This window comes from Labrus bergylta, chromosome 15, assembly GCF_963930695.1.
Source record: "Labrus bergylta chromosome 15, fLabBer1.1, whole genome shotgun sequence".
Classification (NCBI taxonomy): Eukaryota; Metazoa; Chordata; class Actinopteri; order Labriformes; family Labridae; genus Labrus; species Labrus bergylta.
Window position 1 is genome coordinate 7,775,911 of NC_089209.1, and position 288,358 is coordinate 8,064,268.

At 40.6% G+C, this 288,358-nt stretch overlaps 10 protein-coding genes across 30 annotated transcripts in view; 6 read left to right on the forward strand and 4 right to left on the reverse strand.

Moving 5' to 3' along the window:
- Nucleotides 1–884: 884 nt before the first annotated feature.
- gpr176 (G protein-coupled receptor 176) lies at nt 885–16,508 on the reverse strand. The gene is made up of 3 exons (XM_020628100.3): nt 15,596–16,508; nt 7,056–7,308; nt 885–2,857 (listed from the first exon to the last, which is right to left on the reverse strand). Exons 1-3 carry the CDS (start codon nt 15,828–15,830, stop codon nt 1,624–1,626), a joined length of 1,722 nt encoding a protein of 573 aa, XP_020483756.2. The 5' UTR covers nt 15,831–16,508; the 3' UTR covers nt 885–1,623.
- Nucleotides 16,509–19,288: 2,780 nt separating this feature from the next.
- acot20 (acyl-CoA thioesterase 20) lies at nt 19,289–24,876 on the reverse strand. The gene is made up of 4 exons (XM_020628349.3): nt 24,727–24,876; nt 22,740–23,272; nt 22,440–22,642; nt 19,289–22,131 (listed from the first exon to the last, which is right to left on the reverse strand). The coding sequence occupies exons 2-4, from the start codon at nt 23,194–23,196 to the stop codon at nt 21,541–21,543; spliced, it is 1,251 nt and encodes a 416-aa protein (XP_020484005.2). The 5' UTR covers nt 23,197–23,272; nt 24,727–24,876; the 3' UTR covers nt 19,289–21,540.
- A 2,772-nt stretch (nt 24,877–27,648) lies between these two features.
- Nucleotides 27,649–60,513, forward strand: susd6 (sushi domain containing 6). Its single transcript, XM_020628272.3, has 7 exons — nt 27,649–27,922; nt 34,483–34,653; nt 53,968–54,162; nt 54,576–54,770; nt 54,902–55,040; nt 56,523–56,998; nt 58,072–60,513. Exons 2-7 carry the CDS (start codon nt 34,524–34,526, stop codon nt 58,095–58,097), a joined length of 1,161 nt encoding a protein of 386 aa, XP_020483928.1. The 5' UTR covers nt 27,649–27,922; nt 34,483–34,523; the 3' UTR covers nt 58,098–60,513.
- A 2,040-nt stretch (nt 60,514–62,553) lies between these two features.
- On the forward strand, nt 62,554–68,869 carry srsf5b (serine and arginine rich splicing factor 5b). Of its 2 annotated transcripts, XM_029276109.2 has the most exons (9): nt 62,554–62,711; nt 62,978–63,121; nt 64,629–64,699; nt 64,781–64,900; nt 65,211–65,283; nt 66,615–66,688; nt 66,847–66,954; nt 67,628–67,957; nt 68,258–68,869. In XM_029276109.2, exons 2-8 carry the CDS (start codon nt 62,996–62,998, stop codon nt 67,941–67,943), a joined length of 888 nt encoding a protein of 295 aa, XP_029131942.1. In that variant the 5' UTR covers nt 62,554–62,711; nt 62,978–62,995; the 3' UTR covers nt 67,944–67,957; nt 68,258–68,869. The 2 variants fall into 2 exon arrangements, with proteins under 2 accessions (XP_029131942.1, XP_020483722.1); XM_020628066.3 differs by lacking the exon at nt 68,258–68,869 and having other exon boundaries at nt 67,628–68,219.
- Nucleotides 68,870–69,166: 297 nt separating this feature from the next.
- On the reverse strand, nt 69,167–77,046 carry slc10a1 (solute carrier family 10 member 1). Its single transcript, XM_020628058.3, has 9 exons — nt 77,028–77,046; nt 76,471–76,507; nt 74,139–74,373; nt 73,948–74,034; nt 73,113–73,225; nt 71,073–71,277; nt 70,282–70,460; nt 69,970–70,169; nt 69,167–69,493 (listed from the first exon to the last, which is right to left on the reverse strand). Exons 3-9 carry the CDS (start codon nt 74,349–74,351, stop codon nt 69,432–69,434), a joined length of 1,059 nt encoding a protein of 352 aa, XP_020483714.1. The 5' UTR covers nt 74,352–74,373; nt 76,471–76,507; nt 77,028–77,046; the 3' UTR covers nt 69,167–69,431.
- A 3,994-nt stretch (nt 77,047–81,040) lies between these two features.
- max (myc associated factor X) lies at nt 81,041–94,052 on the forward strand. Of its 13 annotated transcripts, none has more exons than XM_065963491.1 (5): nt 81,041–81,208; nt 81,524–81,550; nt 89,545–89,652; nt 90,967–91,104; nt 92,410–94,052. In XM_065963491.1, exons 1-5 carry the CDS (start codon nt 81,173–81,175, stop codon nt 92,605–92,607), a joined length of 507 nt encoding a protein of 168 aa, XP_065819563.1. In that variant the 5' UTR covers nt 81,041–81,172; the 3' UTR covers nt 92,608–94,052. The 13 variants fall into 13 exon arrangements, with proteins under 13 accessions (XP_065819563.1, XP_065819565.1, XP_065819566.1 ...); XM_065963492.1 differs by having other exon boundaries at nt 81,042–81,208; nt 90,982–91,104; XM_065963487.1 differs by having other exon boundaries at nt 81,043–81,208; nt 89,545–89,700.
- A 1,014-nt stretch (nt 94,053–95,066) lies between these two features.
- Nucleotides 95,067–118,639, reverse strand: fntb (farnesyltransferase, CAAX box, subunit beta). Of its 2 annotated transcripts, none has more exons than XM_020628510.3 (12): nt 118,404–118,639; nt 115,749–115,813; nt 111,543–111,615; nt 110,775–110,866; nt 107,688–107,834; nt 106,328–106,411; nt 104,272–104,358; nt 104,002–104,131; nt 98,627–98,759; nt 97,806–97,917; nt 97,526–97,640; nt 95,067–95,533 (listed from the first exon to the last, which is right to left on the reverse strand). In XM_020628510.3, exons 1-12 carry the CDS (start codon nt 118,500–118,502, stop codon nt 95,366–95,368), a joined length of 1,305 nt encoding a protein of 434 aa, XP_020484166.1. In that variant the 5' UTR covers nt 118,503–118,639; the 3' UTR covers nt 95,067–95,365. The 2 variants fall into 2 exon arrangements, 1 of the variants encoding a protein (XP_020484166.1); XR_010668740.1 differs by having other exon boundaries at nt 95,393–95,533; nt 97,810–97,917.
- Nucleotides 118,640–122,091: 3,452 nt separating this feature from the next.
- On the forward strand, nt 122,092–142,437 carry rab15 (RAB15, member RAS oncogene family). The gene is made up of 7 exons (XM_020627986.3): nt 122,092–122,477; nt 133,670–133,730; nt 134,943–135,003; nt 135,511–135,588; nt 136,643–136,732; nt 138,409–138,474; nt 138,622–142,437. Exons 1-7 carry the CDS (start codon nt 122,354–122,356, stop codon nt 138,781–138,783), a joined length of 642 nt encoding a protein of 213 aa, XP_020483642.1. The 5' UTR covers nt 122,092–122,353; the 3' UTR covers nt 138,784–142,437.
- A 13,964-nt stretch (nt 142,438–156,401) lies between these two features.
- On the forward strand, nt 156,402–240,086 carry sipa1l1 (signal-induced proliferation-associated 1 like 1). 5 transcript variants are annotated; one of them, XM_020628022.2, is made up of 27 exons: nt 156,402–156,654; nt 165,751–165,913; nt 184,542–184,610; nt 195,656–195,705; nt 201,504–201,614; nt 201,917–203,496; nt 203,715–203,937; nt 204,582–204,712; nt 206,542–206,730; nt 207,329–207,503; nt 210,041–210,144; nt 210,607–210,764; nt 217,460–218,039; nt 220,965–221,063; nt 221,854–222,029; nt 222,349–222,636; nt 222,977–223,126; nt 224,517–224,650; nt 227,723–227,820; nt 228,094–228,590; nt 230,609–230,794; nt 231,646–231,826; nt 232,678–232,912; nt 233,114–233,284; nt 233,620–233,731; nt 234,931–235,009; nt 235,642–240,086. In XM_020628022.2, the coding sequence occupies exons 6-27, from the start codon at nt 202,048–202,050 to the stop codon at nt 235,783–235,785; spliced, it is 5,559 nt and encodes a 1,852-aa protein (XP_020483678.1). In that variant the 5' UTR covers nt 156,402–156,654; nt 165,751–165,913; nt 184,542–184,610; nt 195,656–195,705; nt 201,504–201,614; nt 201,917–202,047; the 3' UTR covers nt 235,786–240,086. The 5 variants fall into 5 exon arrangements, with proteins under 5 accessions (XP_020483678.1, XP_065819581.1, XP_065819578.1 ...); XM_065963509.1 differs by having other exon boundaries at nt 203,718–203,937; XM_065963506.1 differs by lacking the exon at nt 195,656–195,705.
- Nucleotides 240,087–249,708: 9,622 nt separating this feature from the next.
- rgs6 (regulator of G protein signaling 6) overlaps nt 249,709–288,358 on the forward strand; it is an 89,836-nt gene continuing 51,186 nt past the window's right edge. For 2 of the 3 annotated variants that reach the window (XM_065964200.1, XM_020628427.2), the window contains exons 1-2: nt 249,709–249,859; nt 257,482–257,804. In XM_065964200.1, coding sequence (XP_065820272.1) covers nt 257,577–257,804 — 228 coding nt within the window. In that variant the 5' untranslated portion in view covers nt 249,709–249,859; nt 257,482–257,576. The remainder of the gene's footprint in view (nt 249,860–257,481; nt 257,805–288,358) is intronic. The other variant, XM_065964201.1, reaches the window with a different exon arrangement.

Here is a 288,358-nt window from a genome sequence, read left to right on the forward strand (position 1 = left end):
GTCACTAAGAACTGAGGGATGTTTCCAATTTGAAACAATAAAATATCTAGGACCCCTCCCAGTTCCCACCACTTTCGTGCAAATCAATACTCAAGGATTTTTAAAGCATGCTCTGCAGTGTTACTCTGTTGTCAGGCTCTTAATGGCTGAAGGACAAACATTGTTTGTCTCAGGCTTGAATCAAATCAGGCAGAAAATATGAGCCAGGGCTCAGTATTCTTAATAACCCAACGCAGAAGAAAAGTGTTATAATTTGAAACGCCATTGTATTCAGTCTCATTTAGTCATTTTCAGAGTAAAAGTGTAAAAAAAAACACATCAACAATCTCTGTCAGGCTTGTGAGTAGAAATGGATACTGTTTCCACTCAGGCATGACTGCACAATTCTGCCTGATAACATCATGGGACGAGACGTAACATAGATTCAGGCTTTGTGGACATGGCAAGGCATTGTGGGTAACCCCTATGGGAGTTACGACTTGACAAATATTTGAAGTGCAGCCCGGCTCTGTTTACCTCAGCCAGAGACTCAGGATGATGCTGCTACATTTGAAGTATGCATCGCAAAGGAGATAGAGAGCTGACAGCCAGAGTCCCAGGTATTACAAATTGAAAGCCATTTCACATTGTTATGAAACAGGAGTATGCTTTTTCTTTTATTTGCTTTAATTTACAATTATTTGAACGAGCAAATGATTTTCAGGAAACCTGAGAAAAATCATTAACATTGATCAAAAGGAACTAAAAATATCCCTGGCCTGGATGACTTTTTCTTTGCCGTTGTCATCAAAACATACGGGTAATGTTGTTCTTTTTTTCAGTGTTTGGATGAATTTTGTTGTCCAGAAAACAAGGCTAAACACATAGTCAAACTCTGAAAAGGACACATTTATAAAACATGTATTGGCATTCTGTACATCTGCATTTTTTATCACATATAATCCAGTTTACATTCAACGTACAAATGATGACATTGATCACATTAGAAGAAAAGTGAATATTCCAAAAATGACACTTGAGAAAAAGGCCAACAAAGGGCGATTCAATCCCAAACATTTGAGGAAAAACGTGGTTACAAAAACAGTCCCACACAGGCAAAACTGAATGGACCAACACTGAGATGTGTTCATTTACAGAGTGCAATCACAGCATAACCTTTATACAAAAGGGTTTTGTTAGGAGGTTCATTATTTGCTATGGAAACATGTCAGTGCATCTTTCAGGATAATTAGATTTGCACAGTGTGTTCGTTTAATTTCTGATGCCAGCTTCGATCACATGGGGGGAATTAACAAACTTGTCTTCCTCCTTAATTATGCAGTCCTAAATCATGGAGGTGGAAAAGTCCAAATTGAACTGGGCAGACATACAGCTTACATAATTGTAAATATTTAACATTAAATTGATTTGATTCCAAGAGGAATGCTGCACAATTCCAGATTTTGTTCAGTTAATTGGAAAACCTGAACTTCTAACACTGCAAATTAGAAGGTTTCAAAAAAGGTAGAAAGGTTTAAATAAACTAAACGTGATCTCCTGAGCAGCTCAACACATCAATTTCCTGCCCCCTCTCTGTAAATAGGCTGTGTCCAGTGTTGCAGATCAGTAACCAGCAGGAATAGCTTATGGATCCACAGCGGGGATCGTGCTGACCTTGTTGTTCCTGCTTATCCTCCGTTCCGGTCTCGGTTTGGGCAGTTTAGTCTGGATCAGCTCCTCAGGTGTGTTCCCCAGCGGCGGAAGCAGCCTCTTCTTGCTGTTCCTCGTCTCCGGTAACCACTGGGGAGGCAGCTCGAAGGGCCCAAAACCAAACTGTGTGGAGTCCTCGGCATCTGTGGGCGTTGCTGGGGCCACCTGAGAGGATGAGGCGTAAGCACACGTGTGGACTGGAGATCCTCGAGGTGCTGTGACTGAAGGAGGGCAGTCCTTCGTGATGACCAGCCCTCCTCCTGTCCCCTGCAGGGGGTCCTTTTTGGTGATCACCTCACCTCTGAGGCTGCCCAGTCTGGAGCCAGCCTTCTGGTCCTCTTTGGGGACAGAGCATCCTCCTGGTCCTTGAGAAGGGATGTTATTCTCTACTTCTTCTTCTTCCTCCTCTTCAGAGGGTCTGAAGATCTGTTGCTGGCCGATGTTAAACATCTCCAGGAGCTGGCTCCCTGATCTCCCGGCTGTTTCTAGTCCCACCGGCTCCCCAATTACACCCTCCGCTCCTAAAGAAGCCAAACCCCCGCTGCTTACCACATTCCGGCGGCTGTATCGTCTGTGAATCCTGGCCAGCAGGTCCAGACAGCTGTGACGCGCTGAGCGGTTCACAGTCAGGAACAACAGTGGGTTTGTGAGGAGGGAGACTTTGGGCAGCCAGAGTGCTGTAAGAAACAGAGAAATGGGGAGCTCCTTGGGGTCTGCCAAAATGGTGCGATAAACCACCAAGGCTCCATAGGGGGCGCTGCAGGCAGAGAACGCTAACACTACAGCCAGAAGAGTGGCGTGCAGCTCTGCCTCTCTCTGCGACACATACGGGATGGAGATACTGTTCTGAGGAGTCCGCAGCGCTGCAATGATCACCTTCTTCTTCTGACTGGCACTGAGCGCTCTGCGGATCAGCAGCATGAAGAGGAAGACCAAGGCGAGAGGAAGGATCACCGTGGTGACGTTGTAGATCAGCACGTACACCATGTGGCCCAGAGAGCGGGCGTGGTCATCCGAGCAGGACGAAGTGACGTAAACGTCTGTCACGTTGGTCACAGCAAACACCGGAAGGCTCACCACTGCCGCATGGACCCAGATATAGATGACGAGATCTCGGGATCTTGCGTCTGAGATTTTCCTCTCTAATGGATACAGCACAGAGTAGTACCTACACATGGGGGGAAAAACAACATCAGAACTTTAATTAAGGGTGAAGAAATTCAACTTGTCAAATTGGGAAAAGGTAATTTATAAGAAAAAAGTAATACAGTCTGAATTCCTGTTAGATGATTTAAAAAATAAATACAATAAAAGATATTTAATAGACATTTGTTTCATGTCAGAGGGTTTCTTCTCTCAATTTCTCCTGGAGGTAGATCATTTAGATTTTGCGTGGTATGGTAGGAGTATGGTAAGAGGTGTGTTAGCCTATTTACCCTAGATAAATCCAAATGTTGTCTGCATAGAAGGCAAGTTTATATTCTGTATCCTATATTCCCTTTATGGAAATTTTTGTTTTTTGGAAATCTTGTTTTTTTCTAATACACTAAACTAACGGTTCCAGATATATTGTGAAAAGTATGCAAAGCCCTGTCTTGAGCCCCTTAAGCTATTTGATAAATATCCGTTAATCCTAGCAGGAGGATTTGTCACAAAGTGCCTCTACAGTTTTAATAAATCTATCATGTAAACCACATCTATGTAGGACTAAAGGATATCCATGTAAACTGAATCAAATGCCTTTATATCGTCCAAACTTCAACACTGTTATTCAAATACAGAGGCTTCTTTAAAGGGAATTGGTCACTTCCAGTTTGAGGATTTTTTTAACAGAGAATGAAATGTTTAACTCTGACTTTTTTCAGTTGAAACAGGAGGCATTGGAAGATAAACCTACAAGTTTGAGGGGTTTTTTTTTGTAAGATTTATTTTATTGTCTTTTTTAATGCCTTTATTGGAGAGATAGGACAGTGGATAGAGATGGAAATCAGGGGGAGAGAGAGAGTGGGGATTGACATGTGGGAAAGGAGCCGCAGGTTGGATTCGAACCTGGGCCGCCCGCTTGGAGGACTAAAGCCTCCATACATGAGACGTGCGCACTTACCACTGCGCCACCAGCATGAATTATGAGTTTTTTATCAATAAAAATCTCTGATGATGCTGCCTTCGAAGACGTTTTTGTTTTCTGAAATGCTGCAAAAACCCTTTAAAGAATGCAACAGAATATTCTCAAAGTGGTTATAAAAAGTGGGACTAACAGTCCCCATATAAACAATTAAAAATTATTTAATTGGAATAGGATGAAAGAATTTTCTCTTTTCTTTCTTCTCAGTGTGCTACCATATGAGGCCGAGTGGGTGTTCCAATGCACTTCTACAAACGCACATCTCCTCATATCACAGATAATAGTATGTAGATCATCTCTCATCCTTTTGTTGTCTCTTAATAATAAGTCAAACAAATCGCATGGAGGACTCGCTTGTTTCCCTGGATTGTCTCTTCATCAGCCCATGCGACTGTATGAGAGTATGTCTGCTGCAGTGTCAGCAGGCTTGTATATCAACAGCCTCGATTAGCCTCCTAGAGAATAAATAATTCATCGGTTTTATAGCATTGACTGTTTTAGTTGCTATGGAGGCAATATCATCTTTGTAGCTGTGAAAGCATGGCTCTGACTGCAATTCCCTTAATAAAAATATGTAACCCACATTTACTTCTGTTTTACTCTGCTCAATGACTTTATGCAGACATAATAAAGTCCTTTGTGAATTTCATATTTCCGATAATATAGGTTCTACAGCAATGTTATCATTCTTTGTGAAACTGTGCCTGTAAACCTCCATCTTGTAGTATTTTTTACACAGACGTATATCCACTATCTGATCAATTTCAAGGAAACAGCAAGATATTAAACACAACAAATTGATGGATTAAAAAACAGAATGATATCAGGTCCATTGCTCAGAATAATCTTCAGGAACAAGTTGCTTGGATTCATAATTGAATATTAATATTTAGCCTATGCTATATACTCCCACTGTGTCAAACTTTCATTTAACATCCTCTGTCTGAGTACAGTCTGCTATAAAAGAAGTTAAATGGTTTAGAAACAGTGACTGTACAGGAGTTGATGGTACAAACGATGTTTACGAACAAACTTTGAGGACTTTTTGTCTCTTTAGTTAGCTAGCTAGCGAGCTTGAAAACAGGATGCTAGCTTGCAGGCTAGACTGGAGAGGTTTTCTTTTCCCTTTTCTGCCCCTATTTCATTGATTAAGGCAAACTTCCAGAGCAAATTACAGAAACTTCAGACAACTTTTGTTTTACAACGAAAGTGTTCTTATTTTCTTAATTTTGTTAGCCTGTTAGCAGTAAGCTCCTAGATATGGGGACACGTATATGTTCCTCAACTGAATATCCTCTTAATATGGCACATAAGGAGAACTTTCAAAGGCTTTTATGTTTTTACATTTTTTCACAAGATCCTGGGTTTGTATGAAAATCACCTATCTACAGCTTGTGTGCAATATTTCTTGAAACCTTCAACCTAAAATTAACTGGCAAGACAGTTTTCTACAAATACTGATACCTCAACAATGGCTGAATACATTTTTATCAATAACAAATGCTAATAAAACATCCATCTACCACAGCCTCTGTTCTTGAATTTGAACTGCAAAAAGGCCCAACCAAAAACACTTGTTTCCTCATGGTGTTAGCATTCAGCTAGTTTGGTTGGTGGCTCAGAATGTTTTTTATCACCATCCATAAATCTTTACAGCTTAACCTATTTGGGTTCCCCGGTGCTGGAGTCGATCCCAGCTGTCATTGGGCGGGAGAAGGGAAACATCCTGGACTGGTCGCCAGTCAGTCACAGGGTTGACATACAGAGCCAAACAACACAGTAACACTCACACTCCTGGTTATTGCTCTAGTGGCAGGGACACATTAAAGCTCTCCAATAAAGATAAGAGCACTATCATCACTATTTAACTTGGTAGAAATGCAAAAGTCTAGTTTATGAACTTCTTTAATTGAAAGAGAAAGCTATAAAAAAAAATATAGGATGTTTGGCGGAGGGAAAGCTAGCTTCAAAATGACTTCAGCACTCGGGAGTTGTATTTCATGTATCATTTTTGCTTTATAAATAACGTTTTTTTTTATGAAGGGCTGGAGCAGCATTACATTTTAAAAGCAGTGTATATCATATGTGGGCAGCAACAGTAGTCATCTAAGCTACTCTGAGTTTTAGCTTTTAGCGCTGCAGGGAGGCCACTCAGCCTGGAGTACACATGCTCCATCGATCACACCACCACCCCCCACCCCCCACCCCCAACTGCTCTCATCCACACCACAGGTGTGCATGAGACGGCAAAAGAGCTTCTTCCGCTACAAAAAAAATTATTCTCAATAGGGCACCATTTTGATGCTCCTTTTCCTAGTCTCAATATTCAGAAACAGATTATCTCTGGAGTGCACCAAACAATGTATTTATTAACAGAGGAAAGGAATTATTTTTAAAACATCCACTCTGTTGTATTTACTTTAAAATCCCGTTAGGTGAGTGGGAGGTAGCCACAAGCCTTCGTCATACTCATATTTCAAAGTCAGATGAGCAAAAAAAACAAAAACCCCACTCTCATCCTTTTGAGGGAACAAGTGCTCTTTTGGTTTTATAAGAGGTGGATAAAAGGTGGATTCATAGTCAGTAAATTCATTTGCATGCAGAACATTTATCTACAACAACAAAAAATTGTATCGTCTGCTTTTTGTTTAAATTGGTGACTACTATATCAGTCAATCAATTCATATAGCACCAAATCCCAACCGAAGTTTTCTCAAGACTCAGGATTTAGTTTCTTATAAAGCCGGTTTACACACACAAGAAATTTTGTCCTGGTGATGTGATTAGAAAACGAACACAGAAGTAGAATTAAAAAAGAAAAATAGAAAAAAGCAGACCTCCTTCTGTCAAGGACCTTGAATGATATACGATAATACTGAAGAATAAAATGTAAAAATCATTGTGCTACTGCTTTTAGGTGTTAAAAATCTAGGGTTGTTTTTTTCAGATTTTTTTCTGTCCGATCTTTTCTGTTATGCTGCTGTGGGCTCGGAGAACAACATATTGTGCTTACATGTATGCAGACACACAAAATGACAAATACACCAAATCTCAAGTCTTGAATGTTATTTACAGAAACCCAAATGAATCCCCCAATGAACATGCAGTTAAAAACAGTGGCAGAACGAGACTAAATCCTTCTGCAGCATCTGGCTGGTTCATTAAAGTTGGATAGAGTAAGAGACATAAAAAAAAAAACAGACACAGACAGCATCAAAATTTGTAATCAATGTTTCCTGACCTGTCGAGTGCGATGGCACTGAAGCTGAGCACAGTGACGGAGCAGAAGAGTTTATGGAGGAACTTGATGGTCTTGCAGAACATCAGAGTGTGAAGCCACCAGCAGCAGCGGGGGCTGGCTCCCAGTGCAACGTCAAAGGGGACACACACCAGGCCAGCGCAAATTCCCGAGCACGCCAGGTTCTTGATGAATCGGTTGGTGACGGATTTAAAGACGTTTGTGCAGCAGGTGCACCACAACACCGTGGCGTTTCCTGTGGGGAGGAAGGAAGACACGGTTTGTTTTTTGGATTTCCAAACTTTCCATTTTTCTTGGTTTTTGTCTTGTTTTTTCTCACGTTTACTTGGTAGGATGGTGCATTGCTAAGTAGAGTTTCTTAGCAGAACAGTGCTATTTTCTCTTGGATTATTTTGAGACTTTCCGGGGGGCAAGGGAATTCTGGCTAGGTTTTTATGATGTTTCATCAAGATTTATTGTTTAGCAATAAACACTAATTTTCGCCCTTGTCAACAACTGCACTAAAAGATAAAAAAGGGAATTTTCTGATATGAATGGCTTTTTTTTCCTACTGAATAGTACTTTCATTGGGGAAACTAAAGTATTAAACTAGAGGCCTGCTAAGATACCGTATAGTGATATATGTGCTGGCATGTGGATATATCAGCAATTTTTCAATTTCCGGTAACTGTGAAAATGAAAACCTCTCTCAGTGAAAAAGAATTGCAGAAAACAATGATTGATCTTATTTCACATTGTATATCATATGTTCTTTAGAGCACACCCTCTGACTCCTTAAAGGCTTTATATGCCAGCAGATGTCGCCCTTGAGCACCAGCATGAATCCAAAACAACTTGCGGTGCATTGTTGTGTTAGCATGCTAATGCTATCCGAAACGAGCGTGATCTAAAAACGCTGTTAAACAGTGAGTACAGGATGTTATTCTTCTTTTCTCTAGTCCCTCAATTAAACAACTTCTATTCGCGAGAGGAGGAGTCAGCCGGCCGTCCCAACGATGTAAACAAACTGAAGATAGGACTCGGAAAGCATCACAGACAGTGGGACTCGGGTGTCACACTCATTGTAGACAGTCATGACTCACAGAGTTATTTTCAGAGGATATACTTGATTTCTATTATATTTAAGTGTGAAAAATCGCATATAAAGCCTTTAATGTACAACACACTCAGCACTGTGGGCAGCACATTTTGCAGAGCATCACATGCAGCCATGTGAGTAAAGCCATAAAAAATCTGTGCAAAATCCACATAAGAAGATTCCATTTTAATTATAGTTTAAGGAATTAGGCCAAATATGTTAGTTGGAATGTTAATAATTATTAAATCACCTTCATAAAAATCAGCAAGGTGGTGGTTAAAAATCCCGTATTCGTCCGATTCTAGTGCAAACAATTGAAGTTGGAGAAAAAAAGCTCCAAACATTGGTTGTAGTAACTAAAATATTCATGAACATTAGGTCGACCGATCATTTAATTACCTCTTTTAGTACTTTCTTTAAGCTTCAGGTTCCCCACACAGCCCCAAATGAAATGTTTAGTAGTCATCTTGAGACTCTAAATTGCACATTATTCTGAAAGATGGGTGACTGCTTGTATGTGTGAGGTGTCACATGTTATGAATAATTTATCCTCCATGTTTTCTCCCCTGACCTCCTTTCACCTAATACTCTGAACTGAACTGAACTGAACTGAACTTCCATCCAGCACAGAGACAGTGATTGAATGTATTAAGGTGTTGCATGGACAGATGTTAACAGTGATAGTGTTTCAGTCAACTTAAATATGCTGGATCACAGATGCTATTTGGAAGAATAATTTCTGATCACTTGCACAAATATTTAAACAAACGTATTTGTATCCTTGCGAGAAAAAAGTCCTTCTTTGCAGGATGAAGGAATGACTCAAACCTAAACAGAGTTGAAAAGCACTCCAGGTGCGAGCGGGGACACACTGTGGCATTTTCAATGTTAACATCCCTCCGTAATTTGGAGACGGCGTCGACTGTTAATTAGGTTTAAAAAGGTGAACTTTTGGACTCCCTGCTGCGCGCAGACTGCCGTCAGGTCACACAGGGACACATGTGATAGCAGCCTTTCATGAAGTAATTGCTCACAGAGTGATAGCTGTGCTCTCTTTGTCACAAACAGAGCAAGATGTTCTCTGCTTGCTGTGATTTATTGTGATTAAAGTGATTTTTTTTTTTTATATGGTTATTTGTATCTGATATCTGCAAATGTTCCAAAACAGGTCACAGTCAGCCATCAACAGCTGACGTGCAAGAGACAGGAATGTAGAAGGAATTCTCCGTCTGGGGCTAAAAGAGTCTCGATCTCACAGTAAGAGGAAGGTTACATAAGAAAAAATGAATAATTGGGCATGAGCTTCTTTTTATTTGTCCTGAGAGGTTTTCAGAAAGAGCTGAAAGAAGCTGTTTTGACAACATGTTGTTGTTTACTGCTTCTAACTGCAGGATTTTAGAAACACACACACACAAACACACTTCAGGGAAACACACTTCAGGGAAACCCTAATATAGCACTAATTAATGCTCTGCCTCAGCTTCCTGTGAATTAGACTCACATGGATTAATGAAATTAGCACAAATAGTCATTGTTTAAAACGCTGACGTACACAACACACACAGTCCAGAAGCATTTAGATTTTTACTTTTCAGTGTTAGAGTTAGGCTTACCATTAAAAAATGTAATGTGTGTTTATGGTGATGAAGGTAAAGCTTAGCAGGAGGAGAGGAGAGGAGAGGAGAGGAGAGGAGAGGAGAGAAGAGAAGAGAAGAGAAGAGAAGAGAAGAGAAGAGAAGAGAAGAGAAGAGAAGAGAAGAGAAGAGAGGAGAGGAGAGGAGAGGAGGAGAGGAGGTGAGGAGAGGAAAAAGGGACACAAACTTATTGAAAAATAGCTCCTTTGTTGTTGCCCTACAAAAACAACCCATTCATCTTGTCAAATCTGGCAACATTTTGTTATCATTACATTGTGTCAGTGGCCTTTCAAACCATGATGGAGTCTCTGCGACGTCACCCATTGGTCCCTGAAGAAACCAAAGGATGTTGTTCAGCTCAACAATGGCGATCGCCATATTGGAAATGCTGTTGCTGCGCAGGTGAAGAGGTGGGATGAATGAATAATTAGTTGCTGAAACAAGCACATCCAGCTCGTCTAACTCGTCATCTAGGTGGCATATTCCAAAACAACACATACAACAGCCAACAGTTAAACAGTTTCTCTTAAAAATGAGCATTTTAATATGAGCTCTAATGGGGGTTTTTTGTGGAGACTCAAGGCACTGCAGTTTTTTTTTTTTTTTTTTTTTTTCGCAATTGGTGGTTGGCCTAATTTTTAAACACTGGAGTTTGATGTTTGTTTTAAACCTGCTACAAATTACTTTTTAAAAAAAAATTGGCGTCCAAGATATGGTCATGGTAACAAGATGGTCACAAGATGGTCATGTTAAAAAATGGGACAACAGCCGTCTCACAGCTGCTCCATCCTAAGCTCCTTCCACCGATTTTCAGTCCACCATTATATCAGAAAAGAACATCAATAGTACAACCTTGTTAGACCTCTTCTCAGATTGATCTAAATACTTGTGTTCAAGCAGTCTTTCTGCTTATGTCAATGATGGCATAGTTAGAGTTAGTCTACCAGTAAGCTTCTACAATATGGGTCTACCTTTCTGCCTGCTCTAACAATCCTAACCATGCGTATGTGTCCCTTTTTCAGGTCCTTTTTTTTCAGCTTATAAAAATCCCTGAAGGTATAATTTTAGCACAAAGAGAGCTCTCGACGGGAGCTGTGTGAGAGTTTCTCTCTCGTACAGCTGCAGTGGTGTGATGTCACACCCTCATAGTGTTTTGCGATACAGGTGACGTGGGATCACAGCTCGTTATCAGTGTTTAATATTAAAATACATCTTCTGTTACACACCTGTAAAGCATTTTCCACCTCAAACACACAAACAGGACTTAAGATGGGGATGTTGTAATTTCAACTTTTTCTATTACACATTTATATGCATAATGATATCTATTTCTATGCCTTTATTTGTGCCTTATGCAAAATCTACGAAAACAGCCTTCATGATTTCTACATAAATAACACAGTAAAAGTTCATTTGTGTCATAGTTTAAAATCATGTAAAAAGAAGGGCTTCACATAGGCCTAGCTGTCGCTAATTGATCAAATAACTGAAGTCCTTGTTAATGCCTACAGTTCCTGCCGACAACATTTGGACCTCTACAATCGGCCTTGTTTTGTTTGTAAAATGTGTTTGTCCCTTTGTGCCTCAAATACTCAACCAGCACTCGAAGAACACCTTCGCAACCGTCCTCGCAGCATCCAGTGGAGAGAAAGGGCAAACATTAAACATGATTAAGTTCAGACACTCAACGGTGTTTAAACATAGCAGCATGTGCGGCTAAAAGTCAAAGTGTGTAACGTAATTAGCACGCTTAACACCTTCTTTGAGTGCTCTCCTGTGTTGTTATAGTTACTTTAGTTTGAATGAAACACATTTTTAATGAATGGAGAACATTAGAAGAATATAGGGAGCTAGTTATACTAATAGACCACATGCTAAGATTCCTCAAAGATGTAATAACAGTCAGTAATAATAACTGCTGCCAAGGAACACTGGGGCGCTTTAATCAGATTTACATTCAAACTCTGATCTGCGCTTTGTCTGGAGAAATAATGATACAGTGGTAATGAACAGATGAATGCATTATTGGAAATGTTAGCTCCTCCTGGGAATTGCACCAATTTGCATTCTTTCAGAGAGTTAGATGAAAAGATCGATGCCAAAGTTGGTGTATTTGAGGAGACTGTTAGCCTAGCTTAGCATAAACAAAGGGGGCAAAGCGGGAAACAGAGCTTGTCAGCACCCTGAAAGCTCACTTCAAGCTGTTTCATCCTGGTGATTTATTCTCACACAAACACAATATGTTGGGTGGATAAAATTTTGCAATTGAAAAAAACTGATAAAATATAATAATATAATATAACCATACTCCTATTATATATAATTTAATATAGATCCTTACTCCATGCCAGACTTCCTTACTTCTCTAATAAGATCTATTGTTACGATTAACATTAATGTATCATACAGATGTCATACTCCTGTGTACAGAGGCGCTGCTTGTCAACAGGCAGGGCAGGAAACTGCTTGGGGCCCCAGGCCAGGAGGGGGCCCCCTAGAGCTGGCAAAGTTTAGACCACAGCAGAGGCTCACATTTTGCAAGTAAAACCTCCGTAAAGACGCCGTAGTCCTCCATCGTTGTGGTGCTTGGAGACGGCGAGCAATCTCTCATGGAGTTCAGCCATCTCTGCTTGCTTTATTTCCCTGTTACATATAATTATGTATTTTCTCTTTGTCGTTCTCTTTGTACCATCTGCGTCATTGTAAACGACAACTTGCCCTCAATGATTACTCAAATATACTTTATAAAGGTTGAAAAAAAGATGAATCCTTTTCTTCAAAAACCTTTTTGATCTTTCATAAAGTGTCTCCAGAATCATGATCACACATTTATGAAAATCTAAGCCTCAAAGGCAGCCCTGTGGAGTCTCATCAGATTTATTATTCATTGTTTTATTCTCTCCGTGTTTTATGTATTCCTAGTCAGGTCAAGAGTTTGCAAGCTGGGGAAATTGCTTTGACTCTTTTTTTTGTTGTTGAGGTGAAATGAAACGACTGCAGTCTCCACTCAGCCATGAACTGAGTCTCATTTATTCAGGCGTTTGATGCCTCTCGTCTTCGGTGTCTTTCGTGACAACGCTCCTGCTTTCAATAATCAATGATCCAATAGTCCGTGTGGTTGGGTCATCTTTGTTTACATTAACTCCACTAGGTCAGCTGTTCAAGGATAAGAATGGTTCGGAAAATAAATAGACTTTTTTTAGTAAACAGAAACAGATAATCCAATTTATCTTAGTCCCTGTTTATAAAAAAAAAAGGGATCAGCCATATTCAGATAGACGTACCTAATCCAGATCACCATTGCGCCAATCTTGGTGATCATCTGACTGATGGTATATACACATTTTTTTCCAGTAATTCCAATGGAACCAGCGGTTAGCATTAGCTTCCAGCCAAGTCTTACTTTTCCCCGAGGTGTTTACATCTGCAATGTAAACTCAGTCATTACTTGGCACCTTCACATCACAGTTACACATGCAACCTCAGTCTCGCTCACTTCAGCAGTATGAGCCCGAAGAAGAAACAGATTTTCTTGTATTTTGCTCGCAATTAACGGGTTTTTCTAAATATTTATTTTTGGCCTTTTTGTGCCTTTAATGGAGAGATAGGACAGTGGATAGAGTTGGAAATCAGGGAGAGAGGGGAATGATATGCAGGAAAAGGAGCCACAGGCTGGATTCAAACCTGCGCTGCCCGCTTGGAAGACTGTAGCCTCCGTACATGGGGACATGGAGAAAAGTAGAAAGTTTGAGCCGCGCTGCCAAAAGCCATTTCATTTGCACTTATTCATGTCCTCACACTCTGACCTCGCCACATGGCAGTGCACAGCAGGAGGTGCTATGAGTCAGACAAATACTCAGTTGGTGCGTTTCGCCCTGTTTCATCACAGTGAAGTGTTTGTGTGAGCTGCTCCAAGTCCAGCCTGTCATTGAGTCTATACTTTCACAAACAGCACAAAGCAATCACGGCTGAGTGTGCTTCGTACTGCGAGGATTTTAGGCAGCAAGATTATGTTTCTGGCTGTTCTTCGTCCAGGTGTGCGGGAGACTGATGTGGTGGTACAACAATTCACACAGCTCCTTCATCACATCCATCAACGGCCTGAGCTCTTACTGACACAAGTGGGAATAGCCGTCCCAGAGCCAGAACAGATTCAGCCTGAAAGGAGCTTAAAATGTTTTTTTTAATGCCAGTGGTGTCTGCCAATTTCAGAATAAACTACAACACCTACACCTCGCTGTGGTTACCACAACAGCCTCATCAAGGTATCAGTTTTCTCTCTGGATCCTCAACCTTAAATTCATTATAATGAAAATATGAAGCAAATACAAAAATGTAGTATTATTCTCATTGAAAAGTCAATGCTTACTTTTTAGTTATTAATTGTTATATTGATGATGTTTAACATCCAATTTCTACTCACAGGAGCAGAAAAAACACAGTCAGAAAAGGTATTCGACACAGGCACCAAAATGACAAATCCTGGGATTATTTTATGTCTGTTATATGTAAAAACAAGGTTGCTGACAAAAGTTTTAGAATTAACAATTCTCTGTGTTTTTTATTGAGTTCCACAACTTCAAAATAATGGAGTGCCAGGAAATAATTGTTCTGCCTTGCAAAATTCTTTGAAAACACACTTGCACCCCCAAACTACCATCTGCAGTAAAGCCTGAATTTGTTTGGAGATGACAAGAAGTTTGGGTTAAGTGTTTTTATGGTTTCTTCAAGTTTAAGTTTCTAAAAAGAAACAATTTCTTGTTTTTTTTACCAAAGAATGTCCTGCACACTGTCTGTATTTCACAAATTCATTAAACGTATTTGTGCAATAGAGACAGTGCTCTTGCTCTCTCTTCACCTCATGCTTGCTTTTCATACAATAGGGCGGGCTTCATTAAACATGGAGATTGCACTGTTTAAACACACAAGGCATTCAATGTGTAGAAAGTACAGACATTTTTGACATCTTGGCTACTGAGCTGTGTCACATTTTACTAGTGGAAGTGTAACATTTTCTGTATGAAGGATATGTCTAAAGAGTTCATTTGCACTTTGCAATAGCCTTGTCGTTTTATATTACTGGCTATAATTTCACACATTTGAAGTAGATTCAGAGGCAATAGGCAAGACAGGCAACTGCTTGCAGCGCCAGGCCGGTATAGAGGAGCCTCCATTCAGTAGGAAACCTCCCTAAGGGGGCTCCATCTGACAGCACGTACTCTCCTCGCCATGCCAAGTGTTGCATTCATTATTTGCTTTAAAAATCTAAGTTTGTCAAAGGAAGATGAAGAGGAATTATCTGTATGGGAGTGAAAAAAGACAGGAAAGAGGAGTAAGTGTTGGGACACGGGCAGACATAATGGTGATCACTTGAGGGGCCCCCTATATGAATTTTTGATACAGGGCCCCAACAGAGTCCGGCAAAATTATAGAGATGTAAATGGTCCTTTATGTAGAGTACATGTTTTAGATATAAGACTTCAATTCATACAGCCCCATCTAGTGTAATATTAACCTATATGTACAGACACCAACATGGCGTAGATAAAGTATTGCAGGCTTCTTGTTGAAGGCTAGTTTGTTTCACAAGATCTCCTCAGATAGTTGCATTATTCACTCATAAAGGGTTTGCCCATGGGGGGGTTCCCTTAACCAACATTCAGATATCAAACTGTTGAGTCTCAGTGAAGTAAAGAAAGTAGTTGTTTTTTTTATTATCAAGGAATCAGAGTGAAACATGTCTGCTTTTTTTTTTAATGTCAGGCCCTTTTTGTCTTGTATGCGCACCGTGATAGTACAACTCTACTTACCCAGTAGCGAACTAATGAGGATGAGGACCTGGATTGTGGTGGTGAAGTCCCGGTATGCTTGCTCTCGGATGAGCCTCTCCTGCTCGTGCAGCCCGGTCCCCTCAGCTGGCGGGCTCGTGCTGCTGTCCCACCGGATCGGAGCGCTCGAGGCGTTCAGGAGCTCGAGCCTCAGGTGGGCTGCTGTGAAATTGGCCGCGGCGTCTCCAACCTCTACAGTCCGGCTCCTGGTACCCATGTCGGTTTTATGGACGGATTCTTTTTAAGAGGGCTGGCGGGTTGTCAGAAGCCAGCGTTCAAGAGGCATGTCTGAACTGCTGCTTGTTTGTGAAGATGATGCAAAAAAAAAAAATAAAAATAAAAATAAAAAAGGAGACGAATCTGCAAAAACACGAATTATGTCAACGAGGATGCACAGGTAGGAGAGGTAAGGCGTGCAGCTGCCTGCAACGAGAAGATCTTCTGACAGGAATGTTGTCTGCAAAATGAGGAAAAAACATGGTGTGTCCTACAAGCCTAATCATACAATCAAAGCAGACGGATCCTGTGCTCCGCGCTCCATCATTCCCCAATGCGGATGGATGGAAGAAAACGGTCAAAGCATCTGGAGCCCGTGGGCAGTGGACGCTTGCTCTCTGACAGCGAGAGCACCTGAGACGACACCGGTCTGCGTAGCGTCCATTCCGACCACAATAAAATAACGTGCAGCTCCTGCGGGGAAAGCAGCACGATAAGCCTCCCCCCCAACCCCCCCTCTGTCTGCCAGGCAGTCACCCGCGCTGCCGCTTCCAGTCGCTCTGTCACAGGCTGTTTACTGGTAGACTGAAGTGGTGAGAGAGCCTTGCCCGGCGCTATCTCGCAGCGTGAGGTGCAAGACTGGAGAGGAGAGAGGAGAGAGGAGAGGAAAGCCCCACCTCTTCCTACAGAGTCGAGAATCTTATGAATGGAAAAAAAAAAAGGGGAGGAAGAGGAGGGAGACCAAATCACAGTCTGATCACTGTTGGAACCCTTTTCTAATCCACAATTTAAAGCTCCTGTCAGGATTTTTTTTTTTTATAGCTGGATATAAAATTGACTGAAATGAATGCTGATGTAATTTTATGAGCTTCAAAAGGAAACAAAATTGATCTTTTTTTTTTATGGTTTATTTTAATGTCTGAAACTGTAGCAGCGGGGTGAAGTGTCAGAGGAAGTGCAATATTCTCCATGTCACAGATTCAGGAGGAGTGATACGTTTGAGATGTTTGTGAAAAGAAAGCAGAATAAAGATTTTTGTTTAAAATGCTACTTGTACAGGACAAAATCAGTCCACAGGGGGCGCCAAAGACAACACAAACCAAAAGGTATAACCACAGGAGCTTTAAATGGGTCTAATGTATTTCATTCTGAGGCAAACTATCAGTCTGTGTTATTTGGGCCTTTGATGGTTGGTGATGAGATAAGAGGATAGAACTTCATTAATCAAGGTGGATAAGGGTGGAATTCAAAGAAACCATAGCTAAAAATGGAATCAATAAAAGTATAATAAGTTACAGTGGTTTTAAAACAGTTCGGACACAAACCCATGGCTCTGTTCATGCGAGCTCCAGATAGGACTGGTGGATACGGACTAAAAATGCTGTCTCGATATTTGTTAGCTGAATGGCGATACACAATATTATCTAGATTTTCACAGGCACTCTCATTAACATCCAGCACGATGTCCACATGTACATGAAAAATGACAAAAAAAAAATGATCTACCTGTTTGTGAAATAAAACACATTAAACAAAAATGTGCCTGAAATCAAGTTCAATAAGTCAAAATGTTGCTTTCCTGCATAACAAAATACAAACAGCTGTGTATGTTGTAATTCACAGGGTGTTGGAGTTTTTTGCTCAGAGAGGGAGAGAGGCGGAGCAGGGTGGTTGAAAATGCATATAATGTTATTTTAATGCAACATAAACTACATCCATTTAAAGAATATTGTCTTACCCTATACCATATTTGAAATTATATCATTATATCATAAAAACTCGATACCCAGCTCTAGCTCCAGGTCATGACCCCTGCACCAATAATACTCCATGATAATGAAGAAAAGTTCATTTGCACATGACGGATCATAGCACATAGTAATGAGTACAATAAAGCCCAAACAGGAGGTTAGGTTGACATGACTGTTCATGGAGTTTAGCCTTAAAGACAGCCTTTCTGTTGTCTGTTCAGTCTGTTCTCTCACAGCAGCTCGTGACATTCCTCTTTGGTTTGCAGAAAATACCAAAATAGGAGAAGACATACCTCAGTACACCAAAACAATGTTTAACAATAACTTGATTTACAGCTACAAAACTAAGTCACGTCGATGGATTGATCATTTTTTGTTCATTTCTGAGAGAGAGAGAAATAAAGATTTGCCGTTACAAGCTTTTTGAAGTATTTGCTGCTTCTTTTGTCATCTTTAATTGTAAAGGAAGAGTCCTGAATCCCCGGGCAGAAATGTATCCATGCATCCCGTGATAATGAGTAAATTACTTGTTTTTCTCAGGAACTTATTTATCAAGTTATCTGGAGATAACACGGCTTATTTCCTCATGTTAGGTCATTTTCTGCCAATCGGAGGATCAAAACAACAAGCTGGTCTCTGTGATACAGACCACAACATGCCATGCTGCCATGATTGCCCACACTAATGAGGTAAATGAAATCTATTTCTGTTTGTTTTGTGATTTTGTAACTCTGGATGGTACATGGAGGTGGCAGTAGCTCGCTCTGTAGGGACTTGGGATGGGAAACAGAGGGTCACCAGCTCAAGTCCCGGTGCGGAACAAAATATGGAAGTTGGTCTCGTCGAGAGGTGTCAGGGCTCGCCCCAAAAGCTCTGGCTGTGTAGCCCACTCTGACATCTCTCCACTAATGAATGTCCACAGGTCCTGTTTGTGCATGTGTGTAAGAAGCATGTCTCTCAATAACATAGTTTAAACCCTGAAATTCCCTCAGGGATTATTAAAGTGTGTAAGATAAAATAAAAAGAGTTCAAGAAAACAACTTAAATGTAATCATTTAATCACAGGAAAATGGAGTAAATTAAATGTAGGGATGCATGTTTTCGCTTAGGGCTTCTGTAGTTTTGCACCATTGAGTGAATGAAAAAAGCTATTTGCCTCAACTTTGAACACTTTTTTAAAAAAATGTTTAGCAATTTTAATGAGCATGTTTGGCAATTCTTTGAAATGTTTTTGACTGAGCGAAATAATCATGAAAACAAATATCAGATGAATGGATTTTAAATGACTTTTAGTTGAAGCCACATTTATATCTAATAAACCCATAATTGTATTGTTTCTGTAAGCCAGTGAGCAGTGGTGATTCTAGGGTCTGTTGGGGCCCTAGGCAAAATTCATTGTGGGCCCCTCCGACCAGCGTTCATTATTCTTTTCTTTTTTCACTCACAGACAGATAATTCCTCTAAAACCTTCATTGACAAATTTTGGTTTTCAACAATAAAGCATGTGACGCTCAGCGTACGCTTAGTGCTATCAAATGGGGCCCCCTTAGGGAGGTTTCCTACTGCCATTGCCAAATTTGCACATTTTGAGGCAATGCTGTGGTTTAAAGATGGTCAGCTGTTGGGGGCCCCCTACTGGCCTGGGGCCCCAAGCAGTTGCCTGTAGAGAAACAGACAAAGATCAAAGCATAAACACAAGAGGCTAAAAGAGTGAATCATTCTGAAGCTTTATTTGTAATATTATTAACATGTCAATACAGAAACAGTTCAATAAACCACTCTGTTATAGAATTATTCAACTTTATGTGAAAATAGACAGTCAAAGTTTGGTCTCATGTTGGACAATTATGCTCACTTTAGTGCTCACTAGAATCCTTGTTCTGTCAACTCAAGTAGTCATATTTTGTTCAATAACCAGCACGGTATCCAGAGAGGCAACGAGGACTGACTCTCAAACGAGAAGTCCTGCCTCCATCATGTGTTCATAAAGATAGATGTGCTGAAGAGACTCAAGAGAAACAGACTCCCTTCTTTGAAACAGACTTAGTCCCGAAGAGAAAAGCTTACGTCATCAAATCAACTCCACTTCCCTTTAAAAGGAGCGGCGTGTAAAAGCCGAGTGAAGGTTTTGAACTTTGACCGGGGAATTAAACTGCAACAAAGAAACCAATATTCTTCTGTTTCACATGATTTCATCATTTCAGTTCTCCTCCCTTTTCTCTTTCATATTATAATGTTTTTTGTGTGACACCACTTTTCACTGCAAGAAACATCAATGGATGTAGAAAGCCTGAGCTGCCACTAGAGGCCGACATTTACACTTAAAACAAATCTCAGTGAGGAGTTAATCCTATAGGAGAGATGTCTGTGTGTTTGCCTTTATCTAAAGACAGTTTGCTCCAAGATGAGGTTATTGTATCAGTACAGGTCGTTGACTGACTCTGGATACGTCATACATTTCTTAATCTTGAGTAGCAGTGATATCAAAGTATCATAAAGATAAGAAAGGTACTTTTTCTTCCGTGTTTAACTTTCATACTAAGTGCCTGGTGATCGTGTGGAATCAGTCTGAGAGGATTAGTTCGTCTTGTATCCAAAAGTTCCTCTATTATCCGTATAATCTGATGTGGAGGTTACATTAAAACATGTGTATTCAATTTGCTGCACGTGCACATTCTCACACCAAAATCTGTCTGAGGTCATCCATAGTGTCTTTTTTATCATCTGAACTAACAGTGATATTGCATAATCGCTAAAGAAAAAAAAAAAGTTACAGCGTTTTCCTTCTACACTTAGAGCTGGGAAATGTAGTTGAGTTCAGTGTAAGTATTTTCTTTCTTAAGAGAGATATCATCATAGGGTAGAAATAACTGCCCTCTCTTAAAGGATAATTGCTGATCTTTCAAATTCACTATGATTTCATTTTTCATGGAATTACCTTTTTACTATTACCTCAAAAAGAATTATACAATATGGTAATATTACAATGTAGAAAATCCCCTCTTCCACTACTCGCATGGGCGGAGCTTCAAAGCTAATAGAGGCACCCAGCTCCCCTTTGGAAAACTCTCTTGAACAGTGCTCCTCTCATGTTAAAATCTTAGCAAGACCTTTTTAAAATGAAGCTGTGGGTGACTTCACGCAGGACACAGAAGTCACACGCCCCAGCTCTCTAATCAGCTGACAGCCAGCTGATTGAATCATTGCTTCTGATCACACACAAACTAATCACAGCTCATTCTCACGTCAAGGTAGCCCATTTAAAATGCAACTTCCGTCTCACTGATCTCTGCTACACCAACGCTGCACCAGCGCTGCACACACTCTGCTGCTGCTGACAAAGCTTTACCTCCACCACCTCAGCCGCCTCCTTTCTGCCTCCAGCCTTTGGTTCACCCTTGTAGAGGTTTAGCTCTGCGCTCACTGGAAAGCTGCTTTTATTTTCCGTCAGCATGTTTGTCAGAGTCCATGCTGATAGTTGATTGGTTAGTTGAATTTAAAATCACTAGAAGTCAAAAAAAGGAAGTCGATTCTTACTCGGCTCATGAACAAAATAATCAAAAGGGGAAGGAGTGTATTTTTTTTTAAGAGATGGTTTTAGCTGATTAATGACCGTTTTCTACAACAAAACGCTGAGTTGTCACTGTGGGACATTTCATTTTGGCAGGCTGTGAAAGATGTCTTGTTTTAATCACAGTAGTGATGGCTGCGTTACAGTAAAATGTGTCACTTCTAAGCTCCTGATATGCTCGTTGGCTCTCTGCCTTGTCTTAGTGTTACACTGAATTTGAACACAAGCTTCACTGACAAGCTAAGCTTTTGATTTCTCCACTCAAGAACTTCTATCTGAATAAAAGCTTCAATGTTACACTGAATTCATTCAAAACTAAAGGCAGGGTCAAGCAGAGCTGAAGAAGGCATTCTCTAAGATGCTTGATACACTTGACGTAGCAGTGCTTGCTAACAAGTGCTCTTGTTGACCAAGTGGCTCTTGAAGAACTCCTGGACTCGTTCCCACAGATCCAGCTGAGCCTCCGAGTGGGCTTTTGGCTCGCCACCAAACACCACAGGGGCCCCTACCGCTCCGTGAAACGTCGACCCACAATACGGCATGTGTGGCACTTCCAAAAAGTGACCCGCTTTCGGGTACGTCACCAGCTCGTAAGACTTTTTCCCGTGTTTCCTTAGCGTTTCGACAGCTTGCTTGGCAAAAAAGCCGCTGTTCCAGTTGTGGTCGTCTTCAGAAACTGCGAACAGGAACTGGCAGCTGGCACGTTCCACCATAAACAAAGACTCTCTGTTCTCCTCCAGAGACGGGTCTGGGAGGGCGTCCCGTACATCAAGAATGCCAGAGTCCAGGAATTTGATATTGTCTAAGACAGGACAAAGAGGAGGTATAACCAGCTCTTTGTAGTGCAAAGGAATCACAGTGTTTGCATTGCAGGCGTTAATACAGACGGTCGCAGAGATCCCAGAGAAGAAGGACGCCATCGCCAAAGCAATACCACCACTGTGAGAGATGGATATGATGCCGATCCCAGGACCTTTAACCTACAAGAAAAAAAGCACTGTGTTAATAATCACTATCAGATGTACTGCTAGGACATGTGATGAAACAGACTATTTATAAATACATTACAGCCATGTCGCAGTTTGACAAACTGATTACTCTCACAGTCAATTAGTATATAGGGGCCATAAAAAAATGTAGAACGTAAACTGTATATATTAATTAAGTTTTGTTCATATTTGCAAAATTTTCAATAGTTGAGGATAGTTATCACAAAATTAAAAAGTCAGGTGGGGGGGGGGGTTATTCAAATGCTGTTCGCTTCCCTGTTTTGATATTCAATGCTTACCTCTGGTTGTCTTCTTAGATATGTTACAGCCTCTTCAAAGTACTCCAGATTCAACTTCTCAACTTTCCTTGGTAGATCCTTGTAGCCTAAATAGGCCAGTGCTAGCACAACAAAGCCTTTATTTGCCAGGAGGCTCGCTCTGGGCTCAGAGAGACCTCCACCAAATGTGTACAGATCCACTATTCCAGGAAATGGACCTTTTCCTGGGAGACAAAAAGAGAGAGCGGAAGTTAAGAAGACTACATCGCTCCGTGCATCTTTATGCAACTTCAAAACGCTGACTCATAAGTGGCGGCTTACCAGGCGGTATGAAGAGGACTCCTCGTATTCTTCCCTCTTGCACAGGAATCCTTTTCATCCCTTCTGTCATGTATTCTCTCTCGTTGGTTTCAGACGCTAACAGCTCACCAGTGTCTCCGCTGAGTGCTTCAATCTTCACCTGTGTCGGGCTGAGCACACTCTTCTTCAGGATTTTACTGTGCGGAGTCTCTGGTGCCAGGGACCAGAACAAACCCATGGGCTCCACTCCGGTGTAACTTCCTCCCAGAGAAGGAGCACGAGAGACATCCACCTGTCCACTTTCATCTGCTTTGTAGAGGGCCGAAGCCTTGAATATCACGCCTCTGTCATCGACCAGTTTGGATCTCAGTTCCACTGGTTTGTGAGGAGCAAGTCCCTCCACTTTCACATGCACCAGTTTATCAAAGAAACAGCGAACGCTGGGGAGAATTCTCACACGGATCTGTGAGTACGCCATTTCAGCTCTTCAGGATGAGAACACTGATCCACTGTACTCAGGCCTTTGCTTTAGTGCAGCTACTTCACCATTGCATCTGTTGAGGAAATCATGAATTCAATGAATGTCTTCCACAAAAAGTTGGGAGTGGTGAAGTTGTTAGTTTCTACAATGCAAGGTGATGCATTCTTGGTGATGGACGATTCTTCATCGACACAGTGACAGAACATCATCGATAAGTGCATTGTGATGTCGCTACTTTGATTTCTGAAGTAATTTCTAAATAATAATAAGAATTCATATTTATCTGTCTGCTTTTCTGCATCGAGGAAAAAAATAGCCGGGAGCAGTAACATCGAAAATTGAGGATGCAATCCACCGCGATGCATCAATTCATGATCTCGAATCATGATACTCTATACCTCTAAGTTGAATATTGAATAAAGCTTTAAAGTTGCACTATAAGATTCTCGGTATCTAAATAAGTAATTTTTAGCAGCACGATTTTGGCAAAAATCACGTTTATTTTGATTGAGATCCCGATTAATAAACACAACCATGCATTGATTTTACAACATCTAGAATCTAGATCACATGCATTTGTCAGATTTAAACAATCTTAACACTTTAACAGTATGAACAATTTAAAAAAAACAAGCAATAATTAATGATAGAATAATAATATGTAATAGATATTTTTTTTAAATACTGTGTTTGAGAGGTAGATCTTGATGTACTCTTGGGCCAAAATATGACAACAAACGTTCCCAACTCATGACAAAACCGATGGACCAAACCATCACAACATGGCACAATAAAAGTTTAATCTCGATTATCTACTTTTCATGACCGTGAGAAGATCAAACTGTTATTGAAATCCAATTAATTCCCCAGCACTACCTAACTGATGCATTAACCCCAACTGTTGTTTTCTTTCTCTTGGGACTCAAAAGGTATATATAGACTTTCTCAGGCACCTAAGCTCTATGCAAAGTAAACCCCTATTAAATCTACATGTGGCTCAACAAGTATTCATGGAAATGCTGAAATTAACTAAACTTCACAGGGTCATTTCATGTGCAAACAAATAATATGGTTGTACACTATGCTGAGGGATTTACTCGTAAATACAAACATGCAGAACAATAGAGACAGAGCCAGTTCACAAAGTTGAACATTGTATGGTCTGCCTTTGGCGTGAGAGAAATGCTTAAGAGGTTCTGAACAGATGAACATGAGGACACAGCAATGTCTAACTGGGTGAAAGGTCGGCTTTACCAGTAAATGAAGGAAGACCAACGAGCAACATCAGCATAGCAACCACTTGAAAGATATCTCTAAAATGCTGATTGACGACTTTTTTTGGAAAGGTTATCAAAGGAGCTTGCTTGCAAGAAAGAAAAGTTTGCAGGTTGCAGCTTGTTCATGCATTGTTTACCCCATCTGCCCTGAACAAATCACGACTGTCTGCAAAATAATAGAGGTCATGACGTAAACACAAATAAATAAATATGAATTCCCCTTTTGATGGAATGTGCCAGTAACGCATACCTGTTAAATAAGACGAACAGCTTCGTATTTATTTAATGGTGCGACAGCCCTGGATCAAATAGGAACTTCCTGGTTGGGCGCAACCACCACTTGGCTAAAACAGGGGGGGGACTCTGTACAGTTTGAATTTATTGGCTTTTCTACAGTCCAAAGTTGAGAATGGTGTCAAAATAACCGATCCGTATTTTTGGCAACCCTTCTTCAAGGTGCAAAGGGTGGAGCTAGAAACACTGCAGCCCGTTGATTGGTTGAAAGAACAGGGCTCAGGACTTGTATGTCTTACAGCTTGTGCTACATTAAGTATTTTTACACGTGTATATTCAGAATGATTTCTTGACTTCTCTTTGGACCATATTTTTTCACGAAGATCGAAAATTGTATCATAAATATTATGTGGTTGAGCCAATTTAAACGAGGGTGCACCAGAGAGGACACCCAATGCACACATATCTGGTGGAAGTTCGGCGTGACAAGTGTTTTCAGTGTACGTTGACATACAGTATGGTGCAAAAAAAACACTGCCTTAATGTAGGCTATGAGATCAACACTATATTTAAAAAAAAAAAATAGTTGAATCAATTAAACTGAATGGGCAACAAATGATATCCATTCAGGAGCAGTTTCATGTTCACTGCAAGACCAGAAGCAGCCACTAGATGTCAGCAGTGGAACAACTTACTCTTCAGAAACCAAGAAAGGGCTAGATGTCCCTCCTGTGCAAGACATTTCATTTTGATGTCCTTATGCATTGATATGGATTTGGTCTGGACTACGTCCTTGTGTTAGTGACTTGAACACAGTGAGACAAGAACAGGACATGATGAGAATCTCATTTACACCACATGTTCCCCCAATGCAATAGATCATTTGATTAGATGCTGGACCACCTTGCTGCATATATTTTCATATTAATGAGTAGGACACTTGGCTCAGCTCCTTCTTGTTTATCTCCAGGGTATCCCTCTTTTGTCCTTCAAGGGTTCTGTTCAGGACTCAATAACATGTCAAGGGCTCCAGCGGGACTTTTATCCTATTAATCATGGGGTTGGAGAGTGCCAGGATTTCAAGAACTCTTTGGCCAGGAAGGCGTCTTCACAAGGAGAGTGAATGTAAGAGGACTTGTTTATACAATACAGGAGGAATTAAAAACAGGATGAGGGTGAAGGGGAGGTCAGGAGAGCGCCAGAACCTTACTGGAATTTGAGACAGTGAAGGTAAAAATGGACTCACTGGCATTTATTTGGAATCAATAACCTTGGAAATATCTTAGTGATGGTTTACCAGTGAAATTAAATGTCCAGTCATTGTTGCTGGGGCCTGAATGTTCCTCCTACTAACAGCTGTTGCATGAAATGATTCACTGGAGTTGAGCTTAGTTCAAAGCAGTACAATCATAACAACAGAGACTGATTTTTTGCATCACGATTCGGAGAACAATAGAAGACATATTTCAGGAGAAGGAAAACATTGATACAACCATTTTCTAGATAACATTCACATTGCAACAAAAATTTTACCAAACATGCTTAACAACCAACGTTTCTCAATGAAAAGCCTTATTTGGATGCCATGGCTGCGCTGTATTTTTCATGAGAGCAGAAAATCAATAATTCATTTGCTATAGAAAAACTTCTCCATATATGTGGATGACATGATTGATTTCATGTTTTCCAGTCTCTTAAGAAAGAGGTGTTTGCAGGTACTTTACAAGCTGCTTCCTTTGACGTTCCTTTGCATTGTGCTTGGCGAGGTTGTAGTGCAGCTTGCACTGTGGTTTGGTGGTTTGTTATGAAGACATCGCTCACTTTCTCTCCGCTTTGAGCGAATGAAAGTGATATTTCCTCCCACACTCTGTCTGTCTGAAGAAACATTGTATACATACAGTACGACTCTACGTTATATATCAGTGCAGTCCCGTCCCTACATTCGTATAATGTGTCAATTTATTCATTCCCTTTGGGTAAAACAACTTCTCAGCCATGTGTAGATCTAATGCATATGCATGGTGTGATAATGTAGTCTCTCCAGCTGCAGCAGCAACAAAGACAATCCTTTACAGAGGATAATGAAACACCATAGCAGAGGAACCAAAGTAGACTTTGTGTCAACTATCAGAGATGAGAGTGATACATTCATTCCCAAACCTTTGAAATAGTCAAACTACTGGGGCTGAAAGGTCATATTTTTAGTAGGTATTGGTTTGGTTTATTGAAAGCATTTAAATATGAATAATTTTAGATCCCAGTGACACAATAAGGAGTTTAGCACTCAGAGTCTGGAAAAAAAGGGACAGCAACAAAGACATATAGCAGGGTATCATAATGCAAGCATGTTTATATCTGAAAGTAAAAGATAATACGACATCAACACCCCATTATGAACCATCTTTTCTATTGTTTTTTGTTTTACCACTCATAGCATAGGCCTACATGTCAGATCCTGGTTCCTTTATTATTGTCTCTTTAATTCATCAGTATATCCTTCTCAACTTACCCCTTATTTGAAATTACATTTTGGTAATGGAATAGGTTATATGTGAGTATAAAATAATGAATTATCAAGTATTGATACAGTCTCATTACTGTTGCCACATAAAATGAGAAAGATAATAACAACCGTAACAACGGTATTTTATATTAGTGGTTCAGTGCGAATAGGTCTGATATCACAACAATTCTTTGTCAAATAAATTATAATTTATTATAACACCGTGGCATCTCGTTCAACAGCCAATAGATTCAGATTTTCCCATAAATAAAAAATAAAATAAATAAATCTTTGGTTCGTTATTTTTTTTTCCTTCTTTGTCCATTCTTTTGTTTCCTCACCAAAATCCTCCGCTTTTATTTTGAAGGCGGCCCCCTTGTGGTTTCGCCTTGACAGATTAGGATCCGCCCTTTCCAACGGGGTAGCCATGGAGACCGCGCGAGAGCGAGGCAGCTGCTGGTAGAGTTCTCACAGCGAGTGTTTCCGCACACCTAGAAGAAGAAAAGAAGAGCCCGAGAGAGCAGACCGACGACGAGGAAACAGCAGGGCAGCGCTGACGGAACTAACACGACGAAAACATTACATTTTTCGTGTGTGTGTGTGTGTTATTTCCCCCCACACACACTCTCGTCTGGGTGTCTACGCTGTACGGCCTTTAATGCCTCTAATGTGAAAGGAGAGGAGGGCTCGCTGGTAACCTTTAGCGTCGGTGAGTCTTTGCTGTTTTTTTTGTTTTATTTCGCAAGCTAAGCACAGATAGGCCACTACGAGACGAGACCTCCTTTTTCCGCCTCTCAACCTTTATATGTGTATTATTACAAAATTTAAAAAGCTTAGTTATCTACGTTTTCTGACATCTGTGAGAATAGTGAGTTGTCACTTTTATTGTGTTTCGTACTGTGTTCGTGACCGCTGACGATCCTTTAGTATCTGTTTACGTTACCATAATAAACATGTCTGACAGGTCTACAACATTCATTTAGCTTCTTCAAGTTCTTACAAAGCCTCGCTTGCCAACACGTTTGAATAATTAATTAAGCAGACAACCAGTTTTTCCTGTCTCTAACAGTTAACAGCTGTAGCTTTGCTGTATTGTCACACTTCATATTGTGAGCGATGATTGAAACAACACAGCTATTAAACACATTAAACAACCATATACATTATCAACCAACTTAAAGAAATATATGCAAGCTGTTTGTGTGTATCTGTTACTTTGTGAGAATGAGTCTTTGTTTTTGTCCCACTGTGTGTGTGTGTGTGTGTGTTCCTGGCTGCCCACCACAGTCTTTGTTTAAATAGCTCGCAGTACAGTTGCACGTGTCGAAGCGTGTGACTCCGCTCCAGAGCTGCTCTGAAGGCAGATGAACACGTTTGATAAGAGTTGCTGTATTAACAGATGTGTTATTTGGGTTTTTCTAGGCTCTCCCCTGCGCAGATACTCCTCACACACTGTCATTTCCCCCCACTCCCTCGCTAATGTTGCAATAAAAAAAAAGTTGGCGTCGTTTCCTGTCTGCTCGGAAGGGTTGGAAAGGTTGCTTACTTACCATTTGCAAGGGGTTAGGGGGGACATTTATTGTAAGCTGTTGTCTATTATCATGAAAGAGAACAGAGGTCTATGAAAGCCAGGAAGCTTGTGTGTTCAGGGGGCTAATGTACAGTCTAATGATGTGCTGTGTTTAGGGCCAATGTTTACATCAAGTCGTGAGTCACATGTTTTGGAAGATAGGATCCTGTACCGTGTGAGAAATTATACATTGATATGTCAGATTTTGCCACTGTCTACTCCAAACCATGCTTGCTATCACTGTTTTGGGGTATTTAGCTGGTTTTGTATGTAAATTAACCTTAATGGTAACAGACAATCCTTTCAGGGTTTCTATCCATTACCTTTTTACGGTATAAATGGTTAAATAAGATCCTCTCTAAACCTACTGTTGTTTAATACAAAATAAATCCACAACATTGTGGGATTTATCCATATTGGGCATCTCTAGAGGTGTTTTCTCTTACTAACAAAATAAAAAGCACACACTGAAAGAGAGCATTGTCTCTGTCACTGTTGGCTTCTTTGTCAAACAATATCTAAAAGCAGACCAATTATGTTCCTTTTACTCAGTTGTTTACCCTTGTTTTCCCTAGAAATCCAGTCGTGAATATTGATGGCTATCTACTAGACATTGTAATTGTTTCAGTGCGGTGATTTGCTTGCTGGTTATGTCTCCTTACATTTTAGTGAGCTTTTGAATATCGTCACAGTTGCGAGATGTTGATACAGAATTTCTAAACATTGGACACTACCAACCGTTATGTAAATGGTTTCTGTTCCATGTTTGTATGGCTTTATTGACACATTTTTCCGTTCCACATCTAATTTGAGTTAATTTCTTAGATTGTGACAATCACCAGTTCAACATCCATTGTTCGCCTCGCCTTGTTTTGTTTTTACACATTGTGCACACTACAGCTAGTTCACAAAGGAACTAGCAGATATACGATGCGCAGCTTTAATCGTTCTCAATTTAAAAGCCATTGTGTAGCCAAAATGTGTTTTTTATAACTTCAAGTCCTGCATATAAAAGCTTTTTCTGTTTGGCAACACAACTCAGAGAAAACATCTTGTGAGGACAGATAAGAACACTGCGTTTGACTTGAATCCTACATTAAGCTTTCACTACCTTTCAACATGACAGCATTTCTCTCTTTTTTTAGTGGTTCCCCCACACTTTTTGTGTTCTTACTTCTTTCTCTCTTTCATCTTTCTTTTTTCTTATTCTCTCCTCACTCTTTCTGCCTCAATCCTTGCGGTGGTACAGAGGGATGCCCGGGCGCTGTGGGGCTAAACACTACATAATACTATATAACAAAGGCTCCTTTCTGTGCTGCCATGCAGAGCCTCATCTCTGGGTTCCCTCCGCAGGCCCAGACGGGCTCCAACAACCGCAGTAGCATTGGGGCCTATCGGGTGGAAATCTCCTCCCGGCTGTTTCTTTGGCACACTGAGTGCTCTCTGTTCCCGGACACATGCCTGCACTGCTGCTCTTCTTGGCTCTCTTTGCATTCCAGGAGCCCCGGGCAGCTGAAAAACTGCAGTCGCAGCCTGCTGGCTGCCTGGTTGTCTCAATGGCGTCTGAAGTGAAAAGTTGCATGGTTTATCCCAGGTGGAAGACTAAACAGGCAGATACCGTTTTGCACTTTTATTGTACAGTGGGCTGAAATATGGCCAACACAATTGACAGAGCACATTGGTAATTTTAGCAAAACTGCAAAAAATCATCTTTATTATCAGTTCTAATTTAGAGGTAGTTTTCAGCTTGCTTGTCCAGCCAACAGGTTTAATTGAAAATTGACTTAGTTTACAATGATATTTAACAGCGTAGCATCATTCCTATGAACATATTCCAAAACGTTTAGCAGCTGTGCTTCATCACACTAGCTATTATAAATTGATACTCAAAACTGCATAACATTTAGATTAACATTAGTTTATCAAATAGTGATTGACTGCAAAAGCTGTTGGTGCTCTTTCCAGAGAAAAATATAACTTTTTCATTAAGTATTTAATGTACAAGGATAGGTGTAAACTCTGTCCTAGCAAATAATTGTTGCCATTTATATGATTGTAAGTTACTGCGTTTCATCTTCATTATTATCTTGCACACAGCCTTAAATGCCTTAAGAAACTCGAGAGCAGCAGTGTTCTAGTTGCAGCAGATTTACCTTCTTATAATAGTACCATTCTCTATTGTGGTGTTAATCTGACCATGAGCTGCAGATTTGGGACTTTGTTCAGAATTTTCTATTTTAACATTTTCGGCAGATGGCTAGTCTTCCCCCTTTCTGCTCTTGTAGTGTAAAATGCTGTTTCTTTATTGAGCTGGAACTAAGTAATCATCCTTGCTTGTGTTGTACTTCCTCTCTGATGTACCTCGCTTTGGATAAAAGCGTCTGCTAAGTGAATTGTAGAATTGTAATTGTAGAATTGTAGAATAATCAAATTGCTTAGTGTGTCCCAACTAAATAATTTGCCACACATCGTTGACATTAATTCTTCATACACTCTCTTAGGGCGGTGTGTCTTTTCTGAGACTGACACTCTTCAATTATTAAAAGCAGTCCCAACAACACACAGCTTTTGAAACAAGGAATTGGTCATTACATACTTTTTAAAATCAGATCTGTTAAACAAGTCATTCTAGATGTTGTATGCTGTCTGAGTGTTTTATGTATAAATCTCAGTTGTCTTTCAAGTTCAATCAAATTAGTCTTATTCTGTAAGCTATCTTGTTCCCATCTACAACATAAAAGAGTGGTTATACTGCAGTAGCGGCTTAATTTAGTGTGATTTTGCAATCAAAATTAAATCAGATGTCGGAACATGCAATATTTGACTCTGCACATTGCACACACTAATGTCATGCATTTAGTCAGTATACAGTTACACTGTCACCTGGCTACATGCAGGAACTGTTTGTTAACATGGTTTGATGTAAAATTAGTTCCAGGGATCAGAAATCTCTTATCTCTTGAAGTTTGAAATAGGAGCACAGTCTTTTATGTAATGTGTGGAAGGCTCAATGTCTTTGGCGATGTTTGACAGAAAAACATGATTGGAAGAAATAAAGTTGACATTTTAATTTGAAGCATTTCTGTTAAATTTTCTGGCAAACTGCCCGCTTTGTTATTAATCAATCTAATACCATGTACATTAGGAGCATTATAAAGAACTGCAAGAAATTCTGCTCTTGTGCCGTCTAATTGGAAAGCTGTATATTTTTGGGATACCTTAGCACAAAGTTAATGACTTTCTCCTTTGTCAGACATTCTTGTGTGAAAGCAATTAAGCTAATTCTGCCTAAGTTTTCACTTTGCAGACCAACTGGCCGGTCAATACTCTGCCCTCAGCTCTCTCAGGAGGTTAGCTGCATTATAAATGCCATCCCAAGTGCTTATTTACATCCCAACAAGTGCCTTTGACTCGTGTTCGTTTTTGTCCTACCGTTGACTTTTGTTTCACTTTGTTATTTCTAAGAGGTTCATCTGGGAATAACATCTTTACCAAGTGTCTATCTATAAACCAAGCTTTAACAGCGGTGCTCTGATCCCAACATAGACAAATGAAAAAGCGTCTATGGATCAAATGACTGGCGCAGGTTCTCTGCATGTGTTTTTGACTGTATGCCCTTTGGCTCGATGCAGTACCCAAACTGTTCTGCCAAAACTAGCTTACGTCACTCTTTCCCACTGGCCTGTGCTGCATGCAGGTATGATTTTCCACCGTATTCCCGTGGGCATCAGAAAGGTGGCAAGTTGTGTGGGGCCCTGCTGTGTGCGTGCCGAAAAATCTGTGGCAATAAAATGTCCGTATTGTTGGATTACAAATGTACACTTGGGTTATGCTGTAAATTTAAGAGATTTTACATAACATTTGCATTAAATCATGTAGCCTCATTATCTTTCAACATTAACTATTTAGGTTTTAACCAAAGATTATTTTCAATCAGACTGTCAATTATTGTCTCCTTTAATTAATCATTTGGTTCCCATTGAAAAATCAATGGTCTGTAATAATAATTGCAGAGTATACACCATGTTTGTGTGTGCATTTTTACAATAACTCTCCTCATCACAATAGTTCCGGGTCGTCTGTGGCAGTGCTAGTGTCCACGCAGCAGATCTGCAATAAAATTGGCGGCTCTCTAAGTGCAGCCATGCCATTACTGTAGCCATTAGCTCAGCAGCCTTCTGTAACTGTAATGGGCCCCTTGCCCTCTCTTGAGGATATGCTGCCTGCCAGCAAGCTAGTTCCTCACAAAAATGCAACTACTGCTACTTCATCCCAACCTCTCTGCAGAAACATACTAAAGACTATATGCACCTGCATCTCATTTATGATAGTGTACTCTCATTATAGCCCCCAGTAAGCCACCTAATGCTTTTAGGAAGTTAGTAAAGTTGGTATATAGAGACAGATTTGTGCGGTGACACTGGCTGTGTTTGTGCATATGGCTGCATTTCTACTCTCAATGATGTTTAAGGTGCCTCACAGTAACTCTTTATATCCTCCCTTTTTTATCTTTTGTCGTGCAACTGATCTCGGAATGCAGAGTTTGATTCAGCTTCTTCCTTTTGTTGGCTTTTTGCAGAAACTCATAACAGATACCATTTATAGATACAAATTGAGCAACAACAATTTTGCAGTTCTAAATTGTGAAGGTACATCATTAACTACAGTCGTATGTTGTGCATATACGTGACTAAAGAATGGGAGTTATTCCTGAGAGTTACACTTAATTGTGATCTTCATAATAAATCCATCAAACTCTAGTCATTTTAACAATTTGCAGCATATGGCAGAGAACCGTTAGAGCTGAGCTGCTGGTGAGGCATCTGTTTATCACTCAACTGTAAAGTACTGTGCCCTTACTATTATTAGACTTTAATAAGTACTTTTGACAAGTCTCTGCTACAGAGTTTTTAATTAATATTTATGTACTAACATACTGGTAGTGAACATAAACTGATATGCCATAGTGTCCAAAAACCACAGAACTGAGACTGTTTCATTATCTTTTGATGAAGTCACAGTAAAATGCAACTTCTCTCCTACAGAAGCATTTGAATTGGAACAAAAGTTGCACGTGTTACCACTGCTTTAGATTTTCCACTGACTCGCTCTCTCTCTCTCTCTTTCACTCGCTCTCACATGTATAGCCTCGCTCACCCTAATGCCGCTTCCTCACCATCAGCCGGGATCTGTGTCTGTGTTACATCATCTACAGCTGAGCTGAGTATGAAGGCTGGTTAGTTCAGTCTTAAAGGTAAAGCCAAACGTAAGGTTGGAGGGACGATCAGAGGAACTTTTCGGGTTATGCTGCCGCCAGTGGTTTTTAAGAAGTAGAACTGGAAACGACTCCATCTGTGTGGAGGCTGGTTTTGAATAGCAGGATGCAGATTAAGGAACTAAAGGCTAGAAGAGGAAACACGCACAGAGCTATTTTTGCCATGGCGTTACTGCTAAACCAACTTGTACTGACATACCGTAAATTCAGATTCAGATTCTTAAATTGTCCGGGGGAAATTGGTACCCCTTGTGGCCTTTCCCCTCTCTCTTTCTCTTATAGCCCTCATAGCTCTCTCCCTCGATTCCCTCCTGTCTCTCTGTGTTGCTTTTGGTTACGTAATCCTCGCACAATGTTGATAGTAATCCTCACTCTCCCTCCCTCCCCCTCTTTCTATCCCTTCCTCTCTATGTGGCCTGGACAGGTTAAGCCGTAGAGGACTCTCGCTGGTCGCTGGAGGAAAAGATGTGCGATGGAATGGTAGCGTTTCAGACGAGAGCCCTGTCCTCTTCCTCCTCTTCTCCTCTAGCCCACAGGCTGGCTGCCTCCGCGCTTCTCCTCCTCTTCACCCTGCTCCCTTATGGTCACGCATCAGGTAAGACAAATAAACCCACACACATATATTTTTTTCCCTCTGTGTCTCTACTCCCACATGATGCACATCGACTAATCCGCCATCTTCACCTGTCTCTCGTGAATTGAGTGAGGTTATTTTCCCCTCATCTTGCAGGTCACTTAGATTAAATTGGCTTCCTTTACCGTTGCCTCGGTCAGGTTGCTCTCTCTCTGAGCAGCAGCTGAGAGCTCGATCCCGCCCACTCTGTGAATCCATTCACTGCCCTAATGAGTCACAACAATTTTTCTCCACTATTGAGTGAAACAGAGACATGGTGTTGTCTGCGGTCACATCGCTGTCATAAGGTTTTAATCAGCCATGACATTTCGAGTCCTCCGAGAGCTTTTAGCACGGTTAGTCGGCTTGGTTATTATCTGACGACAACCGTCAGATCAGGTTTGGCATTTCAGCCTGAGGGCTTTGTTTGTTATCTTTACATGGGAGGTGTCCACATTTCTAATTTAATTTAGCAAAATTGTTGACTGTTTCCTTGTTAGAGTCAACATAGGCCATACAGAAATGTATCAAGTTGACAAAGATAGAAATACATTGTAGATGTCATGTACTCTACGAACCCCTTTTCTTGTGCCAGGCTGCCAGCCTTCCTCTCACATTAGCCCTCAATGTTCCTGTCCCTTCCCCCGAAAACAAACACACACTACCTACACACACATGCACTACCACACACACACACACACACACACACACACACACACACACACACACACACACACACACACACACACACCACTCACATAGCCAGCTTGTGAAATGTGCCAGATGTCCTTGCCACAGAGAGGAGGCGGCCTGTGTATGTGTGAATAAGTAAATGTGTGTGTGTGAGGGGTGGTTTCAACCCTTGGTTGCTTTTAGAGCGTTAATTGATTTTCTCTCTAAAAATTCTCAAATAAGTGTGTGTGTGTGTTTGTGTGTGTGTATCTATTGAGAAAGAGAGAGAAATGGGCGGTTGGATACGTCTGGTCCAAGTGTATCGCCTCTCTCTTTGCTCTGTATACGTCTTATGTAATACACATGATTCATGTAGAGCCCAGAGGAGCTTGTATCACGCTCACGTTCTTCATCCAACATACACACACATACACTGCCTACCAAATACCACGTTCGGTAGTTGTGGCCTCAAATCCTCAGCCCACGTGCTGTGTGTACTTCATTTTTGTGTATAGTGTGTTTGCACTCCATTTACTCATGTCATTCATGCATGTGAACATAAGGTTAAGGTTATGACAAAAATTCTGCAGGTCAGTGCATCAAAGATGGACCTTGCTAAGTACTCTGTGTAACCATAGTTATTTCCTAGGACCAAATGTCTACCTAAGACTTTCTTTGCATTACCCATGATGCATCTGCGGATTGAAGCCTGACTGATGGAAAAGGACAAGTAGTTCTATAGGCTCTAACACTGACTTTTTTGAACTGGCTTGTTTAAACGTAGAGCAAGTTATGAACTGTGTGTGGCCTGAATATTTTTAAGCCTATACCTCACTCAGTGCTTGACAGATTGATGAAGACAATGCATACAATTAAACAATTTATTTTAATATACCTTGCATCTTTTGTCTTAACCTGAAACCTGTTTATAGTTTGTGTATCCAAACATGCAATGGAACATTCAAGATGGTATATTGATTAAACTGACGTCAATACAAAAGTTATTTTTAGGCGTTGTCATCGCTGCATATTTCTAGCATAATAACTTCCTCTTTGCACACAATGCAGTGTTCGTGCTGACTCACAGTTCAAGAGTTCTGGCTCTTTAAAATGATGTACAACACTCAATAGTTGCTCTTTTGCATCAGATAAATGTGCTAAAAACTCCAAGGTATTGCGTATGCACAGCTTTCGAGGCAAACTCTGCCCCTACATATTAAGGATCAGTTTTTGGACCTGATTCAAGTCCAGCACGGAGCATGAAGTTTAATATTTAATTCAACAAAAGCAACTTGCATTGAATAATGAAAGATATCGGCTCCTTACTAACAGCATTAACAGAAAAAGCCTTAAAGTATTTAGATTTTTCAAGATGATGAAACTTTAATGCTTATTGCTTTTGCTTCATTGCATCAGATACAACCGTTATGATTATGCTAACAAAACCAACATATGAGCATTTACAGAATTTATAGTAACTTAAGGGTGAGACGCTCATTTTACAGCTTTAAAGTCATCATATTATTAGTGTGTCTGTTCTGTTCACCGCCCTCCCCTTCTCGCCTGCTCACCATACATAATTCACATAGGTAATCCCGCGGCGTGTTCCATGGCTGGAGATTGCTCTGGAAATTTTCATGAATATGAAATGTCATCAGTGCTGACAGGCTTATTCCAGACTCATACAAATAGCAGTGTGTGGTATGAATAGAAATGAATACTAGAAAATATAGTGTAAAGCATTTGCATACTAGCGAAGAAGCTCAAAACAAGAGAGAGCAGAATACAAGACAGATCAGCAACGACCCTATTTTTGTTCTTTGGAGGTTATGCCATCAGTCTTTTGTAGATATTACTTTATTAGGACATTTGGCCTTTGGGGAAAAAAGATTGAGAGACAGGACGGGAAAGGTTGTGGTCTTTGCTACAACTTTCGGTTTCATTAACAAAAAAGAAAAAGCTGTTCTCTGTGAAAGGTCAAGACAACAATTTCTTGTATCCGTAATACGCTTCTTTAGGAAGTAGTCACAAAGCCTTTTGGGCCGGTCTATTTTTAGAAGCAATCATGGTCCAAGTCATGTCTTTTTTATCTGCCGTTCAGCTGTTCCGTGTAAACAAGATTACCAGCAGGGTATCTGCTTTGCTAATGTAAAAGGTTCCCTCAAATTTGTGTTTGTGATTACTGTGTATGATTACATTTCTGTTTGTCATTCAGGACATTCTGCCAAAAGTAGCAACATGCTTGACAAAACATCCTCTGCATTCAAGCAGAGTGCCAATAAACAAACACAACAACAAAGCAGCACCTTGGGTTTTGTGTATACACAGGCTAAATAGAATAAGTCTGAGGGATTTTTCAGGGCACAGTGTAAAATATCGCTATAGTTTTTCATGTCTTTTCTGAGTCAATCTTACATCCCACTAATGTGGGCTGTATGTAGCTCAGTTCCTAATATGGTGTCAATTCCTTACAGTGAGCCTTTGTGGTTTGTACACAGGAAGTCGACCTAGACAGTGACTCATAACCAAAGAATAAAGATCGCAACTCTGAGCGTCAAAGGGTCCATTCACATGATAACATGCTGTGTTTTCTGCTCTAACGGTGTCAGGAGGCAAAAAGGGTCAGTCCATCCTTGTGGGCCACTTAAACAGATAAACGGTGCCCTCTAAAAAACCCCTTTGTGTTTTGAAGTTGAGTTAAAGCTGAACAGGAAAGTGCCACCGAGGACCAGAAGTCTCCCACAAACAAGCCTGCTGTGTGCTCTGTGTGGTGTTGACATTTATGTATGTTCATGTGTGAGAACGGGAAATGGCTCTCGCCCAGGCCTGGATGAAAAGCAGAGTCACAGGGCAAAGAAAAGAGCTAGGAGGAAAAGGCAGGGAGAGCAAGTAAAGGAACAGAGAGCTGCCTTCTTATTTCCTCTGAGATCTGTGTTTGTTTTGATGATCGATTGTTGGACATTCTTGGCTCGACTTGAATACATATTTCCTCACCTGATGAAGGCATTGCACTGACAAGATCCCTTTGTTTTTGGCATGTCTCACAATCAGTGTGCAGGACCAACCCCAAGGATGTTTTCTCGAAAGTCAAGTTGCTCCAGGAAAAAGATTTGACAACTCCCTGTTCCTCTGTAATAACAGAGTAGGCTCTAGTGGCTAGCATAGCGTCATTGCTCTGACCACAGAGGAAAATATCTGAATGAGCCATGCCCTTCTTTTTCTTTAAACAGCTGTAGGCTTTGAAACGTGTTGCTTGCTGTTGTCATTAAAAATCTGTGTGTCCACAAAACTCCAGTGTGCAACTTTCCTTTCCCAGTATGTTAGATGGGATTCAAACATTGAGGGGGGGGGGGCTATTGGCAATTAACTGTTCAGAATTGTCCCCCGAAGACCTTTTAGCAAGACGGTTTGCAGACGTGCAGGAGTAAAGCAATACGTTGGCAACTGGCTCGTTTCTGAAATGTGAGAACAAAGAGGGCTTTCAGGGGGGTGTTGGAAGCCACAGGCTAAACCACAGCAAGCTGAAGCTCAGCTAGATCACCAGTCTGCAATTAGGATTTCTAACTCAGTTTGTGTGTATTTAGTGTGTGTGTATTTAGTGTGTGTGTGTGTGTTTGTGTGTGTGACTGGGTATATTGAGCACTGCCCCTGTTCTATTATGTCTGTGTTCTTGATTCTCACTCCCTTTCTCTCTCTTTAAGGGTCCAGCCATTAGCCAGGTGAGACCAGAGCCCATTAGCAGCAGTCTGGTCCAATCCATCAGCCCTTTCTCTTTCATTACCTGTGTGTTTATCACTTGAGCCATCGCTCTCTGCTCTCACCCTTTGTCATTTAACAGCTCTTTCACCCATTTAAACCCCAAAGGGAAACTTTAAACGCTTCACCAGACAAAAAAAAAAAAAAAAAAAAAAAACACTCCATGGAAACAGATACTGCAGTGGGGACAGGCGATGCAAGAACACTTCATTCACTTTAAACAGTTGACCGGACAGTTCCATTACTTTGTGAAAATCACTTGGATTGTTGGTAGCAACACAGAACAGACACTTATCATGCAAACACTTAGCTTAAAGTGTATGGTTTTTTATGTGTTTGACTCTTTTTTGATGTTATATTCTTTGACTTGTTCATGTTTTCAGTGTATTCAGTGTGCTGACTAGAAATTTTCCAGTTAAACATTGGGAATGTCTCCCATATAGCCTTAAATCCTAATCAGGTGTATATGCAAGTCTACCAGGAAATGCATCGATTCAGTACCTCTAGTTGGTTAGCCCTGAAAAAATCAACTTGTTTCTTCTTGCCATGATATATTATGGCTGCTGCTAGAAATAACAGTTTAAGAGAGGCAAGCAACTGATTACAGGTAAATTATCACGTTACCAACAACAATAGCATAATTCTGGCACATATTCTAGTGTAAGTTGAAGCTGCAGTCACGTGTTTTCCCATCACATGCTTTAAGTTGTTGTTGTTTTTAATCCATTTGAAGTTAAAATATTTGAAAATCAGTAAAAACACCAATTAAAGCGGTTTCATATCAAATGCTCTATATTCTGTGTCTTCAGGAGGCTGGGAGTTGAGCTGCTGCTTATATTAGCTCAGCATGTTTCTTGGAACTCAGGTTTTTAAATTCAGGAGTAATTTAGTGCATGAGCCAAGTCACACAGCAGTGTGAGCAATCATATTATATCCATACAGGATAGGTAGCATTTAATAGCTGTTAAATTTATATATTTTTGTACTGCTTTGATGAGGTACTCCATGTCTGCTGATACTTAAGTAAAGATGTCTGAAGTGGTATCAGGAAGTAAAAAATATATTTGTACATTGATTCTTCTGGCCACCATAAAGTTATTGGTCTATTGCTTGCATGTGCTGTGTAGTAAAGGTTAATGTATAATGAAAGCAGGGTGTGTTGGCGCTGGCAGCACCACACATGAACGGTCACATCTGATCATATGCAAAGTATAAGAAATATGGTGCTGCTTTCTTAAACTAACCTCTACTGGTTACGCTTTAATGAACACGCTGTAGATGTAATGTTAACAACTATGCAGCCATTATTAAAAACTGTGTAACTTTGCATTGTTCAAAGCTTTGTTTTTTTGGGCGTCTCTCCAGAACTTGAGGATTACTTTGAAGCTACATTAAGGCTGGGGAGAGAAGAGGCAGTTTGCAAATTGTTTTTCAGTGTGTGTGGTTGTCTGAAGCAGCAGGCAGTCATAATGATTTCCAAAGGGCCTCATCTGAGGGACCAGCCTGCTGAGTAGAGGACATCTCTGACTAATGAGCTGCTAAATATATCCCCCAGTCTCTCCTGTCTTCTGTTGCCTTTGCTTCTGTTTTTTCTTTCCGTCTATAATTCATATCTTTTCTTAAGTAGTTCTCTTTGCTTTCACTCTTTGTCTTTTGTTTTTGTTTTGCCATGTTACTTCTCATGTTTGTTTGTTTTTTAATTTCCATTCTCAAGCTGTAGCAAGTAAAAATTCATGTTAATCTCTTTTTTTCAATCTGTTCTGCCTCACTCTTTCTTTATCTACCTTGTCTTCTCCCTCGCTGTGTCTGCACCTCCTCTTTTATGTGTTTTTTAGACCCACTGAAACAGTGTGGGCTGTTCTTTTTTTCATTACACCGTTAGTCAACAGTACCATCCTGTTCAAACAAGTTCATCATCATACACATAAGCTAGCATCCTACTCAGTGATGCTGAATTTGCCAATAGTTGAGACATCCATGCTGTGACAGACTGGGAGCAACCGTGTCAGATCTTATGACGCAGATACAGCATGGGTGGTTCTGTAGGGGTAAATGATGAAATCTTAATGGCAAGTTGAAGGTTTGAGGTTTATACATGAAGCCATTTCTGTGGCTTTTACCATTTCCTATTAGATCATTGGGAAAATATTTACTGTAAACTAATCTGCTGACAAAAAGACATCTTGCTTGTCAAACAAGTAGACAGCAAATGTTTGCTAATGGTGACTAAAAAGGCTGCACCTCCTGTTGCTGCTTCAAAATAAAGCTTTGTAGTTGAGTGTTGGCTCTTAATTTGAACCAGCAGCAGTAAATATTTGGCTTGCAATAGCACTATCTTTAAACAGCAATTACAACACTAAGCCACAGAAATTCTCAGGCCAGTCAGCAGATACTTAAGTACTCACAGCTGAATGTTTAGCCGCCTGTATGGCCATCAGTTAAGCACAAAAGTGTGTTTGATCTGTCATGTTTGGACTAATATATCAGCAGTCAATATCACCTGCTGGGCATCCACAGTGGAGAACGCAGTTGAAAAGCAGTCATTCATGCCTCAACTAGTACGAGCTGTAGCAAGACACTTGAAATGTGGCCATGATTTACAGCAATAGCCGAATTTGTTAAACAGTTGATTCAGCATCTTTAGTTCAGCTTTGTCTCATCCAAAACTTGACTATTTAGTTAATATTGTTACATAAAGCATGCAGGCAACTCATATAGAGTCAGTCTAAGGCAGCAAAATAGCAAACATAATAACCACTTCCTCTGAGGGACTTGCATATATTGAGCTTTGTAGAAGGGCAGGGCTGTACATGTGCTATCCTGCAGTATGAATGTTGCTTGTTGTCATGGAAGAAAGAGGTGTACAGCTGTTTCTCCTTAACTTGGTGCATTTCAGAAGAAACGGCTCCATCAATGCTGTGTTATTTATTTTAGGCTTTTTCTGCCTCCAGATGTTTTGTAGGGAGAACAAGAAGGAGGGGGAGGGGGGGACAACAATTAATAAATATGTGCTGATCTCCTTCTAAAGAGAGGTCTAAGAATGTTTGATTCACAACACCTTTTGAGCTGATTGAAAGTAAATGTGTAGCTTTAAGAGATTTGAGGGTAGTGCGTAGTTTCTGGCTTCTTCTTTAGTCGGCAGGATGTTCTCATTAGCATTGAATATTTCCTGTCTACTTCCCATTATTTCCTGTTTTTGTTTTGTTCTGTCTGGTCCCATCTCTCAAAACGTAACCAGTCCATTAGATGGAGTGTTGAGATGTTTAGTGCCCAGTTGGCCTAGCTCCACTCTAATGCCCTCTGTCCTTATTACATCATCGGTAAACAGCTCCCTCCCAGCAGCCAAACAGCAAAGGTCTTCTCTACAGGCTACACAGGAGTCCATTTGGATAATTGTGTCAGGGATTTATGAGAGGCGCTCATGTCTCTGAGTATCTTAACCATATTATTTTACATATTTATTTGTATAAATCTGTACTTTTATAAATTAATCTCTGAATAATGACAAATGGCAAGCACAAGGAATCAGACGCCAAAAGACATCTTTACATTGCCGACCTAGACTGTCTTACAGACAGATTGCGATAAGAAATTGTAAATTATAATCAACTTGTAAAATGTGAGGAACGCTTACAATTTGCATGGATGCAAACAAAAGTTGTTTGTTGTTCTTTAATTGATAAATGATTGAAACTATGACCAAAAAGTTTCTTTGTTTATTAAATTATTACAAATTGTCTTTAACAGCTTGTGTTTGTATGTGTGGGCTGAATTCAACGTCATTACCTAAAGTTGTCAGCTAGGTTTGAGTCACAAATTTGAATATTTATAACTTTAAAGGCACCTATAAAATTAAAATGTGACTGTCTTGTGCTGTATTTGATTAATCGAGGCATGAAGAGCTCTCTGTTGTAGCATTCATTTCAAAATAACTATTATTCCATTTTGATTTTTAATTGTATTCTGCTTCTTTTCTCACCCTCACACTGCAAGAACGTACTGAGAGGTGTAGGTAATGTTTCTGTTCTCTTTATGTTGGCTGCAGGCCCATCAAGGCGAGTTTCATATCTGTGTTTGCGTCTACAAACTGTCTGCTGTGTTGGAGGTCTAGCCGGCAATATAAACAGTACTTTGTATCTTCCTCATGATGATAACAGCAGTTTGTTGGTAACTCTCTCCCTGGACTTTCCATGATTCTCTCTCATATTTTTTGCTTGTGTTGAATCTGCCTACGGATATTTTGCACTTTCTCAACTTTTAACCTATTTTATTGACAAATTTTTAGATGTACGTTTCAATGTGTCAGTTAGAAGCGTTTCTAGTTGTGATTATTAGTCATCATAAGGAATTAAAGTTTAGTCAGTCTTGAAGATTAACCTAACTTGTCTTGACAAACTTTGCTTGGCTATTATTTTGTACTTAATGGATTCATGCCCAGGATTAAAATATTATTCTTGGTCATGTTTTGTTGTTTCTCTGAAAAAATCATGTTGGCTGTTGCTTAACACAGACTCTTTTTAGTTGAAAAGAAATGTCCTTAACCTGGGTAATAAATTGGTCGAAAGAAGTGTCACTTCCTGTGAGGTAATAAAGGACAAACACAAAACATGCCATTTTTAATTCTCTTGTGGATTTCAAGAGAACCATTACGAAGCTGTTTTTGTGTATTGCGACTAATGTCAGCGCTTAGCTCCGCCCCATGGACGACCTATGAGGTGCAGACCTCTGCTGGACCTCCTCCATTGTTGACCTTCGTTTACTGTGTCACGCTTTTCTTCTTTGTTGAATTTATTGGCGGGCTACACTTTGTCGCTGTGCTTTGATGTCACACTGTAATGTAGCTGTTGAAGCTACTGCCATCTGGCTTACACCCCGCTTACCAAGTAATGCAATGATTGGCTGTGGAAACGCAAGCACGATCAGGGTTTACCTTACCAGATTGTACTGAACCAAACTGGACCACTTGGTGGAAATGGGGCTCTAGGCTCCTGTCACGCCTTGCTTGCAATGTGTAACGCACAGATGCATTACACAAATGTTTTTTCAGACGTACATCAAAACAATAATGTATCTCATGTAACAGAAATTGACACTTATTTTTGAACAAGGCATCCTGTTTTCATCATCATGACTGCTCCATTTAAAGTTGATTCCCTCTAAGCAGTTGTGTTGTACAGGACATTCTGTGCCTTTGCAGTGAACCGGGCTACCAGACAACTTAAATTGCCAGTTAAATAAAGAGGAACAGCAAGCTTTAGGTTAGACTTTGTATCTCTGCAGTTTTATTGCTCCCAACAGATTTTAACTGCCTTCACTTCACAAGTACTTCCAACATATCAGTGTGTGAGCTCCTGGTAAGACGTGTTGGGATAATCTCCCTGACTTTCACCTTCAACAAATGTCCCAGGCTCAGCTCTCTCATACCTCTGCTGGCTTACAAATCTGGGCTGCTGAAACATGATCAGCCCACAGTTGCATTGACAGTTTTTTTTTTTTTTTTTTGGGGGGGGGGGGGGGGGGGGGGGGGGGTGTTGTGCGTGTGTGTGTATGTCTGAACATGTGCACGTGTGTGTAGGAGGGGTCCCACACACTCTTTTGTTGTCCTCTGAAAGCTGAGGAGCAGGAATGTCTGCCTCCCAGCTGTCCTCAGCAGTGATAGCAGAGTAGGGGGGAGCTCTCAGTTCGCCTTCATGAACATCCACCCATCTGTTACACTGGGGCAGAGTGTGTGTATGTGTATGCTTGTATCTGGGGTTAGAAAGAGGGTCACACAATGGGGCTCCCCCTTACCATCACCCACATTGGCCTCACATGCATATTTAACCCTTCAAATGCAAAGTTTTCTGTTGTCCTATTCAGAGGCACGCTGCTTAAATCAGCTATTGTGCCCCCTCCCTAAGTGAGAGGGGACAATGGGATGTAATGGCAGCACACGTGGCTTGCTAAATGCATTGCAACAGCAGGAGAGGAATGGGACAGAGGATGTATCAGCCTGTTTGGAGACTTCCCTCACCCTGGGTGTGTGTGCAGCAGCATGATGTGTGTGTGTGTTTCCATGTTGCAGCTGCAGGAAGAGATGTGACGAGTGAACGACTGAGTTCTCTAGAAATTCTCTATTTCGAAACCCAGAGCTGTTTGTCTTATGTCTTCTGGCGAATTTCCTGTTTATTGAAGAAATAACATTGTTGGTCTTGGCAGCTTTGTACAATATGAATACTAGTTAGCCTTTCAAGGAGTGTATGTAGTCTAGATGCACCGATCCACTTTTTTTCATTTCAGATCTGATATGGTAAATTTGTACCAATACTGATTCTGATATTTTTACATCACATTTAATAGTGTTTCTGTTGTTGTTGGTATTAAGTGTAGGCAACGCAAAGCTGTAGTAAACACAGTATTTCTTATTGAAAGCGCAAATAAAAATGCATAACAATTAAACTGCTCCTAAAAAAATGTATTTGAATTTACAAACAGTTAGCAGCAACAACTGGCTTTTAAGTTAAAACATGTAAACTGAAGTGCTTGTACTTTTTATCATATAGAAGGAGTTGTTCCATCTTGTCTGAACGTCTTGATGCAGACCATTTGTGGACACTAATTGTTAAGTCTGAATGTCTTCAAAAGCAAGACATTTAAGTGCCCAGATCTTTCTTTGACATGGATCGGCGCCGTCAGTTCGATATCTGGTAAATTACGCCAATATAGGACCTGATACCGATATTAGATCGGACCTGTCTCATCTCTAGTATGTAGTAGGGGTTCCCGGCCTAAGCCGACAGTTTGAAGCATCAATTGAAAAGATGCTGATTCTGACTTCTTACTTTTGTTTTTTTTAGCTGTATCATTATGCATAAAGTCAAGAGCATGCAACATGTCAGGCTGTAAACGCAAAAGATACTCAAAATGAGCCTTCTGTATTTTTCACAGGGAGCTGAGTAAGCCACAGTCTAATATTCTCTAAAACAACCAGATAATGCATAATAGTTTTACATGAAATAACTGTTTCTCTAGAGTCCTTCGATTAGCTATCAGGCTGCAAGCTGAGCTGCTGCACTTTGGCTCTCTAGTCAAATAGTTAGAAAAAAAAACATGACATGCTTGAAATGCTGACTCACTCAACTTTCAGTCAACATAACAACAGGCTAAGATCAGGAGCTAAGGTGGGCATTATTAAGCCTCCTGAAAAACAGATACACCACGACCGCAAGTCAATCAGGTCAGCTACGTGCCTTATTGTGGATAATGCATGTCCTTCATAAAATCAAAACATATGACTTATCAGAAAATGAAACCCCCCTGCAGTGTGTGACAATAGAGACCTGAGCTAATCATTTCATTTTTTTAACCATGTTGTAAACATGTTGATTTCGGCTGTAAACATGGCTTTTGAATGGTGTGTGTGGCTACCGGTGCTTCTTCAGCCAGCCTCAAGCAGACACTTGGCGAACTGCAGGATTTTTACTTCAACATTGGCTTCATTTTTCAACACTGGAGGTGGCCGCTTGTTGGAAATACTAAGAAAGTAGTGGCCTAGAAATGTTTAATGCCCTGCTGATAGCACACGCTTTCAGAAAAAATATTTTTTTTGGCTGATATTGGACTTTGATGTGGGGTTGTCCTTCAAAATAAGGAACAAATAGCTGAGCTTTGTATTGAACAGCCATTCAACTGACCAATTCTAAGCTAATTAAAGCCCTAATGTGTGGTAACAAAATAAGTAACTCCAGTCTGATGTCTAACCATTCGGCATTCAGCTAAACACGGCACATTAGGACACTTGCAACATATTGTGCTTCACTATATGCCTGTATCGGTGTCTACTCAAGCCTACTATCCCTGCTCCTCATATTCATCTACCTCTGTCCTCTAATTTACAACAGTCACGACTTAACACCTTCCCCCAGAGCACCTGTAGATCCAACAACAGCGTATTATTTTTTTAAATATGAAATGTGTTTCATGCTTAAATCTTACTTTGATCTGCAACTTTCTACTCCAAAGTAATACAAGTTTATTATAAGCAGTTTTCCACATTTTGTTCCAGTAACCTTTTCCCTAAAAGAAAAAAAAAAGCTAGTATGTGTCTGTGTGACAGCGTTATAGCATGACAACTTTTCACCTGCTCACAGTAAAACATGACCCTGGTAGTATCACTCACTCAGACATCAAGCATCCCCTGTTTCACCCAACCAAGTCAGCGTGCAGAGTTGTGTCACATCATACTGTGTGAAGTGTCTCACACTAACATTACTGATTCGCTTTCAGTGAAGGTTTCAAAGAATGAAAGTGAGTGCAGGAAGCTTAATCTTTACACACATGCACACAAAATCACATTTTGCAGTTTCCCTATGAGTGGCCTATGGCTTCTAATTCATAGATAAGGTTACCAAAAGATGTTTGAAGAAGATTTACTTTCACTGGATGGCATTGAGACTGGCAGGAGATTGTATGTTTATAATCAATAAATGGTTTTCAATACCTTTTTGACATTCAATCAAACAATAAATCCAAAAATAATTTGTATCACAGCATAATTCATCCTCTTCCATAAAAAATGATAAAGAAGAAAGCACAGGGACTCTGGGTATCACTGGGCTTGCAATACACTGGGGCAAACCCTGTCAGAGGTGTCCGGTGTCCCAGGGTTTAGGATTTCAGACATATGTCCTGGCCTGGGACCTTTGTTATTTGGCATACCCCCTCATCCTTATCTCCCCATGTTTCCTGCCTTCAACTACATTTCGGCTGTTCAGACCCCAAAACATCAACCGTTAAACTACTATAGTAACAGAAAAGAAGTTGCAAGCCCTCCTGTTCTTCCCAACCCTTATAGGTTTTTCTGCTCAGTACAGGATATTAATAACCCAGCTTGCATGAGAGATGTGGGTATGAGCTAACAAAAAAAAAAAAAAAACACACACATACTGCCCAAAAATGACGGCAACATCATCAAACACAACAAAAAAAGACAGGATCTGAGACAACAGATGAACAAAAACATATTTACCAGGCCAAAGAGAGCATCATCATCCCCTTGGTCTTTAGCTTAATCCAACCCCCCTCTCCCCACAGCATTTATAGACACAAACAAATCCCCCCCCGCTCCCTGACACAGTTGAGCAGACAAACACTCACACTGGAAAACACACCCTCTTTTATAGCCTATTGTTCTGTACTGTAGAGCGACCAAACATCTGGCTACAGAAGTCATCAGTATCTGATCTGCTTTAGAGCGCTCCCAGCTTGTAATAGAGGATAATTAGAATTTTAATTTGCCTGGGCAAAGGCGGCTAAAACCCCTTGTTTTTCCCTCCCCACCACCAGTGTTATCCTTAACCCACCCCCATCCAGCTCTTAGCTGGTGAGCCCCATTGGTAACAGATGGGAAAGGGGAGATATTCACAGCCAGGCAGGCACTTCAGAGCAAGGCAGGGGGATTTTAACACCCCCTACAGCCTGAGTCTCCTCAGGCACAGCCTTGAGGCGATGGATGTTGGGATTAGCAATCAGCCTCATGAGCTCTCTGTCCTGGCCCAGTCCTCCCACTACATCAAGTGTTCCTCCGACCTTTTAGCAATTAAGCTCTTTGATCAGCTTACAGTCGTGTGCCCAGAAGATTTCTCATAGTTTAACCTTTTCATATGAACATTTTAACTCCTTATGTTAAACGAGGAATTAGCTTAAGCGCTGTTCATGTCCTCAGCAAATACGGCGATATCTGGTACGTTTTTAAAGACACCTTTACTGTACAATTTTGTAAGTCACGCGAATATGTTTTTTTTACCCCCCTATTTCTGCTGAATTTCACAAGGCACTTGTGACGCTGCTTTAGTCATTATAGTTTTCGCCATTCCTCAAAAACACTGTCCTCTTGAGCAAACTTTTAACATCAGACCGGTGGGAGAACAGCTTGTGTTTAACTGTGACTCATTCCCTTCCTCATAAGCACAAAACATGGCGTGCTGACATCCACTCGAGCATTGCTCAGTGCTTTAATCAGTTTTTTTTCCCCTCAGCCAATATTCAATCTTGGCTATGAGGATGATTGTGGAAAAGGAAAGACAGCAAGGTTATATATCTGACGCACTCTTCCATCTCTGGATACTGAACCAGTGTTTGTTCTCTTCTTTGACAGTGTCTCTTGAGTTGTTCTAGCCCAGCCCACACTGTGGTATGCATGTGCTGTGGCTGTCAGCTGCCTCTTCGTTCCATTGTTGCCGTACAGCGCCTCTCCCTCACACACAAAACTATTGGACAACCTGCCACGACATGTCTCTTTTTGCCTTGTAATCGCTCAGGGCCACAGTGCTCCATGATGCTGATATATTTCTTCACTCCCCCCCCGTCTTTTTTTCTCTGTGCTCTGTCAAATGATGAATACCTTTTCCTGTCAGTATTATTGTCTCTTATTTTCTCACCACGCTGCTTGCTACTTTTTAACCTCATTCTTATCTTTTCTAGTAATTTAAAGGTTTTCCAAATTCCTTTGATGTGAAATATATTTATATATTTTAATGTTGGGCTCTGGCTTCTTTTGACAAGTAAAATCCCTCGGGAGAGGAAGTCTGAGGCAAATTTTTCCCTCCTCCAAGTTTGACAAGCAGTCTTATTTTTTGTCTTTTTGTGTTTAATCTTTATTTCCTTTCTTTAGCTAACATGAGAATGAAATGTTTTATTCTCAGGGGAGTTATTGTTCTGTGGACAAAAATCCTACTTCTGAATTCCATGTTAGCAGTTGCCTCTTAAAGGAAACATTCATAAGAGTCTGCAAATCATAATTATTTTCATCTTCAACTACGTGCTGATTAGTGGTAATAGAGGACGGCTGAAACCGTGAAATGTGGATATGTTGGATAAAAAAAGAATCAATAAATGTACATGCAAAGAAAATAACAACCAACAACCAAATTGTCAAATTGAAACTGACAAAATACTAAAACATATAAAACATAACATATATGGCAATAATTATATTAGAATAAATAAAAGGTGTCAAACTTGTCAGCTAATGCTAGCTATTAAAAAGACACGAGTTGCAATTTAGTTATTACTGGGTTAGAGAGGTTAACAGCATTTTGTGATCTTTGTTTTCAGAAAATGAATTAGAATGAGCAACATTGTTACGTTGGTACATGTGCTATTCCACATACTGTTATACTGACTTGGTGTATTAGCTGCAAAAGACATTTGGTTGATTGAAGGTGATGGCTTGTTGTAACAGTCATCACAGGGTTTTCACAGCATGAGATCCTGGTTTGTAGTGCTTCTGAAAGTACCATGGGTATGAAAATCAACATTTTACTGGCGTCATGGCTCCTTTTTCCCCCTGATCTTACTTCAGTGACCTCTGTGACCAGATCTTTCTGTGGGAATTAACCTTAGCCGGGGTTAAGCCTCCCACTGTAACCATTTTTAGCGCTTTATCAACTTACCGCATGCTAATGCAAAGCAGTTCCTTGTAGATTTACTAACATAAACAACACTGGCTTTGTTTAAAGCTATAACCAGCTCGTCCCTTTGTGTATTTACAACATCTCACTACTGGTTATGCCCTTGTCTTTCTTTGAGTTAAAACAGATAGTTTTGTTTATCTCCCTGAGCTCAGGCTCTTCAGCGTGTCCCTCTTTCTTGTTTATATCCAGCAGTTTACATACAATTTGTACTCTGATCCGATCCCTGTGGACTACTGATACCAACAAGCTTTTATAACTGAAATTTTCAAGTATTTGGAAAGCCAAATTTCAAATACAGGGCATAGAAATACTACCGTCTAGCCTTTTTATATGAAAATGAATACATTTCTCAAAGGAGCATCTGTCTTCTGCAGTTGTATTGATAGCGTTCTGCAACACAAAAGATCACCACAGTGGCTCTTAAGGCTATTTACCCAAACTGTCCCCTAAGGCCATTTTGTCCCCCTGCTGCCTCCCAGCCTGGGGTCATCAATTCATCACCTTTACCACCTCCATTAGCACCATCTCCTCCTCAGAGAGCCTTTAGTTGCCCTGAAGCAATTCGCCAAACAACTGCTGAGGTCGCGGTGTCAAATGTCATCAAGAAATGTGTGCGTGCAGATAGTGTTGCTGCTTGTGAGAGATGGAGCAGGGGTGTGTGTTTGTAGGAATACAAACTCTGCTTTGTAAAGTCATCATATTGGAAAAAAAAACCTGATCATGGATGAATCCTAGATGATCAGTGTCAATTTACCTTTGTAGTCTAGTGTGGCTCTCAACTTATCATATCTATAACACTGAATTATACAAAATATTATGTTTTGTTTTCATGAACTGCTGCATCATGACATTTCTGTAGTTGCTGTAATTGTGTTTTAAAAACATACAAGTTTACAAAGCAAGTTTATTAAATATTAAAGGAAACAAATTCCTCTAAAAAGATCATGCATGGGTGAACTAAAGCTAAAATCAATCAACTGATCAATCTTTATTTATATAGCACCTTTCATACAAATCAAATGGAAATCAAAGTGCTTTACAGCGACTGAAAAAAAAATGTGATGAGACATGGTATAAACAAAAGTGGATGTAGAAGTAGAAATGATTAATCTGACAATTTACAATGGCCGCCATTACAATACTTGTTTTTGTCAGTAATTATATGATATTAAAAATCACAATTACTCTCCAATCCCTGCTTCTTCTTCTTTGCATACTCCCAGTTTACTTTCTGTCACACAACACCTGAATTCATATATTCTTGGTATGGACTGTAAGGATGGCATCACCTTAGGCTGTGGGCTTTTTCACTACTTTGTGACTGAAGGACAAGGTGATTGATAAGAGTATCATTAGACTAGAACCAGCATTCACTATCATCAGCATTTGTTGTTTCATATTTATCATATCTATCTATCTGCATACCTCTGGCCACATGTTGTGAAACCAATTAGGCGCTGAAGCATCAGCAGCAATAAGCAGCGTTCACAATTCTTCACATCAAATCTTTACCCAGCTGGATCCAATAACACACCCTTTGGTATCACACGACTTAGTCCTAGGAGTGTCTTTGTTTTTGGGTGTTGACTTTGTTTCTGTCTGTGTGTGTGCGTCTATGTGTTTGTGTGTTTGGATGAGCAGGCTCGCACGTTTGAGTGTTTGCATTTAATCTTGTGCTGCCAGCTTAGAGCGACGTTTCACCCCAGAGATTAGAGGATGTTGGAAGCGCTGCTGTGGAAATAGTCTCTCTTTCAATCTCTAAACACACACATAGGCAAGACAAAGTGGCTGTTTGCAGTGTTGGTGTGTTTATTTATGTCAAGCGAGTGATAAGACCCTGCAATAGACCATGGCTAATATGCTTCATAAACACTCAGACCAAGGATTAAATAATGAGCCATGTGGTCATTAGTTTTGATGATGGCTCTATTAATGTTCTATTTTGCGGGGGTGTTTAAATGTACTTCCGTCTGAGTCTTGTTACAGAGAAAATCACTGTGCTTTGTGTAATTCTGTATAATGAATCTAACAGATAAGATGTATAGATAAACACTGAACATCGTTCTCTCATTATAACAGATTAAATTATATTTAATGGCCCAGATGGGTTTTAGCTAAGTGTTGATTGTGTTGGAAACATTTCCTGTGAAGCCAAGCCTGAAATTCTTGCGTAACCGCTTCACAGATAAGCCCGATCATTCTTTATAAAGTTGGTATGTCTCTATCTAAGGTTTTCACAGGCTAATGCAGAAGCTCAGTCAAAATAAAGTCCTCCTGCTATCATGTCTGCGTTTACACAGGTGCTGTCAGACGTGCTGGATTAAGATTCTCCATTCTTGCCAGATTGCTGCTCAAAATGTGTGTTTTTTTACATGAGTGTCTGTGACTTTGAGTGGATGTTTCCAGAGCTGTGGGAGTGCCACACAACTTTAGAGAATTTATCCTGCCATGAAACACACACACACACAGTCAGACTCAAAGGAGCTGACGTGACACTGCAACATTATTGGCAGAGCAAGGGAAGGTGGATCAAAGCACAATTAACATTAGGACGTTTGCTTCACCCTGTCCTTATTGGAAGGCTGAGGGTTTCAAGTCTGTCATTACAGCCAAGTAAATGAGTCTCCCTTAACATCCTTCCTCTCTCACAGATAGACTCAGTACTACCGTTGAATTACATAATAATGATCAGGAGATAATCAAGAGAAATTAGATCTATATGAAGCAGGTATTCATGTATTCCCTGTACTGCACAGCATTGTTTTATACACCTAACTTGTCATGTTTATACACTGCTTCACCAGTGCTTGTGTAAAATGCAGCCTAGTTTCAAGTAACAATACCTCTGAGCTTTAATCATTAGCTTAACCTGTCAACTTGATAGAGTCTCCCTGTGAAACGTAGTTTGACCCAGTGGCAGCTGCCTGCAGGGGAAACCAGCCGGCAGTTTGTGTCGGCGTAATGATAGACCGGCACAATATGTGCAGCAACAACACATTAATGTAATTCTAAAATCTTAACAGTCACGGGAGAAGTTTTACAATAGTACAGTACATTCTTCTGATGGAGCCATAATAAGTGCCATTATTTGTTGTAAATAATCTGTTTATTCGGCATAAAGTTGGTACAAAGGTTCAGGCGACATGTGATTCAGATTGTTTTTGTTCCCCCAGCAGGTTTGTAATGCGTGCAAATGCTTTCATAAATTAAAAATTAAGAGGCCATTATGTGTACAAGCAGTTTTTAACACTGCTATGTTTACTTACATTTCTAATATTCATTCACTATAACCTTTTTACATATTTAAGTAGGATAGGACCCTTGTAAATAAGCAATAACTGATCATAAGTTCAGCCAGGAGCCAGAGGAGCAGCCAACTAATACTGATGCTCTTCAATTTTCTCTTGGTCTGTAGGTTGTGCGAGGCCGCCCGGCGTGAAGCACGGAGACCTGCTGAACCAGACCGAAGCCAACCGGGGCTCCTTTCCCCCTGGCACCCTGCTGACTTATGGCTGTGAACCGGGCTACAGTGCAGATGGACCCACAAGCATCATTTGCACCAGTGCTGGAGCCTGGTCCCCTCAACCTCCAGGCTGTGTCAGAAGCAGTGGTGAGCAAATATTCAAAAACACACAACAACGTACACTAAGACATAATGCTTATTAATTTACTAAAAATGTTATTCCTGTTTGTACTCATCACAGTTTGAAGATACCGGTGTTTAGAAAAACATCACTGGAAGGATTCATTTTGTCACATTTTGTTGCATTAAAAATTTCTAATGGAATGACAAGCTTTTAAAAAAATATTCTCACTACCTAAAAAGTCAGCTTTATAAACTTGAGCATGCATGCTTACCACATCAAACCTGCAATATTGCATCAGTTCATGAGCGTACAGCATCAGAAAACAGTATTAACACATTCAATTTAAACCCTAGGACTCAAACCTGACCACAGGTAATGACATGTTTTCTTTATATGAGAACCAAATTAAATTAAAATCCCTATTGCCCCTCCACAGTGTGTTCACCCCCAACTGAACCAGAGAACGGGGGCTACCGCTGTCACCCGTCTCCCTGCCACCGACTCACCCAGAAGACCGTCATCGAGTACTTCTGTGATGAGGGCTTCGCTCTTAAAGGAGACTACAAGTTCCTCACCTGCCAGAACGGGGAGTGGGACGGGCCAATGCAGATTAGCTGCAGGCTCACACAAGGTCTGTCACTGCAGCTCACTTTTACTTTTACTCATCTCTGAAGGCACAAAATCTCAAACAGGAATTGGAAATCAAAGTCTGTGAAACACACTTACACTTCCTCTTTATCTTCTTTTTTTTGCGTCCCTCAGACAAGGAGCCGAGCTCTCCCCTGGGTATACCAGCTCTTTCTATCGTGACATCCACCGCCAGTTCTGTGGCGCTCATCCTGCTTTTAGTTGTGCTGTTTGTTCTTGTGCAGCCCAAACTCAAGTCCTTCCATCACAGCAGGTAAGATACACACACATGGTGAAGTGAATTGATGAGTTCCTGTTACCATTGAGAACAATGCTGACACAACTGTTCTCTCTCGTATGCCAGCCGTGACTAGTTCTGCAGTTTATAAAATTAAAGACAAAGTCGAGTTCATTACATCACAGATATGATGTGGGTTTATTTTCCCCGTTCTGCTCTGATAACATTTCACTTCATGTTTATTGCATGCAAATCAAAGTTCTCTTTATAATGCAAGTACACAACAGGAAGGGGGTGAACAGTTTAACCCTTGTTCTCTTCACAACCCTTCAGCAGTTAGCAGCTAATTCAAAAGGAGGAAGTTGGCAGCTAACCCTAACCTTCTTGTGTTACACCTAATACCTCTTTACTAACCGAATACACTTATTGTGTTTAGAAGTTTAGAAAATGAAAGCTACTGGGTTATAATGATCTCTGTAGAAAAAGGATTAAAGTGTCTCTAAGATCGCACAGCATATTTAGACAAAAACATGTACTTTATGTTTACGTCTGCAATATATTTTAAATGTGAAAATCTCTGAGATGCAGTTTGGAGCAGAATATCCAACTTTTAAAGGACTGGTCTGGCCTACACAGTCATATTGTTAAAAATAGAAGTATCTTTTCAGTGAAGGGAAAAAACTGTGGAGGAATCCTGCCTGTAATATATCTCTGATCCTCCAAATTCTTGTGTTTCTTGCCTGAATAGACTCCATTGTAAAGTTGTTTCTAGGGATGTTGTCACTTCCCTGGATGCCATTAAAATAAAAAAGTCCAATAGAATAATATCACAATCTCAGCAACCACATTTCCACTTGGTTGTTGTCATAAAGATGTGAATACGCTTTAATGTCTGTGTTGCTCTGAGTGCATTTCCTTTTCTTCTTTGCCTTCCTAAAGACGTGGAACATGTTAAAAAGGAATTGTATACAAGCCTTTTGTTTCTTACACAAACTATGGTTGGCAGAGACTCTTGAAAGCTTTTGTTCTGCATCCTTTGAAAGAACACCGCCCTTTTATATTCTGTGCTGTAAAACCATCTACTTGTTTGTCACAAAGTGACACAGCAGAGTCTAAATTCTTCCTGTGTACAAACCTTGTATTGGTTTGAGTGAAACACGTTACATAAACAAGTTTTCCACATACGCATCTCAACTAGTTTTATAAGTATGCTGCACCCAAGAAATGAAAGTAAAAGTAAGAAAACAGAGTGACTAGCTGCCTGTGCTGTGGCTTTGTGATAAAAAGGCACAATGATCGTATCTAATGCTTACTGGCACTCTTGTTGATTAAGTGGTTCGTCTGAGGGCTTAGTGCAGCCGGCTATAAAGGGTACAGTCAACCCTCATCACCCCCTCTCAGAGGTTATGCTGCAGAAAACCACACACATGGCTGCATCATGACTATAAACCTGAGCCAGTCCTGATCCACCTTGTCAAAATAAGTCTCACTCAGTCTTTGTGTCTCTCTCTCCATCAGAAGGGAGCAGGGAGTCTCGGGCCAGTCCGGCTCCATCATGGTGGAGGGCGTCCAGGTGACACTTCCCTCCTATGAAGAGGCAGTATATGGAAGTGGCGGGCCCTGTGGCTCCTCCGGTCCTCCTCCTTCTCCGTCACCGCCTCCTGCTCCTCCAGAGTCTCGTGTTCCCATCGTGCTGTCTGAGGGTCTTCCTCAGGGAGCCACAGGAGGCCAAGGCCCCAGCAGAACCCGCCACCACAGAGACTTTGACTTCTGTCTCCCATCCACGTCCTCTTCATCGTCTTTCTCATCCCGCCGTCAAGCAGAGACGGTGCTGGTTCATGAGGCCCCATCCTCCTCTTCTTCTTCTTTATCATCATGGGCTAGAGAGCACCCTGGGGGTGCGTGCGCAGGCCCCCTACCTCTCCGTAGAGACTCTGAGAGCAGCGACCAGCACAGTCTGCTTTCTGTCACCTCTACAGATGATTTTTCTGATGGTAAGAGAAAACACACTCAACATGTAATGACACGTTTTGCTGTTAAACAAGGGGAGCACAACTCCTCCTGGGCTCGTTGCCCCCAGAAGTACACCCCCACTGCAGGACTTTGACCCATACGTGAACTGCTTGTACCTCTACTGTAAGCTACCAGATGCTAGCACAAGCTAAGCACCGGTGTTTGGCACTTGCCTGTCCAACAGAAAGCAGGCCAACTCCGTGTCGGTGGGTGAAAGCAATCCAGAGGTTCACCCTCTCTTTTGAACAAGTTTTATCTGATTGGCATTTGCCTAATATTTTCTCTATTTTCCTGCCACGTCCACGTCTGTCATATTCACAGGATTGAATCAAGTCCAATCACTTAAAATAAAACGTATATGTAGGCTGTCACACGTTGAACTGGCTTATTGGCTGGCACAAATAACCTCACTCAGCAGAGGCATGTGGACTTTAAACTTCAGGGAGGACTGCAAACTGTCTGTGCTAGCACTGCTAACATTAACAACACTCAGAAGACCAATTTGACATGGTTAACCTGCGGATGCTGACATCCTGTTTCATATGAAACATGACACAGCATATCATGACTGTTACTGCACAAGATATGTTTCCCCTCAACTTGAATTTAAATTTCTATTTCAATAACCACAAAATAAGTCACAAGGAATATCCCTGATATTTGACACAAGAAAGGTTACATTAAGAGTATGACCTCTTAATGCTGAATTTCAAGTTCATACCAAACCAAACCAAATACATTTGAGTATTTACCTAAACATTTAAAGTGTCCATGCATGGAAGGTGAAATAGTGGACAATGCCTCTACACTCCTGGATTTTATGGGATATAGCATAACCAAAAGTCAATTAGGAGCCTGTTTATACAGACAATAGGCAGCAGGGACAGAATTTTTAGAATGGGTAAGAGCAGTAACTTCTCATGACTTAAACAAAAAAGAAAGCCACTCACATTAAACAGTTTTTGGTGATGTAATGAATTGCATGACTGTTCTAAAGGTAGCTGACCCCTGAACTGTAGCTGTATTCTAATCCGTCTGATCTGTCTCCCTGCAGATATTCCTCTGCTGAAGGAAGCATGAAGCCTGCCAGCCTGCTATCAGCATCAGCAGCAGAGGCCCCCGTTCCCCAATCTCTCTCTGCTGACCAGGACTGACTGTGGCTGTCAACCCACTTGCCCCTGACTTCCCTTCAGCAGAGAAAAAGACTAGAACTTTGTTCATCACCCCATGCAACCTCTTCTGCCATCGCTGCCCATGCAGAGCAAAACCAACTACCGAAACTCACAAGCAATGATGGAGCACCACTGGACCCAGCTGCTGGTTCAAACTGCAGACAAACAAAGTGGTGCCAGCTTAACGTAAATCCTGTAGATCCGATGTATATGAGTAAAACACACACTGAGTTAAGGTTGTGTACCATAGGCTTTGTATTACTGTACACTTGCCTACTCCCAGGTGTAGTTCTCTATATTACCATCGCTCACAGAGGCTTCATGGGAGAAGGCAATAGCAACTGAGACACCTCGACTCTGTCTGGGATTACTGCAGATAAAAAAGATAAATATGAAATAACTTGTGATGTTAGCTCCTGAAGCCGCGGCGCTCAGAATCTGAATCGTCTTCCCGCTGTACTTGAAAAGTTGTGAGTGGCGGCTGGGTTATTTTTTTAATATTCTTTTTTTTTTTTTTTTTTTTTGGTGAATGCTGCATGTTGTTTTGAGTTATTGCTGTCACAGCACGGTGGACCCACTCTGAATGAAGCATGAAGCCTCCTCTGCCTCTCACTCTCGCTTTCTCTCTTGCTGTCTGTGTTTCCGGGGTGGCGTCTAGCATATGGATTAGTGGGATCGAGAACCACTTCACAGGAGCTAAAAGCAGGATGCAGTGTTTGACGGAGCACCGTGTCACCACTATATAAAGACCTGCTCCTTTCTCTTTTCCGTTGCCAGCTGCACCGTGACTGTGGAAGGTGCTTCTTCTGTCGCATGACTGGGATTGATTGGCGTTTTGGTTCCAGGGATGTGCGATGAGTCTTACCTGAATAAATCGAGGGAGACATATTGTCATATTCTGAGTGCAAGCTGAGAAGAGGGTTGTCTTTTAACATGGTGATTGGGCACGTGACTAAAAACTTAAGGCGTTTTTTTTTTTTTTTTCTTCACACTCTATTTATTGTTTGGTGTTTGGCTCAGTTTGCTGAATCTGAATGCATGTGTGTGCGTGCGTGTGCATCTTTGTGTGTCAGCCATTTTCTGATTTGCCTGTCGTCAGATCAGAGACTGGCCTCACAATGTCCCCGTCTTACACCACAGGAAAATTCTCCCTCCAGCACTGAATAAGTCACATGAACAAACCAGCGTCACTTCAGGCAACTGGTCCACCACACAATGTGTGTATTATTCATCTGCTCTCCAGCTAGAATATTTATCATTTTCTGCTGAATGGCTGGAAAATTGCTCTCGCCCAACTTCACACTGTACCGAAGACTCTCCACTTTTGTGCATTACTGACACGGCTGCAACTGGTTGCAGTGACACGATGAAAAAAGTTTTTGTTATATAGCACCCCCCAACCCCCGCCACATACACTCACTCACCCTCCTCACGTCAAGTGCAGATTTAAGAGAGAATGATGTTATTTTGTTAGAAATCATCCTCTGTTTCCATCGCCACTTGAAAAGCTTCGGTGGTTGAGTTGGTCACTTTGGAAACAGCATGACTCTGGAGGATCCCGGGAATTACTTTTCAAGCTTTGCTGCTCAGAGAAAAAGAAAAGCTCAAACAGAACAACCCATCTGAAATTCTGTTCTCAGTTTTAGTTGGTATTTGTGGCTGTCTGTCAATGTCAACGGCTACATTATTAATGCAAACAATGTTGCCTTAGACCTGTACATTTTCTTTTCTTTCATTTTTTGTTTTTGTTTTGGGGACTGGGGGTGTATAATCTAAATACTCTGCGTTGGTTGCTTTACAGTATTGCAACGTGTTCTGTTTTCCCAATGGCCTTACTCTGTTCTTTTCTATTCTATGCATAAGACTGTCTTTGTGTATTTATCAATGAGTTTACTTTTGTTGTGGACACAGCTAAACGAATGTCCAATCCTTCTCTGTGCTCCCCTTTCCAGCTACTGTGATGATGATGATGAGGATGATGATGAGGATGAGGATGATGATGAACCTATAAGCACCTATATTTCACTTTTCTTTTACTTTTTTTGCGACAAGGCATTAACATATGATGGGTTTGAAAGGAATAAAAAAAGAACATAAATGAACTTTGCGTTTAGAAGCACTGTTGTACGGTGTTGCCTCCCAGAAAATAACTGGTTAAAAAAAGTACACATCTTGATTCTTACTTTCAATGCTTCTCAGCTTTGGTTTTTCCTCTGTACATGGCAGTGGGTGTGAAGATAGTAATTTAATATTTGTACAAAGTTTAATTTAATTTTACAGTGTGTATATAACTTTCTAATTAAAGCTTTCTTTTGAATGTGGAAGATGATGTGTCATTATTTAAACCTGTTTCCTAGTGTTGTCCGTCTCGTAACTCATGAAATAAAAATGTTCTCTAGCTGACATAAAATACACTTTTCAAGATATAAAACAAGCTTTTACTTCTCTGTTAAGACATTTCTAGTACCTATAAACTGTTGCAATGTGTCAGTACTTGTATTAGTCAAAAGATTATGATTCAGTTTTCCTTTGGATCTGTTCCTGGAAGATCTGAGCAGTGTTTGGACATGGAAACCATGCTCCTGTTTAACATTAGCTTGAATGACTACAATTGCCTTCTTCCTGTGAATGTGTTACCAGCATTCATCATCATTTCCCATGTTGTTGGTGGTACATTTGTCACATTGTAGTGCTGTAAACTCACCTTAAATGTAATATAGGCTGCTTCTTAATCAGCTTCATCAAATCAAGGCAATCATTTCCAATCTATAGTGAAAGTACATGTAATCAAGGCTGTAGGTCATATTTTTTTTTAAACTGATTCATAATAGTTTCCTATACCATGATGCTGTGTTGATCAAACTAGTATGACTTTACAGAGCTTAACTGTCTATAAAGCTATATTATTATTATAACATCTCTATCATGTCCTACTGTAAGTACAAAGCACCCATGTGACCTGTTCTTCCACACTGTGCAGTCTATCTGTGTCTTATTGACACCTAGTGGCCAGAAGTACAAACTGCACTTATCTTGTAAGCTCTCTCTTATAAATAGGCTACCTTGGTGTCCACCTAAACCATAAACTGGACTGAAGATAACAGGAACATAGGCTACTGAACAAACTGGTGAAGAAGGCCAGCTCTGAGGTCGTGGGAGACATTTCCCATCCCCTGCATTGCACAGGACCAGCACTAGAATAGAAAGCTCCTCCAGAGCAGATTGCTTCAGCTGCGGTATGTGAAGGAGAGATATCGCAGGTCCTTCCTTCCTGCTGCAGTCAATACTTTTTAACCAAAACTGCTGCCAGTATGTCTCAAAGCACACACACACACACACACACACACACACACAAGCTGGAAACAATTCAGCCCAAACATTCGTACAATCGTACTAACAAGTCCTCTGATACCGATGTACAATAACAAAAGGAACTTAGGCCTACAAGGTGCAATAGGCCTACGTGTTCAGATAGTTTTTCATTATTATTGTGATTTTATGGATTGTGCAACCACTGTTACTGCTCTTCAACTGTTTATTTGGGCACTGCTTTCTCTTATTGTCTATCTTGACTCTTTATGGAGTAAACACTGAAAATGTTCCTGCTGTGGGATAAATAAAGGTTTATCTTATTTTAGGATGAAACAAGATATGGCGCAAGATGTAAAAATAGGGGGGGGGGGGGGGGGGGGGGGGGGGTGCCCAACCATGACATGACATTTTTCTGAATGATAAGTGTTATCTCATTATGCAAGAAAATATTTTTTGGTTAATATAAATTAAAATTGGCCTTAATGTGATTGCACTTGTATGGCACGTGAAACAGCTACATTTTTCATGATTTTGAAGCTTAATTTTATAAACTTATAAGTTTTTTTCATTGCTGAAACTTGGCCTGGTGGTTAATAATACATTCTTCTTTTGTATAAAAAACTAAAAAACATGTTTGTTTTTTTTTGTTTGTTTTTTGGTTTACAGGGACTTTAACAAGTTAAAAAAAAGTGTGTTTAATTCTACGCTTTTAAACATTAAAGCAATACAAACTAATTGTTTGTAAAAATGGATGGGACTATTTATCACACGATAAACAAAAGCATTTTTTAGAATATTTTCTAATCGGACGTTTCATTTTTTGTTTATAATAGCCTATAAACTTCTCCAAAAACGTGCACACATATTCAAAAAATAGAGGAAGACAGATTTTATTTACTGACCTAAAAGTTAAACGGCAGTAAGTTAAAAAAAACATTATCTTCCCCCCTGTACTGCAGGATAAGCCAAACATCAGAGCAACGTTACAGTTATATCTCTATGGCAACAAACCATGGTTACGACCGTGACGACACACGATTGCTGCCGTTAAACCTCAAGTACTAGTGATGTCATGCGCATGCGTCACGTGGTGCGTCTCCTTGTCCCGCCCCTCCGTGAAAACAGCAGATGCTCCATTTTGTTTGATTTTCTAGTTTGCGGTCACTGTTGATAGAAAGAAAGAAAACACCTCACAGACAACGGGTCAAAGGTATGTTTACTGCGATTCAAATCGAACATTGCGTTTCCACTTTTGTGTGTATGGATGTTATCTGTCGTGTGTAAGCGTCAAATGAAAAGATTATGTTTAGTAGATTCGCATACTAGGCCTCGGGTGTATTTTTTTTTGTGTGCTAACATGCTAACGCAAACTTAGCATTTGTGATGCCGTTATTGTCTATGCACAGTTACTTGATGAAGTAGGATTCGTTTTAAGAGAATCCACGTTTATGCTTTGAATTCTGTTTTTTTTTTTAGATACACACAGCATCAAAAATGAGCGGATGTCGTATTTTCATCGGGCGGCTGAGTCCGTCTGCGAGAGAGAAGGATGTGGAGAGGTTCTTTAAGGGATACGGCCGCATCCGGGACATCGACCTGAAGAGGGGCTTCGGCTTTGTGGTGAGTCAGCAGGCCTTGTTCATTTTAAACCAAACACATTGTGATTTATTCTTTTTATTCACAGGAATGTAAGTCACCCTGTTGTAGCTTAGTCCCTCAGAAGATTATATCAATGTGTTGTACAATATTAGGGCTTTAATTTTGTTCCCCCTGGTCGACACAATCACACGGGGTGGTACTGAGGAGTACTGCAGCCGCTACTCTATTTATTATTCTTTTTATTGAATGGTTTTTAAAATTAAAACAGAAACAGGCAATGGGGAAAAAAATACAAAGAAAAACTCTAAACATAAATTATTAAATTATTCAGAGGCTATATGTTCCCAGGCCTGTCTGCAAGTTCCCACCCACCCCACGCATGTTCCCAGTTTCGTTCGTACATACATATATCCACACAAACCTATACATATATATCAATCAATAATAATTGATTAATAAAATAACAAGTAAAATAAATACTCTATTTATAAATAAGGATCAGTATAACGTTGTAATCTGTAAATATCTTGGTAAATTATACATTCAAAACGTGAGGTTGATGCTTGTCTTTTATACGCTTCCGCACATTGTTGTGGGTTTAACATTACATGAGCTTTTGGGTTACAGTTCCTCTGTTTATGCTCCAGGTCGTGACCACACCCCCAGTCCTAACATTGTGAGGAAGTGATATTGCAAATTATAGTTATAATTATATTATTGATCCCGCAAGGGGAAATTTGTTTTTGCATTCTGTCTTGTAAACATATAATAGAATTACTTTATTGATCCCAAACTGGGACATTGTGGCGTTACAGCAGCAGGTTGTCCAAACACACAATGAGTAAAAAAACACAATGTTAGCAAATCTAAACATAATATAATATTAAATACAAAGTAAATAAGTACTCAAAAATATCAAAACTAAGAATGTGAATATATAAAACATGCTACACAAACATAGGCACAAACAGGATTCTATGAACATGCACTAATGGAGAGGTCTCAGAGTGAGGGGGCTGCCCACAGTGGGTGCTCCTGAGCTGGGGGGGGGGGGTTAGGTGCCTTGCTCAAGGGCACCTCGGCAGTGCTCAGGAAGTGGATTGGCACCTCTCCAGCTACCAGGCCAATTTCCGTGCCGGGACTTGAATCGGTGACCCTCTGATTCCCAACCCAAGTCCCTACAGACTGAGCTACTGCTGCTGTTAAGTATTCAAAATTAAAAAAAGTTTATCCCAATTGTAAAAAGTAATCTTTGCACTTGAATAATGATCATAATATAGCCCAGTACTGCAATGCTGCACTCTACATTATAGGAAAATGATTGAGCATGATGGAAAGCAGTACTGCACATGAAATGAAAGTTATGCTTTCCATGTTGCCGAAAGTTGTGGAGTCACACAGTTTGATGGCCACAGGTCAAAAAGACTCCCGTGGGCATTTAGTCGTGCTCCTCGGTGGAAACGATGTGGAAAATGACCCAAACGTTAATTGAGATTGTTTTAAATGTTGTCTGTTTTGTTTGTTGTAGGAGTTCGACGACCCCAGAGATGCTGAAGATGCCGTTTATGAGCTTGATGGCAAAGAGTTGTGCAATGAAAGGTATGAGTATTTATTACTTTAGATTTAAGGAAACAGATTTATTTGAGTTTTTCCTCCACTTCAATTTTTTTTCCCCCTCAGGGTGACCATTGAACACGCCCGTGTGCGCCTGCGTGGCGGTCGTGGCAGAGGAGGCAGCGGCGGCAATGGAGGAGGTCGATTCTCTGATCGCTATGGTCGAGGCTCCCAGAACAGTCGGAGGTAAGGGTTAACATCACATCAACAGATCTGTGATGCATCAGTGTCGCTTAAATTCGTCAAAATAAGGAAGGAACACATGCTGATGAAAGATCTAAAAGCACATTATGCAAACATCTTAAAACCGTTTTGTAGTGAAAGGTCAACAAACGGTCTGGACGAGTTTGATGTCTTCCTCAAATGCAACACAAGCCCTGACCACATTACATATTAAAGATCCTGATATGAACTAGTATTTGCTTTTGATAATTAGCTAATAAGAGCCCCTTGTTTAAGTCTGTATCTTAACTTTTTTTCTCCTTTTATTTTTTAGCCGGAACCCTCCTCCGATGCGCACTGAGAACCGCCTGATAGTGGAGAACTTGTCCTCTCGCGTCAGCTGGCAGGTTAGCGTTGCTACATGTTATTTTCTCACAGAATGCTTCTCAAAGCAAAAACATTTTCACATCCAACAGTCTGCCTGCAAAAATACACACATACAATTATATCATTTCCATGCTGCTAAAAACATAACATCTTAGGAATCTGATTTGCTAAAATGTGTTACCAGTCAAAATCATTTTAATGTGATGAGGCCCAAATTGGTCTTTTTAAAAGCACAGCTCTAATTAAATCTGCATCTTATGCAGTTATGTAATCACTGAAAGAGCAGTAACAGCAAACACTTCATTTGTTCATTTTTTTCAAATTTTAACCAATTCTTCACCCCTTTATTTGCCAGCCTGACTGTTGTGTCATGTGGAAGAGCTCGCTTATGGTGGAGTTAACCCCTTCTGGGTCCTTCTGTCTGGGTTGAGCCTGTGCTGTCAGCCAGTCTGTCCTACACCTAGTTGATGCCTGCTGGTCATGTGAGCGCTCGCTCCACACTAGAGGTGCTGGAGGCCCCTACGCTCGCTCGCAACGCCCCTTGCCGAAAGCAGGGGGGTGCCTGGTGTGTGGCAGAGAGCGAGAGAGAGGAAACAGAGAGTTGGCAGAGAGAAAGGAGAGGAGAGAGCGAGAGTCGATGGTGATGGCGTATTGATCGATGGTTCGTTAATTTGAGGGGCTTCGATCGATCGATATCCCCCCTCCCCTCCCCCTTCTGGTGTTCCCGCACATCGCGAGCAAGAGAGAGAGAGTGTGAATGCCTCCCAGGTGCCCGTGGATATAATCTGCTGTTATGGTGGGCCCGTCCCAAAGGGTTTCGCTCTCAGGTAGTAGTTTCCTCTCTTCCACCCTGTTCACTCTCTTTACTGAGGCGGGGTGCCGAGACAGGGGCGGTCCCGGTGCCGAGCCCTGTGCTCTCCTTGCCAGGGAGGTTGCCATGGGGCTCTTAGTGCCAAACGCTGCCCAGGGGGCGCCACTGCAGCTCAGTTCATGCAGATGGTGTTCATGTCTCTGTAGTTGTAAGAGCAGTGGGTCCAAGAATCTCAGAGCTGTTCAAAACACTCAGCCTGTCCAGTCAGAGTGCAGATAATCAAAGTTGGTCGACCTCTAAATTGGCACACATTTTGAAGATTTTTTTTATTTTGTATGTTAAACACTATGTTGCTGAAAGACTGGCTGATGAGACAGTATCAGAGGTTCTTGGACTCACCCTCCTTATCTGCAGTAGCCCTTGTAGTCGTCTCAGACAATCTAACCATCTCTCTTTTTGGGTAAATCAGTCCTGTTAATGTTTCAGCCTGTCTTTGTGTCCTGAGTCCCTCCGTAAATTAACTGATGTGTACGTGTGTAGGATCTGAAAGATTTCATGAGACAAGCTGGAGAGGTGACATTTGCAGACGCACATCGCCCCAAGCTCAACGAAGGGTAAGACCATTCTCTCTGTTAACATTACGTTACGAACGTTGTTGAATGAATGCCACATTGTGAGACGTGTGGATGTTATAATTTAAGGTAAATCACCGTCCAAGTTAAGATGTAACTTACAAATGTCTCGTGTTGTTGTTGTTTTTATTTTTGTGCAGGGTTGTTGAGTTTGCTGCTTATGGTGATCTGAAAAATGCTCTTGAGAAACTGTCTGGAAAGGAAATCAATGGCAGGAAAATTAAGCTCATTGAGGCAGCAAAGAAGAGGTGAGTAACCTGCTGGAGCCTCCGTTCAGTCCAAACATCAATACGTATTAAAGAAGTCCACTGATGTGGCCGATGCATTCGCCCTCAGATGGCCGCACACAGATCTGCAGACTGGCTTCTACTTCTGTGTTCATTTTTACTACCTCACAACAAGTCAAATTCCTTCTGCGTGTAAACATAGTTAGCAATAAACTTCAAATCAGTGATCCACCTGCTTTCATAGATCTGTGAAACATTTACAGATTTAGATGATATTTGTTAAATGTTAATCAGCACCTTCCTGTAGGTCATGACTCTGCAACTGGGAAACATTCTGAGTATAAATCCTGTGAAACGGTATTGATTGAAGAACATTTCACTGCTTTCTAACTAATTAAAAGTCACATTAGAGAAAGCGCTTGTAAAAGAGGCGTCCACCTCTTCCAAATAACACTGTTCAACCGGATGGCTCTATTGAGTGTATAGATTTCTTTGAGCACTAAAAATGATAAATTGCGATGTATTTAAGATATATTAAGTAAGGTATGTTGTTATTCACAACGACACCTTGGAGTGTATAAATTCTTTGAACCAATACATGAGTGAAAGCGTTCAAGTCCTCAACCATAATTCATGAACCAAATGTTCTGAAGGTTGGCTGCATTCTGATGATCTCTCGTTTTCCTTTTCGCAGGTCGAGGAGTCGCTCCCGGTCTGAGAGCTCCTCTCGCTCCCGCTCCCGATCTCGTGGACGCTCACCATCTCGCTCCCCCCGGCGTTCCCGCAGCCCCGCCAAGGCCAGCAATCGTTCCCGCTCTCGCAGCCGCTCGCCAGCCGGCGGAGCCTCCTCCCCAACCCCCAAATCGAAGGAGCCCCCAAAGAGATCCTCCAAGACGAGCAAGTCAGCCACCCCGCCCTCCCCTATGCCTGCTCAGAGAGCGTCCGTCTCTCGCTCGCGCTCCCGCTCACGTTCCCGCTCTCGTTCTCCCTCCACTGACAGCCAACGCTAAAACCTACGTTTAAGGTAAACAGGAGTCAACAGCAGAAACAGCTTTCACGATTAGAATCAGAATGGAGGAGAAGAGCACATTGGAGCTCTCATTACCTCTTCTGACCGCAGTTTTCCTCGAGTACTCGAGTAATGTTTTTTTTTTTTTTATGTTTTGTCAATACTATGTTTGTGTAGCTTTTTAGATTTCAAACTACACATGCTGAAAAAATGATATTCTAATATTTTTCTCCCCATAGGGCATTTTATAATTAAAATAAACGTACAAAACAGACCAAACATTTTATTATTCTCCTCATTTCCCGTCATTTTTAGACCCATTTATGTTTTGACTACCTGTGACTCCGCCCCTCTGAGTGAACCCATCCAAATAGACTGCTGGTCCAGTTCTGCTGCACCGCCGTGTCCTCTCTTAAAGTCGCTTAAATTATCCGGCTGAACCAGGCTCGCTGCCATTGGCTCCGTAGAGTAAGTCATCTCTATACTTTAAAATCTTAGCAGAGGGAATCTGTTGTTTTTTTTGTTTTTTTTAGCATCAGCAGGATCCTTCTGATAAGCTACATGACCACTTTCTTTACTTTGTGTGCTCATTCTGCTGTTAGTGGGAAACTTTTCGTATCATTTTCGATTTTTGTCCGTATCACCCACATTTTCAAAGTCCTTGAACCTCTTTTTTTCTGTATTTTCTGACCCACTGTACCTACCACAGCTGGTGTAAGTCATACCGATACCTTTTTGATGCTTGCATGTGCTTTTCTTTGAACAGAGTTTAGACTCATTACTATTGAAAATATCTTCTCTGTGCATAAAGCTCAAATACAAGCCACCATTCTAACTGGCATTGGCAGCTTCAGTGTAAAGGGCACTGTACAGTAACACACTATTACTGCGTTTGATGAGCTATTCAGTAATAAACTGTAAATTCCATTTTCTTGCAGTTGACAGTTGAATTTTTACTTTGTTAGAAGATGTTAAAAAAGCAAAAAAAAAAAGTCCATTTGGGATAAGGTCAACACTTTAATGTGAGCACTTTAAGTGGTGTAACTTTAAAGAATGCAGTTTCTTTGAGCATTGTGTGTTTTTTTAAATTTAGTTGAAAGGTTTTGTGTACAGCATCGCAAACTTGTGTGGCATAAGTGTATAATGTAATTCCAAGAATGCTTGTTGGTCTGTGTCTGATGTTTCTGTGCTTCGAATGAACACGTAGACGAAGAGTTCAGAAAACATTTTTGTACATAAGGATTTTATTTTCAGTGAAAAACATTGGACGTTTGTATGGTGTAAGGAAGACAATGGACGTAAACAATAAAAAAAACAAAAAAAAAAACAATTTTACCTAAATGATGAATTTCTTGGTCATCAGTGCTTTCTGATTTAACCATTTAGTTTCAAGTCGTGCGGCAGCCTTTTAAAAGAAGCTTCTGTCTTTGGGTCAGCAACAGTTCAAACTGGTAGGAATAAAAAGTGAACTCTGTCTGAGGTTTGTCCATCACACGGCTACATCTGAGGATTTCTCAGGCTTCTCTTCTGTCTCAGTCGGCTTGTACGTCTCTGGAAGTCGGACAAGTGGATTTGTAGAGGACGATATAAAACAGAATAAGGATATATATTTAATTTAACAGTACAGGCGTAAAAACACATTTATCACACATGCATTTAAATACCTGTGGAAAAATACTTGACTGAACTACAGGTTAAAAGATCGATTGATAAAGGATCATTGCATTTAAAGAGACACACACCAAAACGGAGCGTTCTGAGAGAGCTGGTTTATACAGGGTCACAAACCTCCTCTGGTGCTTGATACATGTTATATTTTGACCAAAGCACAGCACAGATGTTTCATTTAGACCACAGGGGGACTGTTTGAAAAGGTGGAATAATGGCTTTCCTTATCTGTGACTTTAAGACATGTTGACCTGTGTTTGTAATTGCTCTCTCCTTTATGACTGTAACTTTTTTAACGGCTGCTGCCCCTCTTGGCCAGGAAACATACATCTTTTTTAAAAACCTGGTACGAGTCTTACCTTTCTTGTTTCGTGTGAAGTACTGGTGAGACCTGAACAGCACGATGAGCACGACTGCCTCGATGATCTGCATGACCCCGAAGACGAAGGGGAACAGAAACAGGGGGCCTATCAGCTCCTGGGGAAAGGCCAGCTTCAGTATGGTGACGCACAGCTGGACGTTCTGACAGCCTGTTTCCATAGCGACGGTCCTACGCTCCCTGAGGGATGGTGAATAATGTTGACACGTGAAGGGGGTGCTTATCCTCATCCCTCAGGTTCTCAGTATCTCATCAGAGCTCAAATGAAAAGTAAACACGGTGTCTGACTCACTTCTGTGCGAGTCTGAAGAGCGAGGAGATGATGTAACCGAAGGAGTATCCTATGAGGGGCATGAGCGAGCTGACGGCCATGAGGCGAGGAGCCAGCACATTCAGGATGGAGCCCCCGACTCCGACAGTGACGAGGGCGCAGACCACCACCACAGCCAGCAACAACATGATGATGCCTGACTGATTAAAAAAAACAAAAACATAACGGGAACCATAAAAAACACACTTTTTTTTTAGGATTTATTTTTTGGGCTTTTTCTGCCTTTACTGGAGAGACAGGGCAGTGGATAGAATCAGAAACCAGGGAGAGAGAGGAATGGGGAACGACATGCGGGAAAGGAGCCACAGGTTGGATTCTTACCTAAGCCAACAGATCTTAAGGCATCTGATTGGGGGGGGGGGGCGCAAGCTAGCCACTGGGCCACCTGCACCCCCATTTTTATCCCTTTTTTTAAATGTCTGTGTACAGTGAGAAAGCAAAGAATTATCTTATTAAGTCTTATTTAAACAACTCACATGCGCTGTATTAAATGTCGTTAAAAATTCATAAAAGTCCAAAAGAGATGTCACTAAACACTATATTTGTCTGACCGATACTCAAAAATCAAAAGATATTCACTTTACAATGAAATATAACTGAGAAAATCAGCAAATCCTCACATTAAAGAAGCCGGCAACTTCAAGTGCTTCTACCTATTGCGGCCTGTACGTTCTCTTTTATTTTACAAACACTGAATCGCCACAGATTTCATCCCACACTCTGATCCGTGTACGCCTGCACGCAGCACTAACCCTTGTGATGATCTTGGAGTACTGAGGTCTGTAGTAGTTGAGGAGGATGCCGATGCCGCAGGGGACGAGGATCATGACCAGAGACTTCATGATGTCCATGTAGGGCACCAAGTCCTGCAGGTTAGCGTAGCCCTGAGAGTAGATGTAGAGCAGCAGAGGCATCATCCCCAGAGCCAGCAGAGTGGAGCAGGAAGTCATCACTATGCTGAGAGGGGAGGAGGGGGGGGGAGACACAAGAGACATCTTCTTAGTCTGGATGTATCTTGAGTGTGAGAGTAAGCTGACAAGGCAGGCAAATTTATACTTCTTGTGTTTACTGTATGTTATTTCATTCACTCCTTCCCCAGCAGAGGCAGTAAAGAAAGATAGTAGAAGTTAGAGACCGGTCCAGACTGCAGAGAAAAGTGCTCTAAACTAGAGGAGGATGTCTTATCTTTGAGACACGTAATGTTTAATCTTAACTTTCAAATTTAGTCATAAATGAGGAATCTTACATTAAAGATAACCACTTATGTCTCGAGTGGATGATATGCAGGAAAGGAGCTACAGGTTGGACTTGAACCGCTAGGCTACCAGCGCCCCCAGGAAAAGGCTTTTAACTTTTATTCCTGGATTCTACTCATGAATGTACATTCGTTGTCCACTCCATACTGTTTCTCTATATGCACCAGTATGCACAGACAAAAAGCCCAAATGAGACAAGCAGAAATCTACTGAGTTTGTTTCTGCTGTTCTTAAAGTGTTCCTTGTTTTGATAGAAAGCACTGATGAGATGTCACACTGTAACATCATGATGTTTGTATGAAAACCTGACAGCATGTCTGGAAGGTGTAATGAACATAGTGGTCTCCAGGGGGTGCAGTGGAGGCATCCAACTTGCTGATTCAGTATTTTCTATGAACGCTTGCAGACTTGTCCTCAGATTTATTGCTCTCTTAAGGACAGCAGTTGTTTAACAACACGCTCCAGTCACCCTTACACTGTAAAATGTGTGTACCATGTGTGCTGTGGAACAATAGGAACACAGCGTTTAAATGTTTTTGTGAATCGACTGAGGACAATAAATATTAAAGTTTTAAAAAATGCAAAGAAGTATGAAACAAGCGCTGCAAGGAAATAATCCTAGAACAGAGTAAGGCAGGAGGATACGGAAAATGAATAAGCATGCAATATGACTGTTGACTAACAATGTACACAAATCAAATCCTGCAGCAGATATTAATCAACCGTAAAATGTTTGGCTGATTTTTTTTATAAATGACCTGGTGCAGAAAGTTTCCAGTCTAAAAAATGATGAGATATGTTTCATTATGTGAAGATTTATCAGTTTTGTTTGACACATTATTGCCCCCAGTAAAGCTATATATATGCTAAAAAGTCATGAGCCAGATAAGATCTTAGGGCATCTGATAGTGTGTGAATGTTGCTGTAAATGTGACAGTAAACTCTACGGCGGATTACAGGAGAACAACTTTTACAATGAGATGAAAGGCTAAGAATTCAAAACCTTTAAATGTAGTTTTATGAGCCCAGCGGTGGAATTCCTGCACATAGTTTAACTCTCCAACTTATTATGGCATGACAAACGTGCTGCTTCTTATCAAGTCACATGACTCAGGCCACTCTGATCGACACACAGCATCATCCACTGCAGCTCAATGGAAAAGTATCAGCAGATACTATCAGCACATGAGGGCTGAGGCTGTTCGACCTGCTCAATCAGGACTGTTCATAACGGCCCTATAATGCATTTTCTCGTCATACAGATGAATTATGTTTCAACATTTATTATCTGGACTATTTCTTTGGTGAATCTGACTTTAAGTAGTCATCTACCTCTGCCCACAGATGGGGAGATAATTCTATAAGTGGAATAGAAACACTATAAAGCAGGAAGTCAGTACAAAGATTAACAAAGATCCATAATAAGACCGTGTTTAAGAAGTGGGTGTGTGACACCAGCCGTTGTTTTGTGGATTACTGTATGGCATTGTGTGTGTGCGTGAGTGCATGCATACCTATGTGTGTGTGTGTGTGTACCTGAGGTTCATATCTCCCTGCATAGCGAGGGCCAGGATGTTGGAGAGGGTTCCTCCAGGACAGCAGCCGCAAATCAGAACAATGACAGCCGGTATTTCAGTCAGCTGGAACACCTGCGGCATGAAACGTTCATCACACAGAGCGCTGTCAGTGTCTGTTACTTATTAGAACAATGTCTAAGAGATCTCATTTTGATTTTGGAAAGTATGATAAATAGAAAAATTCAGTGCTACAGCTCTTGTTTTGGGGGATATTAGAGAACCACAGTTCTTGTCTTACATTCGTCAATACTCTTTTTGACTTTTAAAGAATCTCTGTTTCTTTTGCATGAAGAGCAAAGTTTTATCGTGTTAGTTTTATGTGGTGCACCAACCATCAGGCCACCGGCGCCCCATATTTTTCCAAAAATCTCATCTTTATTTCAGGCCAACCATGTTGCTTTGCATTTTCATTTGGGTTAAGAAATCAAATTCATGAACAGAAAAACAACAGAATCTGAGTGATACATCAAAAAGCATAATCAGGCTGGTTCTTTAAATGAGTGGACGCGTACTCTCATGCTCCTGTTGCACCTTTAACAGCACTATGGGTTCAAATCCAACCTCGGCCCTTTGCTGCATGTCATCCCCCATTCTCTCCTCCCAACATTTCCTGTCTCTTTTCAGCTTTCCTATCTAGTAAAGGCAAAAAGGCCCCCAAAAATATCTTTAAAAAAAGATGTTAATTATGAGCAGCATCCATGGGTGGGAAATGACCAGACAGAGTGCTACAACCAAACCGGATGGATCTTTAACTCAGCTGTTTACGTAATAAGTTAAGTTTAAGTAATACTGACCTTAGCCAGGCAAAAGGCTGTCAGAGGCATCACACCATACTGGGAAATTACAGCTATTAAAACCCCCTTAGGTTTCAATATGTGATCCTGAAAAGAAGGAAACGACATTTGAGCACAAGAGTCTGAGTGTGATCGACTCTTTATTACTTTTTACAATGTAATTCAAACTCATAGATATCACCTGGAGTCACCTTGATCTTGGCCACCTCCATGGTGCATCCCATTGAAACCATGGTGATGGTTAACACGATGATCAAAATCAGGTTGACGGATTTGTTGATGACCGGTGGCATGACAGGAACGAAGCTGGTGTTAGCGGCTGACGCGTTGAACGAGAAGCTTTCGTTCCCCCACAGATCTGGATCGGAGAACAGATCCAAGGTGTAGTCAATGGTGTCTTCCATGTTGGAGGAAGCGCGTACTGAACTGTAGGGTGAAGGGGAAGAAAACAGAAAATGATTGACACAAAGACAGACAGAAAGAGACTTAAGTATACAGATGAAATAAACTGAGTGACATGTAACAGGCGTTCAAAAAGTTTACATTTCCTTATTCTGGTCTCCATCGTTTTCTTGCTTCCTCATGCATCAGTCACCTACAATACCTCAGGTGCTGTCCATCATTTTTCAATCAAATAGTTGAAGCCTGACGACATCGAAGCCGCCAAAACAACAACAAAAACCTGTGAATGCTTTCTCCCCAAAGCCTGTCTTATTAAGAAAACATGGTTGGATCCCCCCTCTCTGCCCCCCCCCCCAAAAAAAAGGACAGAAGAAAATGTGTCTTTTTGATTATGGCCTTTATTACAGAAAACATGTTTCAGGGCCCTCAAGGATAGTATCGTAGCAGAGAAGAGATCTTAGCGCCCCTTGACAGTGCCCTTCAGGTGGAAAAAACATGGTGCAATGCCCTGTTGGATGCCACTACAGTGAAGAAAATATAATGCAATGCATATACGATGCCCACCGTGATAGAAAAGTTGCAGTCTTCTACTCTCTGCCGGTTAATAATTACAATATTCTCAGTTTTCTTTTATTACAGATGTGTCACAGTTCAACTTTAAATCCGAGACACATAGTAAAACAATAAAAAAATCTTAACCAGAGGGCGCTGATGGCCCAGCTGTCATGTTGCCCTCAGCTGTGAAACAGTTTCAACTTTCTGTGTGTGTGCTGGCGTCCTGCCACATGTAGTGTGGTGCCCCGTTTTATTTGCCCCCCCCCCCCAAAAAAAAAAAATGCGACTACCACTGGAGACGCTAAGATGTAAAAAAACTTTCCTTGTGAAATGAAATCACTTCTTTAGTTGGTTCTTCCAAATATACATTAAGGGCTATTCTTTAAGTTGTCTATGAATAAAGCCAACACACGCACACACACACACACACACACACACACACACACCACTGTCCTCTTAACTTCAAAATAAATACGTCTGTTTCATTCTTTGATGAGTTAATGTTTTTAAAGGAAGGTTTTTAATCATTGAACAATGTGACTTCTGAGTTCACATCACATGACCTCCAGCACCTTTAATCTATATCTGTGTGGCTGCAACATTTGAGCAACCTTTGCACACCAGCTTCCAAATATGCAGAGAAAAGAGAAATAACAACATTTTACATGTTTAGCATATCCACACAGATTTTATAAAACACACTCTAATATTGTACCGTCTTCTTGTGGCTGCTAAAAGGACTATTTATCACGTGTTTACATACCGCTTATTCATGCTGACAGTGAGGGGGATTGCTTTGTTACAGACAAATTGTGACAATAAGGAAATGCAAGACAACAAATATTAAGAATAGAGAAACATCAGGAATGAAAGAAAATGGTCAGGCTGATGTGCAGCGTGTTAAGATAAAAGTGATGTAATCAGTAACAATCATATTTAAGATAGAAACAAAGTGCATCTGATCTCAAACTATAGTGATAACAATGAAACAATAAAAAATACAATCTGTTGTTTCCACTGAAATTAAAGCCAGGAATATGTCTGGTTTTTTGGGTTGTTGTTTTTTTTTACAGTTGTATTGATTCAAACTTTTGAAGAACCTTTTGACTGATATTATAGTTGCACTTGTCTGCAGGAAGTCACTGATGCTTGCTTTATCTGTAAACTCAATAGGAAAAACACAATGCATATGCTTTTTTTTTTCCCTTTGTGCCTCCATGCTAAGCTAACCTCCATCTCCAGAGTCTCAACCACATCCTCCCTACAGGTACGCTCACATGCTGTGTGCAGACATCATTGGACTTCTCACATCTATTTACACTTCTAAAAAAAACAAAAAATCCCACAAGTAAAATACAAAAATATCACCGAGCTTTAAAAATGTTATCGCTCAACGAGTTTCTGATTTCTTGGCTGTTTGTGAAGGTGAGAATTGCACACCTCTTCTTGCAGGTCAGTTTGCAGAAAATAAAGGAAAAGGCATCTAGGAGTGGATTCCCAAGAAACACACATTTATAGCAGCCTGAAGCATGAAAAGGACAGAGTGTGTTTCATGTATTGTGTTACCTGTTGGGCCAAAGGTTCTCCTCCTCTCCTCGTCTCTCTGCAACACAAACATCTCCTCATGTGTCTGCATTCTCTTTTAAAGTCAGTCACAAAGTTCACATGCAGGCTGATGATACAGCCAGTACAGAGGTGCCATCTAGTGCACAGAGAAGGGCTGCAGCTTCAGAAAATACACGAGGGAACTTCTTGAGAAAAGCAAAAATAATACATATTTCTTGAAAGGTATATCTGTTCAGGGGATCAAACTGTGTCATTATGTTGTTGAGTATTTTCTCTGATTAGTTCTGGTTACATACAATTGCAATAAATCTCGCAGAGTATGATTCAAAGTAAGGAAACATTTGCCTGTTTAAACCTAAAACACAACTTATGTAGTCTGCACGGTAGAAGTTTTGAGGAAATTTATATTATTGTTGAAGAGTAGGATTACTCCATTATTATGTTTTTTCCTGAGTGTTTGCCTCGTCTTTTTTGTCCTTATTGGCTGCAACTTTGGTTGCAATTACATTGTATATTAATAAGTTCTATATATACGGTAGCACACAGAGGAAACCCACCTGCAACAGCCCAAATGCTGCAAATTCAAAAACACATCCAAAAGTCCAATGCAAAATGCAAACGCTGTAGAGAGCCGAAACCACTGCACTCACATCCAGAAATATTCCCCCTCCTGTACATTGTTTGCATATAGAGACGTGAGCTAATCAGACAAGTTTAGTTGTTTGAACTAGGTTGTAAACATGTTAATTTCTACTGTAAAACAGGCTTTTTAGAATGTCTTCCGGTGCTTCTGCAGCCAGCCTCTAGTGGACACTCAAGGAACTGCAAGATTGTGCAACTCTGCAAATGCACCTTGCTACCAACCTTAAGTGGCTGACTTTATTAGTACATTTCACAACAGAAAAACTGTATTCAGGAACAAACACAGCAAATTTACTTTCGCTGATCCCAAACAAGTGGAGGCGTAATTGCTAGTTTGGGGGTTTCTATTTACAGAAAGATCATCCATATTTAGATACACTCAATTTAGCTGTTAGCTGCCAAATACAGATTCAGAAGTTGTCATCAGGAGAAAATTAAATACACAGATGAATGGTTTGCTCTTTTTTTTTTTTTTTTTTTTGAACTGAAAGTGAATTTCTGATGCTCTCATTGGGCTTGTTGGCAGCAGCAGTCTGGCCATGCGTCAGATTAGCTTTCTGCCAAGAACAAAACTGCACATGATCACAAACGATGAACAGCTCACAGATTGCTCCGCTAAAGCTCATGCCAGGGTTTTTCGGATAGCTTTCATTCGCTGGGAAATTCTGCTGTTTCTGACAAGGCTGCAAAAAGTTTCTGCAGTAAAAACACAATGAGAGTTGAAAATCTGCATAGTGCATGTAAGCTCCTACATAATGTAACCAACATAGCTGTAGAAGACAGCAAGATTGTGGAGTAACTCGCCTTGCAGAATGAATCTCACATTTTCACAACTGGTTTTTGGAGTTTGTTAAAAATGTAATGAAACATAGTTCAAATAACCTCACAGGATTCTTGCATGGACTGAACTGACCCTTAACGATACAGTCTCTCATTTGAAAGTACCTCCAAAGATTAACCTGGACCTCCAGATTATAGTTTGCCACAAATTCAGAAAAAGACGTAAAAAATATACATATATACTGTAAAATAAAAATATATATTTGCCTTCAGTGCTTAATAAATGTAGACATATCAATAGATTTTACAAACTTTCATTGAGGAGAGTTGTACCTCCTAAGCCAATTAAGTTTGTGCAGACTAGCAAACCAGCAGAAAGCTCAAAACAGACTGTGATAAGTGGTATAGAATCAGCAGCTTCTGCCCCTTCAGATGGTAGTAGAGTAAATGAAAACAGTTAAAAAAAAAAAAAATTCTTTAAGTAAAACAAAAAAAAAACACATTAAAGAGTTGAATGCTACTTTCACTGTAGGACTCCTGGGTTTACAATAACCCTGAATTGATGCAGAAATGTCTTTAAAGATCATACACAAACTATTAGAACAACTGTTGCAACTATTATTCCGCTTGTACAAGAGGCTATTGGAACAAATGTGGCTCGAGTAGTTACTTGAAATAAAGTACAGTATGCGACTTTAAAAACGTTTTATTACATGCAAAGAATGCACAAGTGAAGAAAAAGATCATATATTTTATTTTGAAGGGTAAAAATTATGAGTGTGACTGCAACTATTGCATCAGTTTCCCCTCTCTATTTCTGCCACTATTCAAAATGTTCTCGTGTTCTTCACTGAACAATATTTATTTGTTGGTTAAATAATTGTAAGTTGTTTTTCTTTGTGAAGAGTGTGCGTGTGTCTTTGAATATTCCTGCTGCACATTTGGTTGAAAAACATGCATTTGAAACATTATATATGCTCATGAGGAGTGTTTTAGATGGAACCACTCTACCCTTAATCTGATGACACATCTGACAGTTCACTCCCCCCCCCCACCCTCCCTTTTATAAGTCATGCACCGACAACAATAGTAAGGACAAAAAAACATCTCTACTGGTGAGTGCTTACTGGGGCCCTTGCAGTGTAGTCTGCAGCATGGAGGGGGACAAAAGGAGGGCATTTTAATGGTTTAACAGGCCGACCCTGCGCGGACACAGGGGGGAGGGGAGGGGAGGGACAGAGTCTCCCTGAGCAGATCAGCCTCTCTACTGTAGCTACAATTACAAACCCAGTGCTTCATATACCTGGATTATTTAAAAACATTATTACTCCCCCAGCCTCAGCTACAACTAATCAATGCCTGTGCTCCCTGCAGCCTCAACATTATGGACTGAAATGGTGCTTAATCACCTCATAACGCAACTCAGGCCTGGGGGGAATGGCATGATGGGTGTGGCGAAAAAGACATATGAAGAATAAAATCTCGGTTTCATTTAAGGTCCCTCATTATCATATTTATTTTTCTGTAACATCACCCATCCCTTGAGGTAATTTAACATGATAGTGTGCAAATATAGCTCAATGCTTTCTTGCTTTCATGCATGAAGACCGAGAGGCTTCACTGCAGCAGATGCATTATTAAAGCCTTATTGTGATGTCACCCTTTACATGGGCTATACTGTTTCGGATCCTTTCTGCATGACCCTGTTTGGCTCCACTGCTGCAAGATATATCATTGTATATAACGGAGGTTTGCAGGGAAATTGGCAGGAGGACTTGGTATAGGATAGAAACAGGGATGGAGAAGGAGGCTAGAAGGTGGAGAAAGAAATGATGGTATAGGATCAAGGTCAGTGCAGGTCTGTTGAGCCGAATGTCTGCAGGGTGTCGCCCACAGCTGCTGTGGCCTCTTGACCTGCCAGGGGAATGGATGAGGCTGCACCCAGCTTGTTTAAAAAAACAAACACTTTTACTGACCCGCTGGTGCAGTGCATAATAATCCACAGTGTAAGCTCCTTATCTACAGCACAAATTTGTGAAAAAGGAAGTACTAGAGCAGATTATTTGCTATTTGTCTCCCCCCAACACCACCATTAGTCTATATAGTAATCTAGGTACATGCATCACACCGGCTACATGTCACATTATTAGGGCTAAAAACGACAACAAGTCTGCAATCATTTTATTCATTAATTGTTTTCTTTCAATAAAACAACAGTAAATAGTCCAATAATGCCCATCCAAACATAGAAGAGTGCTCGTTTTTGCTCAACAAACAGTCAAACAATCTTGTAAAAAAATAAATAAATATACATAATGCTTATGTTACAGTACATGGAACAAATTATTTTAGGCCTTTCCCCTTGAAAATGTACTTAAGCATGCAATTATTTATACAATAATCATCATTTATGCAACTATTTATCAAGACATTTGCAAATAAATGATCTGTTGTGTTTTATATAAATTAGCCGACCTATTGTGTTGGCTCAGCAAATTATTACAGTTTTCATATTTTCTATTGTTGTTTTCTTGTGTGATTCAGAACACAGAACAATAGGAGAACACTAAATAAAAGTAAAATGAAAAATATGTCGGTACAATATCCGTATTTATTCTTAAACCAGCTGATTGGTTCACATGTGTAGGCTGTTGTAACTAGAGCTGGGTGTGTGCGTGTGCGTGTGTGTGCGTGTGTGTGCGTGTGTGAGAGTTTCTGTTTCTTCAGTGTGTTCTCATAATCCACGTGTCTCAGCCATGGCCTTGTTTAGCTCCTTTGACACACAAATATGACCTCAACTACAACTCCCACAATGCCTATGAAACGAAAATACCCTGTTACGTCGCAAACTAGCGAAAAGACTCCCGGATATTGTAGTTTACGCTTTGACATCTCTTGCTTTTTTTTGTACACGTTTCCGGTATTTTAATCGCGTTTCTACCACCCTCCACTTGTTGACGACACATTTTGTTAACGGTAACACGCAGAGAAACAATTCAACGCACGGAGAAAACACTCAACATACACGATTTCCTCCGCTGCTACGCGACGAGACGATTGCGCCGGACAACTACATTTCCCACAGCCCCCTCGGATATCGCGCATGCGTGGCTGCGCCGCGGCAGCCCTGTGTGTGTGCGCTGTAGTCACGTGGAGACGGTCGGTTCTGTCCAAACAGAACGTGAAGCTGTCTGTCTGTCGGAGCGCCGCTCGGTGCTAAACTGATTCATGTGGTTTTTTTAGCCTACCGTCCCTTTAAACTAGACTATTTTATCGAAGAATGAGTGATAACGATGATATCGAAGTCGATAGTGACGTGAGTATGACCACTTTTAGCTTTTTATGGATGTTTATTTGGCTGGCTGGCTGAAGTAGCAGCTGAGCTAGCGTTAGCTGGAAATAAGCTGGGCTAGTTTTGCTTTTTCTGTCTGATAAGTATTCCCCCCCTCCTCCTCCCTTAGTCGGGATTATTTTAAATTAACAAGAAACACCAGCCTTGTTTGCTTCAGAGCTAAAACTGCTAAATTACACACAACTTTTTTTTTTTTTTTTTTTTGTGACTTAAGCGAAATAGTAAGAGTGGCTGAACAATTATGGCTACAATTGTACTTTTTGTTCTGTTTCTTTGCAGGAAGACTCACCGAGATATCACAATGTGGTGCGTAATGCTGGGGAATTTGTCCAATTTATTTTATTTATTTATTTTAAAATAAATGTTTCACTGCTGCTGTACAGTTAATTCACTCACCACATACTGCTTAATTTGGTATTTTTTACGGTGTTAAATTGGTTGGTAAGGTTATACTGTGGAAGTATTGCGCTGCAACATTGTTAGATTTAAATACATGCACGGTAATATTTAGGTTTTGTTTTTTTCCCCCTGCTGCGATTGTCTTCAGCATCCGTGTTAGTAGTGCATTGCAGGGTATCCCCCATCCTGTGCGTACCGCGGCCATAGGGAGACGGTGACACGACATCTATATTTAGACCAAAGCTTTATCCCCTCCGCAGAAACCTTTTTTCTTGCATGGGAATTATTTTTTTCTGGTTAATACAAAGCTGTCTGTTTCGTCCCCCCCCCCCCCTCTCTCTCCCGGTTCACCCCCCCCACACACACACAAACACACACCACGGGGATCCCGCTCGTGATCAGGCTTTTTTTTTTTTTGGTGTGTGCAAATTACACATCTAGGTCACCTCAGGGAAAAAAGGGAGACCGTTTACATTTGTACTGCATTCATGGTGATGCAAGGGGGTAATGAGGTGGCTTATAGAGGCTGTTGCATGTTGTGAGGAGGAGGAGGAGGAGTGGTAGCCGCGCCTGCATCTCGGACAAGCCTTCGTGTCAGGAAGGGGTGCTGCGGGATGTTTTCCTGTGTTGCAGCCGGTGATTAGAGCCATCTTCTCCCTCTCTCTCTCTCTACAGGCCACTAAAGGGCTGGCAGCCTAAATGAATGACGTATAGCAAAGCTGCATCGCATACCAGCGAGAAAAAAAAACACCCAGCACACGACGTGCTTGATGCACAGGCTGCACAGGCTGCACGACAGGTCGTCTTACCTCCAGTCAGATAAACAGGATCGAAATGCAGCGTTATATTTTACATTATGCATTAGTTATCATTTCATTCAAAAGAGGTGTTCGGCTCGTACATTACACGTTTTCTGTCTTTTGCTCTAGCACAGACGTGAGCTCAGTTACAGTCACATGAGCAGCTCAAACCTGATTTCAGCTCATATAATTGTATTATAGAAGCTATGAGACCTAATATGTTTGTCTTTATAGCTGTTTCTCCCCTTCAGAGTCGGACGGTCTTTTACAATGTAGACTTTGCATCAGCACATGCACAAATAGGGCTTCAGGGTTTGTAAATATTATTTGCATCTGCAGCAGGCTTTTTTTCTTTGCTGCTGGCTGTAAAGAGTGTCATTTCTGTCAGTCAAAAATGATTGCTAGAAATTGTTTAAAATGGCATGTTTTCAAGCTAGATTTCATATAAAATGTTGCGTCATTCAGCCCTGCATAGAAGCACAGAAATGAAATCTTTAATCTTTAATGTTGGGAACATTGTGGCAGATATTGAATAGTTTTCCTGACCTAGATAGTGGGTCTGCCGTCTGAAGATATCTTTTAATTAACCGATTACCAAAGACTTGATGATGCATTGTGAAGCAGATTGGACCGACCGTAAAGCTAAATCAGTTGGTGCGATAAGAGACACTTCTTTAAACAACAATGGTCATATTTACTTAAGCAATTTCACAAATAACATTTTCAAGGCTTAAGCCGTCTTTATCCTCTGCGTCTGATCCACGCTGTAGCCACACCGTAGTGGTCTACGCTGTCTTAAGCACTGCATACTTACTAATGCATTGGTGTGTCTGCGTGGCTCCGCAATAACCCGCCTACAAACACTATTTGGCATGCCGATTTATATCTGTAGTTTTCCTTCATCCACATTCTCTGCTTGTTTGTTGCATTTAATGTTGGAGTTGGAGGTGTTACATATTGAGCAGGAGTTGATTATGTTGGCTGATAGCGTTCGTCTTTCTGCAGAATTTTAAAGACAGCGCCGATATTGAAAATATTGTAAACGCAGGAAATACGACGCTACACAGCAGTTCAATCATAGGACGTGCGGCTGCGTCAATTCGATGTGAAGTTACATTTCTGAGGAGGTGCACTGCAGGGAACATACGTGGGCTTCCCCCTTAGCTGCAGGGCTACAGAAACCTATGACCAATGCTACAGTGTAGGTTCGAAACCAGAAGTATATCAGGCTTGAAAAATGCAAAAATGTTAGGTGAAGCAATGGTTGGAAAATTCCATATTTTGGGAGTTTTTGATAGGTGGACAAAGAAACGTCTTTCACTGACTCTGCTGGTGTTTATAGACAAATGTAAATGAAACGGATGTTCTTGCTGTTGTACTTAAATTCTGCCTGAAAGGAATGACATGCTGTCTATCCTATACTCTCTTTTGGTCTAAATTCCCCCGCTGCAGCCTCTGGTTTACACTTGTTTCCACTGTTATTAGTGCGAAAAGGTTTTCCAGCAGCCTGTCAGGAGTGTAGGCTTTCATGCACAGAACGTGAGAAGGACATCAGTAGCTGGGAAGCAGCAGCAGCAGCTACTAGCTCTACCAGTTGGCACCTGTAGCAGTTATGTGTCATGATCAGGTATGAATAGAATTGAGTGAGCCTCTCAGCTGGTGCGTCCTTTTGAGCAGTAGGCGAAAGGTATCTGTTTAATGATGGACTGATAAAGTAACTGGACACTTGTTTATCATGGTGCCTGATGTGCAACTCAGTTAGCATGTAGCTTTAAAGGCTATTCGACAGTAAACATTCATTTTTTATTTTTTTGTGTCGTATCGGATTCATCATGTGTTATCACGCTGAATCCGAGCAGTCACTCCAGAAACAAAGCAGACCACAGGTGCTCTGATAACCAAAGACTTCACTGAGTTGTTTTGTCTAATTCGCACAGAACTGTAGACGTTTAGAAAGTTTTCCTTCCTTCATATCGAGTCTACATGACTTGATTTCAGAGGTCGAGACTTTTTAGGCGATTTTTAGGCATTGTTTTCTCGATCTAACTAGCGAGCCACCTACTTGCAGCGTTAATCTTGTTAAAAAGGTAAAAGTCAACGTAAGAGTCTCTTTAGATTGAAGACGCTGAGCAAAGTATGCAGGCACAAGCGGCAAAGCCTCGGTTAACTGGTTTTTAAAGCGTTAAAATCGAGCCAATCGAACAGTTTCTGTTGCATTCTTACCCACTCAGGGCTCTGCGGATCGATGTTCTCCTATCTCTTCTGTTAAAATCACTTCCAGATTGGTTAATATTTACACCCCTGATGATGCCTCTATGACCTTTTTAAAAACAAACGAGTACATTAAAGAGAGGATTCAAACGTCGTGATCCGTTTAGTCATTGGTGAGTGTCCTAACAAGAGCGACGCCTATTGAATACTATAAGTGATGTTAAATGAATCAACACCTCGCCCCGAATTTGGTTTATTTTATTAGAGTATAAAGATGTGGCCTCTGTAATGATATCTTTGATAAACTGTGAAAGAGAGCAAGAACAGGTGAATTCAATAGAAGCAAAAATGGCACCTTTCCAACACCTTTTAACCCAGGTGGTTTAATTTAATTCCAGATAGTTGGGTTATTTAATAAAGCTTAATAAAGGAGTGATACGTAGACTTAGCCTGTTACTGAGTGTCAGGGCTCTTAATGTCCCTCCCAGTCTTGTAATAGTACACTGAGCAGCTCCAGAGAGCAGAGCTTGAACACATTCTTGGATTTTAATTAACTCACAGAGATTGAGTGATATTAGGTGCCTATTATAAGACGTGTGTGACTTTTAAGAGCAACAGAAAAAGAGAGTCCTGTTTTTTTCAGCTACTTCTCATGAGCCTCTGAGATGTTTCATAGTATTTGAAGGTCGTCAAATGAGCTCAACACAACCTGAAAATGTAGACGTAATGCAAAAAAAAAAAAAATGTCTGGAAAAACCTTCATAGGATACTGTTGTCCAAAACAAACTTTAAAAACCAGGAAATCAGCCACGTGCGCTGTACAAACCTCTGGAATAGGCTGCCAGACTTGTAATTGCACATGCCATAGATAGCAGTCATGTGTTTTTTTTTTTTATTATGCCAAGGTTAGTGTAGGGAGTGGAGTCAGGCCCTTTGATGCCTTTCATATGATACGAGGAGGCTCATGGCCCTGGTGGTATTGTCTCTCCCCGATGGTTTGTTGTGCAACAGGCCACTGAAGCAGCAGCTGTTGCCATGTCAGCCAGACTAATCACAAGGCCGGCTTTGTGAGTAACATGATGTGAATTTTGTTAAAGTGGTTTTTATCACGCGTTAGTTTCACAGTGAGGCGCTTCACATGGCTGGACTCTTAGTTTTCTGGCCTTAAATAATCACTTTGAGCTTAGATTTGATGATGTAATGATGATTGTAACCCACACTTCACTTCAAACGTATGACACACTGCACGCTTGTCCGGACCTGCACGACGTCTCACTTATGGCCACTTTGGGTTTGTGTTGTGATCCTCGGACAAAATGAGTCAGATGACACCCGGTCACACGAGTCCCACCTTGTTCCCATCCCCCCCTGAGGGAGGCAACGCAACGGCCATATCATTGTGCAGTTTGATTACTAATATTTAAATCAGGCCTGGCTTGATTTAGGGGAGTGATGATGATGATCAGTCGAGCTGTGCGGGCCTTTGGATTGGGTCTCCGACTTAATGTCTCAGTCTGGTGTCAGGCGTGGATTAAACCACAATCAGATGCGATTGGAGACGGTGATTGTGTGGCCTAAAAAAACAGGTTGAACTGCAGGCGGCAAACTGATCTCATGTCTGCCTCTGGTCATGTGATCACAGCAGCCATCTTGTGCCTTTGCAATGTAATTAGAATGCAAATGTGGGGTTGAAATTCGAAGCCTTTCAGATGCCGTGTTACGAGCTGTCATATTAATTTGGAAGGCATGAAATAAGGTTGTGGTTGTTAAATGAACAGACTAATTGATTGACTTGGCAAAAGGCATGAACAGTGTGAAAAAAAACAACCTGAAATTCACCTTTAGTTTGAGTTCAGTGTTTGATTTAAGCTGTGTCACATAGAGAGGCAAGAGAATACTGGAGGAAGCAAATGTTTGAGGGATGCACTGAATGAGAAAACCAGGCCTGATACAGATATCAATTATAAAAATAACAATTTAGCCTACGGCCGATTATGATACTGATGTTTTTTTTTTTTTTTTTTTAGTTGTTTTGCCTCAATGAAGACAACTTATTCAACATTAATGAGCATTGTTAGCTTCACTACACTAACCTTACGTCAGTAGAAATTCCTCATACAAGTTTGCTAAACCATCTTTAATTTCATCTTTAATCTACTAAAGTTGCAAGATACAAAAAAAAAACAAAGCAAGTATGTTTCGCTTCTTAAATCGATGAATTCCAATTTATTTTTTAATAGGCCGACGAGTTGTTGTGATTCAAGACTCTGAAGCCTCGATGTAATACTAGTTAAATTCAAACTGCAGCGATTCTTGTTTCAATACCACAACAGCAACAAAAGTCTGAGGCACCCAGTAGTGAATCATTTCACCATTTCAATTCCCAAAAACTGCACGTAAACTCCTGCACACTGACTGAATCGCACTAATACTACTGAAACGTTGCCAATTTGTTTGTGCAACAGTGAACAGTGTGCACGAGTTTGCATGGAATTTTTGACGGACTCATTCCTCTCCCACACATCTGTCTTATGAATTAGATGTTTTTATACAATCAATCATTAAAAAATCAATCATAATGTATCTCTTTAAAACACTTGGTATCTAAAAGTGTCCAGATATGAACATTTGATTCAGGATTATATATATTTAACAAGGTTAAACCACAGAAATGCCCGGCCTCCTGCATATAAAATGTTTAACCTTTTAAAGAAGAAACCTCATAAATTTACATTTCATGAGCTCTCTGTTGGCCGCAGAGATATTTAACTCTGCTGGTTTAATCCTCGACCAGGATCTGCTGTTCCCCATCCGCCCACCTCCTCACTTCATCTGAATGATCTGACTTTCTTGACTTTGACCCAGTCATGAATTTGAACAGCCACTCCTGTGAGCCCCCACAGAGAAGGAGGAACAAAAATGCAGGGAGGATGTGGTGAGGGAGAGGAGGGAGAGGAGAGGGGGGGGAGGGCCGGTGTTGAGGATGACGACGATGTGGGGTCAAAATCGTAGGAGGGGGAGGGAAGCTCAGGAGGGGGCTGAAAGGCAAAAGGCCAAAGAAGGCAGAAACTTTTAAGACATGAAAATACAAGTTCATACAGAGAGTGTCGTCCTTATTACCACGAGGCTTTGTGAGGTCATTAAAAGTCGGCTTTAGGTCTGACAGTTAATCGGTCTGGCGGCAGAAAATTAATCAGCTGCATTTAAAATATTGATTATCTGTTGTTTTGTCTGCCAGGGAGCTTATTTTCTTGTTCTGTTATTCCAGGAGTCTGGCAGGTTTTTTGACAAATCTGGTGCACACAGGCAACAGTTGGGACTGTGATTAGTGTTTTTGGCATTGCTGTGATTCTGGTGAATGAACTAGGTACTTATTGAAGGATAGCACATACGGGGAATTTGTTTGTTGTTGTATTTATTAATTAACGTTACTACATTTTTTAACCTAAAATATTGAGCTTATCTCGAGGGGGAAGATGATGGCACGGTTAAACAATCCACGGTTGTCTATAATTAAATGTTTTTGTGCCAGTTCTAAATCTGAAGGTAGAAATGTTCCCTTGATATTTCAGCTGTGCAGTCATCGTGTTGTGGACGCATACTGAGTGCTTATTCTAATACTCTATATATAGAATTCTTTTTAATAATTGTCACTTCGTCTTTGTGATTTTACAATCTGACTGCTGATTAAATGCAGTTTTTGTCGCCGCCTTTGTATTTCTAAAGTTGAATCCACAAACACAACACAATATAATCTATATTAAAGTAGTGCCTGATGGTTAGTTTCCATGGTTGAGTTTAGTGACAGACCTCACAGTTCTACAACATATAGCCGTTATCTGCTTCGAACACAAAACCCTTTTCTTCTATGATGATGGCTTCAAAATGCCATTTTTTCCCCTCTTTTTAGTGTTTTTAATGTGATGGCGATTAAGTTATTCTACTCTGCCGAAAAATATGAGCTAGAAATAACGATAAATGTAAACCGTCAGGATTTACATTTCTCTCTCTCAAGTGGACGTTTGTGTTTGTTTCCCTTGTTGACGACTGAACAAAATAATTACAAGACGGTATTAAGTAAAAACATTTTTTTTCATTAAGGAGGAAAGAGCCGTGATGTCTGTGTGAAACAACAAGCAGCAGTTTCATGTCAGTAACGTGTCAGCCCGCGGCAGTCTGCTGCTGTGAACTTACACAAACTCTGAAAGTGTTTCCGTCTGAGTAGGCGACACGTGTGAAGTGATGTTCGCACAGTCGTGTTTTTTTTTTTGTTTATAGGTTTTTTCTGCCTTGTCATTGTAGTCATCGCCGAAACCCCGAAATTTCCCCACATCACTGATCTGAAAGACGACAGTGTTTCCTCGTACTTTAGTCTCTCCTCCTCACTGCTCGCCATGTTAAAGTAATGTGTGGAATCTTGACGCTAGTGTTGTCAGCTTCTCCCGACTTTAGCGCGTAGGGATTGGATATTAACGCAGGGGGGAGGGGTTTCCCTCATAACAGCACACGGACTCACAGGCGCACACACACGATCGGGGCTGATTCAAAGAGAAATAATGCACGGAAGCTAGTTATACACAAAACTATATATATATTAAAAAAAAAATGCACTTAACAAGCGCGTATTGAAGCGCGGATGCCGTAGCCAGCGATTTATTATTATATTGAGAATTGTTGCGTCTTCAGTAGAAACACGTATACTTCTGTTAATATAAGATAATGTGAGTTGTTACTGCAGTGACAGTGGTGGTTTGTTGTTGTGAAGGCAGATTGGCTGCAGCAGCAGAGCGGTGTGTGTAGGTTGATCGGGGATGTTTGGACACCCGCTGTCCTCTCTACCCACGCTGCTCTGCTGCCCGGCTCAAGGCCCTGTGACTCTTCTCATTGCAGGCAGACAAACGGGCACACCACAATGCGCTGGAGCGCAAACGTAGGGACCACATCAAAGACAGCTTTCACAGCCTCCGGGACTCGGTACCGGCCCTGCAGGGAGAAAAGGTTGGTAATGCTCAGCCTGCAGGTCCCCCAGGCACACAAAAGACTCATGTAAGAAAATTTTGTATTTTGCATTGTGTTTGATAAAGGTGAAGTATGACATTTCTATTGTAATTTGTGACTTTTCCTGCAGATTTTAGATAGTTGGAAGGATTTCTTGAGGAGGGAAACCGTTGTAGAGTTTGGGGAGGGGAGAGCAGATGTGAGAAGATTGGTAGCAGCAAACTGTGATGCAGTCTGAATACTTGGCCCAGCGACAGGAAGTTATTATGAGGAAATTTAGTTGCTCTCTTCCTGTTTTGACATCCATGACACTGAGAGCGTTTGGAGCTGGTTCAGTAACCGGGCAAACAGCGTTTGATTTCCCGCTCACAGACCATTTCTGACTCTGATGGGCGGGGGGGCCGGTGACATGATGTAAGGGACGTTTAGCTGATCATTTGTGAGAAGTGTTTGGTTACAGCGGCCTAAGAGCTCGACCCCCCCTCGCCTCTCTCTCAGGACCATAGTTCTGTTAGAGCTCTGTTTTACAGCCTCAGTGCAGCGTTTTCTTTCCTGTGATGGACAGTGGGTAGAAAATGAGGGAAATGTTAGGGCTGGGTACAGAAACTCGAAATAGAGACGGAGATTGTAGGAGGTCTGTAGCATCTTATTTACAGGTACCCTTAGCTGGCAACTTGTATGAAGTTTAGCTTCTAATCCTTTTTCCTTTTCTTAAACCTCACAGTTCTTCATTTAAATCAACATTATGTAAAGTTAAAGCATTCCTTCTTCAGGCAACGTCCCTGTGCACGGCTTGGATTTAGGTTAACTGATATTTTAGACATTTCTTTTTAAGGGTGAAGCAACGTGACAAATTAGTGAACCAGTGACATTAAGGACAAACAGTTCAGAGAAAATACAAACCTTCAAAAAGGTTTGCAACAAATTTAGCTGTTTAGCAGTCACCGTGCTAGAGCTCTGCAGCAGTTCTGTTGTTTGCAGTAATCTAGACGAGCGCTGTGACAGTCGTGTGCTGGGGTTGTGACCCGGCCTGTGTATGTCAGACTGAAGTGCGAGAGGATTGTGAGAGGTTAAGAGGGAAAGGCGAGCTGTGCACAAACACACAGCGCTCACCTACATTTCTCTCTAGTTTCAGTGCAGTTGTTTCAGTCGGCAGTGTGTCGGCATCTGGGCCACTCTCTGTTGCATCACACCAGAGCGCTTTTTTTCTTTGTCTCTCTCTCTCTCTCTCTCTCTCTCTTTCTCTCTGTATAAAATTATGTGATGACTGTTTATTGGCTTCATTGCGGCGATTTCTGCATGTGTCACTAACAGCAGTCTACCAAACAGGCGTCGCGGGCTCAAATCTTAGACAAAGCCACAGAGTACATCCAGTACATGAGGCGAAAAAACCACACACACCAGCAGGACATCGACGACCTGAAGAGGCAGAACGCTCTGCTGGAGCAGCAAGGTAAATATAATGCTCGACTGTCACCATGCAGTGTGGGCTTTCTCTACATGAAGTGAAGATTTCATTGTCTTTCAGAGTACTGAAAACTTCATGATCAAACCCAACTGATGCCAAACATTGTTTCATTTTTAATTCATTTTGAAACTGTTTTAAACGTTGAGCCCAGAAACAAGTCGTAGTGTTTCTTGGAAATTGTTTGAGTTTGATGGGAAAATATTTGTGCTCAATAAAGAGATGTTAATTTAATAAAAGCAAACCAATAAATACCTTTAAAATTAACTGATTTCTCTTCTGGAGGATCATCTGGCTTTTAGGGCAGAGATACACTTTCTTATAACTACTCAACCGCGCTCACCTGCGTCTGTTTGAACCATCGGCTTTGCATGTCCTAAAAAAAATGAACACAACGCAGTCGCAGGATGCAGTATGCACATAAACAGTAGAGGCATTGTCAGTGCCGACGACGTGTTCTGTCCACCTAAATTGGAGCCGCTGTTGCTTTTCCTGCCGGGATCTCAGCATGAACATAGTTGTAATAACCTCCTCGACTGTGGCCACGTCTGTTGTTTGCATTATCCACATCCGCTTGTTGTTACGGCCGCCGCTCTCTGGTGTGCCCTCTACAAGTTTCTTCCAGTAACACACGTAGTTCATCGCTGTGTACACTCGTGGTCATGTACACAAATGCAAGATGTAAAAGCAGGTATATCTCAATCCTAAAAACCCCCAGCGTCAATAGAAAAGAAAACCTTTTTGTCCCCAGTGGCAGCCGTAGCCATATAGGATATGTTGTTCTGTGCAAAGAGACGAGCTTCATTTTAATCAGGTTTAAATACATGAAAAGACATTGAGTGGCTACTGGAACAGATCAGCTGGGAATTAAGGTTTGAACAGTTGAGATACTTTGGAGTGGGGTTGCTTTAGGTACTCGTGAATAGTCGATGAATTATCATCCAGATGACTGCTGGATGAGGAAAAGCCATCTAAAAACAATTTCAGTTTTGGTATTACCTCAATTTTCAGACATTTCCCTCTGGCAATATTTTTTCTTAACTAAAACACTATTTATTAATTTAAGCTTATACTTTTAACATGTATGTTCGGTTGCCCCACTGGGGAGCAATGCACACTTAAGCTGCTCGTCATTGTTTTTAATGTGAGGATTTGTAAAGTGGATTTGAGGAAGACAATTCCCCTTGAGGTGTCTTCCCACTCGTCTGAACAGGATTAAAGAAAAGATTGTGCCGAAACTCAAAACAAAGCTTTGAGTGTTAACGTTTCCTCTCGTGTCTTTTGTTGTTGTTGTGGGTGCAGTCCGTGCTCTGGAGAAGGTGAAGGGCTCCACTCAGCTCCAGGCCAACTACTCGTCGTCCGACAGCAGCCTTTACACCAATCCCAAAGGCAGCGCGGTGTCAGCGTTCGACGGAGGCTCAGACTCCAGCTCTGAGTCGGAGGTCGAGGAGCCGCCCAACAGGAAGAAGCTCCGCGTGGAGGCCAGCTAGACAACCGAGTGGTTCTGACCCCTGGCCAAGATCAAGGAGGCGAGGCACGAGGGAGTGCGAGAGGAAATAAAGGCCTTCAAAGCTCTCGAGGCTAATCAAACCCCCTCCCCTTCTTCACGCCAAAAACCACCACCCTCCTCCTGGTTTTCTCTCCTCCATCTCTGGGTGGGCTCGCACTGGAGACTCTTGACCCCCCCCCCCCCCCCCTCCCCCCAAAAAAAACCCTCCTTTCACCGCCGCCACAATCTTGCAGGAGGACGTCAGCAGGGTGGAAGATGACTGCTTCAAATCATATAGAGAGCTTCAGGTTTTTTCCCCCCTCCCATCCCATCCCCTTTTCTCTCTTTTCTTTGGTTCTCCGCCACCCTGCAACATCTACAATCCAAAACCAGAAAAAGAGGCAGCTTGGCTACTTAAGGACTTGATGCTTTTTTTTGTACCCTCATTAAGCCCCTCCTCCTCCTCCTGCCTGGGTTGTTTTTTTGTTTTTTTTTTCGGGGGAGGAAGGGCGTGGCAGGCGTACTCCTCCAAGCACTGCTTATATTATATATTTTCTGTTTATTTTTGTTATTCTTGATTTAAAAAAGAAAAAAAAAAAAAAACCTGTTTAGAATTTACACACACACACACACACCTAGATAAATGGTCCTGGAGAAGTTTACCTTTTTAAAACTGAAAAGAATAAAAATTTGTAGCTTACTTTTTTTCCACTAAAGAATGTGAAGACGCTTTGAAACAAATGTTAAAGTGATACCCACCTCAGGCCCACTGGATCGCAGACGTTTTCTCTGCCTGACACGTTTGTTAAACACAAGATGAATTAAAAAAAACAAAAACATGACTCCTTTGTTGAAATTGATGTTTTGAAGGAGAATATTCCTTAAACTTGTATCGTATTTCGTCCTTTAGCTTGAAGTAGTGAATGACTTTAGGTGGCTGAATACGTTAGGCATCTCATTTTATATATTATATTGAAAAGAAAAAAAAAGAAGCTTTGATTGGATGTTTTCAAGTTCTAAAAGTATGTTATGCATTTTGTAGTAATCTCACAAGTCATGGGAAAATGCCAATTTGTCACATGTAGATTTCCTTAAGGGTTTGAAATAGATATTGAATGTCAAAGGTAGCTCCCGTCTTCTGCAGTACAAGGAAGCGAAAACGAGTCCCTGTCGATGTGTTGTGCTTTACACGGTAAAAAAATCAATGTTGCTGAATCCCCCCCAAGGAAAAAAAGGAAGCATTTTGCGTCTAGGAAACGTGTGTGTATGTATATTGTTTCCATTTTATTTCCATTTAGGAGGATATGATTAGTGTAATAGGTCTTTGTTTGTCCGACTCCATTCCATGGAAATTACAAGTATGTTGTACATACTGCCAACAATTGTCTTGCAAGTTGAGGCCTACCTTTACTATGAGACTATAAAATAAACTATTTTATCCTTTAACCTGCTTCATGTTGTGATTAAAGAGTTAACATGTTTACCATTTCCTGCAGTGGCTTTAACGACGGGTTTCAGGTGTTTTTTTTTTAACATGTTCAGCTTCTCTCTCTTTTCTAACACGACTGCTGTGGAGGAGTTTTCAGGACTTGATGTTCACTGCTGCAGCTCGCAAACACCACTTCAGGTTTTTCTGGTTTCCAGTTGATGCAGGCAGGTGTCTGTACAAAAGACTCGAGGGGCATCATGTACTTTTATGTCTGATGATGATGCAACAATTGTCACCTCAAACTGGTGGTGTTTTTAACAGAGTGAGGAACAAACTGGGCCAGCTGTTTGTCATCTGTGTTTAACAAGTCAGGACTCTGTCTGTTCTTATTTCAGAGATGGATTCTTTACTTTCTCCTTAATTTGCTGCTTTCACACAGAGACAGTCTGGATTTTTTTTTTAAATCTTCCCCCAGCAGCAGCAGCCCATGCTGACCCCAAAAAATGTTTTAATTATTTGGATGTTTCATGTTTTATTTAGTGTGTTGGCGGATTAGTTTCTGCACATTTGATTTAAATAGAGCAGTTCCTCTGGAGACAAAGCGAGAGCTGCTTTCATCCCAAATCAAGAGCTCAATTATTTAATTAAACAATGTCAGACGATTGATTGTCATAAATTATATATTCTTGTTTTAAAGGATTCATTTTTTGGCATTTTGTGCCTTTATTTTGTGACAGGACAGTGGGTAGTCAGGAGAGAGGGGAATGGGGAATGACATGCAGGAAAGGAGCCACAGGTCGGATTCAAACCCTTGCCGCCTGCTTAGAGGACTATATATTCTTTGTACATGGGGCGTGTGCACCAACCACTTAGCCATCAGTGCCAGCGAACCTGAGTTTGAGTCTCTTAGTTAATCAAAATCTTGTATTTCTACCTGATGAAATGTTTTATTTGACTGCAAGTATTTGGTAAACTGAATTATTTCTCCATCTTAAACATTTTTAAAGCATTTTAAACACCATCATAAGAAGTGCTGTATAAAGTTTATTAACTTCGGTCAACACCTTCCAAAGTTTCACTTTTATTTCAGAGAAAGAAAACAAAAGCATTGCAAGCAAAAAAACTCAGCTCAATGTGAAAGCTGCCATCGCACGACTGTCGACGTTTACTCGGGAAAGCTCCTAAACTCCAGCCCTCATTTCTACCAACAGTCCACCCTGCGTCCAGCTCCTGGACTCGAACAGGTAAGACCTGACCGCTGTTAGCTGGCTCGAGTCCTGCCCCGGAGTCAGCTGGTTCACACATGATGACATCATTCCCTGAGGACTAACTAGGACTGATTGTCGACTGATCCGGAGGCAGAGGCGGGGTCTGACAGTCTGTCGCCAGCGGAGGCTCCAGTCCACCTGTCGTCTTCAGGGGCAGGCAGCCGGAGGAAGTGCTGCAGGGCCTGAGCCACCTTCTCTGGACAAATATTGTACACAGGATGAGTTGGAGCCTAAAGAGGGAGAAAATTAACAATAATTCAGTTTCAGAAGATTTTTTTAGCAATACATTTGGTCCGCTTATGAAGAATCTTATTCTATAAAGGTCACATATTCTCCTCCTTTTCAAGTTTAAATAAATCTCAGAGCTCCTCAAACATGTCTGTGAAGTTTCTTGTTCTAAATCCACTCGGATCCTGTATTTGATCATGCCTATAAACCCCTCTATTTCAGCCCTGCTCAGAACAGGCTGTTTCTGTGTCTGTAGCTTTAAATATGTAAATGAGCTGTGTCTGACCACGCCCCCTCTCTGGAAGGTCTTGGGTGGCTTTGTCTTTCTCACTCCATGCCTGCTTGTCTACGCTGAGAAGGCAGACTCAAAAAGGCAGAACAAACTCCTAGCTGTGGGAGAGTCACCCAGCTGGGGGAGGGGTTACTGCCCTTTGTGATGTCATGAAGGGAAAATCGCCAAACGGCCTGTTTGAGCACACATTTTCTGAAAAGTGGAGCAGGTAAAAGACAGAGGATGGACTTTTCTCATAATGGGGGGGGGGGGTTTTGTAGACGGACTACGGACACGTGTTAGAAAAACATGGTAAAGTGTATTTTGCAATATGACTTTCACAATATATATAATTAGATGCTGCAAAAATGTGTCGATTACCCGTAAAGAATATAATTAATTGCCAGCTTAGGCTTTTTTTTTTTAAGGAAAAAAGATAAAACTCTGATTACAACTTATTAAATTGTCTTTCTGCTTTCTAAATATTTAAAGACTAAATGAGACAGGCTGAGGGAATCAATGATCAACTTAAAAATATATATATACACAATTGTCTTACAGTTTACAGAACTGACATTTATAGACGTGATAGGTTGGGACAATATAAAAAAAAAACACGACTTCCTTAGAGCTATTCTCCTTTATCCTGTCTGCCCTAATTCGCTGTCAGGTATAAAACAGTGAAATACCATCTGAAGCGACACAGCTTACAAAGACAGTTCATGTTCCAACATTTGTTGTTGTCATTTGTCCTCACGCAGCAGGTGTGTTCATAAAGAGATAAAACACATCCTGCACTGGGACTTGAACTCACTGCTGGGACACTTTGTGAGTCGTGTGATTCTGAATGTTATGTGAACGTGTGCATGTACAGGGAGGAAACTTACTGGAACCGCCGCTTAATGCCCGTAAATACAACAGTAAATACAACAGGAAATAAACCAAACCAACACCAAAGCAAGAGCCCGTGACGTCTCTCAAGTAAAACCACATACCATCTTAGTTTGCATGTTTCACTTCGACACTCCACCCCAACAGCCACAGCCACCAGCCAGAGCTTCTTCTTAAATATTTAAAGAGTAAGAAGATCAGGAAATGAACCCTGATACCATCAAAATAGAATAAAAGTCCTAAAAATCACTCAAAGATGCTAAACTGTAGAGCAGCGTCACGCTCTGCTGACTGTAAACACTGGTGCACTCAACTTCATTATATGCTAAAATGTCTGATAAAAATAAGGCAATGGTTCAATCATTTACCACATGGTGTAAAAAATTAGAGGGTGCTTTGGAAGTGAAATGAGCAGCTGATGAGGCTTCTTAAAAGGCGTTCAGTGAATTAGAAGTTTTCCTCTCATCTTCAAGGACCCGCAGATACAGATTGTAGCCGTAGACTGAAACTCCACCATTAACTCATCAGAGCTGAACAAGTGCAATCACCCGGCGAGGAGCCTGACTAATGACGATCATCTTTGAGAATCTTCATCACAGAAACGTAAGGGTCACACTTCTGGAGCCTGATCACTCTTTTTTTTTTTTTTTTTTTAAAAGAAAGAAAACATCAATGTTGCTGGGTTTTGTTTATTTTGCAAACTGAACAGAGTGTGCACCCTTAACTTCTTAACATGGACTCCTAAAAAAAAAATCAATTTCTGTATTAATCCTCCTTCATTCCCTCAGCCCCTCCCCCCCCCCCCCCCCCCTCAGCCCTGCTGCAGCCTCACCAGTCTGTTCTCCTCCCTGCCGAGGATCATCTCGTGATGGAGCTCCTGGTTTCCAAAGTGCTGCGCGACAGAGAGGCCGCTCAGACAGTAACACGTGTGGTAGAAGTCTCTGGATCTGGACACATGATGAAAGAAAACAGGACAGCAACATATAAACAACATGCAAGAGTAAAAAGCATGGAGACCACATTGATATGAGAGTGTGTGAGGCCAGCTTTAATGGTGTGTGTGTGTGTTTGTGTGTGTGTTTGTGTGTGTGTCCATATGGTGTGGGACTGACTTGCCAGGCTTATCCACCAGGCCCCCCGTTGGGTTCTGACAGCAGAGGAGGATGTACTCCTGCAAAGCCTGCTGCTCGAACATCCACCGCTGCCGACTCAGCTCCGACTCGCCTGGAAAAAAAAGTTTAATCACAAAACTGTCGTTAGGTGTGCAATTAAAAAAAAAAAAGAAGAAGAAGAGGTGCAATTAAAGCAGAGAATTATTGAGTGAAAGAGGAACAACAGAAATGTCAAAATGCAACATTAAATGCCATTTCCAGTGAAAGCCTCGTGTATTGAACCCTTTTGGGGAACCCGTATGTGCTTGAACAGGGTGCAATGTCGGCAGATTTTCTGTTCCCCTCGTCCCTAATTATTGCACGATTCACTTTCTGTGCAGAGTTTGCTTTAAGAAGACGTCGTAAACAGTAAATCATGATCACTTATCAAGCAGCAGAAATCATCAACTTTAACAAAAAAAAAAAAAAAATCTCCATTAAAACTGAAGACTAGAAATGATGAGTCCACATTTACTACGTTTTCATTCATTCAGTGTCGCTGACTTGTATGACATGAACACCTTTTTCTTTCTTCTTTGAAAAGTCATTATCACATAATATACAAGAACCTGGTATCTTTACAACAAGTCATTCCCCAAGTTACAGTGGCGAGAAAAAAAACGTCCTTTTAAGAGGCAGAAATCTGAAGGGTGTTAGAATAGCTTTCCTACAGATCATAACATCGGTCTTTTTTATTGTTATTATTATTGTTGTTTTGGTCCCCGCCCAGCAGGTTTGTTAACACCCGACCTCAGCGTTAGTCCAGAACAAAGCGACCTTACCTTCTTTGAATAAGGCTCTGTGGAGTAGAGGCAGGAGTCCAGCCTGCCAGAAAGAGTAGCAGCCGTCCACCAGTTTGTTACAGCGGCCCTGGAAGCCGCCTTCAAAGCGCATCTGTCTGCTGACCACCCAGCGCTGAGGAGGAAACACCACAAGCACACATTCATCCAATCAGAAACAGCAACAGAACGAGGATGTTTAACTCGGATACTGTCGTCATGTTAAGTTCAATCACATCACAGAGACATTTATCTTCTTACACCAGAGCTCATCACCGAGGACGAGGCGTCAGAGATGGATCTAAGGAAAGCAGGATCTTCATATTTTTCAATTAAAAGGAGAAGGACTTTGCAATATTGTTGCCATGGAAACCTCTAATTAGTGCACATCCAGTCTACTCGGCTTAGATTGAGTAATTGTGGAGTATCGGGTTAAACAGCAGCTGGGGTTCTGCTCTCCTGAAGAATGGAGATTATTTCAGTCAGTTTAACTCGATGAAACCCATCCTGAAAACGAGATTTAAAAATAAAGAGCTTTGAGGTGATAATTATTATAAAACATACCAATATAATGATTTATTCTCTGCATATGAAGTCAGCATTTTGAGTTGCTTACACATTACATCAAACGATACGGCCTCGTTAAAGAAAGCTCGTCTTTATTTTGGGATAGCAACAGATGGAGGAGTTAGTATTTTGTCTTGATCAAAAATGAATTCAAATAACTGTTTATATTGACATACAACCTTTTTGTTTTGAGTTACCGGTAAGTCGTTGTTTTGTTTTATGGGAGAAAGTTTCTCGTTCTTTGAGAGAGATATTACATCAATATTCTGACAGAAGTATCGTACTTCTCCATTTCAGACATTTCCTCATTAAACTTGTTTTTAAGTTATATTTACGGAAGCTGGTTTGAACAGGTCAACTTCTTTTTTTTTTTTGTGCTTTTATTTTGAAATAGTGTTGTTGTGTGTTTTTTTAAAGATTTATTTCTGGGCATTTTGTGCCTTTATTGGAGAGATAGGACAGTGGATAGTGTCAGAGATCAGGGAGAGAGAGTGGGTAATGACATGCAGGAAAGGAGCCAGAGGCTGGATTTGAACCTGGGCCGCCCGCTTGGAGGACTACAGCCTCCACACATGGGGTGCGCGCTCTAACCACTGCGCCACCAGCACCCCAAATAGTCGTTATTTTGACATATTTCGTCATGTTTGGGGATTATTAAATCAAAAATTGGACATAAGTAAATAGTTCACCACTGTGAGAAACGTCCTCATTATACTTGTTTTAAGTTATATCAAGAAAATGTGCCTTTATTTTCAGTAGCTCAGTCTGTAGGGATCTGGGTTGCCGGTGCCGGTTCAAGTCCTACAGCGGACCAAGTCAGCGGACCCCCCCACCAGCTCAGGAGCCCCTCACTCTGACATATAGGATCCTGTTTGTGCTCGTGTGTGTGTGTAGCACATTCAACACCTCCCCTCACAGGATAAATAAAGTCTCTTATTGTGACATAATCACTCAACATGTTGTAACATTACATCGTTGTTTCTGAGAAGTTTCTCATGATTACTAACAGGTTCTTAGTGTGTGGTTTCAGATGTGCCTCCCCAGCAGCCGGAGCAGCATGCGCTCCTTACAAACACCACTTCCTCCAGAGTCCATGTCAAACAAAGAAACACTTTTAATATATGCATATTTCATGGTTTGGGGTTCACTCAGACCTGTGGGTGTAAAATATGCAGGAATGAACTTCTGTCTTAGAGAGACTTCGGATTCAAGTACGGTAATTATTTAACTGGAAAATCAGACAGACTGAGCTCAGGGTGCTGCTCAGGTTAGAACAACTGATCAGTCACTGTCTGGACTTTACGGTGAGGGTTAATCAATTATAAATAAATGATTAATGGCAGTAAGGGACCGGACAAGACAAACTGGTATTTTGAGGTTTTATAAAAATGAATTTCAAAGTTGGATTTTCTTCACTTGAAGAAAAAATATCTCTCCTCTTCACTTTCTGTTTTACCGCCCATCCATCCAGCCATTATCAAAACCACTTTTCACTATTCTGTGCTGCAGGGGGCCGGGGGCCGGTCCCAGCTGTCGTTGGGTGAGAGGCGGGGTAACACCCTGGACTGGTCGACATATAGAGACAGACAACCAGCCACTCTTACATTCACACAAACGGACTATTTTAAGAGTCACCAGTTGACCTAACGAGCATGTCTTTGGACTGTGGGAGTAACCAGAGAGAACCCCACACATGCTAACTCCACACAGAGAGGCTCAAACCAGGGAACCCTCCTCGCTGTGAGGCAACAGAGCTAACCACTGCACCACCCTGCAGCCCTTCGTTGTTTTAGCGTCTTCCCTGAAAATGGAACTTTAGGAACGCTGCATAAAACAAATCCAACAAGGCCACATTAGTCTGAGAGTTGCCATCAATATGAATCTGTTCGCACTGCTAATGATTAATTCATCTACGCAGAGATGAAACTGCGGCTGGTTTGTTACCAGCGTGACTCATCAGCGGATAAAAGCAAACTTCATGAAAGCAGCTTTAGTTCACACCCACTCACACACGACTAACATTAAAGGAACATATTTGTAGAAGAGGAAGAATCAAATCAAATCTGTGATTTCGATTCTGCACAGACTCGACTGCACATCATGAATATTTATATCCACTTCTACTTATTTTTGAGATTCGCAGCTGGAGACTGGGTCGACATTATGTCTGAAAGAAGAGAAAGAGAATGCATACTCTACATTTCCAAAGCGTTAAATGTCTCGCTTTGTACAACTAATATTCTAAAGCGCAAAGATATTTAATTCACTCTGATAAAAGACAGATTTACAAACATTAGGGATGATGGGTCTTCGAAAATATTTCACTCTTTTCTGGTTCTCAGAATAAATGTAGATTCATTTTCTCACATATAATCACACTTATTATAATATTTAAAGCAGCCAACGTCGTGCAGATATTGAACAGCAGGTTAGTCGTGCTGCCGTATAATTCCTGACCTGGTGTCGACTTACATCCTCTGCTGAACCACAAAAGAGCGAGCCTTTGCCCCTCCTGTCGCCTAAAGCTGATCTGCTGCTCAGGTTAAACCACTGAGACGGACAGAAGGTCGACAGAGATCGACACGGGACAATTCAGAGAGCGTGCAGACATGTTTGACTGCAGAGCTGTCAGGCTTTGTACACAAAGAGAGGGACGTTTTTTACAGCATGTGGAGAACAGGTTTTCTGACCACTCGCATGCAAATTTCACTTTTATTACTGATCGGAATTTGAATACTTACTGAAGGCAAATTGACTGTTTGATGGCAGTTGGTTGGAGAACATTTCCAGTCTTTGATCATTTGTCCTGAACGATGAGGGCTTGTAGAAAATAACACATCAAACTCTTCCAACACTGGATGGGTAAGAGACTCTCCAGACGATTCTCTCTCTTTTTCCACATGACCTTAAGCTTCGTGTCAGCTGAGCATGTTGCCTTGCTGTGAAGTCTGTGAACACAGCTCCAGAGATCTCTCTACATTCTGCTGCTGTTGTGAGCCCCGCACTTCTCTGGAAGCAGGACAATGACGAGAGAACTTCCTTACAGGGACGCAACACTGGATCTGAAGAACATGCTAGAAAACTGATGTCCTCAAATATGCAACAAAAATAATGACAACTAAAAACATGTTCAGACATTGTTTACAGCTACATCTCTTTAAAGTGTTACAGGACACCACAGCAGTGATAAAGTTTGCAATGACAGTAAGGGCGCGGTCACACTGGTCATCTTTACCGTGCTGTACCCAGCCGCGCCATTCCCACGCTGGCCGGCGCGGCCCGCGGTCACACTACACAGGACTAACCGTGCCTAAAAGCACGATTACTTGTACATAACATCGTAATACAACACGTGCACGCTTTATGTTATTATGAAGCGTGCTCAGTTTACAAACAGGCGGACGAGAGAGAGAAAAAAAGAGATGCACAGTCGAGTCCACGTCTGCACATCAGAGAAAAACACAGAACGTGACAGATACTTTTCTGACTTTACAGCTTATTTTAAGCCATTCTAATCAGACACAGCCATAAATAAATAAAATAATAAAATAGACGCGTGAGTCAGACTCGCGAGAACAACACAAAGAACATGACAGCTACTTTGTGTCTTATATTGTGTCATGTGAGTCAGATACAGACATAAAACTCTGGATTTCTCCTTAATGAAGGCTGTCAGCGTTGTTTACCCGCGTGCTTGTGCTCGTGCATGAAGTGTACCGTACTGTACACCTCTCTGAAGTGTGCCAAAGCCAAGGAAGTGTACCGTGCCTGAGCCTGATACGGAGCGGTCACACTGGTCAAACGAACTGGACTTTAGCGTTGAAGCGTGCTTGGGCACGGTACGGATGGCCAGTGTGACCGTGCCCTAAGAAAACTTGCTTAGGGGGCTCTGACAGGACTTAATTATAAGAGTAAATGACTGAATGTTGCTGGTTTAGCTCTTAATATAGGGAGAATAAAACAACCTCTGCTACCTTCACATTACACAGTTTGTTCTTTGACATTTTTATTGTTCTTCATATTTATATTTTTAATTGACAAGCTGTTTCATGTTCTTTAGATTGGAAAATGTAAATTTTATGTAAAGGTTGGAAATTTAAAAAGTGTTTACATTTCGTTGGCGTCATTTTATTTATGACGTAATGGTGATGAACGTTGGTAGGACGGGGCCCTTGAACATTTTTGCCCAGGGCCCCAACAGACTCCAGAATTGCCACTGTTTGTATTGACTTGAGAACTGAGGCCAAGAGGTTATTTTCAGCAGGGACCTGAAGAGAATTCATTCATCGATTTGATTCATTTTAAATTAGAATCATGAGAATACAAGAAGGTCTGAAATATAAAGAGACAAAGGCTCAAGGAGAAGTTATTGGGGAAACAGCCTATGGGGTTTGAGGCAAATGCATGCGTGCAACTGATGAGTTGACTTAAATTAGTGTTTTTAATATTCAGTGTTGAACCCGGACGTGTACTTACAGCACTTGAGCGTTGGATACTGTGTCACATCGTGCAGCATCAGACGCTCGCTCTTGTCGCTGTTTACGTTCAATATTTACCTCCTGTTCTGTGAGTTTTGGTTTCCCCTTGCAAACACTAAGACAGGTGGTGCTTTTTTTTTTGAAGGTGGACAAAGGGAAGCGCGGTGCTTTGTACTGACGAGCTATTGATTCCAATCACAACGCTCAAAGGCCGGTCAATGAATGGCTTGTGATGAGCAGAGCAAAGTTCTTTTGTGGACTTACATAAAACCATGTAAGTAACCCTTATTGAGGGGTTTGGGGAATGTCAATAAAAACACAAAGTTTTCTCACCAGTAGAGCTTTCAGATCCAGCATATGCTCTTTCCCCAGGATGACGAGGGCAGCTGTGCCGCAGAACGTGTAGCCCCCGTGGGCCTCCAAACCTGGCACTCCGCTTAGACCACCCTCCCAGTTCTGACATCTGGAGACGGAGTAAAAATAAAACACACAATAAAAAAAATATAAATAACCAACAACCCTCCCTGCTTTACGGGGAGAAACGGAGGCATAAAACGGTCTTTAATAATTCAGTATCTGGCCGCTGTGTTGGTGGGTTTGTACCTGAGGATCCAGCTGGTCGTGTCCTCAAACAGTTTAGGTGTGAGGATGTTTGTGAGCGACGCTACAGAAGCTGCACAGTACGCACTCCTGGAAAAAGAAACAGCACAGACGTGGGTGAGCAAGAAGTCAGTTCCTCCTACACTTACACATTATCTTCCAAAGAATTGTTATTTTTAGACCGCCAGAAGACCAAATATAAACATCCATTTGGATTTGACGTCATGCTTAAAGTCATCTGAGGTTTCTTCTTTGCCTTTTTAAACCTTTAGCACAATGAAGGCTGATACTTCCATTTCTTCCATCTCAAAAATCAATGAAGAACACAGGAAACTACCATGCTTCATCTAGGGCCCGACTGACATGGGATTTTTGGGGACACCAATATAGATTTTGGGGAAAGAAAAAAATCTGATACCGGTATATCAACATCTTTCTTAGATTTATGTTCGATCTGTAGATATAGATAAATAAAGAGAAACACATTTATTCCGATGATCCGTCAAATGCAGTCATCAAAAACTTGTGGAAAATTATATAATGATCACAAGATGGTCACTCAACTGGAAAGTAACGTGCGTCACCGCTCAACACAGAGAGTGATAATGCTTGTTGTAATCCATACAGCGCCCTCTGCTGCTGAAAGAGAACTACTAGTGTAATACAATGAAAGTCAAATGAAATGCTATTTGACTGGTGAATAAATCTAGTCATATCGGGGCATAGCTGTGATACAATTAGCCGATATGATAGTCACCGGATATGCTAATATCGGCCGGCCGATTTATCCGTCTGGCTTTAGTTTCCTCTCACTATCAAGCATCGTCCGTCTTGCCGTGTGTCCCCGTGAAACAAAGCAACCCGTGTGGTTGAACAAAACTCCATGCACGTCCAAGGATGACAAATTTGTGTTTGGTAGATTGTTTTCTTTGTTGTAACAATGCTTCTTGGTGATAAATCTTACACCATTGGAAAGCCTGTTTATTTCTCTTTTAAATGGGGCCACATTTGTAAGGAACGTGCATTTGTGGGATAAGCAGCAGAGCCGAGTCTGTGGGTTGCGCCAATGAAAAACTTGCCAAATCTTCTCTGCCAATGTCAAACATCTTATTCTGCTGTTGCTATTGATGCTTGTTTTGAGCTTCTGATACCCCAGGTGCTGACAATCAGGCGCCTGATTGGTGCCTGATAGGCAGCACCTGTGAGCCTGGGCCCTGCTACAGTGGTTTATGAGACTGATATAGTCTTCCTGTGGGAAACACTGTTTTCAGGTGGGAAATCCAGAAGAATCCCATCCCTGAATAATGAAAGAAATAAACCTCAGACGGTCTTTATTGATCTTCCGGGAGAAATGTAGTTGGATCAGTTCAATGTTGGGTCTTGGTCTCGCTGTGCGATTGGTTTATAATAACTCAAATTTAATATCCTTCAATTTTTTATACGTTTGGTCAACCTCTTTGCTCATAAGGCTAATACAACTCTTTAAAATGAGCGGGAGGATTCTTTCTTCCTTCATTCAAACATTGATATTTAAGAGATGTGTGGTTTCCACCGGAGAGAGAGACAGATGAGAAACCCCAGCAGAGAGAAAAAAAAAAAGACTTGGAAATAATACAGAATGACAGCGGAACATTAATTGCTTTGCAACAGATAAGAGCCTCCTCTGAGAGCCAAGACGTGACTTTGACTTCTGTGGTAGAAAGTGAAGACGATACCTCAAAGAAGAAAAACCCCACCCGCTCCACAAAGAAGATTCAAAGAGAGGAAACGCAACACAAATCAAACAGAAATTCATTCTACTTGTGTAAGAAAAACGTGAGGATTTCTACTCAACACCAGGAGGAAAGAAAATAAAAATAAAGGGAGAAATGTTTTGTAAAATGTCCTACTTGTTTGGTAAAATATGATCAAAAACGTCATAATGATCTACACAAACATGCCTGGAGAGGTGATGGTGCTCTTAAAGGAGATGCTGCAACAGAAGAAAATCTAATATGGATATATAATGTGGGATACAGTAGGGTTGAGATGGGTTTAATGTTGTCTCCTGGGCTCTCACCTGACATCCACCTCCCCTCCAACGTGCATCACAAACGAGCCATCTGGCTGCTTCACTGACCATAGGAAATCTAACAGCTTCTCCCTGGAGAGGAGTCAGCACAGGAGGAGGGGGGGAGGAAAAGGGGGGATTAGAATGGTGAAGAAGAAGAAGAGGAGGAGATTTATGATGACAGGAAGAGCAGGAGCACAGAGTGAAGGAGATAAGGAGGGAGAATGAAGAGAGGGAGGGAGGGGAGAGGCAGTTTAATAAAACACTAAGACAGAGTGAACACAGAAATCAGGACTGTTAACATGAGAGGTATGCAGTTACAGAGACATGAATGCAGAAAATAGGGAGTAATAATAATCATAAAAAACAACTAACAAGCTCTTATAGTTAGCTTCTTATTAAATAACATCAACAACATCTGCTTGTGATGTCTCTTGCAGCGCCTACAAAGTCAATATTATTAAAATCAACTACTGTCAGAACACTTTCTCTGCACTAAAACGGCTTTTAAGACATATATTATGAATTAAATCAGAGCCGCATGCTTATTTATCACAGATATTCAAAGATTTCAGGAAAAATATATTGACATTGAATTTTTAAATCCGAACACTAATTGCTCTAAATCCAAAATAAGCCACCGAAGATGAGCTCGTTAAAAGTTAGAGTTTTGCAGAGTTGCTCGTCTCTCTCCGTTGATTTCGACTCTCCTGCAGCTTCTGGACGGCAGCTCTGCTTTTTAAAGCATTTATTTCACATGCAGCAGAGCGTGCTGTGAGCCGAGCTAGCTTTAAACTTTAGGTGTCTGAGTATATCAGGTTCATATAGCTGTGTGAAGCTCACATCTTCATCAAGATCAATATTGGATTAAATGTGCAGAAATAAAGTTCAACCATCATGATACAGATACGGTTTAACATTTGAAATGTGGATACAGTTTTTATAAGAAGTTATGCCATCAGACTGACATGAAACCAACGGAATAAAATATATTTTTATGTTATTTTATAGTTGAAAACCATGCTAAATATCTTCATTGTCATTATCCAACAAAACCACTGTCCTCATCATCATTACTTTCAAACAGAGTCACCATGACAACATGCTGATTTTAGCATCTTAGGATATCACTAAACTATTGATTATTAAGTTCTGAATATGCAAAGAATGGCTGATAACTAAATGTATGTGACAAATCAAAGGCCGCTGTAATTGTAAATTTCCCCATTGTGGGATAAATACAGGATTATCTTATTTTATCAGCAGGATATCAATAAACATGTAACAGTGTTTTTGTTCTGCAGTGATGACACTCAGTGCAGTGTAAGCCCCCGGTGTAAGAGGTGTGGTCGTGTGAGCTTGTGTGTACCTGTGTATAACATTATAGGCCTCTTCTGTGCCGATGATACACAGGGCGTTGACAGCAGCGTATGTCGGCGCGAGGTGAGCATGTTGTCCTGGACCTCCAGCGAAACCTCCAGTCGGGCTCTGACAGCGAGACAGAAACTGACACACGCTGTGGAGCAGAGATGAAAAAGATTTTTTAAATAGCTGATCATAATGAATGTTTATTTATTATTTGAAATGTTACAGAGGAGAATATTTTACAACTGGATCTGCATTGATAATGCAGCCACAATAAATGAAGGTTAATGGATTCGAGGGGTTGAACTGGTTATCAAAAAATATGATGATGCAACATATCAATATTATTTAGGAATTATATTCGACACATGTTTTTTTTATAAATCAATCTGTCACATCTGTCCACAAGGGGGCGCCAAAATGAACACAAACTGAGAGCACCTCATATCCTAACGACCCTACATGGACAAACTCTTTTTGTTTTAACTGTATAAAAAGATGGACGACATGACAGCTCCCCAAAAGAGAAGCCAAAACATTTGGAGCTCCCTCTGTTCACTGGCTGTAATATAAGTCATAAAGCCCGCCCCCTCCATGATTAAGGCCCTGCACACACACACACACAGGTGTTTTTACTTTCCCTGGCTCATTGGACCCGGACAGGTTGGAACCAGGCTTTTAACAGATCGGAAATGAGACAAACTATAAAATCAAAACACAAGTCAAATAAACATGGTTTGTGTTATAGTTAATTCTTATCATCTTGATTTAAGTCCAGGTGTTCATTCCTCTGAGAATGTTCGTTTTATTTAGTTATTTCATGATATAAAAAGTGATGACAGCAGAGCAGAGGAGGAACAGAGAGAGGAAACGAAGTAACGTAGCATCCTAACAAAAGGGTCATTAAACTTTCCAGAACTTTAAGTGTCTCTTCGCTGAAGACTGAACTGACCTGATGGATCTTTGACGTTTTATTAGCAAGTTAAATTGTGTGTTTTTTGTAAGCAGAAGGAACAGGATGTCAATTCCGCAGCTCCTCCAGCTGATCCCCTACTGAGCAGACTCCAGCTCCAAAAGCACAATATGTCAGAGGTGGGGTTACTTTGGCTTCACTTTTGCACAGCCGGAGAAGGCAGAGGCGTGTGGTTGATCTTTATATGATGTCAATGTGGTTTAAATCCACCAGATCAGAGTGATTTCTTTTCTTTTTTTTTTTTGCATCTCAGGCCTGCAGAACCTCTGCAGATTGTAAAGTGAGCACCCCTGGCTCAGCTCCCAAAAGCTGATGTGGCAGCAGAATACAGACCATCTCTCGCTCTCCCTCAGCCTTCTCTCTCCATCTCTCAAAACGTCCACTTCATCCTCGGCCATGAAGGGAATTCGCAAAACTGTGAGCCCACTGAGTTGGAAGGAAAACCTACACTGGCCAACCAGACCTCAGCCAAAAAAGGCGACCTGAGAACAGTGTGCACTTCATGAGACGGAGAGAGCAATCTGTCGTAGGTTGCATTGTTATAGATCCCTGAACAGGGCCTGTGTGTTTGTGTGTGTGTGTGTGTGTGTGTGTGCACGGGGGCGTCACACTGGCCCTGGGCAGTGCCAGCCGGTGTGTTGGCACGCCTCGCTGTCATAATGAGAGAGTGGGTTAGCAGCCTGGCATCGCTACTCGCTACAGGGTTTGCAGAGTTTCTTTCCACTGGCAGTGATTTAATCAAATGACATTTTGGAGGCAATAACACGGACACTGCTGGAGGGAACAGCTGCGGGAACATGTCTGTAATGTTACACCTGCCTGCTCTGCTCAACTCAATCATTCACCTTGTTAAGCTCAATTAGGTGTAATAACGACTTCAGGAAAAACATGAATTAACCAATCAAAATGTGCCGTTTGAATTGAAACTACAAGGTCGAAAACGATTTAATAACACAGAGCCTGAGCGTGGATGTTGAAGCAGAAAACTGTGTCAAATAAAAAACAAAAAATACAAAAGTATTCTACAACCTGGATTCTGAAAAATTGGGACTTTGTGCAAAGTTTAATCCAATTAGATGGCTTCAAATTTAGAATAAGGTCATATTTAAGTTTCAGTTTGAACATTTTATTTTACTGTTTCCATCTGAACTCGTGTCAAAAAGTTTAATGCAAATCATTTGAGTTGATGTTCACCATGTTCTTCCAAGTCTTTCCGATCTTTGAATGTTTTCTTTCACGTTAGATGATCATTTAGCTTCTGGAAATCTCCCTCTCCATCTCTGATGATTTACACAAGATATTTACAAGATATCTTGGCTGCAGGTTTTATCTGAGAGCCTGTGAAAGAAGACAGAGATCTTTGATTGCAAAGTATGTTTTCAGAGAGGCGCTGTTGATGTCACCGGCGTGTTTTTTTGTCCAAATGTTTGATATTCACAGTATTTTAGCCTCCTACGGATCGTGTCTTGTACCCACATCCTCCTCGCTCCGTGTCTGATCAGTAAAAAAAAAGAAAGGAACTCAGATATAAAACATAAAGTAAAAAGTCGATCATACAGCGGTCGTTGTCAACAGACTGTTGTCATAGAGACAAGGCGGACGTGCAGTGCTTTGCTTCTCAGCGCGCAAACGCTTCATGCAGACACTCCCGAGCGCACAGCCAACGCTTTTCTACCCGGAAAAAACACGAGGGGGACACAGGGCCTGTGAGTGTCTTGACTTCATGACATGGCCAGAAGACATTTTATGGTCATTTCATTAAGAATCAGATTTTCAAATGTTGCAGCTTAGTCGATACAATGCACTTTGAAAACTGCTGCATATTTTGCTTGGAGTGGAGTGGGGTGGGGGGGGGGCTTAATAAGGTGGTTAAAGTGTAGCTGCTGCAGTTCATCATCTATAAACATGTTTACACTGCAGCAGCATTTTGCTCTGATGGTGATTATGAGTACTCGTAATAATTAAAAGTCTTTGGCTGAGCACACAGGCAATATTTGGCTCCATCACTGCCCCTTGGTAGCACTTTAGTTGACGTGTGTGTGTGTGTGTGTGTGTGTGTGTGTGTGTGTGTGTGTGTGTGTGTGTGTGTGTGTGTGTGTGTGTGAGAGTGTGACTCACTCTGAAGCGACAGCAGTAGGAATGGGCTCTTCTAGTAACTCCAGACTGTGAAGAATCCAGAAGCAAAGCCACGGTCTGCTAGCATCCAGACACTACTCACAGAGACAGACAGCAGCAACACACACACACACACACGCACACACACGCACACACACACACAGATCACATGATCAGATGGGCATCAGATGACCAATTATAGCAGTAAAGGAGATGAGCCGTCAGAGACAGAGATGAGAGTCTGAAGGAGGAAAATGATCCTGCTGATGCTCACAGGAAAACCCAGCTCTGTTTTTTCAACCGCTGGTTTCTTTGATTGTGTTCAGGATTAAAAAACAACAGCACTATGTGATGGTTTTAATCTGTTTTCATTCCACTAAATCAAGTTCTACTTGTTTTGCATTCATTTCTTGCACAAAAACAACCTGATTGTCAATCTAGCTTCAATGGAGACGGTGTAATGAAAGCTGGAGGCCGGTTGGACAACCACATGTTCCGTCCTCTCTCTCTCTCTTTTCTGACTAAGAGAACATAAATTCATTCTCAGAAGAGATGCGACCTTCCCCTGAGCAGACCAGCATGTCACTGCAGGATGAATACAATGGAGGGAGAGTGTGTTACTGTTCTTCTTCACGTTCAAACTCACTATCACTGACACACTCATACAACCTCAGAGAGAACATCAATACGTTGTTGTACTTTATGAGATTTAACATGCACTTCAAACAATCGAAACAGTTTCCCTTTACGTGTAGAAGAGCTCCACTGTACCTCATAAGCGTCTGATAAGTGACGTAAGCCTTTCTTGAGATATAGGTAATGTTGTTCCCGCAGCAAGGTCGGCCTGAGGAGACAAAAAAACACAACAGAAGAGATGTCAAAATGTTATTACAGACATCTGAGGGCGCACTCAAACTAGACCCAGTTGCCCCAATAACCCGTGAGTAACTTTTGCTTTGTGTCAGTTACGGCGCCCCCCTGTGGACAAAGCGATACGTCTTTTTGCAGATCTTGACCTTTACATGTGTAGAAAGTGTTTTCTGAAGAAAAAAGTCCAGTTTTTTTTTTTTTTTTTTTTTTTAACAGAGCGATGTATCACTCTTGTTTGTGAATAATTGCCATTGAAAATGCGGGAAAAGTTTCTTTCTTCATGGTGCTGTAAATCATCTCACACCTTCCTGCAGAACACCCACTTCAGCACTTGTCAAAAAGGTGTTTCATTAATATTTTATTTGAACAGAAGACACACCTGAAACTGGTTCACTGTTATACCACTAAATCCTTGAGAAAACAAATACATGTCTTTTTAAATCACTTCTTTCGATATTGACTTTTGGTATTTTAGCTCTGCGTAGCTTAGGTAGTGACTCCTCTGTTATCGGCAGGAGACGATCTGGATTCATTAAGAACAAAAAAAAAGAAAGAAAGTGGAAAATAAAATCTAGGCGACTTATCAACGGTGTAGAAAAGCCAATGTAGGGACGTGCACTGAACACGATCTCACGGCTATTCCTGCTATGTTGTTTAGCATTAACGGGTGATATATGATTGGCCATATAAAAATAAAAATAAACATTCAATTAAGATAACACTTTATTGAACCCTAGGGAGCGGTTTGGTGGAACAGTGTTGCACAGCGCCGTTTCTTCATTTTAATGTCAGCGTGCTCCACGGGAACACCAGAGCAACTTTCATCTGCATCTGTAAGCACCTACAACATAAACACACACACAATGACACACGAGTCAAAGACAGCTGAGATCCCCCTCCTTACCGCCCACACAGTGGTATCCACTGCCTGCCCTTTTCGCGCAGCGTGCTCCACAACGATTGTAATTACACTCTACCTCCTCGCCGTTAGACACAGATCACTGCTCGACGAAAACAATCAGAAGGGGCCGATGCTAAAGCAGCTCAAATCCAGACCGCCCACCTCCACTGTGCTCGTCAGACCACGATTCAACCTCAGCTGTTCAAATGTTGAAGGCAGATCTGGCTGCAGACGAGCGGGCCAGAAAAAGAGTCCGAAGACTCGAACGTTCAAGGCTTAATTATCGTCAGTTCTGACAACACACCACCTCAACATCTCCACACGCTTATGTTCATCCAATAAACGTGTTTGCACGACTTACAGCAGCTGTTTTTGTGATAATGTAGATTCCACTGACAACGGCAATATCCAGACTTTTCTTGTGTTTCTGTGAATCTGGGAGTTTAAAACATCTAATGTGTTTAAACTCAACAAAATACAAAACACACAAACTAATACAAAAGGCTGTCATTAAAGCTACTCTTGCATTGTTCAGGTGAAGTGTTGTTAAAGGGCAGACAGACAGAATCTGTATCGTTGCCATGGAAACACAGGATGTTACGTGAAAGACCTCTGCATGAGGACGCGGGAACTGCCGCTGAAAGCTGCCGTACTGTTTCTGTATGTGATGCTGTGATATAAATTATACTTTGAATGGATACATCGTCAGTAAACATCTTCTCCTCCTCAGGTCGGTTTATACGATCAACCTCGGAGTTCGTTTTCATCGGGGGTGGGGGCTGCAGAGATAATCCCTCCCATGATTCCCCACCAGCCTTGATGTCATTTTTTGTTATTTTTTTGATTGAGAGCCCCCTGGTGGCGGATTTTACATACTGTGCCTTTAATTTTTTTTTTACTGAAATAGTTGAATAAAGAAAAAAAGAAGCTTTGGGCTCTTCTATAAAACTTTCTTTCAGGGTCGTTGCGAGTTCTTATTCTTGTTGAGAGAAGTTGGATTCATTACATCACTTCAGTTAAATGCTTTTTAAAAAGAAAATCTTCTAGCTCTGACTTTCAAAGCATAATGGGATGCAGAATCTGAAATGCCTCTGACCTCAGATGAACTGTAGCTCTTAATCTGAATGTAAAAAAAAAAGAAAATGAAAGTGCTTGTCCTTTTCGAGAATAATAGTGAATTCTGAATGGATCTTTGTTCCCCGCGAAGAGAATCCTTCACGACGAGATTCAATACAAAAGGCGACAGAAAGAGGCTCTCTCTTTGTTTCGGGAAAATATCCCACAAGGGGAAATTGTTTTAGAGCCTCCCTGTTTGCTTTGGCAGATGTGGGTGGAAAAAAATGACACATCAGCAGCAAACTTCAAAAAGAGTACATCTCTTATTAAGAGTGAAACGCTTTCATGTGAGATGGCAGCGTCTCCTCCTGTGTTTTTTTTTTTTTTTTTTTTTTTTTAACCCTGAGACAAGGCCAAACAAACAACACACGATCAGTTGCTAAACGCACAAACATTACGGATAAATACCATTCATTTCTCACACAGGCCTCGACATCTCTCTTCCCCGTTCGCTCCGCAGTCTGTGACATTCAAGTCCATGCAGTTGTCATAGAAATGAAATGAGTCACCCCATTAAGAGCCGACTGATGACAGCTGATGGCAGGAGCAAAGTATGTGGGCTGATCAACGCGGCATTTAGATAACAGCCTTCACACATCACCGCGCGCTGCCAACTCTGTGAGCAATCTGCAGGTGTTTGTGATCCCACAGGCCGCAGCCAATGAGCAGCTATCTTGGAAACGTCTCAGAAATGGATGGAAATGTATTCAACATTCGTCAGACGACTGTGAATAGATTATTATCATTACGGGTGCAGTCCATTTAATATGACTGAATTGTTGCCATGGGTTTGAAAGGCATGTTTTTATTTTAATACACTGCTGTATGAAGTAAATATACTGAGCTGATGTCACGTCAATGAGGTGTCCTGATTACATACAAACACTCACATGTCACATGCAAACGCTAAGCTTCTGTAATAAAAACCAAGGTTTGTATCAGCTATCACGTGTAGCATGGAAGCTAAAGGAAAAGTTGTCCATTGGTGGCAACAGAAAACTTTTCACGGCTTCTGGTGCAGCCAGCGGTTAGTTATAAAAAGGACCAGGCCCAGCGCTAAGGGGCGGGTCAGACCGGGCCAGGCGCTCCCAATTTGTTATATTCTATGGATCCTGCATTCTGTTGTAAATGAAAACGGTTTAAAACAAAGTATTTATGGATCCATTTTGGTAAAAGAGCTGCAGCGTCCTCAGACGACCCCCGCTCTGGCACCAGCTTGGAAGGACGCTACAGATGCTAGATAGCTCTCGACCAGCTTGAGCTTTATTAGCATCAACCAAGAAAGCAGCAACAGGGACTTAAGGATAAGTAGCAGGAATTTTTTTTGGTTGTGTTGAGCCTACAAAGCTGTTATTAAGATGTTTATGGATGCACATTTATACGACTTTATACACTAAAGCTTTGGTCATGTTGCTCTTTAATTGTGTGTTTCTAAGAGGTGCTACTGGTGACGCTGTTCAGACTGTCTTCATCTGTGAATATTTCATTTCCCAATGTTCCAGGTTATGCCGTAACGTTGACATGTGCGTCGGCGTGCGTCTTTAAAAAAAAAAAACACGCAGGTGGTCATGCTCAGCTGTTGTTTTCCGGAATCTGTGCCGTGTGTAGTAAATTGTGCAACGGCTTCCGGCAATAACAACACTGTTAGTTGCTGTTGAAATTCAAATGTGGTGATGTTTTAGTGCACTCTTTGTTTACAATGAAAAGCAAAAGCAACTTGACATTTCAGTTCATAGCATGTCTTTAGGATCGTTCTAATATCACAGCGAATTACATTTATTGTGGTCAAGAGTAGCTGTGTCGCGATACTTTCATCCTGCCAGAAGTTAACTTTTATAACCACTGATGTGAAAGCAGCAGAGGTCTTACAGAGAAGGACTGTTTAACAGTTTAACTGTGACAGAGCAGCATTAGCACTCATCACGTCTTCAGGTTTGTTTAAAGTAAGCAGCAAGAATTCCAAAATGTGCTGTGTTTGTTAAGGCCACGGGGGCAGTAAGCGGGGGAAAAGCCCGGTCTTAAATGCCACATGAAGAAACTCCAAACTCAGAGTTGTAGCAGCGCAGGTTCTCGACAGCGTGGATACTCACTGTGGTAAGCTGTGTATTTGCTTGTAGGCGGTGAAGACTTCCTCAATGCTGCGCTCCACTTTATTCTGATGTAAAGGAAAGAAGCAGAGGAGAGAGTAAAGAATCACGATCAAGGTCGCACTGCGCAAAACAAAAGACAAATAAATAAAGCAGCTTTTTAAAATCAGTTTATCTAACATTCACTAAACGCATGACACAACATCAACTGACTGAATATACAAACACTGCTTAAGACTCGTTGTTCTTATTCTGGATGATCCTTTGTGCTTTTATAGTCAATAATATGCAAACAAACTTGTTACTATTCAAAAACAATACTTTAACGACACATGACAAGTTATGAAGAACCTGGAAAGACTTTACTGATTTCACTTTCATTTAAAATCAAGCACAAAGTCAATGATATGATTTAAAGTACATCATTATTTATATATCGAGTAAAAGTATTCAAAATTACAAATGGAGTTAATCCGTCCATTTTATATTGAAATAAATCAAATTAGATCTTTTTGCAGTTCTGTGCTGCACTTTCTCATCAGCTGCAAAGATGTTGAGCTTCAACATCTTCACAGTGATGTTGTTTTGTTGTGCCTTTATTAGAGAGAGAGAGAGAGAGAGAGAGAGAGAGAGAGAGAGAGAGAGAGAGAGAGAGAGAGAGAAACGACATGCAGGAAAGGAACCACAGGTAGTATTCCAATCCGTTCCGCCTGCTTGAAGGAGGGGGGGCGTGTGAACTAACCAATGCGTCATTGAAGGCCACAAGCCGAAACGCGTCGCATTAATTTGTTAATAAAATTGATCTTCCAACTACACGTGTTGCTGGAGCTTATTGACCTTTACTAACCGATACAATACAATTCAATTCAAAAAACTTTATTTGTCCACCGGGGGGCAATTCAAATACTCACAGAGCAGTAAATTAACAACAGTGCAGGTAGATGAAACATTTTAACCTTAATATAAAGTGTCAATTTAAATACAACTTAAAGCTTAGACTTAACTTAAAAATACAAAATATAAAAGAGTAGATATAAGTGGACAGTGATCATTACTAACAGATGTAAACAGATGTAAACAGATGTAACCATAACTATGTGCAGTGAACGAGAAATATATATATATATACAGAGCTATGTGCAAGTAGGCAAATACTAAATGATAAGTTAATAAGGTGCATGGTGAATGATGGAAAACACAGAACTAATATATACAATATAACTATAAAGGTAAATATGAGATAAATAAAGTGACCGTAGTGCAATGATGGATAAGAAACAACAGGAATAAAGTAACCAGAACTGGATGAATACTGAAATAGAAAGGATAGAATAAAGTGACTCCTCCAGCACCCCACACTGATGTTTTTAAAAATGTCTTTATTTGAGAGCATGTTGTCGAGCATGCTTTAATACTGATTTAAAATATGTAAAGAAAAGTGAACATCGCACCTGTTTACAGCTGCCTTACATTAAAAGGACTTCAACACATTTATTTACCTATTTAACTTTTTATCTAAAAAAACTCTGCAGTGTAACTTTTACTCTCATTTTTATGTATATCTTGTTATATTTCAGATTTGGTTTTAGCTGTTTTGTTTCAATTATATATATTTTTTAATGTCTTTGAATGTGTTTTTCTGCTTTAGATGTCTTGTCTCATATGAGATGTGCTCTAAACTTCCTGCTGACCTCAGCTCCATCACTACTGTCTCTACTTTTAAAGCAAAACTCAAATCTTATCTAATCTCCCAAACACATGTAAACGTACTCTTTGTACATGTACGATCACGTGTTTGGTTATTGTTGTATCATGACTTCATTGATTTGATTTCTGTATCTTATTCGTGTCTGTGGAGATGTTTTTGTTGTCGTATAAAATCAATAATAAAGTCAGTTCAGCTAACAATTGTATCGAGCACATGGCAAGGGCCACATTCAATGAACTCTCCCTGCCAAAGGGCCAAATTGTAGTATGAATCAATTATGTCTCAAATTTAACTCAACATATGCCAGTGATCAAATATTATTATGGATGTATTTCTGATTTTCATGATTTCATGGCAGCTTTTTGTCACATTTTCTTCATGTTTCCAATTCATCGATGTGTAAAAATTGACCTGAGGGCCACATTGAGGTTTGATGGGGGCCGTATGTGCCCCCCCCCCCCCCCCCCCGGTATAGGGGACAGGGATCAGGATAGGGGGGGTCACTGCCAGATGTTTCTTAAATCATAGATCATAACAAACACTTTGGTTGACTACATGCTGTAAAGAAACACGATAGAATATCTAATTCATTCACTTCAGTTGGTTAAAAGTCTTACAATCCTAATTCACATGGGCTGCGTGGTACCTGGGCTTACCTGTGTTAATTAACTTAACTCACAGCCAACTTAATAAATCTCTTTAAGTTGAAATGTCAGATAACCTTATAAGCTCAGGTTTGCTAACTGGGGCTGGCTAAAGCTCCCTGAAGCTAAATGCAAGGCTGCAAATAACTCACACTTTGTGTTCTGCTAATCTTTGGAGCTGATGGAAAGAACAAGAAGAAGTGAGCGACAGGTAAATAAGCTGTCACGCTTCTTTCTTTCTTCTTCATCCAGAGGCAGCCTCGGCATTAGCATCAAATTATACCAACTGAGCTAATCTTTGCTCACCTGCTCCACTGAAGTCACCGTCTCCACTCCGTCATCCGACAACATTTCGGCGGCGTGGCGCTCGTTAAAGCACCGTAATGTCCTCGGCGCGCCGTCCATGCTGGAGACGTTGTTGCGAACAAACCCGTTTCTGCAAGAAAAAAAAAACAGATGCCGAGTTCTGTGAGCGCCGCTGGTTTGTTTTGATAGTTCGCTTTTACTTTCCACACCGGACTCCAGCCCACTTCCTGCAAAAGGGGGGGGGGGGGGGTTGGAGGAGGAGTGTGGGCGGAAACTGCGCGAGAAAACCCTCGCTACGGCGTCTCCGAGGGGTCAAAAATCTTCCTCCGTTTCTTTCTTAGTAATGCGAATGACGGTGTTATGAAGAGAAATGCGTCCCTGTCAAGGAGTGCATACACCTCGCGGAAGAAAAATGTTCTCTTTTCTCGGGGGGCAGATCTGTGATTTAAGCCCATTTCTGCCAGTAAAAAAATAAATACAAATGAAAATAATAAAGTCTCATAATTTCAATAATTTTTTATCTCATTATTTTGACTTTTTATCTCATTATTTTGACTTTTTATCTCATTATTTTGACTTATCTCAATATTATGACTTTATATCTCAATTTCGACTTTATATCTCATAATTTTGACTTTTTATCTCATTATTTTGACTTTTTATCTCATAATTTTGACTTTTTATTTCATTATTTTGACTTTTTATCTCATTATTTTGACTTTTTATCTCATTATTTTGACTTATCTCATTATTATGACTTTTTATCTCATAATTTGACTTTATTATTTTCATTTTTATTTTTTTAACTGGTGGAAATGGGCTTTCATAGATCTGTGATGGAAAAGTATGTTTAATTCATCTTTAATAAAGTTAAGAGTCATTATTCAGAAGACTCTTTTATTATTAGCCTGCATAAAAAAATACAGATTTAAAAATACTTTTTTTTACCTACTGCAATTGCACTTTATAACGACTCCCCTTTAAGTAAGGACAGAAGAAATTTAAACTTTTAAACTTTAGCCTGAGCTGCATATATCAAACTGTATTTTGCACCTGTATATTCTGCTTTTTTTATAATAATTCTTTATTTCTCTATCATACTATGCACTGGCAGAGCTAGTATTTTGTACTGTTATCTATGAGTAACATCTACTTATGCACATGGACCATCCAGACCACTTTTTTGTATTGTGGGCTCATGTTTTTTTGTATGGGTTGGATATGTGTGTATACATGTGTTGTGTGTTTGTATGTATGCTGGCTGCTGGAACACCTAAATGTCCCCGCTGGGATGAATAAAGTATATCTTATCTTATCTTCTCTTATTTATCTTAAATATAACCTGCAAACAGTGTTTGACTCTGAAGTGTCTGTAGAGGAAATTTAAGGGTGGATTCAAAATACGGCAGCCAAGTTTTCTAATGGTAGGTGCAAAAGGGGGCAGTGTAAAAATTGTGCCATATTTTGCATTTGTCCAGCGAGGTGCATTATTGGCAGGCATGCATTTCTCAGCATAACAGCGGCACACAAACACACGACCTCTTATAAAAGTGCTCTGCGTTAATTTTGACATAAATATGACTCGCCAACTGAGTAAATTAACAGAAACATTCATATTTCATATATTTTCTGTCAGTGTAGAGTGGCACTGACGTCGAAAGGTGCAATGCCACCGCGTGCCTCGTTACTGCCTCTGATATGCGTCAAGTCAGGTACAAACACAAGGAAATAGCAGCAGAAGTGCTGTCATTCAGCCTTCAAAATAAACCCTCAAGTGTCGTTTAGAGGAAACATTTCTCACTTAAATACATATCCAATGTTGACAGCCTGTATGAACGTCTGCTACACAACTAACACAGCATTCAATATATTCTTCTTATCTTAAAAATGCAAAACTATGGAGTTGTGGTGGTGAAATTTCAAAGTAGGAGAAGTGAAACTTTTATATTCTGTATTTTCTGATCTAAATACACAAACTTTACTTAAAGAGAAATGGGTCCCTGGAACACTGTTTGGAGCTAGAAAGCCAGGAGAGTTATAGTTTCACTGTTGCAGGTATACCCACCATAACTTCTCACGTATCGTTTTATCTTCAAACTGTGTTACAGGGACCACATTTTCCTCTGAGGACAGTTTGTGTATAGAGTTATAAACATATACCACATAATCTGTACACTTCTTCAACTTTCATATCTCTAGTGCACCTTAAAAGTGCATACTTTGTACATGTTTTTTAAACTTGTGCACTCTGATTTCTTAAAGACTAGATAACTAACCAAACCAAGAGTTCCTGAAGGCTCTAGCTTCACTCTGTAAAAAATACTTAGAGTTAATCTGATTACTTGAAATTTTTCTGCAAAGAGAACTGGTTATAAAAGTTGTCCAGTTAGAAAAAGGCATAATGCCACAGAAGTTTTGAAGTGGGAATAAAAGTTTCAGATGGGGAATCCTACTGGCTGAAGAAGTGATACTAGACTTAAAATTACGTAGACTTTCTTTATTGTCATTCAAATTGTACCTTACAGTGCAAACCAGAACAAACTACTGGCATTTGAGAGGGCATGATGATAGACTTGGTTGTGATTTAACAAAACTGGGAGTGTGGCCCTTCCAACAACCCTTTTTAATTTATTGTTGTCCAACATGGTTATCAATAGCCAAACTTATCTTGAGTTACTAAATCTAATTCAAATTATTGTTGATGTTTTATTTGCCAAAGTACAATTTCCCCCAAGTTATTTGATCTGGCCATATTGGGAGCAGACCTACTTTAGTGTTCAGAAGTGTGAAGCATGAATGCTGTTCAAGGTTGAGGATATGCACAAAAAGTAAACAGAGAAAACATGCCTTACATGGGACAGATAAGTATGATAACTTAAGTAGGCTGAAAGAAAATCATGACATTATAATATATTTTTTTAATTATTTGTTTTGGATTACAAAACATGAGACAGGCTATTTAATTTGCTACCAAACATATATCTTATCATCAGTGGTGTAGTGGTATACCCACTTCTTTTTCAGTCTCCATAGAGTATACCCTCTTCTAAATCTCCTCTGATTCACAACGATTGATTGACAATATTCAGAAGGCTATAATGCTGCAATTTGTTTCTAGGATGGTGAAGGGATGACACTCCCTAATCTGTCTGTAATTGACAAGAACACGCTAAATATGCAAGTAGTCTTAAATGTCATTTTTTTTTACAACAGAGGCCATTTATAGAATAGAATAGAATAGAATAGAATTACTTCATTGATCCCAAACTGGGAAATTGTGGCATTACCTCAGCAGGTTTTCCAAACACACAATATGAGTAAAGAAAAACACAATATAATATTAAATACAAAGTAAATAAGCACTAAAAAATATCAAAACTAAGAATGGGAATAAATCCAACGTGGATTTAATTTAGCATTACTAGTCTTAAATGTGAAAGATTAAATGTAAATGGACAGTATTGACATAGGGAGCTGTGCAATCAGGGTTACTACAAGTTAAAGTGCACGAGTGTAGACATATAAATATATCCTCTGCTGGACGGGACAATTAATAGTATACCCACTTATTAAGGCACCACTGTTTATCATCTTTGTACCACTTAAATCACATCATGTTCTTCTTCACAACATTAGGCTTTTATGCTGGAAGGCTCCACCGGAAGTCTCCTTTTCTCTCATTAACTATGGCTTGATGATGGCTCACCGCACCCACTAGAAGCTGGAGGCTACCTGAGCAGCTGGAGCATCCCTGTATTGTTACCCCACCGAGCCAGCCTCAGTGGACAATAAGTCGCAGAGCCACAGCCTCATGTTTACAGTCTGAGCAGACATGGGATTCGGGTGGGGAGAGACTTCTCGTCCATCGCTGAGTTAGCTGACTGGAAGCTTTTTTTTAATTTATTTTTTTTCATGTTATTTGTTTTTAATTCAACACTACATCCAGCACCATGGCTAAGCAGTACGATGTGCTCTTCCGACTCCTGCTTCTCGGAGATTCTGGGGTTGGGAAAACATGTTTGCTCTGCAGATTCACGGACAACGAATTTCACCCGTCTCACATCTCCACTATCGGTAAGACTCAGCAACAGTGCAAGCCTTTTTTTTTTTTCCTATTCTCATTTATTCTTCACTTGTGTGGGGGAAAAAAAACAGCATCCCCTTTCGTTTGCGTGATCTTACGGCGTTTCCCTTTGATGTCATATGCGTGTCACTCTCTCCTTCGAGGCCACCGTACTTTCAATTTCAAACACCACGAATTAGACTTTAAAAAAAAAAAAAAAACAGAGACTGTTATATTATTAACTAGAATTAGCGTGCTAGAAACTATAATATCAGCATGATAACATTGGCTGGGGAAGCCCTGAGGGGGAAGATCCATCACTTGGCAGCCATGCTCATGAGTTTACTAACTATCAGCAGTAAAAACCTGTGTGTTTATTTTGTGCAATACAAAATAAACACATGGCACACATTGTTATTATTAAGAAATGGGGTTTGTTTGGCGGCAAGCATCCTTGTTTGTCTGCAAACATGGGCTCCTGGGACACCCCAGGGTTTGTCAGGTGGATCTAGGTTCCCATTTATTCAGAGGAAAAGATTCAGGTTAATAGTTTAGTTTCAGTGGATGCTTTTCATGTTCTGAACTTTGATTTGAATCGTGATAAAATAATACAATTATCCTGTTGGATATCATCATGATGGTTGTTTTTGTTTGTTTTTTGACAAACCCTGACACAGTCTCGCATCCTTTCTCGTCAAATAAATAATGTCTAGAGTTGATGACAGAGAATTTGAAAATTTGTTGAAGTTTTTTTTTTTCTTTAAGAAATAAGAAAAAGAAAATTCAGAAATTCAGTTGTTTCATTTTCTTCCTTCATCACAGATCACAGTCTTTGGTTGGAAACACAAATCTTTTGGTTTTCAAACTTCAAAAACAGCTATTAAAAGGTATTAGTTCGGCATCAGTTTCACACATTGTTATTGCTAAATTGACTACGTAACTAACAAATTCTCAAAGGAAAACCATCCAGCTCTTTCGCCCTTAAAGCTCCTGTGAGGAACTTTGTTTTTTTCAGGATTTTGGCGACCCCTGTGAACAAACATCTTTTTTTTTTACTTATCTAGGTAGCGTTTCACTGGATCCTTAAAGGAGCAATATTTAACTCTGACACCTAGCGTTTAAAATGGGTTACTGCAGTCCAAAGTCAAAACATTGAAGAGAACCGCCCTGTCCCTGGAGAACATTTCTGCATTGTAACCTCTTCCATTTTTCTTTATCCTAGCTCTACCACGTTTCTGGTCGTGGAGCTTGTTAGAAAAACGCTTGCCCGTTTTCATTCGCTGCATTTCACTGCTGTTTGCCTGGAAAACCGAGGGGTGACGTACACAACCGCTTACCTTCTCTGTTCAAAACAAAAACAAACCATTCCAGACCGGAATGTAAACTTTGGAAGAGACATACTGGCCGCTGCGTTTTTTGACAGCGAAGCCAGCACTTCAACACAACATACTTCCTTAATGTCTGATGATATAGAAAGATCATTTTATGATTGAATTCAGTAGAAATTTTACATATTGGACCTTTAAACGAAGGACATATAAAGCAAACTAACAGCATGTGTTCCTTCTTTTGGTCATGGATTTGCAACACCCTTAAAAATAACTTCTGACTTGACATCTTCCCTTATAGGACTGTGCAGTATATCTTCCTCCAAAGTAAGGATTCATATTTCAGCGCCCTGTCTTACTGTGCTTCACTTTCAAATCGGGTGAATAAGGACCTGCAGAAAACTGCTCTTTTTTTCATGTTCGGCGGCGGTGGCGGTGGCGGCGGTGGCGGTGGTGGTGTCTCTTTTTTTCATCTTCTTTGGCTTCCCTTCCTGTGTGTTTGTGTGTTCACTTAAAAGCGATCCCGTCTCTCTGTGAGCTCAGATTCTTTTATGTTGCTACTCCTTTCCGCAGTAATTAGCCACAATGTTGAGGTGGCTCAGTCAAAACGTTTGCTTTGTGGCACAAGGGGGAAGCTCGGGTCAGGTAACGATCCCACTCTACCTGGTGGAATAGCCGGCTGTTAATGAAGAAAAGACAGAGGTTGCGTTGTCTTAATAAGGTCAAGTAGATAAATCATCAAACCGGTGGTCAGGCGGGGATTTGTAGACAGATGGTGCATGAAAACATGAAAGAGGAAAGATAGAGGACACAGTTGCACCATTTCCTCATAACTTGGAAGCGATTTTAGTGGCCGCTGCTGTGTTTGCGGTGGATGCTTTAATTGGCAAATCAAAGCATTTGTTATTTATAAATGCTCTGTGAACCTGCAAACGCTTTACACCCACGACATGTGGCTCATGTTTAGTTTCTAAACTCTTACTGCAACACTGGAACTCACCTAGTACAACTACGTATGATATGCCATATTAAAACGCTCTCTCAGCTTCCTCATCATTGCAGGGGTGAGGAATAAATACAGATACGTAATATATCGCCTTCCTGAAACCCTTAACCCCATACAATTATCGTATTGCTGGTGCCAAATATTGAGATTTTATTCAAACCAATATGGCACTCTAAACATTTCCCTGCCAGTTTGACCCAGGCTAACAAAAACAGAAGTTAATTGGCTGAAGAAGAAGTTTACATCGGGATAAAAGAAGAAGAAGAAGATGGTGAGATAATGTCGGGCAGCGAAGAAAAATGGGTGAAAGGATGAAGCGGGATGAGAGGTGAAACTGAGTCCGAGTATCGTGCATCGTGTTGAAAGCCCCCCCTCGATCGCCACCACTATCCTCAAGGGGTGTTTGTACGGACACATCTTTTTGTGTAATCAAAGCAAACGCTCCAAAGCACTGCAGCATGAGGCTCGAATTCAAATTGTAAACTCGCAGTCTGCTGCAACTAGTAATAATTTATGCTCAAACTCAAATCCATGCTATTTTTAGTTGTGCACATAAAGCTCCACACAGGGAACATCCACCCCTGCAGGTTTATGTTTACAATATGCATTGCAAACATTTGTGCAAAAAAAAAAAAAAAAATGTGTATGCTTTTGTTCCCGTGTTCCAAGTGTTATATCCACAGTTGGATGTGTAGAAATCTGGCTCTCGTCTCGGTGCAAGGTGATGGTGGAGTTGAGATATCTTTATTGGACTTTATCTTAAAGCCACGGTGAGAGGTCTTTCATGATCCTGCAATAATTCAAACTCCTCTTCTCACACATAAAACTCCCCCCCAACAAAGTCCAAATAGAGAGAAAGAGATAAAGAGTGACCACTGTCACAGCTCTCCTATGGACGATCAATAAATAATTTCCCAACCTTCACGCTGACAGGGATATAAATCCTCTCCCGGGTACCCCCCCCCCCCCCATGTGTGGCTCTATAATTCATTGGTTCATGTCACAGTTGGCTTGCTCTGTTTTTGCTGTTAAGTATCTCAAAAACTGCTGGGATCTCTCTAACCCATTTGGGGCTTTATTCAGCCGAGCTCAATAAACATTAGAGGATAAAAAGCTGATGAGGGTCTTTATTCAGCATCTCCTGCTGTATTAGTTAAAAATAAATCTTAAAAAAACAACTCTTAGCAAACAATGTGAAGATAAAAAGATGAACATGGAAACTGTGAACTCCCAAAATTTACTTAATTATGTAACTGATGAACATCCTATACCAAAACCATGGACATTCATATGCCACTTAAACCACCTCCACTCTAATAGTGATACATAACATGAGTTTTTTGGACAGTGAGCCTAAGGGATTTGCTCACTTTCAGCCACAAAAAAAGCATTTCAGGTCATGGCAAAGGTGGCTCAATCATGTTAACGTCTCTTATCTGTGCAGGTGGGTCAAGCTGTTCCATCCCAACATTGGGGAACCTTTTGTTAGGCACCTCACGTTTATGCACATATTACGTTTGTTGCAGATACAGGGAAAGAGGACCCAAAAGCAGACTGGCCAAAGTATTTCTTACAAAATAGGCATCAAAGAAAGCCTTTATGGTAGAAGAATGAGTTCAGTCGGGTGAAGACAAACATGAAATAAATTCAGAAAGATGACGAGATCCAGAAAAACAAGGCGAGAACACCAGGAGGACTTTAACACCTCCTTATAGCCATTCTATGGACAAGTGTTACAAATTAGCACGGTCTGCTGTAAACACTGTGATACATGCATTCATTGAATTGATTTTTTCAGTTTGCTCATGTATATTGTATCTGTCCATATCAAATAAACCATAGATAAAATAAATAAATAGTGGGAAGGTAAAAAAACTATTTGGGCATTGATTGGTTGATGGATGGATGATGGATGGATGATTGGATGACTGGTTGGTTGGATGGATGGTTGGGTGCATGGATGGATGGATGGATGGATGATGGATGGGTGAAAGAATGGATGGATGGATGGTTGGGTGGATGGATGGATGGATGGGTGAAAGAATGGATGGATGGATGGTTGGGTGGATGGATGGATGGATGGATGGATGGATGATGGATGGGTGAAAGAATGGATGGATGGATGGATGGTTGGGTGGATGGATGGATGGATGGGTGAAAGATTGGATGGATGGTTGGGTGGATGGATGGATGGATGGGTGGTTGGATTGATGGATGATTGGATTGATGGATGATGGTTGGGTGGATGGATGGTTGGATTGATTGATGATGGTTGGATGGTTGGGTGGATGGATGGATGGATGGTTGGGTGGATGGATGGATGGATGGGTGGGTGGTTGGATTGATGGATGATGGTTGGATGGATTGATGGATGATGGTTGGATGGATGGATGGATGGATAGGTGGGGCATAATTATCAGACAAAGTATAAATTTTGATCGCATCACAGCAGCTCCATTAACAACATTAAATATAAGATACAAAGAAATACATTTGGCACAAATTTCAAACACCAAACAAATATTCAAGTCCCTTCAACAAACTTTTATTCTGGGATTAAGCTCCATATTGACCCATGTACAAAAGTTCTGTTTGACATTTTGAAAACTCTGAACGCTGTATCTCAGGTTCTATGGCAATAGTTCATATTCACAGTTCAGACTCAGAGTGTGTTTAAGGTCAGAGAAAATGATGTTAGCTTTAAATGTACAAGAAAGAGATGTCCATGCAGAGTATTGTTTCATATTTAACAGCTAAGGTGCCATGCTGGGTCAATCCATGAAAGCAGCCCCAGAACAAACATTAACAGGGCTTATTGCTGGCCTTACAGAACAACGACGGGACGGTGGGTCACCTCTTCATTGAAACAGTTTTTTGTCTTTACAGTGCAAATAAGACACAGCAGATATATATTTTAACCTTGTGGTTTTCTCCCAACCTCTCTGTTTCTGCAGCTCGACAGAAGTTGAAGGATAGTCTTAGTTTGCATTCACACCATCAAAGAATTTCCCACATAAAAGAAACCACAGAACAAGACGTGCATTCAAATGTGAGCTGAGATCTGTGGCTTTGATATGATCCACTCTGGATTTTTGAAAAAGAAATGTTATGCTCTGACATAGAGGACACAATAGATATGTTGCCTTGTTGTTGGATAAAGAGATGTGACTTTATTCGTTTGCTACAGCACACTGTATAATACAAGCTCAAACATTATGTCCATAATCCTCCTTTTAAATCAAATACAAAATCAATCAAACCATTCCAAAAAGCAGTGGAGCAGGTCTTACTTGAAGCTCGAACACGCGCCTACTCATGCAGGTAGCTCGTTTTATTTTAACAGGTCACTTTGATCCTCATGAGGCTTCTATCTGGGCCAACAGGGCACATTTCTCAGGCAGAGAGCAGCTGTGGAGATGATTTAGTAATGCTATTCAGTCTCACCGCTGAGTTTAATCTTCCTCACCGTTACCTCAGCAGCCTTGTCACCGTGCTCCACGGCGCTCACAGCTGTCACAACGCCTGTGAGGTACGAGCCCTACGCCGCCCTATATCATAGCTCAATAAGCAACCCACCTCTTTGTGACGTTACGGTCACGGCCTGGTCAAACACGCCGCTGCTCGACGGGCTCATTAGTCTAAAGGCCCGTGCTCAGTTCACAGACGCCACAGCTGGTATCATCTCTTGAAGGGTTTTTATCAGAAATCTGTGGTGGCGTAAAAACCTTGACTCCGTGCTTTCGAGCAGCAAACAAGGTGTTTTCAGATATTGCAAAGATATCGCTGTGGTCCTGTTTGTTGGTTTTGTTACAGTAACAGGAATTCAAAAACTACAAGTAACAATTACCCCCCCAGTTTGAATGTCTCTTTTCCCCACTTTCAGTTCAGTTCAGATCTTTACTGTCCCTAAAAGGGAATTTTGACTTTTCCAGAAACTGCTCAACTGTGTCTTTCTAAAACTAGGGCTTAACTTGCATACTTTATGTAACTGTGTTTGCTTTGATTTGGCAGAAATGTAGGCCATTTACTAAGTAACAGGGTTGTTTTTGTAGAATATAACCATCTTGGTTTTAGTTTTCAGAAGGAAATGCATTTGGATTCCTAGCAGATAGGACGGAGCAACTACTGTATAGGTGTAAGCTGTGAACTTGTTTATTTTTTTGTTTTGATATGGGCTTCTACTCACTCTTGGAATCAGCCTCAAGTGGCTATTGAAGGAATTGCAGGCACTCTATCCATAACAATTTTCAGCCTGTGAGGTTATTGCTCGGAAGTGGTTGATGACAAATTAAAAAACAAAAACAATGTTTGTGTCCCTTGTCCTGCTGTGCCCCCAAGACAGCAGATGGTGACAACCGCTTTCTGTCTTTGGCTTTTAATGCTAACCATGGGTGACAGAGCCTTTCCCCAGTGAATTAGTGTCAGAGCCAGAGCATCCATCCGTCCATCCATTAGTGAGCCTGTCAGCCTTACCTACAGCACACTGACACGTGTCCCCACCGTCCTAATCCGTCTTGCATAGTCGAACAGTCATCCCAGTAATTAGTTTAGTCAATTTTAGGTGTGTACCCATTAGTTTTTTTACATGGCTTTCACACTGCTGATTGTTAAACACCGTCGTGTTAAATGAACTGCTGTCTGTCCTCACACATTGTGCTTGTCTCCATTGTCACCGTGTTCTCAGAGGGGAAGAGGGAAGTCTGCACTGTAGAAGGAATTCTCTGTCCAAGCAATTCATCGTGATTTAGGATTGGAAAGGTGTTACAGCAGAATGGTTCGTCAATATTGAGACATTTTAGGGAATCGATCAGTGTCGATAGTAAAGGTTGGTTGCAGTAAAGGTGCAGTTAGGCCGAAGTGTAGAAGTCCCAAAGATGCAATTTCCATTTATTGTATTTTATTTCACCAGGATAATCCAGTTTGTATTTGAAATCTTGCAGACCTCGTTTGCAGGCCTGTCCAACAGATTCCAGAGACTAGCTCTATGATGCTGAGGGCTGCTTTTGAGTGCAACATTTTTGCAGCATAAGATTTACTTGTATCTATCCTGTAACCATTCAGGACTTCTCGGTCATTGTGAGCAATTGCTCAAAAAGTGGGACTTCTGCTGTAGCGATAGAAACACTTGACACCCACCAGTTTGATTTTCAAACCTCAAATAAAGAGAGACATTATATTTACCTTGACAACAACCTTGGTCAGCTGTTTCAATTATTGTTTGCAGTGTGGTTTTGCAGCTCAGGAGTACACCTGGTTCAGTTGGCTTTTATCAAAAAATGGAAGCGCAATCAGATGTTCTAGTTAAGGGTGTTGTTTCAAGCAAGAAGCAGATGGTATGGTTATGAAGTTTCCTTTGTTTGTTTTTGTACAGCGGTGTCGCATTCACATGAGTAATTAAAAATCTGCTCTTTTTAGAGACCACTAACAACAATTTGAATACATCCAATCACATAGCTCATTTGACAAACAGGTACAATGAAATACGAATGTGGTGGCTATTTTAAACAACCCTAATATTTATCTAAATGAGTCACTGAGGGGCGAATTTGGGAACAAGTTCCTGACATATCCACTGTGACTTTCCACTTTTCCTTTAATTGTCCAAACGGTTCCTAACCGAACTTTCAGTCAACCTAACAGGCTGAGAGCTGAGGCGGGTTTTAAGCCTCATGACAAACCGTTAGAGTGCGCCCACCTGTCAATCAGGTCAGCTACTCACCTTATTCTGAATAACACTTATCCTTCATAAATGGATGAGTTCCCCCAATACAGTGTGTGCTGATAAAGACATGAGCTAACCCCACCTATTTGTTTTTTTGAACCAGGCTGTATACATGATAGTTTATTTAATAGGGTGTGTATGTGGCTTCCTGTGCTTCTGCAGCCAGCCTCAAGTGGACACTAGACGTACTGCAGGAATTTCCACTTTTGAATCGGCTTCATTTTTTCAAAACGGGAGGCTGCTGCTTGGATGTTACCTTGTGTCTACTGAAAAGAAGTCAAGCAAAAATAGAAAAAAACATTTTGGCTCCATTGAAAAATCCACATTGACAAATGGCTAAGCTGTTATTTAAATAGCAGTATCTCCCTGATTTATGTGCATCTTATAAGAGTGAATGAAGACTTTGTAAGGAAAACACATTCTACTGAAGCACATTAATCACAAACTTGTACTTCAATACTTTCAAACCATGCCTAAAAGTTGTCTGTACAGTTGATTGGTTGAAAAGTTTCCAGACAAGGTCCACTTTCAGTTTGGACACTTACTGTACAGCTGGAGGATCCATTAGTCCACAACAGCCTTTTTATATTTCACTCATTACTGTTACATGGCTAGCTTCTGACTAGAGTTTGATGCACTTCCAATACAGCCCGACAATGAAAAAAGGAACACGGCTTTTATTTCATTATCTCCTCTCTCTTCTCTTGTGCAGCCTCAGGCAGGACATGCTGCTTGTTATGCTGACCTTTCACTTAGTGTCGGTCTGAAGGCTCTCTAGTCAAAGGCAAAAGCCAGCGCACGACTCAAATGAGGCGTCATGCTGTCGAGTCAGTGAGATGCAGCCACTGAGGGGTCTTCACTTGACTCCGGCTTGTTCTTAGCAAACACACACCAAAAAATATAAAACCACTAGTGCAGCTTTCCTTACGTTCGTCAGCATGTTTTCACTCTCATGGAATACAAAGCTGGCAGAAATGCGAGCTATGAAAACCACAGACGGCACTTCTTCCCTGTTATGGGAATTGATCGGGCTCAGGCGCTCTTTCTCAGAGCGTGATGCGTGATGCCGGCTGTGACACATGGGTGCTGAGTGTCAGGTTAATTGGGATGAACTGTTAATTGATTTCTAAGGGATTAGTGTGGTCTATAGAAGCCGGTGGGTTTGCTCTTTATCGACTTGAATGCATTAGACTGAGGAGACGATGATGGAGAAAAGAGAGGAGATAAAAGGAATTCAATGGAGACAGAGTTAATGGCTAAACTTATTTAAATATTAAAACCAGACCATTCTATTCAGGCATTTTATATTGTGATTCATCTAGACTAACATGAATATTTTCAGTGCTATTATTAGAAGTAGTAGTTGTACAGCCTAGAGGGATGTAGCTAGCTACCATTGAGGTCCAAGAGGTTGTGTACTTGGCATCATGGGCAGATTATGATACAATGGGTATCAGCAACTAATTCTACTTTTATTTAGGAAAATGTTGCTTTAAAAACAGAATTTGGGAGAAGAAATTTGGTCTGTGGGCTTAAAACTTCATCTGGACGTCTCGATTTTCGTTATGATGTAGATGTAGAGAGGCCGTTTAAAACTTTCCCAGAGCTCTCTGACTCAGCTTATCCGCCATTATATCCAAACTGAGAAAAACTGTTATTGTATGGATGGATAGATGGATGGATGGACGGATAGGTGATTGGATGAATGGATAGATGATTGGATGGATGGATGGGTGGATGGATGGATAGGTGATTGGATGGGTGGATGGATGGATGAATGAATGGATGGATGGATAGATGGATGAATGGATGGATGGACGGATAGGTGATTGGGTGGATGGATGGATGGATGAATGGACAGATGGATGGACGGACCCACTTTATTGATCCCAAACTGGGAAATTGTGGCGTTACATCAGCAGGTTATCAGAGCAAATGAAGCACTGCAGAAATAAACTCTAACAGACTAAAAGAAGAAATAGTCGACCCAGAAATTCTGCTCATTCTGCTCTGATCCCACAAAGTTTCATAACATCAAATAATACAAGAAGAATGTAGGACAAATCAACCAAACCCATTCCACTTCGCAGTATAAATGAGAACGTTTTTGGACTGTGGGAGGAACCAGAGAGAATCCTTGCCTGCACAGGGAGAACTTGCAAACTCCGTATAGTTAAGCCGTGTGTGTCCGACGGGGATTCAAACCAGGAACCTCCTTGCTGAGGCAACAGCGCTAACCACTGCACCACTAATCTCATATCCCTACATCTTAACTATTTCTCTATTGTCTTATGTAGCATCACAGTCCTAGAGGGACACCATTTCATCTCACTGTGTACTTTTTGATCTGGTTGAAAGGACAATAAAGAGAACTTGACTATGCAGAGTTTAGTTGGTGTTTCGTCAATAATTGACCCATGAGCTCAGTACTTTTTAAAATCCTGGATATAGTCTTGTAAGCACTGTTTTGCTCAAAGGTCTTCTACTCTGACAAAGCACATCGTTTTGGGAGGACAGAATATGCTACATGGGTGTTGTTTTTGTTTTAACCATGAGAATATTCATCTGCACTCGTATTAACTTCCAGCAGCTTCTCTTCAAGTGTATCGATATCTACTCCTGCCCTCAGAAACGAACACAGGCAGAGTCTTGATGGAAAAAAAGAAATTGGCCCTGCCTGTTATTTCCTCCCTCACACTCAGTTGTCTTAAATGGATCAGAAATCAACGAAGCATAAGCGACCATTCCCCCCCCCCCCCCGCCATCTCAACTCAGGCTTTTTCCTCTCATCTGCTTCCTTATCTATCGTCTTTTTCCTTCCATGTGCTCGATGCAGAGAAAGTGAACTTAAGGCCTGCGTGGCTTTCTTCTAACAGTCTGATTATTCAGGGGGTGATGTGGCCCTTGTGTGTTAATAATGCCCTGTGTGATGTTGCAAAGCCAGCGGCAGATACTTGAGAACCTCCGTCTGTTCAAAAAAGACACGCAGGGTTAATTGATTTCAGTTACTGTCTGGGTTGAAAGTGCAAAAGCTGTTAGCCGGAGCAGACACCGATTTGGAAGGATTTCAAACACGCATCGAACTCCCCTTTGGTTTTAACGCTGTGTCTCCTAACCTCCTTCTTTTTCTTTTTTTTTCTTTTACAGGAGTCGACTTCAAAATGAAAACATTACTAATAGATGGTATCAAAGTTCGGATACAGATATGGTAAGAGATCACCACATGGTTCAATATTAAAAAGCTTTGTGTACAATATTACCAAAATGTTATCAGATATTACACAACATCAGTTCTGTCTGACTTACAGAGCGGGTATTATGCATTCATCTATATATTAATACAGAAACACATTGCAGACGTGTATCATGGGAGGCAGACTTCTGCATGGAAGTCCAATACACATAAACGAATAAATATCAGATACAGAAGAAAGAGAAAAAAATACATCCAGTACATCAGGCGTGTAAACAAATACATGAAGAATGAAGAATGTCACAGAAGGGGCAAATCCTGTTCATTCATCTATGAGTGATGCTACAGGATCCCATCAGGGAGGAGACTGACTTATTGTCCATCTTTATAAAATCCCACAACCAGTCCCAAGAAGACCCCACCCCACACACACCTCCACCTCCATTTAATCTACTCAGAATCCATTCATAATCCCACCCAGGAAAACCACATTTATCCAGGCTGTCTTTTCCTTCAGATCATCTCATCAGTGGAATTTAATACCTCAACATCCTGTCATTCATTTAAATATCATATCTAAAAAAAAACTTTTATTGAGAACCAACAATGTCAACACTGAGGCTGTACCTCCCCATGGTATCTTTCACTGTATCATGTCTTATGTTAGATATTATTTCTTCTAGTTACCCACATTGTATGTATATATCTGTGGGGGGTTTTCTACACCAATAAAGGTCTGTTAATGAGTTATTTTTAATTCTATGACGCCAAAGAACATCTGGCAAAGCGGACTGGGGACTAACTCGGGTACATTAACATCTGTCTGAATGTTATTTAATGTACACTAACACTCTTCAAAATAAACAAGATGCTGTTTCTGTCATTGTATGAGGTCAGACCCCCAATAAACAGAATCTTGTATTCTGCAAAATCATTTTTAAAACACTGCTGCTACTCAACTTAGTCCAACCTTTCAGTTCAAAATCATACTGTTGGTTTTATTTCATGTACATTTTTTTTAGTTTGGAGCTACATACAGTAGTTTAAATGTTTATTAAAATGACATTTAATATGTGTGAGGGTTATATTCTGAGTAGAGGGATTGGTACTCATTACCTTAGTTATGTATAAAATGTCTGATCTGCTGCCATGTTCATATTGTCTTAATAAAAGCTCACATATTTGACTGTTCATGTTTGTTAATACTTGTTGTTGTTGTTGTTTCAGGGACACTGCGGGCCAAGAAAGATACCAAACCATCACTAAGCAGTACTACAGACGAGCACAGGTATTGGCCCTAAAGTCTCCTCTGTTGACATATATATATTGCATATTTCAAACCTATTGTTTCTCACGTCGACAAACCCTCTTTTCCCCCTTCTGTTGTGAGTAATTCTCCACAGTTAAATCCCCAGCACCACTCTGATATTGTTGTTTATGAAGTTAGCTTTTGTTTTGGGGTGGTAAAGAGGTTAAACTGGCTGAAATTTAATTTTCCATTTACCAGAAACAATAGGCAATACAATTGTAGGAAAAAGTGCCGTGTTCCTGTTTCGTTCTATTAAACAATTCAGCAAATCTCTCATCCAGGCGACGGCCTTCAATGTAACAGAAACGGCTGGTTGTCTGTGGTGGTCTGCTTTGTTTACTGGAATCACATCCAAATGTCCAAAATGTATTGATTTTAAAAGGCTGCTGTTAAGGATTAAAAAACGTCCAGAACATGATGAGGCAAAGCTTTTAAAAGGCTCTGCTTCTCCTCTGCTTTTGAACGTCTTTGAACCTCTCTCTTCAGGGAATCTTCCTGGTGTACGATATCACGAGTGAGCGATCCTTCCAGCACATCATGAAGTGGGCCAGTGATGTGGATGAGGTGAGTCACGGAGACAGGGGATTTAACGTCAACTCACATCATTTTCCCCCCTGTATTGTACAAAGGGAAAAGGGACAAAGCCACCTCACCAGCGTGACATGTTAAACAAATGTTTTTGCCCTTGCTGTGTTATCATGTTCCATCTTTATTTTAAACGCAGCAGAATGTAAAATCCACCACCAGGGGGCTCTCAATCAAAACAATAACAAAAGATGACGTCGAGGCTGGCAGAGAATCATGGGAGTGATTCTCTCTGCCACTCCCGCCCCCTGATGAAAAACAAACTCCGACTACACCGTGTGGTCAAGACAAACGGGCGAAACTGATCTGAGGACGAGAATATGTTTACAGACGATGTGTCCCAAGTATCGTTCACATGACGTTTTTATCACAGCAGCAAATACAGCGACAGTACGCCAGCTTTCAGTAGCAATCCCCTCTTCTCTGTGTAGCGGTCTTTTGACGTAACATCTGGTGTTTCCACGGCAACGGTAACATATCGTGTCTGTCACGGCGGCCAACAACTATCAAATCTCAGCTTTCTCTGGCTTTGATACTGGGAATATTTGAGCTAATGTAAGTACTTAACAACAACAAACATATATACCATAGGTTTAGTCCATTTTTTATTAATTTAGATATTTTCTTGTAAAATTCGACACATTGTACCTTTAAGTTGCCGTCATATTTTATATCTTTTGTCATCAATATTGGCAGGAGAACATTTCTTCCTCTTGCGGTCTCGTCTGCTCTGCTTCCTTCTGTCATTTCCCTCATGATATTATTCCATTAATTTATTCATTATGGGCCTAATTTCCTCCATGGGTCTGTCTGAATACGTACTCTATTGATCTTGGCACGCTTCCACCCCTTCATTTTTAATCTACTTCTCATTTCCTGAGCGCCGGCGTCCCTGTGTTTTCTCCTCTCTGCTTTCTCTTGACATTTGCAATCTCTCCCTCCCTCTCTCTCTCTCTCTCTCTCTCTCTCTCTCTCTCTCTCTCTCTCTTGATATCTCTTGTTTTCTTTATGTGATCACGACAAACCCCCGCAGTACGCCCCTGACAAGGTGCAGAAGATCCTCGTAGGGAACAAGTCAGATGAGGTGGACAAGAGGCAGGTGGCCACCGAGCAAGGACTCAAGGTGGGTCGAGCAACGGCGCTGTGTAGTGTTCAGTAATGTATCATAAGACCAGACAGACGTTTTGATCTGCATTGGGTTTAAAAGAAAAGCTTAAAGCTCCTGTGAGAGGTTTCAAACTGGTCGTGATACAGACTGAAGTAAAAACTGATGTCACTTTCTGACTTATAACAGCGAACACAATCATCAGGGACAAGAAAAGAAATCTGCATTGTCATTTTTAATGCCTGAAACCGCTGCAGCAGACAAGGTGATGAAGTGCTTATAGCAGAGGGATCAAATAATCAAAGAAATAAAAGATAGCGCTCCGTCCACAGAGGGCGCCAAAATCGACAAAAAAAAAAAAAAAAAAGTTGCTCTCACACCTTTGAATGGCGTTATTGTCATGCAGGTTTTTGACATCTTTCTCGCAAAATCTTGGTGCAATTTTCCTTTTTATTCTTTCTTTTCTATTTGTGAAATGAGGAGATTAATGCCACTTCCATCTCCACATTTACTATAGAGCTGAAGTGTATTAGTGCTTTTAACAGAGGGTATGCTAAACACAACTGCTGGAACTAAGTTAACTATAAAATAACTTTACACCTATGAACCCATGGGCAGGAAGAATTAAAAAAAAAGAAAAGTAAAAAATGACATGACAGTTCAAACGATTAAAAACAAAAGTTAGCAACTTCACTAACCTTGAGTTGCAAGAATGGAAATACAGATTTTCTTTGCACTGAAGGCTCTGCTCGAAGGATGTTCACTGGGTTAGCTGAGCAGCATGCCACAGCTTTCCAGCAAGCGCAGTGCTAATCCCCCTACAAGGCTGAACCAAAGGCTAGCGGCAGAAAGGAGGCGGCTGGGGGCTTTGCCAGCAGCAGCAGCAGCAGCAGCAGCACAGAGTATTGGTGTAGCTGAGATCAGTGAGATGGAAGTTGTGTTTGAATGGATGGCCTTGATGTGAGATGTGAGTTTGTGATTAGAAGCAATGATTCAATCAGCCGGCTGCCGGGTCGTATGACTGCTGTGTCCAGCAAGAACTAACGCAAAGCTTCATTCAACTTCATTTAATGTAAAGATTCTAAACAGGAAGAAAAGGCTTGGACCATGGCCATGTCCAAAATCCAAATTGAGAATTTTAAATTTTCTAATTTTGAGTTGTAGAGTTATATTTAACTTTTCTACATATTTTAGGCTGTTCATTTTTTTTTTTTTAAGTGTGACGTGAACCATGCCAGCTGTGTCCTCTTGCTTTAAAAACCTTATGCTAAGCTTAGTGAATTTCCTCCTGACTCACCCTGAGCATTTCCCATGGGGCTGGGAGTGGAACTGATCTTTTTGGAAATGAGTTTTCCTTCTTGATTCGGCTTCCGTTTGAGACCTTGGTTACAGGATTTCTTTGAAGCAGGGCCCTTTTGGCCTGGTGTGTGGACACTGGTGTAAAAACATTTTACTGTTTCACTCCGACAGTCCTTTTGACACACCAGGTCCGATTTTTAGACTAATTCTTTATCTCCTGTTGCCTCACATTTTACAACAAAGCTTCACTTAAGTGTGTGCGGCCATCAGACCACACTGCTCCTGTGTGACAGGAAATGATTAGTCCGTTGTCTGTGTTCCAAAAAAAAAAAAAAAAGAGCAAAACAGAAATGATTTTTTTTTTTTTTTTTGTGTTTCTGTTATCTGTCCTGCAGCTGGCCAAGGCTTATGGAATGGACTTCTTTGAGACAAGTGCCTTCACGAACCATAATATAACAGAGGTGAGGGGATGTGGGTGACCACTTCTTTTAAATTCTTAATTTTAATAACCGTGCACAGAATAGAAACACTATAGTGGAAATAAATGACTTGGAAAAATAACAATGCATCCTCTGTCTCTTGCTTTTTGTTTTTCTTTATCCTCTTAGACTTTCACCCGATTGGCTGAACAGGTGCTGGCCGCCAATAAAAAGGACCTGGATCTCCTCCGGATGACTATGAACGACGAGATTAATCTTGCTGCTCTGGAGGAAGAGGAAGGACTCTGTGACGGCGCGGCGGGCGACCAGGGCAAAGCCTGCTGGTGTTAAAGAAAAGAGTTTAGGTTAATTACTTGTTATCACCAGACTCTGTGCGCACACACACACACACTGGGCAAACTTTGTCTCCTTTTTGTCATTCTCAGAAATAAAAAAGGGAAACATTTTTTCTGCAATATTGAAGCCAGCTCTGTCCTTCTGTCTTTCATGTATCAAGGTGAAACTGCCTTTATGTATACGCTGTTTGAAAGCAGTTTGAAGGACAAAGATGGAGACATCTTGCCACAAAGTTTATAAAGTGTACAGTGAAGTTACAATCTGATTGTGAAGGTTTATCTCAGAGGGACAGAGCTTTCATTGTCTGAGTGTGTTTTTTTTTTTTTTGTGAAACAAGATGCAAACTATCCATTTGAAAATCAGAAACCGACATACAGTTTGAAAAGGAGAGCTGGAATATAAGACTTTCCCATCTTTTCTTACAGACTTTGTACTGTTTCCTGACATCGAACATAAGGAATGAAATAGAGATGTGCAACACTGACCTGAGACTTTTCAAAATGTTGTGTTTCACAATTGTGTTCAGAGTGATCATCGGGCTGAGTGCCTTGAAAATCAAAAATATATCTGATAACATTTGGCCTTCAATCGCCCCTTTTGTGAATTCCTTTCTGTGGGCGGGGAGCACTGCTGCACATACAGCAATTGTCATTAAATGCAGTAGATGTGTAGTAAGATGTTGACCACAAGAGGGTGCTATATGCATTGCAAAAGCGGCACAAACAATGCTACTTCACTGTACATGTTTTGTTTATTTTTTATTTTTTTTGCACCTGCAGTTGCGACTTTAAATATGAAAAAAATGATTCTCAATATGCAGACTTTTTTTTTTCTTTCATGTTAAATGCAAATGTTCTGCAGATTGTAGTACTTCGCATGTTAGACCACACAGACACTCTTGAGAGTTTGCAAGTAAAAGTTGACAATTGAGGGAAACATTGAGTGAAAATAATTTTGTTTCCCAGTAGCAAAAGTGAAGATATTTATCATTTTGTAGTCTTTGTTAAAACAGAAGATTTCCTCCAGTACAGATCATTTGCTAACCACATGTTTCATTGTACATATCAGGTTTATGAGGGCATTTAGGATTAACAAGAAACATGAAGATGAGTTTAATGTAGTTCCATTAGAGCAGTGGTTCTCAACTGGTCTAGTCTAAGGACCCACCACTAACTCCTTCATGAAAATCAGGACCCAAATTTCTGATATTTTTTCAACCAATCAGATTTATTGAATGACAAATAGTGCAGTTTGGACCTCAACTGGTACGAAACAGATGACGGAACAAAGAGAAGGAACAAAACCAACATGTTTGAAGAGCGCTTCATAGACTTTTTACACTTTTTTTTTTTTTTCCAGTCACATGTTCGCAACATGGCGACGCGACCCACTTTTGGGTCCCGACCCTCCAGTTGAGAACCACTGATTGCATTAGAGGGCTGTATAAAAAAAGTTCACAAAGTGATAGACAAGATGGTCGGAAATATAAATACGTCATTCTTTTTCTTTTCAAACTGTTTTGTACAGTCCGGTGAAGACTGCCCCCCTCCCCCCCCCCCCCTCCGTAGACTTAACGAGGAACAAGCAAGAGTTCTGCATGCGATCCACTCTTCTTTACTTTCTTTTATTGTAACTTCAGTGAAGTTAATCATCAACCGACTGTCTCACAAGTAAAGCATTTGACCAGAGTTGCCTGTAGGAGACAGAAAACAGAATGACCATCACTGGAAAAACTTTCTCTACTTATTTTTGCAACTTAGTAAATGCTACTCGAACAATTTCCAGTATGTGAAACGGCAGTCTGTTGTCCTGAAAGATGTCCTGGACTGAACTCAAGATACACAATGTATCTGTGTTGTTCTCTTTATTTCTCTTTGAGACTCCTTCAACCTGTATTTGTGGAAATATATTTCATGCGACATGTTATTCTTGGAGGAAAAAAAAAAAAAAAAAGATGTCAGATGTTTATGAGTAAAGACTTGCAGATATATGAGTCACTGCCGGTGAGTCTTCTTGGCTGTGTACAGAATCTTCCTGATATGAGACATAGATGCAGTACGTATTGTAACAGTATGCTCAAGAGGTGAGCACTCGACGTCCCTGAATGGCGGGGGAAGATGATCTACATTACAAAGACACAATAATGCAACCTGTGTGCACCACATTCACACATTAACCATGACCTTCTCAGAGCTACACGTTCAGACATGATGGAGTATAAAGTGAGCACTGCTAAATGAAAGTACAGCATGTACCAGTAGCACAGTGACATCAGTGTGTCATGCTTATATAGATCACATTTAACAGGACAGATGTGATGTTATTACAAGTCAGAAAGTAATTTAGTAATGAAAACTATTCACTATTTTGACTTATTTGTACTTGTTTATAGAAATCGATTCTATTGAGGCTGTCTGTGAGGGTATGAGTTAAATGTAGCAGCTCACTGGGGATTGTCAGGTTTCCAAGCACATTCATATGTTACCTGCACGTATCTCAAATAAGAATCTGAGGAATTGCTTATTGGGTTTACACTTACAAGGGAAGTGCGATCAATGGGTGTTTGGAGCCTATCATGAAAATAAATAAAAAGCAAGTAGAAAGTGATCAACAAAACAACATTTTAATATGTATTGTATAAGATATACAATATATATGCAGAAAGAAATTGGCTTAAAAGACATTAAATGTATTTATTGTTTCCCAGAGTTGGCATTACAGCATTCTTAATTAGAGCTAGATGACGTGCCTGAAATCAATATCTGGACATTAATAAGATATTTTTTATATAATTCCAGTATAAAAGGATGTGCAATATGAAAGGAAAGGAAGGAAAGTGGGTGAATCTTAATCATAATATGTATCTTGTGTATAGTAGAGGGAGTATACTATATAAAATGCAATTGATCTTTTTGGAGATAACATTGAAATACGTGGGATTTTGTGTTTATGACTTAGCCAGTGATATCTAAAACATCAGAATACTTCTTCAGATCCTTCTTACTCTTCTAGGCAAATTTAGTCTCCTTATTTGCAGATTTGTAAGTGACAACTGTCTTTCCTGAGAAAGACTGTAAGGTGCAGCTAAAAAGAAAATCCTGAAATTAGCACTTATTTACACTTAAAGTTCACTCTTTTTTTACCCCTGTGTAATCGTATCTGATCAAGTATGTTGAGCCGGGAGCTTTGATGTGACCCAAGGCTGCAGCGTGTCATTGTCGTTGCCTACAATCTTTATTGGGCTGGTTGATTTATTTCATCTGTTTAGTTTTGGATCAATATTACATCTCAAGCTTTGCATGACCTTTGTCCAAAAAAACCTCTGAACTCAAGTTTTGAGGGGCTTTTTTGTAACTGATGTTATTCATAACTTGGCCACTAGATGACAGATTCAGCCCATTATCGTCTTCCACTTTTAGAGCGCTTAAATGTGATGTGGTATAAAGTTAAAAGCAATTTCAATGGATCATAGAGAAGATTTATGACAGTAAAGATTGCCACTTGTTACCACAGAATCTAGTATTTGCCAAGTTTTGGTCACTTTTACAAAAATGAATTATACTTTTAAAAGCCTAATGTCCGTTTTAATCCAAAAAACGCATTTAAAGTCTGGCAGATATTTCTTTAGTATAAAAGAAAAAATAATAATGTGTCATTAAGCCTCATTTGTGGGGTTTTCTCTGGAAGTGTTGTAGCAAGAAAAGCTGCGAAGCTTTTGTTCATCACCTCCTCTGAGTTGTTAATGTTGTGAACTCATTAAAGCTCTCAGAGAACATTAGCATAGAGATGAATATGCATGAGGAACTGTTGTCTGGTTGACAGATATGACAGCTCAGTATCTCTCACTGAGATACTGAGTGCTGAGTGACACACGGACACATGTACAGAATAACGAGTCCACTTTCATACCGACACATAGCATCCCCCCCCCACACACACACACACACACATTGACATGCACACATGGACACACATACAGCATGTTAACACAAGGAGAGAGTTCTGTGTTGTTGTTGTGAAGAGCAAAAACTCCCATTATCATCATCCTCATCATCATTTTCTGCAACTCAACCCTGCACCGCTCGACTTCAGGTCTTGCAGCTGCCTGAGAATTCAGCCATATGGTGCGTCGCCTGCATGTGTTTGTGTGTGTGTGTGTGCATGTCAACTTCTGTGAGTGTAAATGGGTGAAGGCTGGGAGTAATTGTGATGTATCTGTGCGTGGGAATGTGAGAAAGGAAGCAGGAAATTAACCCAGCTCTCTGATAAGAACAGGTAACAAATACAGAGAGGAGAGTTCATTCATTACACAGGAGACCGAGTCGAAACCTCTTGACCTTTACACCTTAGTGTGATTTGTGCAGTTATGTCAACATGAAGGTCCACTGGATACCTGAAAATACTCACATCAGAAAACTATATGTTTTGAAAGCCATACATAACAAATATCTCTTGTATCCCTTTACTATATATCCATATTTTCAGCCTAACATACGAGAGCTGATTTCACCTGATACGTTAATCTAGATGGCTTTATGCCAAGAACATCTGGCTGTAGGCTAGATATCTTGAAAACTATAGGCCTAGTTCATTCATTATTATAATTGTTTTAATGGTTCTCTCACTTGCTTTATTGTTGCTGTTAAAATTTTTATGGAGATTTTTTTATTAGCTACATATTTTAATCTCCATGAATCTTTTCTCCTGGTTAAAAAACTTGCAGATTTTAAATCCTTGTGATATTTGAAACTTAAGACAAGGAATATTTTTTTTGTTTTACAACACTTTCATAGAAATGACACTATAGCCTACGATAGCAAGCGAGAATAACATTACAATGCTAGCTACCTTGACACTACCATGTTCAGCTATAGCGTCACACTACCACTATAGCTAGCTAGACAGTAGGCTACGGTTATAGTTATCCTGACACGACCATATTAGCTATCTTATAAAGCTAGCACTACCATAGTAGCGAGCTTAACACAAGTTAGCTTGATATTATCATAAAAGTAGCTTGACACTACCATGCTAGCCTCTAAATGGTAACCTTAGTGTTGAGTGTTGTTTCTGTTTTAGCTGATAGATGTAGCCTATTCCTTTATCAATTATAAAGGTTGCTACTTTATTCCTACTGGACAGCGAACTAAACTAAGGTTATCTTTACCAGTGAGTTATTTTGCTGAAAAACCTTTCATATGAATATGACACAGGAGTGATTAATAATTAATTATGATAATTAATCAATAAATAATTGATTAATTAATGAATAAAGGGGTATTCATTGGCTGAAACAGTTAAACTAAACTGTTATCTTAAATATTTATCTGAATTAACAAGACTTTCTGTGAGTTAGTAATTTCCTGGAAACATGTTGATGACCCGCTCTGACATGTCGGTCGTTACTTATAACCATCCAATTGTTTTATTTTATTTATCATCTCTCCCTCATTGATCACAGGATTTATAGGCTAGCAATTATCACCCTGTTTTTACTCACTATTGTCTGTTTATATGGTTTTTACATTCAGCACCATTGGCTCCTTTAAATGTAAATTGATATCCTAATAAGTCCCTCCTTTTAGCTTTCATGCTTACAGGAAACAAATAAATAAGCACTCTGTTACACTTGCTGGAAGCTTTAAATGCAGACTAATAGGCTCCTGCCTCTTCGGGAAGGGCTGCAAAGATGGAACTAAAACTTCTGATTTGCTATTTCACTCTAAAGTCACTTACTTTATTGTTGATAAAAACAATTGCGTTGATTTGTGCTGCTTTAAAGATCATGAGACATCAATGGCCCCACTCTTCCTCAAGTTGTTGACATCGCTGATTTGTGATCCTGATGTCTCAAATTATTCCATCCTCTTCTCAATTGCATGACATTCTGAAAGTAATTGCAGGCCATTATCTTTTATTCATGAAATTATGCTGTTTTGATGATGAATAATCCTGCTATGTCAAAAAACCGGAGAGTCACAATCAGCACAATTATGTGTTCACAGTCACTAGTACCCATGAGATGACGGCTTCATGCTCAGCCACCAGAGGCCGTTTACACACACCCACTCCTAATCCTGAAATACCTGCCTGGCAGCTTTAATTAACTGCTGTAGCACCCTGCCAAGCCAGATCCCCCCTCTTCCCCCCGCCCTTCCCTCTGCACTTCCCACTATCCTCGCCGATGTCTCCGTTCCAATGGAGCTGTTGCTTTATGGTCATAGTGAGCCAGAAAATCAACAGAGAAAATAGACTCTAAATCACACATTCAGATGTAGCAGTGTAGGTGGAAGAATTCTTGTACAGCCAGATCTTCGCATTGAATCATTTTGTTCTACATCTTGTCATACCACCTGTGGTTGCACTGTGCTTTTTAAAGCTATACCTCTGTTCCTGAGAACCACCTCCATCCTTGCTTTTAAACAATATCTAAAATCAAAACAAGCGGTGAGTCTGCTGCAGAAATATCTCCTTCCAAGAAAAAGACAGCAACAGTGAAAAGATGCTTGAAATGCTTAAATGCTTAAAGTTGCACTATGTAGATTTGGTATTGAAATTTGAAAGTTGGAGAAGTGCAACAATTCTATGCTATATTTCCTGAACTAAATACACAAACTTTATTCAAAGGAAAAAATGGGTCCCTGGATACAGAATGTGTACACTTCTCCAACTTTCACATTTCTCTACCAAAACTCCAAGTTTGCAAAAGGGAAGGACATACAACTGAGAGTTGGAAACTTGAGAGACAGATGGATGGTATAAATGATGTAGCTTCGACTTCAGGGCTATGTGAGCTCGTCAAATGTATTAGTGTCCAATGCAATCAGCTGATATGGGCTTATCGCAAATATACATATCGCTATTTTGTGTATATTATTTTTTTAAATGTGGAAGTATGAAGACTTCTTAAAAATGACTTCTTGTAATTTTTGCTTATGAAATCAGTACAAAATGTGTGCCGATCCATGTAGATAATATATCTACCAGGAGGATATATCTTTCAGTTGTTTCAGCCAGTATGAAGTACTGTTATCAGCTATTTGTGTTTTGTGTTTTTTTTTTTGCGTCTGTGATTTGCACTAATGCTAAAACTATCAAGTCAACAACAATGATTGGGATGATTAATGAGTAATATTTTACAGTTTGTCCATCAGAATCTCAGAATCAGTTGCTTAATAATCTCTCTGCATTGTCTGCGTCACATACACGCCAATGATTCTTCATTTTCTGCAGATATTGTAATTATATGTTTGGTATAATTTTATGACATACTCTCTTACAAGATGAAAATATGTCTGCTTTGTTTTACAACTAACACCTCTGCAAAAAGGGGCAGAAATATGAATTCATGTTGCTTTCAGCATCAATCAAACGCTCCATTTACTACCTTTAATTTTACCACTGCAGCCCGTAATTACTTGTTGCTAATTGATGTTGATTAAAAAAAGCTACTTAAATGGTTTCTCTCTCCCCAGGATCCATTTGTTGTTCTACCTAAATGTTCACTTTCTTCAGTTTCAAGAAACTTTTGCTCGTTCTATAAACTTAAGAGTAGGGAACGTGCAAGCAAAAAAAAAGGCCAGAAAAAAAATCTAATTCAGTCAGTTCCCTTTTCCTTCCACTGTACAAGAAACACACATCATCACAGTGATGTGACAACAGATAACATCTTTTCACAAGAGGATTTTATCATTTAACAAAAAGCAACTATGATTAACGGAAATCTCTTGAGGCAAAGTCAACATTTTACACGTTGTAACTCACTGTGGGAGGTGTCACTCGTAGCAAAGAACCTTCTCAGCTTTGTAATTTTCTTTTTCTAATCGAAATATCTTTTTTATCACAGCATAAATCACGGTTTGGGTTTGGTGTCCTAAAGATAATAATCATTTCTGATTAATTTCAAGGAGTCAGGAAATACAAACACATGACTTACTTTTGCCAGACTTACAGCAGGTTTTTTTTTTAAAGTATTTTTTTCAACAACTTTTCCCTTTATTGGATAGGGCAGCTGAAGATAGTATGGAAATGTTAGTGGAGAAAGTGAGGATAACAAGCAGCAAAGAGCAGAGGTTTTTAACACACTTTAGCCTCCATACATGGAGCAAATGACCCAACCTCCATGCAAGCAGATTGTTTGTGCAAACTAGTATTTTTGATCTGGAATGGATTGTTAGCTGCACTTGCATGCAAATATCTTTCTATAAATCTTTATCAGATTATCTCCAATGGGAGCCGGGATGTCTTTATGGCAAATTGTATTTTTCCTTTTCCTTTTGCTTTTGCTCTCCATAGGGATGTTTTTCTTGCATACACCAAAGCCTGCTGATACATATGTCAATACTAATTGCATTACAAACATACTACAAATGGAAAACAGAACATTTCCAATACCGTAATCCAGACCCCTGGATTCTATGTTTTCATGTAGAGTTTGTAAAAAAAGAAAAAAAAAAGATCAACGTTGTTGCAAGGTGCACAAAGGACCAAAAGTTATCATCCAGGAACTATTGACTTCTCTGGAAAGACGCAGTGGTTACCTGACGCACGATGGCATCTTTTTGTTAGTGATTCACTGCTTGAGCAAATTTTCTCGCAGATCAAGCTTTATTCCCGCCTTGCTCCGTTAAATCACAACAGAAGCAATGAGCTGGTGTGGGTCTTTATATACTCTTTCTTTCTACTTTTGCCATCATCACAGAAGCAGCAGGGGGTGAACATGTGATTCATTCATGTGTGCACATACACGCACGTTTCTGAGGTGGAGGGTACCTTCCCTTTTCAAATTTTCAAATTTCTATTTTTTCAGCCTCTGCCCCCAAATCCTGTCAGAGTGTGTCCATATCCTGTCCAATGATTGGCTTGCATCTGCCCACGCCCCCCTCCTCCGTGTGAAGTCAGAAATCCAAAAAAACATAACAACCCCAATGTCTCCTCAGGACAAGCAGCATTATTTCTGGGCAGGAAACGTTCTGTATGTGTGTGTGTGTGTGTGTGTGTGTGTGTGTGTGTGTGTTTGTTTGCTGCACGTGTGGCGGAGGCGGATGCTATTGAGAGGCGGCGGAGGAGGAGGAGGAGTGTGCAAAGACATACATGTATACGGGGTATGTGTGTGTGTGTGTACGTGCCCTTGTGTGCGTGCTTGAAAGGGGTCTAACTCTAAGGCACTTGTTCTTCAGCAGGGTGCTGTGATGTCATCCTCCCACCTCTCCACTGTGTTTTCACACCAGCGTGAGTCACAGAGCTCCAGCTCTCTTGGTGGGGAGCTGCGTGTGTGCATGCAATATCAAATCGAAGGTATTTTGAATTTGCATTCCGTCTATTCCCTTGCCTTTAGAAAACAGATTTCAAAGTGTTTTCTGTAAGTTCCTGTCCTCTACAAAGGGAAGCTGAGAGTGTGAGGGTTATAGTGCAATGCTGCTCTTGACAAACTATTTGCAGCTTTACCACATGAAGAGTTGGAGTACAATATACCATATATTCATTTCAAGCAGTGTATTTTCTTCTTCAGATATTAGAGTTTGCATGGAGCATACACATGGATAAAGCTAATTCCCATGGGACTGACTTACTAAGGTCCCTGTAGCTGAGAAAACCGCAAATTCACAACCCTTTGTGTACTACAAAGTTGGCTGTACACAAACACCCAGCAACCTTTGGCAAACAAGAAAACAGAAAGCAAAACGGTTTTTGCACTGTTGCAGGTTCCCCCCCCCCCCCTTTGCCAGTCTGACAATGAATGGAAATTGGGACAAGGATAAAAGTGCAAGACAGGCGGGAAGGAAATCTCTTTTCTTTTCTTCTTTTTTTTACTTGTATCCAACAGATTTAATATGCTTCTGGCATAAGGTTGCAGCCACAACCATAAAACATATACATGCTGTAAATAATTGAAGACCAACCCTTCCTTGGTCTTTGCCTGTGCTGTGTTTGTTTTAGCAACTGGCACATTCAGCTTGGTGGACAGGACTTGAAGGCGTGTTCCTATAGAGCTGATTGCAGAGGGCTTGTGATGAAGTGGTTTATTTGTCTAGCTCTAACTGCTTCAAACCGAGAACATCAGAGCCATATGCTCCAGGCTGCAGACTCCAACACATGAACAGGGAACACTAAAGCAGCCAAAAGTTACCATGATGAAATCAATGCCTCTTAAGACCAATCATGTGTTCTCATGTCATTTTTGAAGTGCCCATGCCAGCCATGTCCCAACTTAAAAAGGCCGCTCAATTTGAAACCTCAAAATATAGGTCCAATTCAAACCTCTGATCATGCAACTCTGATCAACACTTGGGATCGAGTTTTCTCGTACTGCCTCAGGCACTGCAATGCAATAAATAATCTATCCAAAAAACATTCAGATGAGTGCAAGAAATCCATCTAAAAAATTATAAATAAAAGCTTTCTTGCTATATAATGTAGTTGACTTCTTGCAACCAAACTGCAATACCCACAAGGTCCACTAGGGCACAAAGGCTCATACTTTGGGGGGCACTTTCCTATGCTGTTAAAGGTCATGAATGAGAAGATTACCATGAGCAGGTATAATGAATGAGAAAATTTGCAATCAAATAATCCTATTCCTGATTACTTGACTTATCCCCGTATAGTTTATTAAGGGTTGACAACCATTGGATTAGTTGAAATAGCAACATTTATAGCATTATATTATATCATAAATCCGCACAAAAACATTGAATCAAGTTATTTAATCACGCTAACAAGAGTGCTGGTTGTCGGATTGTGAAGCAGAACAGTGATAGCTCCGCCCACTCAGTGGTAGACGCCTTATAGTGTTGTAGCAAGAGTAAAACTGAAGGACACCCAACAGATCGAATGCGTATAATGTAAGTATCCACTTTTCTCAAATTCGATCAGCCTTTCACAAGGATCATGGCCAATTTTTCTTTTCAAAGCTCTTGATTTTTAGGCATCTCGTCTTTTTCTTAAACATAGTTTTTTTGTTAGCCGTCTGTCAGCCAAGCACTCAGCCCAGTTAACCGGTTAACCAGTTAACCGGTTAACTGTCACAACAACAGTGTGTAACAAAACCCTCATTGCACACACACAAACACACACACACACACTCCAATCAAGACACAGGGCTCTCCACTTGTGAAAAACAAGCGCATCAAATTCTGTCTATTTTGAGAGCACACTGTCTGCATGAAGCCGCTGAGAAGAGAGACAAAAGAGCCAGTGTATGTGAAAACAACTTGTCGCCTTTCTTCATGTCAATCTCTATTAGTGTAGGAGCGCCGCTTGAGTGGAACTTTGTGAATGGGGCCCATTCTCTTCATTCCTCTGCTTCCAGGGGCAACAGAGGCAGGCATTCCTCCGCTCTCCCTCGCTGGGTTACAGCGGTCATGTATCTTGAGGGTGGTCGCCTCATGTCTGACTTCACTAGCTTGACATCTTAATATGTCTCAGACAGAGTGTAATGTCAGCATCAGATATAGTAACACCAGGTTCAATGCTGGTATGTAAAGGGCATGCTGTAAGAGAGTAGGAGCTTCAAAAAAAAAAAAAAAAACCTTCCTCATTAAGATTTCTTCAGTCACTTCATTCCACCAAGGGAGAACATAAAAGATGATAGTAGTAAAAGAGGAGAGTCTGCAAATACAAGGATAGGCCATTTGAAGGGGCATGTATTATTAACCGTTTACCATTTTACCTCCATTACTTTGAAGAAGAAACTGCAACACTATCTTTTTGATCTGATAAACAGTTAAGGATTTAATCTGGGCTTATTGAAACATATTTTATCAGTGATTATCTAAAGAAAAAACAGAGGTAGAGGAGCAGATTCAACTTTTTTCCCCCTGATGTCATCACAGCAGATATGAAATCATCTCCTGTACAAAACAAAAAGGATTTCCTTTGGATATTTTGGTGCGTTTTGGTCATTGCATAAAAGTTTCAAAATGATAGTCAACAACTCACCCTGTTAAATGACTGTGTAGTCGGAATTTAGGACACACTAACTGACATTACAGTATAATTAGTATCCATTGTGAAACTGGGACACAGGATTTGGCTTGACAAGAACTGTGTCCCAGTTTTTAACTACATCAAATTGTAACATTGTTTTTGTTAATTAACTACAGTACATACACACTGATGAAGTGTGGAAAGAACTGGACGGACATTAAGTCCAATAATGCAGGGCAGAATTTAAAGGGAGGGGACCCATAGTGTAACACAAATTGGCCGTGAAGTTGAGCTTTGATTCAATCGTTGTTTTTTTTTTTTTGTTTTTTTTTTATCATTTCCTGATAGCTGAAAACAACACATAACTTTTTTTTGTGCACCAAAAATGTGTACTAAGAGGTTAAATAGATGACATGCCAAGTCTGTTTTGGCACCTGTGCTGACATTAAGTCGAGGTATTTTGTTGGATTGATACTTGGCATCAGTCAGAAAAAAGTTGGATTGATGCATCCCTTTTATGCATACACATATTATTTTGGAGATGAGCTGTCATTCAGTTAAGATAAAAGCAGAGAAATCCAGTGAAAACAGATAATATTCAGGGAATAACAGTCAACAACCTGACTGTGTTGGCTGTGTGTCAGCATTTTTGTTTCATAAACTTAATTTGATATTGTGGAAAGCTACAGGAAAATACATTGTCTATGATTCCTGCCAATAGGATTTAACTAGTTTTTCCATCTCTATCATTTCAATAAAGTTAATACTTTATATGTAGCTGCCCCGACAGAGTCCAGTGTGTTAGCTATACTGTATACCTCATGTTGGAGCTGGATTATAAAAATGCCTTCAGGTTCAAAGGGGGATAGGGGCAGGGTTATGATACAATGCACTACTATACGATGCTATATAATATGATGGGTTATGATAAAATAAGATAAGAGATGATACTGATACCATACCAAACCATAACAAACCATACCATACCATACTATACCATACCAAGAGCTACACACCTTTAGCTGCCTCCCCAGTAGCAGTACAGTAATACATTTCTATGAAAACGTCTTTAAGTTTAAAGTAAAAAATGAAACGAGAAGGAGAGAGAGAAAATGTACTACTGCATTGCAAGTGAGTGTTATGGCAATCTATTGGGCCTAGATGGCCTAGCGGTTAGTTCACGTTAGTTAAAGAGGCTAAGTCCCATAACAGACAAAAAATACTATGTTTACTACTACATGGTACCCTGCCCACGTTCTGTCAATATCATTTTGCCGGTTGAGCAATATCAGAAACAGTTATGATACCTATTGCATCTATAACTCCAAACGTTCTGCTATACTTTGACAAGTTTTTCTCATCATAGTTGTGGGATTTCATTTTTTGCCGACACTCAGAAAAATGAGCTGAAGACTGATTTTGACAGCAAGAAATGTCAGCAGCTGTTTGTTGCATCATGCGCACACACACATGCATACGCGCACACACACACACACACACACACACTCCTCTGCATCAGGAGTCAGTTTCTAAGAGGCTGCACAGTCTGCCTCTGTGCCTTTTATCCTTTAATCCAATGATGAAGTTAGAGTGCATGAGAACATTATTCTCATCAGTCAAGTAGATTAAAGACACAGGACACTGCTCAGCATTATAAACCTCATAGTACCATAATGTTCTCAAGTTGTCTGTATTTTCTGAGGCCTAAGTAGCTGATGTCGCACTACATTATCGGCATAACAAACGGGAAAGTTGATCAGTTAGTTATTGTAAGTGATGTGTCTTTCTCTGCTTTAATCCGTGCTGAATTTAATTCCGTTGCAAACATAATTAGACCACTTGAGTACATCCTGGGGGAGCAGTTTTTCACCAGGGAACAATACAAACCGCCCTCACAAATATCCGCCCCATGACAGAACGGGCTGGGTAGTGTTAGGACCCACGGAGCTACAGGACTAGAGAGGTTTTAACGACGATGATCTCCTTTCCTTTGTCTTTATTAGATTGTTATGTAAGTCTGGATGCCATTTTAGAATAATGGATGTAAAGTGGATATAAAAAGGAGCTAATGAGTAAATGAAGATGGGAATATACTGTCCCTGGAATCAGAATATAATTAGGATTAAAAGGAAAAAGAGAGGCCAAGTACAGAGACAAAAGAACATGATTGAAGATATTCACAGGTGTCTATGTGGGAGAGAGATGAATTCCTGTGACGCCTATACTGTTCACCCACTCTTTATGTAGGCACCTATTCAGCCACTTTAATTAGGCCACTGTTCTTTCTCTTATCTAATTAAAATTGTGAGCTGAAATAATTAATGTATATGATGGAGGCCAACAAGTTGAATTTGCAAGGCTTGGAGTATGCATGTAGGTTTTTTTTTTTTTTACATATAGTGGCTGGTGGCGCAGTGGTTGGTGTGTGCGCTCCATGTATGGAGGCTGTGGTCCTCCAGGCGGGCGGCCCAGGTTCCATCTGTGGCTCCTTTTCCTCATGTCATTCCCCACTCTCTCTCGCTCTCTCCCTGATTTCCGACTCTATCCACTGTCCTATCTCTCCATTAAAGGCACAAAAAAACCAAAAATAATTCTTTAAAAAAAAGTAATAATAAAAAAATGAATTCCATTTCCCCCCTCGCCAGTGTAACTCTAATGTGTTTATTTCAAATCTGTTATAGTTAATGTCTGTATTGTCTAGACCACCATAAAAAGACGTGGTGTGCTTTGTGTTTATGCCATTATGCAAAAAGCTGTCTGTTGGCTGGCATAATCAACCACTTCAGGGGTAAATGAATGAAAATAAACTACTTTGTAAAGGTTTTAATAAAGGAGATTTACTGACTGTGACCTACGGGAAGCTCAGAGGCCATTATGAATCAACTTTCCCCTACATCAACAATTAAAACAGTGGCAGAGAAAAACTAAGGTCATCTGCCCAAATACTTTATAGAAGCTGTTTTCCAAATCCTGAATATTTCTAGAACATTTCACTAGTGCGTTTTTTTTCCTGTTTTCCCTGTAGGTGGAGCGGGGACAGGAAATGCTGTAAAAAGGACAATGCAGAAATCCAGGATGAGGGACAAAGCGACGGAGTCTAATACTATTATGACAGCTTTAAGCCTTCATGTCTTATGTATAAGTGGATCTATTTACAGTATCAAGAAAACAAGTGGAAAAGAGCATACTGGGTAGAAAAAAGGAGCAGCTTCATTACAAAGGCCTACCTGATGATTTACTGGCAGTAAAAAAATGTGTGAAAAAATGTGCAGCTCACCCTGTCCATTTCAGGTTATTTTCAGGAATTTGTGCGCCAAAGAGTTTACACATGAGATCCAAACGGCAGCTGGACTTGGTTAAGTCCAACTTCTTTAACCAAGTCCAGTTGCCTTTTGGATAAAGCCTTGAATTACCACAACCTGGACTGAGAACTTATACACAGATAGCTAACAGTTTGAATACAGAAACAAGAAGAAACACTTTGAGAGAAAAAAACAGCAAAACTTTGTCTTATAATGGAATATATTCTGTTTTAATGAGTATGTTTTGCTTCTTTTGCTTTTAAAGTTTTGTATGTGCTTTCTACTGAGGCAACAAGATAAGAGAAATCTCTGAACAAGTTACAATTCCAACCAGACTAAAAAAAACAGCCCTGCAGCAACTACTTCAAACGGCATTGAACCACCCTGACTCTGTGTAGTAATGACTCCAGAGAAACTAGTTGACATTCACCCTTGACAAACGGAGAATGTATCCTGTCTATGTCACACAACAGGTTTGTATTTTAAAGAATGATCAACCTTTGATCTGATTTTTTTCATTTATGTACATTTTAAATTATATAATCAATGAAAAATGTAAAGTCCTATATTACAGCAGCTTGAGCTGTATTTGAAGCTTATAATCAATATTTTCTTAAGATTTATTTTTGGGCTTTTTATGCCTCCATTCGAGAGAGAGAGAGAGAGAGAGAGAGAGAGAGAGAGAGAGAGAGAGAGAGAGAGAGAGAGAGAGAGAGAGAGAGTGGGGAATGACATATTAGCCACAGACCAGACCCAAACCCCAGTCGCCCGCCCTCGGGGGCCAAGGCTCTGCACATCAACCACAAGTCAACCAGCGCCCTGATAATCAATATTTTTTTATGATAATGTTAAAATAGATATTTTAGTGATATTGCTCTTAGTGACCAATGCACAGTTCGCCTCAAACTGAGAAGCATTTATAAGTGCATTGCAGCTCACTTTTTACTCATAGCTTAACTATTTGAGGCAGTTTCTCATCAGCTGCAGTGAGTCGGCCTGACAGAATTAGTTAAATATTCTAAAAAGACCAATAGTGTACTAAATAAACAGCACCAAAAAACAAAGAAAGTAAGCATAGCTGGTATAAGAAAGTAAAATTAGCAGCTAAGGTCCCATATGTGTCTTGGTGGGAATCAAACCAGGACTAAACCAGGAGTGAATACAATATGATTTAATAGAAAGTCTGAACTGTACTTGTTCAAGAAAAGGCTTACTGCAAGGAGTGCCTCTCTGAATAGCACACAAACTAAAACGCTAAAAGAAAAAGAAAAAACAGCAATACAAAAAAACACTTCTGAAAAATAGGAAGTAAGAAATGAATGCAACGCCCTTTGAATATATGCATTTACCTGAACTATGTTCCAATAGCCTACTGGCATTGCTGGTTCATTGAATCAAACACTATAAAATAGCCTAACTATGGGCTATTTAATGCACAAGGATATAGACATAAACGGATTATGAGATATTCATAGTATTTTTGGTTGGACTTTTTGGACCCTGCTATTGACATGAATTACTGAGCCTTTCGACTATGCAACATTAAAAGTAACAGCGACGTCACACAGAAGCTCTGGCTTAGGGGTCCCCTGAGCCCTTGGGGCCCCTGGGCCTGGATAGGCCCGTGCGGTATAGGCTTAGCCACCCTTGGATATAAAGTAAATGCCTTCTTTGTGTCATATAATGGGCTTTATTCACCACTTTCCTTCAAACTAAACTATGACCAAGGTCAAGGATGCATCTTGTCATGACTCAGTATGTCCTGCCTATGGTCCTGTCCCAGTGTAATAACAGGCTACTGTAGCTAATTATGTCATAATTACATTTCAGTCGGTGTAATCTTGTCAAATGAATCTAATTTCCTGGCAACACATCTTTCAGCTAGTTTAACTGTAGAGTTTTCTTTTTTTTTTTTAATGTTTGTGTATCAGGATGCATTATTAGTCAATATGCTGAACGAGCTTCCGGAGTTTAATAACCTTCAGTGTTCATCAACACCATCAACACCATCAACCTTCAACACACACACACACACACACACACACACACACACACACACACACACACACACACACACACACACACACACCAGTTGCGTCGCTGAGAAGGCCATTATACGATTCTGTTGCCAGAGCAACGCTCTTTCTCCCTCTCTCCCATCCTGTCTCATGCATGCAGCGGTGTCCGCTTCTCTTTTGGACCCTATCGCGAGACTGTGACACCTCTCTCTCTCTCTCTCTCTCTCTCTCTCTCTCTCTCTCGCTCTCCTCATAATGTGTGCGAGCGGCTTATCTGATCAGTATCGCGAGGTTTCGATCCTCGGAGAAGTTTAGGGGAGGGCGGTGACCTCATCGTCGTCGTCGCGAGCGAAGGCGGAGCGAACCGCTGCAACTTTTGGATGAACTTCTGATTTGAACAAACCGAGAGGCGGTCGGCGGCAGAGTGAGCACGGACAACAACAAGACACACACACACACACACGCACACACAAAGGTGAAGCCACGAACTCATCCAAACAGCTTCGTGTTGTCTTTACCGGGCCGTGACGATTTGTATTTGCCCGGTGGTTAGCCAGAGGGGAGCGTTGTTATTTTTCTCCTCGAAAACGCAGAGACAAGGTGGAAATTGACAAAAGGTGAGTGCGCTCTACCCCTCCCTCTGTTTGGCTTCCCACCCCAACATACATGCGATACCAACATCTTTCAACACCGTTACTTTCCGATTCACAGTCAAGTTTTTGATGCTTTTTACTCGCCGTGTTTGCGTGTGTGTGTTTATGTGCGCGCTCCTGTGGGTCCGTGAAATGATTTTCAGGTGGCCAGAAAAACTACACTTAAAAAAAAAAAAGTTGAACCAGCAGTTGCATAGTGTTAGAAAGGTTGCTTGTGTGGTGTGTCATTCAAAAATCCGATATTCAGAGGGATTTTATCACTTGGTTATTGAGGGGAAACATGTCGAGTTGTGCAGCTTCTTATGGCCACCACTCATTTCGCATTTTCGTCCCTCGCAGCCTCTTCACAACAGCCCACAGCTTCTTAAAATGCAACGAGTCACCCTGCAGTTTTAAAGAAACAGGAAACCAAGCAAAGTGACTATCAGATAAAGGTAATGGTTGTTTGGTTTAGACCCTGCGTGGCTGCTGTGTAATTGTGATGGCTAGCTGCAGTCTGGGGAGGGAAGGGGAGGGGGGGGGGGGTCCTGTCATCCTCAAGCAAGCCACCTTTTCTTTTTTTTCTTTACTTCTGAACATGACACATGCATCATCTTTCAGTGCAGTGTAATGCATCGTTGTGTTGTTGTTTGGACATTTGCAGCCATTCATTTAGTGTTTTTTTTAAAGGTGCGGATCCACATAGACATCTGTTGTTTTGTTTTTGTTTGTTTTTTTGCAGAAAAAGTTTGGGATTTATTTTTCTTCTAAACGGGCTTCTTGGATATTTTTTTTAAATGTTGCTGGCAGCAGTGACTGCAGAGAAAAGTGCAAAGGAAGGAACTTGCATGAAGTCAAATGTTAATTTTCAAGCACAATATTCTGCTCGGTGCTCTGTCAAAACCAGTCTCATTAATCAAAATGGCCGTCCCTGTAGTCTTGTCAGATGTGAGTAGTGATGTTAACAGTGCTTTATTGAAGTGATGCAGGTGCCTTGGAGGCTTTCATCACCCGAACACTGAAGCAAAGATTTAGATTTATTAAAAAAAGAAGACTTCATTCTGACCAAAGTTTGCTTACGTGTAAACTGTTGGTATGTGCTTTTGTCTGAGTTCTCTTCTGCCCCCAATGGCACCCTGAGAGGGGTTTTTTATTGTGAGTGGACCCCCTGTAGATCCCCCAGTCCTTTCTATTATTGCTGCTATCTCAACCTGTGGAGTCTTTCCTCAGGCAACCAGCCTCAGCTCTCTCTCTCTCTCTCTCGCTCTCTCTCTCTCTCTCTCTCTCACACACACACACACACTTAAAACCTACTTCATTTCCCTGAACAAGTTCTAAGTAGACTGTCTAAGAATCCCATTTCTATTCAGTGGCTGTCCTGGGTGGGTCAAATTCTCAACTTACCGTAACAGCAGCATTTGAGATATTGTCTCTTAACGACTCTTGTTGGTTTTACTAGCCACCAAAACCTACATGAATCTATAAGCAGCCTAACAGCCTGTCACGCTGTCCCCTTCAATGTTGCCCCCTTCATGAAAGACCTGGAGGCTGCGTTGCAGTTACAATATCAAATAGGCTATTGAAATCGAGTGTGTAGGAGGAGGCGCACATGTTCTGTAATACGTGCAGCTGCCGAATTAAAGGGGAGGTAGAAGAGAAGAGAAGAGAAAGGAATACCAGGGTTGCTGATGGACAGCTATAAGATGGAGAAATGACTGATTGGATGTAGGGCAGCTGAAACCTCCCTCCAGGTGTTCCTGGGTGAAGCGACTGGATTTGGCTGCAGCGCACTTGTTTCCCTCTCTGTCAGGAGAGTCTCCTCTCTGTTGTTTTGACACTCGGGGTGGGGGGGTGGGGGGGGGTTTGTGTGAAGATGTTCTCATGGCACAATGAAGACGAGTTGTTCTTATACTGCTGTCGACAAGGACTTGTATGTCTGCACCAAACCAATACCTGGAAAACGGAAAAGAAATAACTTTGACGAAATCTGTGTCACTGACTGCAAACCAACAGTTTACCAAGCAAGATGTTCTTTAGTGCTACTGGATGAATTATGGCTGCCCCAGGCAACTATTGTTTAAAGCTCCCGTGAGGAGTTTTGAATGGTTATGAAACAGACCGACATGAATAACAATGCCGTATGAGCTTATAAAGCCAACCAAACTATGAGCTAGAAGATTCATTATTTCAATTTTGAATATGTTATATCCTTGTCATGCTGTGGTGGCTACCTGTCCTACCTGAAAGCTGCCAAAACAGACTTTTTGGAATGTTTCGATGCCTAAGAGTCCTTGTCGGTTGCGTGCAAGATATTTAAAATAAAGCAGGATTGGATTTTTAGTCAGAAGAGAAAACACTACTCCCACATCTATAGGATCACATTAGTGAAATGATAAATCATCTTTGCTTTTTTCACAGGGCCAAAATCAACACAACCCCAAAGTTCCTTTCAGGAGCTTTAAGAGAGATGAAACAGGATTGATTTGAGAAAATTTGTAACGACATCAGTTCAGTGCTGTCAGTGAGTGTATCACGACTAAAAAAGCAAAATGTTTGCAAGTGTCCAACACATTTTATTTAACAAAATGTTATGATGCTTTAAATGATCAGGAAACAGGGGTTGTAAGTAATTTATAAAATGTAGTTAAAAGAGTAATGTTTCAAAATGTTTTAGATGATTCAGGTCTTAGAACAATGTTACCAAGCGTATCACATGCCTGCAGGGTTGTTAGTACAGCTTTATTGCACTGGTATCAGATCAATATTGTGTGATGCAGGAGTTCAGGTTTCAGAATCAGTAGTGGGAAGGAAAAAAAATGTCTTTTGGTTGGTTCTTGCTCATAACATCCTATGGTTTAAATGTGTATCAGATGCACTGTGATTGGGATGTGGTCACTCTTTCAAAAATCCTCTAATGTGCAGCCTAGGCCTGTCTGGAACAGGCAAGAGTTTTGGCAGTGCGCTCAAGCACAGAAACCTGGCAAGTGCAAAGTCAGTAAAAGGAGGACAGTTCAGTCCCATAGCTGGCCAGCTTGCATTTTTTTGCTGAGGATTCGTGGAATTGTAAGCGCTAGCAGGAGCTGTAAATGAGATTTTACCTGTTAATGGCCCCACACATTAGCCTCACTTTGCCCCCTTTATTCCCTCCCAGTCTATTTTTTCATATTCCCCTCCTTCTCCCCTTCTCTCTCACTTCTATTGCCGCTTTTTTACTCTCAACCTCCCACGGCTCACTCCTACCGTCACTGACAGTTCCTTTTCCTTTCGTCTTGTTTCCTTCCTGTTGTGGAATTCATGCCAGGAGGACTCTGACATACTCATCATTTCTGTCCATATCTCTCACCTTATCTTTCCTTCCCCATTTCCCTCTCTCTCTCTCTCGCTCTCTCTCGCCCTCCGTCTTGTCTCATTTCTCCATTTATTGTCTGATTCTGTCTCCCTCCCCTTCTTCTCTGTCTCTGCATGTGCAAGAATGGAATGTGAGTTCCCCCTTTTTAAGGTCTCGGGGTGGGCTGTGCTTTGAGAAACAGAAGAGCAAGAAATACTCGTTAACAGTGAGTAGATCATTGCAGGACAAAATGATTTAATAAAACTACTAGGCCCCAGCAGATGAGGGTTTTCCCTCTAGGAGAACTCAGAGGTGGCCTTCTTACCGAAATTTATGCAGATTATTACCATAATCCAAATACGATTCCTCATATTTCAAGAGCGTTGTGTTAAATTCATCATTTCCATCTGTAATTGCATCAGCAGACTTACTCCAGGATGACTCCAGGATGCTACACTAGCTAATTAGTACTGCCCATTATGAGCACATTTCACACTACAGACAGTGTGGTATTTTTGTCAGGTCTGACAGTGGAGGGAATACAGCAAAAAAAAAAGGTCTGATGGTTTAGCCTGGACTGAAAGAACTGTCATTGTGGGTCTACAAGTGTCCCTCTCAAGCGACGACTTCCCTGGTAACAAATATATGGTTGTTTGTCGAAAAGGCTGATGTTCAAAACAGGAAGAACAAGCAAAGATACACAGCTTCTCTATTGAGTTGGGACTTGCAGAGACAGGCGTCATGATTCTAATGCTGAACCCTGATGCTATTAAAGTTCCGTTTCCAACTATTACATTTACTCTGTCAACCTTTTGTAAATGCTTTTTACCCCCATTACATTTCAAATAATTTTCTATTCCTTTCGCTGTGTGAAAATGTTAGATGAGTTGCTTTGTGAAAACAAAGTCAGCATATGAAACTTGAGTCCACTACAATACAAAGATAATAAACTCTCAGGGCTGCAGGGATAACTGCATTACAAAAATAGTGCGAAAACAGCAGTCCTGTAAAGCCTACTGTGGGTTTGTGCTCTCTGCTTTCATCACTGCTTGTGTTGTAGCTGCATCACGGTACACTGCAGAAGCAGTGGCATGGCAGGCGGTAAACTTTATGAAACAAATCTCAAAATGACAGCAAACAAAAACCCAACACAGAACTACTAGAAAACATGCCAAACCACAGGAGTAAGTAAAATAAGTTCCATACTGCCACCATCCTAGTTACAATGAGGAGTATGCAATCCTGGAGAAATATCATGGTTCAATGTTGATACAAATTCCATGATATAAAGCTCGACTCTTCACTGGGAATTAATGTACTAAGTGTCAGCCAAGTTGTGGACTTAAACCAGAGTTGCATGCTGCACATCTTGCATGCCAAGAGTATTTCAATAATCAGTTCTGCTACTATAGCTAACATCATAACACGCAATCAGGCAAACAACACAGTAAGCAGAATATCCGTGGGCAACTGTAGTTTTGCTCACAATGAGACACTTCTTTCCAAATACAGATCTGTGTACAAACACTTTTTTTTTTTACAGCATACAGTTGCAAGCTGGGGGATGTATTTGCTAAAATAAGTGTTTTGGATTAGAAATGCATATCCAAACTTTACATTACAGAAATTCTGTTTTAATTTGGCTGTGCATCAACATTTGAATCACCTGTGTTGAATTATTTTACGGGCAAATCAACTTGTAACTCTTCTTTTCATTCATCAGATAGTTTGACCTGTTTTACTTTTTTTATTTCCAACATTGCTTTGTCCTTAAAGTATTCTTAACGGTCACATCCCCAAAGAGTAAAGTGCAGAGTTTTAAGAAAGCTTAGGTCTGTGTGCTCTGACACATTAGAATTGCAAGCTCACATATTGTTTTTGCTTAACAAACAGCCCTTGCGGTGTTTCCTCTGATATGTGAAATTGCATATCTCTTTGATCCATGGTCTTTTGCAGCGAATAAATTGGCGTCTCTGTTGAGGCTTTCAGTTCAGGCTATATCAGGACCTTTCGTACCTGAGGTGTGAGGATTTAAAAGCTACAATTTCCCCGTCTTGCACCCCTTTCCCTTTCTCCGTTTCCCCCTCCTCGTCTGTTACTAACTTCTTAATTAGGGATTATATCACATGAAAGCAGTAAGGATTACAACCCCCTTCCCTCCCCTGTTAGATTCAGTTGTGACAGATGAGCAAAAAATCTGTAAAAAACACGATGAAACAATGACTATGCGTGCTAATCCATGCAGAAGTAAACAGGAGGAACATACTGTACAGATGGAGAGCTCTGAGAGAAAGAGAGGAAGCAGCCTAGATGTTATGAGAATGAAAAAAAAAGCTTAGATGCTGTCAGCATGAGCTAACTTCTACAATTATGTTATGCATGATATAAGATTATGCAGCAATAGTAATGGATGGAGCAACTGAATCAGTATATATGATGTATAGCAAGGACCTCTCGGTATGATACGTTTTTAAGATGTATATTAGGATACTTCATGAAACATATTCAACATATTTTACACAAAACTTTAAAGTGGAGTGGAGCCAAGAATACAGTTTGCTTTGTTTTCGAGTCAAAACCATTTAATTCAGAATTTCCCTTCCAATTTAGAACATAGGCTTTTCATGATATCAATAACTGTTTTGTTACCATGACAACAAAAATATAAGCCCTGGGCACCTGAAATTGGGAACTTTCTTATTAATTACCAACCTGCACATAGACAAAGTCACTGAACACATACCAACTCATTGGAAATACTGATAACAGTAACAAGAGGTATAATAAAGAGGAGTTTCCCAAACGAGGCTCTAATGGACCAAAATGTCATGTTGGAATTTAAGATGTGTTGGGATGGGCTACAACTAATACTGAAGAGTGGAGGAACACTGTCCTCGCTGAAGGCTACGTAATTGAGTTTCGCAACAAAATCATATTGATTACATAATATTCATGAGTTTCCTCACTGTCTGCGGTTGTTGTGCTGCATGACGCAATGACCCCCTAGTTTTTGTTGAAAATTCCTGTTCTGTAGCATCCCTGATTACTTTTTTCAGCAGGGGCGATTCTGTGAATTAGTTATCGGTTATGATCAGTCGTTAAACAAAGTCCATGCACATTTGTTGTTGTTACTGTTTCGAATTCACATCTTTTTGCACATTTTCTCTTTTGTACTTGTATTTTCAATTTTTGTATTTTTTTTTATACTATTACAGTCTACATCTTGGGTAGGAAAGAAACAACTGTTTGATTTTTCTGCATGTCAAAAATTGACGATGAAGATGTCTTTGACTTTGATTAGGAGATCAACAAAACAAGGCGACTGTCTGGTTTGAGAAATCCATTGCCGGTGTAACATATGTTCATAATTCTGCATCGAAAATGGGTTTGTGTGTGAAAATGGATGACTGTCTCAATCAGCATCTCCTCAACCCTTCCTCTCTTAAATTCTATGACGGCATCGTAGGAACGCAACTGTGCACAAGGAACTGTTAATCTAATCCCCAAACATGTAGGGGAGCATTGCCGACATTCCCACCAACTGCCTTGCCATCTGTTTTCAAGCAGACAGAGCTCTCAAATGTCTGTCTTGCTGGATGACTAAAAGGATGTCACCACTGTTGGCTGCCTGAGCTGGTATTGGTGATAGAAGTGCTTTTCTGACCCCGCTGGATTTGTTAATTGCTACTGTCTCTCTTGTGCCATTTTGAGAAAATTAGCCTGATATTTATGCAAACTTTTTGTCAGAAAAATTGCACAGCTATTTCAACACTCAAGATATAATTTGGTTGCTTGAAGTCTGGAACAAGATCCCATTTCTTGAAAAACTTGAGGTTATTAAGTAGAAAGAGAGTAAGAAAGAGAGCTTAGTGTCTTTCTTACGTTAATTTAAATATTCTTCATGTTTAAAGCAAATCCTGAAGACAGGTTTATACTTTTTTTAAATATCTAAATTATCTGGGTTGCCCAGGTTTTCAATAGGATGTCATTGGATAAATTGCAATTTGTGTGCAGTTTATGTTACTTCTGAGAGCTGCTCAGTCTTTTATTGTTTTTGGATTTTTCAATTCTTTCTACTTTCCTTTTTTGGATTGTATCTGATTATGACTTGTTCTTAGTGAAATAAAGACAGTGTGAAGGACTGTAGAAGGTTGGCTTTCATTTTAATCGGGGTACAATTAAGGAAGTGTTGGAGACCGTTTATGGCTTATACTTCCAGTTCTGCCACATAACTGATCATTCCAAGAAGCTGAATTGAACCTCAGCCTGAAAGATAACATATTTGTCATTAAGATGGTTTTGGACATCGCCCCAAGCCAACAAGATCAAGAAAAGAAAAAAGATTCATAGTCAGACGGAACATTTTTGGCCATGACAAGATCCATACCCACAGTTGAAAAGAACAGTCAGTTTATATTCAATCAGCTGATACCATGGCCAAAATGTAAATAGTCCCCTGTATCACATGCAGAATCCAGGTTTTATTAAACTGCTTGGTAAGCCAATGCTGTGTGCTAAGAAAATCTTTGCTCAAACATCAATGCTTATGCTATATCAGTTCTGTTGTGCCCACCAAACTTCAGCCATGCAGACGCACAGTTTTGCTTTGTAATCTACTTTGTGATCTATAATGATTATTGGGGACCTTACAACTGAAATGATTTTATTCAAGGCTGTATACCTTTTTTTTTTTATTGCAGCTTTGAAATATTTTGTATCCTGGTATCTTTTCAGGAGCAGTCCTCCTGATATTTTCAGGGGTACATATGTAAAAAACGGCTCGCGAAATGAACAAAGCTAACTTTTTTCACCCATGTCCTCCTGGAACATTTGACCCATCCTCATGGGAGTGTGTTGGCATTCAAGCATATAATGGCATGAGAGGCCACTCGATTGAATGCCTGTATTACTCATGGCCTTTTCTATTACATAATGCAAAAAACATTGAATTAAGTTTTGGGACAATGACTTTTTAAGATCATTGGCCCCACCATTGTAACCACTGGCCCTCTGATTCCATAGCAAAACCAACTTTCTATACTAAACTTACTTGTCCGCATATTCTGTCACTCTCCCTCGACTTTTGCTGTGATTTTCTTTTCTCTTAATGTTGATCTTTTCCCGTCTTTTGGTCAGGAACCAATGATTTTAAAAACAGTGGGCCATACTAGTTTATGAGAGCTACAATCCTTGTCTGAGTGTACAATCCATAGTGTAGTGACAGTGCTTGTGGGGGAGACAGAAGTGAAGCTGTCAGCAGTAGCTGCCTGTAAACTATGACTTAACTACAATGCTGTTGTAATGTTTAAAGAGACAATCTTATAAGAATCAGTGACAAATCACCACTATCACAGGAAACCTGAATTACGTGTTACTGTTTTTATCTGATTTTTAAATATTAGCCCTGGTCTCTGCATGTGCTGTAGACTTTTTTTTTGACGGATGAAGGAATCTATATCACAGTTGTTGTTTTTTGCGTTTGTGCATTTGAGAGGCTGCACTGCTGTCTACAAATCAATGAAAATGAAGCAGAGCGCAGCAAAAAATATAACATCCTCTTATTTTGTGATTAATGTATTGATCAAAGATTAGTATGATCAGGCAACCTCAGAGCTTCCTGAAATAATGCCAGAAAAATCTGTCAGTTAGTTTGGTTCTGATGTTTTATGGTTGTGTCTGTAGTTTGTAGAAGAGGCTAAGGGCCAAATATGTGATTTCCTTAACACATTCTTGCTTTTCTGATGCTGCTGTAGGGAAGCGTCCGCTGACGACAGCCACACAAGTAGAGGAAATAGAGGAGCGGGATTAAAAGAAGACGTATCCTGGTCATTGTTCATCACTGCTGGATGGAGCCGCCTCTCTGATCTAAAGGAAACTGTTTCTAATTGAAGTTGGGAAAGCTGTCACCTTATTGCAGTAAGTTTTCCTTTTTGATCATACTCAATCTCTACCACATGCAGAGTATAAAAACCCCAGACCAGGTTGGAAGCTGTTGACTATTTTATGTGCTGAAGAAGATGTAAGGAAAGTTGTGTTCCTCTGTGTCATATCACATATCGCAGATCCGCCACGGTGCGAAGAGTTGGTTCAGAGAGAAAAATCTGGCTTTAAAGTTTGCATGCTTTCAAGTTGTTCCCATCCTTGAAATTGATTCATTAGGTTGGGCTATAATTGACAGATTCTGTGATTTCACTGTCACTTTGAGTTTTCATCCTCGCCTGTAATGCCTCACTGAGTCTCAACGAACCAAACACATTATTTTGTGGCCATGTTGATGTTTCTGGTAATGGGGTGGTCAGGGAGGGGTTATATTGAGATACTGAAGCTTACATTTCAAGCAGAGCTGTGTATATTACTCAAGATGATTTACATCATTAAAAGTAGGATTTCTTCTTTTCATTATTGTTCTTTTAAAAACCAAGTTTATTTAAAACTTAAACAGTATACCTTCTAAACTTGATAGAGCAGTCATTTCAATCTGTGATAGTTTGGTGATTCGACCGTGGAGTACTTTTAAAGCCACTGAAAATCCGGTTTCAAATCTTATCGTTTCTCCAAGGGTAGCCCCCGTAAAGTCAGTGACTTAAAAAAGGCTGTTGAGAACCTGAGTACCTGCCTTTTGTCAGATAAACCTCTGCACTTTGTAGTGCGGCACTGCAAGCTGAAGACATTACAAAACAAGTCCCAAAATAAGTAGCAGTGTTCATAGTTCACGAGGTCTCCTCTTTTTCAGAACCTGATAATTACCTATATAAACAAAACTGTTGCAAATTTAAAACAAATGCAAGGCTCTTTTAAGAACAGAAAGGCGGTGAGCCCAGTCGCCACTAGCTTCCACTTAGGTGCTTGACTTTTTTTTAAAGATAGGTTTCATTCACTGTTAATAATTTAACAGGGAGCTGGATTATCAATAGAGCCTCCTCTTCAAAACAGACTGCGTTGTAATAAAAACCAGTAAAAACACTGAATAAAACAGTTTGGCATTAAAAACCGGTGTCTCCCTGACGCTCTTCTGCTTAGCTTCAGGGTCTGAGAGCCAAATGTTAGCTCACTGGCTGACTTCCATCCGTCATCTGGTTAAATTCCATCGTTAGTTTGACAGTAATGTGACCTGAAATGTTCTGTTTATAATATTTCAATGTCCAATGGGACAGACATCCAGCACGTATGGAAACTCTTAATTACATGCATCTTACGTGTTAAATTATATTAACAGATATTGAAGTTGAGTGTGCCACTTAATTAGTAATAAAAAAAAAAGGATATTTACTGCGTCATATTGAACAGCGTAATAGATTTTAAATGACCAAATTCTGATTCTAGTGCAGGCTTAATATTTCCCAATTTCTCAATACTTTAATATTCATGTCTAAATGAGCAACAATCTCTGTAATGAAAGATCTGAAGTTATTTTTAATCAGGAGGGTAACTCTCAAAAACTGAAGGATCCAAGCGGCATGATTGAGTATTTGTGGTTTGGTCACATTTAGTTGACAGTCATGGCAAATGTTGTCTCTGTTCTATCCTAATTACAATTCTATCTTAACACACACAGCTGACTGTGAATATTTGCTGAAAACACAACATAGGCACCAGCATCCTACAACCTTGAACACTGACAGTGGTGAATGAAGAGATGATTGTTTCCTGTATGAGCTAAGCAGTTATAAGCTTGTTGATTGTGATTCATGTTGTGTACCATTTAGCTGATGATCCACTCTTGCAAACGTCTTATTTTATAAACTCTGATGGGGATTAAAGAGTCCCCATCTTAGAATGGGGAGAAAGAGAATTGTGAATTCAATGCATTTACATGGATGTCAAGTCACTTAGAAAGGTTGAACAAGGCTTCAGCCCTGGCTTATTGTGCCAAGGCAAAAATAAAATCTGTGGCGGATCACTGTAATCATGGACATCTTGCTTGGGTTGGAGGGTTTCAGGAGGTCCTAGACTTTGCCAAGGGAGGTAAACACATAAATCCATCCTGATGCACTGAGAGCAGCAGCAGCTGTTGGCTGAACCCTCCACAGTCGTCTTGCTTTGCAGCTCCTCATATTCAGCCAGATATGATGCTGATAGTGTTGGATTCCCGACTGACACTTGATTAGAGATGGATTTAATGCTTATTTTGTTGCAAATATGTTAAGAACTGGACTATGATTTTTTTAATTCGCTACCGTTTGTTATAATCACTGTACATTGATTGTTTTACATCGCTTTTGTCCCCAACCTTCAGTTCAACATTGAAGGCTTTATATGTGATCTTTATTATGCTGGTATCTTCACACTGCATGTAAATTTACCTGAAATGAGCGTGATCTAGAAACACAGTTAAGCAGTGAGTACAGTATGTTATTCTTCTTTTCTCTAGTCCCTCAATTAAACAACTTTTATACACGAGGGGAGGAGTCAGCCGGCCGTCCCAGCTATGTCAACAAACTGTGATGTTTTCTGAGTTTTCCGAGTCATATCTTCAGACAGTGGGACTCGGGTGTTACACCCATTGTAGACAGTCATGACTCACAGACATATTTTCAGAGGATATACTTGATTTCTATTACATTTAAGTGTGAAAAATCGCATATAAAGCCTTTAAGGTGCATGATCCTATGATGTTAACAAACAATTATAGGAGATAATTGTACCTTTTTGAGAAGATATAAAAGTCTAATGTTTGGCATTTTGATTTCAAAATGACACAAGTGATTCATATACACTTTAAGTTGATGAATCAACACATTGATTGACACACTGATTCATCAGCTAACTCAGCTGAGTCCAGTTCCTTTTCTACAGTTATATATATATATAAACCAGACTGGAAGATTGGGCTAGCTTAAGTGGACTAGAAGACAATTTTCTTTTCAGCAGAGAATTGAGGCCCCAATGGCCAAGAGTGCAACATCTGGCTTGCAGGTGGTGGAAGCAGAAATCCAAACAGGAAAGTGGCCTGTCATGATCTGTAGTCCTCGCTGCAACCTTTCAGTGCTCATCCAACGAGGGGCGTGTTTTTGTGTGTAAGGTGATGGCCTTGCAAGCCAGAGTGGAGATTCCATTCTTGGGCTTAATAGATTTCAGGTTCATGGCTTTTTGAGGATCAAATGTTTGCTTTAAGTGTCTTTCACTGCTTTCAACATGCCATGCTTTTTTAGCTGAGAAACGACTGAACAGTGGCATGCAGGAGAATGTATGAGAGTGCTGTGTGTACACAATAGGGATGACCTCATTGTTTTCAGCTTCCATGAAGCCCTACATGCTGAGGAACAATGAATTCTGCATGCCACGTTAACCCCCCCCCCCGCACACACACACACACACACACACACACACACACACACACACACACTTGTTTGTGTTTACGTTCTGATCTTGTAGGTGTGTATTTACCTTCCTAGTTTACAGAGGTTCTTAAAATATTAACCTGTGGCTGAACTGGTTAATGATTATTTGAACAAGCAGGATTGCAAGTGTTGGGTGACACACACTGGTGCAGGTTGTTGCAGAGAAACTAACTCCAATGGGCTTTGTTCCCCCTGTCAGTTAGTGAATGCAAACCCAACCTCGCTGACCCTCTGTGGGTGAGAGGGCAAACTTGTTTCTCAGATAGGTTGGAAACTGAAAAATATCTTGGCTAATTTATGCTTTCTTTTTTTTTCACAACAAAGACTCACTGGGAGATAAAGGCCAGGGCTATGGCATGTTTTGACTTATGTTTATTTTCCTTCTCCATGTAGACTGAAATTGGAATAGCTGAAACAATCACTTTTGTCTTAGTCAGTTTTTATTATATGAGAGTAAGATCATCCTTGATTCTTTATGAGGAGTTTTAAGATGTCATCTTAGGCCCTGATTGTGTTTCATTGACCATAATGATAATACAAAAAAACATCCTTACAGATACTCATAATGTGACTTTACAGTATCCTTCTGCCATCTGCCATATAAGTAAATATAGCCTCTTGGTTTTTAAAAGTAGAGCCTCAGACTACAGGATAATCGAGTCAATTTGTGGTCCGATTCCACATTCCCGACAATCGCGGGGGTGTTCATGACTCGAGACTGCATGGACCGATGATCTGCCCAATCCAGTCTTAAACTCCCATATCTGCTCAGAAAGTAGGGCTGTTGAAATTAATCGTTTAATCGATGCATCGCGATGCAGACTAGAAGATTAATGCGTCGATGCAGGGACAGGACGTAATCGATGCTGACGAGGGTTAGAAAAAAGCATCTGCTAAATGTGGGTGTTTTGCACAGCGTTGAATGAGTTTGTTTTACCTAAACACACACGGTGGTGTGTAATGAAAGTAACGTAGGCTAACAAAGGGATTTGTGACAGAAAACAACGTTAGTTGAGCTCCTGTGCTTGCTGACTTTATGAGCAGGGCCAGTTGGTCCTGCACGCTCAGACCTGTGCTCCGCTGCAGGCTGAAACGGTGAAACTGAAACTAAGCTGCGTTCCTTCGATGATAAACACATTCTATTTCCGAGAAGTTCTTCACAATAAAAGTCCCCGGCCTATCTGAAGTTGAAGTGCTTTTAATGTGAAACATCCATATAAGGAAATGCGGTGTTTACAGCAGTAGCAACTTAACACAATTCGTCTGAAATAAAAAGGACAGAAACAAAACTAACCCTGAACAAAGCTCACAGCTAAAGGCAGCAAAGTCCTGAGAAGGGAACACACAGTGACTTAAAAACATCTTTCTCTCATATAATAAACTAAACACACAAACACTTATACTTTAAGCTACCTATATAATGTATTCATTTTAACTTACAATGTAAAGATATTGATAATGACATTGTTGTCTAAATGACTTTTTCAATTATACAAAAGGAGTTCATATTTATAAGACTGTTTGTCTCTGTTTATGAAAAAGTAGCCATGTGCAGTAATATGGAAAATTGAGGATGAATCGTGATGCATCGTGATATCGAATCGAATCGTTGACTGGATAATCGTAATCGAATCGTAAAACCAGTGAAGATGCACAGCTCTGTCAGAGAGTATATATGATATTTAGGATTTCTGATCTTGACGATTACATTATGAAGGTGGCTGGCGGAAGTCATGCCTGGCCTGACTACAATAACCACGAGAGACAAGGGAGGACAGTAGTAATGGCAAGACACAACCTGTACGGGTGGGGTGGACACCTGAAAAGTATATGACAGTTTAAATCGTACCACCAGCTCACGCCTAGGAACAGACAATCCATGTTGTCTGCATCAGCCATTTCTACAGCTAAACATGTTTTTTGTGTTTTTCATGTGCAAAGCCTTGAATTTAACCAACGGCTCCATTGTTTACGTGAGGTCACATGAGGTGCTGCGTTCCTCTGGCAGTCACGATAATCTTAATAAAATGCTTTAGTATGTGATCTTCCATTATTTCCATATCCTACCTGACTTTAAAACTTCTATAGTCTTTTTCCTGACCAGCAGGGGGCACTGCACTAGTTTCCATATGCACTCTAATATCAAGGAAACAGATGAGCGAAAACACCTACTTCTCACTTGAGTTATTACCTCAGTGATCTTGTTTTTATTGACTGTTGCGTCTCAGTCATGTCTTTATCAATACAGCAGGATGTACGTTTTGAAAATGAGGGACACATTTAGATTAAGTATCGTATACAGCAGCTAAGAATAGATTGTAGCTACCTGTGATCGAAAAATGTCTACCATGGCGGCATCCTCTCGGTCAGCGAAGAGGTGTAACAATCTGAACCCACACTCTTGTCCAAATATGTTCACTTTTGCATCAGAAAAACAAGATAGCATAAACCAATGTTTTAAAAACTGAATGCCTCAAAAGGTCAGTCCACAAACCAGTGGGGGAAATCATGGAGGCTGCGTCCACTTCTTATATTTTATGATCATGCTGGACTCTGGACACATTTGGTGTTGACCTTCTGTGTAAGAGAACCCCCTTTGCAGACTACTCTCCTCTCCTCCTCGTCCTCACACCTGTTACCTCTCCATCCCTCCCCATCACAATTATCTCACACTGTTACTGCCTTGTTACCCAGGTACTCGTATCGAGCGAGCCACTCAATGGCAAGTGCTTTAAATGGTCATCGGAGCGCTTTGATCCATTCCAGTGGCATTCTGACAACTCCTCCCTAATGCCACTGCTGTGTCTCTCATGCTGCGAGGAGAAAATCTTGATCAGTACTTTATGGATGTGAGATGTGCAGGCTTAAGTAAGCTGCTGTTTTTCATTAAGAAGTAACTGACGCATGGGACGAGAGTTGTCTGCCCTAATGGTTCTTTCTCATGACAGCAGGCCAGTTTAGAAGTGACGCTTCTTCAGTGATGGCCCACTGGGTGGTTTTTAATGAAGTGACTGCCTAAAGCTCTCTAACATCTCATAAAGCACTTGGGGTAAACAGCCACGGTTGAGGAGACGTTGAAATAATGGGACCTTCAGTCTGGCTCTCTTATATTTTCTGTATTCTTTGGTTTCTAAATGACATGAAAAAGTTGACTTTTTTTTTAGTTAACACACCTTTACAAAATAACCAGTAACTATCCTGCCAGTGAGCTGCTAGGGATGTAATTCATACATTTATTCACACTAGCATACAACCTTTTGGGCGAGAATTTGTTAAAATTTGAAAGCGAGCCATGATTCAAAATGTAGCTCTATTTAGTTGACAGGCCTGTAACTGATATTTGACAATATCAGAGTCCAGTACAATCAGTTGCATAAATATGAACCCACAAAAACAACTCAAATATAATTTGACAGTTCTATTATTGAACTCTTTGGCCATGAAGTGTTAACAATTGGTGAAAAATTCTCACCAAAATTTCCTGTGATTTTCTTGAACCAACTGTCCACTTCCCTAAAGACTCTTCCTCTCTCGTTTGTTTTCATGAATGACAATGAAAAAAAACAAATCCTTAACTATAGGAAGCTTAGAACGACAAGTTTGGGCCATTTTTGCTGCATTAGACTGTCATGATTAATAGATTATCAAAATGGTTGATAATCTACAGCTTTGAATCCCATCATTTTAGACCTTTCCTTTTTTTTTCAACCCTCCGCATATTCCTTTTATCAGTAACTGGAGAGAAGTGTGGGATTGTATGCAGGCTCATGTGAAGGACTTTGAGAAGCCAGGTGTCGAGCTATAATGGGGATATCAGATGAGCTAAGTAACGTGATTATAGATGGACATCACAGTCTCTACCTGAGATGAGAGGAGTATCTGGAGGTTTGTAGCTCAAAGCTCCGCCGTTCCTCATAGCTTCCTGATATGAGATTCAATAGGCTAATGTTGCCAGGCAACCGGTTCCATTCCACTTTGGGCAAGTATTGCTTGGTAACAAAATTTGTTTCCAAGGAGTGAAGGCAGAATCACTGCCGGGATCAATGCTGAATACTACTCTGAAATCTAACCAACCATTTTAGAAATTTAAAGCAATTACATAAAAACTGCAGTGAGATGTGCTCCACATTCCATATTGTATTATTTATTCAGTGAAATGAAATAGAAAAGCAAGGTTATTAGAAAGAAAAATATTAACACAGTAAGCTGGTTGCCAGACATCACTAGCGGGCCTTAAATTTAGTATTCTCTCAATGCAAGGTTTCATCTGAAATATTTCAGTTTCTCACAGCTCAGTCCTACACAAATATCCGCAGAGGTTGTGAAAGTACCGGAGCACTCTTCTCTCACAATGCAACCTCTGCTTGTAAATGGCCAACGGTGCCCTAGTGGGAGGCGGAGTAGGAGGAGAAGGGGTAGTGTGAACAGGGCCTGCGGGGGTGGTGCTGTGTTACATAATATCAGATGAGCCCAGCTGTGCGCCGTTGTTTAGCCCATGGGTGAAGCGGTGCCAGCCAAGCAGACTGATGTGTCCACCTGCGCTCTTCAGAAAAGGTACAGCACAAGAGTACAGGTCGATGAACAGATTGACACTGAACAAGCCGATCACGTGGAGCCTGGAGAAAAAAAAAAAAAAACACGTGACGCGGCGGGCAGCACCGATGTCTCTCTTCCGGCTCTGTGTTGCCATGGCAGCACAGTTGTTGTGTTGTCAGAAACCTTGCAGTGTAATAATGATAATGCAAGGTTCCAACAACGGTAATTAGGAGCCATTTTTCTTTTCTTTTTTTTCTTTTTTTAAAGCTTCCCCATGTGGCTTTCCCAGTTGTCAGCAGAGCGACGCACCGAGAAGAAATATCCTTTCATCATATACGCTGAAGACACAGACAGCTCACACCAGCTAGTACGCTATCTCTTCTCCTCATGTTGGCAACGTGTTACACTGTGATTGTGGACAGGAACTTCAGTGAAGACTTCGTCATTGTTAATTTCCCCAGCTGCCGGCTGTTTTTCTCTTCGCAGAATATGCAAACAGATTAAAGCTTGAAAAACTGAATAATGCACTAAAGGTGTCTATCAGGAAGAGGCCCATCAACCCGTAAGCTCTTGTTTTAAAAAAGGCCTGCATCAGAGCTACTATTATTAAATGCTCATCATATTGCCCTCGCAGACCTCAGTAATTAAAGGAGGAGGCGTCTGTGTTTTATCTTCCACTCTTTGTCTCTGATGGAGCATTACAGCAAGACAAACCGATGTTCTCTCACATGCACCATTTAATAAAAGTTTGTTATGGAAGAAAAAAAAACACAAAACTGTCAAACTTCTTTATTATAATCAGCAATTAGGGATTGAGAGAAACACAAGCAGCACCTGTGACTGTGATCTTTTCTGTTGTAATCTTCTCTTATATGTTGTATCCAAAGGAAACCTCTGAACTAAATACTGTGAGGTTGGGTTCTTGATGCTTGTTGGACGTCAGTGTTTTCCATTAGTGCATACAATGTCCAGCTGGGTGAAAAAGATGCCAGCTGGGAATCTGTAGGGCACAAGGCGATTTTTCTTCCATAGTTTGGGCTTTTGAATGATTTTTTCATTAGATTGCCTGTTTTATCAAACAAATTGAGCTCAAACCTTGTTTAGTTGCAGCTCCTTTCATTTAGAAACGGAGGACTTTCAGGTCAATGCAATTTCACAAAGAAGACATTGTAACTGAGTGCACAAGATAGGTGAAAGAAAAGTGTGAGATCTTTACTGATTTGAGAGGCTGCAGTGCAAGATAAGTATTTTTTTTCTGTGGGGTCTGCTGTCAAGCTGCAACTGAAATATGCTTAGATTGTTTCTCTGGTACTTTCAGATTAATACTGTATGTCTGATGGGTATGTCTGAAATAAGTAGTGCCAACATGGCTTAAACCATAAGAAAGTAGTTGTTGTCATTAGGATATAACATTTCTGTTCTTTAAATTAAATGTATCACACTGGAATTTGAGCTTAAGCACACTTTATACAATGAAAGAAGTTAAAGTGTGTATTATTCTTGAGAAAAACAACTGGACCACACAGAGCAAAAGGCTTAGGGGGCCTGCAGTGATTGATGGATGGATGAAACAGAGTAGTTACAATTTATAAGCATTGCAGGAAAACTCAAAGCAGGAACGTGTCTTATGTTACCTTTTCCTCCATCCCAGCTTGTCTGGACATTTGCAATACATTGGCAGCATGATGGAGATGCTCTAGGTCCCCTGTGCAAAAGTTTGTACCTAGCCTCTGGCACTGTCTGTTTACACCCAAAGCCTTCCCTGCAGCTCTGTTTCAGCCGTCAAATGAGGCTGATAGCTTGAAGAGATGGGGAAACAAAAAGGAAATCAGATAAGAGGGTGAAATGGATGGGAAAATGAGATGCAAAAACATGACAGAATCTAAAAAAAAAAAGGATGGTGAAAAGACTGGTTAGAGAGACATAGCGGAGAGGAAACCAAGACAGATGACAGAGAAAAAGTTGCGTAAAAGGAAATTAAAAAGATATTTGATCCGTTCAGGGGAAAGAAGCCGAGGGAAACGAGGAATACAAGAGCAGTAGAGGTTTTAGTGAGAGGGAGAGGGAGAGGGAGAGGGAGAGAAAGGTGAAGCTCAAGAAGATCCAACCCCCGCACTTAATTGTTTTGTTTTGCCGGGAAAAGCCCAAGATGCCTGTAGTCAAGCAACGGCTTGACCCTTTTCTTTGGTGGTGAGCTGCTAGGCTGAGGGCACAGCATTGAAAGCTTAGCAGTGGACCTTTTTATTCAAAAGCCTTTTCTCTGTTTTGCCCCTTTTTGGGAGGTGCAAATCCTCACATCTGTCAAAGTGTCACAGGGCTTGTCGACTGCAGCCCTATCCTCCTCCCCTCTCATCCCTTATAACGGCGATTACACAGGAACCCTTGCACACTGTTTCTCACGGCCATTAAACATGCCGCTGTCAATCTGCTCTCTTCATCTTGTGGCCGATAGCTTACAGCCAATTCCTTCTTCGCTGGTTCATGCTTTATCAATACCAATGCAGATTTTCAACCATGTTCCTTTGTGAGATGTCTATGCATCATTACATTCATTACTGATCGATTGCCTTTCTTTCCTTTCTGATTCTTTTAAGTATGATTCCAGTGTAGTCTCATGGGACATTCACGGGCTTAACAAGACACTGGGGTAAAACATAATATTGATATGGCAATATATCTTCATCCTGACCCATGTGATGCAATTTTGGAATCCCCTTTGACTAATTTCCCTGCCAATTTAACTCACCATGTCATTACTTCCTGACTCCTATCGGTGGCGCTTATGACATGAACGAGGATAAGGTTAACAGAAGCTATTGGCTAAAGAAGCAGTTGACTTTGTGATCTGAGAAGAAGGAGGTTAAGATAGCGGGATAATGTCAGACAGCGAGGAAAAGAAGTTAAGACATGAAGCATGCTGAAAGGTGAAATTGACACCAACTTCCTGTGAACAAACACATGAATCCTTATAAGGAGCAGTTTGTTTTTTGTTGGAGCCATGGATGAAGTTAAATGTATCTTCAAAGTGTTTTTAAGGTTAATGTATGTATTGGTTTAATATTTTGGTGTTGGGTTATTTTTTACGATATCATTTATTGTGGGATGATATTGAGTTGGGGGATATAAATCACCTGTTAACCTTTTGTTCTCAGTGGAAGAGAGATATTGTTTTTGGCTCACTCTGTGATTACACAGACTCGCTCCATTGTGATATATAATCGTTATTTTGTGCCATCTTATGGTGAGTCTCTCCCATTTGATTCCCTCCCCTAACAGATAACAGCGTCATGTATTGTTTCACAGACGTTCATTGTTGAGAAATAATAAAGTATTACTAAAGCGTTTCACACTATAAGCTATAAATTGCTCTGTCTGTAGTTTCATGATTTGCTTGAGTTAATTCCAGTAAACCCTCTGCTGCTGTCATGTTTAACCACTGACTACCAACACTTCAAAAGTAGAACCCCATCAAAGAAGTAGCTTTCTGTTCGTCGAGGCGTGGACATTTTTTTTCACGACTTTGTTTACAGTTGACCGCTCACTCGTGTTGAGTCGATCAGTTAACTTCAAAAGTTACGCCCACAGAAGCTGTGAGAAACTGTTTTGGCTTGCCTCTTAATGATGCTACCTGGGACTACATCTGGTGTAGTCAGCTTTGTTTGGAGTGTCTGCACAACAAAGAGAAGAGTGAGAACAAGACTCTAGGCTAATTGCTGAAAGTGCCAGGCTTGTGTCTTTTTAAGATGTCAGGATTTAAAGCATTAATTTCCTTTTTTTTTCCCTCTTTTGTTTACCTTGATGCAAGAGCTGCAAGTTTTTCTTACTCATGTTTCTAAGCAGTTCTTCCTTGCCAAGAATGTGTGTGTGTGTGTGTGTGTGTGTGTGTGTATGTGGTTGATACAATTGCACACATCTCTGACAAGCAGTGACTCAAGTTTCCTGACTTCATGTTCCATGAAATAACACACTTGTAGACAAATAAAGTCAATAATACTTCATTTGATTCAAAAGAGTAGGGAACAAATCAGACCATATTGTTAAATTCAAAATAAGATCCACGGGCAAATTGATCTGGCTCTCATTTCAAATCCGCTTCCTTCTCTGTTATTATATACACAAAGCCTGCTGGTTGACTGACAGATTTCTGTATTAAATCTTTATTTTCTCGGATCACAGGTCACACACAGCTGCAAACCAGTCACCCTTTTTTAATGAAATACTTGTCAGCATTGTGATCAGTGTCTTAAGAGGTTTTTATTTGTCATGTTTCACTGGAGGTGGGCTCCCTTTTTTATGCCATGTTTTTAGTTATTTGTTTTTATGTGACATCAACTTGAAATGTTGCTTCGGTCAGCATGTAAACGAGTGGATGAATTATTCCCTAAAAAGTAGACGACAGTTTATTTTTGGTGCAAACAGAAACGTGTCATTAGTTCAGTGAAAACCAGCTTCTCTTGTCAGTGGTCCTGTCTGCCAATATGGGTCGATATTGGCCTATTGGAGCTCAGCATTGATGTATTTTCTGATATGCTTCCATTTAATTAATTTCTTTAAACTATGAAATACAGAAAACAATGCGTGTGGTGATTTAGATCATTACTTGACAATGTTTATCATTTGAAGTCTTCTTAAATCAAGTTATTTTTCCAAGACAGCAGCTTTTTGACTGCATTTGAATTGTCACATTTAGGGAATATCAGGACAACTTACTCTTTCAAATGTTCTCCTCGAAAAGAGCTCAAGAATCCAATATTGGACCAGCACTCTAAGGAAAATGCTTTAAGAGATACTTCTCCCAGTGTCAGGACAAATGTAATGGAGTTGAAACAAGTTGCAGAAGTCTTTGCGACGACTTGGCCGTGCCATGGCTACCTCTGCCACTGCTGTTGTTGTTCATAGTGTCAGAGTGAAATGCCAGAAGTAAGAAAAGAAAAGTCACAGAGAAAGAATATTTAAAGTATAGAGAACAGCAATTTGATTTTGTCAGGCTGTTAAGGGCAATAGTGTTATGAGCTCTGAGACTGGGGATGTGGTGATTTATAGCTTTCATTATCATGGTTATACCACACTGTAGGTTCCCAGTGGAAAACACACACACACACACACACACACACACACGGTATAAATGTTGAAGCCTGTTTGAGGTTAAAACGTGGTGAGTAAGAGGTGCTGAGCAGTTAAAGTTTCTTTGTGTGGCTTTGAACATTAGGATTAAATGTTAATGCTGCTGCAGTTTCCAAATCAGGATGGGAGGTGCAGGTGGCTTTTTGAGACACGGCACACACACACACACACACACACACACACACACACACACACACACACACACACACACACACACACACACACACTTTCTTGGCTACCTGAGTTTTTTAAAATATTTTTCTTCCCCGGTGTACTCTGTGAAGAGTAGACACATAGAAGAAAGAAGAGAGAATGGAAAGGTGCACCAGTTGAACTTGTGAACTCAAAGAAGGGGAGAAGTGTCAGGTCCTGGCTTAACTTAGTCTATTCTGTCTTTTTTTTCTTGTATTTATTTCCAGCTGTGGCACAGTCTGTTGCCTATAACCATTTTTTTTTGTACTCAGATTTAGCTCTTTCTGTATAACCATTCCTACTCTTTCTCTCTTTCTGCCTCTTGCTTGTGGACTCGAGCTCCGGTGTGATTTACAGCGGGAGCAGGGGATCTGCTACTTCTTCGGTCATGCCTTTCTTCGTTGCCACATTTTCTCAATTTCCCTCTGTGCACAGATGATTCCCAGGCTTCTTGAGACACACACACACACACACACACACACACACACGAACACACACACTGTCCTTTTTCTTGCTCCTCTGTTCGCTTTAATTGTACTCATCTTTTTGGCCTGATGAAAGTAAAACTTGGCTAAAAAAGCTACCACATCACTGCCTTGATACTTCAACATCCTCCCCTCTGATTAGAGTGAATTCTCTTGATAGGCTCTTAATTTGATGCTTATGAAAAATTACACAAAGTAGATCCTCACATGTAAAACTTCTGATGTCCTACCACCATGATGATAGTGAATTGCTGGCTTTGGTGGCCTTTAAGTGAACTTTTCCTGGCAAGTTGCGGATAGCTTGGCCTGGCAGAGCTCACTGGCCATCAGTGCGAGCAAACACACACGCCAGGATTGGCTGAATAGCAGCAGCAGCAGCTAAAATCAGGCCTAATCCAGGCTCTAGTCCGAAGAAGGTTTAACCGACAAATAGATTTGATACAGAGGCTCCGCCAGCCCGACTCCCTGTTTCCCAAATGGTTGAAGAGTGTGGGAGAGGAAAACTGAAGATTATGTCCCCAAGACTGAAGAATGTGAAAAGCAGGCTTCTGAGATTTGATAAAGAGCTGTGGCCATACAACACAGATAGGTTTAGAATGGGAACAAACTGAGGCAAGGTGGCACAGCTACAAAGCTGCTTATGCTGGCTCTTGGTGGCTTTGAACTGGCTTTGAAATGCAATCCACAAAGAATTGGAGTTCCTGCAAGTTCTCGAAGCTTCCTCGTGCACCTTCATGAGGCTTTTTATAATACTTCCTCACTTCCCATCTCTATGTATCACGGCCTACACCACACTTTACTGACTCACTCCCGTAATGTGGGTTATTCTCTTAGTATGGGGCGCAAGGTTGGTGTTTTTATGGGCCATTTAAAAAAAAAAAAAAAAAAAGGTGATGATTTTACATCGGCACAGTGCAGTTTCTCTTTTCACACTCTTGGCATTTGTAAAACATTGCCAGCTGAGGATTACAGCCTGGGCTCAGGTAGAGTGGTTTACATAAGACGTACTCAAAAGGTGCTAATTATTCTTCCAGGTTAAAATGCTGCTTCCAAACTAGTCGGTAAATAAGAAACTAATGGCACATGTGGCAGCCCTTTGTGTCTGAGATAGGAGTTATAATAATAATAACAAGCATTTTTTTTTTTTTTTTTTTTACAGCTTCATTCAAATCAAACTAATTCTATGTGAAAGAATACAAAATCAGGATCATTAATTCCCTCCCTTTCTGTATTAAACAAGAAACATGCTTTCATCTATCTTCATGATTTGACCAGGACAGTGAAGTTGTGAAGAAATAATCTCTCATGTCATATGTCTTTTTTTTTTTTTTCAGAGCCCCATTCAGCTTTTGTTCAAAAAGATTGACATGGTAAACTTATGAAAAACCCTAAAGGCCAACATGGTGCATCAATGATTTAGTAATGTCCTGAAATGAAGAAAGACACTTCGGTCAACTTACAGAGCTTTTTACGTTAATCTTATTCTCTTGAAAATACAGGAAATATGATACAGCTCATGAAAAATACATTGTTTTCCAAACCACACCATTGCAGTGGAAAACATGTTTGTTCATTACAGTTAACTGTGCAATCTAATACATTTTCTGTCTATCCAAAATATATTGTCCAAGTGCCACAAACACTACTGCAAAAAAAGAAGTCAGCAACTGAAAAGAAACTACAACTCCCAACTTGGTGTCTGAAATGAATTAGTCTTTTAAAGAAGGCTACTTCTCAACTATAACGTTTTAATTTTTCAACTTTAACATGTTCTTTTAGTTAACGTGCTCTGAAGGCTAAATGGTAAGTATCATGAGTAAAGATATTCATAAGTGTTAACAGACTTCTAACAGGCTTCCTGCTTTGTCGGTTTTTGGTCTTTTTATGGGTTTCTGGACTTCAAGAAACAACTACAACTCTGTCCTTTAAATGCTTTGGTGTTTCTGCTACGGTTCCTGATGGGGATCAGGTCCTATGAGGAACAAATTGACCACCAGTAGCAGACTAGAAAGAAAGCTCTCTTCTTAAATTCTCTTCTTCTTTCTTGTTTGTCCTGCCAGACATCTGGACGTTATCTGTTTAACGACCTGCAACTTGAGCTAATGCTCCGTCTGAATCCAGGATACCACAGCATGATTTGTATTGTCAAGCTGTCTCCTAAAAAATCTTGCCAGAGTACACATTCCTCTTAATCAGTCTTTTTTTGTCATATTGGGTTTTGTTTTATAGCCAAGGCTAATGGAAGGAACATGCTTTGCTTCTACAATATAGAGTTCATCATACTGCAGCGGGGAAATCAACAGTTGGTCTTGCCAACTTTACTTTAATGGAATATTTCCAGATTGAATCGGACATTTGTTCTTGACTTGTCTCTTGACAGGTGGACAAAGTCTCTAAATTTGAGGGGATTATTGTTATTGTGTTATTTTTGTCCATGTTTTCATTTCCAAGTCTAGAAAGATGCCCTCAGCTAACCTCCAGCGACTGGTGTAAAAGCATCTGGAGAGTCTTCTGGCTCTGAGTTTACACATAAACTATCCTGCCAGACACCAGTATGGCTTTAACAGCTCTGACCTGTGTTGCTTTGCTCATTTTTTGTCATCTCTGCTTTCCAAAACCTGCATCTACTTATTTCTGTCATCTGTCAGCTCCCTGGGAAACTCTTGTGATTTCTGGATCAAACTTTCCCCCTCCATTGCATTCTGCAGATTTTACACAAGCTTTGTCCGTCTGAATCATTCTAATTCACTTCCTGACCCGTGTCCAGTCACAGTCACAGTCACAGTATTGGTCATAGCTGCAGCTCCCTGTACATCCCCAGACGCCCTCGTTTCAATTGCATTCCTCAGAATAAATCACTGTTTATAATGAATGACTGGTGAATCTTTTGAAATAACTTTGAATTGTTGAATTTATAGGTCATCTAGCATACTCAGAGGTCAGCAGAATGACTGATGGTATATTGGGTTTTGTTACACACCCTGGATCAACGGTGAAAAAACTGCTTTCATGAGAACCTACAGACTAAAACAACACTCTCTACATGTGTAGAAAGAGGGCTCACAATCATTAACCGGTTGTATTAACAGAGCATGACAAATGGACTATGAGAGAGAGGCATTGCTAAACCAAGGTTAGGTCATGCAGCTGTAGTCACCAACAGTGTCCCTGTGGGAAGTAATGGCTGGAACTAAAGGTTGTTTAATTATTTACTGTACTCTAATTCAAGTTAGCATGCTTATTTCCACGTTTTTCTTTCATCTCTTACAAAAGTCTGTGGATTTGATAAGAAATTAGACTTCAGAGAGAAACAATAGCAAGAGGAAAAAATATATATTTTCATGTAACTTTTGTATTGGGAGTAGTTTTTCCTTCTCAGCCATTCTTAGATGAGAGCTCTGTATCAAGGCTAAAGTAGCTCAGGTTCACAACTGTTTATCTGTGTAGTATAGGAAAAAGATGAATGGATGGTGTGAGAAACACAGTGATAGGATGGCAGACAGAGGTTTGGTGTAAAGTTTGACTCATGCTTCTGCTATGTTTGCCCTTTCATCTATGAAGCATCTGTTGATAGTGGTAGAAAATGGGAGTGTGCACTGAGCAACTGTGTACATTTGTTCCAGCTTGCACAGTCGAAGGTTTCCCCCGGACTGACATGGGTGCACCATTTGCAAGCCTCATTAGACCCAATGCTAGCATGCAGAAACAGATGACAGGGGTCCAAGGTCCATGCCGGCAGTCTGTGCTAATAGCCTGGCCCAGAGAGAGAGGGCAATGAAGCGCACTCGTTTAGGCTTAGACTTTACAAATGGGTTAGGAGAATTTTTTTCAATTGTGAGGAGGACGATTTGTAGTTTATTATATATTAAGATCGGGAAGTAACGTTTATTTTAGAAATGTGACTTTTTTTCCTAGAGATAAAGGTTTACATTTACATTTACATTTACTACAATGATGAGGTAGTCTAGAGAACAAATCACGGGTCAAGTCCAGTGAATCAAGAGGCCACACAGATGGAATTTATAACGTGTCTGTGGCAGCCAGTAGAGTTGGCGGCCGCTGGCTCAGTTCATCAGGAAATCCAGCCAACCTCTCAGAATATACACGTGGTGGTTTGTGTGTTTTTAAAACAACTCCAGATGACTCGCCTGAGCCGTGCTTACAGCGGACACTGCATTATCTTGAACCTGAGACACTGTAGCCGTTCACATTTTAAATGTAGGTTGCTTCTCTAACTGCACTGATGGATGTCGTTCATTTGACTGCAGCAGTTTAGGCCCTTTCTCTGAAAGTCTTGAACTTGGATCATCACTGTTTTAAGATATGATACTAAGTGACTTTCAGAGTTGAGAAAGTCTTTGGATGGGATGTTTTCTTTTGTAGTTGATGAACCTTTATAAGTGAAATCAAATGATACAGTGTAAGCCACTTTAAAGTTCTGAGCCAACATTAAATTATGCACAGACACCATGCTAGGTTCAGCTGTGAAATTGCATTATTAAAAAGAAGCAGGGCTTGTATTGTAGCGCCTGGTCTGACACACTGAAATATTAGCTGTTAACTTGTGGAATTTGTCACACCTGTTTACACTCTTAATTATTTGATAAGACATTAATTGAAAACATTTTTTTTTTTAGAGATACTTAACACTCTGGGTCACTTGCATCGACAGCACATTCGTCATTGGGAAGGCCACGATAGCAGACAGTAAAGAAAGGATCAGAATTTGATCTGCTTCATTTTAGATGATAAACTGGCCGTCCTTTATATAGACCTGCGTCAGCCCTGATACAATCCCAAGGCAAGGCTCAGCACATCTCTTCTACGTACATTATTTGTTTATTGTGACGATTGTTTCATTTTCAGCGTCGCCTGAGAAACCGCCGTCTGGGTCATCTGCAGCTCACTGGCCTCAATAAGACTCTGCAATCATCAGTGAGTATCCAACTTTGTTCCACTCTGTCCTAAAGTTCTGATGTCTGTTAGTTTGATGGCTTCAGCGTGGGTTAAATTAATCTAGAAGGATCCTGTTGTCAAGGTAACTGATTTTCTGTTGCACTTCTTCTGACTGTGTTTCCTCTTGAAGGGAATGACCCTGTATTTACTGAGCTCTTACAGACGAAGAGCACCTGTTTTAGCCTCTGTTAGTGTAGACACCTTTTGGTAGGTGACAGAGCTCTAGCTACCGTTACCTTTTTGAAGACACTTTCCTTTTACATCCTCTGACCATCCATTTCTTGAAACATTTATTTCTTGACTTTTCGTTCTTCTTTTTGAGACTCCCCTATGGGATCACACACGTGCATGAATATCCAGTCAGTGCTGTGTTAGTGATTTCAAAAGTTGAGCTTCACAAGATAACAGCACATCTATTGTTTTTCCTGACGAAGATTCAATTCTGCTTCGTTCCCCCAGATATGGGAGGATTCATTGTGACATACTTGCACTGAGATCTTGTTCTGAATCACAAACCCTTAATTTACTGATAATGCATGAATCCCTTGCTCCATGGCTGGATATTGTTTTTCCAAACACCACACAGTTACATGACTGACTTGAGCGTACTGTACAGACACTGTGCAGATGGTTGGTCTAGCAACTTGACTGTAGTTCAGATTGTGGTAAACAAAATGGATAATATTTTGTTTGTCCTGGACTATGTATAAGGCAGGTTAAACTTCGGAACAATTTTTTATATGATATGCATAAAATACATAAAACTGAGGGAATAATAATATTGTTTTTTTTTAAAATGAGGAGTAATCTGCTTTGAGATAAAAATTGGTGAGTAGGCGGCTCTTATCTATGAGATTGAAACAGAATGTTTTGTTCCAGTAAACGCTTTGCTTCCCTCTCTCGCTCTTTCTTTCCCTCTCTCACTTCTGTTGCTTTCTCTCTCACCTCCTCCTCCAGCCAGCAATGCTGCTCTCCTCTCCTCCCACTCACACACAGACACACATCACTGTTACAGACACTACTATATTCTAACAAATATGGAGGAGAGAGGGGGAGAAAGACGAGGAATGACGGATAGCGTGGCGAGTGAAAGAAAAACACAGCAGAGAGACGGGGATGATAATAGAATGTGTTTGAGACTTTGCACTAAAAGCTACCAGGCTCCTAAAATGTTAATGAATGTATGCTTGTTAAGTGCGCCTGATAATAAAGAAGAAGCAATCTAAAATGAGATTCATTCATCTAGATTTCAATTTGAGAAAAAGTATTTGTTAAATTTATACATCTAAGTAATACTGAACTGGTGCAATGAACAGATCCTCTTTATTTGTTTGAATATCGCCATTGTGTCGGAACAAGCAGCGTTTCTCAAGGCTTTATTTGATATAATTCATTTTACTTAACTCAAAATAATTACCAATGGATTCCATTTAAAGCCGTGTCTGTTGCTTCAAAGGCAAACTTTAGTTGCCAAATGCACAGTCAACATTGGCCACTATCATTTTCAGACTCATTAAATACATTTATTTTTCTTTTCATTGTGAGGCCTTAAAACTACAGAAGGGGAATAATATGATCCTGTTTCTTCAGGTTTTAACATACCTACCATGTCGTCAATCCAAAAACCGAGATTTCTTCTACTCTGCAATGATGCTTTTATAGAAGTTAAGTGCAGAGAGTTAGACTTGAAGAGCGATTCTTTATAAAGTCGTCTTAGTTAAGGTGACACTACCACTTCACCACCACTTGAGTGTTTGTTCAGGTTTTATCGAGAGTGATGGAACTGAAAGGAAATGCCATGAAAAGTCCAGGGCTGTCATGGTTTGAATTTTACTTCAGTGTTTAAGCCACTTTGAAGATTTCTCCCAGGATACCCACATTGGTATCTGTTGCGTCAATAGTGTATTAGTTCTCTGGTGATAGAGGTTGTTCATATCATTCCATAATGTAACACTTCTTATATGAGGATGTTTATACAATTCATTGCAAAGTCCATTAGAACTCGAGCAATGCCCATTAAACGTTGTGTGAATGGAAATGGACTCTCAATGAGGAGGACACTTACTCCCTGTTGTATGTTTCAGGTTTATGTACTCTAGTCCTCGTTAATGTTGCACGGGTCTGACACATGTCAGTTGTGATATAAAGCCAAATCCCCACACACAAAAATCCCCAGAACTTTCAGGATGAGCTACAGTACATGTGTGAACACAGCCAGCTACATTTTTCATCCCAAGGTTATACAGAATCTTTCCTGCCAGCCCCCTAAGTCAAATTTCTGCAAAAAGATTGGTTAAGCGGATGTGTTAAAGCAGGAGGTAAATTCCAGAAAAATTCCCCACAAGCAAATGGGAGGTTTTGATTATGTTCATATCCTTCAACTGGCGCGACCATTACGATTGTTTTTCGTTCGCCAGCTTGTTCCTCTCAGCTCTTTTTGTTTATACTGTGAAATGTCCAGTTATACATAGCATTGATTTAAAGGCAAAACTGTTGTCGTAGTGTCAACTGTCATGGCGTGTTCTTTAATGTCACGGCTCGCCATGTGTGAGCACTTAAGCATTTTTAGCGACAGACTGACTGAAACTGTATAGAATTTTCAGCAGTGCATGTGTGAAAACAGCTTTACAGTTCATATTTAGATGTTGTTAGACTGTCCTTAAAGCACTTGTGTCTCCATTGACAGCAACCCCCTGCTGCCTCTTCTGCCAGCTGTCATTTTATGAGTGAGATTGAGAGAATAGAGAGTAAGGATACAGTTGACTTGATGGACTGACTACTTACTTACTCTCTGTAGCCATCTCTCTCTTATTCCCACTCTCAGTCTCAGCTTCTCATCTCCTCCCACATGCTCTCACTTTGAGTGAGGAATCAATCCTTCTCACTTCCATTATCACTCTCTATCCATCTCTAGCGCTCTCTCTGCCTCTTCATTCTGGCCATTCTCTATCAATCGAACACGCTCACTGTGGGCACAAATGAGCGTGTGTCTCTGCAGTCCCGCAGCAATCATACCACGTCCTCATTAGGTCTCTTCTAGTGGCCCACCCCTTCCCGCTCCGTCCCTTTTCTTCCTTTAATTGGGCAAAAAACCTCTGCCTACCTGTCAGCAAGGGCTCCAATACAAACGCTGCAATTTATTTCTTAATGCCACGGGGTCTATTAGCTGTGTCTAGCTCTTGACAGTAACCATGGGTCACTGCTTCCCAATGTCAGTTTCAGTAAGTGGATGTATCTTACGGAGTTGGATCTTATTCAAACCACCATCACCTTTGCTACCTTATATAATAGTTCCTGTGCAGACAGTGAGATAAAGCTTTGACAGGTGAAATGTGCATCATTTCTTTCCCCAGGCATTCAAGGTCAAACTTGGACTATTTTCAGGCTCATTGTTGCTTTGTTTTTACCATCATGACTAACATGAGTTATGACAGGGATGCTTATTTGGAGGCTTGGTTCCCAGAGATGATCTTATCAAGGGTTCGTTGTGAAGATGTGCTGAATTAGTAAGAGCAAAACAGTGTAATGTGTTGTGTACGTAACTCTTAAATGTTTTTCATCGTTAAATTTACCGTATTATGCAATATGCCGACAAAGTTTCTTTTAGATAGCTGATGTCAAAAGTGCTTCACAGTATTCCTGGGGCTTTTTTTTTTTTTTTTTTTATAAATCCTGAAAAAAGTGTTGACGGTAAGTATTTGTTGAAGCCCTCTTATTTTCCATGACTAAATTTAGACTATGAAAATGGCAAACCAATTGACAATGAAAAATGTGTTGAAATCTACGTCCATTACCCCACAACGAATAAAGACAAGACAAGATAATTAGCTCTGTTCGAAAGGACTACCAAAGTAAGGTCACTTATCTGCAACAAGTATGCTGTGGATACTAATTCTCACTGACTCTATGCTCATTGTTTTTTCCTGATGCATGTCAGTGACAAAGCCACAAAGAAAAATGACTAAAATGTGACTAAAACTGAAAGACTTAAAGTCAAGACCAAATCTATAATAGCTTCTACTACCATACCTGATCTTCTTAACATACTGAGGAGGTTGCAGAGACTTCTGAATATGACCAACAACTAGCAGGAAGTACAAAAAATTATGAATGAAATGTTGGCATCAAGAGAGACATCCAAATACCTTGATCGAAGAATCGGAGCATTGAGACTCTGAACTGAAGCTCCTTTATTAGTGTAATGTGCTCATAGCTGCAGCAAGATCCTGAGGTTTAATAACTGCAGAGCACTGTTAACACACTCCAACACTTAGCAGATAATCTGCTATTAAGAAGCGATTGCAGAACCAGTTTCTAAGTGGTTTCATTTTTTCCTGAAGATCACTCTCTCTGCCAGACTCCAGTCTCAAGTGTGACAACCATTCCCTGTCCGACCGCTCACTTCCTCCAGGGGAAGCAGGAAGTGGCTGAGATGTGTTTCCTGTAGGAATGTGGGACAACTTCCTCAGCTTATGTAAACGCTCGCACAGCCCGGTGTTTGAGAGCAACAGCAAAAAAAAACAGGGTTTACTTATGACCATGCTGAATAGTGTTAAAATCTCATAACTTTCTTTAAAAAACCCCAAACATTTTAAACCTTTCACAAAACACACTAACCCTAGCCTGTACCATTTTATCCTATAACTAGTTTTGATCCAAAATTGTTGTTTTTCTGTTTAACTCTAGTGATCTATTTCTGGATAACATAAAGGCCCCATATTCTGCTTTTTCTGGTTTTATATGCTCTTTAGTGTGTTTTCCAAGTGTCCTGTGCATGTTTAGGCACATCGATGTGCAAAAATTCAAAGTCCTCCTGTTAGCTGTAGCATTAGCCGCATGTAACGCTCGGTTCTAGCCCCCCTCGATGAAAATGTGTCAGTCCGACGTCATTGTCAGTGTGCGATCACTGATCTAAGCCCATTGGCTCGTTGTGGCCCAGCAGCTCATGTTGCACGCCCGTTAACTTCTGTAGCACGCCCACGATATGCCGCAGCCTGCGGTAGCACAGTAGTGCTAAGGTGCTAATGTTTATGCTCCCCTCGGACGGAGCCAGTGGCTGCATTCCCAATATGGTAAAAGGCCGACCAATCAGATTAGACTTGGCCCACGTGGGGACTCTGAACGTGGGCACTTCAGAGCCCTAGAGAGAGAGTCAGAAGCGAGCCGGCGCATGGAGCGGCAGTTCATGAAAACAGACACTTTTTTAAAACTTTAGCTATTATGAACATACTTTAGTAGGTACATAGATTCAATATATGAACCCCAAAAAGGGCAGAATATGACCTCTTTAAGGGCTTCACTTGCTCCTTTTTACAAGTTAATTAAGGTACAGAGGGTGGGGGGGGAGAGAAAGAGGAAACTCTGCACGTATTAATTTGACTAATTGGACGGAGGTTTTGTGGAGAAGACGCAGGAAAAGGATAGTTGTTCAACTTGAGCTGATATCGTGCTGATTTATTACTTTTCGTGATTTCAATGAAGGGTGAAAGAAATCAACCTGGCTCATAAGGACACCTGTGACAACAGAATCAGAAATACTTTCTTCCTCCCCCGGGGGAAATTCATGCGTCCCATTGGCTCTTATAAAGAATATAGGCATAAAGAAAATAGGAGATTAAAAAGAAGGTAGAAATATATAGAATATGTGAGTTATATTCACAATACAGATCTATGAAATAGAACTTGACATAAAAGAAAAAAGAATGAAATAAGAAATATATACGGTGTCAGCTGTCTTTAGATGATATGGAGAAAAAGCAGCTCCTAACCCCACCGTGGAGGCTTGCCTCATTGTTTTCCTGAAGCTCATTTTTTTTGTTTTGTTTTTAAGATTTATACACTTTGGCAAACTGTTCAGCAAGAGCTCAACCTTTTGTACCAGGAATGCTCTGTAGTTATGGTCAGAGGCGTGGATGTAATGTAAGATTGAGAGCTCTGGTGGGAGTATGAAGATCTCACTGTGGATTCATTCAATATTTCTCTTCCTTAATTGCCATTTTTTTTTTCCTGCCTGTCTTTTCTCCTCTTCTGTCCATGTATCCGTCTGCCTGTCTATCCTTGTCTTCATGCACAGAGTGAGCTGCCTTTCAGTTCTCAGTTCCCACTCACTCCTCTCTTTACTGCAGTGCTGGTCTGCTCGGTGTTGCCCACGCAGAGCTGCGCCATTTTGGAAAATCTGCAGCTCTTTTCTGAGGGCTGTGAGTGCAGGGAACAATAAGTCGCATGTCATCTCAGACAAATGTATTCTCCTTTACACGGTTGTTTTACCTTTTCAAAAATAAAACTCTGCATTACAGTAATGGAGCAGAGAGAGTGATAACATGTTGAGATGAAACATGTTATTATGTTGTTTTTTTTCTTCTGTCCCTGCCTCCACTTTTAAACTTTTGTGTACCAACATATTCTGAAGCATCGGACAGATTGTCTTTTGAAGCAGCAGTTTAGATTTTGTTTTTTGTTTTTAATACATAATTGGTGATTTGTACATAGTTTAGTCCTTGTACCAATACTTAGAATTTAAATATAACAGATGTCCTGCTGCCATAACCAGGATTTAACTCACTCGTTTGTTTTGATGACAGGCCTGTGGTTTGCTTTGCTCTCTCACTTACTCAACCGCCTTTTTCTTGTGCTTTTAGTCTCCCTTTCCTTTTCTTGCAAAATGTACTTTTCTCAAACTCTGCTCCCTAATCAGTTACATTTCTCCTCTACATATCTCGTCTCCATCCTCTCTCAGCAGCCTCTCTTCATCCACTTCCCTTTTTTTCTTTTGAACAGAACATCAGCCCCCAGCCACCATGTTAATTACACCACAGTTAGTTCTTTTTCTCTATTATTCACCACTCTGCTAGTTCTGTCACCCTCGCCGCAGTGCCGGCTTTTTTCTCGCTTGCCAGCATCTCACTAGGGTCTGTTGGAACGAGGAGGGGGGCGTGTACTGGTGCCTGATTCAACAACAAATGGCTGTTTTAGCGTCATCTGATTGGCACAGATTAGAGGGCTCTGGCTGGTGGTGAGGAGGTGGCTTCTGCAGAGGACCAGGTGGCTTCATTGCCGCTGTCTGAGCGCAGCTGACTGAGCCGTTTGCCCAGAAAGTGTTTCTACTATTTTTTAACACATTTTTTTTTGCCCTAATTAAATGTAACTGAATGGATCAGGACTGAAAAATTGGATTGTAGGGTTCATATGAGACCAGATTGAACCTGATTGTGTTTTTATACTAAACTGTTTCTTTACAAAGCTCAACAGCCTTGACAAGCAGCGCTGGATTAACAATCACTTCTTGAATGCATCCTGTTTTCTGTTTAGTTTAGGAGTTTAGCACTGATGCACAAAGCTCTGTCTTTGTAGTTCACAAAATGTTTTTCATTTTTGTCTACTTCTCTGTTCACATGTGTATTGTTGTTTCCTTTTATTGTATCTTTTTTTTATAAATGCTACTGTGCAGCAATTTGAGTCCAAGACAAAAAAAAGGTCTTGTACATGTATCACATGTATCCTATCCTATATTTTACCAATGCTGCTTATAAATCAGCTGCCATATTAATAACTCATGCCTCACCTCTTTTTTTCCCACTTACTTTAGTAAACCCTGGTAAAGGCTAAATTAGTTTAATAAGATTTACAGAGTAAAAGTGATGAACATGAAGTTAATCCGTGTCTGCAATTCTGCTCCTCAACAAATTTCATTCTGTAATTTTGACAAGAACACAGCATGTAACACAAGTCATTAAAATCCAGACTTGTACTTTTTCTATATCTGGTGTATTTTTTACTTAAATCCCACACTGATACCGAACACCTTGTACGCACAGGCACACACAAACACACACACACCACACGGCTACGGCCAAATCCCATTGAGTGTGAGGAGCCTGAACAGTATCCTTCAAACACGGTGCCTGCAGCTTGGTTAGTTTCACCAGCTTATTTTTAGGCACAGGAGGCCTATGGTAAATGGATTGGAAACTCTCAGATAGGCAGACCCCTGTTCAGTGTGTGCGAGTCCGAGTGCATGTGTGTGTTCTCTGCTCTTTACTTATTTATTGTCTTATGGAGACACCCTACAGTGAACAAGGTGTGACAACAACATGTGGTATGGCAGCAAATGTCATCCAATGCAGAGTGAGGACCACATGTGTGTCAGGCTTGCTATTCTGTGATTCAAATCAGAGCCCGACCGATATGAGATTTTTGGGGGCGATACCGATATTAGAAACTGGAAGGTAACTGCGCATGTATGTGCATACACTGACACTCTGGAGAGTGATAATGCTTGTTGTGATCCATATAGCACACTCTGCAGGTGACGGAGAACTGCTAGTGTAATATAATGAAACTGACTATTTGACTGGTGAATAAATCTAGTCATATCGGAGCATATCTGCGAAACAATTAGCCGATACTGATAGTCACCTGATACGCTAAAATCGGCCGATATTATCAGCTGACCAATTAATCGGTCAGGCTTTAATTCAAATCACTTTTTCTCAAATAAGCCCAGTAGCATTATTTAAAAGATATTTAATGAAAATAACAATTTGATTCAAGACGGGAGGTGTGTGTAACACTGGAGCGGTGATGTTCATGAAAGCTTAGAAGGAAAGAAATGAGAGCACCACCACCATCCAAACTAACCACATTCAGGGGCTCCAGAAGTAGAAACAATGCAGATGTCAGACAGATTTTTTTTTTTTTTCTTCTGAAATCTGCATAAATGTGGCTTGTTAAGAAAATTAAGCAGCAGTCATTTAGGAGCAGGCACCCCTTGGGCCCAGTGAGATGTGTCACACCTGCAGTTTCGTTAAAATTAGACAAGTGGAGGAACAGATATGGCTTTAGGAAGTTTGTGAATTTGACCTTAATACCACTTCAGTCATGCTAATTAAGAGTATGGCGTAGTCCGGAACATTGTATTAAAAACCTTGTTATCACTCCAGGTTTTGTCAATGCAGTTGCGTGCAGTAAAACATCACATTTTGCTCACATTTTGACGTTATTAGAAGCGAGGATGTGTTTATGCTCTTGAATTTGATGGTACATAAATTGATTGAAACTTCAACATCCCTCCATCAGCCCATTTTGCAGCCACCTGTGTGTCTCATGGATTGGTGGACAGCAGTATGCAGTAAACAGGCTTGTCATTGAATGTTGTAATTTAATAATGTGCATAAAATAACAATGCTTGTGAGATAACAGTTACATCACGATAGTAGGTGTACAGATAACAGATCAGCCTGCAGGTAAAAAGTCAGTCGCATCTCTACAAACAAACCTGCCAAGCAAAGATCCTCTCTGCTTGCCATTAATAATTAATTGCCATCTCACGAGGGCTGCATGAACCTGATTCATCAGCGCTCACGCGACCCAGATACAGCTGTCCTGTGTGACTGGCTCGGAGCCAACGGGATGATAAAAGGAAGAGCAGTGCAGCGGTTCACACGGGTTTTGCATGGTTTTTGCTTCAACACGTCTTTTTAGTTTTGTCCAAGGAGACCTAGCAACAGGAACTCTTGTTAGCATTAGATAAACCAGTGCAACAACCCTATCACATCAGTAACAGTTGAGCATTGCTAGCTCCTCAAAGGTGATCATTTATGAATGATTCTTTTTGGATTATAAGACAGGTGTCTGTTTTATTGTCCTAAAGTTCCACACTTTTTCTGCCTGATTTGGTCAGAATATTCAGGAAATGCAGAAGAGGAGGAAACGTATTGATGAGGTAGGAAATAGAGCGTGTTGTATTTGTGAAGGTGACGCAGTAATTGTAGATGTGCTGTGGAAATAGTTTGTGGCTTTTGATTAGACCTTGTTGCCGATGAGAAGAGGCAGCCATCGGGGATTGGACAAACTATCAATACAGCAATAAACCATCGTCGTGACTCGTGTGATTCAATGAATTGCCAACTATCCACATGCCAATTTGACTCACTGCTTCAACATTTCATTTCTTCTCACGATGGAGCTTATGACATGAATGACGATAACATGAACAGAAAGCCAAAGAAGAAGGATAATGAAAGCAAGTTAAGAAATGTGAAACGCATTAGAAGAGATGAAACTGACACCAAACTGCAGTGAATAAATATATTTATCCTGCACTTTACCTTCTGGAGCTTTTAGTTAATCGGATAGTGTGACGTTTTCAAAGACTGGCAACATATAAATGATCACAGAATCACTGTATCGTGATATTGTCATTGCTGTGGCCCAAGTATCGTCTTGTATCGTATCAGGATTTTACCTGCATTTCCCACCACAAGCAGTTATACATGTCATTTTTTTTTTTTTATCATCCTCTCTTCTTTTTCTATATACTCTCATATGCATATAATAAGTTATAAATCTTCTGACATGATAAAGAGCATTTTGGGCTGTTTTGCTGTTGAGAACCAACTCACACACACATACACACATACATGCGTTCTGGCACTCAGGGGATGTCGCAGCTGAAGGCCACAGCTATTTGTGTCATTGTTGCTCACCCTGAACCTGAAAAACTAAGTGGCACTTATCCACACTCCCCCTTCTCTCTCTACTCAAAATCCTGCTCTGTCCCCCCTCCCCACTACATGTCCTTCCACATCTACTATCTATTCCCATTAGAAAGAGGCATCATCAGAATCCAGAGGGATGGGGAGAGGGTTGTTTTTGACAGTGTGTTAACACATTCACCGTCGTGAGACACCTAAAAGGAATGAAAACTGTCATGTGACACCGAAAAGGATTGAAAACGAAATGCTAACAAGCTAAGAAGCTGGCAAGAGAAATTTCACTTCAAACAGAGTTTAGTTTGGGGAAAATATTAAACAAAACCTTCATTAAATACATCAGAGACACTGAAAGTAAAGTATCTTTAAATATGACAACACAGTACATAAAGGTTTTGACTGCACTCCCACATTTTTTTCAAGACGTTATATCTTCATATCTACTTTTGGGAAACAGAGATCTAAAGATATATACGAGAGAAAAGATGGAATGGGATCTCGACAACATTCAACTTTTCTTCTTTGTGTTTTTAGGTGCTTTATGTGTACAAGAGATTGAGATAGCCACAGTCTAAGGACACCAGGTAAGAATGTTTATCATTTATATTACTTTGATTAAAAAAAAAAAAAGTAATAGCATTAATCAGTGGATCAAAAGTTACAATTAATCTAATAAAAGTCAAACCAGTCATGAAACCACGGGTCACACAATGAAAATTAGATGTCCTGTATTTGTGACTCAGAGCTTCAAAAACATCTGTTTTGCTATAAGACAGTCATAAACGGCTGCTTAAATGGAAACTTGAAACAGAGTTGGTCAGGTCAATAAAGTTCATATTATTAAAGCCTTAAGGCTGAACCTGGACTACAGCTGTGTGCAACTCACTGGTGTCACAATGATCATTTCCCAGAATGCTACCCACAGTTAATTGCTCTATTTTGTGATGACAACATGAAATCTTTCCATAGGATAACTCTTTTATGTTATGTTTTTTTTTTTTTTTTTTCATTGTGAAAATATGATTGGACTTTGAAGCTGTGCGTGAATGAGAACGATGATGGTTGTGGGGACGACACAGTCCACATGACATGCAGTGTTAACCAATGAGCATTTACTTTATTCTTAAAAGGGAAAAATCGACTGTCTGAGTCAAAATCAGGATACTCCTCCAGCTGGATGTTTATATATCAACATCTAAATGATGATACAAATGTATTTTCTTCAGTATTGGATTAAAAAAAAACAATGATCATATTTTTATTTTCCCCAGCCATATTTTCATTTACCTGGAACCAATTGTAAAGTTAATATATCTCACTAGTAACAGCCGATTACAGTGTCCATTGTGACATGCACACACATGCACACACACACACACACACACACACACACACACACACACATACCGACAGACTTTCTCCCATTGCCTGATCAAATCTTTCTGCTCATCTCCCAGCGCCTCCCTCGCCATTCTGTGATAGCTGGGCTTAGGGGAGTGGGTGCTGTAAAACGCCTTTGCAATTTCACACTCGAGAGAAAAAGACAACAACGGCAGACTGCAGAGCACCCAAAAAGCCTCTTTTTACATTTCAGTGAGCCAGAGAGGAGACCCCACCCCACTTCCGAGCTGTGCAGAGGGAGAAAAGACAGCAAAGCACGTTTATCTTTCCACACAATTACCGTTTTAACTCTGAAAGGCTCTGAGCTGAAGCTCTAACACATTGGACTTCCTGCTGCCTGGCAGCTTTCAAAGAGAATAATGTTTGAGTATTTTCCCCCTCTCCTTATCTCCCTCCTGTGTCTTGGACTGTCGTTTTATCATTTACGCTGAGACAAGCTGAGATGAAATGCTGTTTGGCTTTCAAATGGTTTCGAAGCATTTGATAACAGTAGGACACCACTGATACATTTCGGCACTTGGGAGGCTTGACAAATTTAATTTAAAGTGCTTGTAATGGTAATGTTGGTGCAGAGCAGTCATGACTAATAAAAGGGGGAACATTTTCAACTATTGTTCTACTTCTTAACTGTCTTCATAAAGTTATGTTTTATATATAATAATGCTTTTCCGTCTAAGCTGATAGAATAACCCAGCTGACACTGATACCACTGAGCCTGGGAAAAAAAAAATTGACTGAGAAAAAAATAATGTGACACAACATTCCTCATCATCTGCGCCCTTTGTTTGTGTGTATTAGTGTGTGTGAGACAGAGAGAGACACTTGTTGCTGCACACACTGAATGCTTGAGTCATCATCTGGATCTTTTCCATGCGTTTTTGGTCCCATGGCTCGTTTTATTTTGCTACCCTGCGCTGGCTTTACATCCATTTTTTCACACACTACCTGGTGTGAGCCATCACACCTATGCCCAGCAGCTTATTGGCATCAGATGTTTGAGAGAACAGTGCCTCTCTTCTAATCCATATTTCCAATTGAATCTGACCAACCATAAACTCATAATTTACCCCTAGCTATCCTCAAAGGGGAATCTGTTTTTGATCTATTTTTCAGGAGTTTGCTTCAGTTATTTTCTTTATATCTCTTACTTGGAACGGGTGTGATTTTGTGTGTGTCTATGTTGTGGGTTTGAGACGTTGTTGTGTTGTCAGGGTTTCCAAAAAAACAAGTTGTGACTTGACTTGACTCACCAGTCTGTGTGGTAATGCTGTCTGTCTGGAGAAACAGGTGTATAGTGTCAACGATTAGATAACAGAAAAAGAGCAAGAAATGTACACTTCCATGTAGAATTTAGTTTCCTCTCTCAATACTTTTTCTTTGTCTCCTGCCTCTGCACTTTTGAAATTAAACAATAACTCTGTGATTGCGAGGTGAAGCTCTGTTCTTATCACAGGCCCGGTACAAACTATTCCTCTTCTTCAACTACAATACAGGCTGATCAATAAAAGCACTGATACACTCTGAATTGGTATGGGTTAATATTTTTAGAAAAGGACTTTCTGTGAATAAAGAGAAGTATTGGATGAGCTGCGATCGTTCCATCTGAGCTACGCTTGAAAAAAAAAAAACACATGCCATGAACAGAACCCTCTGCTAAAGTTTTGGTGCTCTCTTCATTCAAGGGTTTTTCTCTTCCTGTGTCCCCCTTTTCCTCGTTCAGCACTGGGCTTTTGCAGCCAGTTAGTAACAGAGTGTGTCTGCTCTCTGTCTGCTCTGTAATTTTCAGGTTGCATGAGTCACTATGTACTGGAGCAGAATGAGCAGTCAAAGAATCATAGCCGTGCAGAATCATTGTCAAAGGGCCCAAACTGGCACACCTGTGCTGCTTGACAACAATCAAAAACTGTAGCTCTTAGAAATGTCAGGCCTAAGCAGTGCTTGTGTGTGCATATTTATCTTTCACCTGGTCACACTCTCATGACATTGTGATCATTAACGGATGAATCCATCAAATACTCTCTTGGCATGACTCTTGTTTTTGGCAAAAAAGTTTTTATTTATTTCCAGGTAACTTTTTGGCACTCTCTCTACCCGGTTTCTGTCTCTATCCACGGTCCTGTCTCTTAAATGAAGGCATAACAATAAATCGTAATAAACCCCCCCCCCACAAAATGATTAAACATCGCTATGATCAAATTGTGTTTTTAGTAGTAGTAGTAGTAGTAGTAGTAGTAGTAGTAGTAATTGCAGAATTTTTCAACATAAATTTAAAAAGCATTTCATTTCTCTTTCTTCTGGCGGTTTCCAGCGGTCATTTGCACACTTGCAAAGCTGAATACGTCTTGCAAAGTATGAATACTGGTGATTGTGATCCTAATTACAAATGTTAATTGCACAGAGCTTCACAGAGAAATAAGAGAATGAGTACACCATACAATTGCAGTAATTCAATGTATCAAAGATGTTAACATCTTTCCTAGTCCATCTTGAAACGATACACTCATAGTAATTGTCCACTTTGATAATATTTATTCTTCTTTTTATTCTGGCCGGGCCGAGCTCTATTATAAGGGTGCATTAACTAACGGACAAAGCTTCAGCTGCTATTAAAGTGAATTCATTAGACTTGAGCAGTTTGAAGTTGATTAAGTGAAATTAGTCTTTCATGCAGAACATTTCCTTGCTCACTAACCTCCTCTTGAGCAATAACATTTTTTGTCTCTGTAATATCAAATTACATGATGTAGGCTCATAATGAGAATGTAGGAAGACCTGTAGTGTCATGTTCATGGTGGAAGCCACCATTATCTCTAAGGTGCAGATAACTCCAGTCTCAGTCCGGTCTAGTAGTAAACAAACAGTTTCTCCACTTTATTGTACCTGCACACAGCCTTGGCAGCACTTTGCTGCACCGAGCCGTGTTGCTTTCTATTTACTTCAGGAATTGACCTCATTTAGACACTGCTAAAGGTTACTGAGTATCTGTCAGGATAATTGGTCCTCTGTGACCGCAGAGAGGCACATTAGGCCACATTCATTCATTTCAATTCCCAGTCTCCCTTCCCCATATACAGTATAATCCTCTCCCCATCATTCTGTTCTCTAACTCTTTTACGCTGTTTCCCACATTCTCTCCATCTCTTATTAAAAAGTACTACCCAGCTCTCAGTGGAAAAGGAAAGGCACTCGGCAGGTAGTTCTACTGGATTTGCTTTTGCAGTGTGTTCAGAGGCGTGTTAGACATTATAGTGGAGGACAATCCAGTGTTTCTGTTTAGTAACTTGTTTGTGATTAGCTTTTGTTCAGTAAAATACACATAACACGTCTTAGTATTTTCTCTTGGTGGCACCATTATGGAGGAATAAAATGGAGTCCTGCCACCCACTTCATGAGTGTGGTCTACATGTGATGCTGTATACGCATTGTGATCCTTATGATGAGCCTTCTGATTGTATGGTGAGGATGAGGATGCCACTTGTGAAACATGGGCAATTGTCAGTAGAGCTGCAGTTTAGACTGTAAGATAAGTAGTGAAAAGAGACTTCAACAGTGAGTGATTGCTGCATGAAGACAACACTTTTCAACAAATTCCATTGTAAGCACAGCATCCTCTAGCACACCACGTTCTTCTTTTGTAAGTGTCTGTGTAACCGCAGACAGAAACACCAGATGACCTTTTCGATGCCCAATCTGGTGTGTTGACTTGTTGGCGGTAAAACAGGTATTTAATTAACATATTTTCTAAAAGTTGTGCATTTCCAAATGGATAATTGACTTCACTGATACGTCCCCTTCCTGGTCTTTGAGCCACTCAAACCGTCTTGACCAAAGTGCCACTACATGTCTGATGGCACAGCCTTCAGGAACATCTATGCTTCTGTATATTCATAGACACTCTTCAGTACCTTGCTTTGAAACAGGAAACACTTTAGAGTAATTTCTACTTTTGAGTGTCTGCCTAATAAACTGCAAACACTTCAGACTCTAAAGCCAAACCGAAGCCCGGACGAGGATGTCAGGCTGCTCAAATGAACCCGCCTGAACAACTCACAAACAGAGATACAGTAGAGGAGACTGTGGTGTCCTAAATACTGCCAACTCACAAAAGCACCACAGATATTTTGTTAGCGGTTTATACACAAAAAGCATTTTCTTTGACTTAAACATGATCCACTGATATAGACACCTTTTCTTAGAAAACTGAGAGGTCTGATACAAACTGATAGTATTGAAAAACACAACCGTACAGTATTGAGTTTTATAAAACTGTTCAAAGCAAGGTCTGTGGGAAGGAAGGGAAGGACTCAATCGTCCTGTTCCTTTTCTCTCTCTCTCACTCACACATGAATATAAACACACACTCAGAATCATGCCCTGTAATAGTCCTTATATCCATGGTGATACAAACAGGGTTGGAAAGAGAGAGAGGTATACTACAATTATGAACAAACAAGGAGACAAATACAAGTTCAAACAAAGTCTTTCTTTGTCAATGGATGTTTGATAGAGATTTTTCACTGACTAAATGACACAAATTGGTCTACACATGAAAGCTTTACAACTAATACATACAGAAACCTTGATTTTTTATTTATCTTTTATATTACATTTCTGTCCTCGTTAGCCTTTAAGGTCGACTTCTCATCTAACTTGGGTGTGAATTGAAGTATTGTTCCAGTGTGTCCCTGGAGTGAAACAGGAAGGTTGCTGAACACTAATACCGCCACTTAAATACAATAACTCCTAATGAAAGCCTAATTTATAATGTTGGTTCTCCTCATTTCTCAAATGAATGAGCTTGAAATTGCAGGTCTTATTGTAGTAAATATCACACTTAAGTGTCCAATTGCCTCTTTGATTATGTTTACTGTAGAACACGTCATTGATTCGTATCTAACTTGTTTTCTTTCTTATTCTCCCTCTTTGTCCTTCTGGCTTTCCTTTTTCCCTCCTCTTTTTTGATCTATACTATTTTTCTCAGTCGCTGAGATGTTCCAATCTAGCACGGTTGAGATGCAGACTGCTTTGTAGAGGAGACTTCAGCTGTGAGAGTTCACATCATCACATTTCTTTTCAGCAGGATTCAGCAAAGGTACAGCATGAACCTTAAGGTCTTTAAAATAGTGTTGTGTGATAAAATTATTAATTTCACTGTTCTTACTTTCTGCGTGGAATATTTTACCCTTCTAACACCAAGTAATGGATTCATAAACTTTTGGTTAGCCGTCTTTTTGTACCCCATATGCCACAGGGTATTAGGGTGAATTCAACACATGGACTGTAATCTCTACCATTCTTTGTATATGAGACTATTCATTTTAAATCTCTTTTGTAACTATAGAATGTTCAGCCTTGAGTCTATTTATGTTTCCTTTCTCTTTCCTCTCTCTGCAGCACCACATGTGCCTGTGAGAGTCGTCACTTCATTTAGTTGGCATTATGTTGATCCTACATTAAACCCTTGAGCAAACCATCCCTGCCTTTCCCTCCCATCGTCCCTCAACACACCCTTTCCAATCTCCATCATGACCAGCTTGAAGCGTTCTCAGACTGAGCGTTCAGTGGGTGGCTCAGTGCCAGCTTCTGATGAGTTCTATACCCGCCGCTTACGGCTGCCCAATGGAGGGGCACCTCCTCCCCGCAGTGAAAGTGCCCACATTTCCTCCTCCTCCACCACCGGCACCAACCCAGGCGTCCCTAAAATGGGTGTCCGGGCTCGTGTGGCCGATTGGCCTCCAAGGAAAGATGGAGGAGGAGGAGGTGTTTGGCATATCACTGTGGAAACAGACTCACCCAGTTCTACCAATACCACCAGCTCCTCGGGATCAGGGAGTGGAGATAGAGAAAGACTAGGGCTTGGTGAAAGAGGCGGTGGAGGTGGCGGAGGAGGAGGAGGAGGAGGTGGAGGAGGAAGTGGTGGTGGTGGTAGTGGTGGCAGTGGAGGAGGAGGGGTGTCAGCCGTCACAGCGCACAGCAATCTGTCAGCCAAACTGGGCCACCTGATTAGCCCACAGGACTCATCCATGCTGCGCAACATCCACAACACACTAAAGAACAAGATGCATAGCAAGGGAAAGGACAACCGCTTTCTGTCCCCTGATGGGTATCTGGGATCACCTCGTAAAGGCATGAGGCGTATCCGCCAGCGCAGTAACAGTGACATTACTATCAGTGAGCTGGATGGGGACGGTAACGAGGGCTGGTCCTTCTCGGGTTGGACACCCATGCACCGTGAGTATGGCAGCACTTCATCCATTGACAAACATGGCGTGTCAGGAGAGAGCTTCTTTGACATGCTTAAGGGCTACCAGTCTGCTGAGGCCCCTGATCAGCGAAGTCCAGCCCCAGAGAGGTTAACAGAGCTTCTTACGGTGGCCCCAATAAAACAGACTGCCCTGGACCTGCCAGATGGACCTCTAGGTCCAGCCAGAGGTAGTCCTGCCAGTCGGCTGAAGGAGCGAGAGAAGCACTTGAAGAGGAGGTCCAAGTCAGAGACAGGCGGAGAGTCAATATTCCGTAAGTTGCGTAGTGTTAAGGTGGAGGGTGACACATCGCGGGCTGGTTCTGATGCTGAGGATGGGGGAAAAGGGGATGAGGGTGGCCCACCTCCCAAACCCTGGGTGTGCCAAAAAGGCTTCGCCCATTTTGATGTGCAGTCTCTACTCTTTGACCTAAATGAGGCAATCCATAGTCGCCATTCTGGGTCTAAGCGCAAGAACACGACAACAGGTGCCTCAGCTGCTGCTGCTGCGTCTGCTTCAGCAACGTCCTCACTCGCTTCAAATCAGAGTGGAATGTATGGGTCACCCTGTGGATCACAAGAGGAGCTGAGCAAGGACGGGTCAGGAGGACACAGTGCAAACCCCGCTCTGGATCCTGGTGATGACAAGAGCAATGACCTTGTGCTCAGCTGCCCTTGTTTCAGGAACGAGATTGGTGGAGAGGGTGAGAGGAATATCTCTCCCATTAAACAGGTAGGTTTAAAAAACAAAAGAAAAAAAAAACGGGGTCTTCAGGTTGTAAAAGATATTTTTGGAAACCTATTTCAGTTCCTGAATGATAACTCTTCAGTTGACTTTTAAGACTGCAGTCTTTATTATTGAACACCAATAACAGACGTTTATTTCTCCCTAAATGTGATAACAAGGTTTTCATTTTACCTGTTTACTTTTCCTTGTCTTCCATCCTCCAGCAGGGCAGCATTGGTAGTGGGGGGAGCTCCAGCGGTTCATCTGGCAGCACAGAGGAAGGACCTTTGGAAGCTACTCTATCAACTCACTTCACCAACGCTGGTGTGGCTGTATTGGAGGCCCCAAAAGACGGGCCAAGCCAACATGCTGAAAGGTCCAAAAGATATATTGTGGAACACGTTGACCTCGGCGCCTATTACTACCGAAAGTACTTTTACCTCAGAGGTGAGCAAGATAGATTAATGGGGCCTTTTTAGGTTGATAACTCTTGACTTTGAATAGCTGTTTTACCATATTTGTCCTCTTAATACGAGACTGTTATACGTATTAGATCATTTGATATTTTATGATCAATGGTCTGTAATGACACCTCTGACAATGAAATCATCTTGGTCATGTCGAACATCTGACACAGTACTGTTCGTTATCGGTTCAAGATATGGAGGCACGGGTTCAGATGCCTCTTTCTTATGATTATAGTTATTTACAGAATATGTGTATATGTATGGATTATAGTGCTTTGTTGTTTTCACTGGACCTTGAGTCTGTAATAAGTTTTGAATTAAAAAATATTATTGTAAAGAAAATGCCATTTTCTGCCTTTAGTAAAAAAATTAAACACTTACAGAAAGTCAAACAAACAAACCCTATTACAGTATTAAAGTAGGAACAGGTTGGCAAGCAGTCGATACGTTTAGTTATTATTATTATTATTTTTTACATTCACCAAAAGAAACGCTACAAAATGCACACTGTGTCAAAGCCATCCTTTTCTTTCTCAAGTTGCCCGCCTCTGTGTTATCCCTTCCTTTCTTTCACTTCATACTTTGCCCGCCTTGTCTCTTAAATCCATTCATCCTCACCCCTAGAGCACTGGAACTACCTGGGGGTCGACGAGAACCTCGGCCCAGTGGCAGTGAGTCTGAGGAGGGAGAAGTTGGATGAACATAAGGACCATGGCCAGCAGTACAACTACAGAGTCATCTTCAGAACGAGTGAGGTACATTGAAACAGAGATATGAACCTATAACACTTTATACTGAGCATGCATAATATAAACAATATTTGCACTTGTGTATTTGTATGCAGTAGGACAAAGCTTTCTTTTAGAGCAACAAAACATTACAGCAAAAAAAGACAAAGACACATCCTAACACACAAAAAGTAAACGATGCAGCTGACGCTTCACTTCTCTGAAACTAGCCCCGCTTCTTAGGCACAGTCACAGTGGTATAGTCTGCAAATATCGATCCTCTGTTACCCTTATATAAGAGAGGTGATGCTTCACCAGATTCCTTTAATATGTTGTTGCGGATGTGGGAAAAAATGCACCATGATGGAAAATGGCCAGTCAAATAGCAGAGCAGTGAAGAGTCCTACATCCTCGGCTTGGAGTTCACTCTTATTTGGCTGATAGTTTATAAGTTTCGCTCATAAAAAAAACAGGTTAAGGGCAGACGTTATAAAAGCTTAATTTTAAGGTTGTTAGATACGGCACAAGACCTTAGATGTCATCGCTTCCATACCTTTATATGTTTTATCCTAGTTGTCTATTCTTAATGCGCAATCTGCATTTTAAAGTGATAGCAAATCTTTTGTGAATCCCTTTAGCTTTGCTGCCATCTGCCCCTATAGACACACTAAAGCCTGAGATCCATGTCCTCATTCTTTGAGCTGAACGCCCACCTACCATCTTTGTCAGCCTTTATCTGTGAAGGACTGAGATGTGCCATTTCGCAGCTAAACGAGACTAAAATAGTGCCAAAGGTATTTGAGTAAAGGAGGAAAAGCATTGCTCTCGTATTGGAGCGCACCATGAGTAATAGCCCTTCCAATCTCTCGGGATGACGCACAACCCACTGTGCAGTGTTTTCCTCTGTTTTCTCCCCCTACTCGTGCCTCCCTCCCTCCCTCCTCTCTAATTGCTATTTTTATGAACAGGGAGCTGGGCAGGTATAGATATATGTGCATGTCTGTGTGGGAGTAAGTAGCATGGACTGTTGTTGAAGAGTTAAGTCCAGTGTCTGCTGAGGACAACTTAAGGCCTCTCTTCTATGAGAGTTGATCTCTTCAGTATATTTAAGCTTGAGGGTGATTGTACCAACAAAAGACCTTCACTGAGATACACAGACTCCAAAAAGTGACAGTCAGAGCGTTGGGGCCACTCAGGATATCTGGCTGTGTTTATTTGTTCATGATAGCTGTGCAGGTTCTAGTCCTTCTAGTGTCCTTTTGATTTATTCATAGATGTCCTCCTCGTTTTAACCTGATGCCTAAGAGTCTCCTTGGCAGAAACTAAAGCAGAAAAAAAACCTTCATTCCTTTTCTTTTATTTAGCAGGACAGTTCCCCAGCCTTTGTTTTCTCTGCACTCACAGTGACAGTGGTCTGGTAGAATTGGGTTTTGTAGGATTTCATGTCCATGCTGCAACACTGGCCATGATTATCCCTTTATGCTGCAAAATGAATGTAATGGCCTCTGTACAGGCTTCCCTGGCCAGTTTTCCAAACATAGACTTAGCAGTGTACTGCTGATGGCTCGACATCTAGTTTTGGTTTTGTTGTTGCCTGTATTAAGGGGATTTTGGGAAAAATAATCGCACATGGAGAAGAAAGGGAGGGAACCCAACAAAAAAAATATCCGAACCAGAAGAAGATTTTTATGAGTTGCAAACATCGATCTAATCTATCTCTGGTTCTGAATGAAAGCTATTTCAAATGTGTTACAGTCTTTTGTTGGTTTGATTTCTTACTCAAATTTATAATTGTGTCTCTGGCTCCAAACCTTGCAATTCCAATTTTCTTCTCCTTCTGGATGTGCTTTCTCCAGCTAAATACCCTGAGGGGCTCCATCCTGGAAGACGCTGTTCCTTCCACGTCCAAGCACGGTCTAGCCCGAGGCCTGCCCCTCAAAGAGGTCCTGGAGTACCTGGTGCCTGAGCTCAATGTCCACTGCCTGCGCCTGGCTCTCAACACGCCCAAAGTCACTGACCAGCTGATGAAGCTGGATGAGCAGGGGGTAAGGATACACATTGAGGGGCTTGAGCTGGGATAAGAAATCATTGTGTTGCTCATTTTTAAGTTTTTAGTTTATGCTGTCCAGCGAGAGAAAAAGTTGTATTACTCATCTTCCTGGAGTCGTCATCAGTGTTTCAAAATATCGTCCATTCAGAATCATTTGTTGAACTGAAAGACACAAGTTCCCAAGATATTATCCTGTGCTATGAACAGCATATTATGTTCATTTTGTTTGTGATTATGAATCATTTTATGTGTAGGTGTTGTTCATTCAAAACGGTGATTCCTCATTGTGGAGTGGTATTATTTCTTAAGGATTTTTTGTTCTCAATGTTTGTTGTCCATTTACGTTTATGTGGGGAAACTCCCTTCCCCCCCCTCTTTGATACTCTTACTCGCAGATGAAAAGCTGAACCTCTGAAAATGTCAACATAATTTCTCTTGGAAAATGGCATCACGATCACTGCTGCATAACCTGACGTGGTTGTTCTTAAATGCCAACATGAGTTCTGTCCTAAAATGTCAACATGGTAATTGTGACGTGGTTTCTAATCGGTGATATACATGTCTTTTTTTAACAATCTCGATTCTCTCCCTAGTTGAGTTTCCAGCGGAAAGTGGGGGTGATGTACTGCATGGCAGACCAGAGCAGCGAGGAGGAGATGTACAATAATGAGTCAGCCGGTCCTGCACTGGAGGAGTTCCTTCATCTGTTGGGGGAGAGAGTCAGACTTAAAGGCTTCACCAAGTACCGGGCTCAGCTGGACACCAAGAGTATGTACTGTACATAGAAAACTTTTAGGTGGAGTTAAACTGAAGATGAAAGTAGTTTTGTTTTTTTCAGCAGCAGTTTACAGATTGATTCATACTATGGGCGGGACCAAATACCAAGACAGGATTATATCAGCGTTCAGATGCGTGTAAAGGAATCAACAAATCGCTGGTTCTGAATGTTGATATTAGAATAAAAAAACAAAGATGCTGTGAACAGGTTTCCATACCAGTTTGATTCACTGAATCACTTCTTCATGACTCCTTATGGTGGTACTAGGACATGAATGAGGGTAACATGAACAGGTGGTCAAAGAAGACGACGACTGCAGGATAAAAGAAGATGAGGAAGCCAGCAGGATAGCTGAAACTGACTCCGAAGTGCAGTGAATAAATATAGTAATCCTGCACTTTTTAAGTTCATTTTAGATGATTCTGTTATCAAATATCCTTCTGAATCATTAGGTGTATTGCTATACCATGATTTTATCATCACGTACTGTATAGTATGGTATCATATTTTGACATGTTGTATTGGGAGTTAAACTGTAATCCCAATCCCTAATTAGCATGCACCAATTAGTTTTTTTTTAGATTAACAGAGTCTTGGTTTCAGTTGCCCAGTAAGCATTTGATTGATTATGGCAAGCAGGAGCTCACAAACTTCTTCAAAATCTTGTATGATCAATGTCGGAGCAAGCAGTCTACTAGCTTTTTAACTTCATAGTTAGACCTGATGATGATGATGATCTTTAAAGATTCATATATTGATTCATTTTTAAAAAAATCTAAGATTTCATGTAATTATTATCTTATCTTGGAAAAGTTTTGTTTTTCCTACTGCTGTTTGTAATGTCGATGGCCAGATGGTACCTGTAGCTCATCTGAAAGCTGTTTGCTAACCGCATTAAAAAACAAAAGAAGAAAGCTTACCATGCAAAAAAAAAAAAAAAAAAAAAAAAAAAACAACAACAAAGAAAAGAATAAACAAAATTTAGAGCTAGTGGCTGTTTAAGGTTGAAGTGCTGTGAGATCCAGAATCGGAGAATAATCCCAAAATAGTTTCCAGTCACTTTTCGATGAGTATGTTGGCTTGAAATGCACATCCCTAATGATGTCAGATATTAAATATCTAAGAAGTGATATTTTATATAATAAGCAGCAAGGGACATTGTCTGGCGGGCAACTCACAGCAGCAAACTGTATCAGCCATGAGATCTTAACAATTTCATGAATGAAGAAAAAGTACAAAAGTAGAATGGATGTCACTCCTCAGCACCTGCAGCGTCACCCTGAGGAGGCAGCAGTACTCTGGAACATTCTCTTCTTGGGGAGCATATGGACTCTCCCATAATTGGTGTTGTTTATTATAGACACAGATCTGACAGTAGTGGAAGCTTCTGCCTTGTGTGCACAGTAGATACCTAATATTCTCTAAATCTGATGGTCTAGACTACCGCTTATTTGTCTTAATTCCCGCTCAACCTATCCAAAATAACTTGTAACTTCAGGATTTTCATTAGATTAAGAATGTGCACTGAGAAGAGTTAAATAAACCACTGGGCTGAAATTAATTAAATAAGGACAGATAAAGCATTTAGCTTGATTTAACTACTTGTCTGTAAGTGCTGCAGTTTTCAGAATGTCAGAGTGCATACACGTTCTGCACAGTTTTTCCCTTTTGCCCCTCAGTCTCTGTGTCTTTAGTCCCTCTGGCTTCCTTTCAGTGAATCTTCTGTTTCCTCCCTCTCCCTCTCCCTCTCTCCCTTATAAACACAAGTTCCTCTAATTTCAAACATGTGGCAGATGGCCTTTGGTGTCAGATTATTCTAACAGGGAAATTCCTTTGCCTGACTGCCTCTGCTTCTCTATGGACACGATTGAAGTCTACACTATGTCTGTTTGAGTCCCTGTGTGATATATAATCTCTTACATTTATCAATTAATCCCCCGTCACTGTGCACATGCACCGTGAGAAGAAAACGCTCCCAGTCACATTCTGCAGTACATGTAATAGAACCTTCAGGAACCTCTAGTTAATTAAATACAGCCACGCAAAGGACTCCCCCATCGTATAATTAATTGAGATAATCGGGTTAGTGAAGCAGGGCCTTTTTAACAGCTTGTGACTGTTTTGTTCTCTGCGTAGAGTGTGTGCATGGATAAACTGCGGAGGTGGTTGTTAACATGCAGTGGCTCTCTTTAGGGCCAGAGCTCTGAAGAGCTCAGGGAAAACTGGGCCGTCTGATCAGCATTCGCAGCAAAGGAAGACGTGCCAAAAAAAAGAAGATGTGTGTTTTATTGTTTATATTAGGTTAGTTTATGATTCAGTTATTTTCTTATGGCAATAGTTCGTTACATAAAAAGACAGATATAGTTACAAAATGTCTGAGTAGGTTTTGTTTTTCCACAAAAATGATTCCACTTTTCTCCATCGACAGAGTGGGGAATTTTTCCAATCATAGGATTAATTCATTAAAAATGTTGGTAGTGTAGCATGAGAAATTCACAAGTATTTTTTTTTTTTTCATCCTTCTCAGCCGACTCGACAGGCACCCACTCGTTGTACACCACCTACAAGGATTATGAGCTCATGTTCCATGTGTCGACAATGCTGCCCTACACACCCAACAACAAGCAACAGGTATGTTTAAAAGAGGAGTCACAGTTCCAACATGCTTTGTTCACATGCAGCTTTCTAGCTTTAATTATTACTGGGAATTATGTGTGTGACTTTGACATTTAGAGGTCCGATATGTTAGATATCTACTGACTTCAATCATACAATGACCGTACTTTATCATCAAGCATTGAGGAGACATTCTATTTTGAAATGCTGGCTTCTCTGTCAACAATGCAGCAGCCAGCATGTCCTCTGTCTACGTTTCTATTCCGGTGCATAGTGGTCTGTTATTGTTTTGACCAGAGAAGTAGGCCGAACCACCACACTGCCGTTTTGCCCCTCGGTTTACGAGACAAACGGCAAAGCAATCGGTGTTGCAGCGACGAAAGCGGGCAAGCGAACTGGTTCAGATAAAACCGATTCTTCCCGACGTTAAAAAGCCATCTTACACATGTTTGTCCTTTGTTCTTTGTGCTCCTCCAGTTACTGCGGAAGCGTCATATCGGGAACGATATCGTCACGATTGTGTTCCAGGAACCCGGGGCTCTCCCTTTCACCCCCAAAAACATCCGCTCGCACTTTCAGCATGTGTTTGTGATCGTGCGAGCCCACAACCCATGTTCTGAAAACAGCTCCTACAGGTACTTAACCATGCTTTTACAGTTTTTTTTTTTTTTTCATGGAAGTTTAGTTTTATAGGCTGTTTTAACCTAAACATTGCTGCACTTTTGGATTTCTACCTGTCCTCAGGAGTGTTTGCTTCGTTTTTTTGCAGTTCTAAAACTGCCATGTCATCCTAGTTTACCTACAGCAGAGGCATTGATGGCTTATAGCACACAGGAGTTATTTGGGTTCACATTGAGGAAGTTAGCGAGCTTAAAGAGAAAAAATGTTTTCCACATGTTTTAAAGAAAAGTGTTTAATTTAAACATTCTTCTAGTTAACCTTGCAAAAAAGTTAGCAAGCGGCAAACTGGTTATATCACTAACGGTGGAAACATGGACAACATTAAAGCTCTCAGCATTTCATACAAACTCTATGCTTCACTTCTCGTACACATGCAATGCTCGCTATCCCTCCCAGCTGATGGTGAAATCTGAAGGCAGATGATAAAGTGACTTCTTCTATCCTTTGCATGTATTCTGTTCGACTTCTAAGTCTAAGTCCGACCTGGGAACTTTGGAGCATGTGCAGGATACCTACCTGTAGGCCAGTTTGGGGTCAATTGAAGTTTATGACTTCAAGAGTAAATCAATCCCCTGCATTATCTACTGTAGGTGTATTATTCTGATTTTGACTTAGTAAGATTTCAGTACTTTCATGCATTTTAAAAGTCCAAAAAAAGGTTTTAGTCAAGACTAACACAATAAATTGAGACTGCATGTAAACCTACTGACTCTGTCCACAGGGGCTTCCTCACAGGAACTTTAAGGATTTTTTTTTAAAATCTTCCTATTCTTGTGAAGTTTAAAGAGAATTTTTTTTGTTTTGTTCAGCAGTCATCATATTGTCATCTCGTTGTGAGACGTTTGCATTAGACACATTTAGAAGTCTAGATAAACGACTCGTACATAGTTTCACCTACGTATTGTTTCCCTATTACTTTTCCTCTTGAATCACTTTCCATCACTAACACAATCATGCTCTTATCTCTTCCCACAATAACTTGTACTTCTCTCCTATTGCCATTGCAGTTCCCCCACTCCATCATGGAGTAGGCCGTGCTCTTCGAGGGCCCTTTCTATTTCTCACGATTTGTTACCACATTGTCAGAGAAGTGTAATATGAGGTACAAAGTGTCATTCTGGATTCACTTTTAGGAGTAATGAATAATCAGCCTTTTTCTCTGTATCCTGTTTTAAACTGTTCGGCTGTGCAGGACATCTTGTTCATTGTTTATTGCTGCCTCTGTCTTGTTATCTAGTTTTCTGTCATTCTCTCTTATCTTGCTCCCTACGACTCTCCCTCCCTCTCCTGCTAATGGCTGTTTTAATTGCTGTCTGAGCACATTGTGCGAGATCTTAATTGTCCCCCATGGGGCTACTTCGTTACCGAGCAACAACACGCTCATGCGCGAATAAAAAGCCCTGCAAAAGAATGAAAATAGAGCAAATACTATGTACACGTGCCTACTGTGATTCATAGATCTGATTTAAGTTTTTTTGAGATGAAAACTAATTTCCCACACAGAGAAGAGGTGAAAGGTGAGGTTTCAGACGTGAGTTACGATTCACAGACACCACAGGGAATTGGACTGAGTCATATAATGTATTAAGTAAGGATGCTTTAAAGCTTTGGTGTGCTTACTTCAGACTTCAGAGGATGTTCAGACACACACACACACACACACACACACACACACACACACACACACACACACACACACACACACACACACACACACAGGGCATGGAAAAGATCTATACGCAACATTGTTCCTTAAAAGTTGGACGGATGGATAGATTGATAGATTGATAGATAGGGGCGGCAGTAGCTCAGACTGTAGGGACTCGGGTTGGAAACCGGAGGGTGGCAGGTTCAAGTCCCGGTGCGAACCATAATATGGACGTTGGTCTGGAAGCTGGAGAGGTGCCGAGCACTGCCGAGGTGCCCTTGAGCAAAGCACTGAACCCCCAACCGCTCTTGTGCGCTCCCTGCATTTCCCTGTTTCCCTCAGGAATCAATAAATTGTTTAAATAAATAAATCAAATAGATAGAAAAATTATCATTTAATGTTCCAGCTTTTGTAGTAAACCAGGATGCTTTTTAAAAAAAAATGTTTGTGCATAATGAACTGCTCACACTGTTAGTATCTTATATAGGTGAATATAATTCCCTGTTAGTCACGATTACTTGAACAGCTATTTTCATATTATGAAGTCTTAATGGCTGCTGTCCAAATATTTTTCATAGGAGGCTTTGTGAACCCAGCTCAAGATGTCATCGCACAGACTAACGAGGTTTGAACACATATTATGTGGTTGTTAAAGCAACATATCAGAACTATGTTAAAAAAAACAAATGATGACTGATGAATACATGATAACATTTTTTTCCATAGAGACGGCAGCATCCACTGATTGCTTGCTAACATAGCTGCTAGTGCAATTTATTTTTTAATATTAACTTTGTCACACAGGTTGGTTTAAATCAGATTTTTTTTTATTTATTTATCTTGTTTTACGACAGTGTCATGTGATGTCTCCTGGGGTACAAATCAATCATCTCTGTGCAGTCGTCTGTGTCTCACAGGTGTTTCCATCATCATGACAAAAATAGAAAAGAAAACCCTGTTGCAATCAATCAGAGTTTGTGGGCGTTAGCTTGACTAAAAGAAAATGTAATACCGTCCAAAATGTTGATAAATATTTCCTGCCTTCCTTGTAACATTTACAGTCTGTGTAATTCTGAATATGTTCTCTGATCCAGACGGTACAAAACCTTGATACTATATAACACATAGTCCTCCTGCTTTGAGCATGATTTTTTGTAACAAGTAGACAAAAACAAGTGTCGTATACCTCTCTCACATCCGCACACATCCACACACCTACAGTACACCTCTGAGCCGCCCACTCTAACAGGTATTGACATGTTCTTTTTCTTGCCCTGGCTCAGTGGGCAGCAGGTCGCGGATACTGGAAAAGCGGAGCTGCCCACACACTAGATATTTATAAGACCACAAATCACTGAAACCACAGGAATGTGCACTTTCATTTCCACTGCCAAACCTCCTGCCATGCAGATCACAAGGCAGCCACACAGCCCTGCAATCCCCACTGCACTACATCCTCCTTTCCATATTTCTCTGGCTTTGTCAACATCTACCTCTTTTCCCATTCGATCCCTCTAGTTGTGTCATTTTTTCCTGTTCTCTAGCTTTTATTACATGTACTGTATCTCCCTCCATCACTTCTCTCTGTCCCATATGAGTCACAGGTTGACTGACTCACAGGTGTTTGAGATCAGCTCAAGTGCTTTTAGAGCTCCACTGTAATGTATTGAGTGATGTTTGTAGTGATGTAAAGGGATAAAAATGAAAGGTCACATTTTATTTTAATCAATTGTTCAGCCTGCTTGTGACCACTTGAGCTGCACCTCTCTGAAATACTCTGCATGATTCATTAATTATCCACAGAAAGAGCATGCAGATATAGCCTTGAGGGTAAGTCACTGAGTTTGGAGTGATTAGTTTTAAAAAATGTAGATATTTATATGTAGAATAAGATACAAAATGTCATGAGAATACTTCAACGTAGGGGGTCAATGGATCCAAAAATGTCACAGTGCAGATTGGATCACGTATCTCAGGTCTGTTCATTTTTCCTAATTGGCCCCTTAAGATAATTATAATACAACTTTTCCAGTCTTTAGCTAGCCATGACGTTAACTGTGCATTTTAAGGCACAACAAATCAAAATGCATCTCCATGTATTCCGATAGGGCTGGGAATCTTTGAGTGTCTCACGATTTGATTCAGAATCCATTTTCGATTCAAAACGATTCTGGATTCATGATTCAAAGTCTGTTTTTGAATGAGTGCATACTTCAGGATCTACTCCAGTCATCTCTGAGACTGGCTGAATTTCTTGCTGCTCCATTTGGCTTTCTACTGAGTTAAAGAGCTAGCCTTAGCACTTAGCAAGGAGTGACTGATTAGCCCAAAAAAATATTGATATATTTTGGGAAGTTATGAATCGATTTAAAACCTTAGAAGATGAGAATCTTGATTTTTACATTAAACGATTTTTTTTCCCACCTCGATGTTCCAATCATTTTTCTTTTCCTCAAATTTCCTCACTACATGAACTGTTGCTTCAACTGCAATAAAGCTTTCGGATAAAGCTGATCTCCACTTTTAGTCAGAGTGATTTTAAAAATCAACATCTAAACAGTCTGTGATGTAAACAGCTGAAGCACGTCAATAACAGTATTAGTATCCCCAAGTTTTCTGTTATCTACAAAAACAAGTTTTTCCTCTGTGATCTTTGACTGTGTTGATCACACAACATATGCATACTGTTCACTTAGCCGATGTGTGTGTCTGCGTGTATCTTTGCAGAGTCTGCTCCTGCAGCACGCGTTGTGTGAGTCAGACAAAACAATGGAAAGTGTGCGTTTAGGGACTGAATTTTCAGGTTTTCCTTTAAACAGATACAGCTCTGTCTAACAGAGTTTTTGTTCTGTGGTGAGGTTTAGCATAATGATACCAGTGATAATGTGCTGATTGCTGTCACCTTTAATCACCAGATGATACCTGCAGGATAAAAGCAGATAAGCTGAGAGTGAACTGAGAGACGTGGAAGCAACGTTGAAACACAGCTGCAAACCTTTGACTTTCACATTTCCCTATTCGGAAACTTTTTGCATTGAAACCTGTCATGATAATATTTTGGACAGAAAGGGTCATGAAATACAAGCTGCAAACAAAGCAGTGTTTAAGGCAACATGAAGGTGAAATAATGTATCTAGTTAAATTGGCTTTGCCAAGATCTACCGTAAATAACCCAAAATGTCGACTTCTCATGTCCCACATTAAAAGTCAGAAGCACAAGCTGTAAGACCACGCCCACTATTTGTATTCACTGCATGTAGTACCGGTATGTGCTGCACTTAATGCTTGATTTTAAATTCAAATCCAAAGTCTTTTTAGAGTGACAGAAAATGCAGTTTTGCTTTCTTCATGCAGGGACTAAATGCTGTTTCTTTCACTTATTTCTAATGTTACACACAATTAAAAAAGTAAGCCACTTCTAAACGAATGACTCTAAACTGCCATCGTAATGCATTTCATCTCCTGCTTTAATTCAATATGAAAGTAGAACTCAGTTAATGTTATTATGCTTTAAATGGCAAACATTCCTTTCATAACAGCTGCAAGGACATGATGTTTTTTTTTTTTTTAACCCTGTGGCTTCATGTGTACCCACACAGAACTTTCTCTCTACTTCTTGTTGCAGTCCTTGAGAGTTTGAATACTCGTATAACATTTTGACTGCTCTCTACTGTGACTTTTTACCAGCATTCATTCCTCAGGGTAGTACTGTGTTTCCAGTTCCAGAAAAAAAAAAATGGTTCTCCTCTTACCTTTGTGCGTCATAAACAAGAAAAGGGGGGAAATGAAGTGTCAACAGTTTGATGCTTGGCGTAATTGAACACCACACGTCTCCGGTGAAGACTGGGGTGTCTCTGAGGTATGTTTAGAATATGTGGGTGACATTCTGTTGATTTTAGTCGCTTATTAGACTAAGAGATTAATCTTGGTGTCAACATGTATGCTGATTCGTGGCAGCAGGGGGGCGTGTGGGATGAGGGCCACGACTTCCTGTGCCGCTTTTGTCAGCTGGTAATTATCACCCGAGACGATGTGTGACCAGAACAGGGGATCCATGCACAGGTTTAATTCATTGGTGCTCATATGAAAGGCCATTTCAGGACACCTTCACCCCCCCCCCCCCCCCCCCCACCCCCCCAACTGAGACATCCAACAACCAGGTTTTAAAGTCTGCTTGTGTCATATATCAGTCTCCCACACTGTCCTCCTTTTTTCAGCCACGTTTTCCTTTTCCCTCTCTCTGGGTATTCTGGAGCGCTCTGGGCATGAGATTTTGGGAACGGCGCTCTCCCCTCGTCCTCCTCCACAACTCTCCTTCCTCTTCATGGCTCCAGAGCCGAGTTCCTGACATACCAGACAGAGTGAAGAGTCTCAGATGGCCATTCCAAGGGCTTAGTGGAAGGAAAAAGGGGATGAGCAGAGCAGAGATAGACAACAGGGAGATAAAGGCGTCAAAACAAAGCACATAAGCAGAAAGGGGAATTCTCCTCCACTCTTCAGCAAGTTTTTGTTAATGTTATGAACAGAATTCGCTCTGAAAAGAGAAACAAGTAGACGACTAATTTGAAGCAGGAGACGGAGTGGATCTATTCTGCAAGAGGAAAACAGATGAGACTCGTTTTGTTTTTTGATGCACAGTGAAGATTTGTGTTTCTTTTTTGTTTCCCATACTTGACTGAGCAAACAGCATGAGGCTTCATGTCAAAAATACATTCTGTTGCAGAATCTGGCAACTCTTTTATCCCCGTCTAAATCTCCACGACGTAAATACTTCAAGCCTGTATGTGATGTGACATTGTGGGTAGATTTACTGTCTAGTTCAACATTAAATTGAAGCCACAGTATTGATGATGTCAGAACAAATTATTCATCTTTAATTCAGTCACACAGTAAGTCAGTACTGGAACATTTGATTTGTTAACCATTAATTACTTTCTTTACGCCTCACTTTTTCCTTCTCTCTCCCCTTCGTCTTGTTTTTCTCCTCGTGTCTCCTCACAGTGTGTCGGTCACTCGTTCCAAAGATATGCCCTCTTTCGGCCCCCCAATCCCAGAAGGCGTGACCTTTCCCAAGTCGTCTTTGTTCCGGGACTTCCTTCTAGCCAAGGTCATCAATGCAGAAAACGCTGCCCACAAGTCGCACAAGTTCCGCGCCATGGCCACCCGAACGCGCCAGGAGTACCTGCGGGACCTGGCCGAGCGCCACACCACCAGCACACCCATCGACCCGTCGGGAAAGTTCCCCTTCATCTCACTGGCCCACAAGAAGAAAGAGAAGACTCGGCCGTACGGAGGGGCGGAGCTTCGCAGCCTCGGGGGAGTGACCTGGCCAGTTTACGTTGAGGATCACAGCACAGGAGGAGAGCTGGAGGCTCTGTTGACTATGTCGAATGACTTCCTGATCCTTCTGGATCAAGAAGCGAAAGCTGTGGTGTTCAACTGTGCCACCAAGGATGTGATTGGCTGGACCCTGAGCAGCCCTGCGTCTTTGCGGATTTTCTACGAGCGGGGAGAAAGTGTGTCTCTGAGGAGTATCGGTAACAACACTGAGGACTTCAAAGAGGTGGTCAAACGTCTAGAGGTTAGAAAACACACTCATAAATACACTCCATACTTTTTGACTGATGTTTAATGATGACATTTAAAAAAAAAAAAAAAAAAAAATAGCTTAAATAGTAAGGAAACAATTCAAATGTATGTGAACTGCACACTTCATAAAGTGTGAGCTTGGTGTGTTTTACAGATAATAAAAACAAAAAGTGAAACACTAAACAAATAATTGAAAAAATACTTAACACCAATCAGCCATCACATCAACGATGCAATCTAATGAGACTCAATAAAACAGTTGCACCATCATTTCTACTTTTATGAAGATTCTACATTTTCAGTTTTTGTTATCATGACAAAAACAGGAGCCGCTTAGAATGATGTCAAATAGCGGTCCACTTCCTTGTTTGTGAGCGGTTGTGTTCACATCTTGAGTACTGATGAATCGTGCCCGAAACCAGCTCTTCAAGCAGACTCGGGCACGGTACCCGAGTACGTTTGTGTTCACACTGATCAAATAAACCGCACTTTGGGGTCAAGCGTACTCTGATCCGGTTCCTGGGTCCCTAGTGTGAAACCACCCTTAACACTCACGTTAAAAATAAATAAAAAGTAGAATCATCTTTCCATAAAAGTAGAATTTACGCCAGAATTGTTGTGTTGAATTGCATAGGGGGTCGGGATGTTATGGCTGATAGGTGTATTAAAATTCAATACACAACTTAAAAATGGCCTTGCACCAACCCATACAACACACTCATGGACTTTCAGTCCAGATCTAATGATCTAAGGCTTATCTCTACGAGAGCACACACACAGAATCATACATAAATGCATGAACTAACAGTTTGAGAATTAAAGATAATCCCAGAGTACTCCCTCAAATCAGCAGGCAGTTAGTTTCAGAGAACGCCACCATAGTGACTAATGTAAACCTTAATGCACCTATACTATATTTTGACAGCTACAGTATGTCACAGCTGAGGGTCCACAGTCAAAGGGAATTGACATGATGTAGTATATCAGTGTCAATGGAATTATTTTGGTCTCAATACTAATTCTGCTAAATTACACCAGACTGCTTGTTGTTGTTGTTGTTGTTGTTGTTGGGAGTCTCCATGGAGACGGCAAATCAATAGATTAAGATGTTCAATGGCCCACTCGCGGTCCCTCCCACTGCTCACTGTCAGCTGCCAGTCTGCCAGAATGACAACACTTTTTCTTTTCTGTCTACATGCCAGAGTTGCCGCCTCATTATTTGTCTTTGGCTTATTGGAGGAGTTTCATAAACACCTCTGGACAACATACTCCTAATGGCTCACACACCTACACATGCAGCCAAGTGGTGATAGCTCTTCCTTAGCTGTTTCCATGGAAACTAGGCTGGGAAAAAAAAAAGGTGTTTTCTTATGTAATCATCAGTGCTTTAGAATGCATTCATATCCCCAGCGTCTCCCAACCTTCAGTGTGTGTGTGTGTGTGTGTGTGTGTGTGTGTGTGTGTGTGTGTGTGTGTGTGTGTGTGTGTGTGTGTGTGTGTGTGTGTGTGTGTGTGTGTGTGTGTGTGTGTGTGTGTGTGTGTGTGTGTGTGTGTGTGTGTGTGTGTGTGTGTGTGTGTGTGTGTGTGTGTGTTTGATGGTGTTTCTCATGTATTTATGTAACCTGGATTGAGTCCACTGTCTTTGAGCTGCACACATGCATATTATGATCAGACACACGCATCGTATTTGGCTCAGGATTCAGAAATGTCTCACTTTCATGTTGCATTTTATGCATCTGGCCTTAATCTTCAATCGTTTGGACTCCTTCAGTGCCAGAGAGAGCAAGGGAAGTGGCCTTGGGCCCTTCGCTTTTCGGAACTCCTCTCTCCCCCCCCTATCTTTCTCTCTCTATCCCTCCTCTCTCTTTTCCTCTTGTTTTCTTTTTATCATGTCTTTACTTTCTTCTTTCTTGTGCTCTCTTCCTCTCCCACGCACACATTCAGAAACATCACAGAGCATCATAATTATTCCTCTCAGGTGCACGTCTGCAGTATGATTTATTCACACTTTCTTGTGAGTTTGACTTCTATAGACGCCCTGTTCAGAAAAAGAAAGAGAAATCAAAGGTGCAATGAAGTCATAGGACGCCTCAGAGAGAGAGAGAGAGCGATGCGATGTAACCAACCGTAATGTAAAAGTCGTCAGGAAGGAGGATTGATTTTACAAAATCCTTTGTCCAATCACTGGTTATTGGACAGTTGACCCTGTCTCAGATATTTAAACATGTTCTTCTTTTCTACGTCACTGCTTGTGATAAAGATGTGAGGCTTCTTTGTAACATCCCCCGCCACACCTGAGCGCATAGAGACACATGGTTAAATGAAAAACATGACATTTAAAAGTGTTTCTTGTAAACGCTTCATCTCTGTGCCAACACCGTCTTAAGTGTTACAGCAAAAGACACCATTGTAATCTGTCGAGTGTGTGTGTGTGTATGCGTGTTTGTGTTGTGTTTCTGTTTGTCCATGTAGAAATGCATGAGCGCTCCCGTCAAGTCAAAAGGTTTACTGCTTATATTGTAGTAATACATATTAATTCATGGACATAAATCTCTGAGGGATCACTTAAGTTGTTTTACTTCTTAAACATAAAAGAGGAAGCTTGTGTACTTACGGAGTGAATTAATGCAGATCTGAAAATATGCAGATTATGACATTATTAGTTCCAGCACTCTATTAAAAACAACTTCTCCTACATAACAATGTGCTTCAGTCTTCTTTATAAGTTGATTTTCACCTGATTTTATCCTCCCTTATGTTTCTTTTTTTCCCCAACCATGTCCCCATCTCTCCTTTATTTTATCCTCCCCACCTTTTTGACCCATTTGGTTCCTTTTCATCTTCTCTCCTCTGATCATTGCTGTCACTTCCTCTTCCATCTGTTTTTGGTGCACCTCCCTGCCCTCCCTCTGTCCAGTCCCTGACTAAGGGCTGTGAGACATCAGAGATGACGCTCCGTCGAAATGGCCTGGGGCAGCTCGGCTTCCATGTGAACTACGAAGGCATCGTGGCTGAGGTAACTGTCTTTCATTAACTGTCAAGAAATTGCACTCTAAAACAATCAAGGTTATGGGATGAATTTTACATAGTAGATGCGAATCAGCTTGATCAGCTTTAGTCTTCCTTTGAATCAGATTTGTTTCTGTTTTAAAGCTTTATGTGTTTACTACTTATAAAAAAGAGAAAGCAGATTACTACTGAGAGAGGGAAGCCACTAGACTATCTTACTCTCTTCTTTAATAAATCAGGGCCCATCTCATAAAACAGTCTCCTTGTTAATTTGTTGGAAGTGCATGCAGAGAGCTATTCATCTGTTGTTTTCAAAATTGGCCATCATTTATTCAAAATTGGGCATAAATGTAACTGTAATAAGTAAAAATTAGCACTTACAGGGTTACGTTTAAATCGACATATAACATTTTTTGTGTCTCTACTTCCTACAGTACTGTGCAGACCACACTTGTAAACTATGGATTACTATGGCTGTAGTTTTTTTTTACTTTTACATAATTTTTTATATCTCTAATTTGTGTTTTATCGCATAATATCACAATATGATAAGCTAGGCTCAGGCTGTTACTTATCTGTCATGGTTTGCTGTAATTAACACAATAGAAAAAAAGGAGAGGTATTTGTTTATTTCAGTGGATAAAACTACCTAAAACACTTGATACATTATTGCCACAGATAGACACTTTGCATCTCACATCTGCATCTGTTCAATCAAAACTTTTATTACAGATTCAGGGTCCAGATAAGACAACACAGAAGACTTAAAATAAACAATCAAACGTTGTATCTTTCAGGTTGAGCCGTACGGTTACGCCTGGCAGGCAGGGCTGCGGCAGGGAAGCAGACTGGTGGAAATCTGCAAAGTAGCCGTAGCAACGCTGACACACGAGCAGATGATCGACCTCCTGCGGACATCAGTGTCCGTCCGTGTTAGCATCATCCCGCCGCATGATGACGCCACTCCACGGAGGTAGGTTTGGATGGGCAAAGTTCAACGCTTTAGTGACTGTAAGATCTTGTGCTAAAAGTCTTTTCATTTGGTTGTGAGAAAATACATACGACTGAATTACTGTTCTTTCATACCAGAAGTTCAGCAATATCACAAGATGTGCCTGACTTCAGAATCTATTTAAGTCATTTAAAAGTACAGATGAGTCTCTTAAATTAGTTTATTTGGATATTTAAAAAGTCACAAAACCTTATTTCAAACCTTATCTTTTCCTGCCATGAAATAAGAAAAGCTGTCTGATTCCTCACTATGTGTCACAACCTTTCTTCTTCTCCTACAGGGGCTGCTCAGAGCTCTATCGTATGCCTGCGTCCGAATACAAGAGCAGCAGCAGTGATAGCGGCTCCTTTGAATACAAGTTCCCCTTCCGCAGCAACAACAACAAGTGGCAGAGGACATCCAGCAGCCCCCAGCAGTCGCTGACTGCGTCACCACAGCCGCACCAGCCCAACCGGGCCATCAGCCTAGGCAGCTCAGTGGGTAAGACCCTGTCAGCTGAGAGGCTGGAGAGGGGCGCAGTCATCCCACGCAGCGTCAGCAGCGATGGCCGACCCCTGGACCCAAAGAGGTCAGATATCACTGAAGATGGATTACTACAATAGAATGTGTTAGGTCTCTGAAAGAGTGAAATACTAGAGTGTGATTATTTGTTTGAGCTTAAATTACAGTAAATTGTGTGGGTTATTTTTTCTGCAAAGCACACAAGAGTCTGCTCTGGGTATATGGATTTATTTATTTTTTCATTCAGACTGTGTGGGAACTGTCCTCACAATGTAGCAATGTTTAAAACATTTTGCACCTACAAAGCTTGACTGCTTATTTCCTCTTCCTTTATTTCTTATATGCGCCTGTCTCTTTAAATTCTCACACTTCCTATGTGTCTGTGTGTTTGTTCATTTGTTTACCAGGATGTCTCCAGGCAGTGAGAGCTATAGCCTGGCCTCCTCCATGGCACTGGGTCGTTCGCCTCACAATCGCAGCTCGCCAAGCAACCTGTCATGTTCCACTGATGCCTCTGGAAGCTCAGCTCACTGGAGACAGAAGTCCATGCCTGAGCAGTAAGGAAGCCAGGGGGGGGGGTTGTGTTTGTCTTGAGACTGGCTTTGTTTCAGAGCATTTCTTTATGCAAGTTCTCATTTATTGTACTGGAAAACCGTGTTTATGTAGGATTACACAGAAGTTTTTTTTGCTGTTTTACTGTGTCTTTCAAAACACAGTTACAAAGTCACAAATATAGCAAATTAATTAGAGAATACATCACAACATAAGGCAGAGCTTTAATACATCTACAAGATTGCTCATCTATACAGATTAGTATTGACTGTAGAAGATGTTTAAAACGGTCACTAGATTAGGCTTCTCTAGCTTCTTTTCACACATTTCAGGACAGCCCTCCCTCGACATTTTCCAGAGGTGCCCTTTCACTCATGGCCATATAAAATCCCTGCCCACTTGCTTGTGGAGATGATTCCTAAATACCTGCTGCGGTCACAAATCTGCTCACCCTGACTTCTCGCTCACTTTTTTTCTTGGAGGATGGCAGGAAAAATTTAGATCAAGAGCTATAAAGAAAAGGTGCAACTTGTCCTCAAAACATCTCCGATCCTTAATCCATCTCAAACCTTTGGAATTGAAGCTCCTTTTACACATGCATTGTCCCATAAATGCACGAGTGTCTGAGTGGATTAAAAGGCATTTGGCAAGCTAAGGAACATGATGATCAAAAGTCACATACTTGGAGATGATATTGAGATTCTTAGTGGTATGTTTAACATTTTATTAAAAGAGCCAATAGACTTAAACACATGCTGTGGTAAAGTTATCAGGTTTAATTAAATAAAAGTCTGCTTTGTCACAGTTTATGAGGACACAATTGGGTGACATCATTTTTTATGGGGCAGCTTAACAATAATGAAGGGAGGACAGTTCATTTGAGCGCTTTGGCTTGGCAGCTAAATAGATCTGTGTTTCATCGGCATAGCAGCGTAATTATACTAATGGTAAAAAAACACATTTGTTAATCACCTTTAAAGTGATTAAACTGCTTTTCTCTCTCTCTTTTTTGTACTTTTTATATTGCTGTCCTTGTAGAATTTATTCATGCAAGCGTTCAAGGAAACAAAAGTCAATTAGTCTCGGCCATGTTTGATTGGTTTTGTTCTAATACTGCAGTGCTTGGCCTGTGAGTGGATTCATTTGACAGTTGTAACAGTGTATGACGTTAGTGTTGGAGACTGAGGTAATAGCATTTGTGTGTCTTTGTCGATGATAATGCTCTTGACAGACCGTCTTTTTTTCCCCACCCACTGCATCCTGTCTGAAAATGTATTATGTTTCTAACTCTTGGATTGTGTCATTTCTAGCTCTGCATTTTTAATCAGTGGAAACACTCATTTAAAAGCCTCATTTATTTATTCTTCTTTTCCTGCTTGTTTCTTCGTTTGCCAGGTTTGCAGCCCCCCGCCACTCTCCAATGTCCGGGGAGAGGCGAGAGGTGGTTGGAGAGGGCGTGTCCAGCGGAAAGTCCACTCCCAATTGGTCGAGGATGGATGAAGGGGGAGGAACTGAAAGAGGCTCAACAGGTGAATTAATCTTGTGGGGTGCAGGGATTTGTTATATTTATGTGATTTTTTTGGGGGGGGGGAAATGCACGGGGCTCATCACTCTTGAAAGGCATGGAGAGAAAGTGTGTCCTCAGAAAGTTTGGTTTATTAGGGTTTCCATTAACCGCAGAATTGTTGCAGCTATTATTCATGGGCTCCATATATCAGTGATGTAATGAGACCTCGTGATTCAAATGTGGACAATTTAAATTGATCGAACAAAAAAACAAAGTTCCATTACACTTTTTCAATCAGCAGATGGCGCTATCTGCTTCTGGCTTCCCATGTTTGATGTCTATAGTTTCAGATGAGAGTAGACTGGGAGTGAAGATTTAAAAATGGCAGGTATCCTGAAGAGTGTGTGTAGTGTTTGTGTGTGCCTCCTCTGCTGCTAACGACAGTTTTTCCACAGCTGAGATAGCGACTCTGACAGCTTCCACACTGAACAGAACTTTTCACCCCGCTGCTCTCCCTATTCCCCCCCCCTGCTCTTCCTCCTCCTGCCTTTTCTTTAAGCCGTGAATTATATTTCCATCACTGAGAATACCTTAATGTCTCTGCAGATAGACAAGGAGGTGGAAAGATAATGAGAGGCACTTTTCACTCTTTTCTGAGGTTTAATAAAAGAGAAAGATAAAAGGGGAGAAATTCCTTTTTTTCCTGTCAGCACAGTTTGCCACCCTTCTCTTTGTGTGCCTTTCCTTCCTTCCTAGCTTCCCTCCCTTCCTCCATTCAGCCCGTTTCTCACTCTCTATTTGTGCTTATGTTTGCCTCTCATTCATCTTTTTTATTCTCCTGTTCATTGGTTTTCATTTAATTACAAGTAGCCTCCAATGAAATGTTTTTCTGGAGTTTTCCTTTTCTTTTCCAGCTCGCTCTCTGTGAACCACAAACACTCCTCCTGCCGCTCCTCTGATTTTTCAGCAGGATGTTTCTCTGGTTAAATGTTTACCAGCCTGCTCTCTGCCGTGCCCTCAACCTGTTCTTAACCGCCACAATCACAGAGGAAAAACCCAGAGCTCTCATTTTGTGGTCGTTCATAGCACTTAAGTCTTTATTGGTCAGGGTGGAACAATGCATTCTGGGCCAGCTCGGCCTGTGTCAGCCAAATGTCCGGCCCTGCACATTCTGCTCTGCTGTCTCTGTGGCTTAGACTTCTGCCCTGTCCTCTTCCTCTCTTTTTTACCCCTTGACCCTTAAGTCCTCGGCAATGATGATGTGGCTGTGCACTGTCCAGAAATAACATGAGTCACGCAGAGGGCAGAAGACTCACTTTTGCTCTTACTTTTTGTCTCTCAAACGTAAACAGGACTGTATTTGTTTAACCGACACTTTTCAAGTCTTAGTAATTACTGTAAGACATTTCTAGCTAGTCAGAATTTACTAAATGTTCCTTTCATATCCAACGGATTGTTTATAGTTCATGCAATGAGTGGTGAGATGTAGAAAAACGCTACTTGACGTGAATTTAATTTCTATGTACGGCAATGTTTTTCTTCAATAAAGCCTACAGACAACTACCCACAAACTCGGGGTACAAGGACATATTTAAAAGCTTAGTCATGGGCATACTTAGGGAAGAAGTCACAACACAATACTGACCGATGCAGTCTGGGAACACATACTAGCAGAGCTGCAAATTTTAGATGTGTTCAGACCAGTTTGTCTGGCCATCACAATTTGACCCTCTTCAAGGTCGCTCACATCCTTACCTCTGCCCATTTGTCCTGCTTCCAACAACTCAACTATGAAAACAAAAAAAGTAACATGCTGTCTAAGGGCGCACTCACACTAGGCACAGTTACTCTGTAATGTGCTGAAGCACGATTGTCCCCCTTCCCCATTTCCCAGCTGGCCTGCTCTCACACTGCTCCAGGACTAACGGGGCCTGAGCACGGTTATCTCTCTTATTGTACAACACATGCATGACTTTACATGATCATGAAGCGTGCTTACTTTACAAGACAGGTGGGCTCGTGAAGCGCGGTCGAGTCCTCACATCAGAGAACAACACAGAGAGCATGACTTTGTGGCTTATTTTGAGTCATTTTAGTCAGATACAAACACTGCAGGATTTCTCGATAATCGAGGCGGGGATTGATTATACTTCGTGTCCACATTGTGTGCTTGTTGTGCATGAGCAACCGTACCATGCTGAAGCACATCTCTTCAAACTGTGCCAGGGCCAAGGAAGTGTTCCATGTTTAAGCACGAATCGTAGCACTCACACTAGTCAAATGAACTGGACTGTGGGGATCAAACGTGCTTGGGCAAGTGAGTGTGACCTTAACATATCCCACACACACTGACAGGCGCCATTTGTAAAGAGATAATCAATGAAATTGATGTATACACTGAAATATACATTGAGAGGCTCTCAAACAAGCTGGCATGCACACAGGCAGCCATGTCTAATTAGTGCAGAGAGCCCTGTGGGCCGCTCCGCTGAGAACTAAGCAGAAAACTATGCAGAGTAATGAATATTCAGAGCGAGATATGGAGGGTTTCACTATATTACAAAAATTCACCCCAGCAGATGTTATGATACCACCCTCAGCTCTTCCTCTCTTGGTGCTGTGGTCATTAGCTGCCTACTCTGTGTGTCTTGTTGCATAATATCTTGACAATTACACAACAGTCCCATTTATACCCCGAGTTTCACTTCAGGACACGAAAAACACATTACCTCACTCATCACAGCCTGCCCTGAACAAACAAAGCCAGCAGGGACTGTCTGGGGACAAATTTGTGTTTGAAGTGTGTTGGTTTTGATCACCAACAAGTGATCTTGTTTTTTTTGGGGGGGGGGGGGGGGGGGTTTAATGTTCGTGGACACGAAAGAGGCAGGATAAAAACAACTGTCAGCATTTGGGGACTTCTGGAAGCATGAGTGCTGCTGCAGCAAAATACACATAAGAAAACAAGAGTGAACAACTTCTCTCTTGAATCATCAACAAGTCATCTGTTTGTGCCGTAGGCGGCCTCTGTGCATGTGTTTGTCACCGCTAACGCTAGCTGTGTTTTTTGCTCTTTTTTTTTTTTTTATTGCAGAGGCACCAGTTTCAAAGTCTGGTCAAGGCTACTCTGGAGCTCCCCGAATCCAGAGGCAGGAACAGGTCATCCACGTGTCACCCAAGAAGGGCAGCCAGGTCGGTCTCTACAACCTGTCCTGCAGTTTAAGTCACAGTATAGGCCTGAATGATCTGTAACCCAAATTCTTTCAGATGTAGGGGCAGTGAAAGTTTCTTTGTTCTGTATAAAATATGTATATGTAGTTCTTTTAAACCAGTTATTAATTATATTTTCTTATGTTTGATGTCATTTTTCTGACAGATACAATTATATACAGATATTTTACCAACATTGAAACCTCTTTCGATCATCATTTCCCTCACTCTTTCACTTCTTGATTTTCTTGGCAGTCTGATGGTCCTTACTCCGGGCACTCGAGCAGTAACACCCTCTCCAGCACCGCGTCCAGTGGAGGCCACAGTGACAGCGATAAATGGTACGACATGGGAACGGGTGGAGGCACCAGCGGCGAGCAGGGGGAACCGGAGCCCAACGGTCTTGGAGGAGGAGGCTACCTCCAGGGGGCGTCGGCCGACAGCGGCATCGATACCAGCTCTTACGGTGCTCCTCATCACTCCCATCCTCATTCTCATCACGGCAGCACCACTTCACTGCTGGCTCCCAGTGGAAGCAGGGAGAACAGGGAGAGCAGGGAGCGGACGGCTTCTCCGTGGCACAGTCCCACAGAAGGAGGCCGCAGGATGCTGGAGAGGTCGCCTGCTGCAGCTGAGTCCCCCGGGCCTCCAGCAGAGAGGAGTATGGATGGGACAGGCCGAACCCCACCTACTCACCTCCTCGTTAGAGACAGCAGCACCTACAGTCTGAGTGACCAAGGATCACACTCCAGGTCCGTCTGTGTCTTTGTGGTGGAAGTGTTTATGTTGGAGGAAGAGAGAGTAGTATGTAACAGTTTACAGCTTAATGATAAATAGATTATACCAACAAAAAATGATTAATGATAAAGATTAAAGCAATAGTTTAAACACTTGAAATAGTATCCCTATAGACCAGGAGCTTTTAAAGTGTGGTAAAGTGAGCCTCCCCTGAAAGAACATAAAAACAGCTGCACGCTGCAGTCGTCTACAGGGAAACTGATGTCACTATCACTGGAAAGATTGAGCGTGACATCCATTATAAATATGCAGTTACGACCAACTCTCAGCAGATGGTAATGTTTTCACTTAAACTGTACATTACAGTTGTAGAACTGTTGTTGAATTAGAAGTTTTCTACAATGGTACCCCCCTTCACAACAGAGGAGCAGATTGTGCCGCACATGGTTGATGTAAATGCACAAGAACAACACCAGAGCACAGAGATCCTATTTGATCTGCCACACTTGGAGTTTTTTTAATCTTTGCCTGAATCAGCCGGAGTCTCTTTGACTCATTTGTACAGGTTTAGAGGGCGCAAAAGCCGCCAAACATTTTTTTAATCTGACCCTGTGTCTGTACAAACAGCCAATGGTCACACTTACACCATCTTTATCTCCTCTCTCCCTGTGGTTACTAGAAATCAATCCATTTGGCCCCATACATTGCAGAAGTTAGATAACCAGATGATTACATTTTAATGTTTGTTTCTTCTCACCGTGCGCCTCCACTGAGGTTCTCTTGTACCCTTCTGGCCTTGGGGTGGCGCCTTAAATATTGAAGACTGCTGCTACACACATAGTGTACACTTTTCACTTATTTATACAGATAGATTGTTATTAATTTCAACAAGTTGACAACTTTGCTTCAAATGTAACCTGTCAAATTCTAACAAGAAAAAATGTTTCTGTGCTTCTTACTAAAACACTGAAAATGCAAATTTAACAAAGTTCGATCCCAGCTTACGGTTAAAATACACACTGCTGCCTGAGGTTCAGTCAGCATCTGATACACGTCAGGCACGGTTTGTGTTCTGTTTGAAGAAATACTTTTTATTCTGTCTCAGTTACCTTCATAGGACATGCAGTTACAAAAAAAAAAAACAATCAAAACCCAACAGCCTAAGATCATACTCTAGAATCCAGCTTTAAAATCACTGCTCCTAGCACTTAATGTTAATGCACAAAGCATACATGTTATTTCTCTGAAGAATTCCATCTTCTTTCTTTAACTCTTTTCAGTTTTAAATGCAAATTTCACCCTCTCCACTTGTCACCTGTCATCACAGCACATTTCTCTGACCTCCGCAGCATGTTTCCACTTCTCATCACTCAAGCCACATTATTTCTTCACCCAAGAAGAACATACATTAGACCACCTCCTTCTCAATATGTCTTTCCTGCAAACCAAGCATGGGAGTCATTTCAACTCCCTCTTATCTTTCCACATTAGGCCTCAGGAAATGTGGAACACGTGTCCAACTTTTCCTAGCCGAGCCGGTGTCTCGAGCCTGAGAGAGCTCAGGCGTCTCACTCTTCCTGTTCTTAATTCAGATAGAGTTACAGTTCATTGGGGGGGCATCGTCTGCCCAGCATTTAAGCTACATTTGTTTTCTGTCACAGTTCTGGTGGTAGGGAGGATAGGAAGGAGATCTGAAATGTGATTGTGAAGCTTTGCTTGACCACAGCCAGGTGATATTTTGAGATACATTGTTATCTGTATTTCAGTCATTTCTGATTTCCAGAGAGTTCCTGATAATTAGAATTCTTCACTAACTATTAGTGGATGACCCAAGAGTAACATTTGTTTCAATTCTCCTCTCGAATCATTGTAAAAATAATTGTGTTATTGACTTCAGATTGTGTTCATCCCAGGATTATGATGCAACTATTGTATATCTTAGATCAGTACCCTTATCTTGTGTTTGTGGTGTGTTGAAATGATGAAAAACCCCTTTCATTCGCCTCCCTTTGCTCCCCTTTTTTTGTACCAGGCACTCAGGCCACAGCTCCCCGAGAGAGGAGTCCTCCTCTGCAGCCACCTCCCCTTCATCGCAGTCCTCTGCATCCCCGGGGCCCAAGAGCTTCTACCCCCGCCAGGGAGCTCAGTCCAAGTTCCTGATCGGCTGGAGGAAGCCCGGATCCACAATAAACTCTGTCGACTTCGGAGACACCCGCAAGTAAGAAAAGAATCATAGGCAACAATTAATTGAGTCTTTAATTATAAGCGTATAAGCCCAGAAGTGGATTTGTTTTGCACACCTTTGCAAAAAATCGAAGTTAAATGATATTAATCGTGTCACCACAGTTTGTGGGGTTTAGATGGCATTGCTCATGGGTGCAGAAGATGGTTCTTGAAAATGATGCCATTATTTCAGTGCAATTAAGTCCTGGTGGAGGCTGTTATACGTTTTATTCTAAGTGTTAGCCTCAAGTGCTTACATTAGAGGTAAATGCAGAGTCTGTAAATATGCAGCTTTTTATAAATTGACCAAGTCCTGCGAGGTAAGGACAAAATCTTCCCAAGGATCTACAACCTCTTACAGTTTGTTTACGATCAAAAAAGGTGCTCAATGTATCGTCTTTGTGAAGCTTATAATGCTGCATCTATGTTTGGACTGTGTGAGAGGGGGTGACTGTGTTGTTATATCATCATGCAGTATCTTTTTTTTCCCTGCATCCCTGTACATACTGCGCCGACAGAATTAAACATCACAAGGTTTAGAATGATAGTATTTATGGTAAAGCTGTTGCATGAGCCTGTATTTGATCCCATTATTTGTCCACCCACTGTGCTTTCCTGTCAATGTCTTATTGAAGTCTTAATTTGCGTACTACTTGATTACCCCCTTGTGGTGGAAGATGATATTACACTAAAGGCTTGAAATGGTGATGCAGGAACTGAACGCAGTTTGAAAGTTCTATGGAGGCTGAACGATGACATCATTTTTATTATTAATTTTTAACTTAATTATCTACACTTCATGATCGTGTTTGCTAAATTGTTCGTCTTTGTTCATGTGTGTTTCAGGAAGTCTCCAGGAGAAGGTGGAGTCGAGGTTGTACCCACACCTGCAGCCAGGCCCTCTCTGCGGGACATGCACTCACCGCAGCCGCATGCCAAGTCCACCATGGAGGAGGATACGAAGAGACACAGTGCTCCAGACAGCCCCCCAGCCCCACGCAGACACAAGGAAAAGACACGTCTGCATGTGTGTTTGTGAATCTTTTTTTTTAGAGAAACAGTCTCTATACTTCAGTGAAGCTTTCTGATGAATCGACTTATATAACTACAGATAAAGGTAAACAGCTGTTATCACTGAAATCTTACAAGATCAGGACGGGCTGATCAAAGATTAGGTTGTTGTGATTCTGCTCCTTACAAAATACCCAATGAAAGAGACCAGTGTTCACAAAGATCTTTGTGATAGGATATGAACACTTGAAAACCTCAATACGTTGCACAAGCTCATCCAGACTTTCTTACATCACATCCAGGTTTAGTTTATTATTAAATTATTATTAGTAGACCAGACATGACAAACTCATTTTGTAACTTCAGTAACTGGGGCAATTTATACTGTACTTGTGGCATCTTTAGCTAAATGTTTCACACAACTTTTTAAGACCTTAAATTCCCTAATGGAATGACAACAACTTTTTCTTGGTTTGTAGCAATGCCCTGAGATAAACCCTTCAAATCCTCTATTGTTCTTTAAATGGAACCCTAGTTTTTAAAAAATGTACTTCATGCTGTTTTGGAGCTGACAAAACTAGAGATTGATAACATACACCTTTTAGGGAAATGTTTCTGTAGTTAGTATTTAACTGAAGAGAAGGTTTATTATCTTTTACATGTATCTGCTCCTTGACTGCACTGTGCAATATATTGGAGACGCCCCCTGCTGGTCTTTAGTAACAATGCATGTAGAGGCACTGGCTTGACTTCTGGACTTCAGGCTACATCCGCATCATTTGTGCACTCAGTAGTCATTATTCAAAACCTATTTGTGTAGTTATGATTAATAAATATTTTGCCATCATTTCCATTTCTCATTTACAGCATGGCCAGAAGTCCCCGCCGGGCCAGCCTTTGAACCGCCGCCGCTCGCTCCATCGCACCCTGTCAGATGAGAGTATCTACCGCGGTCAGCGCCTACCTACACTGGGCGACTCTGTGACAGATCAGGGACTCGGTGCTGATTCTCTCTTCAGCTGCTCCACCCTCCCACGCTCACCCACCACCCGCGGTGTTCCTCTCCGGCGGCCCTCCTACAAGCTGGGAGTCAAACTACACGGTAAGAAGGAGGCTGGGAGTCGTAGGTATTCTTGCCTTTAGAGATGGACTGTATTTACATTCAAGGGAGTGGCGTTGTGGTTTGTTTGTAATTGTACACTAAGGTTATGCAATCAGATGTTGATGAAGTAAAAGGTGAGTATCTACTGATGTAATACTTATAGCAGAAGTTTCACTGCCATGATTGTATTTCTGTTCACAGGTGATCTTTCAGCGTCTGACACGTCATTGGTGGATTTGGTGGAACGGCATCGTGGACCCCTCCCTCAGGAGCTGATGCCCCTTCCGTCTTCAGGGAGGGGCAGCCCCTTAGACTGGACACACCTGGTGGATGTGGCCAACACTTTTGAGACTGAAAGGAGCACACACTACGGTATCAGCAGTTAGAAATGAGTGCACACAGATCCTTTTTTTTTAAAGAAGGAAATAAGCACCTCGTATAGAGATATTCATAACTTAGAGTTATGACATTCTGTATATTATGAGTCTGGAGTACAGATGAAGAAAACATCAAAGGGGCTCAGAGGCTGAATCTCATAAAAGTCTTCCATTCCTGTAGTGTCTATTTGTTACGTTAAGAATAGAATTGTCTATTCTTTTGTGGAGTAGGATGGTGCAGTTTCTGCTGATTGTGTTTTTTCAACTTTTTTACTTACCGTATATCTTTTGATTTGTTTCCAACTGCCTTCATGTCTCTTTTTCTTTCAGTTCAGAGAAGTTATGTGTTTGGTGATGCAAACCACAGAAGCAGCGGTGCCTCCAGTCCCCAACAGCCCCACATAGAGCTGCAGCCTGCTCCTCTGTCACGGCCCTCCTCCAGGTAACATCATACGTTCAAAAAAGAAAGAAAACAGAGTTCACAAACAGAAGGCTGTCCCTGTAACTGTTAGAGCTACTTCTAAAAGATTAAATCATTAGATCGTCCTGCTGTGTTGGTAAGCCCTAGGCGGATATGCATCCATACATTAAATTTACTGTCTTCATGTGATAACAAGTTGATTTAAGTTGTTTTCCAGTGATCTCCTCTCATTTATCTCGTACCCCAGGGGTTGCAAAAAGACAAACAAACATAGAAACATACCTCATTAGTTGGGAAATGACAGCATGACATGTTGTGGTTTGGCCCATCACAGTGAACAGCCTGTTATTTTGTTTTCCAGATCGCCCGCGATCACAAGAAAACCAGCTTTGTTTTCTTGAGATAATGGGATTAATTAATCCTTTCTAATGGGATAATCAATTTTTTTCCCCCGAGATGGCAAAAAAATGAAGTTGGAGATCTTGAGATAACAGCAATTAATTTATCATGAGACATAACATAATGAGATAAATAAGTGGTCCTTGTTATCTTGGGAAAACGGAGTAAACTGAATGCATGGATGCTTGTCTGCTTAGGGCTTCTGTAGATAAATACTACATACATAAGATACTCATTCATTCATGAACAGATATATTTAATTTTAGGACAGCAGTATTTTATATATTGACAGATTCGATTTTAAGCAACATTACTGTCCTATGATTAACACTTAATGATTTTGTTGTTTTATCCTGTAAAGCACTTTGTAAACCTTGTTTTGGAAAGGTGCTATATAAATAAAGTGTATTATTATTATTATTATTATTACCTCATCGATCCATTAGTCTACCACTTCCAGGCTTTAACGTTTCAGATATTTGATGAAGACATTGTTATAAGCATTCATGATCCCATAGGCTGAATCTCACTAACTCACTAACTCTTCTAATTCTCAGATTGCAGGGTTGACATTTACAATTACAAATTAAATATCATCAAGTTCTGTTTGATTGAGTAATTCAAATAATGGATGCATGTCAGCTTAGGGCTTCAGCAGTAGGTCCGTTTTTTGTCTTATTGTTAGTTCATACATCCCAGCCTTTTAGGGTCATGTTAAATTTGAGCTTTTAGGACAAGATTATTGTAACTGTACATCCTTTTCCACTCTCATACGGAGTGTGTAAACAAAGCCTAACAATGTGCCTTGTTCTTTCCTGCAGTGAGGGTCACATAGGGCTGGAGAGGAAGGTGACTAAGCTGGAGGCCATGGTGAAGATGCTCCAGGAGGACTTGAAGAAGGTGGGGGAGAAAATGCAAACATATGCTCATTCTTTAGCTGTGTGTAGAGACCTTTTGTCTGCAAGTTTTCAAATTTGACTGTGTGCTGAAAGATACATTTTGGCTTCTCTTTTTTTATTCAAATGAAAGAAGTGATGAAGAACAAAAGTCTTTGGTTGATTTGTGTACAGTGGAACCTAAATATTTGTAGCTTGTAAGTGTAAAAAAAAAAAAAAAAAAGGGTCTGAGTTGTATATTTGAGTGTATCAGTAGATCAGTTTGACACCTTCCAGACTAACACACTTTCCACAGCTTTCCACTCACTGACAGCGTTGACCAAATCTCCCCATATTTTTCAGTGTTTTTCGTCGTGCACACTACCCGTGCCTCGGGCAGATTCACAATATCACCTTATAAATTCTTTCCACAGGTTTAATCTTGTTGTGACTCAGTGTCTGCAGGCGCGGTTTATGTAAACACTAAATAGATACAGACTTGATTATATGGTGTGTAATGTGTTTATGCTGAATCTTGAGTGTTTTTATTTGATCTAGGCTGTATTTATGAAACACTGACTCCATTATTTTCTTACCAAAGTGAAGTGTGTATTTTAACTCCATTCTCCGTGTGGACCCTTCCTGCTTGTCTCACAGGAGCGTGACGAGAAGGTGAGGCTGCAGGCTCAGATTAAGAGGCTCTGGGAGGACAACCAGAGACTGCAGGAGGAGTCGCAGACCTCTGCCGCCAAGCTCAAGAAGTTCACAGAGTGGGTCTTCAACACCATCGACATGAACTGACTCAGACCTGCTGCACGTTTCAACTCACACACGCACTACCACAACTGCATTAAACAACAACACGCAGTCTGGATGGAGAGACAGAGGGGAGAGAAACTTTCCACGAGAACAATGGAGACTAGTCTGTTGCTAAAACCCTCTGACTGTTTTTTATTGGCTTCAAACATCAGCTGGTAGCATGGTTGACTAGTCTCCACAGACCCTTTGCTAAACTTCTCAGGATGAGACCCAAAAAAAAAACAAGGGGTGTCAGTAATGAAGGATTAACCGATACTCTCCAAAGGACCTGGAGAGCATTGTTTAATTTATCTTTCATCTCGTGCCAAAATTCCTTTTTTTAAATTGCCGACCAAAAGGAACCCCTTCCCCCTCCCTCATTCAGTTTTTCTTCTTCCTGATTGAAAGAATCATAAGAAAACCCGCTTGCCACCACTTTTCTCCATAAACATGATTATGTTTTTCCAGGGCAACCTGCAGAAAGATATCCGACATTTTGAATTCTTCTTTTTGCAAACGTTTCCCAGCGTCTCTGAAAGGCCATTTGTGCGAAAACCAACTCACCGCAGCAGAGGGTAGAAGTGATTTCTTTTTTCTTTTTCTTTTTTTTAAACGCCACACAAAGACAGACAGGTACGCACAAATCTGTGACCCCCAGCCTCTCCAAGTCGGCTGAAACAAAAACAAACGCATAACGAATCTGAAGCCACAGGACAACATATCCTTCACGGGTTAACGGCGACTAAAGATTTCACTTTTAAGAGCCTCTGACGTGTAAAGGGTTACAGCGACTGAAGCCACCGCCATGGAAGCAGGTCAATCTGCCTCTGAACTGAAGGGAAACCTGGATTTGTACAGTGATTTTCTTTTTCTTTTTTTTCTTCCTTTTTTTCCCCCTCTCTTCTGTGACACTCGTATCTGGATTACAGCATCCTGCCCGTCTCTACAGCACAAACCTGAATAAGGAGGAATATATTTATAAGCCATCGGCATGTGGTGCCATAAAACAAGACTGATCTCCAGAGTGCTTTGGTCCAAACCCGACTGTATGTGTCTTAAAAGCAATAGAAAGGAGTTGGGACTCAAGGCTCTCCCAAGTAGAAGGGAGAGTTTACTCTGGGAAGAAGTGCGATGTGGGAAACGAAGTTTTGAAGAGTCTGCACCAGAGCCTCCATCGTCTTTCGGATAAAACAAAGAGAGGACTTTGTTTACCATCCCATCGTCTGGAATACAGAGAACAAGCGTAAAGATGATGACAGAGACATTCATCAGGACAGGAAGTAAAAGTGGGGACTTTTTTTTTTTTTCCTGGGTTAATTTATTTTCTTGTATTATAATTCCAATAAATAAGTTGTTCTCTTCGTACAGTACAACTGACATCAGTGTTTAGTTCCTCAAGAAAAAAAGGTCACTAGCTATATTATTTAAATGGCTTTCTTTCTTAATTCTAGCTAAAGCCTGACTATATTGCTTTTTATTCTGTATTCTGTTGTATTTTGTGGTGCCCAAGCCTGCTGTCGTGTTGCTTACAGTGCCCTCTAGTGGTGACCAGTGGAACTGTCATGATTATTTAATGTGCTGCCAGTCACTCTGTATTTTTCCAAACGCCTCAATCAGACATCGGCCAAGGAGGCCACACTCTGAAAAGAAAGTCAAATGAAACAAAACTCCAGCTTTGAGTGACAATCGGAGGCTGATTTTTTTTTTTTTGATAAAGGGAGCAGGCCATAGGTGTTCTCGTACGTAGGTGCGTGGGTGTGTGTGCTCACATTTCAACATCCGTCGTTTCCTCAGGTTCAGTATTCACAATTAAACAAGAGGATATTTTGAGAAAGTAGGTCATCAAAAATGGCATCTTTCTGGTTAGGATTTAAATACAAAAGATAAAAAGGGAGCTGCTGTGCCGTGTGTGTTGTCATTGTGTGAATGTACATCAGTCTATCCAGCTGTGCCTACAGTCACTTATTTTGGTCATTTACTCCCAGGCAGAGCAGGGACGTGCCTTTGAAACAGCACCTGGGGAGCAGATGAAAGGGAAAGGCTCTTCTTCATCATCCTGAAAAAATAAAACACACCTGGTAATACACACACACACACTCACAAACTCAGATTCATATTCATTATTAATAGTTTTACCCAACTTCACGCTCACAGTTGTAGACTCAATAAAATCTGTACCTGCTGTGAGGGGGAGTGACTCTTTCTCATGCTTGTATGAATATTGTTACTGAACACAGTCATTGCTGCCCTGCCTCCAGACACAGGGACATGTGTGTGTGTGTGTGTGTGTGTGTGAAGTGCATGAAAATGTGACGGTATGTGTGTGTGTGCCTTTTGAATTCAGTTACATGCAGTATATCTCTCAGTGCAGCTGGCCCCTGTAATATCACAAAGCTCTATGTGTTTAACAAGACAACAAAAGTGTAGGGGTTGATTCAGGTCGTTGAAGATGTTGTTCACAAACGTGGTGAAAGCCTTAAATCCATTAAAACCTTATCTATCAAAGCCCTTTGAGGAAAAACACTCTCCAACTTTTTGAATCCCTTCAAGTCTGTTCGCATCTCTTAAGTTGTAAATCGCAGCATGTGGCACATAACAGCACCCATTCTGAATGTAAAGAGAATATAACGAAGTTTAAAAGAGATATGATGTTTACTTTAACTCACATTCAGCTCTGCAGTTTTGTAGGGAATTGAGTGGATGCTTTGAGAAAAAAAAAAAGGAAAAAAAAAAACATGTAGAAAAGTCTCGGTTCTGTTCTAAGAATCTCAGCTTAGTCTGTTAGACGGTTACCACTTCTCAGTGCGTAGTGAAAAAGCTCAAGTATGTTGCTTTGTGACATGATTTAGTAGTTTTAACAGTTTAACAAGTGGCCAGTAGTGAAGTCCGGTAGTCATCAAATAATGTGAAAGCCTCAAAATACACACAAATAAAGCTGTTTTCACACATGCACTCCTGAAAAGATCCAGAATATTTTTCAGAAAACCTGCCCCTGAAATCTTCCAGACTTGTTCCCTCACAGTGTGAAGATTTCTCTGTCTGACAGGAGTTGGGGGGGGGGATGTAAAATAGACGCTGAGGAAATTCAAGATGTCAGACAGATCGACTCAGTCCGACAGTGAAATGACATTTTATTGCCTTTATATTATCACCCCTGTTCGCTGACTCGCGGTGATTTTTTTCCTTCTGCGTTCAGACATCTGCTCACCCTGGACATTTTACTGAGGGGCTGGCAGAAAAAAAATGTCTGCTTAAGTCTGGCGAAACATTTGTCTGTTTGCATTCACACATCGCAGCTCACTCTGACAATTTGGGGAAATTCTCAGGAGTTTTGTGCATGTGTGAAAACACCTTAAGAGTCAAAAACATTCCAGATGGGTGGAAATCGTTTGCCATGAACTCTGGATTTCTAATCCGAATCCTCACACCTCGATACATACATAATAATCTGTTAGGTAATGTTTCATATTTTATTGTATATTAAAAGTGGTCCGGATTTTTGTATCTCAAATGAAGTATGGCCAAATGACAAACTGTGCAGTGCAGATGTTTTGCTTGAATCTTTAAAAGTGTGCATCAAGTTGGATGTTGGATAAATACAAAGACATAAACAAACACACACACACTAACACACATACACACACACACCAGTCCAGTTATTTCCAGTGTGAACGATGACTTATTGTACAGTGCTTTTCTTTTCTTTTCGGTGCTTTGTAGAAGGGAAATGTGAACGCTCCCATGTTCAAATGTTCCATTTTGTAATATCTTTCATTTTTAATGACCTTTGCACAATGTTTTATAAAAAAAAGGTTCATGTTGACATGTTGCGGTTAAGAAGGGCGAATTGATCCATTCCTGTGCAATCGTGTCTTGATGTTGCTCTGTAGTTTTGCTGCCAGTTTAATTCCTGAAAATCAAAGAGGAAGGCGCTTGACTTTACTCCCTTGTTATAATCAGAACCCTCCTCCTCCTCCAGCACCTCTGATCAGACGAGAGCTGGCTGCCGGGGTTTCTGTCGAGCACAACTTGTAGGTTAGTGATCAGGAGCAGGGGAGGAGGCGTTCACAAAGCTCAGTCACGGCTGTGTCATGATCTGTTTAGTTTCCTCCCGTCAGAAGAACAAACTAAACAGTCATCAGCGCTGACTGTAGATTAAAGCACAGAACCAAGCACAGAATGAAAAAATACTGTTTACATCCCAGATCCATTGTCTTTGTAAAATGTAAAGGTATGAAAAAGACATTTGCAGTGATCACAGTATTAAAGTTTCTGAAATAAATAAATGCTGTATTGATTTGTGATGATGTTGACTTGTTTGTGTTTCTGCACTCCACAGCTTTTTTCTTATCACTGACTTTTGATCGTTTGTTTCCCTGTGACACCTTTTCCTTTTTTTTTATAAAACATATTACATACAAACGTGTCTAAAATCTCCAATATTGACCTAAATGCATTTGTGTAAGTTGTGGATGATCACTACAATGCATTAAGTCAGGATAGCTGCCTCCTTCTTGTGACTCATATCACTCACCAAGTTATTTCAGAAAGTGATGTTTAGATGATTGAAATCATGGGGATCATTTTACTAATTTAAGATTAGCAGTGGATTTATTAAAGCCGTTTAAAAGGACACATTTTCTACAGAAGTAAACAAGAAGCACATTAAAGGTGAGAAGAAAAGAAGGAAAGTTTGATAAAACAAAAATGTACAATGAGAACAAAAACATTGGAGGAAGAGGTGTAAAAAAATGATAAAAATAGGCATAATAATATTTTTGAATGTATAGACTGCATGTGTAATTGTTTTTATGTAACATATATTAGAAAATCAGATTTCCAGGTTCAAAATACACCTATACAAACATGGTCCTATCATCAGTGATGGCTGCTGTGGTCATTGGGTGATTCCAGGCTCATGATATCAGTCACCCAGGCGACCCATCTGGCCTTGATCAGGCACAGATTGCTCGATCCACAGCCGAATCAAAGCCTTCTATGAAACATTGGAGGGCTTCTCGATGGCTATCCTGCAGGGCAGTATCGTTTCTCTTTGGAGTTCGACGACCCTGCAGAATAAGTCTCCAACGAAACCTCTGCACGAGTTCTTAGAGAAGATTGCATCAGTCCCCCTATCTCCTGCTTTGAGTCTTGTACACCAGCTTCTTCTCCTTGGCTCTCTTCCTCTCAAAGGCCTTCTTCATCGAGTCTTTCCAGGGATAAGTCAAGATGTTTTGACATGTCCTCTCCTGAAATCTTCTCAGGAATTTCAGGACGACTGGCCCTGAAATCCCCCTGATGTGGTAGTTCACACATGCACCTCACAGCGCGGCGTCTCTTTAGACGAGACATGACGCAGAAAGAACGTCAATGGCAGACAAAGCAACACAGTCCACTATGTGACGCTATAATGAAAATATTTGCCTTTATATCAATGCAATGTGTAGTTAACATAATCACAATATTGACAAAAGAGCGGAGAAGAATTTACTGGCGAGCTGAAAAAATACAGTAATGCATCGGTTTAAATACATGCATGGAGATCGTACCAGTCGTGTGCATACAGACTGTGGTTGTCCACCGATCACAGGGAATAAACATCACCACCTGCTCCCAATTGCTAGAGGTTATATCCTGCTGCGTTCTCAAATTTGCTCCCTAGGCTTTTCTGCGTAAAATATACCCGGGGGGGCTGGGAGGAGTTTGCAGCACTAACTGCGATGGTCTTCTGTGGTCAACCTTCATCAGTCATTTCTTTCTCATTGAGCCCCCCTACTGGAAATGAATGTAGCTGTTACCTCTCCCTACCTTTCACAAAGGCAGTGGGCTGCCTAGCTGGTTGTTACTAAACCCTGTTGATGACACCTCAGCACCTTGTTGTGGCCCCGGGCTGAGTGTTGGCATCCACCTTTGGGCAACAGCTCAGAAAACGCTCCATGGATCTTTTTGCCTGGCACAGGATGCAAACCGGAGTTTCTGCTGTAAACGCCAACAACAAAGATTGGATTGGCTGGAAAGGATGTTTCACCGACTGGATTTAAACTGTATCCAGGGTTGGGCGCCAGTTTAGCTCAGTGGATGGATGGAGCGTGTAGCCCTCATACAGAGGATGCTCTCGAGGTTGACTCTGACCCTCTGCCCTTTACTGCACTTTCCCCCTGCACTCACTCCTCCAAATGTTTCCCACTTTCTCCTTCCATGTTTTCAAAGATTCTTCAGCTGTCAAACGTGAACATGGCCCAGAAATATTGTAAAAATAAGAAGATTATTGTCCAGGGTGGCTCAGCTCTCCAAAAATGTGTCCCCTAATGCGATCTTTTATTGGAGCAGACTTGTTTTCCTGCGCAAGGTGGCCTTTTTCTTCCTGCGTGGCCTTGTTATAGCGAATTAAATAATATATTTTGGATTCTGTCGGTTTTATTAAACACTTTAGTGTTTGCATTTAACTCTGATCTTCAGAGCCACGGCCAAAATCTGGTTTTTAAGTTTACCACTGTCCGTCCACTAATAACAAGAGTTCCCTGTCTGTCGCAGGGGAGCTGGATTTAATAAACTTTCTCCAGCAGAGCTTCAGTGTGATTGTGTTCAGCAGTGAGGCAAGGGGAGAGGTCTGGGATTTGGACTCTGTTCGCCGCAGGCTCCTATTGTTCCCCTATCAGACTGATTCACCTGATTGCCCTTTAACTGCTCTCACTGCCAGAGACACAAACCCACCTGGACTGTTTTGTTGTTTCCATACACTAGCTGGCTAACACTGCTCAGGGAAATGACTGCAAACAATATCCTGCATGGCACTTTAAATACATCATACAGTTATACATGCATCAGCACACACATCCACTCTCAGTATTTACACAATGCATGAATCCTGTCAGCCCGTAATGTATATCGTCTGTAAGATGCATCAAGCATTAATGATATATCGTGCAGTGTAGGACATCTAGCAAGTACCTAAATAAGTCCAAATAAGAATGACTGGATGTCTTCAGAAATTACCAAAAGAAGGGAAACTGAATGAAACCTTGTATTCCCTCTAGGGGAATTTGCCTTGCACAGAGAGCATAAAAAGCACAATACAAACAAACATTTACAGGACAGCACATAAGAACACATGAAAACACACTAAAGCATCACATGATTCAATGAGGGATTTCAGCAAGTTAAACTGCATCTAAGCCCTGCACAGATTCCTGCAACAAAATGCCCCCACTCTCCAAATGTAGTGTTTGTTTTGGTGTATTCGAGCCATATGAAAGATGTAATTATAAACATGTGAGTCATTTACGTTTGACATAAGCAGTGCACCTGACAGGGACTCTAAAGTGCAGACTTGTTTCTGCGTCGGCTCTGCTGCTGTGAATTGACCTGTGATTGTTTCAGTCTGTCCACCTGCAGCGATGTTCAGGGCTGTTTGAGGCCAGCGCAGCAGTGACTGCCGAGTCTGCACAGAGGAGAGGAGGGGAGGGGTGCACTGCGGAGGAGGCCATGGATTAGTCATCTTTGGTTCAGGTGGAAAATGTGGGGGCTGAATCACCTGGGGTTCCTTTCAAGGATTTCTGCTTCAGAGAGAGGAGTACAATACCTAAACTGAAGAGTGATCTGGGTGAGCTGCAGCCTGCTGTGTTTACGTGCCTAAATTAATTCATTTGGACAGAGATAAATGTGTTACTGTGGGTTTAAAAAGGAGACCACCATAGAGTCTCTGAGATTAGAAGGTATCCAGAGTGCGATTAAAAACATTTAATGTATATTTCAAGGTCAGGAGGGAGTAGGTGATTAGGAAAATCTGAGTGAGATAGACCTTTATTATCATCACAGTGCACAAGTACTGCACAACGACAAACATATTTACTGCTTGGGTTTTTATTTGTGTTTTAGTTCAGTTTTTAAAATTTGTCTATATTCCTTTTCTTCTTGAATTAATGAATAAACAAAACGTGCTTACAATACTTACCACAAATGAAAAAAACAAAAATATTGCACATTTGAGATTTTGTGCATGTGCAAAATTGCCTTTTAGTTTTAGTCCCTGAGTGGGCGTGGCTGTCTCTCTTTCCTAACATTTGGAGAGGCGGGGGTTGCCTTAAATAAACACATATTATGAAACAAGTGTGAGCCTCTAAGAGAAATGTAAACAAGCTGAAGGAAGTGCTCTCCCGTCCATGTGAACACAGAGCCAAGAACAACAAATCCAGAGGGAGTTTGACTTCACTCTCTTTTTAGGAAATCATTACTCCACGATATATTTACATAGGATATATTTGATTTTCGCTTCATTCAGAATGTCCCATATTCTAACTTTAAGAATGATCAAACAGAAAAAAGTTGACATATTCTGCAAGATTTCAATAACTTGGACTGTATGTCCAAATATTCATATGGGCCGTTAACTTTTATTCTCCAATGGCTGCATCACTGTTTTGTCTCTGCTGCCATTTGACAGTCAAACAGAAAGAAAGCATGTGGCCATCTCTCCGCTCTTTCCTTCTCTTGTGTCATGTATGGACTCTTGATGCTTTTATCCCACACTCTCCCGCAGCCCACACAACGCCTTCATGTCTCAGCGCTGCTCTTAGCTCTTATCAAGCACTCGAGGAGCGAGAAGGAGAAAGTAGAGTTGTTTTGTTCTTCGGAGCCAGCGCTTTGTCATTTCCTGTCATTGGAGATGCGACAGCCCACCCCCCCAGTCCCCCTTGCTTTTAAGGCGTTCTGTCAATCTATCTATCTATACAATACATGTCAGCCTGCGTCTCTGTCTGTGATGGCTGTGTGCATTCAGCAGACTCATCTTTTGGCCTCTCCACTCTATTTCTGAATCTCCTTGTGAGATGCTCTAATTAGCTCAACCCATTAAAAAAGGCTTGGTCTGCAACATGAAGATGTGATTAACAAACTGGAAAACAGGAATCAGTCCAAATGCTCCAGCATTGTTGGATCAAATTGCCCCAAAAATTGTTTAATTTTGTGGAAAACGTGGTAAATGGAGGATGAAAACGTCAAAATCCACATTAGCCACCTTCAAATTTGCTGAATAGGCAATATCTACTTCTGCACTCTAAAATGTAGGTCATGTGCTTTGGGCTGAACAAAAATGAATTAAAAAGAGATGAGTTTCTTTTGCAGGGTTCCTGGACTGACACAACAGTAGTTCTCCTTTTGCATTTTAAGGAGCCAGTCAAGTTGGTTGGGGAGTCTGATTAGGAACCTCCCCCTCGGGTGACTGTGGAGCTTTTTCAGGCACATCCAACTGGAAGGATTTCCTCAAGGCACACCCAGAACACACACAGAGGGATTAAATGTCCCATCTGGCCTTGAAACTCCTCAGGATCCCTCAGGAGGAGCTGAGGAGGAAGCCCAGGAGAAGTGCAAGCCTCCAAAAGCTAAACCCCGATAAGCAGACATTTTTTTTTTTTTTACATTTAATGTTAATATCCAGGTTTTTATCTTCTTGTAAATATTCTCTGGCTCTGTCAGGGACTTCTTGAGAGTCCGTTGTGTGTCGAACTTTGCTCTGGAGTGGAGCCATAGAGCTTAACTCAGAATTTTTCAATATTAAAATGGATGCTTGGTCGATTTAAGATGCACTATATTGAATTGTATCATCGCATGACTCATGTTTATGGATGTATGCAGTATTTCCAGCACCTTCCTCCACACACAGTCATAACTCATAAATAAATCTTAAAAATAAATAAATAAATGTGCTATAGAAACCAAAGCCGTTTTTTTTTTCTTTTATACCAGGCTTTAAACATGTTTAAATGGGAGTCTTAAATGGGCTCTAATGGGGTCTTCTTGTTTTTTTTTTTGCCAGTCTCAAGTGACCACTCGAGAACAAACAAACCTTTTTTCAGGCATCTCACCAAACAAAACAAATTCAAAAACCCACTGATGTCCTGAAAATGGAACCCCAAGTGCAAAAGCGCCAGCTCATGTCCTGCTACACACCTGCTACACACCATTAACCAGCATCATACTTTTATACATTCTCCATATCGTTTTGTAATAACTATCAGAATAACTTCAAATATTACATTTCAGATAAAAGAACTGTTTAAATGTAAGCGTGCATTCTTATTAGGTTGATTAAAGACAATTACAAACCTAAGTTAAAGCTCCTGTGAGGAACTTTTGGTTTGTGTCAGTTATGGCGCCCCCTGTGGACAATGCAGTACATCTTGTCTCTTTGCTGATCTCGTCCTAAACATGTGTTTGTCATGCCACATTTCAAAATAAAAGAGCACCAGATGTGAGGCAACCCCCACCCAACCACTTACTGACACAAACCCAACAAACACACGTACACTTCCCTGTGGGATCTTTTTCCTCCCGTTTACATTTGCTTAATAATTCAGTTGGTCCGGGGTGGAGGATCACTTTTTCGTTTTGGAGGAAACATGATGTGTGTGTTTGCATGCGTGTATGCATGTGTGTGTCAATCTTCCAAGTCTGAGTGGTCCATTAGTGTAAATGTTGTGTTTGACGACAGTTAGCTGGTAAGTGCATGTATTGATTTGCGAGCATATTGACGCCCATTTTTTTTTCCATTTGCACAATGAACAGCAGATAAAGTGAGAAAGAAGACGAACAAAGAAAAGCAACAAGCTTTTGAAGCCCGCTGTCACTTTCTCTCTGTCCCAGTAATATTCTGTTGAATTAGGCCAGCAAATATTTTTAGTCTTCACCACCAGCTGTGAGGATATGCTGCCTGAAATCACTGTAAACATGCTGTGAGAGGCAAAGTGAGGGGGTGACTGACTACTGTAAGCACCCAGTTTCCTCCCTGAGTCCTTCATTGCATCAGATGCTTTGATGTGCCTCAGTGCTCGGCCAAAAGTCCCCCTCAGCTGAGAGTTTGTCTGCTGGGCGCGTGGCTCCCTGGTGCAGAGCTGTTAGACCATCATTTTTTCCAGGACAAGAAATTACAAGGGATTTCTGTAAGAGAGAAAGAGGTGGTAGGGTGAAGGTGTGTGTGTGTGTGTGTGGAGGGGGGAGGGTTAAAGAAGAAAAAAACCCAAGCAAACATGTACCAATCTGTAGATTTTCTAATTCATTTAAGATATATCAAGGCTGACAAGGATTCTTGTTATCTCAGGATCAAAAATGTATCGTTTAAAGTTACCTCAGGAGAAGGTGTGCAAGAAATACCTGTTTTTTTAGAGTTCCATTTTAGAGTTGATCTCTATTGACAGATTCTGTAAAAAAAAATACAGCATCTGTAGACGTGGGACACGATTCTGGTTTCCATGAACACATGTAGGTATCATCCAGCATGTCATTATGCTTCTCCTGTGCTGGGGAAAATGTTGAGAGCAAAGGGGCGGGACACAATCTGCCTCGATGCAATCCCAGAACTCATCAGCAGCCATAGAGCAATGATTCAGTTATAATTAATGACTTTATATGGATATCATGTACAATACTCGCTTCTCAACGTTCTCATATGAAAATAAGTCATGGCCAAAAGTCCTGAATGCTAATGGCTGACAACAGCAGAAGCCCTAAAGAGGGGAGGCTGTAGTGTCATCAGTCAATAGCTGATGAGTTCTGAGATTGTATAAGACTACATTGACTAAGCAGAGGTCTGCACTCTCTGAGTTTTCATCCAAGTAATGTTGGAGCCAATCGACAATCATTGTCTATCATCGTCTGATAAGCAATATATGTCCTCCTGGAATGGATGCTAATTTCAATGCTAATTGCTTTTTCTAATTCTGGTGAAGCCAGTGGTGGGCATTAAACGACTTCCAGGCGAGCTCTTCTTTTCCCTCTTCAACGTATACATTTCTATTGTCTACACCATCTCGGTGGAGTACCTGTTCATCTCTTGAGTCTCAGCTCCAAAGTAGAAGGTAAGCAGCAGCTTCACTCACACTCACTTCAGCAGTATGAGCTCAGAGAAGAAACCAATTCTCTTCTGATTAACTTGCAATTAATGGGAATCAGAAATTACAACATCACGATGCAGATTTGTCAGAAGTAAATAAAAGTCAAGCTTTGTCAGCTTCTCAATGGGAGAAGAACACAACTTTTAAAAATGTTTGTTGAATGGAGGTCAGATCGATCATTTCTGATGCTCAAGGAATCTTTGTGGCTCAAGCTAAAATAGTTGATGATCTATAATGGTTGGATTGTGAACTACACTTTAATGTAGATATATGTTTAAAGCAACAAAGTTCTGCTGATAGGAGCCAGTATGTTATTAGCATGGATATCGTTCTGCCTGTTTTTTGCCGTCCACACTGACTGTTTACGCCAAAGCCTCATAATACAGCTCAGACTACAAATGTACCAAAAACAGAAACTAGAACACTTCTCATGCTGAAAATCCGTCCCCGTCTTTCCTCCGTGTAGCCTCTGTCAACCAGAGATTGTTATCTTATGATTAGTTCAAAAGTTATATGGTTCACGACAGCTCTTTAATGCAACCCTGAAATGTTCACACAGTTACTCTCACTTTCCATCTGGAGCCTCTATCTTGTTTAGTTATTTATAGCAGAAGTTGTAATTATTTGAAAAGGCTCTAAAAGTGTGATGCAATAGAAATACACGCTCATGGTTGGTCCACAGTCTAGTTGTGTAAAACACTGGTGAATGAAACCTCAATGTAGGGAAATTCATTCATGTTTTAGAACGCTGCTGGGTAAATGTGAAAGGGATTATATTTGGGTTTGATATTGGCCGTGTTACAACAACATGGGAGCTTTTGTAGGCCAGATGGATAAGATTTAAAAAAAAAATCTGTATTCTCTGCTCACAAAGGCTGCCTGGTAACAGTAAACACATTCTTTGACACGTACAGGGTTTGCCTCAAGGCTGTAAATCTAATCAGGGATGAGGAATACATTATTATTATAATAACCTGCTGTAGGAGTCATGTTCGGTTTAGAGGGGCTTGTTTTATGCTTTTTTTTTGAGACATGACCGTGGATAGAATTGGAAATCATGGAGAGAGAGAGTTGGACTTGACATGCGGGAAAGGAGCCACGGACATGTGGGATTTGAACCTGGGCCCGCACGCTGTGAGACCAACAGCCTCTTTACATGGGGAGTATGAACTTCTGAACCCAGCAGTGACTAATCCCATTGATACACATGCATATGCTGCTGACGAAGCAGCGGGGAAATTCAGGTTAGTTAGAGGGAGTTTGTCTTGCATGAAGCAATCTAAGGTAAATATGTGGTTTCGTAATTTGGCCGTCATGTCAGTAAATTCGCATTAACTTGCCCTTTTATTTAATTTGTATACATTTCCAGCAGCTTTTTCACTTACATTAACTTGAAATCAATCAGGCAAGTCATTTTTTTTCATATGCTGCAAATCACATAAAAGGTTACACTTACACAACATCAGTTACACTTAACCCAACAGAGAGCAAGACTCAACCTATAGACCCGTCTATAAGCAGAAAGTGATCCAAAGTATTGGTTGCCAACCAGGTAAGGATGTAAATACCCTCAGGGACCACCAAAGTAACCCTGCAAAGTTGCACTCAGTTGGTTACTTGAGCTGATGAAATGCTATTGTTCCGTTCTACTAAAGAGTTCATCATCAACCTAAAAAAAGTGAGTTTCTCTTTGTATCACTGTTTATAACAATCTCACCCAGTTTTATAGTGAAGCCCATAATCTAAGAACATAAAGTAGATGTAGTTTCTATAACTTTTTAATCGTGATTTATGTTTTATTAAGATAATAATACGTTATATACTGTAGTCCTGGAGTCCAGATAAAATGTTAATGTGTCCATTGTGAGACTACACAGTGTAAGTAATGTAAGAACAAACACACCCACAAGGAACGACTGCACGTTAATAATAGAGATGCATATGCTTCTGATCTCTCTCTCTCTCTCTCTCTCTCTCTCTCTCTTACTCTCTCTTACTCTCTCTCTCCCTCTCTCTCTCTCTCTCTCTCTCCCTCTCTCTCTTTCACTCACTCTCTCTCTCTCTCACTCTCTCTCTCTCTCACTCTCTCTCTCTCTCTGCAGCTCTGGTGGGTCGCTGTGTCGGTGAATCCTCTTTTTTTGGCTTCGGAGCTTCGAGCAAGAGAGAAGCCGACGCTGAGCAGCGCTGAGGTAAGAAAGAGGGGAAGACGCGTGGATGAGAGAGAGAGAGAGAGAGAGAGAGAGAGAGAGCTGCAGTTAGACAGACAGAGTAAGAAAATGTGTAAAAGAAGAGAGATTTTCAGTGTTCATGCTTCACAATGTTAACACTGTGAGTGCTGCTGCCTGGATGTTGTTACTGTAGCATACTGTATATTTGGGAGATGTATGTGTGTGTGTGTGCGCGCGCGCGTGGGAGTGCGCACGAGAGATGATGCTGTTGATCCTACCTGTGATTGAAAGGCGCGTGCACTCTACCGGGAAGTTAAGTGACACTTGAAGGGCACTTCGTTTGAAAGAAATGTATGTGTGTGTCTGTGTGTGTTTGACTGCTGTGCATCAATTAGGATGTGCACGAGACGTGGAAAGAGAGAGAGAGAGAGAGAGAGAGAGAGAGAGAGAATTAAACACTATATCTACGTATTAGGGTGTTTGGGTTAAATGGGTACGTTTCTGTCTGCAGCTGGAGCGATGAAAAGTGTGTGTATGTACGTCGTGTGTGTGTGTGTGTGTGTGTGTGTGTGTGTGTGTGTGTGTGTGTGTGTGTGTGTGTGTGTGTGTGTGTGTGTGTGTGTGTGTGTGTGTGTGTGTGTGTGTGTGTGTGTTTATGTCAGAGAGAGTCTAAATTGGGCTGCAGCGCTGCTGGCTTCGTGTGTTTGGGGAGCAGAGCCCTCCTGTGAGGATAGAGAGACCACAGACAGCTGTTTTAGAGACAGAGAGATATATAGATATATTTTTGATGTGCTTTGCAGAATCCATCTAGCTTGAACTCTTAAAACTTGTTTTGTGTCGGAGAGCTACATAGTCAGAATCAGCCCCTCAGCCTGGTGTTTTCAGAGTCATTATCTGCTCTGTGGAGCTCATATATAATTGATAATGCCATGTGGTCTGGGCTGTTACGCCTTGTTCTGTCTGGGGAAACACTCCTTGCTTTAGACTACTTCCTTCAGTGTCCTCTTGGTCTGATTCTGTCTTCACACATTGCAGTTACATTTGGTTTATTTTACCAATCCAACTTTTGTGTCAACAGTTTGATGAAGGTTTTGTAAAGTTGCATCATAACATTCCCTCTGTGCAACATCCTGGAGAACTTTCATGGCCCGACCCCGAAACCCGTCCCAGTGTTTGGAAGTTTGCGCAGGATTGTGATTTTGTAAAGCTTTGTGTTGCAGTTAACTGACCTGTAGGGGCTCCTGGACTACTCTGCAAAGTGTTGTGAGTAGTTTTCCTGGAAGATCATTTTTTGCTTGGTTTAATTTTTAATAGATTTTTTTTTTTTTTTTTTTTCAAATTTTGATCACATAGAGTGAGGGTCAAAGGAGCAAAGTAGTTCCCTCAGTTTTAGATTGTCCAGCCATGTTTCTTTAGGGTTTGGAGCTGTGGGGTTTGTGTATACATGCATGTGCATACCCTTCAAGCAAAAATCTCCATCCAACACATTTCAATTATAGGGGGAATATTAAGCATGGGGCGTCAAAAACATTTAATTAGAATAGAATAGAAAGCTTTTATTGTCATTATACAATTGTACAACTAAATTAAACCATGAAGTGCACAGACACGCAGGCATCCACAGCTACAAACAACTTGCATTCAAGTAAGAGGGACAATGTATATTTAGAAAAAGATTACAGCAGGTAAGGAGTTTTGCACAGTAAAAAGAGTATCCTGCCACAACTAAAGAATATTTTAAAGTCCAGAATCTAACTCAAGGTAAGTAATATGTGTTGTGCAGTAGAGAAACATGATTTGTAAAAGATTTGTAAACATGATTTGTAACAAGATCATTTATCCAACAGCTGATCAGAATTCATCCCCAAATGCTTGCTGCACAGTAAAAAAAAACAAAAAAAAAAAAACATTTGAGTGTGTTAAACTGTGCCAAGCTTCAACTTGTTAGCCAGGAAATCTCCCCTATAAAGACACCGTATGTGCAGCCTTTTATTTTTTATCACAGGATCCTTAAGATATACTAAATGTTTTGATAATTTAGGGCTTCCCCTGAACTTCTCATGCTTTTGTTTTTAAATAGGGAAACTCCTTAGCTCTTCTGTGTTTGAAGCCCTGTTGCTGGACTTTTGCGTCAGGACATTTATCATTATTATTCCCCTGCTGTTCATAGAGATAACTGGCTGCCGGATTGATGATGTCCTTTATTTTACAGCCGGCCCACAGTGTAAATCAACCATCTATTCTCATTCTGGCTCGCCTGCAGCGTAGAGGATGGGTGATGACAAAACACTGTGTGTGTGTGTGTGTGTGTGTGTGTGTGTGTGTGTGTGTGTGTGTGTGTGTGTGTGTGTGTGTGTGTGTTGTACTGTATAGGGTGTGTATCTACTTCCTGTCAGCACAGCATGTGATGAGAAAAAAAGGAAGCTTTGAGTGTTTTAGTGTCACCAAGTTATTTTAGAAGAACAATCAGACACTTTCCCAAAAAAATAAAAGTCGTCTTTTTCTCTCAAGACTTGATTTCCCTTAACTGCGTCTCGATGATTATTCCAAGAGCACAACCTTCAGTGGAGAATATTAAAGGGCTTACTTTCTTCTCCCTGGTTCCCCTGGTCTGTCTGTGTTAATTAAAAGTGAATGGGTTGCCTTCAGACCTAAAAAAGCATCCCTTTCTCGTGCTGTTTCTTTAATTTTTTTTGTAAGCCTAGAAGTAATTGAATCCGCTCCTTGTGTTAAACCTGTGTGTCAGTGCTTGACTTGTTCTGCTCAGTGCACCTGACACTTCTAAGCTGTTCAAAGATTGGAGATGTGACAATCACCGAGCTGCACACTGATGACTTATCAACCAAAAACTTTCTGCCAGTTAGAACTTGGATTACAAAGGCACATAACATACAGCAGGATTAAACTTTAAAGACATCGCTTACTCTCAACAAACACAATTTTTTAGAGAACATTTTTTAGTTGGGAACCAGTAGACATAAATCCGCCTACCTCCTCTGGTCAAAACAATAACAAACCATTCCGCACCAGAATCTAAACTAAGAAGGAGGACATACTGGCTGCTGCTGTTGACCAGCACTTCAACATAGCAGGTCTCCTTACTGTCCGATGACATAGTAAGATCATGTTATGATTAAATTCAGTAGATATCTTACATATTGGACCTTTAAGCGAGAAGTTCGGTCATTTTCACATTTTCTTCCACACGGATGAACCTGATTTTGCAACCAGTGCAGTCGCCCCCTCGCTGGCCGTTAGCAGATCACAGTTTGGAGGCACTTCTGATTTACTTCACTTGCTATCTCTGAGGCTACATTCTCTTGTTTTAATTAACATTTAGGAGACATACAACTTCAGAAACTGTAGATGTTATCCACACAATGATTCAAGCGCAGCAACAGCAGAGATGAGTTTCATGCACTCAATATGGAGACAGAAGGATTACATCTACAACATGTAGAAAACATCCAAGATCTCAATGTTTCTGCCCTTATGGAAATAATGCTCCTCAGTTTACCCCCAAAACTAGTAAACGTCTGTCATCTTAAAGATTAACTTGTTCTCCTTTTAGAAATAAAAAAAAAACAAAGACTGTTCAGACATGATAATCTGAGTGTAAGTACAAAATCAGGTGATTTTTTTTATCCATCGTCACAGTCATCTATTTCAAGAAAAAAACATCTAGTGTGTTTGGCTCTCAACCTGTACACACCTGATCCTAATTTCTTAAAAGCAATTAAGCAGCATCTCCGACAGCTTGCTCTGACTCACTCGTTCACAGCGGGATCCAGGCTGATCAGAGGAGAGTGCTCAACTTGAACAATTCATTTATATGCAAAATCACGAGTCAGAGTGAATGTTGGAGGTATTGATCCCAGGCCAGCGGGGCTACATGTGTTTCCAGCTGCACGATGGAGCAAAGGGACTGTGAACTTGAGCATTACTGGGAAACAAAGCAGGCATTTCTATCCCGACTGCTCTGTAATACCTGTTTAGCAGATGTTACGCCGATAATGAAGGCGGCAGATTGAGAGCCATTGATTCAGAAATGCATTCAATTCTCGTCCCATTTGGATTTTCAAACACATGCTGTGTGTTTGTTTCTTCACATGCTGCAGCCCTCTGAGGCTCAAGCGTGCACACACATGGTTTGTATGTTCTCCCACAAACAGCTGGCTGATGAGACTATTGATCTGAAGAGCCAGTTGACATGGAGCTAAAGGCCTGTGCCAATAGCAAAGACACACACATGTGCGCACACACACACACACACACACACACACACACACACACACACACACACACACACACACACACACATACACACAGTATCCAGGCAGAAACAAGCAATATTCTACTTTGATTTTACAGAAAGCATTTGATGTGAGTACTGAAGGCTGGAGCGCTTTGTGTTTTGCAGCAATCCAAAATCTCAATTTGATTTTATGAAGATGTAAAATCAGATATGATGCAGTGTTATGTTAATTCACTTCTGTTTGTGGGACAAAAACCCATAAAGTTAAAGAAAAAGTGAGGTTTAACTATTCTCCGACTCTTCGTAATAGCTTGCAACTTCCTCTAAAGATGTAAATAGTTTTTTTTTTTTTTTTTATTGTTGTTTGTTTACAGATTGCACACAGATTTGTTGATTTACGTGCTCTAGAGGTGCTTCTGCAGTTTTACAAACATGAGAGAGAGCCAGGGTAACTGTTGCTAATCGGTATGCTAAGATAGGCTTCAGGAAATACAGTTATTTGCTTTATGTCAAGAGTTAAATGACAGGATTAAAACATCATCATGACTTGATGATAATTAAGAAGCAGCCGACAGCTAATCCGCCTCCTTCCCAAGGTAACAAAATCCACCTATCAGCACTGCTAAAGTTCACTAATTAGCGTCTCATCTCATCTCATTCAGTTGCAATTGTGCATATGTTGAAGTCCAACTTTGACACTTTTTGACAAACACATATTCTCTTCATGATCATTTGTGTTGCATTTTTCCTACACATTCTTTATTCGTTAATACTGCTGCTTTAGTGTCAATCTGTTTTTAGCTCTTGTGGTATTATCTATTCCAGAAACTTGTCTTTTTGAACATTTATGTGAACTGCATTTCCCATGTGCACCTGCATGACAAAGAACAGGTGTGCTCTCTATGTGATGCCTTTGAAAGCTCTTTTAGTCAGTGATTTGCCAACTGACTGTCCAGGATTTAGTTTGAAGTTTGCAGACTTTTTGTTACGGCGCTGTTGTTGCTTTTGTGCACCAAAAATGGAGAGAGAACTGGTCCCAGTCATGTTTGGGATGTAATAAGCGAGGGCGGCGATGTTACTTGACTTTGACAAGAAGGGCGATATAGAAGGATGTAAGAGGTTGAGATCTATTTGGGTGTTTGAATTATCTATTTGTCTTGCCAACTCCTGTATTTTCGCTCTCCTCTTTCTTCCTGCCTCCTTTCTTTTCTTGTCCTGATTTTAATTACATTTCCTCTCGTCTCCTCGCTGTACTCTCCTCTCTTGTTATTTCACCTCTCTCCCTCTGCTCCTCTTTTCTTGCTCTCACTTTGTCTCAGTTCATCGGTCCTCAGGCGTCAATATTTTGACAGCTCTCAGACTATCAGAAAAGTGCCGACAGCCCTGAGTTATGGGATGCTAGATTTGTGTGTGTTAGGTGTGAGTCCATATAGCGTGGGTCATACACTGTTGTGCTGATATTTCTCTGAGTTTTCTGTATTGAAGTGAGATGGATTTTTCATCATGCACTCTTCAACAGATATGTTTCTGCACTTATTTGAATAACTGATACTTTCTGTGAGTGTTTCTTTTTTACTTAGTCTAGACCGTATATTATTATGCTTATGAGTTTTTGAACTGTCTTCATTTTCATTTTTAAACTCAAGCAGAGAACAAAATGAATGTGCAGGAGACGAAAAAGTCAAACATTTTATGCCCTATCTCAACCTAAATGAAAGGAAATAGCTTTCGGTTGAGTGTAAAACATTGTTCTTAGCAAGGTGCTGCAGCTTCTATTTTGCTAATTAATCAAGCGCCTGAGTCCCAGGAGATGTAAACCATTAGGATGAGCTGGCAATTCTTTGAGACAAGAAGCAGAAATAAGTCACCTCCGCAGGATCACTGAGGTCAGCCTTAGAGAAAAGGATGATGAGCTAAGACATCTTGAAGGCTAGATCTGCTTCTCCTTCACCGTCCAACACAACCACAAATGTATTATTGGAAAAAAAAGAAGTAATAACACACTGATGTCAAAAAGTCATTATGGAAAACAAAATGAATGTCTTTCTCAGTAAAACTTCATAGGACTTCTTTGAACCAAGTGGAAACCTCCAGTGTAGAAAAATAAAGCCAACGCTAAAGTGAAAAAAAGTGTCCACTTGAGACTGGCTGCAAAGTCGAAGTAATTCTGGTTAGGTCCAATATGAAAATTGGCCATTTAACAGCAGAAATAAAAATGATGACAACATAATTAAAAAAAACAAATCTGGTGTTCATTGTTGGTAAACTCTGCACAGAGGGTGATTTTTTTGTATTACTCATCTGTTTTAATTGTATTAAGCCAATGGGCCATGTTTGGTTTGACTGACAGATGGACATGCTGTATCTATTTGTCAGGAGGTTGAGGTTCAGCTCCACCTCTTTGCATGTCTTTAGATTGATCAAAGTTAGGTTGCGACAGAATTTCAGATATGGTGAATGCCATCGTTGGGCTTCATAACACCTGTTCAGAAACCAATGCGTGACATCACTATGTTTTAAGTCCATGTTTGGAAGCATAAGTAATGGTGAAGAGGATCCATTTATACCAGGCTATTTTATTTCTAGTTAAAGCTCCTGTCAGGGCTCTCTTAGCTGGGCATGAAACAGACTGAAAATAATGCTTGTGCCTCTTTATGACCTGCAGGAGCAAACCGACTATCAAGAATACAGTAAATGAACTATTTCAGTAAAGTTGTTTTTGATGGCTGTCACCATCACTGCCATCAGGTCAGTGTCAGATGTGGCGATTGACAGCGCACAGCAGAAACAGCCTTTGTTTACATTCTGTAATGGCAAAGATTCACAGCCAGTGAAATGATTGACAGCTGAAACACAGCAGGATGGGATACTTTGTCAGACAATACCAATAATGCATGTACAAGGACCAGATCAGCAAAGAGATGAGATACTTTTTTGTGCCAAAATTGACACAACATTAAAGTTCCTCACAGGCTCTTGTGAAGTATTTTTATCAGTCATTGTGAAAAGTTTGGGAACACATTCTTATAAGTTTTTACGAGTCATGATTTCACTATCTGTACTTGGAAATAAACTTGCAACAGACTTCCAGTATCTCCTAAATTATTGAGATGAGTGACTGTAAAAGAAAAAAGCCGCAGGGACTAAAAGGAACAAAACTTGAACACATTTCTTCGCTTCTCTGTAATGTCAATCTCATGTGACAGCAGAGCAGGAGGAGGAATCTCAGAGAGGAGATAATAGAGAAAAGAAATAGAGAATTTATGATGCCTTCATTTCATCCATCCTGAGTCTGCTGACAGAAGACAAGACTAAAGAGATTGGAGACTGGAAGCCTGGTGGGGTGAGTTCTTCTCTCTAATTTATTGTTCTCTCTCTCTGTCTACAGCAGCTTCTAGGAAGCTCACACGGGACATAAAGACAAGGAGAGGATAACTTGACGCAGAAGAAGAAGAAGAGAGGAAGGAAAGGGAGGCTGTAGAGATGGCTGAGGCACCTCAGCAGCAGCAGCACCAGCAGCAGGAGGAGGAGGTGGAGGACGAGGAGCAGCCGAGCTCTGTGGACGCGACTGAGAACGATGATGGGCCAGAGGAACCGAAGGAGAACGCTCAGACCACTCCGACCAGGCGTCTGCTGTCCATGAGGTCCATGGCGTCCATGAACAGCGTGGACCCGGACGACGACTCGCCCAACATGATTGTCTACAGAAAGGTAGGAGGGCTGAAACTGAACGGTCTCTGTTTTGATAAGTTTGTGGTCTTCTGGTGCTGCTGGAGCCAAATGGAGAATTGTTTGAGTTGAGTGTTTGCTTCTGACGAGGCAAACCTGGTTGATGATGTTGTTTTTTTTATAAGATTTAAAGGAATTGCTTTTAATCCCAACCTACACATGGAAAGTCTTTCCAAACCATGATACCACGTACACCTCTGCATAGGGATTTCTATCTTAATTCTCCTTCATGCCCCCCCCCCCCCCCCCCCCCCCAACACTCTTCTTGTACACATGCATCCTTTTCAGCTACACATTTCGTAAAGGTAAGTGTATGTGTAAGATTTAATTTTCTATGGAAGTTGTAAGCTTACAATTCAGGTAAAGGCCCATATCCTTTGTGTGATCAATTTTCGCTTTGTTGGCATTTGCATTAAAATTGATACTAAAAGAACGTAATCACCAGCAGAGTGACTTTTTTAGAGAGTGAGCTATCCACATTTTCACTGTGTTATCACCACCGTTGCAAAACATGAGTGATACATAGCCGAGTTTATTTCCTCAAAAGAACTTAATCAAAACCTCCCCACTGTGCTGTGATTGGTTGGTAGTTGTTACGTCAACGTTTGCCTTTATAGCTTTCTGCTTTAAATATCATTTGACTGACAGGCAGGAATGTTGTACTGTTGATTTTGCCCAGGATGCTGCAGTAGGCAAGGCTAAATCCTGTCTCTGACCTTAAACAGTAGATTTTGTTTGTGTTCTTTTCATCGTTTGTAATATGCTACCTCGATGACACACTTGATGAGCTTGATGGATGTGTTTCAGTAATGAATAAATGTATTCATCCTGCGTCAACTCCACCTTTTGCCTGCTTCTCGATTAGCTGGAAGTTAGTTGGAGTCAGAATTTACAATATGAGGATCGATCTTCAGGCTTCAAAATGCATCTTTAGAGACAAATTGGTGACATCACTGAAACGGCGTCTATACAGTCTATATGGCACCAACACTGCTCTGTTAAGTGAACCTCCAAAATAAATCTTGGTTGGGTTTTTGAAAAAAATCTTGGGGTTTGGGTTTCAAAGTTGACGTTTGGTTCAGCTGAACAGCTCTCCTGTTCTTAAAATGTTGCATCTCTTTGCTAATCACAGCACAGGAAGACAGGATAAGACAAAGTCCTTAAAGGCATAAACAGATCTGTGAATGTTTTATAATACATAGTCATGCTTCAAGCCTTTTAGCAGGAGTAACTCATTAAACCATGACATTTTCATTTAAGAACTCAAATTGCTCCGAAATGATTTACTGTGGACTGTGACGTACAGTTGTAGTTCAAGGTTTTTTATCACAATTTTGCATCATGTAATATATCTTTATAAATTGTAGCAGATTTGTGCTAAATACTGCTGTTGTTCTGGAGCACACTGAGCTGAAGCTTTCAGACTTTCTTGACAGATTGTGGCACAGCAAAAGACGGATTTTGAAAAAACAAACAAAGCCCACATCATGTTTCTTTTCGGCCCGTAAAGGTCAAGTATTACCTTTAAGGAGAGAAGGGGACAAGTAGAAGAATCTCCTTTTGACAAGCAGTGAGATTTATGAGCCATGTGGGCGAAAATGTGAGAAAATGAACAATAGTATTAAAACGCTGCCGGAGCCAGCTTTAGCCCCTTAAATCTCGCTTCTTTTCACACAGGAAAATTAATGTGACAACGATAAATGTTACACAGAAATAACTACCAGGGATTCTGCCCCTGCTTCTGGAGGTATTTGACCCTGACCTTTGACCTTTTTGTTAAATGGAGAGAAAAAAAAAATCTCTTATAGCAATCAATACACTGTCATTGTATATCACCGCAAATTAATTTTGAAAGATTTGAATCTATTTTTAAAGGCAATGTCGCTTCCAGTTAAATGCTCCTGTGCTGGGAATGAATGCAGTGAAATGTGAATATAGACATCATGCCCCTGCAGTGTTTTATGATGATAGATGAACTGTGAGAGAGAGAGAGAGCGAGAGAGAGAAAGAGAGAGAGAGAGAGAGAGCGAGAGAGAGAAAGAGAGAGAGAGAGAGAGAGAGAGACGAGGTTTGCACAGTGCCCTCATGCTCTGTGAGCCTGGAAGCAGCGGGGAAGGAGAGAGGTGATATTTCAGGCGGACAACATGGACACTGTGTCAGAACAGTTTACCTGGGAACAGCATGCACACGTTTATTCATCATGACAGGAAATATATATCAACCTGTGTAGCAAAGACGACTGAAAGATGTTGTCAGAAGGCGAAAGACGCATTTGGGCTAATTGGAATTTTCCAAGTTGAAGTTTAGCGATGTATGACGTCTCTGTAAAAAGACTACAAGACATTACTAACAATAGGGACAATACTGAGTTACTATAAGGACACAAAGAAAGATATTTCATTTCATTTCAAACCTTTATTTATTCTCGAAAAGGACACTGAGGTTTAACTCATTTCATTCCAATGCCGTTGAGATTACAAGCACAGTAAAACAAGCAAAAGCACAACAAACCACTGAGATTCATTAAAACAGTTACAATTTGAAACAAAGTGGCTCGAAATCAAATTCCTAGACTCTAGAAGAGAGGGAAGAACTGTGATCCTGAGAGTTATCCAAACCGTTAGCAATTTCTGAAGTACTTTGTGTCATGAAGCACAAATAAACCAAAGAAAAGAAAGTCTTACAATCATACCTTTGCCTAAAAGTGACTCATTAGGGACACAGCAACCTCGGGGGAAGATCAAACATGTTGGGACCAGAGTGTTTGAGGTCGACACCGCCTACCAAAACATCAGGGCTTTGTCAAATGACTCGAACCCTAAATAGCCCAATGGCCCATTGCACATTCCAGTGTAGCGCCACGTCTTGTGGTAGCTACTGCTCAAGCTACTGGGGCCCTTGACTTCATGATAGTCCTTCTTCAGACTGTTAAGCTAACTTTTCACTGAAGCCTCGGTCAGACTTACACCAAGGTCAACCGGCAAACAGTTTCTCTGTCAGCCCTCACCGCCAACAGCACCTCAATCTTTTTGACTCTCCAATGTGAAAATAATCTTTGCTCTTTGTGTTTTTTGAAGGTCGTTATTCTTCCACCTCAGACATTTTTATTCACCTATTCACCCTGTTATGTGCTTGATTTGGCAACGCTCGACATAAATGCCATCATAACGCTCACTTGAAAGCAGTGATTTTACTGACTATAAACCGCAGCGTCCACACATCTGCTCAGCCTGACTTCTAATAGAAATTTTTTCAAAGGGCCGGGAGGAAAAAAGGATGCAGCCTACCTCTTCTAGTGCCTGTGTAAAAGGGTTATGATTGAAATAACTTTAAATTACCCTCCCTGTCAGAACAGCCACTTCATTCCGTTATAATAGCTGACAACTGCAATTCATACAGTGTTTAGGAAAGGCAGCACAGTGACAGCATCCACAGCACAGCGAGTCAGCACAATGGGGCCGGAGCAGCCTCAGGTGGAGCCTCCTGTTGGGATTTCTGCTTCAGCAAAATAAAGCTTCGTTCTCTGTGTTGCAGAGTGTTTCACCTTGAAATAGCAGCTTATGTGTGACTTTGTGTCTCAGTCACTTGCCTCTGAGCAGCTTAAAAGTTGTGTTAAAGATGTCAGCTGGTAGTGGAATCCCTATTTCTAGACCAGACTGCTTTGCTGTTCATTGTGAGTTTTAATTATTCGCAAGCGACTACAGCTGAATTGAAACTATTGAGGCCACGCCGGCTACCTGTAGCAGTAACTGGGAATGATGCAGAACTTTAAATGCCCATACTATTTAAACTCATGAAGCTTTTTTATTAAATGGTAAATTACATTTTTTGCATAGTGGCTGTATGATGTACTTATAACAAGTGGATTTCCCACAGGAAATTCCAGTGTGGCCCCTTTATTGGAAACCGACAGATATACTTAGAGAGAGCGTTACACTTGAAATTGTGTTTAATGATACAGTTTGTGTGGAATATGGAAAGGCACTTCTATAATATTACTAAACTAACTAACCTTTACAATCAGCCGTTTCCCCTGAGGTGCCTCCTTTCCTCAGTTTGAAACATCTTTGTTGTGTTTGGTTTTCTGATTGACTTTAATTCCCCAAAGACTAAACTAAATCAAGTTTCAAAGTTTCAGTTAATCTTATAAACTGCCTTTTTAAGAAGAAAATCACGCTAAAAGTGTATAAATTGGGGCTCCATGCCTGGCGGTTATATCGTGCATGTACGGAGGCTATAGTCCCCTCGAAGCGGGCCACCTGGGTTCAAGTCTTACCAGCGACATTTTTACAATTTGAAGAAAGGAATAGATACAAAAGAGACATCTATCTATATAACCACAACTGGAACAGATTACCCAACTGGTGCACTCATAATAAAATCTATAGTATATCAGGCTGCGCTGGGAGAAGCTGGAGGCGCCACAGGACATTCAAGACACCAACAGCTAGTGTCAGCTTTGATTTATGAGTTCCTTTGCACAGTTGGGAGGGGGCTTCACACTGCAAAAGAGTGTGAAAAAGATATTTGTTAGAGAGGACAAGAGAGAGAAAACACTCCAGAAGAGCTGAGTGACGTCAGTGGTCTCTGTGAACACATGCTTACTACACACAGTTAAGGTTACTTCAGGTGAATATCAGTACAACAGCAGCCGAGCTGTGATGTTACATCAACGCACTCACCTCAGCGGTAAAAAAGAGATGTTGAATACAAAGTATCTGTTTTGCCTCACAAAGCGTTCCAGCATCAATAAATCATTGTCAGACTCACTTTGAGAAAGAAGCAACATCAATCCTTTAAAGTGTCAGTTGTGTCTTTGTGCTCACTGCTGCATTTTTAAAGATATATTCCCACAATACAACAAAAATCCGTTCTTGAAAAGTAGAAAGAAAGACAAAATGGGACGAGGTATTCAGTGTGAGTTTTTAAAACCAAAGATATCTATGCATTTATTTTCTAACTAAACTATACTTGTGTAAGACAGTTCATATTTGGAAAAAGACTCATGTTACATTAACATTTTTTTTGGGGGGGGGGGGGGGGGGTGAATAGAGTCAGTAACAGGGATGAAAGATGCGGTAAATGGGGCGTGGGTGGGAGTAGAAACTTGGACAACTGCATGGAGGGCTTTTGGCTTCTGTACACAAGATGAGCTTATATGACTATCATCACTGCGCTAAACCGGACACTTTGATCAAAAAGCATCAGTTGACATTTTATTATTTATATTTTTTATGCATACTTGCAAGCAATCAAGATGCTCAAGCGGTCATGCAATTTATTTTAAAAGGCAATTTGTGTGCATTTGTGTGCAATCACAATATCAGCTGGAATAGACTCGAGTAAAAAAAAAAAAAAAAAAAACATAAACCTAGATGAGTTGATATGATGCTGAAGAAATGTCTACATTTGGTCCAATTCATGAGAAGCGGCATTAAAAAGAAATGCAAAGCGATACAGCCATTAGTGTGACTCTTACGTTCGTCATGTTACTGGTGAGAATAATGCTGTTATATATGTAACACATCTGGGACTAATGTACCATGACAGCTGTACTTGTCTAATTACCAGCCTGCCATTCCTGCTGTAATATCTATTAAATATATATGATGTAAATCAAAGCTGTTACATAAGATACATTAGTGTAGCACAGCAGTTGAAACTGAATCCAGTGCTTTCAAATGGAACAGAAATAGCTCATTAATGCTTATATAAGACAATTCCAACAGTGTGATATTAAGATGTGACATTCTTAGTGTTCTCCAACGTTTGGGATGAGCTAAATGTTTGCCATAATTTATCCTGAATATAAAGAAAGATTAAAGCACCCACTATTGTACACTAACTATGTATTTTACAAATTTAGCAGAGCCTTTAAAACTCCAATCATAGTGCTGGTATTTGTTCTCCAATACAACTATCAATCATTTCCTGCTTTCATTCAGCTTTCCTGCATTAAAGGACTAACCCATAAGCTGAGCTCCTGATACAAACGTTTGCTATTACACCGAAGGTTGCTTTGTTATGAAATATGTATGCCCTGGACTGCGCTCCCATTAGTCTATTCTGCATGAGTCATCAATCATCCACAAGCACAAAGGAGTGGGGAGTGGAGGGGGGGGGGGGGAGGAAAATGCAAATTATGCCCCTGATTCACAGAAGACAAAACGTATCAAACTCATCAGAAAATCAACGGAGCTTTGAGAAGTTGAATGATTTTTGACGCTGACTTCTGGCTGACTGAGGGTCAGTTTTAGAGGTTGCATGGTTCAATGAAGGTGCAGGAACATGAGAGCTGATTCTGGGTCAGAGCTTGAGGAATAATTAGGATGAGAGGTCATGTCTCTTGTCTACAGAGAGCCATTCATCTTTGAGAAAGAGATTGGTGCATGACTCGTGGTCTCATTTTCCCTTCTTCCTGCTCAATTTCCTCTGTTTTTTCAAAATATATATATCCCTGTATAGTCTGTGTCTATTCTTGTCATTATGTGTCACTTGTTTTTCTTGTTTTCTTGTAAATGTATCCACATTACTCTCTTCTTTTATTTTGTTCTGCCTAAATTTTGATTCAAATTCTAATAAGCTTTATAGACATTTCAGAAAATTATACTAACAAGGCGTTACAGTTATTGACAGTGATGAGTGATGAGCAGATAGAAATCTAAGTGATACATTAGCAAATACAACATGATTAAGGGACTAAATAATTATCACACTGGCAGCTTTAACACTTTTACAGATGTAAGCCTAGATGATTTTTCTCATCCTTTTTTGTTTTCTATTCAGTCCTATTCCAGTCTATGTTTCTTTATCAAATTGTATTCTAATCCATTCTATGCTATTCGATTCTATTCTGTACCACCCTAGTCTATTCTATTCTATTCTACTCTATTCTATACAGGTGTATTATTTTTGGTTTATGCTATTCCATTCCATTTTATGCTAATATTTTCTGTTCTATTGCATTCCATTCCATGCTTTGCTATTATTTTCTATTCTATCCCATTGTATTCTATACTGTTCTATTCTATTCTGTTCTTTGCTATGCTATTCTATTCTATTCTACTCCATTCTGTTCTGTTTTGTTCTATTCTATTTGGTTGTATTGTATTTTATTTTCTTATTTCTGTTCTTTTCTATTCTATTTTGTTCTATTCTATTCTAAACTGTTCTATTCTATTCTGTTCTGTTCTATTCTATTATGTTCTATTCTATTTTGTTCTATCCTATTCTATTATGTTTTATTCTGTTCTATTCTATTCTGTTCTATTCTATTTTGTTCTATTCTATTTTGTTCTGTTCTGTTCTGTTCTATTCTATGATGTTCTGTTCTATTCTATTATGTTCTATTCTATTCTATTCTGTTCTATACTGTTCTATTCTATACTGTTCTATTCTGTTTTGTTCTATTCTGTTCTATTCTGTTATGTTCTGTTCTGTTCTGTTCTATTCTATTCTGTTCTGTTCTATACTGTTCTATTCTATTATGTTCTATTCTATTTTGTTCTATTCTATTATGTTCTATTCTATTTTGTTCTATTCTATTCTGTTCTATACTGTTCTATTCTATTATGTTCTATTCTATTTTGTTCTATTCTATTCTATTATGTTCTGTTCTGTTCTGTTCTATTCTATTCTGTTCTGTTCTATACTGTTCTATTCTATTATGTTCTATTCTATTTTGTTCTATTCTATTATGTTCTATTCTATTTTGTTCTATTCTATTCTGTTCTATACTGTTCTATTCTATTATGTTCTATTCTATTTTGTTCTATTCTATTCTATTATGTTCTATTCTATTTTGTTCTATTCTATTCTATTATGTTCTATTCTATTTTGTTCTATTCTATTCTATTCTAAACTATTCTATTCTATTATGTTCTATTCTATTTTGTTCTATTCTATTCTATTCTGTTCTATTCTATTTTGTTCTATTCTGTTTTGTTCTATTCTATTCTATTCTGTTCTATTCTATTTTGTTCTATTCTATTCTATTCTATTCTAATCTGTTCTATTCTATTCTATTATGTTATATTCTATTCTAAACTGTTCTATTCTATTCTATTATGTTATGTTCTATTCTAAACTGTTCTATTCTATTCTATTCTATTCTGTTCTATTCTGTTATGTTCTATTCTATTCCATATGTCTGTGTATATCTGAGAGAAGAACATAAAGCTGTGTGTGTATCACACATACATGTGACATGTATCTGATTACATTTACTTAAAGCATCTTTCAGGAGTGTGAACTGTCTTCCATAAAGAACCTTTAAACACACACTAACAGTGTAGCTGTTCTCACATTAATGTAGCTGATGAGTCTTAATGCAGCGATAATGTGAAACATATACTTGACTCAAAGTCTTTGGCCTTCATAAATCAGGTAACTAAGCTGTAAAAACTCACATTAAACTGAACTGAATTTTCTCTGCTCTAGAAATGAGACCAGGTGAACATCTGCATGACGATCGCCACATCAGACACTGGACATAAAAACATTTCAGCACATTAAAAACTTGACACATAATGAATAGTAAAAAGTTCACTTATCCTACTTCAACTTACACATGAGGTGATGAAAGATATTTGTGATGTGTTACAAAATATCCATTGTGCCAAAAAGGCCCGTAATGTCTAAAATAAATAAATCTTAAAATAGATTGATCTCTATGAAGAATACAAATGTTTGTATAAAGATAAACAATAGAAAAGCCTCATTCAGTCATTCCAACACTGAACACAACTTTCAACATCGCCTATCTCAGGTACTACTTATCTATTTCATTTCATCAGCATCTAACACAAACACACAGACACACATACACACACATTCATACTCATACACATACACACTGTTTCGAAGCAGATGTTGGCTGACAGCTTTGAATTTGTAATGATGAAAAGTTGGGTCAACACCATTTACTCTCATCTGTAGCAGTGAACCTCCTCACCTGAACATCACCTTCTTGTGTGTGTGGGTGTGTATGTGTGTGTGTATATCCTTATTGTGCTATAAAAATGATAAAAGTGGGGAAAAAATGGGATGCAGAGTCTTTGTGTATGATGCTGCTGCTGCGTGTGTGTTTGTGTTTGTGTGTATGTTTGTGCGTGTGTGTGCGTGTGTGTGCATGCGCAGCTTCTTTTTTTTTTCCATGTCCTTTGGTGTGACAAAAGCAGCAGCTGTTGTACTGCAGGCCTGTTTACTTAACAAGCTGTTTATTCAGATACCTGCTCCCATATTCCTGTGAGCTGCCGGGTCGTGCCCTGAGCGTGGACTTGCAGGTTGAATAGCCACAGTGAGGGGGTTGTTGAATGCTGCAGGGGTCCACTGCCTTAAAGGACCTTTTCAGCACACTACTTTTTTTTTGTTGTTGCTCTTTTTTATTTTGAATTTAAAGCCTCGAAGGACAACATTTGGACATCAGTTTGCATAAAAGGCAGGGTTCAGATACCTTGAGTCAGCATTTATTCATATATAGAAAAAAGGTTGAAGCGAGTGCTGCACTGGGTCAAAAATGTTGAAGAACCAGGAGCTCCTTAAGGACAGTGGACAGAGGTCAAATAGCTAATAAAATAAATGACATAAAAGGCAGTATTTTTTAGCCATATGATCTTTAGAGGATACTTCTTGAGTCTGACATTTTTAATCTACAACGTCTATGTTATGGTTTCCTGTCCAGGGTGTAACAGTCTCTCGCCCAATAACAGCTGGGATCAGCCACAGCTCCCTGCGACACTGAACGGGACAAGCGATATGATAATGGCTGGATGTTTTGAGCTTGTTTTTGATGGAGATCTTAAATTTCACTCTCCAGCCATCCTTGGTGCCTCTTGGCTGGTTTCATTCTTTCACATGTTGTCTTCAACCCGATCTGGAACAAAGCCATCCTCTGTCATTTCAGAGATTTATTTGATCATTGATCTGGGACAGTCCACCACCTGCCTGCTCCATGGTCTGCCTTCAAGGGATCCACCTCCACATATGTCACAGTCTAGTTCTATCTGCAGACTGTTATCTATTTATAGCTTGAGGATATTTATGTTCCAAATCACCTAAACCTTCATTTCAGTGACACTTTTGACCCCGGATTAGGTCACGCTTTATGATTAGCCAAGTGATTTGAAAGTCGTTCCATATCATTGAATAACTTTAGGTTAAGTTTTATTTGATTTAAGATGTATGGAATAGAAGTTTAAATTAGTCGGGAATGTCACATTATGAACTAGAAATGTATAAGGTCACTTTCAAAGTAAGAGATGTCGTATTATTTAAGTTGCAAACCTGAAACTAAAACTACGGCAGCTGACATCTCAGGAGAACAACTCGGAAAATGAGTTTACTTTTGCAGGCATTTCTGAATGTTGGACATTTTTTGGACCATTGCGATTGCCTCTGTGAGCAACCGTAAAGAAATGATAAAAAAAAAACCTTGTCAAACTTTAGAAATGCTTAATGTTGTAACCGCTCCTCAAAGAAGACATAAGATCTCTTAATGGAGAGCCCACAGCTAATGGTCTTCATTTGCTCTGTTTACAACAAGTAATGGATTGGATCAATAAATCAATTTTTTTTTAAACCATCAAATCTACTTTAACGGGCTGATTTGTGTCCCACAAAATGTTTTTCTGTCTTGTAGTAATAAAAGACTCCACAAAAATGTTGGAAGACAATCCCCCGATAACACGTAAACTAATTTAAGATAGTTGTGATTCTTAAGGAGAAAATATTCAATTAAAGATTGTTCATGTAACACAGACAGCACATCTGTCTTTGAAAGACTCGCAAGTTAGTCTCTGTTTATAAAACATGAATCTACTCCCCAATATTTACTCCTGTTTCAACAGGCCTTTAGCTTTTAGTACAAAGATTCCAACAGGCAAAGTCTGCGACATGCACACAGGTCTTTGAAGAAATCGAGCATATTAAAGATTGTTGTTGTTGGATTCACACTTCTCCCAGGTTTCGGCCGTGTTTGAGTGCGCCTGTTTTGTTTCTCTGTTTTCAGAAAGTTGTTGAAAAAAGCTCTCACAAAATGTCCAGAACACTTCAAAGCAGTCCTGATAAAAAAAATAAAAAATAAAGCTCTGCACATTTTATCTATTCATGCACAATTTTTTTCCAGGTGTAGACTGTTTCCCTTTCTAGCCGCTCATCCTTTAAAGTCTACAGGGTGACTTTGAGACTCAGAAAACATTCAGAGAAGAGATCCATGAATTTGCACACATATTTAAAAGAAAACATTCAGGCTGTGAAGCAAATAAAATGTGTTCGCAAATAAAACTGCAGACAAAAAAGAAACAAGCCTCATAGTTTAAATGATTTATTCTAACTGTATAATTGTGCAGAGGACGTTTGTCAAAGTGATCTGCGCAGCAATAAAAGCAGTCTGGTGTGATTTAATGTTACTATTAGGAATAAATGTAACAACTGTATTGTTTATAGTCCACATGAAACACAGGCTGCTCAAGGTGATGACTTATTTCAGGCCTTTAGAGCCTCTAGGAAACCAAAGGAATTCCAGTCATGCCCAGTCACTGTGATCCAGTGAATATTTATTAGGTAATTTTCATGGCAAAGATATTCATTGGTGAGCAGGAACGTGAATCACAGCTCGTTGAATCCCCCTCTACATCCCTCTGCTTAAGTCAGATGGCATCAGTATCCATGCAGGGACGGCAGATCGAGATCGTTAGTAGTTGGGTCACGTGGGAGCGACGAGAACTGCAAAAAGATTCAACCTCGCTGTATGTGCAGCTGAACAGATTTTCTCTGTGAGGTGTAGTTTTCTGTAGCGTGCAGTTGCGGCATAGAAACAGAATGTGACCACTTTATCTGTGCACATGATTCTTGGATTTTAGGCTGTTTGAACCTGAACTACATCTGTACTTTTTTAGGTGCTCGACCTTTTTGGCTGCATGCTCATGTATTCCTGCATGTAGTTTTCTACCTGTGTGTGTGTGTGTGTGTGAGTACTTCTTGTCATTTAGTGAAAGACAAAGCACATGTAATCATGGCGGAGCCGCCTGCAGATATCTGAGGAGAGCTCATCACAACAGAGCAGGTAGAGAGCAGCAGGCTAATCAAATCACGGTGATGGTGGGAGGCTAATTGGGGGAGTTTAAATTGGAATTTTTTAAGATGACAGGGCGATCGCTCTTATCACACTCGTGCTGTTTTGTCTTGCTCTCGCTCTAATTTGATGTTCCTGAAGTACGGAGGTACAGTTTTTTTGGTGGGGCTTTGGCGATGGATGATTTTTTTTAACTACCTCATGTGTTACCTCAATCAATCTCAAGGTTATTCTTCTTATTTTTGAATGTTAAAAATAAACACTGTTGGAGTGGGCAATTTAACAGTAAGCTGAAGCCTCATTACCATAATCTACACCAAAATGTAAAGCTCTTGGGAGGGCATTTTAACTGGTTATGAAACAGACTGAAATTAAAATAGATGGCTCTTTATGACCTTCAAAACGCAAAGCAGACAATCAGCATAAACACTGACAGTTTTTATACTTTTAAATGTTAAACTGCTGCAGGTGTCAGGTGAAGTGATATATCCATGTATCTTCTAGCTGATGATCTCTTCTACTTTTGTAGGTCCTAACATTTTTTATTTCAGTCCGTTTCACAAGCAGCTAAAACTCCTGACAGGAGCTTTAATTCCATGTGTTTTCATTTCAAACCACTGCTTGTCCTTCAGGATATCCACGTGATGGAAGCAGTGGGCAGGGGTGAACTTTGTGTAAAATGTGAAGTAAAGATCGTTGTTTGTGTGCACCTTTTTTAAAATCTGCTTTGTAAAGTTTTGAGTAATAGATGCAATAAGCAGACATTTCTTCTTGTCCAGTAAAAGTCTGAGAGATAAAAAATGTTGGGTAGTTCGTTTGAAGTGATGGATCATTTTGGGACTGGTGTCTTTCCAGTATTTCCCGCAGAGTGTGGTGCTGGCAGCAGTCTTTCCCTGGGAGGGAGTATCTCCTGTGCCTGCAGGAATAATGACATCCTGAGACCCCACTGAGTTCCTGTATCAGCCGAATCTAATCCCGACTAATCCTCCTCAGTTTACACTTACTGTCCAGCTGCACCCATTCAACGTGGTATTTCTGACTTATGAATGAATTACTGTGACCATTGATGAATCCTTCAACCTTTGGTGTATTTTAACAGATCTTCGTCTATATTAATCTTTTACTACATGTAGTAATCAAAGAGCTTGATTTCAGAATTAGATTCTCTTTACTCTCTTCTTTGAGGTTTGATTTTTGAAACCAAGCTGCCAGGAGCTGCTGTGTGTCACTTTATATCCATAAATCACCAGAACTCACCCGAAAAACACGACCAACTTTACACCTGGATGCACTTGAATGAGTCTGATGTGAACCAGTTTCAGAGTTCCTTGTAATCCCGGTCTCTTGTTTACTCTGACAGCACGGAGCTGGGTGGTTTTTGGGGGGTCTATGGAGGTATCAGTGTTTTTGTCATGCTGTGGTCGTTTCAGACAGCCGGTGCTTCTGTGTCAACAACATCTCCGTTTTTTTTTTACGGTTTATGTGAATGTAAAGAGAAACCAATCCGTAGATACATTTGGGAATTTGTAAGCAATTGTCGATGTACAGTACAGTATGTGTGTTTTTGTGTGTGTGTGTGTGTGTGTGTGTGTGTGTGTGTGTGTGTGTGTGTGTGTGTGTACAGTGAGTTTGGCAATGGATCAGTGAGTTTCGTCGGCTGGTTATAGCTTGACAGCGTGATACATATGTATATTTGTTAAATATTTATATTTCTTTGTACAAAATGACCTTAAAATCTATGATTAATTCTACACTTACTAAAATACTGCCCTTACAATGATTAGACTTACAAGGTAGATGTAAATTTCCTTCAACAGCATCTGTTTGATAGCTTTTCAATAGTTAGTTTAAAGACTTTACATAAAAAAGGGACAAGCTTATACTTTAACCCCTGAAAAACTTCACAAAAACTTGTGACCGCTTTCCTTAAAGTGTTGGTTTTGGGGGTCCCTACACTTACAGTAAAATGTCTAACAACCTTTCACAGCTCAATCTATTTGTCCTCCCCTGACAGTCACTTTTTGAAACAAAAGTTCATCGTCTGTTACCGACTGTGACTCACACAACACCTGCGCTAAAGGTGAAGCCTGATATTTCATTGTTATGCTACTGTGTAGGCAGCTAAATGTGTGCAGCATTTGGAATCCAAGGGAAAAATTGCTATAGGAACAAAAAAGTGTATTGCATTGTAACGTCATGTGTCCTGTTACGTATCCTATCATAACGTAATGTGTTGTATTGTGACGTCTCGTATTGTTTGTATTGTGACGTGTTGCATCGTATCTTATCGTGCCGTAATGTAAGGTATTGTATTGAGGTGTATTATTTCCAATCCAATCCCACCCCCAACCTAACCCATCCAATCCCGCCCTATATATCCTTTTAGTTCACTTATGGAAGTTTTCATTTTGCATCAAGAACCAAAAGCAGCAGCAGCATGATGTGTTTCAGTGAATTATCCTGATATTGAATGTCCTGTTATAATGTGATTTGAACTTGCGCACACTGCAATATGCAGCTCTAAATCAAAGTCTGTTCTTTTATATGCAGACACATGACACAATGTTTTCACAATCTGACTGTGAAGATTTGCATTTAAAAAGCCTGGAAACACTTTTGAGTTCATATCAAAGCTGTTTTGTGTTCTTTTTTTGTGACAGAAATATGTCGACTTTTTTTTTTTTACATTGATGTTATTTTTAACAGGTTTATACTTAGCTTTATTTCCATCTCAAAGGGACTTTTCTTTTGTTGCTGGTTTAAGAAAAAGATGGTACATAGTGCAAAAACAACAGCAGACTGACTAAGAAGGTAAATCATCACCTGAAGAAGAGTGCTGGTTGAAACATTGTGATTGTGCTGGAATAAAAAAAAAAAACGTTTGTGGCATGTGAGGAAGTGTGCAGACAAACCTTCTCCCTCAGTCTGTTGGTGATTTAACACGTCAGCATGATTTACAACCTGCAGTGAAATGTAGTCAAAACATGAAAGCAACACTGAGTAAATATAAACACAATTTCTATAGATAATAATAAAAGATTACACAAATCATCAGGTTGGCAGTGTTCTTCGTCTGTTGGCTCACGTGATTTATTTGCTTCTATGCGATCGTGTGTGTTAGAGCCACAGACTGTAAATATTCAATAACTAATCAGACCGATTTTGTTTTTTGTACCAGGCTGTAAACATGTTTATTTATGCTGTAAAAACGGCTTTTTTGCCAGTCATGCCAGTATGTGACTTCTGGTATTCCTGCAGCCAGCCTCAAGCGGACACTCAGGGAACCGCAGGATCTTGCACTTGGCTTAATTTTTCAAGAGTGGAGGTTGCTGCTTGGTTATAGCATGTGTCTGTGTGTGTGTGTGTGTGTGTGTGTGTGTGTGAGTGTGTGAGAGAGATTTGTGATGCAGATGGTGACTCACAGCAAATAATGAGCAGTGCAAACACAGCGGAGCAGCCAGCAGTTTGTTGTTGTGTCTGCATTTGGTAGCTCAATAAATCTTTGTTGTTCACACAGTGGTCCTGTCCTGGGAGCAAATTGTTTAATCCTTAATTAATCTCGCAGATATTCATGTTGTAGTAGGGATTAACATTTTGTTTTGTTAGAGGGAGAAAAAAAAAGTGACGAGCGCGTTTTTTTTTTTTCCTGGGCCGTATCTCAACATCCTCTGGGTTGTCAAATTTTGGCAGAAATTACAAAGGACCGAACATCAAAGGATTACAGCGACACAAAGAGCATTTGAACTTTGAGCATCCACACACACACACAAATCCTCCCTATGTTCAGACACAATAATGCAAAGAGAATATGTGCATGTGTGTGTGTGTGTGTGTGTGTGTGTGTGTGTGTGTGTGTGTGTGTACGGAAATAAAGAGAAAAGGGCAGAGTTGTACAAAGTGGAAGTGAATACATTTCGAAAGGTGTTGATATTAGTTTGGAAGGTCGCGCTCAGCAGTGAATAAATACACCTGCAGCCGTTGTTGTGCTAATGTTGTGTATCGCCGATTCAGTCACAATAAAATGACACCTGTTTTCTAAGCAGCCAATCAAGCGGACAGAAGCACAATAATGAGGCAAGCACAGCAGCTTCATTCAAAGCGAGAGCCTTTATTGTCATCCAGCTGGGACGGGATGGTCCTGAATACACTCAAACATAAAATATGTGTCAGTTCAATAATACATGCACATGCAGGATGTGCACATTAATAAATCATTTCAGACGTAATGCCACTATTCTTCAGTTGCAGGTTCGACTCCCGGCCTCGGCTCTTCGATGCATATTTACTCCACTCTCTCCTCCCTACATTTCCTGTCTCCTTTGGGCTGTCCTATAAATGAAGTAAAAAGACTCCAAAATGAATCTTTAAAATAACAAAAAATGTAAATACAAACCCTGTCTGCGGCATTCTTATTGCAGAGATAACACCTTCAAATAATCGCCCATCTAATAGCATGATAGGATGATGAAGACTTGCAAAAGGCGAGCTAAAGCCTTTGTCTTGTGCGACTTGTTTTCAGCTTAACTGAAATGAAATGTCACTGTTGGAGCCGAATGATGTGTTTGTTTTGCGTCATGGTGTTTTCCTAATGGTTGTGTGTGTTGGCCCTCTACTGGGCACGATGTGTAGCCTGGGCGGATGCTGTGGTTAATGCAAGCCTCCAGGTGAGGTGGGACAGGTGATTGAATGGAGGCTAACAGTTTTTTCTACCGTGTTATCGCATCCACAGCGGATTTGTTTGTTTTATTTATAGACGTAGTGGTTCGTCATGTTTTCCTTTTATTGATAAGAAATGTTTAAAAAATAAATGGATTGAAATATCCAAATCACAACATCAATTGACTGTGTCAATTTCTTCGAGCTAAGCACGCGTCCGAAAGCTTCCACATTTACCCCTGAAGTGACTTTTCTAGACAATATTGGGGTTTGTTAAAATTGGTCACTACAGTCACTGTTGAAACTGTCTCCCTGAATGGAAAAGTAGGACACATGAAGACGCTGTTTGAGTTGTATTTGCCTTCCTTTCACAAGTTTGCTGCAGATTAAAAAAAGGCTTAGTGGACCTCGGATACATTGCTAAACTAATCCCGTGTGGTGTGTTTGGTGAACTGTACGAGATATAATGAAGCATTACTCAGATGTTTGAGGCTCGGCAATGGCAGGAACTGAAGGTAGCAGAGGTCTGCAGCGCCAAGTGGCAGGTTATGACTAATGAATGTGAACTTTGGGCAGGCACGCTGCCCATGTTTCCCTGGGTCCATTAGAAAACCTGGATGGACACACACGCACACACACACACACACACACAAGAAAGGGGAAGACAACCCACACTTAACTGATGGATGATTCGGAAGTAGGACCACACATCGTTTTTCCATTAGCGTCTCCTTTCATTCTGCTCTGTCTCTTATTCTGCCCGTCTCGATCAATCTTCAACCGCACGCCTTCCCCTCTCTCCTCTCTCTCTCTCTCGTCATTTCTAACCCGCACACGCCTTTCTTCACTTCTTGTCTTTACCCACTTTTATTTTCTTTCTCAATTTTGTTGTGGTTTCCCAATTAAGGCACGGACTCTTATGTCTCATACATTAAACACAGCTTGAGGTGATCACTAGAAAACTAAACCAGCGTCTTGTAATTGCTCTTTTCACTGTTTCATAACAAATACTTCATCGTCTCTGCACAGTATGTGAAGACAATTGATCCTGAAGAATACATTTATGTTTGTGGCAGTAGTTCGACGTTGTCTTTACTCCAAAAAGGTTGTTGGAAGGACGCAAGTTAAACATTTGTCAGCATTCAGTAACTCACATATCCACTAATCCAACCGACTAAAGTGTAAGAGAGATGAGTTGGCATTGAACCACAAGCCCCCCCATCTTATGTTTCAAGTCCTCGTTGACATATTCACTATTAAAAAGTTTTTTTTCCTAACCCAAATATGTTTTTTGTGTTGCATGACTCATGTGTTTCTGCTATCTTTAGCCCACATCAGACATTGTTGTCTTTGTCTCGATGTTTTTCTTGTTTGATGTGCTGTGATGTGATGTCCTCCTTTTTTGCATTGTCAAATAAATCACAGCTAAGTTGCAAAGGATGGATACTCTAGTGTGAGAAAACATTTCAAACTTATTTTGATGGCTATGAACAGTTTGGATATTTTTGATTGTACCCATAGTGTACATGAACATCATTTTTTTCCTGGTCTTCACTTTAGATTTTTGTGTTCCTTTCCAGCCTCTTTTTCCGTCCCCTCTCAGTCCCCTCTCCCCTCCCTCACCCTTCTCTCGTCACTGTCTGGTATTGTACAGTTTTGTCCCAGTGCTGGCACAGAAAAATACTCCAGAAAAGCGAGAAGTAGGCCGACGTGTGTCTCAGCTCCACTGGGATCAGAGCCAGAAAAACTCAGCAGCACAGTGCATGCAGAGTTATTGGGGTTAAAGCAACTCCACAGCCTCATCTGAAGTTAAACTCATCCAGAAAAAAAACAAAAACATATGGATCCAATGGGTGCAGGGACAGTTTGTGAATGAGTCACAGTCTGATTAGCTTAGAATGAATGGTGGATGGGGTACAGGTCTGTGAAATCATCCACACCCCTAGATATACACATGACTTAACATAGAATGAATTCCTCATAAAATATATTTTCCTCTGCCTTCCCAGACAGTTTTTAAAAACAAATAAATGAGCTAAAGAGACAAAAAACAATTTTTGTATCAGGTTGTAAACATGTTTCATTCTTCTTCTTCTTCTTTTTTATACACTGGACATAATGTGGATTCTTTAGTTTTTGTGTGGTCACTGGAGGAACTGCAGTATTTTAAAACACCGCATTGGCAATTCACACATTGCGGTTAAAGATGAACATGAACAATACCTCAAGTGGACTTTGGTAGTGGACAGCTTTGTTATTCCTGTTTATTTGTGCTCATGTGCAGCATTTAAAACATTTATACATACCGTACTTCACTGTCTCTATTCTATTCCCTCCTTATACCAAACACACTCGCTGCTAGTCTTCTCTCCACACGCTCTGTTGATGGATAAACACGTCGGCGAAACATGGCGCCAATCCTCACTGATAAAAGGTTGAAATCTGTTTAGTAGCTTTCATTTCACCTTGGGTAACTCGACTAAATTGTGACGCTGACCTTTTGGCAGGTGCTACAGTTTTGTTGAAATGTGGTTGTATGATTGACACAGCAGCTTTGAGGCGTGCCCATGAATGAGCACAGAGATGAAAAAAACCCCCCATCAATTTATGCATGAAACTCTTAATTTAAAAGACATTTCTCAACCGTCCTCCTCCTACCCGTCTACCATTCTTTTACACCTGACAATGTTAGCATTTAAAAAACACTTTAACATCTAATTTATTTTCTTGACTGAGACACTTTGTTCGATAAGATGTCTGCTGGCTGCACATCCATGATTATCTCGACAGTCCATTTGTAATAACAATGTTCCAATCAGAGCCGTCTCATGTGGCTGCTTGCTTCCACAGCTAAGTGTAATTCTATTATTCTGGTAGTGCAGTGATGTGACAGCGCAGAAAATGGATTCTTTCAGGACGGGATGCTTTGTGATAAAAACAATTTGGACCTCACTCTAGCAGAGATCCAAACAACCGTCCTGCTGACGGCTTTGACAGTCGGATTAGTTTGCTTTTACTTGGATTTGGCACAAGAGTTTTGTTGTCTGTAGTCATCGATCTTATGTTCTTCATCAACAGCAATCTCTGACGTACCAACTGCATGTGTCGCTTAGAACCTGCAGGAGCATACCGTCTCCAACACTTTAGAGAGCTTACAGAATAAAGGTTCATGACTGTCTCTACATGACCTACATCAATGTACTTCTGTGGCGAGTGAAGACGTTCATATATGTTCAAAAGAGTTTCTATTATTTCTAGATTTTTTTAATACAGACACGTGTGTAATTTAGAGAATGTGTGCCATTTTACACTTAAATCCAACAGAAAGCAGGTATACCCTTTTTGTAAATGTCTCTCTGAGTCCTGACTGTCTACAATGAGTGAGACGCATGAGTCCGCCAGCTGTACTGTTGTCGTGCCTGGACCTCCCTGTGTATAAAGGCTTTAGTCCAGGTCTAGAGAGAAGAAGAATAACACAGCCTACTCACTGCTTCTTTGGATGGCATGTAAGCGTGTTTAGATCATGGTCATTTAGTGTCAATTTACGTGCACTATGAAGCTGTGAGTTAACCAAAGTGTGCTAACATTAGCCTGCTAACACAGGCAATTGCAGCTCGAGCACAGGACAATTTTGTCCTCCGCTTGCACTTAATGGTTCTTAATTATGGTGCGCTCTAATCTAACTCATTCATGCGAACGCGAGTGGAGAGGGGTTGGAGCTGTGCCGCAGGACGAGAGCGGAGGGTTCAGAATAGGCGAGGTGTTTGTTTTGGTTTCATGCTGGTGTGACGTCTGCTGGATCATCTTGCACATTAACATTAACATTAATTAACATTACAAAAAGCTGATGTTTTGTTTTTTGTATTACCATACAATATAAACATTAATGTTAACTTCGGTTAAATATTAACATTAGCAAGCTGTGCATTCCTTTTATTACTCCATGTGATGTTATGTGCCTATGTGTTGTTTTTGTGCATGGTTATGGCTCTCGTGTCGGCTGGTGCTATTTTAAAACATGCTCTCTAGATGTGGTTATTATTGCATTTTCTTTTTTTTACAAAACTGAACTCAAAGCAAGCATACAGAGAAGAATCAGCTCTGCAGAGAAGTGCAAAAAAAAAAAAGAGACATTCCATTTGACAATTGTTCAATTTATCTGACAAATAAAAGTCAAGGCTTGGAAAGAGCTTAGAAGTTGAGTGTAAGAGCCCCTAAAATCCTCTGTACACACTTTAAAGTGTCTGAATAAGAACAGCTCAAACATGAAGGTCCCAGTGCTGAGAAAAGTGAACACACTTTGAAATGGGACCATTCGCTTGTCGCTGTCACTTGAATTGGATTTGCCGTGCCTCAATGGCAGACTAGTTAATTGTCTTTGCCCTGGTGCTGCATATTGTCAGCGTACATGTTGATGTACTGTCAACAATTTGGCAGTGAAATTATTAACAGTCATGCCAACAGAGCAATTCTCTTCTCCCCTCCCCTCCCCTCTCCTCCCCTTTTATCTCTTCCTGTCAGTGTCCCAGTATCTCTTCAAGCAGCCACACATCAGCTTCTTGCGTCTCTCTGCATCGTGACCACCAAAGTGAGTCAGCAGAACAGAGATACAGTCGGGGATATACTGCATGCGTTTTCTATGTCCTCACAATGACTTTGCAGCTGTGCAGACACATGCTGCTTTAGTTAAAGAGGAACAAGTTGAAGGATTTTAGCAATATTTTGGGTTGTGAAGTCTTAAGTAGCCTTGGGGATATCACTGACTAATATGAAAACAATTCCACAGACACAGACTTGTAATGGCCTGCACTGAGCCTCATTACAGGAAAAAGTTTGCTGTGGTGTGCGGAGAGTTTACGGCAACTTGCATCGACCGCAGCAGTAACACTAATGACAGGAAGAGTATCGGTGTTTGTTGGTTGGAGTCAGAGGTTGTGATCAGCTGATGGACTATAAGATGGTTTCAATAAGCTGAACATTTAAAACATTTCCCTGAAGAGAGGTAAAAGACATATTTTATTCTGTAGATTTGAGCTGTATGCATCCCCAAGTCATCAACCTGGTCAGTGAACCAGCACAAAACAATATGATAGATACTCCTCCTGTTTGATAGTTTGGTTATAGCTCGGGTACATACTGAACAGTAGTGATTAAGGTGTCAACATCTTCGATACTTTGATCCTTTTTAATACAACATGTTTTAAAATGATGAAGTCTTGATTTATCAATAGTTCTGAAAAGTACAGAAGATTTTTAATAAACTTCTGATCTTCAGTCATAGCTGCAGTAAGCCAAAGAGAGAGATAGCATTGGCTAAATGGCACAAATATGTTGGACGCTTGGGACATATTTCATCAATGTAATGTATCAATGACAGTGTTTGGTCATTCAAAACAAGAAATAACCCAATATTGGGTCCCTAGGACTTGTTTTCTATTTGTATCAAAGTTTAAAAAAAATAGATACTGTGACTACCCTAGTTGTGCTATTTTAAACCCAGACTTTATTTGTTCTTCAGTGTTTCAGGCTGGACACCACTTGTGGCAAGAGTGGGAAACCCCTTATATGATGTAATGCAGGCGCCATACGAGGCTTTGATATGGCAGTGAAACTCTGCTGGACAATGTTCAAAATCAGCAGATGGTGGATATGCGGCACAAACTTTCTTCTTTTTAAAAAAAATCAATTTGCAGGTTTTAGATGTGGAAATTAAACACCACAGTGCATTTGCATGAAGCCACATAAGGAAATCAAACCAAGAAATCAAAGGAATAGGAAACATTTTTCAATCTTAGATGTTTTGGTCAGCTTTTGTTCCTTTGAGTTGTTCACCCCATTGTTCATTGTAACACTCATGAGTGTGCCATCCACTGGTTTCAAGCACATTCTTGATGTTCACACAATCATGAGGGAGTAGAAACATCAAAAATCAAGAAAAAAGTGAGATGATCCAACATATTTTTCACTGCCATAATTATGTATGCCATCTCTTTGCTCCCTCTTGTTCTGCAGGGGTTCTGAAGATTTGGTTTAACCCGGACTAAAGAATAATACAAATAAAAAAGTTGGACAGAAGAAATTGGAAAGTTGAAAGAATAATGAAACTAAAGACAGAAATAAATGGATGGAGGAAAGTGTATATGACATAGTTATCCTACAAGCAGCAGCAATGTTGTATCACTATCCAGAGTAAAAAGAATAAAGAAGAAGCCTTAGAGAGAAAATCAACAACAACAAAAACTGAAGAGGATGACAAATGAAAGACAGGGCTCTTTATAAATCTGCGCTATTTCCCTCATGGCGTTCCCCCTAACTCTTAAGCAAGAAGATGGAGTAGGTGTTTACACAATCCAGATAAGTATGGATTTTATAGATCTCTGCTTCTTTGCCTCCTCTATCAATAGAGCCCATTAAGATGTAGACATGAAGCCATCCATCAGTGGAGAAGTTTCCTGCTCCATCAGACCATCAGCCTGATCTATTATGGCACCACACTCCTTCAATTACAAGAACCCAGCCTTTCTTTTTGTGTATCTCTTTCTCCATTTCCATTTAAATCTGCCTTCCCTTTGTTTTTTCCTCTTAACAGCGCCATCACTCTCCCTCCCTGTTTCCCCCTGCAAATCATACACACACAGAGACGAGTCTACAATTTCCTTAATTCACCTCCTGTGTAATCCTTTCTTTATCTCCTTTCCCCGCAAGCCTTCAGGCAAACTGCGCTTGCTTTGTAGTGAATCTGCTAATTTGCTGCTTCAGTTCAAAAACATCCTGCTAATCTGTGCATTGTTACCGCCGCGGGAGACATATTGCTCATGCAATTCTTGGTGGAAGTTCCTGTTTTGAGACAAAGATTCATAAAACAATCATGATAAGCATTTGTGAGGCTAAAGGTGGGAACCTAGAACATTTCAGCATTGTTTTATCACTTCTAAGCCTTTCTCCCTTCATTCTTCATTAGTTGAGTTTATTAAAAAGCGTACATTCTTCTTCACTATGAACATCCCAAACCAAAAACCAAGCACTTGAATGAATAATTCAGTGTGCAGCCCGGCAGTAGTGGCAGAATGAGAATTTATTTGCAAAGACCATCGGAGGATAACTTGGGTTTGAAGGATGCCAAAACCAAGCTCTTCTCTCTTTAAAGTTTGGAACAACTCCCTCCCTGAGAGGCATTGATCCATGAGATTGGCTGTGCTCGTAGGTGTAAATATTTCATAAGGTGGAGGTGGTGCAGGAATTGAGATGGTTAGACTGACTGATAAAACTCACTGAGAGCGATTGATCAATATCCATCAGGGACAAGCAGTAATAAGGAGTGTTGGGTGGAGAAAGCCTGGAAACTAAGTAAAGAGAGTTGTTAGTGAAGACCAGCTGTCAATCAGCAAGACCTGTAGAGAGGAGGCTCGTCTAAGTCTTTCATCGACACACCAGAGGAATGAGCAGACTTTACCTCAAGGCAGGTTGCAAAGAACAGAGCAGAGGGAACGCATAGGATTGCAGTACCAAATGTTTGATTTAGCAGAAAAGCACCAGGTTGAAAACAATCTTTCAGGTCACTGTGTAGATACTGAAACCTTGAAACTCCGTCTGCCAGTTGATTTTCCTCAATGACATGCATGTATAAGTCATGCCAAGATTGTGATATAAGATCGTCATGTAGAGTTTTGGCTGACTCTGACATACAATATAGTCTTTTCATTTATCTAAGTTGATTATTGGATCACTTTATGGACTTCTGGTGTCTTAAAGGCTGTTTAAGAAAGTTAACTAACAAAAAAACGGGACAGGAAGACCAACCATTATTTCTAGTTTGGTATGTTGACAATATCTTTCAGGGTGGTGACCCCTACTCCAAGCCCCATAGAACCATTATTCAATAAGTAGCAGCCCCTGAAGAAGTACAGAAAAACGCTAAAGGACTATTTTTACAGCAGAAATAACAATGTTTACTGCCGGGTTAAAAAACTAAAATTATTTTGGTGTAAAAAGCTTATTGCTTTATTGGTATACAATATATACTGGGGTGAATACATTTTTATAACTTGTCCCTTTTGATATAATTAAGCCTGAAAGTTATTGATAAATCTTTAAATCTGACTGATATTGTAGCTGGTTGCCAGAGGGCTTAAGGCCCGCCTTAACTCAACTTCTTTGCCTCTTTCTAGATTAATGGAAAGTTTGGTGGAGATTACATTTCTAACATGGCTGAGTCATTGTTGGGCTTAATAATGCCTCTTCAGAAACCAAAAAGTGATGTCACTAAGATTTCCATGTTTTATGTCTATGTTATATTATATATTCATAAAGCATTAATAGATCTTCTGGAAGTTAAGAACAAACATGATTCCACCGAGCAAGTAATTGGCAATAGTGGCAAGGAACAACTTTCTTTAAATTTGAGCAGATACAGACTCATTGGGCAACTGGCTGGTCCGACTGTATGATAGGTTTACATTGGAATTGGTTTGAAAGCCTTCTGCATCCAATGCAGACATTATGGGGTATGCCAAGCACCTTATTGAAATGCCAGGTGTAGGGACAATTTATCGGTAATCCATGACCTGGCATGAAGAACGAGCTCTCATGCCATCTAGAAAAGCATTGTTTTTTTTGGTGATCTGACATCCTTTTGGGCACAGCATCTTTTGCTTGTTCTTTCCAAAAAGGTTCCAAATCACTGTTCAAACATTATCCTATCCAATACTCCATTCAACCCGAGCCTCCCCTTAAAATACATTGTTCAATGAAACTGTCACCTCTGAGTACTTGCTGAAAAAAGAGGCTTTTTTTGCTATATCCATTATTATTTCTTTTACCCCTTTCATTCTTTGGTGCCAATCCCGTCTCCTGGCGGTGTCATTGAACAGTCATACTTTTTTTCATGAAAGGACTCTCTGGATCAGAATAAAAGACTTTGATAGCAGTCCAGAGAGGTTACAGGGAGCCAGTGTGATTAGAGTAAGAATTGGCCCTCACTTTATAGTTTCACTTTAAAGCCAGAGTATTTGAAATGGCCTGGCCATGAACAACTGGAGAAATACCAAGATGACTGACAATTTCTATAATGTTCATAGTTTTGTTTGTTGCATTTGTTGAGGACTGTGGTAGGTGTGTTAATGATGACACCTCAGTGGACTGTGGATGCTAGAGATTCGCAATCAGTTTGTGGATATTGCTTTGGTTGGTAACCTATTAGTGTGTGTCGATGTGTGTTTGTGAGTGCAATAGAGAGACACTTGTTAGTGTTCATGGTTACACCACTAGTTGTTATTCTTCCTGCAACAAAGCAACAACAAGTCTCACTGTTAACAATGAATTATTCATGGCTGCAAGGTCCTTGGAGCTGGTCCCCCTCCCTGAAACATTAAACTGATTCACCATCTGAAGTTTTGTAACATCAACTGTTTGGGGATTATGGGACTTTATGTTTCTCTGTTGTGCTGATATGATGGTTTTCCCCATAGCACACTGTTTCAGGAGGAAACTTTTTGGTACTAATGCGAGGTAGTAAAGTTGTGTACCTCTTCTTTTGTTATTGTGCCCTTCAGTAAACATTGGCTGTGGGTAATTCATCTTCTTTAATCACCACCACTGCAACTCAAAAAAAACACGATCAGGATTCTCAACTCTTTGCACAGGCAGCACCAGCAACCCCAGTTTGAGTGTGTAGCTTGTCTCAATAACAACATTAGAAAATGTTATTTCCCCTCATGGGATTAACAAATGAATTGACGCTCGACAAAAAAAAAATAGATTGATTGATTGATTGTATTAGATACAGTACTACACATGCACATGCATTCACATGGCCTGTTAATCGTTTTCTATGACGCAATTTGCATTTTTGAGTTATTAGGAGGTTGTCACAGCTGCAAAGCTTTTTCCTAGAAAGCCCTGCATTTCTTCATCTTAATTAACATTTTCCAAGAACCTGCACCTGCCTCACTGTTAACAACAACAAACCACCTATAGCTTGTTTTTTCCTCCCACCACCTTATTATCCATAGTAAGGGTTGCCCTCATTACATCCATCTCATCCTCTCCTGCCTATTCCTTGAACAATTGACTATAGAGAAAACATTCCAGGCATGACAGAGCCATGACAGGATTAGTTGAAAGCAGACCACCACCGCTATGCATCTTGGAAACTAGTTTGGAAACAATCAATGGATGTGAATAAAGGCTGAATCTATACAGCTTTTCACTGCAACTAACACATAAATGAAGTAATCCAATGACATTGTTTCACCTTGCAGCATGTCTTGAGTAGGCAAAAAGGTTGTGTCTAGATCCATGCACATGAAGTTAGAGTGTTACTGTGTGTGTATGTGTGTTTTCATGGTCTTTTCCCTTTGCAACTGATGGTAAATAGACCTGTCATTTCCTTTTTAGCACACCCCGAATGTTTGGTTGTAATGAGACTGTCAATTCCCCTCTTACCCACCAGGATTTTGCCCTCGGAGTCTGCTCCGAGCCCCCACGGGTCACCACTAGTGAAGGATTGAATAGACAGCCTAATGAGAAGGTCTGTTCCATTGTTACTGATACCATTTGGGACCTACAGGCCTGTGCTCACTGCCTGCTTCATTTTTTAGAGCCTCATTTCAAAGCCACACTCATTCCTCAGCCTCAGAAAAATGCCGTTTTGGAGTCAAGGAGAAATGATACTTGTTATAGAGGCAGGGAGACACGCCAGGGGGACTCGAATACCAAAGGCAGCGCAGGTGCATAAATTGCATGCGGGAGATGAGACATTTTTACTCTGCAGTGGGATGGAGCATTGATTTGATAAGTGTTGCAATTCACGGAAGGTGATGGCTATAACCTTAAAGAGCAGAGAGGGATATGTTGTAAATCTCTTGCAGTGGGTTTTTCCTTGCTTAGAGAGTACTTCCCTTGTTTAATGAGCTCATTTGGTATTAAAAGTGTTTGATTTTCTTCAGATAAATACAGAAAATACAGCAGAAGGAGGAGAGTTTAGTAAAAAAAAAGCGGCGGGTTCAAACGATTTTGAACCAAATTATTATCCCCCTAACTAAAACACACATGTGCAACAGAAGAAATGCATGCGTAGGGTATCTGCTTTAACACAGTGGTCCCTGCTGTGTAGTCTGATTCTTGGGTAGAGTCAGAAATTAGTGAAATCTAACAACTGCAGGTTTGAAAGTAGAAGAAAGAGCTGTTCATAATCTTCGACGTTAGCCGATAGTTTGATTAAATTTGCATCTGGTGGAAAAGGTATTTACACTGGCAGTACATCTGATGAAGAGCTCCAGAGAGCTGTAGAAATAATTGGAGCTCTTACTCCTACATAGGTACACTTGGCTGCACACACACATGCATTACTCTGAGTCACGGCAAACTCGCTGTTTGAATAACAGCAGTATGAAAAATGAAGAATATGCATGAGTGCTTGGTGAGACTCTATATTGCTGTCTTTTTTTTTTGTGTTTGAATTAAACCTGTTCTGCCATGACTGTTAAAGTCACCTTTAAACTATGAAAATGTACTTTGTGCACAAATCTTTTTGAAAGTTAAAAAAGAGCAACCCAGAGAGATTTCTGTTCACTGCAGCAACATTATCACGTTTTCCTGCTGGAGGGTGTTAAACCTTGGCACCCTGTTAGCAACCCTTAAGTACCATCGACCTCCAACACCTCAAGCTGCTCCGGGGGCATTGCTTTTGCACGAAACTGTGCTCCAATCTTTGAGACCTTTGAGGGATGTTTGAACAACAAATTATCAATTACTTTTTAAAACTTGCCTGCTAGCAAATTTTGTACCACTTATCTTTATTGCATTGGGTGGAATTGCTTGATACTTTTTTTTATTTCGGCTCTTGATATAAAACCCTGCTATTAAGTTTGTAGACGATGAAGCATGATCTCATGTGTATTTCAAGTATCTCTCTTCATATTTCTGATTGCAGCTGTCAAATAATTTGGTAATTTCAGTCTGATGAGTCAGACAGCATTCAGACGCGGTGCTTGAGTTTAATTTTCAGTCATGATATCGATGAGCTTTTTTATTAAGTCAGTGGTTGTGAGAATTGAGAAGTTCTTAATTTTAGGGTTTATTGACTGGGGTCATATTAAGTGAGAAATCACAGAAAAAACACTTGCGTATGTTGGCAGAGCCGGCCCTAACCCACTTGGTGCCCTAGGCAAGATTTTAGCTGGTGCCCCTCGTATTGCAACCAATTACACAACCAATCACAATATTTATACACTTCAAGAAAACTGGCATACAGCTTTAAGTTTAACAGCTTTTCTTTATTTAGACCTGATATTTATTGGTACGGTCAGTGTCACTCACTTCTGATGGCTCGTCTGCCCTCCTATCAAACAACATTAAGTAACAGTTAAACAAACGATTCCTTCTTTCGCTTCTTCCTCACTCATTTCGGTTGCCACTTATGGACGCCCCTAGCATTTGCCGATACTGCCTATACCACGGGCCGCCCCTGCATGTAGGACTTTTTGTCCTCCACTATAATTTAAATGTAATATTACAAATTTCATCCTTAGGGTCATCTGAAAGTCACATTTTGTGACATCCTGACAGTTAATATGGATCAAATCAAATATAGCCACTGCGAAAAATGTTCTTTAGACTAAAAATACAAATATATGATAACTGAATCAAACTGTGAGATGCATATCATTACATAGAATTGATCACGGAATCTTGGTTTCAGATGTTTATTAGCACTTGTCTACTGCCGTCTCTGCCTTGTAGAACTCTGCTTATGAAACAGGACGGTAGACAGGAGGGGAGGGTGGAGCTGAGGGATGAAGGGGCTGTGTCTGAAGAGAGCATTTGTTTTGATCTGAAAATCTGCTCTGAAAGTCGCATAGCAAGCCTTTAACATCTGTTTTATGTTTCAAGCAGCTCTAAGTAAAACCTCGGCTATCATTAACACCATTGACTTGTATTGTGATGCTCCATTGTCTATCATCAATGCAGAGCAAGATCCCAAGAGGTCAAATGTGCTCAGAAACTAGTTTAACCAGAGGATCATACTTTAAAAAAAAAAACATTTGTTTGATTGATACTTTTACTGACATACTTATTATTCAGACTTCTCCACCGGCTTATCTTGATTGCATATAATCAATCCACCCAAAAGTAAATCAAGTGGTACAATTTGCTAATTTCACATGTCACTGTCTTTTTAGATCTTATCAGGAATAAAGTCAGTCATTTGGGGTAAATACGATGAAATCCTTTTCTCGCTGAGAGTTTGATTAGAAGAGAGATTCTGAAGCTGCAGGTTGGCACTGTGGCATTATTGAGTCGTATCAAAAATGCTCTAGTAGTAACACCCTTTAAAAACACAACTTGTTTTAAATGTTTTTTGATACAATTATTCTTTTGAACTGGGGTTTCAGATACTACATCAGTGCTGATATATTGATTTGTTTGGAGGACTTATTAGCCATTATTGTACATCACATCCAGCCCTTCTCTGAGCCCCTGCTGTCACCTAAAACCCATTACTGAGTATTCCAATCGTACAAATGACTAAGTCAATCAGTGCAGACTGCATAAATGATACTCCAGAGTGAACATTCAGCATCACAGCAGTCATAGTGAAAACAGCAGAGGCCACTTAGAAAGAACTGAAATGACATTTTGGAAACTCATGGCCGCACTGAACCAATGCGGAGAGGGGATGGAGCGATGACTCTTCAAGACTTGATTATTACAAGTTCTCCATATTCACCCTATGAATGGTGTAGATCAATTCTACATTTTCTTTATAATGTCTCTATAGGATAATAGCACTAGATAGGCAGATTTT

Excerpts from the sequence above, each read along its gene's own strand:
- max (XM_065963487.1), top strand. The coding sequence starts at position 81,173 with ATGAGTGATAACGATGATATCGAAGTCGATAGTGAC. Across the intron at positions 81,209-81,523 it reads ATATCGAAGTCGATAGTGAC|GAAGACTCACCGAGATATCA; the intron begins GTGAGTATGACC and ends GTTTCTTTGCAG. Across the intron at positions 89,701-90,966 it reads CAGGCACACAAAAGACTCAT|CAGTCTACCAAACAGGCGTC; the intron begins GTAAGAAAATTT and ends TGTCACTAACAG.
- fntb (XM_020628510.3), bottom strand. The coding sequence starts at position 118,502 with ATGGACGGCGCGCCGAGGACATTACGGTGCTTTAACGAGCGCCACGCC. Across the intron at positions 115,814-118,403 it reads CGGTGACTTCAGTGGAGCAG|AATAAAGTGGAGCGCAGCAT; the intron begins GTGAGCAAAGAT and ends CCTTTACATCAG. Across the intron at positions 111,616-115,748 it reads CAAATACACAGCTTACCACA|GCCGACCTTGCTGCGGGAAC; the intron begins GTGAGTATCCAC and ends TTGTCTCCTCAG.
- susd6 (XM_020628272.3), top strand. The coding sequence starts at position 34,524 with ATGTGCGATGGAATGGTAGCGTTTCAGACGAGAGCCCTGTCCTCTTCC. Across the intron at positions 55,041-56,522 it reads AAGTCCTTCCATCACAGCAG|AAGGGAGCAGGGAGTCTCGG; the intron begins GTAAGATACACA and ends TCTCTCCATCAG. Across the intron at positions 56,999-58,071 it reads TACAGATGATTTTTCTGATG|ATATTCCTCTGCTGAAGGAA; the intron begins GTAAGAGAAAAC and ends GTCTCCCTGCAG.
- slc10a1 (XM_020628058.3), bottom strand. The coding sequence starts at position 74,351 with ATGGAAGACACCATTGACTACACCTTGGATCTGTTCTCCGATCCAGAT. Across the intron at positions 71,278-73,112 it reads CAGGGAGATATGAACCTCAG|CATAGTGATGACTTCCTGCT; the intron begins GTACACACACAC and ends CTCCCCTCTCAG. Across the intron at positions 69,494-69,969 it reads CTTCACACGAAACAAGAAAG|AGACGTACAAGCCGACTGAG; the intron begins GTAAGACTCGTA and ends TCCGACTTCCAG.
- sipa1l1 (XM_020628022.2), top strand. The coding sequence starts at position 202,048 with ATGACCAGCTTGAAGCGTTCTCAGACTGAGCGTTCAGTGGGTGGCTCA. Across the intron at positions 203,497-203,714 it reads ATATCTCTCCCATTAAACAG|CAGGGCAGCATTGGTAGTGG; the intron begins GTAGGTTTAAAA and ends TCCATCCTCCAG. Across the intron at positions 233,285-233,619 it reads TGAAAGGAGCACACACTACG|TTCAGAGAAGTTATGTGTTT; the intron begins GTATCAGCAGTT and ends TTTTTCTTTCAG.
- acot20 (XM_020628349.3), bottom strand. The coding sequence starts at position 23,196 with ATGGCGTACTCACAGATCCGTGTGAGAATTCTCCCCAGCGTTCGCTGT. Across the intron at positions 22,643-22,739 it reads AGTCCTCTTCATACCGCCTG|GAAAAGGTCCATTTCCTGGA; the intron begins GTAAGCCGCCAC and ends TTTGTCTCCCAG. Across the intron at positions 22,132-22,439 it reads ATCTAAGAAGACAACCAGAG|GTTAAAGGTCCTGGGATCGG; the intron begins GTAAGCATTGAA and ends TTTTTCTTGTAG.
- gpr176 (XM_020628100.3), bottom strand. The coding sequence starts at position 15,830 with ATGGGTACCAGGAGCCGGACTGTAGAGGTTGGAGACGCCGCGGCCAAT. Across the intron at positions 7,309-15,595 it reads CCTCATTAGTTCGCTACTGG|GAAACGCCACGGTGTTGTGG; the intron begins GTAAGTAGAGTT and ends TCCTCCCCACAG. Across the intron at positions 2,858-7,055 it reads AGTGCCATCGCACTCGACAG|GTACTACTCTGTGCTGTATC; the intron begins GTCAGGAAACAT and ends CCCCATGTGTAG.
- srsf5b (XM_029276109.2), top strand. The coding sequence starts at position 62,996 with ATGAGCGGATGTCGTATTTTCATCGGGCGGCTGAGTCCGTCTGCGAGA. Across the intron at positions 64,700-64,780 it reads AAAGAGTTGTGCAATGAAAG|GGTGACCATTGAACACGCCC; the intron begins GTATGAGTATTT and ends TTTCCCCCTCAG. Across the intron at positions 66,955-67,627 it reads ATTGAGGCAGCAAAGAAGAG|GTCGAGGAGTCGCTCCCGGT; the intron begins GTGAGTAACCTG and ends TCCTTTTCGCAG.
- rab15 (XM_020627986.3), top strand. The coding sequence starts at position 122,354 with ATGGCTAAGCAGTACGATGTGCTCTTCCGACTCCTGCTTCTCGGAGAT. Across the intron at positions 133,731-134,942 it reads AAAGTTCGGATACAGATATG|GGACACTGCGGGCCAAGAAA; the intron begins GTAAGAGATCAC and ends TTGTTGTTTCAG. Across the intron at positions 135,004-135,510 it reads AGTACTACAGACGAGCACAG|GGAATCTTCCTGGTGTACGA; the intron begins GTATTGGCCCTA and ends CTCTCTCTTCAG.